General features: G+C 39.8%; 73 protein-coding genes across 73 annotated transcripts in view; 44 read left to right on the top strand and 29 right to left on the bottom strand.

Annotated features, from left to right (window-relative positions):
• Positions 1-6,080: 6,080 nt before the first annotated feature.
• Positions 6,081-7,482, top strand: EAF02_001654 (uncharacterized protein; the record flags this gene model as incomplete). The annotated part of the gene is made up of 2 exons (XM_038897702.1): positions 6,081-6,170; positions 6,232-7,482. The coding sequence occupies 2 exons, from the start codon at positions 6,081-6,083 to the stop codon at positions 7,480-7,482; spliced, it is 1,341 nt and encodes a 446-aa protein (XP_038762677.1).
• Positions 7,483-50,624: 43,142 nt separating this feature from the next.
• EAF02_001653 (uncharacterized protein) lies at positions 50,625-54,382 on the top strand (the record flags this gene model as incomplete). The annotated part of the gene is made up of 4 exons (XM_038897701.1): positions 50,625-51,040; positions 51,485-51,729; positions 51,781-51,805; positions 51,853-54,382. 4 exons carry the CDS (start codon positions 50,625-50,627, stop codon positions 54,380-54,382), a joined length of 3,216 nt encoding a protein of 1,071 aa, XP_038762676.1.
• Positions 54,383-54,579: 197 nt separating this feature from the next.
• On the top strand, positions 54,580-56,061 carry EAF02_001652 (uncharacterized protein; the record flags this gene model as incomplete). Its single annotated transcript, XM_038897700.1, has 4 exons — positions 54,580-54,793; positions 55,347-55,466; positions 55,585-55,615; positions 55,701-56,061. 4 exons carry the CDS (start codon positions 54,580-54,582, stop codon positions 56,059-56,061), a joined length of 726 nt encoding a protein of 241 aa, XP_038762675.1.
• A 172-nt stretch (positions 56,062-56,233) lies between these two features.
• Positions 56,234-58,055, bottom strand: EAF02_001651 (uncharacterized protein). The gene is made up of 3 exons (XM_038897699.1): positions 57,667-58,055; positions 56,455-57,588; positions 56,234-56,398 (listed from the first exon to the last, which is right to left on the bottom strand). Exons 1-3 carry the CDS (start codon positions 57,958-57,960, stop codon positions 56,291-56,293), a joined length of 1,536 nt encoding a protein of 511 aa, XP_038762674.1. The 5' UTR covers positions 57,961-58,055; the 3' UTR covers positions 56,234-56,290.
• A 715-nt stretch (positions 58,056-58,770) lies between these two features.
• Positions 58,771-60,071, top strand: EAF02_001650 (uncharacterized protein; the record flags this gene model as incomplete). Its single annotated transcript, XM_038897698.1, has 6 exons — positions 58,771-58,920; positions 58,977-59,101; positions 59,157-59,404; positions 59,458-59,575; positions 59,627-59,694; positions 59,752-60,071. The coding sequence occupies 6 exons, from the start codon at positions 58,771-58,773 to the stop codon at positions 60,069-60,071; spliced, it is 1,029 nt and encodes a 342-aa protein (XP_038762673.1).
• A 2,121-nt stretch (positions 60,072-62,192) lies between these two features.
• Positions 62,193-64,826, top strand: EAF02_001649 (uncharacterized protein; the record flags this gene model as incomplete). Its single annotated transcript, XM_038897697.1, has 1 exon — positions 62,193-64,826. The coding sequence occupies one exon, from the start codon at positions 62,193-62,195 to the stop codon at positions 64,824-64,826; it is 2,634 nt and encodes an 877-aa protein (XP_038762672.1).
• Positions 64,827-65,693: 867 nt separating this feature from the next.
• Positions 65,694-66,369, bottom strand: EAF02_001648 (uncharacterized protein; the record flags this gene model as incomplete). Its single annotated transcript, XM_038897696.1, has 3 exons — positions 65,694-65,916; positions 65,990-66,120; positions 66,253-66,369. 3 exons carry the CDS (start codon positions 66,367-66,369, stop codon positions 65,766-65,768), a joined length of 399 nt encoding a protein of 132 aa, XP_038762671.1. The 3' UTR covers positions 65,694-65,765.
• A 725-nt stretch (positions 66,370-67,094) lies between these two features.
• EAF02_001647 (uncharacterized protein) lies at positions 67,095-68,550 on the bottom strand. Its single transcript, XM_038897695.1, has 3 exons — positions 68,075-68,550; positions 67,799-67,929; positions 67,095-67,662 (listed from the first exon to the last, which is right to left on the bottom strand). Exons 1-3 carry the CDS (start codon positions 68,240-68,242, stop codon positions 67,524-67,526), a joined length of 438 nt encoding a protein of 145 aa, XP_038762670.1. The 5' UTR covers positions 68,243-68,550; the 3' UTR covers positions 67,095-67,523.
• Positions 68,551-69,416: 866 nt separating this feature from the next.
• On the top strand, positions 69,417-70,357 carry EAF02_001646 (uncharacterized protein; the record flags this gene model as incomplete). The annotated part of the gene is made up of 3 exons (XM_038897694.1): positions 69,417-69,585; positions 69,713-69,995; positions 70,054-70,357. The coding sequence occupies 3 exons, from the start codon at positions 69,417-69,419 to the stop codon at positions 70,355-70,357; spliced, it is 756 nt and encodes a 251-aa protein (XP_038762669.1).
• Positions 70,358-71,297: 940 nt separating this feature from the next.
• Positions 71,298-73,700, bottom strand: EAF02_001645 (uncharacterized protein). Its single transcript, XM_038897693.1, has 5 exons — positions 73,421-73,700; positions 73,027-73,279; positions 72,677-72,976; positions 72,357-72,618; positions 71,298-72,281 (listed from the first exon to the last, which is right to left on the bottom strand). The coding sequence occupies exons 1-5, from the start codon at positions 73,629-73,631 to the stop codon at positions 71,490-71,492; spliced, it is 1,818 nt and encodes a 605-aa protein (XP_038762668.1). The 5' UTR covers positions 73,632-73,700; the 3' UTR covers positions 71,298-71,489.
• A 1,315-nt stretch (positions 73,701-75,015) lies between these two features.
• Positions 75,016-78,543, bottom strand: EAF02_001644 (uncharacterized protein; the record flags this gene model as incomplete). Its single annotated transcript, XM_038897692.1, has 3 exons — positions 75,016-75,943; positions 76,126-78,436; positions 78,498-78,543. 3 exons carry the CDS (start codon positions 78,541-78,543, stop codon positions 75,016-75,018), a joined length of 3,285 nt encoding a protein of 1,094 aa, XP_038762667.1.
• A 1,449-nt stretch (positions 78,544-79,992) lies between these two features.
• On the top strand, positions 79,993-80,535 carry EAF02_001643 (uncharacterized protein; the record flags this gene model as incomplete). The annotated part of the gene is made up of 2 exons (XM_038897691.1): positions 79,993-80,046; positions 80,101-80,535. The coding sequence occupies 2 exons, from the start codon at positions 79,993-79,995 to the stop codon at positions 80,533-80,535; spliced, it is 489 nt and encodes a 162-aa protein (XP_038762666.1).
• Positions 80,536-82,655: 2,120 nt separating this feature from the next.
• On the bottom strand, positions 82,656-83,291 carry EAF02_001642 (uncharacterized protein; the record flags this gene model as incomplete). The annotated part of the gene is made up of 2 exons (XM_038897690.1): positions 82,656-82,912; positions 83,015-83,291. 2 exons carry the CDS (start codon positions 83,289-83,291, stop codon positions 82,656-82,658), a joined length of 534 nt encoding a protein of 177 aa, XP_038762665.1.
• An 8,411-nt stretch (positions 83,292-91,702) lies between these two features.
• EAF02_001641 (uncharacterized protein) lies at positions 91,703-93,242 on the bottom strand (the record flags this gene model as incomplete). The annotated part of the gene is made up of 2 exons (XM_038897689.1): positions 91,703-92,148; positions 92,201-93,242. 2 exons carry the CDS (start codon positions 93,240-93,242, stop codon positions 91,703-91,705), a joined length of 1,488 nt encoding a protein of 495 aa, XP_038762664.1.
• Positions 93,243-94,272: 1,030 nt separating this feature from the next.
• Positions 94,273-94,827, top strand: EAF02_001640 (uncharacterized protein; the record flags this gene model as incomplete). Its single annotated transcript, XM_038897688.1, has 1 exon — positions 94,273-94,827. The coding sequence occupies one exon, from the start codon at positions 94,273-94,275 to the stop codon at positions 94,825-94,827; it is 555 nt and encodes a 184-aa protein (XP_038762663.1).
• A 276-nt stretch (positions 94,828-95,103) lies between these two features.
• EAF02_001639 (uncharacterized protein) lies at positions 95,104-95,862 on the top strand (the record flags this gene model as incomplete). Its single annotated transcript, XM_038897687.1, has 3 exons — positions 95,104-95,359; positions 95,543-95,741; positions 95,796-95,862. 3 exons carry the CDS (start codon positions 95,104-95,106, stop codon positions 95,860-95,862), a joined length of 522 nt encoding a protein of 173 aa, XP_038762662.1.
• Positions 95,863-99,310: 3,448 nt separating this feature from the next.
• EAF02_001638 (uncharacterized protein) lies at positions 99,311-101,096 on the top strand. The gene is made up of 3 exons (XM_038897686.1): positions 99,311-99,822; positions 99,890-100,239; positions 100,291-101,096. Exons 1-3 carry the CDS (start codon positions 99,464-99,466, stop codon positions 100,632-100,634), a joined length of 1,053 nt encoding a protein of 350 aa, XP_038762661.1. The 5' UTR covers positions 99,311-99,463; the 3' UTR covers positions 100,635-101,096.
• A 2,040-nt stretch (positions 101,097-103,136) lies between these two features.
• On the bottom strand, positions 103,137-104,906 carry EAF02_001637 (uncharacterized protein; the record flags this gene model as incomplete). The annotated part of the gene is made up of 4 exons (XM_038897685.1): positions 103,137-104,084; positions 104,139-104,354; positions 104,407-104,706; positions 104,892-104,906. The coding sequence occupies 4 exons, from the start codon at positions 104,904-104,906 to the stop codon at positions 103,137-103,139; spliced, it is 1,479 nt and encodes a 492-aa protein (XP_038762660.1).
• Positions 104,907-109,075: 4,169 nt separating this feature from the next.
• On the top strand, positions 109,076-111,419 carry EAF02_001636 (uncharacterized protein; the record flags this gene model as incomplete). The annotated part of the gene is made up of 3 exons (XM_038897684.1): positions 109,076-109,302; positions 109,332-110,332; positions 110,380-111,419. 3 exons carry the CDS (start codon positions 109,076-109,078, stop codon positions 111,417-111,419), a joined length of 2,268 nt encoding a protein of 755 aa, XP_038762659.1.
• Positions 111,420-112,554: 1,135 nt separating this feature from the next.
• On the top strand, positions 112,555-113,808 carry EAF02_001635 (uncharacterized protein; the record flags this gene model as incomplete). Its single annotated transcript, XM_038897683.1, has 1 exon — positions 112,555-113,808. The coding sequence occupies one exon, from the start codon at positions 112,555-112,557 to the stop codon at positions 113,806-113,808; it is 1,254 nt and encodes a 417-aa protein (XP_038762658.1).
• Positions 113,809-113,867: 59 nt separating this feature from the next.
• On the top strand, positions 113,868-114,392 carry EAF02_001634 (uncharacterized protein; the record flags this gene model as incomplete). The annotated part of the gene is made up of 1 exon (XM_038897682.1): positions 113,868-114,392. The coding sequence occupies one exon, from the start codon at positions 113,868-113,870 to the stop codon at positions 114,390-114,392; it is 525 nt and encodes a 174-aa protein (XP_038762657.1).
• Positions 114,393-114,431: 39 nt separating this feature from the next.
• EAF02_001633 (uncharacterized protein) lies at positions 114,432-116,423 on the top strand (the record flags this gene model as incomplete). Its single annotated transcript, XM_038897681.1, has 2 exons — positions 114,432-116,076; positions 116,119-116,423. 2 exons carry the CDS (start codon positions 114,432-114,434, stop codon positions 116,421-116,423), a joined length of 1,950 nt encoding a protein of 649 aa, XP_038762656.1.
• Positions 116,424-118,419: 1,996 nt separating this feature from the next.
• On the top strand, positions 118,420-121,189 carry EAF02_001632 (uncharacterized protein; the record flags this gene model as incomplete). Its single annotated transcript, XM_038897680.1, has 4 exons — positions 118,420-118,593; positions 118,646-119,258; positions 119,464-120,912; positions 121,038-121,189. 4 exons carry the CDS (start codon positions 118,420-118,422, stop codon positions 121,187-121,189), a joined length of 2,388 nt encoding a protein of 795 aa, XP_038762655.1.
• A 119-nt stretch (positions 121,190-121,308) lies between these two features.
• EAF02_001631 (uncharacterized protein) lies at positions 121,309-122,413 on the bottom strand. Its single transcript, XM_038897679.1, has 4 exons — positions 122,248-122,413; positions 122,160-122,197; positions 121,897-122,055; positions 121,309-121,711 (listed from the first exon to the last, which is right to left on the bottom strand). The coding sequence occupies exons 1-4, from the start codon at positions 122,251-122,253 to the stop codon at positions 121,639-121,641; spliced, it is 276 nt and encodes a 91-aa protein (XP_038762654.1). The 5' UTR covers positions 122,254-122,413; the 3' UTR covers positions 121,309-121,638.
• Positions 122,414-122,687: 274 nt separating this feature from the next.
• EAF02_001630 (uncharacterized protein) lies at positions 122,688-123,407 on the bottom strand (the record flags this gene model as incomplete). Its single annotated transcript, XM_038897678.1, has 5 exons — positions 122,688-122,831; positions 122,892-123,014; positions 123,069-123,134; positions 123,202-123,316; positions 123,373-123,407. 5 exons carry the CDS (start codon positions 123,405-123,407, stop codon positions 122,688-122,690), a joined length of 483 nt encoding a protein of 160 aa, XP_038762653.1.
• A 278-nt stretch (positions 123,408-123,685) lies between these two features.
• On the top strand, positions 123,686-126,499 carry EAF02_001629 (uncharacterized protein; the record flags this gene model as incomplete). Its single annotated transcript, XM_038897677.1, has 1 exon — positions 123,686-126,499. One exon carries the CDS (start codon positions 123,686-123,688, stop codon positions 126,497-126,499), a length of 2,814 nt encoding a protein of 937 aa, XP_038762652.1.
• A 508-nt stretch (positions 126,500-127,007) lies between these two features.
• EAF02_001628 (uncharacterized protein) lies at positions 127,008-128,201 on the bottom strand (the record flags this gene model as incomplete). The annotated part of the gene is made up of 2 exons (XM_038897676.1): positions 127,008-127,180; positions 127,280-128,201. 2 exons carry the CDS (start codon positions 128,199-128,201, stop codon positions 127,008-127,010), a joined length of 1,095 nt encoding a protein of 364 aa, XP_038762651.1.
• A 783-nt stretch (positions 128,202-128,984) lies between these two features.
• Positions 128,985-131,638, top strand: EAF02_001627 (uncharacterized protein; the record flags this gene model as incomplete). Its single annotated transcript, XM_038897675.1, has 9 exons — positions 128,985-129,047; positions 129,298-129,468; positions 129,523-129,884; positions 129,938-130,002; positions 130,080-130,368; positions 130,421-130,715; positions 130,769-131,027; positions 131,086-131,179; positions 131,245-131,638. The coding sequence occupies 9 exons, from the start codon at positions 128,985-128,987 to the stop codon at positions 131,636-131,638; spliced, it is 1,992 nt and encodes a 663-aa protein (XP_038762650.1).
• Positions 131,639-131,805: 167 nt separating this feature from the next.
• On the bottom strand, positions 131,806-134,307 carry EAF02_001626 (uncharacterized protein; the record flags this gene model as incomplete). The annotated part of the gene is made up of 5 exons (XM_038897674.1): positions 131,806-131,963; positions 132,600-132,692; positions 132,996-133,082; positions 133,235-133,409; positions 133,858-134,307. The coding sequence occupies 5 exons, from the start codon at positions 134,305-134,307 to the stop codon at positions 131,806-131,808; spliced, it is 963 nt and encodes a 320-aa protein (XP_038762649.1).
• Positions 134,308-135,267: 960 nt separating this feature from the next.
• Positions 135,268-137,177, bottom strand: EAF02_001625 (uncharacterized protein; the record flags this gene model as incomplete). Its single annotated transcript, XM_038897673.1, has 2 exons — positions 135,268-136,293; positions 136,737-137,177. 2 exons carry the CDS (start codon positions 137,175-137,177, stop codon positions 135,268-135,270), a joined length of 1,467 nt encoding a protein of 488 aa, XP_038762648.1.
• Positions 137,178-138,382: 1,205 nt separating this feature from the next.
• On the top strand, positions 138,383-138,586 carry EAF02_001624 (uncharacterized protein; the record flags this gene model as incomplete). Its single annotated transcript, XM_038897672.1, has 1 exon — positions 138,383-138,586. The coding sequence occupies one exon, from the start codon at positions 138,383-138,385 to the stop codon at positions 138,584-138,586; it is 204 nt and encodes a 67-aa protein (XP_038762647.1).
• An 804-nt stretch (positions 138,587-139,390) lies between these two features.
• EAF02_001623 (uncharacterized protein) lies at positions 139,391-141,412 on the top strand (the record flags this gene model as incomplete). The annotated part of the gene is made up of 2 exons (XM_038897671.1): positions 139,391-139,831; positions 139,883-141,412. 2 exons carry the CDS (start codon positions 139,391-139,393, stop codon positions 141,410-141,412), a joined length of 1,971 nt encoding a protein of 656 aa, XP_038762646.1.
• Positions 141,413-142,158: 746 nt separating this feature from the next.
• EAF02_001622 (uncharacterized protein) lies at positions 142,159-142,856 on the bottom strand (the record flags this gene model as incomplete). Its single annotated transcript, XM_038897670.1, has 2 exons — positions 142,159-142,341; positions 142,428-142,856. 2 exons carry the CDS (start codon positions 142,854-142,856, stop codon positions 142,159-142,161), a joined length of 612 nt encoding a protein of 203 aa, XP_038762645.1.
• Positions 142,857-145,440: 2,584 nt separating this feature from the next.
• Positions 145,441-147,043, top strand: EAF02_001621 (uncharacterized protein; the record flags this gene model as incomplete). Its single annotated transcript, XM_038897669.1, has 3 exons — positions 145,441-145,512; positions 145,567-145,978; positions 146,040-147,043. The coding sequence occupies 3 exons, from the start codon at positions 145,441-145,443 to the stop codon at positions 147,041-147,043; spliced, it is 1,488 nt and encodes a 495-aa protein (XP_038762644.1).
• Positions 147,044-148,746: 1,703 nt separating this feature from the next.
• Positions 148,747-151,097, top strand: EAF02_001620 (uncharacterized protein; the record flags this gene model as incomplete). Its single annotated transcript, XM_038897668.1, has 8 exons — positions 148,747-148,987; positions 149,050-149,290; positions 149,342-149,600; positions 149,651-150,175; positions 150,228-150,381; positions 150,430-150,707; positions 150,796-150,932; positions 150,995-151,097. 8 exons carry the CDS (start codon positions 148,747-148,749, stop codon positions 151,095-151,097), a joined length of 1,938 nt encoding a protein of 645 aa, XP_038762643.1.
• Positions 151,098-153,057: 1,960 nt separating this feature from the next.
• EAF02_001619 (uncharacterized protein) lies at positions 153,058-155,120 on the bottom strand (the record flags this gene model as incomplete). Its single annotated transcript, XM_038897667.1, has 3 exons — positions 153,058-153,395; positions 153,449-154,981; positions 155,042-155,120. 3 exons carry the CDS (start codon positions 155,118-155,120, stop codon positions 153,058-153,060), a joined length of 1,950 nt encoding a protein of 649 aa, XP_038762642.1.
• Positions 155,121-156,448: 1,328 nt separating this feature from the next.
• On the top strand, positions 156,449-158,608 carry EAF02_001618 (uncharacterized protein; the record flags this gene model as incomplete). Its single annotated transcript, XM_038897666.1, has 3 exons — positions 156,449-157,603; positions 157,681-157,964; positions 158,083-158,608. 3 exons carry the CDS (start codon positions 156,449-156,451, stop codon positions 158,606-158,608), a joined length of 1,965 nt encoding a protein of 654 aa, XP_038762641.1.
• A 1,013-nt stretch (positions 158,609-159,621) lies between these two features.
• EAF02_001617 (uncharacterized protein) lies at positions 159,622-160,421 on the bottom strand (the record flags this gene model as incomplete). The annotated part of the gene is made up of 2 exons (XM_038897665.1): positions 159,622-160,260; positions 160,374-160,421. 2 exons carry the CDS (start codon positions 160,419-160,421, stop codon positions 159,622-159,624), a joined length of 687 nt encoding a protein of 228 aa, XP_038762640.1.
• An 868-nt stretch (positions 160,422-161,289) lies between these two features.
• EAF02_001616 (uncharacterized protein) lies at positions 161,290-162,341 on the top strand (the record flags this gene model as incomplete). Its single annotated transcript, XM_038897664.1, has 3 exons — positions 161,290-161,311; positions 161,675-162,061; positions 162,124-162,341. 3 exons carry the CDS (start codon positions 161,290-161,292, stop codon positions 162,339-162,341), a joined length of 627 nt encoding a protein of 208 aa, XP_038762639.1.
• Positions 162,342-163,808: 1,467 nt separating this feature from the next.
• EAF02_001615 (uncharacterized protein) lies at positions 163,809-165,118 on the bottom strand (the record flags this gene model as incomplete). Its single annotated transcript, XM_038897663.1, has 3 exons — positions 163,809-164,842; positions 164,899-164,978; positions 165,054-165,118. The coding sequence occupies 3 exons, from the start codon at positions 165,116-165,118 to the stop codon at positions 163,809-163,811; spliced, it is 1,179 nt and encodes a 392-aa protein (XP_038762638.1).
• A 1,934-nt stretch (positions 165,119-167,052) lies between these two features.
• On the top strand, positions 167,053-167,950 carry EAF02_001614 (uncharacterized protein; the record flags this gene model as incomplete). The annotated part of the gene is made up of 4 exons (XM_038897662.1): positions 167,053-167,179; positions 167,269-167,317; positions 167,753-167,886; positions 167,946-167,950. The coding sequence occupies 4 exons, from the start codon at positions 167,053-167,055 to the stop codon at positions 167,948-167,950; spliced, it is 315 nt and encodes a 104-aa protein (XP_038762637.1).
• A 986-nt stretch (positions 167,951-168,936) lies between these two features.
• Positions 168,937-169,495, top strand: EAF02_001613 (uncharacterized protein; the record flags this gene model as incomplete). Its single annotated transcript, XM_038897661.1, has 2 exons — positions 168,937-169,232; positions 169,312-169,495. 2 exons carry the CDS (start codon positions 168,937-168,939, stop codon positions 169,493-169,495), a joined length of 480 nt encoding a protein of 159 aa, XP_038762636.1.
• A 396-nt stretch (positions 169,496-169,891) lies between these two features.
• On the top strand, positions 169,892-171,710 carry EAF02_001612 (uncharacterized protein; the record flags this gene model as incomplete). Its single annotated transcript, XM_038897660.1, has 3 exons — positions 169,892-170,188; positions 170,246-170,718; positions 170,777-171,710. 3 exons carry the CDS (start codon positions 169,892-169,894, stop codon positions 171,708-171,710), a joined length of 1,704 nt encoding a protein of 567 aa, XP_038762635.1.
• A 962-nt stretch (positions 171,711-172,672) lies between these two features.
• Positions 172,673-173,593, bottom strand: EAF02_001611 (uncharacterized protein; the record flags this gene model as incomplete). Its single annotated transcript, XM_038897659.1, has 1 exon — positions 172,673-173,593. The coding sequence occupies one exon, from the start codon at positions 173,591-173,593 to the stop codon at positions 172,673-172,675; it is 921 nt and encodes a 306-aa protein (XP_038762634.1).
• A 2,794-nt stretch (positions 173,594-176,387) lies between these two features.
• On the bottom strand, positions 176,388-179,015 carry EAF02_001610 (uncharacterized protein; the record flags this gene model as incomplete). Its single annotated transcript, XM_038897658.1, has 8 exons — positions 176,388-176,635; positions 176,695-176,848; positions 176,900-177,104; positions 177,153-177,277; positions 177,334-177,433; positions 177,486-177,762; positions 177,817-177,931; positions 177,981-179,015. The coding sequence occupies 8 exons, from the start codon at positions 179,013-179,015 to the stop codon at positions 176,388-176,390; spliced, it is 2,259 nt and encodes a 752-aa protein (XP_038762633.1).
• An 869-nt stretch (positions 179,016-179,884) lies between these two features.
• Positions 179,885-183,179, top strand: EAF02_001609 (uncharacterized protein; the record flags this gene model as incomplete). Its single annotated transcript, XM_038897657.1, has 7 exons — positions 179,885-180,373; positions 180,426-181,284; positions 181,331-181,616; positions 181,751-182,124; positions 182,176-182,613; positions 182,668-182,892; positions 182,956-183,179. The coding sequence occupies 7 exons, from the start codon at positions 179,885-179,887 to the stop codon at positions 183,177-183,179; spliced, it is 2,895 nt and encodes a 964-aa protein (XP_038762632.1).
• A 742-nt stretch (positions 183,180-183,921) lies between these two features.
• Positions 183,922-185,640, top strand: EAF02_001608 (uncharacterized protein). The gene is made up of 6 exons (XM_038897656.1): positions 183,922-184,391; positions 184,443-184,556; positions 184,621-184,690; positions 184,743-184,982; positions 185,035-185,119; positions 185,197-185,640. The coding sequence occupies exons 1-6, from the start codon at positions 184,198-184,200 to the stop codon at positions 185,550-185,552; spliced, it is 1,059 nt and encodes a 352-aa protein (XP_038762631.1). The 5' UTR covers positions 183,922-184,197; the 3' UTR covers positions 185,553-185,640.
• Positions 185,641-186,005: 365 nt separating this feature from the next.
• On the top strand, positions 186,006-188,656 carry EAF02_001607 (uncharacterized protein). Its single transcript, XM_038897655.1, has 2 exons — positions 186,006-187,575; positions 187,622-188,656. Exons 1-2 carry the CDS (start codon positions 186,436-186,438, stop codon positions 188,393-188,395), a joined length of 1,914 nt encoding a protein of 637 aa, XP_038762630.1. The 5' UTR covers positions 186,006-186,435; the 3' UTR covers positions 188,396-188,656.
• A 1,591-nt stretch (positions 188,657-190,247) lies between these two features.
• EAF02_001606 (uncharacterized protein) lies at positions 190,248-192,513 on the top strand (the record flags this gene model as incomplete). Its single annotated transcript, XM_038897654.1, has 9 exons — positions 190,248-190,254; positions 190,340-190,382; positions 190,496-190,517; positions 190,671-190,691; positions 190,750-190,770; positions 190,825-190,844; positions 191,004-191,024; positions 191,093-191,200; positions 191,269-192,513. 9 exons carry the CDS (start codon positions 190,248-190,250, stop codon positions 191,321-191,323), a joined length of 318 nt encoding a protein of 105 aa, XP_038762629.1. The 3' UTR covers positions 191,324-192,513.
• Positions 192,514-196,244: 3,731 nt separating this feature from the next.
• Positions 196,245-198,361, top strand: EAF02_001605 (uncharacterized protein; the record flags this gene model as incomplete). Its single annotated transcript, XM_038897653.1, has 4 exons — positions 196,245-196,303; positions 196,360-196,503; positions 196,557-197,331; positions 197,381-198,361. The coding sequence occupies 4 exons, from the start codon at positions 196,245-196,247 to the stop codon at positions 198,359-198,361; spliced, it is 1,959 nt and encodes a 652-aa protein (XP_038762628.1).
• An 895-nt stretch (positions 198,362-199,256) lies between these two features.
• Positions 199,257-200,924, top strand: EAF02_001604 (uncharacterized protein; the record flags this gene model as incomplete). The annotated part of the gene is made up of 1 exon (XM_038897652.1): positions 199,257-200,924. The coding sequence occupies one exon, from the start codon at positions 199,257-199,259 to the stop codon at positions 200,922-200,924; it is 1,668 nt and encodes a 555-aa protein (XP_038762627.1).
• Positions 200,925-202,236: 1,312 nt separating this feature from the next.
• EAF02_001603 (uncharacterized protein) lies at positions 202,237-202,599 on the top strand (the record flags this gene model as incomplete). The annotated part of the gene is made up of 1 exon (XM_038897651.1): positions 202,237-202,599. One exon carries the CDS (start codon positions 202,237-202,239, stop codon positions 202,597-202,599), a length of 363 nt encoding a protein of 120 aa, XP_038762626.1.
• A 605-nt stretch (positions 202,600-203,204) lies between these two features.
• Positions 203,205-205,665, bottom strand: EAF02_001602 (uncharacterized protein). The gene is made up of 4 exons (XM_038897650.1): positions 205,099-205,665; positions 204,596-205,047; positions 203,557-204,544; positions 203,205-203,486 (listed from the first exon to the last, which is right to left on the bottom strand). The coding sequence occupies exons 1-4, from the start codon at positions 205,310-205,312 to the stop codon at positions 203,374-203,376; spliced, it is 1,767 nt and encodes a 588-aa protein (XP_038762625.1). The 5' UTR covers positions 205,313-205,665; the 3' UTR covers positions 203,205-203,373.
• Positions 205,666-207,270: 1,605 nt separating this feature from the next.
• On the top strand, positions 207,271-209,146 carry EAF02_001601 (uncharacterized protein; the record flags this gene model as incomplete). Its single annotated transcript, XM_038897649.1, has 5 exons — positions 207,271-207,280; positions 207,349-207,366; positions 207,425-207,473; positions 207,526-208,642; positions 208,694-209,146. 5 exons carry the CDS (start codon positions 207,271-207,273, stop codon positions 209,144-209,146), a joined length of 1,647 nt encoding a protein of 548 aa, XP_038762624.1.
• Positions 209,147-210,532: 1,386 nt separating this feature from the next.
• Positions 210,533-212,776, top strand: EAF02_001600 (uncharacterized protein; the record flags this gene model as incomplete). The annotated part of the gene is made up of 1 exon (XM_038897648.1): positions 210,533-212,776. The coding sequence occupies one exon, from the start codon at positions 210,533-210,535 to the stop codon at positions 212,774-212,776; it is 2,244 nt and encodes a 747-aa protein (XP_038762623.1).
• Positions 212,777-214,748: 1,972 nt separating this feature from the next.
• Positions 214,749-217,449, top strand: EAF02_001599 (uncharacterized protein). Its single transcript, XM_038897647.1, has 2 exons — positions 214,749-215,540; positions 215,636-217,449. Exons 1-2 carry the CDS (start codon positions 215,013-215,015, stop codon positions 215,900-215,902), a joined length of 795 nt encoding a protein of 264 aa, XP_038762622.1. The 5' UTR covers positions 214,749-215,012; the 3' UTR covers positions 215,903-217,449.
• Positions 216,296-218,245, bottom strand: EAF02_001598 (uncharacterized protein; the record flags this gene model as incomplete). Its single annotated transcript, XM_038897646.1, has 3 exons — positions 216,296-217,356; positions 217,491-217,696; positions 218,079-218,245. The coding sequence occupies 3 exons, from the start codon at positions 218,243-218,245 to the stop codon at positions 216,296-216,298; spliced, it is 1,434 nt and encodes a 477-aa protein (XP_038762621.1).
• A 2,551-nt stretch (positions 218,246-220,796) lies between these two features.
• Positions 220,797-222,678, top strand: EAF02_001597 (uncharacterized protein; the record flags this gene model as incomplete). Its single annotated transcript, XM_038897645.1, has 2 exons — positions 220,797-222,482; positions 222,529-222,678. The coding sequence occupies 2 exons, from the start codon at positions 220,797-220,799 to the stop codon at positions 222,676-222,678; spliced, it is 1,836 nt and encodes a 611-aa protein (XP_038762620.1).
• A 3,735-nt stretch (positions 222,679-226,413) lies between these two features.
• EAF02_001596 (uncharacterized protein) lies at positions 226,414-226,985 on the top strand (the record flags this gene model as incomplete). Its single annotated transcript, XM_038897644.1, has 2 exons — positions 226,414-226,597; positions 226,657-226,985. 2 exons carry the CDS (start codon positions 226,414-226,416, stop codon positions 226,983-226,985), a joined length of 513 nt encoding a protein of 170 aa, XP_038762619.1.
• A 2,250-nt stretch (positions 226,986-229,235) lies between these two features.
• Positions 229,236-234,720, bottom strand: EAF02_001595 (uncharacterized protein). The gene is made up of 8 exons (XM_038897643.1): positions 232,849-234,720; positions 232,391-232,794; positions 232,015-232,337; positions 231,611-231,962; positions 231,243-231,555; positions 230,827-231,183; positions 230,508-230,773; positions 229,236-230,452 (listed from the first exon to the last, which is right to left on the bottom strand). Exons 1-8 carry the CDS (start codon positions 234,404-234,406, stop codon positions 229,520-229,522), a joined length of 4,506 nt encoding a protein of 1,501 aa, XP_038762618.1. The 5' UTR covers positions 234,407-234,720; the 3' UTR covers positions 229,236-229,519.
• A 942-nt stretch (positions 234,721-235,662) lies between these two features.
• On the bottom strand, positions 235,663-237,185 carry EAF02_001594 (uncharacterized protein; the record flags this gene model as incomplete). Its single annotated transcript, XM_038897642.1, has 5 exons — positions 235,663-236,305; positions 236,432-236,783; positions 236,832-236,881; positions 236,932-237,106; positions 237,167-237,185. 5 exons carry the CDS (start codon positions 237,183-237,185, stop codon positions 235,663-235,665), a joined length of 1,239 nt encoding a protein of 412 aa, XP_038762617.1.
• Positions 237,186-237,655: 470 nt separating this feature from the next.
• EAF02_001593 (uncharacterized protein) lies at positions 237,656-238,416 on the top strand (the record flags this gene model as incomplete). The annotated part of the gene is made up of 2 exons (XM_038897641.1): positions 237,656-238,197; positions 238,254-238,416. 2 exons carry the CDS (start codon positions 237,656-237,658, stop codon positions 238,414-238,416), a joined length of 705 nt encoding a protein of 234 aa, XP_038762616.1.
• A 2,732-nt stretch (positions 238,417-241,148) lies between these two features.
• On the top strand, positions 241,149-243,529 carry EAF02_001592 (uncharacterized protein; the record flags this gene model as incomplete). The annotated part of the gene is made up of 5 exons (XM_038897640.1): positions 241,149-241,389; positions 241,547-241,654; positions 241,753-241,971; positions 242,180-242,219; positions 242,267-243,529. The coding sequence occupies 5 exons, from the start codon at positions 241,149-241,151 to the stop codon at positions 243,057-243,059; spliced, it is 1,401 nt and encodes a 466-aa protein (XP_038762615.1). The 3' UTR covers positions 243,060-243,529.
• Positions 243,530-244,932: 1,403 nt separating this feature from the next.
• On the top strand, positions 244,933-246,990 carry EAF02_001591 (uncharacterized protein; the record flags this gene model as incomplete). The annotated part of the gene is made up of 3 exons (XM_038897639.1): positions 244,933-245,136; positions 245,196-245,287; positions 245,391-246,990. 3 exons carry the CDS (start codon positions 244,933-244,935, stop codon positions 246,988-246,990), a joined length of 1,896 nt encoding a protein of 631 aa, XP_038762614.1.
• A 1,111-nt stretch (positions 246,991-248,101) lies between these two features.
• On the bottom strand, positions 248,102-249,740 carry EAF02_001590 (uncharacterized protein; the record flags this gene model as incomplete). The annotated part of the gene is made up of 4 exons (XM_038897638.1): positions 248,102-248,872; positions 248,940-249,580; positions 249,647-249,674; positions 249,729-249,740. The coding sequence occupies 4 exons, from the start codon at positions 249,738-249,740 to the stop codon at positions 248,102-248,104; spliced, it is 1,452 nt and encodes a 483-aa protein (XP_038762613.1).
• Positions 249,741-250,512: 772 nt separating this feature from the next.
• EAF02_001589 (uncharacterized protein) lies at positions 250,513-251,610 on the top strand (the record flags this gene model as incomplete). The annotated part of the gene is made up of 2 exons (XM_038897637.1): positions 250,513-250,867; positions 250,940-251,610. 2 exons carry the CDS (start codon positions 250,513-250,515, stop codon positions 251,608-251,610), a joined length of 1,026 nt encoding a protein of 341 aa, XP_038762612.1.
• A 49-nt stretch (positions 251,611-251,659) lies between these two features.
• On the top strand, positions 251,660-252,761 carry EAF02_001588 (uncharacterized protein; the record flags this gene model as incomplete). Its single annotated transcript, XM_038897636.1, has 2 exons — positions 251,660-251,667; positions 251,771-252,761. The coding sequence occupies 2 exons, from the start codon at positions 251,660-251,662 to the stop codon at positions 252,759-252,761; spliced, it is 999 nt and encodes a 332-aa protein (XP_038762611.1).
• Positions 252,762-254,563: 1,802 nt separating this feature from the next.
• On the bottom strand, positions 254,564-256,244 carry EAF02_001587 (uncharacterized protein; the record flags this gene model as incomplete). The annotated part of the gene is made up of 4 exons (XM_038897635.1): positions 254,564-255,250; positions 255,303-255,399; positions 255,450-256,009; positions 256,068-256,244. The coding sequence occupies 4 exons, from the start codon at positions 256,242-256,244 to the stop codon at positions 254,564-254,566; spliced, it is 1,521 nt and encodes a 506-aa protein (XP_038762610.1).
• A 2,178-nt stretch (positions 256,245-258,422) lies between these two features.
• EAF02_001586 (uncharacterized protein) lies at positions 258,423-259,016 on the bottom strand (the record flags this gene model as incomplete). The annotated part of the gene is made up of 1 exon (XM_038897634.1): positions 258,423-259,016. One exon carries the CDS (start codon positions 259,014-259,016, stop codon positions 258,423-258,425), a length of 594 nt encoding a protein of 197 aa, XP_038762609.1.
• Positions 259,017-259,774: 758 nt separating this feature from the next.
• On the top strand, positions 259,775-261,277 carry EAF02_001585 (uncharacterized protein; the record flags this gene model as incomplete). The annotated part of the gene is made up of 2 exons (XM_038897633.1): positions 259,775-260,427; positions 260,506-261,277. 2 exons carry the CDS (start codon positions 259,775-259,777, stop codon positions 261,149-261,151), a joined length of 1,299 nt encoding a protein of 432 aa, XP_038762608.1. The 3' UTR covers positions 261,152-261,277.
• Positions 261,278-262,712: 1,435 nt separating this feature from the next.
• Positions 262,713-266,494, bottom strand: EAF02_001584 (uncharacterized protein; the record flags this gene model as incomplete). Its single annotated transcript, XM_038897632.1, has 3 exons — positions 262,713-263,082; positions 263,134-266,302; positions 266,368-266,494. 3 exons carry the CDS (start codon positions 266,492-266,494, stop codon positions 262,713-262,715), a joined length of 3,666 nt encoding a protein of 1,221 aa, XP_038762607.1.
• Positions 266,495-268,937: 2,443 nt separating this feature from the next.
• EAF02_001583 (uncharacterized protein) lies at positions 268,938-270,012 on the bottom strand. The gene is made up of 2 exons (XM_038897631.1): positions 269,634-270,012; positions 268,938-269,586 (listed from the first exon to the last, which is right to left on the bottom strand). Exons 1-2 carry the CDS (start codon positions 269,739-269,741, stop codon positions 269,311-269,313), a joined length of 384 nt encoding a protein of 127 aa, XP_038762606.1. The 5' UTR covers positions 269,742-270,012; the 3' UTR covers positions 268,938-269,310.
• A 6,079-nt stretch (positions 270,013-276,091) lies between these two features.
• Positions 276,092-278,648, bottom strand: part of EAF02_001582 (uncharacterized protein) — a 2,957-nt gene continuing 400 nt past the window's right edge. The window contains exons 2-3 of the mRNA XM_038897630.1: positions 276,787-278,648; positions 276,092-276,695 (exon numbers count right to left, since the gene is read on the bottom strand). The exon at positions 276,787-278,648 is cut by the window's right edge and continues 2 nt beyond it. Of these exons, the coding sequence (XP_038762605.1) occupies positions 276,579-276,695; positions 276,787-278,648 (1,979 nt within the window). The 3' untranslated portion in view covers positions 276,092-276,578. The remainder of the gene's footprint in view (positions 276,696-276,786) is intronic.

Here is a 278,648-nt window from a genome sequence, read left to right as displayed (position 1 = left end):
ACTAAGGGTATTAAGACCTTATTTCTAGAAAAAGGGGATCATATAAACTAGAAGATTATCCTGTAGTTAGTTCAATCGTAATGCCCCCTGGGAGGCTCGCCTATACGGCCCGGTTGAAAATTACTAATAATAATAATAATAATATGTACTATATCTATATCCAATCTTATAATACATTAAAGAATCCAAAAAACCCTTTAAACCTTTTTATCGATTTGTTTATCTTATTTTATAAAAACTACCAAACCGATCCTATACCTAAATCTATTCTGAATTCTTATAAAAAGAATCCCCAAAATATCTGAAAATCACTTTTACCAAGTATACCAAAAACAATAATCTATTATATTATTAAGAGAATTATATATTTCCAATCACAACTCTCTGAAAACCTATCTACTCTATCTATACCACAAATTGCTCACTGTTGATCATCTATACCATACCCGAACCTTCGAATTACTATCCCGAAACTATTACTAGTCTGGATATTACAATTATATTATACAATAGGTCTGTAATTGCTATAATTACTATTACACTATCTCGAATCGCAAAGGCTAAAAGGAAATTCTTTGCTTGCTTTTGATTCTATAAAAAGCTTAGCAAGATATCTCAATAGATTTTATTATATATCTATTCAAAGTATTGGTTTTAATATTATTATAATAATAATTAATTAATTAACAAAAATAAAACATTTCTTGTCTTGTTATAGTATCTGCAATTCCGAAAAGATTGCCTATTTGTTTTGAAAAAATATCTAAAAGTTTTATAACTTACCTTTAATTATTATATCTAATTATAAAGCTCAATTTATTTTTAAATTCTAAAAATATATCTGCAAGTATTTAGATATAGTTGCTAAGCTTTCAATTATTTATTATCCTGAAACTAATAAACAAATCAAGAAGACTAATACAATATTAAAATAATATCTTTATTATATATAGTCTACTTATAAAACAATTAAATAAAATAGCTTTTATTTATTGAATTCTCTATCAACAATATTTAATCCAAAAATACCCGAATAACCCTATTCTTTTCGAACTACAAGTTTCACCCCCATCTAAGCTTCAAGCCTATAGCATCTCAGAATAATCATCCTGCTATACAAGATACTGAAGAATTTATTACTAAAATAAAAACTATCTTTTTATATCTATAAATCGAATTAATTACTAGTCAAGCCTGATATTTAAAGAATACCAATATCCACTATTCCCTTGTTTATAGATACCTACTTGATAATCTAATCTAACTGAATATTAGAAATATTAAGACTTTATATCTACAAAAAAAGTTCGATTAAAAAAACCTTAGGCCTTTCAAAATTCTAAACCCAATAGATCCCTATGCTTATAAACTAAAGCTTCCAATCTCGATAAAGATTCACTCTGTTTTCTATATCAATTTACTATATCCTATATACAATAATCCTATTCCTAAATAGTATAATCCATTACCACTCTTTATAAAAATAGACAGCCTCAAGTATTTTGAGATTATTGAAATTCTAAACTTCCACTAAAAAAAAAGAGATCATAAAGAACCTCACCTGAAATATATTATCCATTGAATTGGCTACAATATACCGATCAAGAAATCTACAAACTATCTGAAAGATATACAAAACTGATTTACAATTTCTATCAAAATATCCTAATAAATTAGAACCCACTTAATTGAATACTACCCGCCTTCAAATAATTGAACCATAATATCTTCACCTCAATGAAGTTTGACTTTTAAAAAGAAAATAATATTATAATATAAGATTATATAATATATTAATTCGCCCTCCTCTCCTGTATTGGGAAGGGCCTTGAAAGGATCATAGCAAGACGTCTAGCGTGGATAGCCCTAATATAAGAAATACTCAGCCCACAATACTGTGGTACCCTTCTGAAACGATTGGCTATGGACTTAATAGTATTGTTTGTTTACAATGCAAAAATAGTATTTAATAAAGGCCACGAGATTATAATAATTATACTGGATGTATAAAGAGTGTTCAATACTCTATTTAAAAACAGATTTTTGAGATGAATAAGGAGATAAAGGTTTCTACAGAATCTGATTGTTCTGATCGACTCCTTTTTAATCCAAAGGCAATTTAGGATTAGACTTAATAAAGCAATAACTGGCTATAGTACAATGGAATGCAATACCCCATAAGGCTTACTCCTCTTGTCAATCCTGTATATACTTTATCTTGTAAAGCTACTCCAGCAAGATCCTAAACTCTGATTCGGATATACAAATAATATCTATCTATACCAATCATCGGTAAGTATTCAACAAAACGTTACAATACTAGCAAAAGATATAAAAAGCATATTCTGCTAGGGAATTAAAAACAAAATAATCTTTGTATTTAAAAAGATAAAGATAATCTATATAATATAGTATAAGTATTTTATTAATCCAATATATAAAATAAACTATAATTACATTATCTCACTAATTACACTAGAATTGGTTTTATAATAGCTAGGTGTGTGGTTTGATTGTAAACTTATATTTAAATAGTATATTAAAATATGAGCAGCTAAAAATCGGAAATTGGCTTATTATATTTAAGGGTTAGTTTGGATTATAAATAGACTTCTAATAATATCTTTATAAAAAGTAATAATTATTTGCTTATACCCAGCTTTATTTTATAAGGCAAAGATATGATATACAGAATAAACAAAAACTATTGGATAATATTAAAATAGAATATTAGTAGTAGTGAGTATCCGATTAAAAGAAGTGATTCTAGTTATTAATAAAATCCTATGAATAATAATTAAAGAAGTTCTTTCAATCTAATGAACAATCCTGAATATAGTAATAATGAGGGATAGCACTTTCTTATTAGTAGAAATAGTACTAGAATAAATAAAATGGAGAGTAGTTTTTTATATTTAAATTATTAATTCAAAATATTTGCTTTATTATTGAGGGATAAGAATTATCTACTCTTTTGGTAATAGGGAAGGTTAATTACAGTTAGTCAGAACAAAGATCTAGGTGATCAGTTAATATTTTTCTTAAATTAAAGAAACGATTTTAGTAGGGTTTTATTATATATCAAAATATCGAATAGATCTTATTAAAGGCTTTATGAAAGAGATAATAGCAAAATAATTTCAGAAATAATGGAATAAGTATATATATAATTAGATTATTATATTCTTTAATAGATTGAAATAGATCGATAAGAATAATAGGCAAGTAGAATATGGATATGTTGTATATAGAGGATAGATGATAGTATATAAAGGAAACGATAGATTATATTATAATTCTTATATATTCGATGCGAAAGTGATTAGAGTATATCGAGGCCTTTAAACAGTAATCAGAAATATTATTAATATAAAACAAATGGAAATCTGTATATGTATTAATAGTATATTAATAATATAGGAAATAAGAGGTATAGTTTTTATTATATCACAATGGGCTTTTTTTAAATACTATAAATTAATGTAAACACACTCGATTTAGATTAAATAATTGTTAGGCTATATAGGAATTAAAGAGAATAAATGTGTAGATATACTTACTAATAAAGAGATAAGAAAATCAGCCTCAAAGTATACGAATCGATCTATAACAAATAGTATCCGTTTTATAGCAAAAATTATTATGGAATTGGTAGTACAGATATAGTGAATCAAATAGATATCAATGTTTTCCAAATAATATTAGAAATGAGATTTAAAGAATATAAATAAATGTCTTAAGAAACTAAAACTCTTATGAGCAATTCTTTACTGCATGCTAATAATCTGCTCAATACATAACAATTTCGAAAACTATTATTGATGATTTAAATATAAAGAAGCAATAATTTATTGTTTATACGAAACATTCAAATCCCCTAAATATATTATATATTGCCGTAAAGTCCTTGCAATCTATGAAACCTGGCCTTCAAATATCAAGCTCAAATACTTATTCTACAATCAAGCAGTTCAAAAACAACTATTGAAATAACTAATATATATATCAACCAAATTTGCTAAATTTATTGCTATAACAGATTTCTATAAAAGCATATACCCTAAAACACTATCAGAAGAATAGAAAGAGAGAAGAAAAGGGATCGATTGATTCAGGCGAATATAAGCAGAGAATAAAAGGGGATAGATCTAGAAAAGCTATGTGGAAGAAAATTGAAGTATACAGTATACCATACTGCAATAGAATATATACAAAAGCTACCCTTACAGGATAAAGCAGCTTTCAAATAAATATTATATAGGAAATCGAAAAGCGTGTATAGAGGCATTTAGAGGATCGGAGACAAAGGCGCAAATGCGCTAGCCATCGCTTGGGAGGTTACTGAGGGTATTGAGACCCCATCCCTAGGAAAGGGGGATCATGTAAACTAGAAGATTATCCTGCAGTTAGCCCAACCGTAATGCCCCCTGGGAGGCTCGCCTATACGGCCCGGTTGAAAATTACTAATAATAATAATAATAATAATAATAATATAATATATTAATCCTCTTAAAAAGAATCGAATTAAGTACTCACACCAAAACACAAATAAGCTAAAGCCCGATCAGACTAGTTTGCTTAGCAAAATCCTATATATCTTCAACTTAAAAGATTCTGTATCATAACTTTTTAAGTTACATTTTAATCCTCAATCTGAACCTATTATCCGAATCAATATAACCTTGCCAGATTAGAACAAAGTTATTAGAACCCTATCCCGCCCGCCTGCCCCGTAATACAGAATATTATATAATTTAACAGCTTTTCAAATACTTAATTTTTTGTCTTTTTGAATAGTTTGAATAACCAAAATAATTTATACTTCTTTATTAATCATTTCCATAATAGATTGTTAATAAATCACATATTAAAGTGAAGAGATAATAATTGAGGTGAAAGTGGCCCACATAATGATATGGCCCACATGATGATAAACCACGTTAATCGTTATTTGACATTTCCTCTTTCAAATCAGTTATTGCCGAGTCGCGTCTACTATCTCGAAAATAAAAGCAATACATGGCTCGAGCTTGAGCTTCAGATCTCGGAGTATTTGCAACTCAAGCGGGAAGCTGGAAATTTGATAAAACATGTGGTGATATGTAGTTTGATTGTCCGCGGGGTTAATGTAGATCTATTTGACGCCCCGCTGCAATTCGGTTCAAACCGAATTAACCTTAGTCTCCGCCGTGGGTGGAGTTCCGCTTAATAATATCTTTCACAGAAAGATTCTTTGTATTTTCTATCAAGTGTACTGAGTGCCTACGAACATTTTCCTTCAACGCACTCACATTTTTCCTATATCCACGCTTCAAGTAACAATGTCTCTCATCCAACGTCTCCCATTCTTCCTCCACACCCTCATCGAAATCCCCGCCTCCTTAAATTTCTTCCTCAACCCTTCATCTCAACTTTCCATCCCAGCACCACAAGCTCACACCATCATTCAACAATACGCGACTCTACTTTTCGTTTCATGTCTCATTTCAATTATATTCGCTTCGCGGCGTGTTGATAGGACAAGTCGTAATGTCGCCGGTGCTTTATCGTTGTATCATGTTGCTCCTGCTATCAGAGCCGGAGGGAGGATCTTAACTGGAGAAGGATTCGGAAAAGGAGTGAAGGGATTGGGAGGTCCTGGGGTGCATTTGTTTGTGCATTTTATTTGTTGTGCTGGTCTTTTGAGACTTTTTCTATCACGGAGAAGGAAGAGATGATTTTGAAGGGTCGCTTTGATTATTTGTTCGGAGGTGTGGATGGGTTTCTCTCTGGGTTCATCTATCATTTCTGAGATGAATGGGAATGCAACTCATTAATATATACTGGATAAATTTGCAAAGTGCCATTGAAAGACGAGATTGCGTCCAGTACCTATTTTGATATTACAGCTTTCTGCAATTTGGCCTGTTGATTTATTGCTTACGAAGCCACAGCGCTCATTCTCCACCTTTGGCTCCTTATCCACCAATGAAACCCTGCTTAAGATGTGGTTTAGTGTCTCGTATCCATCACCCCTTCATTGGCCGCCTTACAATGAGTTTGCAATCTCTAGTCCACTTCTCAACTTCATCTAATCAAATATGGCTTCTTCAAATCCCAAAGAAGCGACAAGACGACCCCATAAAAAGTCTAGGTATGGGTGCAAAAGCTGCAAGACAAGGCGATTGAAGGTTTGGACCCCCATTCTTGATCAATTACACCACCAATCCCCGATTCTAACGGCGTCTCTAGTGCGATGAAACCAAACCAACATGTGCAAATTGTCTGAGGCATAGCATACAGTGTGAATATTTATTCTTACCTCTCAATAATCCTGCGCTTCAAGCACTTCCCACAAAGAAGTTACCTCTACCCACTACAGCGACAGTCACACAACGAAATGCTCATTTCTCGCGTCCTGTTCCACGCAATCCCATATCTTTCTACTTCCCGACCTCGATTTCCACTACCGTCTCAGGAAAGGATGAAGCACTTGAGTTCCGCTTATTTCAACACTTCATAAATATCACCGATGTTCCTCAATTATTTTCTGTATGCAACATATCACTATGGGTCATTCAGCTCGCTTGTCGTCATCGTTCAGTAATGGAAGCTTTGTTGGGAGTTTCTGCATTTCATCTCCGGAGTTCATTTTCATCATCCTCTTCTCCTTTTCCTACCAGTACAATACCTGAAAGTCAATCAGAGAGAGAAGTAATAAAAGCTAGTCATCATTATATGGGACTAGCTATCGCAACACATCGGAAATTAATCATCGAGGAGGGTGTTACAGAGAAGACAGCCGATGCAGTTCTGGGGTCTTGTTTGTTCATCACATATCATGCTACAGGAAGTCAAAAATTCCTCAATCAAGCTCATAATGCAGAGCTCTCTTCCAGCAGCAATACAGAAAGACACAGAGAAACATGTAGAGTACCACTCCATTGGTTCGTCCCCATGAAAAGTCTCAAGGATATGATAAACTTAGCCGCAACATATGTTCAAAACGAAGGCATGAGAACACTTTTTGAATGGGAAGAAGCCAATTTTAGGGTCATTCTACAAAATGAAACGTCGCCGGATCCCGATAATGATTATCCTATAACATTCAATTTTCTCCTTGACGATTTACCGCTTGATGCTCCGGATTATAAAACCTATGCTCTTTGTACCAAATATTTGAATATCCTCGGCGGAGGTGAGATCACTAGATTTATTCTGAAATTCCCGGCATTGGTACCCCCGAGATTCGTGGAATTGTTAAGGGAGAAAGATATGAGGATGATGGGTATAGTTGGGTATTTTTTGATGTTGGTGAGGAGAGCAGATCATGAGAAACACTTGTGGTGGATGGCAGGAGCGGTAGAAAATGATTGGGAGGGAATGAAATATGCGTATGAAAGTGATGAGGTATGGAATAAGAGGATGGAATGGGCTAGGAGGGAGATTGAGGGTGGTGAGTTTATAGACTTTGGGGTCGGTGAGGCGTTGGCTAGAAATTAGGGAATACTTTATACCTTTTACCAGCATAATCGTTCGCTCAGGAAACTCCCAATTCTAAAAGCAACCTACACTAATATCGGATTGCGTGGGCAATCTGTCCGAAGACTGTAAAGGGAGGGGAGGAGAAGAGCAAGGGTGAGGGGAAGCTCAGGTTATTTGCAAATTCGAAGATGCTCAATATGGTACATCGCTGTGATGTTTCTCACTTCCGATTCTAGACCTTCCAGGGCCACCGGTAGTTCACATGGTAGGTTCGTCATCACATGATGGTCATGTGATGTTAATTCTGAACCTCAGACTTCTGGACGCACAGACTTTAGATGCTATGTAACCGATATCCCTACTATGTGCACGGCCCTACTATATGCACACTCTTATTATTCATATAAAATATTATATCAAATTGAATTAAAAATTAAAAAAGCAATTAAATTATTTGAAATTCAGAATTAAGATAATTTGAATAAATTAATATAAAGTTTTGAAATAAAAAATCTGAAATTCTAAAAGTTTATAATAATAATATTAATAAATAAGATATTGAATTTTTATATAAGTGTCACGGTGTGAGTTCATGTGATATGCTGGTCCTATCGGAGAGGACCGAAAGGAGCGCTCGCACTGGAGCGCAAGCGAGCTAGAGCCCGATCGGGCTAGCTCGTTGTGAAAATTTTGTATATCTTCAATTCAGAAGATTCTATATTGTAGTTCTTTAAGCTATATCTTAATCTTTAATCTGAACCTATTATTCGAATCAATATAATTTTGCTAGATTAAAGTAAAATTATTAGAATCCTATTTTGTTCATTTATTTTTATGATATTATGTAGCTCTTATCTATTAAAATATTACTTTCACGATGATTGCTTTGCACCTGCCTGGCCGGTCTGAGAACTCCTCAGAATTTGGTGTTTCTGTATTAAAGAACCCTTAGATTTGATATCAATACCTCCAATCGATATTTATATATTATATTAAGTTAAAGGAAACTAATAAATTATTTGAATATAAAATTTCCAAATCTTTAGTTTGTAAATATATTCAAGTTGCTTTATATAAACAAATTGCTATTCAAAATATCTATTTATTTAATTGCTTTATCGAATTTATATTTATTATATCTATTTATTTAAAAACCATATCTCCCGAAACTCTTATTAATTCTATCCTCGAACCTATTATACCTACTCCGATTATTCAATTGAATAAGTATATTCCTAATCCGAAAGAGTTTGATAACATCTATTCCAATCTATATAGATTTGTTTAATAGATATATAGAAAATTGAATGCGAATAATAATAGATTCCTGATAACTTCTGTTTACTTAATTTATATTACTAGAAAACTTATTGGAAAGGTATACGAGCTTATACTATCTAAGATTTCTTATAGAATTCCTTAATTTACTAATTATATCACACTTTTCAAATATCTCGAAAATGCTTTTGAGAATTTTGATTAAATACAAAATATATAAAATAAATTATATATATTAAAGTAAAAATACCTCGATTTTAGTACCTTCTTTATAGAATTTCAAAGACTTGTTTTAGAAGAAGAAATACCTAATAATACTCTAACCCCACTCCTTTTTCAAGGAATCTCTTATGAACTACAAGATATACTATTACATAATCTCATTCCAACCCATGAATTTTGTTAATACACTAATCACCTATAACAATTCGATAATCAATTTTATTAATACTAATAATAAATCCACTATATTCATCCTATTGCTTTCGAAACTTCATTTCAAAGAATAATCGCTATTCCATCTTTACGACTCGTTAGCCTGAAGTCTACTCCTGAAGACCTAATGAATCTGAGCTTAGGAAAAAAGAAATACACTGCTAGGAACCTAGATTTGTGGCAGGAACGCGGCAAATGCTATTGCTATGGCTCTATCAGCTATTTGATATAAGATTGCCTATACTCCGATACTCGTCCTATTCAACTCTGAATTATTACTATTACAACCAGCCCTACGAAAACCAGCCCTATATTGAACAGTCCTTCGAGGGGCCGAGTCCCTATCTATTCCCTACCTCGCTCTCCTCCCCGCTTACTGATTAGCTCAGTCAATTCGGAAAACAGAATACACCTAACCTAAATCATAATCAAAACAATCCTTTATATACTTTCTGCTTATCTGCTGCTATTATTTATAACCTTTTTTTAGAAAATAAACTAAACAATTATACAGATCTGATAATTTTATCTATTACCCTACTCTTGGAAAAAAACACCCTCCCAATATATACTATAATCGATAGCGGATGTAAAGGAATTGCCTTTACAAATCAAAACTGGATATCTTCCCAGAAAATACTAATATACCAACTATCTATAGCATTTGAAGTTATAGGATTCAATAGAAATACCCTACCCGATAATCAAGTTATTTTCTACATCCAAATAGGATTCAGAATTAATAATCATATCAAAAAAAAGATTGTTTTGTATATAACCGAGCTAATTTATTATTCTATTATACTAGGAATAGCTTAGCTTAAAAAACACAATCCCTATATCGACTTTGCAATAAACTTGTTCTAGTTCGATAGCTTGTTTTGCTATGAATTTTGTAACACTTTGTCCCACCTATTCCATATAAAAGCTCTACCAGATATTCCTTCAAAAAGCTTAATCTGTATACCTGCCTGCCCGCTTCGAAGAGTTAAAGAATAAGGATATAGCCACAATCTCCCTAAAAGCCTATTTGACTTATACTTATTGAAAATATGAAATATTCTAGATATCGATTAAACAAATTAATGATATTCTAAATAAAAAAAAGAAGATATTCGATCTTAAAGATTTATTACCTGAATTCCAAAATTAGAAAAATATCTTTTCCCTAAAAAATATAGAGAAGCTATCCCCTTATCGATTATACAATTATAAGATCTATTTCAAAAAAGAAGCTATTCCTTTTTTCAATACTTTATACTCTATATCCCACCCCAAATTAAAAGCTTTAAAAGAATGACTAAAAAAAAATCTTAGAAAAGGATTTATCCGACTAAGTTTTTCCCCTACCGCTTTCCCTATTCTATTTATCAAAAAGACTAATGAAAACCTCTGGTTTTATATAAATTATTATATTCTGAATAATCTTTTGATTAAGAATTAATACCCTTTACTATTAACAAAGGAATCTCTAAATAATCTAAAGGAAATGAAATATTTCAATAAAATTAATATTATTTCTGCCTTCAATAATATAAGAGTAAAAGAAGGGTAGGAGTATCTGATTGTATTCCGTATTCGATTTAGATTATTTGAATTCCTAATTATATCATTCGGGCTGACAAAAGCACCCACAATCTTTTAAAGGTTTATTAACAATTCTTTACAAAAATACTTAGATATATTTTGCATTGCTTACCTGAATAACATTCTGATATACAGTCAAACCCGAAAGGAATATATCTATTATATCTAGAAGATCTTGTAAGCATTGCGGAAAACCGGTTTGTTTACTAAATTCGAAAAGTGCGAATTCCTGAAATCCGAAATCAAGTTTCTAAATCTTATTATAGAAAGGGATAATATCCAAATAGATTCAGAGAAAATCAGAATTATTATGAATTGGAAACCATCTATTATTATAACTGATATCCAAGTGTTCATCGGGTTTGCAAACTTTTATTAATGATTTATTAGAAATTTCTCAAAGATTATCAATTCGATAATAGATTTAATTAGAAAGAATATTTCGTTTTTGTAAAGCTTTGCCTATCAAAAAGCATTTGATTGATTAAAGCAAGCATTTATCGAAGCCTTTATCCTGACTTCCTTTAATTGGGAAAAGGAAGTTATTTTAGAAACTAATACCTTTGATTATATATCTACCGGAATACTCTTCCAATACAACAATAAGGAAATACTGAGATCTGTTATATTTTTCTCAAAAAAACATTTGGCAGTTGAATATAACTACGAGATTTACAACAAAAAACTGTTAGCTATTATTCACTATTTCAAAGAGTGGCGCCCGGAGCTGGAAGGCGCCGCCTCCCCAATTCAAGTTATCACCGATTACCGAAATCTGGAGTATTTCATTACTATAAAGCTACTGAATCATTATTAAACCTACTAATCCGAATTTCTGTTTCAATTTAATTTCTGAATTATTTATCACTCTAAAAAGCTAAATGCCAAACTCGATATACTAACCAGAAGGTCAGAAGATTTTTTTAAGAAGGGGGAAGAAAGCAGGCTAAACGCATTAGGCGTATTATGTAATCATCTTGATTGATATAGTTAACTGGATTATATATAGCTTTTAATAGAATACGCATTACACTTAATATTAATAAATCTATTTATTTTATATGTCTTTTCTGGTGATCTATATAGGGATTCAAGATATATTCAATATCTTATTTCCATTCTCTTTACAGTTAAGTCTTTTAATTAAGAATATTTAGAAACCCTTTTTACCTTTAAGTTCGTTGTATGGCAGTGCTTGTACGACGATCAATATATTGGCATCAAAAAAGCTTTCAAAAGAGTTGTAGATATTATACAGTCTTGTTAATTTGGAGGACTGTTATATAGTTGCGGAAATCCAGTATTTGAATAACTCCTTTTGATTTTTATTTTTATTTTTCAAATACTTCTCTTTTCAGAAATACTCTATATATTCATTTCTATAATATTTCCTGTAAGGATTCAGTATCATTTTACTATCAGAATACAAATTCCTTTCGACTTTTAAAATACCTTTTTAATATTACTTTTGATTTCGGAAATCTGTAGTATAGGTTTTCAATCTTATTTTGAATAATACCAGTACTATCCTTTTCGAGCGAATCCAAACTATTATTTGATTCTTTCGATATTATTCTCATTTTAATCCTGAAGAACGAAATTTTTACCTCCCACTCGTTCAGTAGTTATTAGAGGATATACAAAACCCCTCCGAAAACCTAATCCTATTATTTATCAAACTATGACTTCGACTTTTCATCCTCCAAATTCAAGAAATCCTTTCAATATACTATCCATCAAATCCTTTTACGATATTGAATAACTTCATTATCTCGACAGCTCGTGCTGAATAAACTAAAGTCAAGGTTGACAATATACTATCTTTCTCGGGAGAAAAGAATATCATTAAATTATAGGTTTGGAAAGCTAAGCAAGCTATATATCTTGCTATTGATGATAATACTTATAAGCTGTATACCTTCTTCAATTTTGTTTTGTTTAAATTCGTTAATAGAGTTAATAAATGGCTAAATAAAGATAAAAAGTTTTCTGAGATTATAAATGATATTAACTTAGCAAGTAAGGTTTTATAAGATAAGTTTATTATTATTTTTATTAACCGTTTCTCGAGTAAGGAAGATAAAGATTTGGTATAAATGGTTTTTAATATTATAAGCTCTTTAGTTTAAGAGAAAAACAAATCTATTCAAAAATACTATTAATGTATTAAGGATTTATAGTCGGAAATGGACTACAAAGATATACCTTCCTCCAAGTGCAACACTGATATTCTTCAAGCCAATATTCAAAAAACCTTAGTTAAAGTATTTGTTATTGGTTTTATCGATCCTAATCTCTGTTTAGGATTTATCAAGCTAAATGCTATCTGTAGATTCTTAAATAAGAGTTATTCTATAGTATATAATACTTAGAAGAATATGGAAGTGGAAAAGATATTTGTTCAAAACGATATTGTTAATTATATTATTAATGTTTTAAAAAAACAAAATCTTAAGGATTTGTTCAAAGAGAAGATTGAATCTTTTTTAGAATAAATATTTTAATTCCAATTCTCCAATCGACAGAATCGGAATACCCCTAATAATAATTATAATTTTAATAATGGGGGAAATAATAGTTTGAGTTCGAGATTATCAAATCTAATATTCTAATCTGCTTATATTCAAGTTTCTGTACTGATAAATATACAAGTAAAAGAGACTGAATTAGATTTAAAGAATTCTTGGAATAATATTATTAATGGAATGGAACAATACGACTATTCAAAAAAGCCTTTGTATTTTAAGTGCGGAATTTATAGTTACATTAAGCTGAACTATATAAATCAATCTTTTCAATACTAGGAACAAGCCATTTTAAAAAGTATGATTTTCCCAAACTATTCTACTATAACTACATCAATAGCTTATATACACCCTCAATTGTTTAATACTAATAATCGAATTGATCTAAATAACTATCAGAAATCTAAGTCTCCCACCAGCCCGGACTCAATCCCTTTTAAATCAGATTCCATTTTCTCTTTGGCACAAATCAACGATAATTCAGATTATTCAAATAATGAAACATCTATATCTAAATGCATTTCTTTGGTATAGAATTTGATATAGATACAGATAACAAGCAAAAAAATCAAATTCAAGCTTTTAATCTATCGTCTTATAAAAGAGCTAAATCTAATAATATATCTAATACTACTAGAGATCAACATATTATACCTCGTATAAAGAATACTTATACAAAGGATACTCTCCACAATAGATATCCCAATATCTTCGCTTTTCACTCTCAAAAAAAACCTAAATCAATTCTAAAAAATCCGCCTCAAGCTCTATTTTGTGATTTCATACCTCAATTTTAACCAATTCAAATTCCTTTAAGTCTTCTTATAATATACAAATATAAGGAATACGTTTCAAAACTTATATTCTATTTAATTCCAATAAAGAGATCCACTAAGCCTTCTAAGCTTTTATTTAATATTGTAGTAAGAATAGGAGAAACCTCTGTTAACTATAAAAGCTTATTTTCCACTTTTAAATCGAAAATCTCTAAAATTGATATATTAACTCTTTATCAAATCTTATTTGATGTATCTAAAAACCTACAATGTTTTATGATTCGAAAAAATACTATTAAAAAGAAGAAGAAGGATATACAACTTACCATCGAGACTGCAAATAAATCTACTTTGTATACTATAATACAACCCGGATTCAATAATGATTTAACTAAAGTTCATTATATTTATATTATAAATATTATCTTGAATTAGAATCAAATAAAACAATATTTTTTATATCTACCAGATGATACAAATTATACATTAGAGTTCCGAACTGTACAAATCGATCTTATTAAGTCTATAAATCTGTAGGCAATTAAAATCCTGGTTTTACCCATTATTATTAAGACCTCTGATTAGGATAAAGCTTTTCGAGTTCAGGGAATTGTTTTAATTCTAAAAGAGGGATATACTACTGAAGTTGTTTTAAGCAGATCTCATTGTATTGTTAATTAAGGATTTGATAATAATATAGTCTCCTCAGTACTTGCTGATTATTTAGATCTATTACGATACTAGATTGCCTCGAAAAATATTATTTCTATAGGAACAGTCGATAATGGGAATACTGGATTAAGATAATATACTACTTTTAGCTTTACGGTTGAAGGCATTCAATGTATTATATATACTTTTATTCGATCCAATAATAAGAATCACCCTAATAAGGATAAAAAAAACCTATTTCTTGGTTTATTATGGCTTTATATTGTTAAAGATTATATTAACATTTTCAATTGCATTATTTCTATTAATAACAAGAATCTTTCGGAATCTTATATTTTTATTCAAATTCCACAATTAGTGTAATTACTTTTTTATCAATTAGTTCTTTATCCAGCAAACCCTAAATATTAGATTGCTAGACAAAAAGCTGAGATTTCTATAAAAAGTGAATTATTGAAATCAAGCTATTTTGATATAGATATAGTATATTCTAAGGGAAAGGTTTCCTTATTCGACTATAACGATATCGAAATTGTTGAAGAGATTTCTGAAATTGAATTTGATTTTACAAAATCCCTAACTTTATTTAGTTCTTTAAACTTTTAAATCCCAAGTATAACTTTAAATTATAGAAAAAGATTATTTCCTGATTGTCTGAATCCTTTTTGTATATAAAAGCTAGGATATTATATTCTTTAAAGAATATTATATAGATATATGGATTCGATATTCTTATTGATATATTTAAATCTATAAATTTTTTATATAAATCTTTTGCTTTTTGATTCAAATTGAAGTCTCTTTTCAGAAATCAGTTTCTTGTATTTTCCTCTCAAATTGAATCAAAACACTTTATTCTATTCGATTATGTATATTCTATTGAGAGATGATCTATTCCTCAACCATTATTTACGGATTCGATTGAATTGATATAAGAATGGTTTAATATTAGTAATATACATATTAGCCCTTTAGTTATAGAAAAGCTATAATAATACATCAAGTGTTTTTTATATATTTATAGAGATTTGAATACAATCGAATTAAGATATATTCCCCCAACTACTCTTTTTACCTATTGGGTATGTTTAAAGGAGGGTATATTTTTGTACAAGTATAAGTTTCGATCTTGATATAATCCTTAATAAATATACTGGTTAAATAAGATTATTTAAGATGGTTATAAGTGTTTTATATATAAATATATTATAATAGCTAATAGCAAGTTATCTAATTAGTTTGTAATACCTCTCATTATCAAGAAACCCGGTATTATATATCCTATACTATCTTTTTATAAATCTGGTCTGGAATGATAAATTGTTTTCGATTATTTGTAAGTGAAAAAAGAAATGTCTGGTAGTTACTGTATATTAGCTTAAGAAGTTTATGAATATTTATTTCACTCTAGTTATACGGTTTTTATACAACTTGATTTTAAATATATATATTAAGTAATATCTCTCTATTCTGTAAATAGATATATTTTTGTCTTTTCTATAGGAGATTCCGTTTAAATGTAATTTATCTGTATTTCACAAGGTACTCAAACTATATGTTTTTCAATATTCGAGTTTTTATACATTGTTTATAATTATATTCCCTGTCTTTCAGAAAAACACTATTATTTAAAGGACGGTGTTCTTTATATTAACAAATATCCTTTTATTCTTGAATCTAACTTTCCAGACGGTTTAGCTTTAATCAAATTCTATATAAACAATATATTTTCTAAATATAAGATAATCGAAAACACTTATAATACCTTTACGAATTATTTCCTTCCAAAACTAGCTTTTGCTCAACTATATTTTTCTTTTAAGAAACTATATATATTTGTAAGTGAAATGGAAGCTTTAGGTATATTTTATCAAGTGAACAATGTAATGATTATCAAGTTAGCCCGAGTTATTAAAATTAAGGACTTTTCTATTCTGAGGAATCCTATCGAAGTTTGTAGTTTTTTAGCTACTATTTAAATGATCTGTTAGGGTATTAAGAATTTTGCCAAGATATTTCATTCTCTCTCCTATCTTATTGGTAATATCGAATAGCAATAGGGACTGTATGAGCAGTTTGCCTTTGAGTTTCTACAAGTCAAGTGTTCTGAAGTAATCGAATTATATAATATCGACTACTCCCTTCCCGTTAAGATATATATGAATTCTAATACTTTTACATCAGGTTGCTATATTGTATAAAAACAACACCCCCTAGGAATTACCTCAGGATCTTTGATTGTATATCCTGTCTTATATAACTTATTTCTTCTTACTAAAACTCAAAAAAATTATAGTATTTATAAATGTGAACTTTTAGTAATTATTAAATTTATATACAAGTATCACTATTACTTTTATTACCCGAGATCTTACAAGATTTTCATCGATCACATGCTATTAACTAGGTTTTTATCCCCTAAGACTGAAATTCATAGAATCTACACTTGCTGGGCTATAAAGCTATTTGCTCTGGATATCACTATTAAATATATTAAGGGATCTTGCAATAAGGTTGCAAACACCCTTTCCCATATTATTTTCCCCGATCCGAATTGCAAGTTGGATTCATTTTTAGATTCTCTCAGCTTATTCCAGAAGAATAACGGAACCCTAAATAGATTTGGAAAAACGGAATTGATGGTTATAAAGAACTCCTTCGCTTGCATAAAACCAAACAACTTTAAGTCATTGTAGATCATGATATACCATAATCTTTTAAAGATGATCTGGATATTGTAGTATTAGATCAATTTATAGTTATTACTAATAACATCTCTTTTGGATTAGTTTCAAGTAAGTATAAGGACAATCCCTGGTATTATGATATATTCAACTACATTTCTATTAATACACTCCCCAACAGAATTTCTACTTTCAAAAAAATATCTTTTCTATACCATACTAAGGATTTTTTCTTATTCAAAGGCAAACTTTTTTATATGTTCTGTGAAGTTGATAAGTATTGTATATAAAGATATAAGGTATCTGATATTCTATCATATATATATAATCAAAAAGAACACTTTACTATAAAATTGACTATCAAAAAGCTTAGAAACTATTATTGGCCTTATCTAGTTTCAAACATCAAGTAGTATATTTTAGGTTATTTAAAGTACGTCAAGTATAGTATTTGATAGTGTATCTTTCATTTAATACTCTTTAAGATTGATTATCTACTTATTTTTATCGGATTTGATTTTATAGGATTATTTCTACCTACATCAGTTAATAAAGCTCAGATTCTAAATATAACTTAGCCTGTAATACAGAAACTAATAAATATGGGATTTATTACTAAAAATATAAATTATAATGATAGTATGTTCAATAAAGAAGGATACCTCAATTTTACTTATATTTTATTAATTATTGATTATTTCTCTTATTATATTTAAACATTCCTGATAGTTAATACTATAGGAATAGAGGACTATTAGATATTTAGGCTGGTTTTTTAATACAATTAGAATCCCTATTAAAGGAATATACAATCCTGGTATACATTTTGAAAACAAGACTTTATGTAGTTTTTCTAAAAAATCCGGTATACTCCTTATTTCTATAGTTATCGAAACGAAAAAGTTATTCAGAATAGCCGAAAAAGGAAACGATCTATTTCAAAGAATACTTAAAAAGATCGAATCTGATATTACTGATTAGCTACTTGAGGTTCAAGCTAATATTAACTCTTTTAATATACGAGAGGTATTTCATTTAGGTTATTCCCCTTATGAGATTATATTTGGCTTTCAATTAATCGGTCCTTTAGAAATCGAATATTCTTCTTATAAACAAAAGGAAATATAAAGTTACCTTCTTATTATTGAGAATATTAATAAGGAGTTTCCTTCTGAGATATACTATACTAAAGTTTTCGAATTCATATATAACCGGAAGTTAATCAGATAGGAAGCTCTGGAACAATCTGACTAGAAGAAAACTATTAATAAGGAAAAACATAATATAGGCATATAAGGTAATTTTATATATCAACCAGGAGATATAGTAATACTGTATAACAGCACCTTAACTAAAAAGAAACTACACTCCTTCTACCGTAATTCCTTTATTATTATCGGTTTCGCAGAAAAATTATCAGAAATCCTATAAATTGTAACAAATCAATAAAAAAGCTATTCACAGATCGTTTTATATCAACCATTTAAAGCTTTTCAAACCTCGAACCGAACACTTACACACACTATTCGAAAACAACATACCGGAATATCAGAATCTACAAACTAGCACTTATAAGTCCACTCTTCCATCTAACCTACAAAAAGGAGTTGATACATAGCAAACTATACCACCTGTCTTGTAGGATCAGTCTTTTCTCTTTTCCCCTCTTAGGAAAGGGTAGAATCTACACTCTAACTTTGCCCAAAATAAGCAAAGTTACACCAGAATAATAAACTACGAATACTCTAGCTACCAATTCGGCGAATTCTACTATTCATTTAATTTAAACACAATAGTAAGCTGGCATATAGGTGGATTTCCATGGTGATTGTTGATTGATCAACAGAATAAGAGGACTAAGTATACTATATGACTATTATAGCATATATGAAAGGAATACGGAAATAGGACTTATTTTAGCTTAACTAGAGCATGCATGCGAGGGCGCATGTCTTGTAGGATCGGTCTAGAAAGCAGGCTAAACGCATTAGGCGTATTACGTAATCATCTTGATTGATATAGTCAACTGGATTGTACATAGCTTTCAATAGAATACGCACTACACTTAATACCAATAAATCTACCTATTCTACACGTCTTTTCTGGGGATGAACGTTTTCTGTATTAAAATCATATTATCCTGAAACGAGAGAATCTGAATCCCGATCTGTTTCCCACTATTATTATTTTAATTGAATTTAAGATTACTAAGAAAGTACGCTTTGCTATAATTACTTGTAACTAGAGAAATCCCGATTCTATTGATATCATTGATTATTTAGATTCTGATGATATTGTAATTTTGCTAGAAAATAATAAAATTATAAAGCTTGTAATTCCATTTGCTATATCTATACCCGACTTTGCGATATAATTAGAAGATTTAGAAACCTTTTTAAATCTTTCTGTTGATTTGCTTATTTTGTTTTATAAAGGTTATTAAGCTGATCCTGTATCCAAATCTGTTTTGAAATCCCTACAAAAGGGATTCCCGAAATATCTGAAAATTACTTTTGCCGAGTATATCGAAAACAATAATCTGCTGTATTACTAAGGGAAACTATACATTTCCGATTATGATCCCCTAAAAACCTATCTGTTCTATTTATATTACAAATCGTTTATCGCTGGTTACCTGTACTATACCCAAACCTTCAAATTATTATCCCAAAATTATTACTAGCCTGGATATTATAATTATATTATACAATAGATCCGTAATTATTATAATTGTTATTATGCTACCCCAAATCGTAAAGGCCAAAAGAGAGTTCTCTATTTATTCTCAATCCTATAAAAAGCTTGGTAAGATATCTTAATAGATTTTATTATATATCTACCCGAAAATATTGGTTTCGATATTATTATGATAGTAATCAACTAATTAATAAAAATAAAACATTTCTTACCTTATTATAATACCTACAACTCTAAAAAGGTTATTCACTTATTCCAAAAGAATATCTGGAAGCTCCACAGCTTACCCCTATCTATTATATCTGATTACAGAGCTCAATTTGTTTCTGAATTCTGAAAACATATTTACAAGCACTTAGATATAATTATCAAGCTTTCAATTGCTTACTATCCCAAAACTGATGAATAAATTGAAAGAGCTAATATAATACTAAAGCAATATCTTTGATTATATATAATATATTTATAGAATAATTAAGTAGAATAGCTTCTACTTGCCGAATTCTTTATTAATAATATTTAATCCGAAAGCATCTGGATAATCCCATTTTTCTCGAACTACAAGTTCCATTCCCATCTGGGCTTCGAGCCTGTATTGTCCCAGAATAATTGTTTTGCTATACAAAATGCTGAAGAATTCGTTACTAAAATGAAAACTATCTTTTTATACTTACAGATCGAACTAATTACTAGTTAAGCTCAATATTCAACAAATGCTAATACCTACTATTCCCCTATCTATAGATATCTGCTTGACAATCTGATCTAGCTAAATACTAGAAATATCAAGACCCTATATTTACAAAAGAAGTTTGATTGAAAAAACCTTAGGCTCTTCAAAATCTTAAATCCGGTAGACCTCTATGTCTATAAACTGGAGCTCCCAGTCTCAATAAAGATTCATCCTGTTTTCTATATCAACCTGCTATATCCTATATACAATGATTCTGTTCCTGAGCAATATAATCTGTTACCACTTTCTGTAAAAGTAAATAGCCTTAAGTGTTTTGAGGTTACTGAAATCCTAAACTCCTATTAAGAAAAAAGAGGTTGTAGAGGATCTTATCTGAAATATATTGTTTGTTGGATTGGCTATAATACACCAATCAAAGAACCTACAAGCTACCTGGAAGATATACAAAAACTGATCTGCAATTTCCATTATAAATACCCTGACAAACCTAGTTCCGTTTAACCGGGCCCTATTTGCCTATAGATTGTAAACCATAATATACTACCTCGATGGAGCTCGACCTTTAAAAGGGGAATAATATTATAATATGAGTTTATATAATATACTAATTCTATCGGAAAGAACCGAAAGGAATACTTGTATTAGAGTACAAGCGAGCTAGAACCTGATCAAACTAGCTTGCTATGAAAATTCTGTATATCTTCAACTCAGAAGATCCTGTATTGTAACTCTTTGAGCTATATTTTAATTCTCAATTTGAACCTATTTGTTGGAAATCATATGTGTAGTACGTGTGTGGCACGTGCACACCATTATAAAACTCCTTTTTCGGACTTCCCGGATATATAGATCTGATATATATATTTCAATATATCACTCCTTATGTATAACTTGCTATTTATTTCTGATAGATTATGAGCATTGTATTATTATAAGCTTTATTTTATATCTTTATATCCCCTGAGTCTCGAGTTCTTATTCCTTTATAACTACCCCCACTTTTAATATTATAGTAAGCAAGATTACTATTGATATAATTTAAACAAAATGGGGAATACTAATCACTTTTAACAATTATAATTAGATAGATTTCTATAAAACTATTCGAATTACTATAATAGTAGCATTTGTACTATCTCTATGTATAGGGAGAAGCGTAAGATTAGTAAGCGATCGAGCTGATATCGCTGAATAGAATAGAAAAGCAGGAATTACATTTTCTATTATTAATTTCTGTATTATTTTTATGTACTGCTTTTAATTTATGTATATAATCGATGCAAAAAACATTATAGGAATCTGGGCGAAACTCTTAATATTTAATAATAATGCAAATCTTCAATATGCTTAGAATTTCTGGTAATAGTTTATCTGCAAGCAATTCAATTTTAAAACAAAAACAATTCAATTCTTCTTTAATCGACTTTTCGATTATCAATATAAATTATCTACAACAATATAACCTCTATCCGAAATAGAGGTCTACTCTTATTTTTTGAATATACTACTAGATATAGAAGTCTGGTAGATATAGTGAAACTTTATTATATTATCAAATATAAATATATGAGATATATTATATGCTTTATAACAAGCTAAGAGAATTTCTTGAAATATAATAAGTTATTCAGTAATAGCTAATGTTGTATAAGGAAATATAAGAGAAAGAGGTAATAAGAGAACTCGAAAAAGGGATAGAAAAGGATATAGAGAATATTATGGGAATAGAAGAAAATATATGCCTGAAAAAAGCAATAATACTTCACCAAGTTCTAGCAAAGCTATCAAGACTGGATCTTACACTTGCAAATTCTGTAAGAAGAAAGGATATTAGCAAGATGCTTGTTGGGAGTATAATAAAGTTAGAGAAACCTAGTATTCAAATAAAAATACTGAGAATGATGGTTTTGTGTAAGTAGCTATAGCAGACGAATATATTGGTTCCCTATATTCTAATATTGTAATATATGCCAAAATCCAAAATGATATATAGATTCTTGATTCGGAAGCCTCTCATCACTTTACTGGTTCTATTGAAAATCTTTCTAATATTGTATAATAGAGTATTCTACGAAAAGTCAAAACTGCGAATAATGTATATTCTATAAGTATTGCATACGGAACAGCCATTATTGGAAACTTTATATTGAGAGATATCTGGTATATCAAGGACTTTCGGAATAATCAACTCATTTCAATTGGAATACTTGCTGAAACAGGTCGAAAAGTCATCTTCGAAGGGGATTCAGTGTTATACTAGAAAAATGGTTAGTTAGAGATGGCTGTAAGACATGTCAATAGTAGTTATATTATTCGATAACTATTTATTCAACAAATATATATAGTGTATACAGATTCAGAAACAGAAAAGATTGATATGAATAATAACAAAGCTGAGATTATATATCGATGCTTAGGTCATCTCAACTATAATCAGATGGACAAGCTAAAGAAAGCTTTAAATGGGTTGTACTACACTAAAAGAAAGAAAAGTGCTGGTCGAAAAGCTTGTGAGCCTTATCTTGCAGGGAGGATGAATGAGTATTTCAATAAATATATAGCTATCCGTATATCTATAAAACTATAATGCTTATATATGGATCTATCAGGGATTCAAGAATCTTCTGAAAATGAAAACAGATACTTTATTACAATTGTTGATGATATAATAAAAGGAATTTGGTTTAGATTTATAAAAGATAAATCTATAGAGATTATTGTATTCATACTGATGGATCTTATTAATCAGATTGAGAAAGAGTTTAATTATAAGGTTGCTATTATTAGAGCAAACAATAGGAAAGGTGAATTTGGGATATCCTTTTAAATAGAGATTAGAAAGAGAGAACTAATATTCGAACTTTTATTTTCTAGAAAGCATTCTATAAATAAAATAGCCGAAAAGAAGATTCAAGATATTAGTATTATAGTAAAATCGTTATTAAGCAAATCAGATATCAAGCTTAGTATATAAGAACTCACTATCAAATATGCTGTGTATCTGAAAAACAGATTATCTATTAAAATATTATTTTTTGGAAAGATAGGAATGCTTTTTATATCGATAACGCTATATAAGGCTATATATAGCAGACAGTCTGACTTTAAGAAGCTCAGAATATTCAATTGTAAAGCGTAGACCAAAAACCCCTAGCAATCAGGCCTGATAACTAAGAAATTCGAGTCTAGAGTATTCAAAGGAGAATATATTATAATTGGAATAAATGGAAATAATATCTATTGCCTTCTCAATCTTTGTACCAAAACTATTACTAGAATAGCAGATGCTGATTTCAATGAATACAAATATTTATTTAAAAAACTCAAAGAAAAGAGTATTCCAGAATCGCCCGGAATAGAGAGAAAAAGAAAACCTTATTTATATAACAAGCAAAAGGCTATAAAAAGAAGGATACAATTGATAATATAAAAAGATATACAAGAAAATATATACACTAATAAGTAAAAGGAAGCTCAGATCCAAAATGAGTGAGAAAAAAACTCGAATCTATTTTTCGCGAATACTATATTTATTTATTTATTTATATTAATTAACATCTGTTTTGGATCTCCCTAAGGGTATTTAGATGTGCTAAGATAAGAAACTATTTGAGCGGTGTGATTGTTGCAACCGAATTTAGTAATTTAATTTCAATGCTAGGGGCTATTCGTTTCTCTGTAAATACAATCTGCTTTTGTTTCCAGAAGGGAACATTTGATCTGGATTGTTATTGAGGCAAAGCTTAGTTTCTGAATGGATAGGCTTGTTGTAGACTTCGATTTTTATAGTAAAGGAAAAGAAGTGAAAATGGGTTACTATTTGTTTAGTCAAATAGCAAGGCTCTTGTATTATATATTGGGTTTGTGGTTTTTAGGGTATAGTATATTCAAATAATCAATTGAGTAATGAGTTTATAAGGGATAAGCAGCAAGCTTTATTGAAAAGATTATTGTTTTCTAAAGATTCTTTAATAGTTAGAATAGATCTGAATATAAAACTCTGAGTCAATAATCAACTGAATGAGCTTGTTAAATATATATAAGAGTTTCTTGATATATATAATCGCCTGCTTGTTAGATTACATTTCTGTAAGAGCAAGGGACTAGTCTGAACACTTTAGATTGTTTATAGTATATTTAAAAAAGTGATATAATTCCTTAATACTATTATATAAGCAATCCAGCTTGTTGTTTTGATAACCAAATCATTAATAATAAGCAGCGTAATCGCTGTAACCTGTTTTCATAACTACCAATTGATATAAGACTGCTTTTAATAAAATTAGTTTCTTTGGTTTTTTTATATTATATTTAGAAGATCACTTTTTGTAGTTAGTAGAGAAAAAGGAGTTTATCTTTTTCTATCAAATAGATTCTGTGTATAAACACTTCTGACGAACGATTATTCGAATTCTATTGATTGTTAATAGTTTATCGATTGCCTGATCTATAAGCCCAATTGCGTTTGTATTTGCTAAGCGATCTATTTCCTTATTGTCTTCGATCTTTATATATTCAGGTAATCATTTTATCCTGACATCGAATTGTTTTATTGCTTTGTAATACTTATAGAAGGCCTATTGTATTGTAGGCAATACATTTCCGCATATATTCCAGATAATTGATATACTATCAATATACATTCAGATCCGGTTATTCAAGGGATCTTCAAGTATAATGATTAGATATTCCAATCCACGTCATACTCTTATCGCTTCTGTATCGAATATATATAAGTCGCTTTGGATCTATTTAAATCTGGAGGCTATTTGAATGTCATTGCAATATATTGTATATCCATAGCCAATATAATATTTGCAATCAATAGTTTATTCTGATCTATCAGAAAAGATTGTATAATTTTTGGATAAGAATTGTTATTATTACTCTTTGAAAACTTGAACTACTTCTTTTTTAATTAATTCTTCCGTTGGATTTGTTCTACAGTTATTCGAAAAATATAAGTAGAATAGCTTTAAGTATTATATCTTTGAAATGAAACAACTGAACTACTAGATTTTTATAAAAGGTCCTCTTGCTATACCTACTCTTTATTCGCGTTTTTATATTACTAATTTCAAACGATTTATTAGTAAGTATTGATTATCGATCGTTTTTAACCAGAATGCAAATTACAACTTAGTATATTCTAGTACGATTATTTCCGATAGCAGATCTATTTCTTTGATAAAAGCTATAATTGATATAATCTTGTATACTAGAATCACTCCTTTTATAACAATATTGATTACTCTATTAATACAATAGAGATGACCTTTTATATCTATACTTATACTTAAATCACTTTAGTCTAAACTAGACTTATATTTATTAGCATACTATACTTTCATATCAAATAGTACTACTGGGAGAATACAAATGATTACTGCTTTTCTTAAAGAGAAAGCTAACGATCTATATATAGTATAAGCAATCGATCTGATATGTAAAACTACTTTCATAGCTTTCGCTATATATGTTTTGATATATTGTAAAAACAAAAACTGGCGATTGAAGAAGATACCTAATTATCTCAGAATAAACTAAATGCTTCTACTTATTGCAATCGATATTAGAATAATTATCAGATTTGGATTTACTATTAATAATAGATTAGTAATATCATATTGTCTAATAATATAAAGTAGTTCGAACTTCTTAGGGGCGAATAGGATTCTGTTCTTCTTATCTTATCTGATGATTTGCCGTATTTATTATTATAGGATTCTAGTATTTATAGAAAGATACTTAAAAGAATAATAGATTGCGATATCATTTGTATAATCAAAACGAAATTTCGTATTTCGATTGAGGAGTTCAGCAAAATAGAGTATATAGAGTATAAATAATAATAGAAACCCCTAAGAAATATCATATACTATTAAATATTCCTTAATTATAATGCCTTCAAATTTCACTTTAACTTTTCTGTTTATAAGGAATAAATCTATCAGTTTAAACAACAAAATTGATTACTCTTATTTGATCATTCAACTTAAGAATCAATACTTTAAAAGAATATCAAAAGCTTTTTATATATCTATAATAATAATCAAAACTATATTATTAATTATTAATACAAACTCTATATTATAAATAAAGACAACTATTAGATCTATTCTTAATCTTCTAGAAAACACTCTACAATATTGTAAACTAATTACTTTATATCTCAAAGCTATTCAAAATATTTGGCTGGCTATATATCATTCAAAACCCTTTCCGATATAGAAGATTAGAGCTATTAGTTGTTATAATTATAGTAATGTTTTGTTTTTTTTATTTATTTTGAAAATCATTATTATCTTCATTAGCTTTTATCCTTCTGAATAATAGTTTAAAACTAGGTATAATACAAATATCTTCCGGATTAATGACTTGACGCTCGGCTAGTATACCTTAAGGAGATGTATAGTGACTCGATTCATTTCTGGTATAGTATATAAGGCTTTTATAACATGCTTTTCTATCTTTTTAGTCAAGATTGTTTTTTTTCAGGGGAGGGTTCCCTTATATATTTGATTGCGTAATGGATCGTTTGGAAGATTATTGTTTGTCTTAAATCGATCCAAAATCGCTATAAATAGAGTATTCGCTTTTTCTCTTATATTGCAGATCTCCTATTTATTGATTATTAGAAAGAGAGATTTCGTATTACTTTTGGGGGTTAACTTATATTATTCCATAATTCAATAGAATTCTTTATCATCCTTAACTCTATCTAGATGTATAGTCTAATAGGATCTTTTGGCTTATCGCATTACTTTTATAAAAAATATATAATATAAGTTTTCTTTTTCAAATTCGTTTCTCTTTATACTTTTATATATATTTAATAAGCTTTTCTATATTTATCCGTTTATTATAGCAAGGCTTTCCCTACTTTTCAATTGATCTTGTTAATTACTCGAATCGATTTGTTTAGTGCTTTTGCAAGCTTACTAATGTAGATCTCGATCTTAATTGTAGTCTGAATATCTATCTTATTGAAATAGGCTAGCTAATTAGCTATTAGTCCATTCAATCTTAATAAATCTGTTTCCTTTATTCGATAATGATATTAATCCCATTCTATTATTCTGCAATTCGCTAGATTAATAATCTGAGTAATATAATTAGATTTATAGTAAAGTTCTTCTAATATCTTTATATAAGCAAATAATATATTAAAGAAGATTAGATCTAGTATATATTCTTTTGTATAAGTAGATATATCTGAAGTATCTATAAACTTTATGCTCTGTTTGTTTGCCTATATTATAAATTGTACCCCTTGATTAACTATAATCACCCCTGGTTTCTATAGCTTATACTTTACATTAAAGTTCCCTCCTATAATTATATGCTCATTTGGGATTAAGTATATAATATAATTAATAATATCCAAAATGCACAAAGCTCTATAGATATTCAGGATTGTCACGGCGCCAACTACATGATCTGTAGTTGCCTTCGTGCCTCAGGCACAGCATACTAGCGCGCCCTACTTTCTATAAGTAGGGCTTCACTTTTCCATAGCTCTTTTATCCTTATGGTATAATATAAGTCTTTACCTGTATCTTAATAATTTATATTATCTTCAAATAAATTATTACAGCTTTATTTCTTATTTTATTTCCAAAGTCTTATTAATGCTTTGTCCCAATCATACCGATTACATCCATTGTTGATTCATTGTATACCCTGCCACCAATATTTTGAACCTCAAAAAGTATTAAAGATGGATAAACAAATATCTATACCAGAAGCATTTGTATTTGGCTTACCTCCACAGTTCCTTTTCTTGAATCATATTCTTAATTCTACTGAAGCCGATATCTCTTCCTTTATAGATCTATTCAATAATCCAAATACTATACATTTTGCTATCACTCAAGCCATATTTGAATCGATCGAATTAATTGCAGGCTTATTATAAGCCCAAGCTATTACTACTCAGATCCAAGCCATTGATATTCAATTAAAGATTATCAAATTAAAAGATATAATTGAGATATTGAAGATTATTATTTGCAATAATTTATAAGCTTTATTTTATTACAAATATCTTATTATTTTTAAAAAGTTCAATAGTGATAAGCAAGATATTGTAAAGCGCTAAGATTAATACACAATTTTTTATAATATAATTAATTTTTATTTAACCGCGAATTACAAAAATGAATTAGAGTTTTAGAAAATCACATTTCTTATTAATTTACTTTCTAGCTTTGCTTATACAAACAATCAGATATACTTTGATATAATTACAGACAACACACATAATTCCGATCTTTAACCTTCTGAATAGTATACTATAATAAACATTTGGTATAAATTAAACAAGCAATACTAGATTCTAGATTTTTTATACAAAGCTTCTATAGATTATAATAAATATAAAATAAAGAAGATCTTATTTGATAACTTTATTATTGAATTCAAGCAGTTTATTATCAAATATAAAAAGATTATCGAATAATAAGTTACTAATCTTAAACTCAAAGTTTTATAAAAACTAATCGATATTTCAATTAACTACCCTAATAAATCTTTTACTGCCAATATCGATATATAAATAGTCTAATAGTAAGATATTTATAATAACTTAGAGAAAAAGATTCATTTTGATAATCAATGTAAGAATTAAGGTACCAACTTCAGCAATCAGAAAAAATCTAATGAAAAGAAGTCTGCTATTGTTATTATAATATCTACACTTAATCCCTCTGAAGATTCTATACAACTGGATACTGCTTATCAAGGCTAGCAACTCTTATTACATTATAATAAAAAACAATATCTAGATCTTGGCCTCTATCTTTATTACAAAAAGCCTAATTATATTAAATTCAATTATAAAGAAAAGTAATACAACAATGCAAAATATAATACTAACTCAGAAATCATATAATACCCCGATTATCCCTCTGCTACAAATCAATACGCTCTGAATGTCCATTGTTTTCCCGTTACCGATTACCATCACAACCCCGGACCCTATCGCAACGCTTATAGCCCTATTTACCAGAATATATTCCCGCCTGCTAATCGTTTCCCAATTGCTGCAATACCATTTCGATATACCTTTTCAGTTCCTATTAATAGCAAAGATCTGGGCGGATTTGTTGAAGGCTTTGTATATTCGAATAATAACAGAAATTCAATTCCCTAACCAAGTATATTAAAAGACTAATCTCAATTCATAGTTGCAAATCGAGGTTCTTTATAGAAAGTTTGTTTTTATGAATTAAGAAATCAATTATATCTAAAGATTCTTTATATTTTAGAATAATGAATAGCAAATCTTTTAAAATCTTAATAGAAATTTTCCTTGTATTTAATATGATTATCCTATTTATTGGCTTAATAGATAATGGAGTCATGGGATATAGGTTTATAGATAGAATCCTTATATTCAAGTTTGATATCTTTATATATCTTTTCTCTACTATTTGTAACCTGTTATTTATAAACAGAAGGACTTCTGATATTCTATTTCAGTATATATTATTAGATCTATGAATTAATAATTATAAAGAAATTGGCTTATTCTATATTATCAATCTTTCCGACGCGGACTTTATAATCCTTGGTCTTTTATAGCTTCAGTACTATAACCCTATTATTAATTGAACAACAATGATTCTTAAGTTTATATTCATATATTACTCTAGATATTACTATCTAGTTAACTTTACTACAACTGTTATCCCCAATCGTAACAATATGCCAATCCCAACAGATACAGTGCTCAATCTAATATCACGTATATCTATTAGGAAATCTATTTTGAAGTTTACTTCAAAGAAATCTATTTTAACCCTATATTACATACAAAACACACAACTTAGGATCTCAAATACAATGATCATAACAAATCATATTAAAGGAATCTTACAATACCATGATATTGTCAATATGTAGTTATGAGCGATCTATCACACCACTAAGCGCATCGAATCGCGACCCAATCGCTTTAACAACAATGACAACGACCATATCGATAACTAAAACAAATGGAAATGGCGATACATAATCTATCTATAAAGTAATAACCAATCAATTCTATAAAGAAAACAGAAAGCAATAAGTAACCCTAAAGATCGCAAATGTGATCGATATATGTATTAAAACCCTGAGCAAAACAAAACTAAGTCATACCAATATATTAAGATCTATATGTATTAATGATATAATCAAGATTATAAGACAAGCCAGGCCTACACAGAGAATCCTTACATTAATTACAAGAATAACCTCAAAAGGAACTATTAAATCCTATACTGATACATTTAAGACTAGGAGAGTACTTCAGGTATTAAAGGGTGTTAAGGTAAGCATACCTAAAATAACAAAGATAATATAAAAACACGAACAATAAAAGCGAAACAGCTGTACGATTCTTATAAAGATGGGAAATGAATAACAGATAATCGCTAATAACTTCTTCAAACTATGATTGAAGATTATAGAAGTAGTTTCTAGATTAAGACTCGAACTAATCCTCTCACTTTATTGCAATAGAATGGAATAAACCCTGAAATACAAGATACTAAAGAAATATAAGAACCTTTTGCGAAACGAAAATCGTATATAACTAATTATTGCATTTAATACAAATAATGCTCAAACCGCGGAGATCTAATATAATTATATTATACCTCAGATTCCTTATAATACACTGGGCACACTCACAACATTCTCAGACATAATCATCCGAAAAAAGATTAAGGTATAGGTAGAAGAGAAACCAATATAATATAGAATCTCTAAGTATAGAGTGAACTCTTTTACAAAAAAAGCTAACTGGATTATTAGTTTCAAAAAGACAGTAAAACCATTCCGGCTATTTAATGTTAGTGAATATTCAAAGCCCCTTAACAAATCGCGACACCCTTAATCACAACAGTATTCTAACAGGTATTAGCTATACTATAATCTGTATGTATATTATTACCCGGCTTGCTACTCTAGATACAACGAATTGACTATTAAATATACCAACAAAAAGATCTATAAGCAATACCAAAACGATACTCAATATACAGAATGCCTAGAACCCTTTTGATCCGTGTATAACAACTGTCTAGCGGCATTACAATCAGTTAATGGAAAACTGATCAGACTTACCCACCGACAAATGAGAGAAGTCAGAACTGCTGGTTAAAGGGAGATTCAGGAAATATATAAAGAAAAGGTACCTGCTCTAATACTAGCCAAACAATCTTAAATAATCATTTCCAAACCTTCTATACTGGGGGTCTGTATTATTGTTTACAAGAATAAATAACAATTGGTGAACCGATTACCCAAACAAGCCCAATCAGGGGAGGGCCCCTTTAACAATCCGATTCATACCCCGGACTGTAATCCTTCGCGTTATACTAACAAAGGAGTAAATTATAATGTAGCAATTATAACTAAAAAAGTCTTTTCATCTCCTAACTCTGAAATAAGCAAGAGAAGTGAGTCAAATACTAACGAAACCGCTACCATCTCTGTATGAATTGTACAACCAGTACAAACTCAACAGGGGAAAGGAAGTTCACAATCGCATGAGCGAATGTAGAGTATGGATATTCCAATTATATTATTCTCTTACAGATTATTGGAAAGGCTAATATGGATATCATCTGTATCCAAGAACTCTGATTGTATAATAATTTGGCAATCTAAAATCATACTGTATATAATCGATATTAGCTGATTGATACCTAAAGAGCAACTGATAACTCTGAATATAGGCCATAAGTAATTATCTATATACAAAAAAGAGGTAACTTGAAAATCAAACAAATGAGACAGACCGGAAACAGAAACCTACTTTGAATCAATATTAACGAATACTCGATCCTTAATACCTATTATGCCCCACTTGATCCACTAATAATAGAATATATACTTGAATTAGAAATCGCCCCAGGGATTGGTACGGTTATTGAAAATAACTTCAATGCTAAGTATAATCTATGGGAATCCGGAGTAGCAATTATCAATCAAAATGACACGCTTATACAATGGGCTACCGAACAGGGAATAGAGTATATCAGGACTCCTAGTACTCTTATACATACGAGAAGATATATTCTGAATCTAACCTTTTCCAACCTAACTACCACTATGATAGTAATCGATAATAATCTGTATAGCAGCTTCGATTATATTATTCAAGTTATTATTATTTTGGATAAAGGAATCTCTGAATACGAGCAAGCGCATATCCGGATATACGATTCAGATTTACCCTGCCTAGTAGGTATAATAATTAACCGCTTAGTAAACCTCTAGAACCCGGATTTCCGATCTATTTATGATATTGATAGACTGATTGCCAGATTCACAAGTGTATTGAGTGTTTCTATAGTAGCTGTGAAGCAGAAAGGCCGCAAACCCTACCGATCATCCCTGTAGTGGATCGATGAGTGTAAGAAGGCATACCGAATATATACACAAGCTAGGAGAACTGGAACTGCTAACAGAATGGCAATTGCCCAACAGGATCTACAAAGGGTTGTGCGAGTATCGAAACAAGCCTATTGGACTAAGCGCTTGGATAATGTACAGAATGATCAGAAACTATACAAAGTCATAAACTAGTACAAGCTAACCCCAGAAGCAGGCCTCAAGGCCCCTTCTCTAATGATTGAAGGCCAGGAGATCACTGATACCAAAGAAAAAGCCGAAGCACTCTTTATAATAATATTTGATTACTTCAAAGTATTAAACAATCTATAGCACAACCCTTTACAAAAACAAGACTGTCAGACAACCCTATTATAAAAAAGAATAATTATCACAAAGAAAATAGAAAAACATATAATAGGAGTTAGGAGTATATCACCTAGAATCGATTAAACAATTGTTCGTCTTTTCAAGGTATACTAGCTTAATATAAAAAATATAATATATAAGATTTTCACAGTCTGCTTTAGGCTCAGCTACTACCCTAACGAATAGAAACTCATTAAAGTAATCATACTGCCCAAGGTTAGTAAGAAGAACAGGATATCCCCGAGATTGTAAAGACCGATTGCATTGATATTGTATATTGGAAAAGAACTAGAAAGGTATATCGCCAGTCAAATTGTATGAACAGCCATGAGATATAACATTATCAGCCCTCAGCATTATGGAGTGCTGTCGAAAAAAGCTAATATTGATCTTATAGCTGTCTTTATTCATAATGCTAAGCATGTTTTAGTAGCTGGCAAAATGGTTATATTAATAACAATAAATATATAAGGTGCTTATAATATACTCCTTAAAAGATAGTTTCTATAATATATGAAGATACACAGACTCATAGCGATGCGGACCGGACACGGTGACTTTGCAGCCTATCACATCAGATTCAATCACGAAAATAGCACGAACACCTGTACATGCGGGACTGAGAAAAGCCCACTGCATTTCTTTCAATGTTCAATCAATAATCAGACGCGCGGCGACTGGCCGCTTGCACCAAATCGACTTCGATCCGAATGGGACGCGATAGCATATGTCAACCGCGTCCTGCGAACACAATATAGCTTTACTGACCTTCTCGCTAGATCCAGATTCTATACTAGGATATGCTCAAACTACGCGGAACTACGCGAATTCCAACCTGCTCCAATACCCCGAGGATGAGCTCTCCACCCCGATCAACCTAAGACCCGCACCGAACAGCCATAAGCGCTCCGAGCGCTCTCCCGATCGACAGCGATCGACCTGATCATCCGCCGACACCCGGATGGCATACGAAACAAGGCCCTCTGAAACAGGACCACAAACCCTTAGACAGAACAGCCGCAGGATCGCCATGAGCGGTACTGAGCGGGGGAATACCAGAGGCAACAAGCCCCTGTTTAGCTAACATTACACTACTATGAGCGGCTGGAACGCTAGCGGCCCGTAGGCCCGCTCCTTAGTACGTCTAGAATACCCCTTGGGAGGTCAGATATTAGACGTTAATCACTATAAATAAATAAATAAAAAAATATAATATATGAAGAAGCAGGATTGGCTTATGGTATTTTTGTGATTTATTGATTCATTCCTAACTAGGAGATATATGTATATAAGGCTTGAGGGGATTATAATATAGGATTTTCTGGTTATATATAGTATTTCTTAGGGATTGTTATTTTCCTTTATTCTATATATCCTTTATCTTGCTGAGCTTTTTAATCAAGATAAAGCATAATGCTTTAGATATATTGATAATATAGCTATATATTATATATCTAAGGATCTATCCACAAATATATGTATACTCCGCTGAATTATTCAATGTATTCTATAATAGGAAAATCAGAATAAGATTTTTTTCACTTTGGAAAAGTTTGAACTATTTTATATATTAAGGAAGTATAAAATTACAAACCTGGTTATGAGAATAAATCGGAATCTAATTATTATACTAATTCCTTTAGGATTTATTAATAAAGCATAATTGATCTTATACTAGTTTAGCATTTTTTTTGATCAGTGTTTAATATTTCTATAATATATCAAAATGCATATTGCGAAAGCTATATATATTATATCCTATATCCAATTAATAGCTTATACAGTTTATAGACTATCTGCAATCTGCTTACGAAAAGCGATTATTACCTGTATACTTCCTATTACCCTTTTCAACTCCAAAATATAGTTCAATAGGCTATATAAATAACGTTTAAATATAGACTATATTTTGGTTAGTATTAGGATTAAGAAATATATTGATCTAATTAATAAGACAATTTATAATGTAATACAAGGAGCTTTATTTATTTATAAGACAATCCCAATAACTACACTCCTTATAAAAGCTAATTTTCCAATTGGAATTGTTATATTAGAGTAAGCCAGACTGAGGTTTGCATTTCGGTTTTAGACAATAGATATACAATATCTATTTATAAACCGATTAAAGTTATATATTAGAAAGAAAGAATAAGGTATAAATACTCTAAAAGGTTTTAATATAAAACTATAAAGAATAGAATAAGCGATTTCTGTTATTAAGTGCTTTAGATTTTTACAACCTCATTTCTTTTCTAAGTGCCACACCGATTTAATGAATAATATGAATAAAGAGAATATTATGAAAATATTTAAAGAATAGTAGAACTTAATTCCTCAAGAAAATTATTTTATATTTTCAGATAAATCTGAATAATACAATGAACATGGTTACTACATAAAGTACGGCTTTGCAATCTACCGCGACAAGCAATAGATTAATATCAGCTATAATTGTATATACAAATAATTATATGTTTTTGATACTAAAGCAATTAATATATAACAGGGACTAGAATGCTTTCTAAATATTATTAATTGTCTTTATTAAAAATAAATATGGTTATATATTAATAGTATCTTAATAATCTAAGGAATATAAGGAAATATTGCTGTTTCCTTTTAATAGGCATACCACAAATACTATTAAGCAATATAATACTATAAGATTATAATTAAATGATCCTCTGGGCATACTGAGATTAAAAGCAATAAGGCAGCTAATCGTTTTGCTGATTAGGGCATAACTGGATTGCTTAATCCTAGCTCATCCTGCCTCCCCATAGTCAGTAGTTCTTGCTTTATCCTACATGCCAAATATCAATATTTCAAAAGCAAATAATAAAAGGAAAAAAGGGGCCTGATTTTCGAAATATATAATACATGGAAATTAATATATAATACCTTAAAGTCAGAAAGCCTTAAACTTCTTTATAGGGTATTACATAGACTTATAGTAATATGGATTGGATATAATAATTTTGTAATTTATTATATCAAATTCAATTACAAAAATAATACAAATATCTATACATATAGAATTAAGAAAGTCTATTATATTTCTTTTAATATTCAATTAATAATCGGATGTACAGTGATTAATTGCTTATATTAAATCGATTTCAATCCGAATGGGATGTGATAGCATATATCAATCGTATCCTGTAAATACAATATAGTTTTACTAATCTTCTTGCTAAATCCAGATTCTATACTAGGATATATTCAAACTACACGAAACTATACGAATTCCAATCTACTTTAATATCCCGAAAATGAGCTTTCTATTTCAATCAATTTAAGATCTGTATCGAATAATTATAAGTACTTTGAGTATTCTTCCAATCAATAATAATCAATCTGATTATTCACTAATACCCGGATAGTATATAAAACAAAACTCTTTAAAATAGAACCATAAATCTTTAGACAGAATAGCTATAGGATTACTGTAAGTAATATTGAGTGGGGGAATACCAGAGGCAATAAGCCTCTAATTAGCTAACATTACACTATTATAAGCAGCTGGAATGCTAGCAGCCTGTAGGCCCGCTTTTTAGTATATCTAGAATACCCCTTGAGAGGTCAGATAATAGATGTTAATTACTATAAATAAATAAATAAATAAATTAACCCTATATTATATCTTTGCTAAAAAAGTTATTGATAAAAATCTCTAAACTCCCTTTTTCTCATTTTAAGATTAGTCGATATTTTTGGAATACAATTCTCCGACTTTAGCTATAAAAAAGAATATTAATAGAAACCTCTACAATATAAATCCTACTAATTCAATACTACCCAACTCAAACCGCTACTACACTCACCAAATCAACGGAAAAACAGAGATCTGCACCAAGATGATACCAAACCAGCTGATTCTGAAACTAGCCCTAGCACAGATTATTACAGGCTCTAGGATATACAAAAGACCACCACAAAACCAAAACGTTTTATCTCCATTGAATCCCCTATCGTTATAGAAGCCCTCTGAGAAACCAATTGATACCTTACAAAATATCCAACAGAAAATAAACAATATAAAGTTCCTTACAGCTAATAGCTTTATTCAATTCTATAAAGATCAGGAAGCTTATATTATAAAAGTAATCTAGAATAAATTAAATAAAGCTTATAAGTTACATTATATAGTAATAAACAATTCTATTCAATTATATTACAATATTATAGAAAACAATATCAAAAAGTTTATAGAAAAGATTGACCAATTTGTACTATCTATAATAGAGATTTAGAACAAACTACCACTCTAGCTTCATAATCTGTTTACTAAATTCTTACCCTCTCTCGCCAATAAACTCCTATCATAATGTTTTTGGGATTACAAGATCGAGATTATATCAAATAAAGAGCCTTTGTATAACAAAGATTATCTAATATTTCCAATCAAGCTTTAAGTTATTCACAAATAACTTGATAATAATCTAAATAAAGGATTCATCCACAAATCCCGCTTTCGATCAGCTACCCTATTCCTCCTAGCTGCAAAGCCCGGGAAAGGTATTCGAATTTGCTAGGACTATTATAAACTGAATAATATTATTATTAAGAATCATTATCCATTATCACTAATTAAAAAAACCTTTAATACTTTATACTATATTAAAGTTTATACCAAATTGAATATCATTACTATATTCAATAAACTATAGATCACAAAAGGTCACAAATGAAAGATTACTTTTATAACTCGTTTCAGTTTATTCGAATCCCTAGTAATACCTTTTGACTTTTGTAATACTTCTATCTCGTTTCAGAATTATATCAATTATATTCTTTTTAATCTCCTAAATAAAAATTGTACAGTATACCTAAACGATATCTTAATCTACTCTGAAAATATTACAAATTATCGAAAACAAATTTGCGAAATTGTTTAGAGATTTATTGATACTAGATTATAAATTGATATTAACAAATGCAAATTCGAAATAAGAAAAACGAAATACCTCAGTCTGATTATTATTCCTAATAGTATCGAGATAAACCCTGATAAGATTAAAACTATTCTCGAATAGAAGTTGTTAATTAAGCTAAAAAACCTCCAACACTTTTTAAAGTTTACTAACTTTTATTAATACTTTATTTATAACTTTTCTAAAATCATGAAACCTTTAAATTATTTATTGAAAAAAGAGAATATATAGAATTAGATTACTAATCAAAAAAATATCTTTAAAAATCTAAAGTATACTTTTACTTTTATTTTAATCCTTATAATATTTAATCATCACTACTGTACAGTTATCGAAATAAATACTTCCGACTGGATTGCAGGCAGAATACTTTCTCAGTATAACAATAAGGATTGACTACACCCAATTATATATTTCTCTTCAAAATATAATATTATTAAATATAACTATAAGATCTATAATAAGGAACTACTAGTTATTATTAAGTCTTTAAAAGAATGGAGACCCGAACTATATGAAACTCAAGAGTTATTCGAGATTATTATTGATTATAAGAATTTAGAGTATTTTATATCAATAAAGATATTAAATCAAAGATAAACTAGATAAACTGAATTTCTGATTGGTTTTAACTTTTATATTATATACAAACCGGGTTTTAAAGTAGTTTGCTTTAATATACTGAATAGGAAAGCAAAAGATCGCTTTGTATATACTGACTCTAATAACAACCGAATCAAGAATCGCTTACAAACAATCCTCCTGAAAAGAATATTCGATACCATTACATTCAAGAACCTCATCCAATAAACAAATAATAATATCGACCTTATTGTAGTATCTATAAGTATAATCATTTTTGATATTAAAAAGCCGATCAACAATCTTATTAATAAAGTATACAAATTATTCGAATTGATTACTACTATACATAAAACACTTCAAAACCCAACTATTCGCCATTAGCCGCTATCGATCCGAAAAGACCTTTAAATTGTTTTTTAAGATTATAGATTAATTAATAATAAAATTTTCTATTGCAACCATTTCTTTATTCCCCTTTTCACTAAACTTTGCACCCAGATCATATACCGAATACACTCTATTAATCTAGCAGGATATTTTGATTAAGTTAAAACTATTAATTTTGTCTTCTGTATATACTGATAATTCAATATATTAAGGGAAATCGAAACTTATATATAAGCCTATCAACTTTGCTTTCAAACTAAAGCCTCCCATCTTATCACACCCGGATTTCTAGAATTCCTATCAGTATTATTTCGCTTCTAGTCCAATATCTCTATTGACTATATTACACTATTATCAATCAGCAAACACTATAGTAAAAAACATCAATATATTATCACAATTATTTACTGTCTAACGAAAATGTATTATTTCATTCTGGTTATAAAACTATCTGTAGAGGAGCTTGCTGATTGATTTATCGAAAAAGTCTATTATCTATATGATATACCTGATAATATAATATTCAATAGAGGTTTACAATTTATATCAGAATTTTGAAAATACTTATTCAAATATCTATTAATCACTTTGAAACAATCTTTCTTATTCTATTCCAAGTTCAATAAACAAATAAAGAGAATCAATATTATAATAGAACAATATCTTCAGGCTTTTATAAACTTCTATCAAAATGACTAATATAATTAATTCCTATTTGCAGAGTTTGTATTTAATAATATTATCTTAAAGACTATTAGCATATCCCTATTCTTTGCTAATTACAATTTTCATTCATATCTTAGCATTAAGCCCTTTTCATCTATTCCCCCAAACCTATTATATCAATGCAAATGCGAATTCCTAAAGGTTAATGAGATTGCAAACCGATTTGATATTATCCTAACAAAATTGAAAGTCCTAATTATTCAATCTATTCAGAGATATAAAGATTATACTAATAAGATTTATATTAATATCTTTTTATATAAAAAAGATAATAAAGTATAGATTAATATTAAGAATATAAAAATCAATTATTCAATAAAGAAAGATGATAATAAATAGGATAGCCCTTATAAGATTCTAAAAGTTTATAAATGAGTCTATCTATTCTAGCTCCCTATTAATTTTAAGATCTTTCCAGTATTCCATAATTCATTATTCCAATCACTCCACTATTCACCTAAACTAGCCAGTCAAGAAGTGATCAATAAAACCGAATCTTGCTGAAACTAAGGTTATATTCTAAAAAAAGATAACAAAACGAACAAGGAAATTGAGTAATAGAAATTCAATAAACTATTTGATTATTATAATGAGAACAGATTTTATTATCAAATCAAATAGAAATATTATCTAATATCTTAGTAATCTATTGAAAACCTTTGTGACCAGGAAGATATGATTATTGTTTTCCATTTAGCAAATCTAGATAAGCTAGAATCATTTGTTTGGGTAAACTTCAAAAAATCTATTATTCCTGATTCCCTGCTAATACTTATATTAAGCACACCCTCAAATCAAAGTCGAAATAGATCTAAAAAGCTCCAGCAATTGATTATTATTTTCAAAAAAGTTCATTTTAATCTAATAATAGAAATTAGAGTATTTTAATATTATTTTGTTTTCTAAAAAATCAATTAGTATTACAATTGTAAATCAATTATCTTGAATAAGGAATATTATTACAACGCCAATTATATAATCTGTAATTACTTTTATACCTTAGGTATAGCATACTAGCACGCCCTATTTTCTATAAGTAGGGCTTCACTCTTCCATAGCTCTTCTACCCTTATGGTACAATATAAGTCTTTACCCGTATCTTGACAAGGATCGAGTATTCATTGACTTGTATTCAAAGTAGATCTTTATTTTCGAGTCGATCTATTTGCTCTATTTTCAAGTATACACCTTTTCGTATATATATCATAACCCGAGGGCCTTATTCGTTCTTCTTTAAGTCTCTCTAGAGGTTCTAGTTATCGATCGACTGATATCGATTGTATGCATTGTGATTTTGTGTAGTTGAATTCCAATATAGTCTTGGCTTCTGTAAATAAATTATATTCAGCTAAGCTTTAGCTACTAGCTATAATAATGTAATATAATTTGTATATCCCTGGTCTATATTCGCTTAAGCAATAATAAGATCTTTATTTCTTTAAGTATACTTGTCGATTATACTATTTATAAAGAGGATTTAAATATAATATTTACCGTTATAAAGATCTTTACATTATTTATTTCTAGATCTATTAAAGTAAAGGCTTTTTTTATTAAAGCTTTTATATTGAGATTCCGTTAGCTTTGGCTATAAACTAAGTATATACATAGCATAATTAATATAATCGGCAGACTTGTACTAAACCTGTACAGATATTTGCTAAAGTGTTCATTCTTATATGCTATAATCCTTGTTTCTGAAGTAACTAGGGTTTTTGTGATTATTACTTTAGAAGGTAGAGATGGTTTAGAGATATAATCCACTTTGTTTGTATCTACTTTGTACAGTGTCTTATAGTCTTTTCTGCTAATAGTTCTGACTACAGCCAGTTCCTTTGTGATCAGAACAATTCATCGTTTAATATAGATCTTAGGAGTAGCTGGGTAATTGAAATAGCCAGTATAGAAGGGCTTATAACAATTAGTATATTAAGCTGCTCTAATATATTGTTAATATACAAATGCACTTTTATACTTAGTATTTAGTTTATTACATATCGAGCATCTTAGAGCTTTATTATAAATAAAGAGGTTATAATACTCTAGGTAATCAATACTATAAAGTTGAATTTCCTGGGGTTTGTTTAAAAGAATCGAGTAGGAGCTGTTATTGAATAATCGAAATTGTGGTATTGCAGTATTGAAGCTAATAATCCAGGTAGCTCTTTTAGTAATCGAATTAACCCTATTATATATCAATCTGTAATTGATTGACTGCTTATTAGTTTGAGCTGTAATCTTCTTCTTGATAAGCTCAATAAGTATAGGAATAGGAGCACCTTCAATATAATAGAAATCGTATGGTACTTGTGGGATTGTATATATAAATCATTTTTCTAATTTATATATACTTGTTGTATAAAGGGTTTTAAGTACCCGCTTGATATTTTCTGTTTTTATAATCTCCTCCCGACTAGTATCAAAACTGTACTTTAATGTTCAGCCTGTATTATTCCTTTGAAGAAAGGGGATCTCTATTAGTGTGATCCCAGTAACTGCCTCTTTTATTCTAAGTCTTAACAGGAATGGGCTAGTTTCTAAAAGCAGAGTTTCTTTACCAGCTATTATAAGGATTGTTTTCTTGATTCAATCATTCTCCCTTTTGAGTTTACATACTTTCGAGTGATTAGTGTTCGTGCTTCTATTAAAAGCAAAGTGCATTGTATTAATAAAGCCTGTAGTAAAACTTACTACCTCAGGCCTCATCTAAGTTTTCAGTATATTAATATAGGTTTTCTATATATTGCTTTTTGGCTATAGTTATTCTATTGCAGGCTTTCTCCCTTGATTAAGGGTAGTTTTTGTTACTTCTAGTAGAGCAAAGATAATTATACTTTTAAATTTTGTGGTGAGTTTATATTATTAATCTTAGAATTCTTATACAAGCTTATCTATTAGTATTGCAAATGCTTTGATTATCTTCTATTTTTTCTCTTTTATCTTATCAATCCTTTCGAATCATTTCTTGATTATATCAAGGGCAGAGCCTGTGGACAATCTTATAATTGGTAAGGGCTGTATGCTAGCCCCTAAGGTATTAGTAACTACTTGGGGAGAGAGCGCCTTCTGGGTTGAGGAACCGCTCGGCGTGCCAGGGGCGTGTATCGCCATTGGCGTGATGGGAGCCTCTTGTGGTTACAAGGTTTGATAGGATTAAGCCTGCCGGGGCAGGGGAAATAAATAAGGAGTATATGTGTTAGGACTCAGGGGATACGAACTTGATATTAATGAAGTCGTGTATTACTAGTCAATTTAAATGAAAGTTTTTAAGCTTTCAGAGAAAATATATTTTATGAATTTATAAGATCAAAATAATCGAATTCAATTAACTAATACTAGCCGTCGGGGAAAAAGAAATTTCAGACTGTCGCGAATACTATAATAGCAATAACTATAGGGAATTGGATATTCAGTACAAAATATGCAAGTATTTCTATCTTCAAGATAAAGAGTATACCCTCAGCATTGCGGAGCGCTGCCGAAAAGAGCCAGTATTGATCTCACAGCTGCCTTCACTCATAATGCTAAGCATACTTTAGCAGTTGGCAAAATGGTTATACTAGTAATAATGGATATACAAGACGCTTATGATACACTCCTTAAAAGATAACTCCTACAACATATAAAGAAACAGGGTTAGTCTATAGCACTCTTGCAACTTATTGATTTATTCCTGACTAGAAGATGTGTGCATGTAAGGTTTAAGGAAATCACAATACAGGATTTCCTGATTGCATGCAATACTCCCTAGAGATCACTACTTTTCTCTATCCTATATACCCTCTATCTTATTAAGCTTTTTAATCAAGATAGAGCATAGTATTTTAAATATACTAATAATATAGCTATATACTATATATCTAAGGACCTATCCACAAATATATATATACTCCGCTAAATTATTTGATGTATTCTATAATAGGGAAATCAAAATAAAATCTTTTTCACTCCAGAAAAGTTTGAATTATTTTATATATCGAGAAAGTATAAAATTGCAAATCTAGTTATAAAAATAAATCAGGACCTAATCATCATATCAATCCTTTTAGGGTTCATTAATAGAATATAACCAATCTTATACTAACTTAACATCTTTTTTGATTGGTGTTTAATATTCTTACAGCATATCAAAATACATATTACAAAAACTATATATATTATATTCCATATCTAATCAATAGTTTATACAGCTTATGAATCATTTGCAGCCTATTTGCAAAAAGCAATCATTATCTGTGTACTCCTTATCGCCCTTTTCGGCTTCAAAGTATGGTTTGATGAGCTATATAAATAATACTCAAATGCAGGTCATATTCCAATCAATATTGGGATCAAGAAATATATCGATTTAGTCAGTAAGACGATTTATAATGCGGTATAGGGAGCTTTACCTGTCTATAAGATGACCTCAATGACCGCATTCCTTATAAAAGCTGGTCTCCCAGCTAAAATTGTTGCACTAAAGTAAGTCAAATTGAGGTTCGCGTTTTAGTTTTAGACAATGAATATACAATATCTATTTGTAAATCGATTGAAGCTGTGTATTAGGAAAAGAGAACGAGATACAGGTACTCTGAAAGATCCCAATACAAAACTACAAAGAATAGGATAAGCAATCCCTACCACCAAGTGCCCCAGACTCTTATAGCCTCACTTCTCTTCCGAATGCTGTACCGATCCAACGAATAATATGGACAAAGAAAACATTGCAAAAGTATTTAAGGAATAATAGGATTTAATCCTCTAAGAAGACTATTCTGTATTTTCAAACAGGTCTAAATAATATAACGAATATGATTACCACATAAAGTATAGCTTTACAATCTACCACAACAAGTAACAGATCGATACTGGCTATGATTGTGTATACGAATAGTCACATATTTTTGATATTAAAATAATCAACACATAACGGGGACTAGAATACCTTCTGAGTATTATTGATTATCCCTATTAGAGATGAATATAATTATATATTGATAGCACTTCAATAATCTGGGAAATATAAGGAAACACTGTTGCCTTCTCTTAATAGATATATCACAAGTATTATCAAGCAATACAACATTACAAAATTATAATTAAATAATCCCCTAGGCATACTGAGATTGAGGATAACAAGGTAGCTGATTGCCTTGCTGATCAAAGCATAGCTAGGCTGCTTGACCCTGGCCCATCCTGCCTTCCTATAATTAGCAGCTCCTACTCTATCCTACGTGCCAAATATCGGTATTCCAAAAACAAATAATGAAAGGAAAAAAGGGGCCTGATCTCCGAAACATATAATACATGAAAACCGATATATAATACCTCGAAACCAAAAAGCCTCAAGCTTTCTTACAGAGTACTATACAAACTTATAGCAATACAAACTGGATATAATAACTTTATAATCTATTATATTAAATTCAATTACAAAAATAGCATAAATATCTATATATATAGAATTAAAAAAAGCTTATTGTATTTTTTTCAATATTCAATCAATAATCGAACGTGCAGTGACTAGCCGCTTATACCAAATCAACTTCAATCCGAATAGGATGTAATAACATATATCAATTGCATCCTGTGAATACAATATAGCTTTATTGACCTTCTTGCTAAATCCAGATTCTATATTAGGATATACTCAAACTACACAAAACTATATGAATTCCAACCTACTCTAATATCCCGAGGATAAGCTTTCCACCCCAATCAATTTAAGATCCGCACCAAACAGCTATAAACACTTCGAGCACTCTCCCAATCGATAGTGATTGATCTGATTATCTGCCGATACCCGGATAATATACGAAATAAGGCTTTCTGAAACAGGATCATAAACCCTTAGACAGAACAACCACAGAATCGCTATGAACAATATTAAGCAAGGAAATACTAAAGGCAACAAGCCCCTGATTAGTTAATATTACACTACTATAAGCGGTTGGAATGCTAGCGGCCTGTAGGCCCGCTCCTTAGTACATCTAGAATACCCCTTGGGAGGTTAGATAATAGATGTTAATTATTATAAATAAATAAATAAATAAAAAAAGATAAAGAGTATAAATAGTTATAGAGATTCCAAGAGCTAGGCCTATTTCAATAGCTACTCTAGTCCGAGATGTTCTGAATAAAAGTTACAAGAAATGATTGAAAAAGATTTTTAGTAATCAGATTGTTCAGTATATAGTTGTATTATATACTACCTCTGCATACTCTGAAGATCTTCTAATTAATGATTATAATTCAATACTTAAAGAATCAGTAAAGCTCGAAGACACTATACAAAGGGACACCTAAATATGAATAAAAGTAATCAGAAATGAATTGTAGAGTTTTAAGGATAATAGTATCTTCGAAATTATAAATAGAGCTGTATTTGTAGGCCGAAAGCTATTAAGTAATAGATACATTCTGAGAAATAAATTAGATTGCTTTGGTAAGTTGGCTAGAAGAAAAGTAAGATTAGTAATTAAGGGATATCTTCAAGAATATAGAATAGATTATCAAGAGACTTTTGTTGATATAATAAGGTATTCGATATTATATACTTTATTGGTAAAAGTTGTAATAGAAAATCTAGAGATTGATAATATAGATATTGATATTGCTTTCTTAAATGATAAGCTAACGGATATAGAAATCCTTATGGAAGTATTAGAATTTTTCGAAGAAATCTTTTCTAAAATCAAATTCAAAAGCAAACTATATTTCAAATTGAAAAAGTCATTTTATAGCCTAAAACAAGTATTAAGAGTTTGGTAAACTGTAATTCGAAAATTCTTTAAAGAGATTGGATTTAAAGAATCGATAGTGGATCCGAATCTCTTTATAGGAAAGGGAATGTATGTTCTATTATATGTAGATGATCTGCTGATAATAGGAAATCGCATCAATATGAATTCGATGAAAAAGATGATCGGAAGTTGATGGAAATATAAAGACTTAGGCGAAACCAATATGTTTCTAGGCATTCAAATAGAATGATATCGATAAAATCGATCACTTAAGATACACTAATCGAATTATACGAAAAAGATCTTATAAAGATTTGAGATCGATCTTATTGATATAAAAGATTTGCTCTTATCTCCTAATACAACTATATAAGATACAAACGAAAATGAACTTCTTTATCAAGATAATATGATATTATATCTTTAGATTGTTAATAACACTATCTATTTCTTGAACTGCATTTGATTTGATATAGTATATGCTATTAGCCAGTTTATTCGTATTATGTATATATTAGGGGAAAGTCATCTAGTGCTTGCGAAATACTTGTTTTAATATCTTGCTGGCATATATTCAATAAGTATAGTCTATTCAAATCGATTAAATATATTTATATATGAATATCAAGCTTATATAGATTCGATTTGGGAATCTATAATCGATAGGAAATCTGTTTAAGGAGTAGCTCTCATTAGATATAAAGAAGCTATAATATAATCTTTAACGAAACAGAAATCGATATCTCTCTATATAATGGAAGCTGAGATTATAGTAGCAAATAAGGGTACAAAAGAATTAGCTTGAATGGAAAAGCTAGTGAAAGATTTAAAAGAATGCTTTAAGAAAAAGCCCTTTATCCCAACTTTATACTATAACAACACTAATGGAATTAATTGGATGCAAGAGAATAAGTTCCATAGTAAGGCAAAGCATATCGATATTCGATAGCACTATATTCGAAAAGATATAATTGATACCAAAAGACTATATATCATATGGATTTCAGGAACTAAATAGACAGTCAATATCCTTACAAAACAGTTCATATACTCTAGCTTTATAACTCATAAAAAAGATCTAGAATTGGATTTGGAATGCTGAACACGAATACATCAAAGAGAGTCAATAGTTGCATTTGGTCAAATCAGTCACCTTGGTTGATTTGGTTGATTTAAACCAAATTAACCAAATTGATTAAATTGACCAAATTAACCAAATTAACCAAATTAACCAAATTGACCAAATTGATAAAAATTACCAAATACACTTATTTCAATAATTTCATTAGATTCATCAGATTCACTATATTCATCAGATCTATCGAATTTATCAAAAATTGTCCAAATTGGTCGAATTAGTCAATTTATTATGAATTAACCAAATTGACCAAATTAACCAAATTAATCATTTTAAGAAAATCATATAGAATAACAGATAAACTGAAGATCTATTCACATAAAATTGGATTTGGGTCGTTTACCATACTAAAAAGGTAACCCTACAATCTAAAAATAACAAATCTGAAGCAATTCATTGATATATACACAAAAAGGATTTACAAAAGCAGATTAATATTCAAACTACTAGATAGATTGAATCCAACCTAATATAAGCAGGGAAAACAGGATTCAGACAAAAAATACTCTTATACTACAATACAATATTAAATCGTAAGGCTATCGAACTCCACTGAAAACATAGATACCACAAACAACTCTAAAACGTTGGCATTATCGCAGGAATTAATGAGGCTCTTCACAAATATGTATATATAAAGAGTTTATATAATTTAGATAATAGATTCCTACTATAAAGAGAATATTGGAAATCACATATATAACACGTGTATAGCACGTGCACACCACTATAAAACTCCTTCTTCGGACTTCCCGGATATATAGATCTGATATACATATTTCAATATATCACTCCTTATGCGTAACTTGCTGTCTATTTCTGACACTATTATCTGAATTAGTATAACTTTGCTAGATTAGAGTAAAGTTATTAGAACCCTATCCCGCCCGCCTGCCCCCGTGATAATAAGAAACTATTTACTTATTAATATATCTTATAATAAAATTTAAAATATAAGTTTTATTGTCACGAGAAAATATGCCTATATAAACCCAATTAGCTTAATGCTATCGGTGATATCACTTTTAGCGTGATATTTATTAAAGGAAATTATGAAATTTTTTATATAATAATATAAAGTAATTGAAAAAATTAAACTTTTTTTTTGAAATTCTGATATTATATCAATATTAAATACTGATAGTTTTTAAAAAGAAAATTTATAAGAATTAATTATTAATAAATAATGAATTTATAATACTTAATTTTATTATTGAATTATATAATAATAATAATCTTTAAAATATATATAAATATATTAAAATTTATAATTTATTAATATTATATTTAATTAAAGATTTAAAAATAAATATTAAGAATTTAATTTGATATAATATTAATTATAATATAAGCTTTTATTGATTATTATTAAAAATTTGATTTTTATAATCTTCAATTATATATATTTCATTTTAATATTAAAAAAAAAGTTATATCAATTGATTTTTGATTTAATAAAAAATTTAAATATTTGAATTTTCAGGATTTATTGATATTAAGATGATTTTTATTTAGATTTTCTTTTTTTAAAAAATCAATTTAATAATATTTTAAATTACGAAAACCTTTTTCTTGAAATTTTTTATATTATAATAATAATTTCATAATTAGAATTTCATTATATATTATAAAATCAAGATTTAAATAATTTCAAAAATAGAACTTTAAAATGAAAGATTTATTCAAAGAATTTCTTTCGATTAATCTAAAATTTATATATTTTAATATTCAATATAACTTATTTAAAAAATATTATAGTATTAAAAACTTTAATATTCAATATAAAATTTAAATTCATTTTAAAATTCATTTTCAACTTTTTTTAAAATAATAAAAATAATTAGAAAACCTAATAATCTATATTAAAATCAATTCTTATTACTTTTTAAAAAAATTTGATTTCTTTATAAGAATATTAATATTAAAAAATCTATTAAAATATCTTCCAACTCTATAAATAGACTTTAATATACTCTTTATTGAAAATTTATATATTAGATTTATATATTTATTTTATTTTATTATTCAATCAGTTTTTATTTCAATAATTTGAAATTCTAGAGAATCAAAATAAATAATATTATTCAATTCTAAAACTAGATTTTATCTTATTTTAATGATTTTTGAACTTTAAATTGATTTTTATTTTGATTAAAAAAACGTGCATATAGTAGGGGCGTGCACGTAGCAGGGATATCGGTTATTCCCCCTCCTCAGCTACATTAACCTCTAAAACCCAACAACTCATTTATTTACACGTCGCTCAAAACAAAATGTATCTTCTTTTGCCACGCTTCATTGACCCTTGTATCCTCGAGATGTAAGATGCTACTTTGGGCAGGTGGGCGTTTACCCATCGGCCGTTATTGGTGAGCAAACGAAAGATGGGTAACATGAGGCTTTGGGCAGCCAGCACTTCAGCCTTCCCCTCATTTCATGAAAACGATTCAGACAATTTATTACACAGAAAGCTTGGGTGATTTGATCCAAAGATACTTTTCATTTCATCTCTTTTATATAAACATCACGCATTTGCTTTTATCGTCACAACCGCCAAAACTATGGACGGCCTGAGTACTGCTGCCAGCGTTATCGCTGTGGTGCAACTGGCGCAGGCTGTTGGTGGGGCTTTAAAGGAATACTACGAAGGAGTCAAAAGTGCTCGCGACGATATACAACGGCTTTATCATTCGATCAAGAATCTCGAAAGCGTACTAAAGTCTATTAACGATCTGCCACATACTCTTTCGATCAATATCCAAACTCTCTTGGAAAACAAAACGGGAACTTTGTCGCCTTGTAAGGCTGAGTTTGATGGCATCAAGAAGGAACTCGATACCTTTTCGAAACAGCAAAACCATATCGGAAAGCTGAAGTCTTTGATATGGCCGTTCAAGAAGAAAGATGTGGATAAGCATGTGGATTCTATCAATAAGCATAAACATGATTTAATGTTAGCATTTGGAGTTGAGAATTTGTAAGTCTGTTTACTTTCACCCGCCATTCTAGCAGAACAAAAGATCTGTATGTCAAAATACTTTACGAGTGGTGGTATGCTATGGCTATTTACGCGGATCCATTCCGTCATCACGTACAAAAATTCATGACCAAAACTCAACAATATTCTGTTTCGAGATCGAGGCAATCATCAATGCATCATCTGAGTTTGAAAGATTTCGGATATTTTCAGAAAAAAAGTTATGTTTTGGTACAATATGAAGAGTCTTTTCCACTATTAAGCAGAGCAGCGTATCTTTGAGGGATTGATTCGGGCAAAGTGCCACCCACAGTCTTAACGGAGATCGTTCCTTCCTCAGAGCACAAGCTACCCCCTGTATTTCGACTTAGCATTCTGTCCCTCTGTCTCACTCGTGAGGGGGGGTTGGTTGTGGGGCCAATTTGATTGTGTGTACATCATTAGGCACATATCCATGCACCACCATAACATCTTGGAGGATATTCAAAGTGAAATAAGAGCGGCTCAGAGAGACAAAGAGCGAAGCCAGATAATTGAATGGCTTGCAAAGTCGCTTCCTGATCCATCTACAGAACATAACATCGCCCGAGAAAAGTTCCAAAAGGGTACGGGATCTTGGCTAATAGACGGAAATCATCTCAACACCTGGTCGAAAACCAATAATTCGTTCTTGTGGCTCAATGGAGGCGGTTAGTTTGACCCTTTACTACCTAAAAGAACTAAGCTAACGATAAAATCAGCGGGGGCGGGAAAATCGATTCTATGGTATGTTCGACAACCCCTCTTTCCCTTGCCATCTAACATTTTCACAGTTCTACTGTGATTGAACATATTCAACAACTCTGCAAACAAGAGATAAATGTTATTGTCACATACTGGTATATCAAATTTGACAACTTGAATACACAGAGCGTTTCCAATATAATTCGTTCTTGGATTAGAGACATTTGTAGTAACCGTCGGGATACGCCGCAGACTTTGAAAGATGCGTATGCCCATTGCAATCATGGCCAGCAGCAACCGACCATCAAACAAATGATGGAAATCCTCAAGTCTGTTGTGACCGGCCTTCAAGATATTTATTTGGTTGTGGATGCTCTGGATGAGTACCCCAAGACAGAACGGGATTCATTACTGGAGACTCTCAAGGACATTCATCAATGGAAAATCGATTCTATACACATTTTTGTCACAAGTAGAGCAGAGGATGATATCCGTTTTCATCTAGATGAAATGAGGGAGCAAGATGTTTCGGACAGGTGCCAAAGCATCAGAGTTCAAGATCCAAACATTACCGAAGACATCAAGAAGTTCCTCAATAGCAACATCAGTAGCTTCCGACAAACAATGTGGAATTCTGACTTGAAGGAAGAAGTTGTGGAATCCATTGCGCGACAAGCTGATGGTATGTTCAGATTAGCAGCACTTCAATTGGATTCATTGAAACGGCACAGGAATATGTCAGCAGTGAGAAAGGGATTGAACCAACTCCCGAGCTCCCTCGATATATTTTACGAAAGAGCACTGAGAGAAATACCCGAGGAGGATCAGGACTACGTCAAAGTTGCCTTGCAATGGATTGCTTACTCCCCGCGTTGTTTAACGGTGTCGGAGCTCTCAGAAGCAGTGGTAGTCCAGATTGAGTCTCCTCCTTATCTGAGAGAAGACGATGGATTGAGCTGCGAGGGTGACAATTTCACTCTTCTTGATATCATTCCATCAATATTTGTTACAACTTACAGTGAAAATGGAAGATTCGTTCCTGCAATGTTGAATGGAAAGTTGCAAATTCAATTTGCCCACTATTCTGTCCAGGAATTCTTACAATCAAGTCGCACGTCCAATGGACCCATTAATAAATACCACCTACAAGAATCATATGGTTTTGAATCAATTACAGCACGTTGTATAGCATACTTACTTCATGTTGGCTCGTTCTTGAAATTTCCATATTCCGAAATATTCGATAATCATGATAGATTTCCCTTAATCTATCACGCAACGTTCTGCTGGACCTATTATATGCAACTCCTTGAAATCCGGGGAAATGAGCCATATAATGTCGGGGGACGTTTACACGAGTTGGTATCATTGTTGATAAAGAAAGACTATTCCTCGTCAAACAATCAGAATGCATGGGAGTTATCACAAACCATCTACGAAGGGGTTGGATTACAATATCCATGCTCCGCATACGATTTAGCACTCACAGGAGATTTTCCCGAAATCGAACTAGATTCTAGCACCCCTGTACCATGTCTTTTATCTTGGGCTTGTCATCATGGCTTAATTAGTTTAGTCCAGATCATATTAAGCAATGCTCCATGCAAGGGTAGAGAACCTAACGAATCAAGAGTATCCGCTTTAGGAACCCCATTACATGCTGCGGCCATAGGATCTCATTTCGCGGAGAGAATCGTTACACTTCTGCTTGCAGCAGGTGCGAATCCAAACGCTTGCGGCGGACTGTGGGGCTATCCACTGATTGCGGCTGCGGCTGGAAATCGATTCAAAATCTGCAAGTTGTTGTGTGAGGCTGGAGCAAGACTTGATTCTAGGCAGGGCAGCTTTAATCGCACTCCATTGCACGTTGCCTGCAAAGATGGATATGTTGAATTATGTGAATATCTTCTGGAAAATAGTGCCAATGATAAATATCTCTTGGAAAGTCGTGCCTGGACTGGTGCCCCTTATTTTAATCTTAAAGACGGAACTCCGTTGTTGACGGCGACAGCCCATAGGCATTTGGAAGTGGTAAAGATATTATTTTCGTATGGCGCAGACATCGAGGCAGAATGTGACGGATACACGCCATTGCAGATTGCAGCAGGATTGAATGATGTGCAAATGTGTAAACTGCTCCTAGATTGTGGTTCCAACGTAAATAAAAAAACTATTCGTTTGCCACATGGCTGGTGTCCCGATTGGAACCTGACTTGGAATCCATTGCATCAGGCTTTCGCATTCGGGCCCAATTATGGTCGCAATAGTATTGACTTACTTACAACCATTGAGATTTTATTGAAAGCCGGTGCTGATATCCATGCTAAAGGCGGACCTATGTGGGAAAATGGCCCTATGGTCGCCCCAACTGTTTCCTGTTTGCTTTTTTCCAATGTTCGATCAGGCAAGGCAGGACTCGGGGTTGGATATGCATGGAAAAAAGCTTTGGATACGCTGTTAGATGCAGGCGCGGGAAATGGTCAAGAGGGCGCTGAACTGCTCCTGGTACTAAAAGAAAGACGGGCCATGCTCGTTGAGCGGCGAAGAGAGCTGATCGGCCTCCGAGACATGGAAAACGATCAACGAGAATTGCTCGACCGCCAATTGGAAATGAGCTAGTCAACTACTCTTTTGACTAATCAAAATATTGAGGCGATCGATAGTGCAGTGCATCTGCACAATAACCCATATAAACGAGAAACAAACTTGCAGGTGCTCAATTTGAGAGATGAAATACGAAAACAGGAAGAAAAGCAGCGTGATATCGATGGTGATATAGAGGCAAACAATGAAACCATTGATCTGCATCTTAAAACATGCAATCTGGTACAGGAGCAGCAAGAGAAAGAACGCAAGGAATCGATGCAGGAACTATCTTTGAAAAATGCTATAGAAGACAAGAAATTGGCCAATGGAGAGTTGAGCAACCGAGTGACGAATCTCTCGCTTTAGGGGTGGTTGATATTACAGCCCTATTTTTGAAATTTTCTCCTGAAGAATGTGTTTCTGATGATAGTTTCTTCTCTTTATGTAAGAGTTATACAATTGTTGGTTTTTCGAATGTGTTATTGATGAGTTGATTGGTTTTCTATAGTTTTATATGATTGATTCAAGGATTCCAAGTCACAATATTAAAAGACATTTTGAATTTTACTACGCTTTGCACACTCTCCACTCTGAACCTGGGATCAGTATTCCTGGATGGAGATCTCCGTTCACTTTTATATCGTTCTTTGGAATCAAACTGCGCTTTCATCATCAAATCCATCAATCTATTTGTGATCCACAACTCACATCCTCAGCTATACATACTGAAGTCAGTAGTCACCGTATAAGTTTCTATCCAAATAGAGATCTGAACAGTTGTGGGGGATCTAGTGGAAGAAATGGAGATTTGTGTTTTGAATGGGCTGGGTTGTGAGGAAATTGTGAAGTTGGGGGATGTGAATGAGATGCTGGATTGGGGATGGGAGGAGAGAGTTGGTGGTGCTTTTTTGGTTTTGGTGGATGGGTCTGGGATGATGAAGTTGGGTTGGGGGGTTATGGGGGAGTTGATGATGTCGATGACAAGAGTATTGGACAGATACGCCATTTGCAAGAGCTTATGGTTTCGAAGATGGTGCGACAATATGGCAAATCTTAGAAACCACCGATCGCATGCCAGTTGTAGAACTCTGGGTGGGTTTTGCTAACTCAAAAACCAGTGCCTTTGGATTCGCCGTTATCAAGATTGTTGAACTCAAAAATGATGCCAATCACTCTGACATTACATGCAAATAAATTATCTCCCTCACGGTCTCAAAACTGACTTTGTTCTTCAGGGGCTACCGTGTGGCTATTTGTATGGAACGCGTAAGTTTTTCGCATCAAGCTCTTTGTATCAATTTACAAGTGACCAATCTGTGCACAATATAAGCTAACTGGATCAACGTGACAGATATGAGATCAATTTGATTATCATCGCTGCATGTATTCCAACGCTCATACCTCTTCTCGAAATCATTCTCAACCACCGAATCGCATCTTACTTTAACAGTTACAAGACCAACCGTGGAGGTTCCAAGTTCTCTTTCCACAAAGAATCATTCCGCATGCGCCGCTTAAATAGTGCAAACAATGATACGGAGAGTGGAAAAGATATATTGGGTATCAAGAATTCTATAAATGGTAATAGTGGAGAACTAGGAGTAGTTGAAGAAAGTGAGGAAATTCGTGGCAATGAGAACACTGGCAGGATCATGAGTCAAGGGAAGATCGCTGTCACGAGGCAATGGTCTGTGACGGAGCTCAAGTATTGAGAAGGTATCCAAATTATTATTCATGGTACTTTAGGAATATCAATGATTAAATTCAGTCAAATACTGCTGCTGTGAATTGCAGAGTCCTTTGTGAAAAGTAACTGTCTAATCTTGGTATGTATAAATTTTCTTAATGCATGATATTGTACTAATAAATATTCACATAATTTGAATATCTCTAATTGCATTATATTTAAATTTGTTATTCACACAACTCACAGGGCTAAAACTAGACTGCTGCAAACTTTCGTTTTTGGATCCTTACGCCAATATCAGTTTGTCTTACAAACCATGAATTCTGAACATTCCATTCCTTTTGAGGGTCCACGAGAGAAATCTTGTGTTACGGTCAGTGTCACTGAGTGAAGAAAAAGCATAAGTGGATACACTTACGTCATAGGTCAAAAATAACGAAGGAATCAGTTTGTATATCTCAAGGATACTGACATTTCTCCCGAGACAAATTCTTTTGCCAGCACCAAAGCTGAGATCTGCTTGTCTCATTGCGGCGCGGCGGGATTCATACTCTTCTTGAGTCTCAAGATCCTCATATCGAAGCCAACGTTCTGGAACAAAGGATCCAGCATCTTCACCAAATACCTTCTTACTTTGGTGAACGGTCCAGGGACTCATGCCCACATTTGTTCCTGGAGGTAAGAAAGTACCATCGGGAAGGGTGAGGCCACTTGCGGGAACCACACGCTCAAGTAAGAGACCTACACCTGCAAAATAGCGGCTGGATTCCCTGACTATGGCTTCAAGATATGGTAGTTTCGCTGCGTCTTTATAGGCTACAGGCAAAGACAGATTGGCATTGTCTATCTCCTGCTGGAGCTTTTTGTATACCCGTGGATTTTTGAGGGTGAAGTAGATGATTGCTCGAATAGCGATGGAAGTGGTATCAGCACCAGCAAGAATGTTGAGTAACATATAGCCAATTACTGTGTTATCATCTATCATCTCTGGATTTAAACGTTTGAGCTCTAGAAAATCATCGAGCATATCTTTCTGATCAACAGATTTTTCATCTGTACCTTTTTGACGTGCAATGGACTGCTCGGCGCAATATGCTGCGGCTTTGTCAACAGTCAACGGTCCAATAGGCCACACTGGATTTTTTGCAAGCCAATGGTCCAGAGCAGGAAGTTGTCCAATTACGCAAAAGTAGTCGTTGATCTGGTTTGATACGTCGAGATAACCCGAATGATCGCAGGCAGCGTCCAGAAAGCCCATCGATCTACTGAAGGTGACTTGGCCGATAACATCCCATGCAAAAAACACCATCCACTCATCTATTTTACAAGTTGTCCCTGCGTTAGAAGCATCGACAAACAACTCATCGAGGCGTCTGAAAAGATGATTGATGGTGTTATCTACCAATGGCTCAAGTGTCAATATATGACCCATCTTATATAGCTTTTGAACCGGCCGTAACATCTGACTGTGCATCTCGTTTGTTTGAATACCAAAGACGGTTTTGATGGTTGTGTTTCCTACTTTGCTATCATTAACCGTGTAGAAGTCGCTCTGTTTACCCGTTAGTAACAGAGGGAAAAGATTTCAAGAACCATGATAAAGCTGATTTATCATAGAGCCTAATCATACCTTGAGGAAATCCCCCTTGAGGCTGTAAATAGTGCGAACAAGATCTGGATCATTGAGGCTGACAAGGTTTGGGCCGATTCGTACAGCTTGTCCATATTTTTCGTGAAGGAATTTGTGCGTGAGCTCTGCTCGGCCATTATAGGTGTCAATCAAGCGCCAGAAATTCGTAAATTTCGCTAGAAATGGCCCGGGGATGCTTTTAAGGGGAGATGTGAAGTAATACCAAGCTAAATAGAACCCGAAAATGAAGACACTTGAAAGAATTACCTGCAAGATGGACATGCCTGGCGCCATGATATAGCAATGAAGACGATAAAATACGGGAGAAAGGCAAATGCGGGGCTATTATCTGTGATGAAGGGTCGGGTCTTATACAAAGGTAAACAAGCAAGACATTGTACAGGTACTTAATGTCACAATCAAGATGTGATGAATGGGAGCATAATCGGAAGTACCCCTGGCAGACTTACAGTGTTGCATAGATTATAGATATGCAGCAGTCTCCACTAACCGTTGGTAACCCACGTTAGCTATACAATAAGCTTTAAAATACGGAGATGCCTGCAGATTAATTCCCTCACACTATTCGCCAGCTCGAAAAGGCGGCACTAAAAAGTTTTACCGATGCAAGGATGTGGCAGGGGAGGATTAAACGATGCAAAATCATCCTGCGGATCAATTAAAGTGAGCCTGGTCCCATGTTATGGATGAAATGATGGTGTCGAGAGCAGCAGTTTTGGACCGTATACTCTGAACACATTCGTATTCTTGAGAGGATCTACCGAATGGCATTAATGTCTGCTCCAAACGTCGTCAAGTTATCAAATTAATTTCTAGCCGAGGAATTGAGGGTTAATAATCAATATCTGGGGCCCATGGTCAACAAGTCGAATTATTTATTGTTCAATTATACCACTGTGGAGATTACCAACCGATTTTTATATAGCCATGGTTCTCGATTGCAAAGCATAACTCGGACTAATGTTGAGCTCGAGTTTCAGGTGTTTTCAATATGAAAATACGCATTATGTGTCTCTATATACCTTATAAGAGAGCCCTACTTTGGAATCAATTCAGCTAAATTACTCTTCTCTCCCAGTCACAATGGCCATAGCCAGTAAAGGGCCTACTATTGTTGCGGTCATGTGGACGGAGACTGTTATAGCTCTACTCGCAATTGGTCTCAGACTCTACACGAAAGGATTCATCACGCGAAACGTGGGCTTTGATGATTATCTTATCATAGTCAGCTGGGTGAGTTGAGGTTGTTGAGTGATTCCTTGTCTTCGGTACTGACAATAGATATTTAGTTTATGTTGATGCCATACACAGTGGCCTGCACGGCAGCTACAACTCAAGGGTTCGGTCAACATTCTTCGGATCTCACCATCGAGGCTTTCGCAAATGCCACTCGATCGGAGATTATTGGTCAAACGTACACTGTCACCTCTTTCCGATAATACGCGCAATACATCTAAGATACATTTTAGGTTCTGTATCATCGGCATAGCCACTAGCAAAGCTTCAGCATCGGTGTTTTTGCTGAGACTTGCCGTTGTCGAATGGCACAAATGGATTCTCTACATCACCATGTTTGCGGTCACTGGTATCGCCGTCATTTGCGCTCTGTTTGACTTCATTCGGTGTGATCCGATAGCTCATGTTTGGAACCCATATATTCCTGCCAAGTGTTGGGTCTCCACAGAACAATTTACTGCCATCTCAATCACTGTGGGAGGTGAGTGGCACGATTCCAGATTTCATCCCGCAAAATTGGCTAATACCTCAGAGGCACCTCCGCAGCAGCAGATTTCATTCTCGCTGCGCTACCATGGATCATACTTTGGAAGTTGAATATGAAGAAGAAGGAGAAAGTTCTTATCACATCATCCATGAGTTTGGGAATTTTGTAGGTCTCCTCGCTGGCACAAACCGTAGTCATAAACTTACAATCAATCAGTGCTATGGTGTGTGGTGTGATTAGAACAGTAAACCTGAACGGCCTCTCATCAAGGTCTGATTATTCCTGTGAGTAAATCTCCGTAGCCAATTTTCCAAAACAGAAGTATTAACAGTCTCTCTTAGATGAAACCATAGGTTTAATATTATGGTCGTCTACCGAACTAATGACTACGATCCTCACTGCAACAATACCCACTTACCGACCACTTTACAAAGTCTTGAGAGGTTCATTATCAAGTACGGGTAGGCGTTCCAGTCGAGGATATCGACTGGATAATCTAGAAGAAGGGAAAAAAGATTTACCACCCCCTGCCATAAAAAGACGCCCTAAAAATGACACAACTTTAATGGCGACGGCTATGAGTGTTGATGAGCACAATGATTACCATAGTGAGCGAGCTGTGCTGGGACCTGGTAATGGAAAGAAATACTCGGATTCTTAGTGTAGCAATGTATGCTTAATATGTGAATGTAAAAACAATACGTACGACAGGATTAGAACCAAGCGAGGAAATATTGTCAAGTAGTGGATATAAAGAACAGTCACCATAGCGAGGTACAGATTTTGTTTGCATTCCATGAGCCTCACTCAATTTTTCTTGACGGTGAAATCTCAAACTGCTAACTGGTAAGATTCCCACCAAGATTCCCACCAAGATTCATAGGAAGAATTTGTAAATAAATAGAAGGATAAAGTGGTGCTGAATATAACCGAGGCATCAAGGACTTGGATATCGTTCGGACTAAATGTGAAGCCCCGGCCTGCACGTCGTCTCCTTTTAGTAATGCAACATCTTACTGGAGGTTAGACAATGAAAAGGATTTAAATTTCCGCCGATACGCATAGAAGAGAAATGAAAAAATTAAACGGTATATTTACCCGGCGCTCATGGCACCTCGAACATTACTTGTGCAGCCAGAAAGTATGCCACTCCGAAGCTAGATAGATGCATATACCACAGGATGGCAAACTACAAGAGGAGTAGTCTTGTTTTCATAGCGGTAGACCTGCATGATTTTTGGCAGCAGGAGTGGATTTACCGGTTCAAGTACGGATAGGTAGGTTGTCAAATACTTGATATATATTACCTAGAACACTAATAGTAACCCACTTTCCGGTCTCCGAGGCTTGGCTCATGCTCATTATCCAATCGGTACGACGTACATTGTGATTACCAAGACATAGAATTGCGCGATACCTGTCAACTTTCAATCATCCTAGACATTTTACCCGGCCCGCTGCCATTCAACATATGCGGGAAGACTAATGGGGAAAGCACTAGATAGGTAGGTGCCAAACTGTCGGGACGAACTTGTAACGTAATTGTGACCAGGAGAGTTCACTTGCCAATTGCGTGTTTCTGCCAAACAAAACCAACTAATCTTTATTTTAGCAATAGTCTCTTGTTTAGGGTATCTTTGTGCTTCAATGATTCCATCGAAACAAACGTTAACTTTTTGAGCCCTGTGTTTTAGAACCGCAAGATTTACTGCTAAGTTGGCAAGTAAACTTTTAGAATAGTTTTGCCGGTTACACAGGCAATATCCAGATAGTGCATTTATGGAGCTGCCGTGGGGTCTTAACGTACACCAATTTAGCTTTGCCGAAAATACAAGCAACACCGGGTGCAAGGAGATCAAAATTTCCAACGGTTAGTGACCGGGTGTTGGCCAGCACTGCTGACCTGCGTACCCACTCTTGAGCCACTCTATTACCAGGATTCTTTCTGGGTTCTTATGCAGGCATTCAAATAGAAACAATAAGCCGGTGTGAAAGGTTTCTTTCCATGTTCTGTTCCAGTTTCGAACGACATACAAGTCATATTTTGATCGAGTTCCCCGAGTTCTGCACCTTCAAAATTTCTAGATGGTCTGAGAAATCTACCCCGCACCGTAAAGTTTGATATTCATCAGATAACTCTACCGACTGCAATCTTGCTTCTTGAAGTATAACCTGAAAACATACTCCTACCTGTGAGAACCACTCGAGGCAATTCATTTAGTAGGTATCCATATAGCTTACTCCTGAGTAAGAGACACGCCGAAGATATAAGTGCTCAGTTGAGTACGGCGTTTGCAAACGGTATCTGCTGAAAGCCCAATTCAAAAATAGTGAACCTCAAGAACTTATTAATTGTTGAGATAGGTGCGGGAATGAAGGCTAGGATGCATATCAGCCTATTTGATAAGGATATCATGATCTGATTTGTATGTATGCTCGGGTGAAGATAGCTGGATCTAGCAAACAATTTGTGCAAGAGGCGCGAAAAGTACCGTACGGAATATATGCCTCGGAATCTGACCCCAGAAGTATCTAATGGTTCTTATCATAGCTCTCGGGATATTGTACGCGATGTCTAGTCCGAGGTCTCGTGACTTGGTGTTATCTGCCTTAGTAATAGACCCCGCGTCAACACGGTCAACGCGTCGTGTCATCGACTAATTATAGATCGCTTCAATATCTCACTTCCAACGTCCAACCTCGGCCTTGAACGACGTCCATCATCAATCATTCATTCATACATTCCTGCAATTTGCAATATGTAACACAACAACTCTTCAAAATGCCGAGCAAACAACGCACTTTCGAATTGGTGGATGCGCCAAAAGTCCATCGACCAATGACCAGTAAGCAAGCAAAAAAAGCATATCAAAAAGCAAATCGAACGCCACGAATAACAAAAGCGGAACAAAAGCGACGAGATGCCGAAGAACTGGCGAAGCACAGGAAAGCATATGAAAAGGAACAAGCAGCTGCGAAAGCAAAAGCGGCGAGAGATAAGAAAGCTGCAAAAGCATTAGAGCAGAAAGAAGAAAGGAAGAGACAGGGGATACCGGAACCCAGCAGACATGTTCGCCCAAGTCAATCCAGGATTTCTTTATTTTTGAAGCAGGGGACCAAGAGATTTCGGGAGACATCGAATCCAGGTGAAGAATCTGAGGGTACTATGTGCGACGATTTGGATGACGAACCGCCCGCAAAACGAGTTGCGCATGGAATTTCCGAAGAGGACGAGGACGGGGACGGGGACGGGGAAAAGGATGAAAATGAGGATAAGGTCTTGTCGAAACATATCACGCGTCGCAATTGCGAACTTGAAGATGAAAACCAGAAGGAACAACCTGCAAACAAAAAGAGTGGTGAGAAAATAGTCATTCCAAGGTCACCAATACTACCAGAAGATTCCGAGGACGAATTTGGAGACTTTCCGCCCTTGTCAGAAAACGATATTTCATTGTTGGACACAGGTTCCATGCATTCCACGCCAAAAAATGCGAATCTAGGTAGAGCCAGATCTGCAGGTCTGACAAGACCCCCGTTTCAAAATCCTACCACCCCGTTCAATGATGAGCAAGAGTTACCGCGGATGAAGAATTTTGAAAGGGAGCCAATGTCGTCCGATGACGCACTTGAGTTGGAGAATATGCTGGATTCTCAAATCCGTTCCGAAGCAGCAGATGCAGCTTGCAAGTCAGATAGTAAACAAGCAGTATCAATTGACAAAGAGATCTGTAGAGAGGAGACAAAAGCGACAACTCTCACGTCAAAAAGGCTTGTAAAGGATTTCGCGGAGGAAAGAGAACTTCTTTGGCATGCGCCTATTCATGGTAGAAATATATCAACTTCCCAATCCGCACATACCATATCACCATCACGTCTTCCTAGGGTTTCAGCCACAAACACGACGCACGAAAAACAAAACAACTCACACTCACGCACAGTTTCTCATGATCGTCTACAAAATCCACCATCCAATATAAATGAACGTGCATTTCTAGTACCAGGAACAAATACACGCCTCGATTCCAGGCCGTTAGATAGTAACCAACCCCGCGCGAAGACATCGTCAGATACTGCTCGAACTATGTCGAAGAATGCTACGGTCATTGCATCTGAGAGTTCAGTGTCTCGAACAACCGGTTTGGATCAGCAGGGCCCGCGAGAGGAAGCCGTTCACTCTCTTGTGCCCGAAGTTCATCATGGTAAACGAGAACCGGCACAAAAATCACCTATTCAACCCCCTACATCCAAAAGTTATATACGCCCCGCACTCCAGGAAAAATCTATCAACATGGGTCCCCCAGCTCTTCCCCAGAAAAGCAAACTTAAAACGTCCTCTGTTGACTCGGTCAATACCAGGAAAACAACCGACGATTATAGTCTTCCGCCTTCCACACAGGCATTTCTTGAATCTCATCTTGATGACTTCTTTCCTAGTGCAACTCAAGAAGCTAGAGAACTATGTGAAGAATCCACTGCACCTCAATCTTTTGCAGTCTCGGGTAGGAATTTGGATCACAAGCGGGACGAAGAAAAACAAGGAGATGTGAAGGACAATGTTTCTACAACTGTTGATGATGAATTCGGAGGCATGTTATCTACGCAGGAACTTAAAATGTTTTCGCAGGATTGGGAAATTTCTGATTCAACTCCTCAAAAAGGAAATGAAAGGGAAAACAACATTGAATCTCACAAAGAGATATCGGCAGGAATAGAAGATCTACAAAGCTTCATTTGTAGCCAGGATTCAATTTTTTCCAGTCAAGAACTCGCTGGACTGGAGAATTTGTCAAAAGCCAAATCAACGGTGGCAGGTCCCTCACAGCTACCACAAGCTCAAATATCCCCTTTTAGTCACCATCAAGGCCGGCCGGTAAGATTTCAGAGCCATTCAGCTGAACCAAGTACTCCACAAATTGATCCAGATATGGAACTCACGCCCAAGCCAAAAAGATCACCTTGGTTTAAGGAAAAGCCTGAAGACAAGTTTACTAAAAAGAGATTTTTCACCGAGAAACCAGAAGATTTGGAGGCTGCTGCTTTAGCAGAGAGCAAGCGAGCATGGGATGAAATTAAAGAGGCGACTTCATCTAATAGACATAACTTTGACGATGACCTTGAACCTGAAGTAGATGGACAGCTTAAAGCTGCGCTCGCTGAAAGTAAGGAGTGGGATGAGGTATACAAAGCGGTTCTTCCCACACCCACACCGAGAAAGACTAGCGAGAGGGGTAGACGAGAGATGGATACTGAGGAGGTAGAATTGCAAACACCATCACGAATCAAAGACAGGCAGAAGGGAGCGAGTTCTATGACAAACGAGACGCAACAGTTTCAAAAGGAAGCTAGTGTTGCTAGTACTGATTATGGTGATGGAGAGGTTTCCGATTGGGACGAGGTATTGGATGGGTTTTGACGAACGTATCAGACAACGTTGAAGATATTAGGAAATAATCACGACTTATGGGTATTGGCAGTATTATGGTTTGGAATGGGTATGGGATTAGATATGGGTATACATATGCGCTGGTTTGTGTTTAAGCATTGGTATTAACATGGATATGTACATTGTCTTCGCGCGTCGCATATTATAGGATACTTACATACGTAGGGGGGTTGGATTATCTGTTTAGCATGGCATCATGGAAGGTGTGGAGGCGCTTTTGTTTGCATTTTTCTGTGATGGGATTTTTGTGGAGAAATGATTTTAATGGGGTCACTTTTTGCATTTCTATGCGGAGTCTATAATCATTTAGGGTCTATTTTCTACTTTGGCCGCTGCTACACGGGTGGAATAATCATGGCATCGATCTTTGGAAAGACCCAAATGCTTTAGTAGGGCAGTAAGGATCATATTATGATACCCCGGTGTACTTTTTTCAAATAAGTGATTAAAGAGAATGAATTGTTATCTTATATCTCGCATTGGATTATATCAGTGTACAGCCTAGAATTACAATGTGAAGAGAGTTCGACAAGTTCTTCAGGACGTTTGATGATACCCCTTCTTGATTTAAAGCAATCATAATGCGTTGTACAGGCACCATGGAAGCAACTTCAGAATCACTATGTAGTTAGTTGATAACTTGTTCAGTTTTGGTTATATGTCTCACTGCCAAAATTCCATAGACTCCGTCTGGATCTGGGGATAAAATGATAGCTTGAATGCCTTGTATTGGTTCCGATGACAGCACCATAGTGTCGCAAGTAGATCACAATGGAAAGGCAAGTTTAGATGATAGAAATTTATAATCCACTACAACGCGGCAAAAGGACCACTCAAAATTGCAAAAAAAGATGTATTCCCCCTCCTTCCCCCAAAATTCCACTCCAAGATAGATCCCGAATAGGTATCTTACTGACCCAAAGTAAACCCCACCAAACTACTTCCACATTTTGCGCTCTTCCACCCCAAGCTCGCAGTTAGCTTGGTAGGAAGACCTTGGTTTTGAACGAAAGGAATAGGAGTAATTGAGAAAGCCGAGGGTGTCGTACAGTCATCGTCGCTAATTGAGTTAGAGGAGATTAGTTCTCTCTTCCGCACATCAAGACAACCAGGGAAAGGGAGGAATGAATTACCTATAAAAAGAACAATGTGCATCGCGACAGAAAAGAGCGGAATCGAGAGCATTTCCGAAGATTTCGAATGGGAAACAGAGGGAATATGCGTAGGTTGCTGCGAGATCGCCGTCGTAGCTTGCGAAGATGAACTTTGAGGTGGTTAGTTTTTGGATGATTTTGGGGGGTTCATTTGAGATGTGATAGTTTGGTGGGAATAGTATATTTATAATTTAGATGATGAGATGGAGGATATTGTGAGGATGGGGAAGAAATCTTCTTACATTGTTGACATTCTGGTCTTGACATGAAGTTATTGTGTCAGCTGCTGTTTGAGCATTGATGGTCGTGTAGCTCGCGAAACTGAGGAAGAGACTTGTGAGGGGAGTGGTGATTTTCATTTTTGCTTATGAATATAATGAAGAATCGACGGATGAGAAGTTTGAGACTTAGAGTTGGATGAGAGGGAAGAGATGTTGTGTGTATTTTATGATGGGATAGGATTGACATTTTGTTGAGAGGTGATAGCAAGGATTTATACCTCTTCAAACAACTCATTAAAGGGACCTTGAACATACTGGTTTTTGTGGTAAAGCTATGTTGCCAAGTCTGTAACAATTGTTTATAAGAATGTCGAATCATATATTGACAGAATGAAATATTGATCGAGCTGGCAGTGAAGCGGTAGACTGGGAGTTGATATATCCAATCGATATCTGATATTCTTGAAGACAATCGTGAAAAATAAAGTAAGTAAAGCCTAAAACATCTCAAATTGCCCCCAAAAGTTGTTCGTACATTCATTATGTAGACACAGTCTCGCTTCTTCGAAGAATATTTCTACGCCTGACATTTCTCGAAACAAAATTTGGTAACGGTAATTTGGTATGGTGCTACAAAGTGAACCAAAAATAACGAGCTGAGAGGTAAGATCGTAACACAGATAGCCATAGAGAGAAGCGAAAACGTCAATGAATGATTTAGATCGGTATAGTTAGTGTTCGGCCACGCCGGTAGATGTCACAATTGATTGATCGTAAGTCTTCAAGGACGATCTGGAGCAATGTTACAAGCGAGTACAAAGATTCCCGAGTCCTGTAATCTCGATAATGTTGCAATGATGAGAAACGTGTTAGACATCTAAACTTTATTTGCTACAAGCCGCTTCATGGCATTGACATAGATGAAATATTTCGGCTTGCATATACCATTTGTCACTAGAATATGGCGCTTGAACGATGATTCGATCACAATTCTTAGACAGATGAATTAAACAAGGACTATCGTGCGGAAACGCAAATTTCAGAATATCGAAGCAGAGTAACTGAAAGGGTAAATATATGAACTAGCTTGGGATGCCAATCGAAAGGGACTTTGGCGGGTATGAGTTTCTTCAATGACGACCAATATTCATTTTCTGAAACTCTGAAGCCTTTTCCCATACTGACAAAGGTGAATGCCTCCCCCAGATATTTAGCAACCATCTTCCATATACCGTAATCAACTCAACACCTTATCAATTGTTTTCAATGAAAAGCTTTGGCTCATCTGAGGATTAAACTGGCAAGTCAAGCGGGAGTTTTTGACAAATCGCGCCTTTTCCTAACACTGTTGTTACAACTCCCGCTGGATTGACCAAAACTAAACTCCTTGGAACTGTGAGAACAATGTTGGGGTCGGTACAATCGTCGCCGCTATTTTAAGAATGTTAGCAGATCCTCAGATAAAGCTTGGAGGATGGAGAGTCTAGGATGGTGGACATTTAATTCGAGCTATCAAAATGACAGCACGAGAGACGGGAAGTGAGGAAACAAAAAACGTGATACATACGAGCAGTTTGTGCAGATGACACTTTTGCAGAAAACGGCTGCCAATGCGGTACTGCCATTTACGACGTAGGAATAACAATCACCATAATTATAGGAGGTTATTACTCCGTTATCATATTGGACTCCGACGTACTAGAAAAAAGTTAGTAAGTGCGGTTCATATCCAGGTATCAAGTAAACTATGGCAAGGAACTATGGGCTGGCGATTTTGATGAAATATGACGCCTGGTTCTGGCTTAAGATGCAAACGAATATGAAGGAAGACCAATTGACTTACAGCATTAGGGCCCGCAGCTTCACAGTAATTGTTGAGGACTGTGTAACTGGGGATAACAGATGATGATTGAGTAACGGAGGTATCCCTCGATGGAAGAACGGGAATAAGAGGATTACCAGTAGCTAATGCACCGAAAGATGCGACGATGACTTTGGGAAAAAATCTCATTTTGTAAAGTAATCTTTTAATTGTGGAAGAGAGTTTTCTGAAATGTCAGGAAAATTGGAAAAATAAAATTCTTTCACGTCTCGACGTTCCTACTTATACCTCTTTTGATTCCGAAATGTTGGCTCGGATTTGATTGCCAATAGGGCAATAGATTGAAATATTTATCGCTTGAAATGATTAGATGCTTAATTATGAGACATATGAACGAAAACCACGATTCTATTATGCAGTACTACACAGTGGCTACTCATGTGACGCAAAGAGACGGGTGAGCGTCCTGAGTTCTTCAAGTGTTAAGCACGGAAAAAGAAATAATTTTCGTGGAGGCTGGCGCGTGATCCCACACTTGACTCGTGTATAACGTATGTAGATTATGTACAATATCTTTGAATCGTTCTAGCATCGAAATTTCCAGCAGTCTTCAGAACTAGATTTTAAGAGTCAGCAAAGAATGCATGAGATCTCCGCGGCATGTATCTAGATGGAAGTATTTTTATAAAAAGCTTGAATGAACTACATATTTCATGGCTCCATAGATCCATGATTGCCAATGATGAGGCTGAAAAGAAAATTTGGCATGTGACGTTGGGGAGGGCGTGAAGGCATGACCTAGTCCCAATTAAATTTGACGAGGGCTGAATGGGATATGCGACGACAATTATAGGGTGAAAGATAAAACTATTATCTTAGAACCTCCAGGACGGCTTGTATACAGATGAGTGGAAAGCTGCTAACTTCAAAAATAGGATGTGTTATTCAATCAATCAAAGGAATCAAACATAATTGTGAAGGATTTATTCAGAATATTGATCGATGCGCGGCTGATGATTGGTCGTTCCACCCCTGGACCCCTGGAATACAAATGTCCGTCGTCTCGTCGGAATGTTAACCTGCTCGTCAGACGTTCTTGAGAAAAATTCATGGTCTCACTTCTGTCATTGGTTTTGTCGTCCAATAGCTCACCAGATAAATCATCTAGAGTGGATTTATATTTTCTTGATTTACAATCAATACATCCGTAATGCGGAGAAAATCTATCATCTGTGATAAATTTCTCACTTTGTAAGATGTTCACATACACTCCCATCAAAAATGAAGTAAATTCGACCATCAAAGTCCTATTACTTCTTCACTACAATAAATTGACTTATACCTAGAACTTTACTGCCTCACAATGTCACCAACTATAGTCTTGATAACTGGTGCAAATCGGGGCTTAGGTAAAGGACTTCTAGAACGCTACTTAGCATTACCAAATCACCTTGTGATTGCGGCAAATCGTGATCCATTCCACGAGAGTTCGAAAAGGCTCGCTGATCTTCCTAGAGGATCTGGAACTAGTCGTAAGTATAGTTGATTTGCCTACCACTGGTTTCGACTTGCAATGAAGAGGCACAACACAGGACTTCCTGATCAGTTTCTAAATGACTTTAAACTTCAAAGATTAAGAATAAGTCTAACATTTGACAGTAATTATCGTCAAAATTGACGCCTCGATCGAACAAGATGCATTTGATGCCGTCCGAGAACTCCAGGATAAGCACGGCATCCAACATATTGATATCGTTATTGCCAACGCAGGCGTTTCTTATGTTTGGCCAACAGTGGCTGATCTTAAAATATCGGACCTGAAAGCCCACATAGAACCGAATGTCTATGGCTGTATATCAATATACCAAGCAACACGAAATTTGCTGCAGAAATCAAAGAATCCCATTTTCACACCCATGGGCTCTTCGGCCGGGGCAATTGCGTAAGCACAAATACATTCCTTCCATAATATTAAATGCCTGGTTTTAAACTTTCTATAGACACCAACTTCCAATCAGAAATGCTGCATATGGTCCCTCAAAGGCTGCTGTTAATTGGCTCACTGTTCGAATTAATGCTGAGGACGACTGGCTGAATGCCTTTGTTATGATGCCTGGCTGGGTCGCAACTGAGCTAGGCTATGAAGGCGCAAAAGGTCTTGGATTTGATGATGAGCTCATAAACAAAAGTTTGATTTCCACGAATCTTTCTTGTGATGGTATGATGAAAGTTTATGCAGATAGTTCCAAGGAAAGACATGGCGGGAAAATGGTGTTATACGATGGAAGTGTCGGAGAACGGTAGACAGGTAGACAGGTTTCCGATGAGAGTTTCTGAGAGATAGAAAAAAGAAGTGAGCAATAGAAGAGATTTACAGGTAACACGAAGATAGAAAGTCAGGTAATGAAGAAGTACTCGAGTATGAGTCTTGCAAAAATTCTTTGCTCGAGTATTGTTGTGGACTGCGGGGTATTGACCACTATTGTGGGGTATTAATCACGGCACGTGACACCACAACCCCTTGATTGTTGCTCCTTCCATTCCTACCTCGACCAACATCCATTAACTAAAAGCTTTTACGAGTGTGAGAGGCTGATAATTACAGAACCTTGAGAGAGATGAGCTTTTCTTCAACTATCAACAATTAGATCCTTCCACAGAAATTTTCCTTTAATTTCATCGCTTCTAAATAAATGGCAACTGCGGATATGGTCTGCAAGCTCTCCAGAGTAATTTTGTCTCTTATTACGAAAATAAAGTAACTACAAAGAAATTCCTAAGTCTGGGTGGTATTCTGTTCCCCAAAGTTAACAGTTGTAAGTCACAACGTGTGACATTACTAAAATCCGAACCTGTGCTTTAAACAATCACGACCGGCATTGTTGTCCAATGGACCCATTCGCTCTATTCTTCCTGAGGTAAGACACTCAAGTATTTGAACGTCATTTCTCTGGCATTATAATACACCTCATATTTTCTAGCTTCGTTTGCGAGACCAAAAGCAAACATTCTCTTCCGATCCCATATAGCAAAACCTAAACGACGAAAATGTTCATATGGCGCAATTTTAATTGGAGGCAATAGTCTGGGATTCATAAACGATATAAAGAGAATAAAGATTCCTGTTATAGAAGAAGGTGAATGGTCAATAGAGTGAGCGCTTTCTCCCCACTCGTCTGATCTTGAATCCGGGAATTTTGGCTCGACAGGTAAGTAAATCGAAAAAGTCATATCTGTTTGGGGAATTGCGCAATTTGGTCGGAATTCCTTGTTTAGAATGTCATTTACTTTAACAGCCATCAATCATGACAGCAATCTATGTGTCAAATCCCATTCAATCTACTTTATTCATTAGTGACATGAGCTATGAGTACAAACTCATATCGAATTTTCTTTCCCCTTCATTACCCAAAACTTAAGAATCATTAAATCATCATCATAATCCCAACGCCACGAAGACCACACACCCCAGAAACCCCGCCATCCAAGTCAGTCCTCCAAATCCTCCACTCCCCACCACCGGCACCGAAACCATTTTCTCCGCATTCGATTTCTTCGAACTTCCCGCTGTACCGGTACTTGAACTCGAACTCGAACTCGAACTCGAACTTCCGGTAGCTCCCGGAGTAACAAACTCCTTCTTCCCGCCATCGAAACTCATACAATGCGTCGGAAGTAGCATACTCGTTCCAGCAAGCGTAGCCGTCGTCCCTACATTCTCCACAAAATTTAGATCTGGAATTCTCAATTGAATACCGGCTTGAAGTCCTATCGCTATATCTGCTTGTGGAACAATGTTTGTGAGAGAGGAAAAATAGTCTAGATCTTTGACACTAGAGGAGGAGCTTTGAGCCGGATTGCAATTTTCGTCTACTGAGGTGAGTTCGGAGATTGTGACGGAGAGGGCGGGAAGATCGAGAAAGGCTCCGGCGGCTATGGAACCTTTGCCTGATAATATGTCGACACCGAGGAGTATTTCAGAATGAAGGGCAAGGGAGAGAGTTAAGGATATAGAGGGATCAGTCGCAGTTAGGGGAAGAGCGGTGATGGCAGAGTCGCTAAAACCAGAAGAAGTTGATTCGGTTAGATTTCCAATGTTAAGTCGAATGGAGGATTTATCCGGGACGGAAACGTCGAAACCGTAAGTAAAGTTTAGATTTCTAGAGACACCGATAGAACCTTGAATTGCGGGAACCCACATTGGACCTATTGCGGCAATATCTGGGATCTAGAATATATGTTAGAATATCTGTGAGAGACATATCCCTGGGTCAAAGGGATGTGGGGTAAAATTTTGACATACCTGGAAACCCGGTAAAGTCAATCTGGTAAGTTCCACAGTGAAAGTTTCTGTAAATGTTCCCGCAACCGCGGAATCAATTTCGATATGGGCACCTAATCCATTGACTACCATGTCGAAATAACCTTGCTCTACAAAGTTCACTGCTTTCTCTGTATTGTGAGAGGATTTGCTAACATTGAAAACACCCTGAGTCAATTCGATTGAACCTTCGATTGAACAATTACCACAACTTATTGATAAAGATCCTCCTGCACCATCATTCCTAATCATTTTTGTTACTCCTATTAGTTCGATATATTGGAAATAAAGGATGAACATACGAAGTAGAGAAACTTCCGAGAGTAAATCCCGCAGGTACCACATGTCCAATATCATGAACCGATGTATCCGAGGTTGGTGTTGCTGATGGCGCTGACGGAAAAGAGAAAGTTTCTGAAGATGATACTGACACCGTCGAAGTAATTCTTTTGCGCAAATCACTGTGTATACGAATGGCGCTACGGTCGTATTTGCCCATACCGAATTTTACTTCCATCGTATCATATGCATCGTTCCATTCAATCCGTTGCACGGAGAGGATTGCGGTATTGGATTTGAGAATGTATTCCACGTTAGACACTCTGATTTAATTATTAGTAATTGTCGAGACATTATTATAATTGTCACTTACAGATATGGAGCCCGCGCATTCCGGTCATTACATCCGGTATGTGATGAAATGACCAAGAACTCTGATAAATCTTTCCATTCTTTTTCTGCCCCTGCTAATAAATTTGCAGAAGGGAATTCAACAATGATGGTCGACTTTGAGCATAGAATATTCTTGATGTTGAGCTCGATATCTTCCAAAGTGACTGTAGGTAATTTATATTTCATCGATGTGGATGCAAATCTCGAATGTGCTCCTCGAATTATGGAATCATCTGCGCATTATTAGTATCTCATTTAATCTTGGCAGCAAAGTATGAATTATTGTTCGGAAATTTCAATAACCGATGTGTGATTAGGCAAATTAATAGATCGGAGTCCAGATCAAAAATCTAGGGAAAAAATGGCCGACTTACGATCAGCATAATGATGAGTACACTCCAAATTTGGTTTAAAATTCGCAAGGCCTCGTTTTTGTTCCGCAGAACGCACAGTGATAGCCCCTAAGCTAGTCGTTTGTCTTGAAGAGAAATCCCGTTGAGAGACCTTGACATCGCTGCTATACAAAGCCGCGACAGCTTCAACACAAACCAAAAACGAAGCTAAACTCTCGTAGCGAAACAACATTTTCGTTAAACAAATATCAAAGCTTCTTATTTAGGCGAGACAAAAACTCGAACCAATCGACCCAAGAAACTAATCACAAGAAAAAAGGATGGGACACTCCAGCTCAGTACCATTCCAATCTATATTAAAGTCTCCGAATGGCCCCCAAATAATTTGTCACGAAAATTTACGTGCCGCATCCTTCACGCAAGAGCCTGATAGCCTCGTTATGCAGCTTATACAAATGTGATACGTAGGATCAAACGGGGAGATAACATCAAGGGCTGCGCATTTCTTGCGTTGCATCGAAATTCCCAAATTGGTAATCCAGAGTGTGCAGAACCTAGAGAGAGCTTCTTCTCGACCCCACCCCTTCACAGGTCTCCACTCAGGTTATAAACCCCTGCGACCAAGTGATCGAGAGTGCAGATTCTTAAGAACCTCTGTCAGTGAAAAAATTCAAAAGGTCTGGCATGTCTTCCCAATAAAATAGAATAAATCAAGTGCTGGAATGAATCAAATACTCGATCCTAATAAACAAGTTCCCTTGACCCATACTGTTTTCCAAACATCATATACATAAAAAACAATCCAGCCCCCAAGACTGATCTTCCCCGCAAAGACTTCTTTGAGGAAACACAGCCCATGCATACACTTACCTGGCTAATCAACAACTCCACATTCGCAATCTGCAACACGAGTAAGTTGGTCTGATGTTTCGGTACCGACGGCGCAGCAGCGACACACACGGTGCAATTGAAGCACGTGAGGATAATACTTTTCCCGAAATCGGGCCAAAACACGACCGAACGTTTTTCATCCCAGAAGCACTGCGCACTATTTTGGTAGCGAAATCTCTAAATATAGAGTGGGCGATGTCTGATTGGATCGGGTTACGAATGAGAGGCTTTGTTCACCACCGAATGTAATTTTCCAGCAGCCATCTTGATTGATTGATAATCTTTTTCGATTTAAACATCAGAAAGAGCCTCAAAGAAGATCGTTACCCCTCCAAATATTCGAGCGCAGCGAGGTCTGGGGGTCTGGGGGCTTGCCTCCATAAAAGATATGAATCAACGTACACGTGCCAATAATAAAATCAAAGAAAATTCAAGCGAAAAATGCAATCATGCCCAAAAGAAATTTAAAACAAAACAAAAGTTCTCATTCTGTCTACAAGTAGTAAAATTCTATCTATTCGTCCTTCATCCTTCGTTTCGTGCATTTGGGGTATGTTCATCACGTCATAACTTATAAAAACCTTTTATTTCCTTCCCATCAATCTATCCATTCCGATATTTTTTTTCAGACCAAGTATATCGTATTCAGTTCGATACCAATACAGTCATCAATCAGAAATCCATTCCACCAAATTATTCCTAAAGAAAAGTCCCTAAATATGCAATTACAAGTTTTGCAATGATGGGTGTCCGTTCAACAATTCTGGGTGGCTTCCACCAATGAACTTGACAACACCCTTAACCTTTTCTCTAGTCTCAATCTCCAATTGTTCGACTGGCTCGCCAAGAACTGCAGCGAATACTGGAATCAATTTTGGAGTGAGTTGCAAAATTGTTTGGTTGCTTTGACTGTAAAGTCCAGCAATCATTTCAAAGATTGGCTCATTCTCTTCGTAATCTTCCTTGAGTGGCAATAATCCAGCCATAACTGGGAGAATATCATCAAGTGGAACAGCATCTTGGTGGGCCATGATCATACGGGAAACACATCCACAGGCGTTATCAATGGAGCGGGCATGGTTGGTTTGAAGTAAAGGCTCGAGTTTGCTAAGGATGTTGTTGTATGATGGGAGATAGGTAGCGCTATCTTGGGAGTGGAAGATCAAGAGACCGGTACCATATGCGGCGTTGGACTTTGCCTCAGGATCGGTATCAGAGAGGCGTTTGAGGAGAACTGGCAAGAGGGAAGCAGTGAAAGGAGTAATGGCTGATCCCATGTGGCCAGTGATTTCAGCAATGACACCAATAGCGGTAGATCTTTCGAATGGAGTGTTGGAAGAAGCGAACTTCTTGAGTGGCTTCTCAAACTCCTTGAAGATCTCAGCAAATTGAGCTCCAAGAGCGAGAGCAAGGTTTGAGGTAAGGTCAAGGGCGGTATCAATGACGAGCCAGTCATATTCGGAAGATTCAGCATCTTCGTCATCAGGTGACTCAAGTTCATCACCAAGATCTTGTTGACATGGGTGAAGACGCATGATGACGGCGAAGATGACGTTCTTGATGGCTTCGGCAAAGTTTGGTTGAGCCAAAATAGCTGGTCCGCAAAGCTTCAATGTAGAAGCGACGTTGCGGTTAATATCAGTAACGACACCACTATCATATAATGTTAGATATATTCTTCAAAGGAATCTGTACAGATAAATGACAATAATAATGATCAGGAGTAGATACGCGTTCGCAGCATGTGCAACTTGTGCATCTGAGTGAGCTGGGTATAACGTCATGTTGTTCATCATTTCATGTGATAGAATTTTTTTTAGAAAAAATTAGCTTACCGGTCATACTCATCTTCCCATAGAGACATTGTAGCAGTGGTAACAATCTCTCCCATTCTGACCAACTCAGGAGTTGGTTCAGCTGCCAAGGGTAAACCAGGGGTCCACTTTGTTCCGGTCTTGTCTTCCATCATACTGTAAAGACAAGCGTATGCCCTCCACATTGTGCTGATGGCAGTCTTTCTAACACCTTCATAAGAGTGCTCAACCAATGGAGAAATAGCCTCGATGGTTCTCTCAAAGTATGGCATGTAGTGTTGACGAGTATGTGTAAGAATATCACCAATAACTTCAACTGCGACTTCCTTCTCCATGGCAACGGCGGTAACGGCAGTGAGATCATCCCAGTCTTCGTCATCATCATCATCATCCATGTCATCAGCCTCCTCAACATCTGTAGCACCAGCAACCTTAACCTTCTTTCCGGCAACAATAACTTCTTGGCCAAGCAAGTCTTGAGCATGTTCACCGAGCTCAACCTCAAGGTTGTCTTCTTCTTGATCCAAACAAGCAGCCAAAGCAGTAACAACTCCCTCAAGGAAAGGTGTAAACTCCTCCTCGTAGACCTTTGCCAAGGTACTCCAGAGAATATAACTGGTTTCCTTGAGACGTGGGTGGTCAAGGTGTAGAGCTTCTTCACTTGCTTGCATCAATGGCTTGACATAAGGTTGGAAGACTTGAGCACCAACAGCTGCTGCCATGCTACCAATAGAATCACAGACAGTAGCACGGAGATCGAGTTCATCATTGCTTGACTTCAATTCAACAAATTGTGCCAACTTCTCAATGGTGTCCTTGAAGAATGGAAGGAATTCCTTCTCAGCAGAGCTTGCAAGGGAACCGATAGCACTTGCGGCAGCAGATTTAACACCGACATCTGGGTGGTCCAACAATTGAGTAAGACGTGGAACAAGAGTTGGGAGGTAGTTCTTGACAATTTCTTGGTCCATTCCCTCAGTCAAGGAGTCCAAAGCACCACATGATGCCTTCATGGTATCAAGAGTTTGCTTGTCGTTGTTTCCACCAGCTGCATATTGCATAGCAGCATCAAGGTTCTTGAGAAGAGCAGGAATGAGGTGCTCGTGAGTGCTTTGAAGATCTTCGGCAAGATCATCTGCCAATCTTGCAACGCCGTTCAGAGCTGCATGTCTGACACCACTTTCTGGGTCCTCGAGGAGTTTGAAGACAATAGGTAAGAAACTATCCATTTGAGTACCGACGAAATCTGGTGCACCCTCAACACACATACCGAGTGCAAGGATACCAGCTTGACGATATCTTGGATCTTGGTGGTTGGAGAATTGTGGAAGAGCGTTAAGAAGAGGAACAATAACTTGACGAGGTGGCAAGCTTTCTGCGAGTAAACTAAGAAGACCCAATGCAGAGCGAGCTGGAGAAGTCTCATCATCCTCATCATCATCATCCTCGAGCTCAGTAGCGATTTGCATGCTGGCCATGGTGATCTTTTCACCCAAATCCTTGGTGCCTTGAATCTTCATCTTTCTATATCTGGTGCATTGCATGATGAAAGACAAAGCTTGAGTTCTTGCGTCGTTTTCGTTGTTGGTATTCGAGGCAACCTCAAGCATGAAGCTGCAAAGGTCTCTGAAGTGAGGTGCGATCAAAGCTGATTCACAACCCAACAAAGTTTGGAAAACCTCGAAAGCTTGTACGGTGCGGTCCTCCTCCTTGGAATCAATGAAGTTCTTCAAGACAATGACCATTTGTGGGAAAATCTCAAGGAAGAGTTTCAAACTTTCTGGATCCTCATCTGGCTCGATCATAGTAGCAACGGCACCAAGGCAGATCAAAGTGTTGATTCTGACATCAGTGCTCTCTTGATCGTGAATCGTTTTGCTGAGGATGGAGAACAAAACAGCAGTTTGCTCGGCGAAGTATGGCGAAGCAGTCTCGAGTAAGGTAAAGAGAATGAAAACTCCGACCTCACGATGTGAAACTTGAGGAGAGCTTGCGGCTTGTGCGAGAGTATCTGGAAGGTTGGCCCATTGTCCGTTTTCGATATCTTGACCTGCAATAGCGGCAATAACACGAGCACCAGAGTGTCTAACCAATTTGACTTCCTCATTTAATGTCTTTTGTAAAAGTTGTTCTCTGATTTGTTGTTTTTGGGCATCTGAAATGTTTTTCCAGTGCTTCTTGACCAAGCGTTGAGCCTCGACGGCGGCTTGTTGTCTAATTGCTTGATCTCCATGAGCGATGAAGATCTCGATGAGCCAGAGAAGGGATTCTGGGTTTGGGTAATAGTTCTTTCTCAATTCTGTAGTTGCGGCCTTGACACGCTCCGTATCAGCTGTAATGATGGAAAGATTAGCAAAAATGGAGGGGTATTTTACGATTTGGTAGAAACTTACGAATCTGAACGCCCTGTAAGAGCTCTAAGAATTGTTGTTGATCCATTTCCAAAGTATATTTACACGTATCGCATGCAAATATTGAAAATGATTGAAAAGGAATGACAAGAGAAAAAAGTTGAAGATTGAGGTTCAAAATATTATCTCAACTTTTTTTTTTACCATGGCCGATGTGGGGAGCAAGTCCAGGGTCTTTTTAGTTTTTTTTTGCCTCAGGCTCAAGCAGATCCACCCGCATTACATCTGGTATCCATGGGTTGTGGATAAAATTTGATTCTTCTCATTTGATACTATTCACAATATTCACAATATTCAATGCTTCCAGATTAGAAGTCATTTAACACGGCAAAGCGCGGAAGAGATATTGAATATTATTACACATTGTCGCAAAAAATACATCACTAGTTAAGATAATCATAATGGTATTGGTTCTACCGGGAAATTACCACCTTTAATGAATTGGACCTCACAGAAGAAAAATCGAAGAATAATATATTCACTCCTTTCAAAATTCAGCATCAAATCAAATGATCAATATTTTGGACCAGAAAACACCATAATGGAATCTTCAGTATCGGAATTCAGCCTACCGTTATCTAGGCTCACTCAAAAAAATGTGTTCCTAGCATGTATATAATTCCGTTGGAGTGTTATCAGTGTCCCGGCCATTCCGTTCTACTAGATCCCCTCTCGAACCTCCTAGACGAACATCATTTCACGTAAGCGAAAGAATTCTGATAGAAAAGCTTTTGGTTGGCGATTCGGATTGACGACTAGGTCTTCGGTCTTCCATCTCTCGTTCAAAAATATTCACATTCGGGCAACTTAGTTGTTATGTACCTCGGTAGTTTTCCAAAGATTTTACTCTCTCAGCCTCCTTGAATAAGAATATTCCGTCGTCATGTACTTCGTTCATTATGAATAGTGTCAAGGTAGCAACTGTAAAGCAATCAGTTGTTTCCTCAGTCTAACTCGGTTTGATATTGACAATTGTCAAGTGCTAGTGCACAGATGATGACTGCCGCAGACCTGCATATGCGCAGTCAGAAAATCCCCCGCGCAAGCAGACGCAGTAAACAATGTTCCTCGATTGGATACTTCATGTTAAATCATCGGTCAATCGGTCAAGAAAGACTTCCGTTGTAACACAAACTGTTGGACTCCAAGTGCTATCATGGAATTGTTCATTTTACATGTATTTCAATCAGTCCCGTCCTAGATAGTCTTACAAGACTGAATCAATGACTATTCGAATCTCAACATGACACAAGATCTTATTGCTTCAAGCGACCGTGGAAGAAGACTACTGCCTCACGTGATTGATGGCCTAGCTTTAAGTGATCCCACTCGTGTTTTTGCATCGATTCCACTATCAAATGACATCCAAGATGAATTTCAAGATATCACATTCCAATGCTTTGCTCGTTCTATCGATAAATGTTCTTGGTGGATGGAAAAAATATAGGTCGCAGTGAAACAATTGAAACACTCAACTATGTTGGACCTCAAGACTTGCGATACATTATATTACTATTCGCTGCTATCAAGAGTGGCTAAACCCTTCCTTCGGTTAATTAATTCGAACATCTAACATAATTCATAGATGTTTTTTTATTCACCTCGAAACAGTCTAGAAGGTCATATCGCACTACTCGAGTCTTTAAAGTGCAGAATCCTTTTAGGTCCGGAAACATTACCATCTATAACTCAAAATCTTCTCTCGAAAAGACAGATGCGTACATTAAAAATACAAAATCTCCAGGAAATACTTTCGGATAATTCCGTACCATCATACCCATACACCAAAACCTTCGACCAAGCAAGATATGAACCTTTCGTTGTCCTCCATACCTCCGGTTCAACCGGTACCCAAAAACACACCACATTGACCCATGGTGCCATATCACAACACGACACTTTCCTCATCCCACCACCACCCGGTCATCAACCTATCGCTCTCTCCCTCTACCAAAATACCAGAGCATTTATCGGACTAGGTCTTTTCCATCGAGGAATTGTATGGAGAGGAATTGGATGATTTGTATGCTACTCTTGATGGATAATTTCTTTACTCGTGGCGTTCCAAAATCAAAGTCTTTGTTTTCTCGTTTAGTTTGTATGGTTTTCCTCCTTCTCATCTTTACTTGACAGCTCAAATTTCAAGAACTCATGTTTAAACATACCATATTCCTCTTCGTCATTGCTCCGGAAACTATTTCCCACTCAAGTAAATGGGTCAAAGTTTTAACTAGAGTATTCATGGCAAACCTGAAAATATGGGGAGCTATAAGATAACAAGAGAGTGATATCCCGACTATTTTGTTTTCTATAAATAAATAAAAAATCGTTATTCATTACGTTCCTTTAAATCCCACACCCTTCCAAAAATGGGTGGACGTTATTCTGCTTATTCCGAGCTCCGAAAGTAGCAACTTCCCCTCTGAAACCACTTTTCAATAAAACGACCGCAGTACATGGTTCAAAATGATATCGAAAATCCAATATCAAAACCAACATATAAATGGCTGCATATCAATGACCCGAAGGCGGCATATCCAAAGCTTTGAAAGCAGCAACGGCTTGTGCAGCACTAATAGCCGGTGATACTATTGCCAGGAATAAAGTCGACGCTCCAAATATAATAACACCCCAGAATGTATAATAATTCAACGCATCTCTCTTGTCTCTCCAGATTTGTCGAAATCCGCGAGGCTTTTGGGAATCCATGTAATGTTTTAACTGACGAATTTTTGTTTCGAAGATGTCGAAATTCGAGTAGTGCATGGTGGTCCTCTGCTGGGCTCCAATCCCTCCGTAGCTCATATCCAACCTTGCAAAGTGCGAAACATGATAATTTGCCTAAATCTCAATCTCGGCCATGCTCATAATCGCAGGATCACGATAGTCAGACTGCCATGGATACATCATGTCTTCAGGATAACAATAGGGGCGTCTATTCGGGTTGAAGGATATACGTTCGTATGCGCGTTTGAGCAATTCCTTAGGATTATCTGCGACATGAAGAAATCTTAATGCCATCTGAAAATATGATTTTGTGTGTCGAGAGGAGAATAACACTGCCCATGAAACTCCCATAGCATCATCCATCATGTCAAGACATCTTTGACCGAAATTATCCTCGTATGGGCAAATTTCATAAGTATCAATGCTTTCCAATTATTTAGTATCTTGTCAAGATTCCTCGGCTTTTAGATGGGACTCACAAAGCTTTTTGCAGTATCTCAAATTTGGAAGCAAAGTGTAATCTTGGATATGCAAGATATAGTGTTCTCTCAACGGCATCTAAGATCAAATGTTCTTCCAGATAGTCTGTCCAGTGTATGTTGAGATTTCGATCGTCTTTAACGCTATTATATTCAGAATATCAATTTTTCCAGTGTTTTCAGTGGCAATCTCAGGCTCGGATAGGCTGATTCTAGATATGCGGAAATAGGTTCTCAGCTCTGTGAGATTTAGAGCTAAAATTTCTTCGATCGGACGATCTTCTATCAATCCATCAATATATTGGAAACGTAGTGGATCGAAACAGTCGTTCAAGACTGATATTGCCATGATGACCGTTTTAACCTGAGCTGAATATTTAGCATTCTCAGTAATGTTAGGAGTTGATTTTATAAGTCGAGGCTGCTCGAGTATCTTGTTTTTGTAACAAAATTCGAGTATGGACCCTATAGTATGAGTTGGTATCTCCTTCCATCTTAGATTTAGTTTCCCATAATTCATATAAGAGATCAGAATTGCGGTAAGGTTCTCTGTGTCCGAACTCACGCTTGATGAAGAGAAGAGATAGGTACTGAGGCGTCTTCACAACCACACCTTTCGTATTTCTGGAGGGTTTGAACAAGAAGGCTCCTGTACAAAGAAGTCTGCGAAATATTTCAACCAAGCTACTTCGAAATTTTCTTGGAAGTTTTCGATCTTCGACAAACCATCTAGTATGTCCTTGTCAATAAGATAAGTCGCGTCTATTTCTATATTCTTAATTGGCCAAGGATGATCATGGATACGACTTACGATCTCAGCCCGTGCAAGTTCCGTCCTACTCCTGGTTGCCGTTATTTTTTCAGTTCCTTTGGGACTACTTTTGACGGAACTGGAAGCTGGGGAGACAATGCGTTTTGTTTCAACGGCCATATTTCAAAGTTGAGAATTATCATGTACTACTTCCGTGCTATTCCTCTCTTGGTCTATTTGAGCGCTTTTGATTGTTTTTCGGCTTTCATGTAAAACTTGTATGCAGTATTCTACCAATCGCTGTAACTTCGCAATAGGTACTGTGACTAAGGTTTCATCTTGACCTTTTGATGCCGCTTCGAGTGTATCTGTAGTCAGACCACAAGATTGCGCCGTCGTGGTGTTGTTTTGAGGCAGTATATCAGAATCAATTCGCTGATCTGTCAGGAAAAAATGTTAACATTTGTAATAAAAGATTCTCAAAGAATGACTCGAGAACTTTCCTGTTCTCAAACAGTTTCCGTATATACCAGACTGCTCACGATCCACGTGAAATTTTTCTTCATAATTTCCTGTTGACTTAATCTCTAAACTCTCATCTTCATCTATGACTGTTTGAGCCTTTTGGAAACATGGCGATTTTCCTTTGTCCTCGGTATGAATATTCGGAACATCATATTCGGAAGAAATCAGAGTTGAGGCGAGAGGTAGTGAAGATCCCGCACTTTTTTCGACTACGCCTGCCATCAAAGTACGAGGTGTGCTTCCCACTTCCAACAAGTCTTTCTTTTCTTGATCGGAATCATCGCACGACGCCATTTTCTTCAACTCGATATCCGCCACGGTATACTGATTGAAAAAAAGAAACCACTTGAAGAAGAAGAAGAAGAAGAAGTCGAAGTAATAAAGGAAATGATTTCTCAACAGCCTCGAGGTACATCCTCGACATGCAGTGCGACTATACTTCCGCATATACGGTCTGGTATGCACATGACGTAAAGGGATTGCCTATGAATACACAGGTGCGATGTTATAAGAATACCAATCATTTTGTAATTTGTGAGTTAGTAAGTTTCGATCTACCATCGAAAAGACTTCGGGGTTGAGAGAATCCACACTAGTAGCAAGTTGGTGATAACTTCTGATGCTGTATCACTGATGGCTTTGAAGTACAAAAAGGCATGCAAAATGAGAGAACCAAACAAATCCCCCATCCTGATGACTTAATGAAAAGCGCGTAGTTGAGGTATTTTTGTGTTGCGAAGAAGAACCTTGCTGAAAGATTTTTAAGTGATCCCACCAAACCTAATTGTTCACGCCTTCTTCGCTGGCCTTGTACCTCCTTCCTCTGCTTCCAACATCTTCTACAGGGAAGTCAATTTTTCTTCTAGATACACGTGCTTTCGGTGATTGAAGATTCAACTTGGGGTGAAATAAATCAATACTGTTCTTCCAAGGGACAAAGTTTGGGGTTATTGTATTTACCACCTTCCACAATCTGCTACACTTCACCCACAACTCACTTTCTATGTGTTTTTCAGCCGGAGAATACTCAAACTGAAGTGGCCACATGACCGCTGGCACAATTATATCATCAGGAAGAAAAAATGAAGAATAAAAACGATGGCATTTAATGCAGCTCGGAATTTGATGGAGAAACAATCCCGGGAGAGATTAATGATTTTGCCTCGGTCGTACTAAAGCAAATTCTTGCTTGTTGGCCATCCTTCATAGAGTCTTGGAGCCCACCCTTTAAATGGTCTTTTGGACGAAGCCACCAGACAATCCATCCCTAAATGCTTTTCCTCCAAGGGAAAGCTTGACCTTGTCATGATTTTCTTTGCTGCGGCAGAATATCATCTGAAGCCATATTTCTCTGTGGTTTTGAACTCAAAGACGGCAATTACGGGTATCCGAAGACACCAATGGTTGCCTGTCGCCAAAAATTTATTTATCTCTGTGATTATCCGGAGAGAATGGTGCGATAAAACTCCACGCCATCTTCGTGACCATGATATCCTGTCACCACAATGGAAAAGGGAAAGAATTAACGGCACATAGGAAGAGTCTGCCAATAAGTCCTTGCATACCATCTGAATTCCTCAAAGCAGTAACTCATAGCTTGAGCGTGCTTTCAGAGAAGATTTCAGCCGATATACATTTATATCGCAACCCTCTTCGGATTGGAAATGTACGACCATTGAGTTCGAGAGGAGGTAGAACATCTTTTGATTAAGGTGAGCTTCGGTTCTTCGTATGTCTATCCTTCCTGACTGTCTTTTCTCTGGGTTCCTATCTCATACTAATTGTTAGTAAATCTCTGTTATTTTCCATATGATTCTCTCAACAGCTTCTGGTTGGAAAAAAAAGAAAGGTAATAAGATATAAAGAGACAACGAAGAAGCATACCAGAATCATCGATTCTATCCCTTACAACAGCCATCGCCTTATCACTAGAATATCCTCGACTTGCTTGTATTTTTCCTTCCACTTCATCGATCTTGGTCCGGAGTAGAAGTTCCGCTTCGGCGATCAAAGGGGTTGAACGATTCAGAGAATGCCGGCCAGATTCTCTGAAATCACTCAAATGACTGTCAGTAATCTGGTTTCGGGTGATTCCATATGGAAGTGGCGAAAATGCAACGGTATATTGACTATTAGTGAAGATTGGCTGATCCCTCACCATTTGATAATTTTCATCCAGACTTCCTCGTCCATTTTTGTCCCTCTAGGGCGAACCATGGTTAGCGGAGTAAAGCCTTCTGGGCCTAGGTCGGAAGATTCGCGGAAGGACTGGCAGTACCAGTCGCAGCCATTGCTCATACCTATGTGTTGAATATAGGTTGGCTCGGGTGTTTGTCCGTCCCTACGGATAAGACCGTTAAGCGAAGTCGTGTAGCTTCTATATTGCCCTCATTCACGACCCCTCACTGGTCTGCCAGCATCTACACCTTACTCTTCATTTTCGTTAGCACATCATCATAAGTATGGAAGATACAGAGAAGCGACTAAGAAACTTACAGGCTTTCAAAACCATATGCGAGAGTTTCTTGCAAAGCATCAAAGGTACATGCCCAAAGGCAACTGAGGAAAATTGCATTCATCCTTTCAATTAACGGATCTATCTACACGGTCTCAATTGCTTCCACCTCAACTGAAATTAGTGGACTAGCTCCTTCTCTTTCTTGTTCGCAATGAAGAACAAGCCTTATCGGGGGGGGGGGGGGGGGGGAACGAAAGACTTTGTATTAACCTATTCGTATTATCCACCATCTTCTTCCAAAGCAACCCAACTTCATGGTAATGACCGCTCTCTTTATCCGGTGAGTGATTTATTAAAACACTGGTGCTTGAATTGTTTCAGTACGCAGGGCATGTGGATTGAGGAAGTCCTCATTGTGTGTTCCCTGTTGGTCTTATTTTCATGTCAGCACTGGCATACGAGTTCAACCACGTAATTCAAGCACAAAACTTACTCACTTGACATGTTATTGTTTGAAGTCGCAGTGCCAGTCCCGGGGCTCATAACCCCAGACTTGAGCCTCTCCAAAGATCCTCACGATCTTGCAAAGATGCGTGATTACTGCCAGTGTCGAGCTTGGCCCTGGTTTCTTACGGACTTATCCGCATTAAGCAAAGTCATGTAGCTCGCAACTTGTATAAAAGCTCGTAATGATAAACCCCATAAATCTCGCTATCATTCTCTTTTCAATGTTGGACGTTGCCGTGCCGGATACAAGGAAATATGATTGTCGGGGATGATCCCACCCTGCAGACGTTAGTGGCTCTCTAAATCAGATTTTGGTTGTGGCATGAGCAAGGAATTCCTACTCAATGAAAATGCAGTTTTGTTGTGAAACTCTGACAAAGATATGTTAATAAGACACAAATCAATCTGCGAAACTCTTCTTACATTTTTTTGAATGAAGGAAATTGTTGGGTTTGTTTTTATGTTGATCGGAGAAACGTGGTGCAATGGGCGAGGATGAAAAGGAAGTTGACCATTTCCAGCAGTATTGAACTGGGTATCCATATCTTCCAGTCCTGATTCTGCGCCTAAGACCTAATAAAAACACGTTAGCATAGCTCGATATTCGGGTGACACAATGGATCTTACCTATTTGCCCTTACCAAAAGCGCGCATCAGATTCTCTAGAATCATTTTGTGATCTTCGATTGAGTCATCCTTCAATTTTAAAAGATCCACCCAAGGAACTGAAAGGAAGAGAGACCCCTATTGGTTTGTGTATAATCTTCTTCACTTTGAACAGTTTTTTGAGCTTGACTTTCAAGGGATCCCTCTTCCTAATCTTCCTATTCAGTCCCTTGGGTAGTAAGTGAAGCTTGAGTAAGCATTGTCATTTTCTTTGTCTGCGCCTTTGACTTCACTGCTCTTTTTCGAGCTGCCTTTTCCTCTTGTGTTGGTTCTGAAGCGGTGCCGATGAAGGCGTTCCAATCCTATTGAAATTGTGAGTAAAGTACATGGATATAGATCGAGCAGTTTTAACAATGAATTAAACGTGATAAGAACGATCAGCATAGTGGTCACTTACTTCAGAACCAACACGAGAGCGAAACCATTTTACTATTTTGATGAATACTGCTTTCTTCAAGCATGCTCTGAGAGAGCTGTAAGCTTCAAGCTTTAAATATGAAGTGTAAGATTGAGAAGGAGAAGGAATCAAAAGGTTGAATGTTGACTTCTGAGTGGAAAATCGAAGGTTTGTAAGGACAGAGAGGATATTGCATAAAGGAAGATTGAATGATAAATGCGACGAGGCTGAGTTTGAAGGTCATGATATTTCGTTTGTTCCAAACATTGACATTCTTGAAGGACTTTGGCCGGAAAAACAAGGTAGTCAATGTAGTACTTATCCGGATAATGTCCAACTTATATTCATTTCGAATTTTCTTTTGGATTTTCCCACAAAACTTATATTTGTTAAATTTGAGACTCTTCTTGTTTCTTTTCAACCTTTTACAACAATTCAATTGATGAACAGAAACAAAGACAGGTAATTCCTCTATACTTTTATCCAGCATCTACTATGAGCAACGAACTGATTACTTTGGAAGCATCTCACGGCTTTGTTCTGCCAGTCCCAGGATTTGAAACCCAACAAGGCATTACATAGGTTGTGGCAAGTTCGAATCAAATTGGCCCACGAAAATTGTGAAGTAAGTCACCTCTTTTTTTTGTTGCCAGTTTCGAAACTTTTCGGCAGGTCATGAACTCAACTCACATCGCATTTCGATTTGAAATACTTAATTGAGAACAAAAGCTAATCAATTGCATAGATCGCCGCTCGAAGTCCAATCCAATTAATGGTTCTGCCCGCTATGAAACGACCTTTCCGCCAAGACTCTCAGCATCCTCAAAGCCAAGAATGTATGCAATACCATCAAGTGGAGCGCGATTTCAACGTCTTCTTCTAATAAATTTCATAGAAATGGTGCATACGATACTAAGGATAATTGTAAGTATCTCCAGTATGGAGCGAATGCACTGTGCAGAGTCGAAAACTTTAAAAGATACCTGCGAGTATCTCCAATATGGAGCGAATGCAAAGTCGAGAACTTCACGACCGCCGTCCCAGGTTTTGAACCTTTGCTCCTGGCATGAAGCTTGTCAGTATTATTAGCCAACTGGCCAATGGTCACATGGTTTTGTTCAAGGACAAGTTGAAGATCAATACTACACTCTTTCCGGAGGTGAATGCATATTCCGTAATTGCAATGACCTACCAATTCCGTGCTCGGTGAGTTTATCATTATCCACAAAACTTACTGAAGATGACGGAACTAATTATTTCGGATTCAAAGGTCAAACTTTCGGAATTCATGAATCAAAGAGAAAAGGTCCGCTTCTTCCCTTGAGGTGGATGCAAGAAGCTTGTGCCGCATCACCCTCTCCCACGACCTCCTTATTCGATTTCGCTCCCAAAACAATTATTTCTAAAGACCTGATTAATTCGTAACGTGGCCGTAAGTGGTATGAGTTCCTGATCTATGATCTGCCGATACTGAATACTAATTATTATGATTTACAGTTCTGGCGGAAACAATGCGAGTCCATGAGAGAAGGCAGAGTCAGAGCACCGCAAATCGACGTGGCAGAGGAGTCATTATAATAACACCGACTTCAGGAATCCTGATCAGACCTGACGGTATTGTCACTTGTGCCAGTACTCTAGGTACAAGAGAGGAGAACATGGGACAACTACCGCTGCTGCAAATTATGACGGTCAAGTCTCCTCGGCAGAATTCGATTGATTCTACTCGGTACTGTTGCCTCTCCATGTGTCAACGATTTCACTTATACTAACAACAAGACAGCAACTCGCGCAAAACAAAATTTGGGTTATGAAGTCCGGGAGCCTCCTCGCCCTTATCGACCGCGAATAAGTATCAACGTGAGGAACAGAGACAGAGTGGTGGAGTGCGCGGATGGATGTAACCTTGGAATTTCTGATGTTTATTAATATGGATCTACTACTTCCAGAAATAAAACACTCCCTCATCGTTATTAGCGTGAGACTTATGACCTTTAAATAAACAGCTGTGAAGAACGAACCTTGGTGTGCCAATGGTCATGACCTCAGCACATCTATGTAGAACGTTTGCCGGTCTGCGAGGGTACCGGCATGTAAACGAAGGAAGGTACCATCGACAATCAGCATGGGTATGGAGCAATTGCTGAGATATCTGTGAGGTGGGTACAAACTCCACGGAATATAGCTTTGGTGAGAAATGTGCATCCATGTCGGATGGAGGAGTGCCTCTAACATGTACCGGTGTTCCACTCGACTCTTCCGTTTGCGGAATTATAATGAGAATCTGCGACTGCGCAAGTACTATTTATCTGCACTATTCTCCTTTGTTTCTTCTACCCAGCTCCTACAAAATCTCTGATAAGGCCCGGCTCTTGATTTTCTGGGTTGCAAGAAACACTCCATTGCGTACCATCTAGCTATCCAGGTTTCGGTCCATGCCTATCTTTGTGTCCTTCGACCACGGAAACAATTCACGACAGTGGATAAATTGATTTGAATAGATGCCAGCTCTGCAGAATAAATGGAAAGACCGGAGTCATGTGCGGTAGACCTTTATGCACAGGGATGGCAAAGTTTCTCATCACTGTAGGCTACGTACAAATGGACACAGGAAATTTCTCAAAGACTCTTCCACTTTCAGCTCCACTCACACTCATACGCCTATTCAACAAAGCCAGAACTTAAAACCACAGCCTGTGCAGATTGAGGAATAAAGCGACATAGATAGTTAAAAACGCAAATTTCACGGAGAAGAGAATACCAGGGGAGTTAAAGCGTTGATGAAGCAAAGCAATTCTCGGATCCTGTCTACATAATGAAAAGGCTAAGAATGAGAATCATCAGCTCGATACTGATCTCCCAGAATCGAGAAATTAAATGTGCGCGATGCAATCAACACCATGTTGTCAAAATTAAAATATTAACTAACAGCCTCCAGAAGAACCCTATCTCTCATCCGAATCCAAGCGAGTATCACCCCAAAACCCAAAAATCTCTCATCTCGAAATCTCTACACATCCCCCCCCTCAGAAAATACCCATGAAATTCTCATCTAAAAACACCTGGGCACCTACCCAAGTCCCGAGCCTCCAAATATCATTTCATCAAATCGCCCTACCACATCAGACACGAGGTCTCACCCGAAAATAAAAAGATGAGGTCTCTCGCTTAATTCTGATTAGTCAGCTGGAATTTTCTAGCTTGGTTTGGTTTGACTTGACTTACTAATAAGGGCCCGTTCGAATCGTTTTTTAATACATTATCAAAAAAAGTTTAAAAGAATTATTAATTAATAATTTAATCTATATTTTGTAAATCTAGATTCAAATTTATAAGTTTATAAAATATAAAATATAAAGTTATAATATATTAATAAATACTAATCGAATCTTTATTACAAATTTGATAAAATTATTATATAAATTTTCAAATTTGTTAATCTACATTTTGTAGCTTTTTATAGTTGAATATTAATATTTAATAATTTATTTTTTTCAATTTTGTTATTAATATAAATTGGCAAGCTGTATTCGTATTTGATAAATGTTTATTTAGACGATATTTGTTATCAATATTGTCTAAAAAAATCGATTCGAACAGGCTCTAAGTTACTGGGTAGCTGTAAGACTAGGTTTCGGATTGGGGTACTAGGTACTTGGGGGTTTTGATATAATATAACAATCCTAGAATAAATTGATTAATTCAACATCCATCCGATAATCATGAAAACCCCTATAATTCTTTTAGAGGCTAGGGAGGAACGAAGATAAATATTCATACCTAGGTTAAACATTACATTTTACACTTCTGATTCTTCTGCTCGGGTAGGTAGTTAGTTTGTTATTAATGTTGAGAATGAAATGAGTATATCGATTGACATTGATTATTAGATCGTTGGAGATGAGTTTTGTGAAATGGTGATATATAGGTAGGTATATGTATATATGCTTGTCTTATTCGAAAACTGAGTTAGATTTCTTTATATTCAGATACCTACCGAACGACCTATCAATCTCCCGATCTAGATATATGGTTAATCATAGATATATATAAGCATTCATTTATTTATTTATTCTCATTCTCATTCTCATTTTATTCTATTCTATTCCATTCTATCCCGATTCATTCTCTAATCTATCCTCTCACCTCTCTCACTACTCACACCTCAAACACATCACCCAATGAAATCTAATCTCAAGAAATAACACTCAAACTATCAATCTACTAAAATAGACGATAATTCCTAATTTACAAGGAGAAGGAAATGAAATGAAAATGAAGAAAATAAGAAACCCTTTTATCATTCTTTTTATTCTGTGTAATTACAGTAGCGTGTGCGATTTTCGTATATCGTATCATTTTTGTCGTATCCTTTTTGTCATATCAAGCTTTTGTCATATCGATTCTCCCATCGTATCATCCAACCCTTTGAAACATCACCCATCCTCCAACCCTCGATGCGCATGTTTTCAATCCAGAAGAAGTACTTTTAACCAGCACATCCAAATCCCAATTTCATTCCCCTTTTCCCAATTTACATATCATTCCTACCTTTCTTGAATACCCATCTCCCGCTCTCAGCACGCATCTTTATTCCCGCATCACCACCCGCACCCGCACCCACCTCCACCTCTAACCTATGCCTTCCCATCCTATCCCATCCCATCCCATCTCACCCTACAACTTAAACCCCGGCGGTCTAACCACTCCCTTCAACCCCCCCTCCTTCCTCCCACAAACCGCAAACTGAATCCTCGGCAAAACCGGTACCTTCTCCTCCCACATCTCCTCCATTCTCTCATTCCAACTTCTCCTCGGATTCGCCATCTTATATTCCATTCTCGACTTATACTTTTCCTGCAATCCCGGATTATCTCTCGTCATTGATAACAACAAATAACTCATCTTTCCAATTTGTTTCTTAAACTCTGGCGTATTGAGATCCTCTAACAATTCAGCCGTGGTGTGAGGATCCATGTGACTAGTGAAATGTACCCAAGTGCGATAACGTTGTAACTCCCAGTATTGATATGCAGTTTTGATAGCGCGCTTCATGTTGACCATTTCTTGGTAGCCTTCGTAGTCGTGGAGATGGTTTTCGGAGATGTTGGTCCATTTGAATTCTGGGTGAAATTAGCAATGTGCAACTGAAATCGAATGAAGAAGAGAACTTACCTTTAACTCCAATGAGACTTTCAGTGCGATAGTAAATTGTAATCTCCTTAATATTGAACGGATGGAAATGACCAAGTGTTCTAGTAGGAGGTGATATAGCTGTTGATGGTATAACTGCTGACCAAGCTTTTGCGACTTCCTTAACATAAAGTTCACGTCTTTCCCGAGCTGTTGAAGAACTCTTCATCAACATCAACATAGTATCACTGGAAAGAACTGGTTGATTAGGATCCAAATCATAGAGAAAAGCATTGAGTGCAATCCGTCCTTCGAGTTGATGTTCATGTTCGATCCAAAAGGTTTCGTATCCATTGGAAAAATCATACATTGGCATGATACGATCCATTCCATTGATGTGACGATAGATAGTTGCTGGACCAGTTTCCAAACCCAGTTCCCAATTCATCTTGGAGCAAAAGGTACCATTCAAACTCTCTTGGGTGTAGATACTCAACCCAACTTTTCGTGCTTCAGAGTTGATGTAGAGAATATCTGGTTGTGGACAAACCCATTTGAAATCATAATGACGTACCGATCCACTACTGAGAGGAATCAATTGAAGACTTTTGCTGATATGATCATAGATATTGATGTAACAACTGGTGGACGAATGAACAAACGGATTCCTAAGACGCCAAACAGGTACATCTCTTGGTGTTAAATTATTGGCATATTCTTCCCAAATTTTGAGACGAATTTCTTTTGGAAACTCTGCGAATTTCGGAAAAGAGGGATCGGTATCATTTTTCATGACAATCTCACGGTAAGACTTGATTTCTGCTCTTGCAAGACCAGCAAGATTGTGGCTCTTTTTCATTCGACGTAAGCCCAATTTTTGAGGATGGCGTGAAATGAGAGAAAGGTCGAATGGAGAAGAAAGACGAAGTTGAGAAGGTTGGAAGTGATGAGCTGATGGAGCAATGCGATTTTGAGCTTTCAATTCATGGTGAGTATGGTGAAGAGCAGGACGACAAATTAAATCGAAGGGGAAACAAGGCTGAGTGACATAATTTTGTTCGATTGAATTCGATTCGTCAATCATCTTGACCAAATTTGAAGATGTGCGACCTTGAGAAAGAACCTAGAGCCAAGAATTGGATGTAATTTGAGAAGAAAATGAAAGGCGCAAATTCGTTGGAGTGTAAGAGGAGGTAGAAGGATTGAAATGAGCGCCAAGATTGGTAGATGAAAACCAAGATCTTGATAAAAGAGCGTGAAAGTGATGATTGGAAGTGAGGAAAGAAAGAGATGTAGTTGCTGGCAAAAGTTAATGGTGGAAGTTTGTGGTTGAAGTTTGAAGTTTAAAGAATTGAATATCAAAGATACTTGAATTTGTTTGTGGGGAATAAACATTGACCATCTTTGATCCCCGATCCCGCATTGAGGATATTGTTATCAGATCTATTGCCATCATGATTGAGGAAATATTCCCTGGTCTTGCTAAGATCGGGTAACCATCTTTCACTCCACCTAACCTGAGATCTCAACACTTTGTTCAGGTCGGGAACCTTGACAGTTTGAAGATGTCCTGCCGAACTTTTCCCTTGGGCCACCTAGGCATATTGAGGATATATTTGGGGATATATTGTGGAGCAAGACTTTACTCACGTGTTTGACCACTCATAGATAGCTGGTATATCTTTACCAAGAATGCTCCAAAAAGTAGTATGGGTCTTACGTGTATACCTAGGTAATGATTGATGATTAATGAATCCAAATTCAAGAAAAGTAATTCAATGTGGTTCGAGGCAGAGCAATATGTCAGTATGTGAGATGTGAGTACGGTCAAGGTGCTGCATTCTGTCAAGTGAATTAATCCACACTAGGTGCTCTGACCTTGATTCTCGATCATACCTATCCATACCTCCAGCTACTTATTAAACAATTATAAACAAAGTCTTCGACTCAAATTCCCTTTTCAAAGTCAAAAGCCTTGGGAGCACCACCAAAGCCCTGACATTATCATGTCAAAATATCATCCACTATCAAACCATTATGTTGAGAATAAAGAAGACATCCCACTCACAACATCCCAAGAAAATCCTCCTTTGTCAACTACACTTCAATCCATCATGGCGGCTTCTTCCGACTCATCTCCTCCAAGGGGTTATAAATCTTCAAAAGATCATAAAGCTCGGAAAAGTCGTAGAGCTGCGAAACCAACTAAAGCTTTAAATTCTACAGAAAAGCCGATACTTGTCAATGACGATGACTCCAATCAATCCAGCACTGATCAGACCAAGGACTCGGACATTTCATCACTGGATTGGGAAGAAGACCGAAAAGGAAAAGGTAAAGGAAGAGGAAGAGGAAGAAGAAGAGGAAAGGGAAAGGGAAAGGGAGAGGAGAAAAAAACAAGAAAACCCACGGAAGCAGACCAGACTTATCAGGAGACTTATCAGGAGAAAGAGATCGATGCGGGAAGAACTTTGGTAACTTTGTCAAAAACAATCTCCAACATATTGACTGCACCTTACGACAACAAGAAGGAACCCAATCAACTTAAAACCGATAAGACGGCACATGAGACATCTGATCATCGGAATAAGTTGCCAATAGAAATTTGGATTAAAATTTGGGAAATCGTCGCCAATGACAATCCAAGAAACCTTGACATCTGGACTTGAAGTGAAGGACCTAAAACATTAGGGGAGAATGAGAAAAAGCGAACAATCTACGGCCCTCAAGATTATTCTACTCGAGTTCGATGGAATCCATTCAAATTCATAACAACGCAAATCGTTCCTCCGATTTTACATGTCAGCTGCCTCTCACGGTATATTGGTCTGAAATATTATGAACTCGGCCTTGGTTGTCACTTTGGAATGTCCAAAATCCCCTCGGAAAGTCACTCAATACTTGAGCCTCGGATTTACTGTCATAAAAATGATCTTATATGTCCAATGGGTCGTTTCAACTTTATCGAATCCGAGTGTTTTTGGAATCAGATCCCCGAAGAAATATCCACAATTACCTTTAATGTAGGCAAGCTCAACAATGTCGATCCAAAGCCCCACAAAGATAATGAAGATTATAAAAATCAAATTGCTCACGAGCATTTCAGTTATGAGTATTCGAGAGGTCTCACTCAAGATCCTTACAGACTTGTAGGAATGAATTTCTTCTTTGAAAGCTGTCAGGGCGCGAAATTTTCAAAGCGTGCGTCAAAGGTTTACCTGTATTCTTTTTCCGACTACATCTCCAAACAAGGCCCCAGAGATTTTTGATTTACACCCTTCATCGATGACTCGAAACGTCGAGGCTTAGATATAAATACAGATGCACATTTCAGCTTCGATAGTTTGTTGGGGCATGCTGCATTTACTAACCGTGTAAATGAAGATTGTCCAGACGATTGGTACAACGTTTGGGGAGAATGGCTTCGAGATGGGGGGTTGACATGGTTAAAAGATGGGGGGCCAAAACCTGTTGGGATCCAATATGATAACCCTACAGCATATGATCTGGATAGACATGACTATTATGTAGAACCTTGGATGGAAGAGGAATTTATAAATCGTGGTGTTCCCAATATTGGAACGTGAGTATAATTTTCTTCAATCCTGAAGATATACAAATACTAATATCCGTACAGGAGTTCTGAATTTTGGGTTCCGGGAGTCCCTGAGGTTCGTTATATGAAACTCGAAATTCATGGTTAGGTTTTTGGTTGGTCTGTATGATTGGTGTGGAAGTGGTATGGGTAGTAAGATCGATGATGGATTGTTGGTTTCTATTGAGGAAGTGATGATTGATAGTATTGCGAATGGGTTATATACCTGATGATCAGCAGTTAAGACTTTGATCTATTGATGGAGTCTGAAGTTATCAGGTAGGTAGGATTTATGAAGCCTGAGTAGAGACAGGATAAGGACAAATAGAGTCAAGATGAGTCAAAATGAAGCACCAAAAACCAGAAGATAGGAACCCAAAACAGATAGAAGTAAACTGATAACAATAAGCTTTACAAAATACAATCTCATGAACAAACTCTTCTACAAATCATTATAAACATCTCATCTGATAATTTTCATGATTTACAATGAATGGAGTGAAGTTGGAAAAGAGTATTATTGATGGAAACTATTCCCAATAGAGACTAGATCAACGGTAGATGCACGGATCATGTCTTGTCAACTTGGCTTGTCTTGCATACCTAGGTATGTATATATATACCTGCTACTGCCACGCCGGTACAGTAGTACAAAGTATCGACTACCGCTGTTGAGTTGATTTGAGCGAGCGATTCAAAAATGATTTATATACTGGGCTGGCTGTTATTGAAGAGGAGATGTGTGTGTGTTTTGATTTTAAATGTGAAGTGGAAATGATGTTTCGATACAGGTTTTATAAATTTATTATGTGTATGATAGATATCTAGATAGGTACTGGATATGAATATGAATATGTTAAGGATAGGGATGAGGGGAAGAGGAGAGAAGAGAGAATACTACCTAGGTGCTTCCTTGATTGTGGGGTATGTTCGGTAGTGTGAACGGGAGTGTTAACGGTAGTGTTAACGGTAATTAGCGGTAATACCATCGGCAGTTTGAAGATCCCTATCCCTTGATTAAGAAGATTCATCTTATACTAGTACAGTATACCAAGGTTATCTAAATACTCGAGTACATAGGTCCGGATTAATTATGAATTAATACTAGATACTTAGGTAGGTATCTATATATCCTAAACAAAAAACAAATAATATACTCAGTATTCAAATATCTATTATTTATCGATACTATCTATAAATCGATAATTATACTATCTATCTAGTATATACTCTTTAAGATATATCTACAATTAAGATTATTCATCTCATCGGTTTTCAAGGTATATATATGTATATATATAAGCCCTTTATAGGATATAGATAGATATCGAATGATAAAATCATAAATCAGGAGGTAATTTTCAGGGGGTTAGTAATTTCTACTTTTCTACTTTTCTACTTTTCTACTTTTCTTTCTTTTCTTTCTTTTCTCCTCCTCTTGTATTACATTTATTACTTGATCTATAGAATATAGTCCTTAATAAATCATTCAAACATGCGGAGAAAAATACTATTTCTCCTCATCACATTTCCCAGCCTTTCCGAAGGATTAGAACATAAATTCTGAGTGTTAGTAGTATATATTTTACGAAACTCGAATATCTGGATTTTGAAAGGAATTCTAGACTCAGATGAGAATTTGTAAGAGATGATTCAATATATATTCTCTGCAATATAATATTTTTGGATGTATGCGGATTATGAAAGATTGGGTTTAGGTACTTTGAATGAGGATTCGGAAATGATGTTTAGATGGATTTGATGACGGATCGTTTGTGGATGGATAGATTTCACGATTATTTTCTTGATTGTTGATGGTATGAGATACTGCCTATGTATTTGACTGTGGCATTAAATTAATATGTAAATCTTATGCTAAAAAATTCTGAATATTATCGGAGGATAAGGAGGTTAATGTTTACTTTTATAATCACGAAAACGATGTCCGGAATATGCATCATAGCAATCACGAGCCTATTATCAATCCATTCCCCTCAAATCTCAATTGAAGAAATTAATTCAATCTTCATCTTTACAAGATGAAAGATTTCCGTACTACATTTCCAACATACAGCATCCATTTCCACATCGAAAGAATACACTATCATTATACCCCAAAGACCCGAATATTAAACATCGGGATAACTTCAAACGTGCCCAATAACACTCCATCCCTTCAAGCACCTGATTCATATACTCCATATTTACACACTCAAAATTCGCAATACGGAAGAATCGTCTCATATCTCACAATTCCATGGAGGAATATTAATTTCCGTATCGTATCAACATGTACCGGTAAGGTATCCATCAGCTGCAAACTGTCTGACTCAAGACAACATTTGTTCGGTGGAGTCCAATCCAGGTACCGGCAAGTCACCTGGTATCGATGGATCTACATAGGTACATCTGACCTTTATAATATTCTGTATTACCATAGACGGATAACAGAACCCGAATTCGGATCTGAGTTCAAGAATTCATACTCCATTCACCCTTAATACCTCGGTAGATTCACACGCGGTAAAACTTCATTTCGTTGATCATCATCATCTTTTCTAAAAGCAGAAATCCGGGGTTAAAAATTCCCACCTACAGACGGCGCCAATTCAGCTCGCTTAGGTTACATTCTCCTCAATTATACCCGGATACTTTGGAACTGCAGAAGCAAAATTGATGCAAGTTGAATCATGAAGGATTATTGAAAGATTTTCTTTTCATTTGAGGATTTTCTTCTTTTTCGCTTTAATTATGTGGTTATTAAGGGGAGGAATATACTCTCTATCAGGAGTATACTCACAAACAATATGTGAATGGTGAACCATTCCTTTCATCAATCGGTCCCCTCGGATCTTTCGGATAGCTCCCGAGGAATATTGAAAAAAAGATACGGAGTACAGAGTATTATATAAGTCTTCCAGATCGAATCTCCAAACATACTATAAAAATGATTAATTTATTAAAATCGGATATTGCGAATATACTTTCAATAATTCTCCATGGTTCTCCTATTTTTAGTTACTCGTTCGTCAGTACCCCAAGTCCAGACTAGGTAACTTACATGAATCTTCAAATGACATGACATCCGAAGTATACATTTTCTGGAAGAATCGTTTCGCGCCAAGGAGAATTTCCCACGCTGTTATGCTTGTCAAAAGCATCCACAATACATACCCGCTGTTGCCCAGTCTGTCAATAAACGAAACGGTCCACGAGGACATCGATTTACCTTGTTTTATCCATCACAAACTTTCATCCCAAGAACCATGATCACCATCCTCAGAAACTCCATCATTGGATCGGTAAAATGTTTAGACTCATGTACCCCACAAATTACCCCTGAAATCTTTCCGCAACACGGAACATCTAACTATCTTTGTCCAAATGAAACACCCAATTCCATTCCCTCCATTTCCATGTCGCTTATCGAAAGATCCATCTCTACCCCTCAACTCATCTTACTTCATTTATTTTTCATCTATCTCGAAAGAGTGGCGCGACGTCCACTCCTCCTTCGAGACGCATAATAACCAGATGCTTACATCATTTCATTCTCATATATAACTCTTCCTCTTCCTTTGCCAATTTTCCATTCCTCTTGGCCATCAAAATCAAAAGGTTGATTCATTCTTTCTTGTACAAACCATTCTATCCCTTATTTTTAAACCCTCACCCTCCTTTTTTCGCAAAAAATAAAATCATCCATCAAAATGAAGTTTACGCAGGTCGCACTTCCTCTTCTTTTCTCCGGTGCTGCTTTCGCCGCTCCAGCTGCCGACAAAACTTTGAAAGCGAGATCAACTCAAATCTGCGGTCAATATGATAGTGTTGCCACGGGTGCTTATACCGTTTACCAAGATCTCTGGGGTAAAGATTCAGCAACATCCGGATCTCAATGTTCGACCGTTACTTCCTTGAGTGGATCGACCATTGTTTGGTCCACATCGTGGAGTTGGGCGGGTGCTTCAAGCAGCGTTAAGTCGTATGCCAATGTGGCTTTGAACTCGGTTGTTACTGCTGGTGTCAAAGTTTCTTCGATCTCTGCCATTCCTGCGGTTTGGAAATGGGGGTAAGCATTTATCTTCACTTTTATTTTTAAAAAATAAAATAAAAATAGAAATCTAATCTTTTCATAGATACACCGGTTCATCCATCGTCGCTGATGTTTCCTGGGATATCTTCACTGCCTCTACCGCTGGAGGAACCAACGAATATGAAATCATGATTTGGTTAGCCGCCATCGGAGGAGCTGGACCAATTTCTTCCACCGGTTCCCCTATCGCTACCGCCACCATTGCTGGTTATGAATTCAAATTGTACTCTGGACCCAACGGAGATACTACTGTTTACTCATTCGTTGCATCGACTGAAGCCACCAATTTCAATGGTGATCTGATGGATTTCTTGAACTACTTGGCTACCAATGAAGGATGGTCTACTAGCCAATACATTAACGTTTTGGAAGCCGGAACCGAACCTTTCACCGGTAAGAAATCCATTCTCAATTTCACATCCAAGATACTAATCCCACCTCCAGGTAGCAACGCCGTCTTCGACGTCACCGCCTACAGCGTCTCCATCACCCAGGGAAGTGCCGTCAAAGTTGTAGCCAGCTCATCCACCCCCGTCACATCCAGCAAAGCAACCCCCACCACCACCTCCACCATCAAAGTCACCAGCACCATTAAAACCACCGTCGCAGCCATCCCCACCACCAAAGCCAGCTCTACCAAAACCAGTGTTGCCGCTGTAGCCACCAGCACCACTGCTTCATCCACTGGTTCTGTTCCTTTATATGGTAACTGCACGGGAGGACTCGCTTGTGCCACGGGTACCTGTGTCGAGCAAAATGCTTATTACTCCCAGTGTTTGGCTGCTTAAATGGATAGAGTGAGACTAGGTCTTCACAAATAGTTTACCAGTTTTCGATATCTTTATTTCTTCTTACATCACACATCATACATCACCACGCACATCACACAATAAACACGACATCACACAACAGCAAAAATCACCAAGCGTCACACAAGAAGTTTAAAGCTAATATTAAGCCTTACAGTAATCGCGACGATTATTCCCGAATATCTGAATTGAATATTTATTAACAGTTTCTTATGACCTGATAATTGATGGACATTTCAGATACACATGGAGGAATATCTAATTGATGTGCTAGAGGCAGATTTTGTATATACATTTATTTTCTGGAGGATGCATCCCATGAGGGGTTTATTTTGTGAATACATATCTAGAATGTTTTCCAACCTTTGATGTTTTTGGTTTTATCTTGTGATGTGATAATGTGATGGTGTGATTCCGTGGATAAATATATTTGGAGTTGGGTTACATATTTATTCCGCTTGTGTATTACGAGTTGATTGTCAATCCATTGGATCGTTTATTTCGCTCTTTGGATTTGTTTTCACATCTCATCCCTTTTGGATATATAAATATAAATTAAGGTAAAAGCTATTTTCATGCGCCTGGGATCCCACTAGCAATCGTTTTATAAGTAGATAATTCATGGTACCAGAATGATTGATGACCACCCCTCATCACCCAGTCAAACCTCTCCAATCCTCCATCTACTCCCTCACATTCTCGAAATCGCAAAATCATTCACATCAATACCATACACTCCGGATACACACCTCTTACTCATCATCACACATCCTCTTCCTCATCCCCCTCCCCACTATCCATCCTCACCATCCATTCTCACTATTCATCCTCAATGTCCAAATCCCATATATTCATTCACCTTCCCCCTCTAATTCCCTATTTCCCAATTTCCTCACCAGGTGGTCCTACCTACACTCCATTCCCGCCCCCCCAATCCATCTAACCAAAATAACATCTCTTCGTTCCCTCGACCAATTCCCCATCCATCCATCATCCATCCATCCATCCATCCATCCATCCATCCATCCATCCATCCATCCATCCATCCAGCCATCCATCCATCCATCCATCCATCCATCCATCCATCCATCCATCCATCCATCCATCCATCCATCCATCCCTTCATCCCCTCTCACATCCCCTCTCACATCTCTCATAAACAATACAATCTCCCACTCACACCCCTACTCACACCCCCACTCCATTCCCAACCTTTCCACCCCCAACCCACCCAACCCATCCAACTTCCTCCCCAACACCCCAATCCCCCTCCTTCCTTTCTCAAATAAACAACATTCATACTACGAATTGTAAGTCCGCCTTCGCTTAACATCACATGTGTTTTATACCCCTCCCGTATTCCTTATATAAACAAATTTGATTATATCAGGATTCCCTTCTCTTTTTATTATATCCTCAACCCCTATAGCGATTTTCCCTTTCCCTCTTTCTCATAACCTCTTTCTCGTAACCTCAATCTCAAATCCCTAATCCCAATCCCCTCATTTCCCCCATCTCACCTCCTTCAAAAATCCCACCATCTTTTCATCCCCCTCTCCATACTTCCCATTCCCGTCTCCAATCTCCAACCTCCAACTCACAGCCAATCCAACCAACCCAAACCAGCACCATATATCAAGACAAAACATCCTCACACTCACATATACACTTACTCTGCAATTCAGTCCAATCTAATCTCTCTCCAATCTCTCTCCACCCAAATACCAAAAAAGAACAACAGAAATAATCCACATCCCATAATCCCAACACTATCCCCATTCCCTTTCTTATCCCGATTCTATCTCTTTAAATTCCCCCTCTACCTTCTTATACCACTTTGATTTTTCTTGTACGAAATTTGATATCATGTAGTTTATACTATCGAAATCACTTACCTTTCTCTTAGAGTTGTTCATACTCTCATCATTACTTTTTCTCCCATCTCCCATCTCCTACCTACTACCCACCAACCACATAATCGTATCAATCCACCAGTTTTCGTGTCAAACTTTCTGATCCACAACACATCATCATCATTTCATCCCATCACAACTTCACCGCAAGAGATAATACACTTGAGAAAGGTATCACATTTATTCATTAATTTTCCTTGATTCACAAAACCACCACCCCAAAACATCAAGCCCATATATAGGCCATATCATCCTCAAAATCTAACTTCCTCCAAAATCCCCCAAAATCTCCCTCCAAAATTGCTCTCCCAAAATCTCACCATCAAAAATCCAGTATCATTCTTTGAATAATACCATCAAGTCCACCAATCCATACCACCCTAAACAAAACTCCCCAAGAAAATCATCCCCATTACTTTTCTCATGACTTATATTATCCGGTGGAATCCAGCCACATCATGTACAAAAGCAAATGTACAATGAAAATGCGTATGCATGCGATAATGATAAAAATCAAAGATGTGCAAGAATCGAAATGTTGTAAAAGAAAAATGTATAAAAAGTGAATTTAGATCAAGACCAATCCAACACCAAGAACAGCTACCAAAGCAATCATACTACCTTCAATTTTTCTAGCCGAACTTTTCTTGGTAGTTGTAGAACTAGCAGCGGATGAAGTACCAGTAGCAGTTGATGAAGATGAAGATGAAGTTGTAGAACTAGATGTAGCATTTGAGCCAGTAGATTCACCAGATGGTGTGTTACTTGCATCATTTGCTAATGGTTTGATGGCAAGATCAGAAATAGTATTTCCTCCAACATCGGTAACTTTTTGGGTGACCTTGGTACTTGAAACCGAAATAATCTTTCCATTATTGGCATTTTTAATGCCATTGTTGATAAGATCTTCAGCTCCAGGTGGAACAGCTGGGATAGTCCAGTTATTGGCAAAGTTTGTGCTAGTGATGAGAGATGAATCACAGGATGGTGCGGTTGTAGTGGTGTTTTGTGCCTTGACTCCTTGAATGCTAGTAATGTTAAGGGTGTTGAATTGATCCTGGAGTGTGTTGTAATCGGAACGGAGTTGAGCAGATCCATCATCATTGATAGTAACCAATCCATAGTTTGAGGTTTCTTGAGAGAATTCATAAACCATTCCACCGGAAAGAACTGGAGTCATCAATGGACCGTAAAGAACTGGAACTTCTGTGAAAACACGAGGAGCTGGAACGTTACAACCATATTCGGAGAAGAAAACGGGAACACTAGTATTGCTGAAATCCGAAACAAGAACATCATAACCGGAAGTCGTGTATGAAGAATCTCCACACCATGAATAACTGTTGAGAGCAAAGACGTCGGCTCTTGATGGATCGGAATCATCTCCGGTAGTAGTGCATTGAAGGTAATTCCATGTATCGAGGAGAATATCGCGAACATCTGCAGCACTGTAACCAACTGGAATGGAGCGGGAAGCATGCTTTGAGATATAGTTCTTAAGATCACGAGTAACGGCCTATATGTGTTAGTTTATTTGGGGCGGGATGGAGAGTCTGTTTTGGAAACTTACTCTCATGTATGGGGGAACGGTTCCTCCAGTCTCATCATCGTTAACAACTTCATTTCCAGCAAAGAAAAGTAAAGTATTTGGGTAATCCTTAAAGGCCTCAACAACTGCGAAGGTTCTGTTCAAATATGAAACATCATATGTGGTCGATGGAGAGCTTCTATCAATACTCTCGCCGGATAAAGGAGAATTGACATCAATCAACATATAAATGCCGACCTAAAAAGATGTTAGTTATCTATAGTCCAGACTGAAGCCACAAATCACTCACCTCATTGAAGATACTGGCACACTCATCATGATTCAAATTTCCATCCACATTATACACACGAATAGCATTAACGCCCAATTGTTGCATCAGAGCGGCATCTCTCAAACAGACGGCTCCATCACTCAAAGGATCAACACCGCTCGAAGGGTTATAACCTGAAGATCCACCTGGTTGATATGCGACACCCAAAAGTTGGAATCGATCACCGGTAACAGTGTTGACAAAATCGGAACCTTGAATTTCTATCGTTTGTACAGCGAGTGTAACTGTTGCGCAAAGTGCGAGGACGGTTGTGGGAATCTAAATTAATGAGTACAAATTAGTTTTGAATATAATTGCACAACAATCGATATGATAGATTATGCATATGTTTAACGGTTCACGGTGCGATTAAGTGCAATGAAAGCCGTTGTGTTTCAGTCATTGAAGCCATCGAAGCCATTCAAGCCATCAAACTGCAAGGTATCGAGGATTTGTAAACATACCATAGTAGACAACATGATTTCTGATTTCCTCCAAAAATTAAGTAAGTAATTGGTAGGTAGGTGAGTAGGTAGTACTGTAAACAAATCTTCTACAAGAGAAAATCAAGTCCAAAATACCAAGAACAAAAACGAGAGCAAATGGGAGAGCAAAGATGGGATGGACCAAATCTTTGAGAGTGCAAATATAGAGAGAAGTATTATTACTAGAAATTCGAAAGCCTTTCAAACGAGTGAAGTGAGGATTTCCAACACAAAATTAAATTAAATCAATCGTTCTTGCAAAATTCACGAGCAAGAGAGCAGAGAGGAGGGAGAAGTAAGTAAGAGAGGTGAAGAGTAAAAGAAAGATCAAGGAAGCTTCACTTCACTTCAAAAATAAAAGGTGGAGCACATGAAGCTTATTTGGACTGAAGGAAGGATGACACGGTCAAATACTGGAATAATGGAGGGGCCCGATTGGGGCTAATCCATGATAGGTTTAATTCTGATAAGAGATTAAACTCAATACGAGACATGAGACTAATCTGGAATAGGAAAGGTTAATGATGTGATGAGGATGATTGAGATGAAATTAATAACCGCTTCCTCTTCAGGATGAAATCTTTGTACCTAAATATGAGAGTTTGAATCGTTTCATGTCGATTGTTTTATCATTTGATGAAGAAGATACTACTTCGTAGGTTGAAGATTGATAAAGATTGATGTACCACAACCACGAGACACCCAACGGTGATTTTCTCTCAATTACATCACAATTTGTCCGACCGGCCATTCCACCATGGTAATCCGTAAAAAAAGAAAAGGGGATGCAAAATTGAACCAATGAGGTGAATGGAGATCCGAGATCCGAGATAATCCCGATGACATCTATCTACATTTATCAATTGCCGTTAGCCGTGTGTTGATCTTTGGTGTACGATGTACAAAGTATTCCAAGAAATCAAGGAGGTTGCTCAATATGTTGGGACGTGAAAATAAACATATATTTCAACGGGTCCTGTCGTGTGAAGGTGAGATTGAGATTGAGATGGAATTGATATTGGTTCAACAGACCATGTAAAATTATAGTAACACGGATATGTAGTATCTACTAGGTAGGTAGTTCCATTCAACACGGGTAAATAGTTTTATCGATATGTCAAAATACCGACATCTTTAAATAGGATATATATCTTGAAAGCCAATTAAAGATCAAAGTAGCTCGTATCGCCACATACATGTGAATACTTGGAACCTTCCACACGAACTTTACATTTATCACGATACGAAGTACACTCGGTACTTTCACGATATATCCACCACGCCTACCCAACTCCATTATATAAAAGTGTCCGGTGTGAGAAAGTTCTCGTACACGGACGAATATCGTATTCCATTGCTGATCACTACAAAAAGTCCCGTATATCTTTTGATTAGTATCTCTTCTCATTTCTTCTTAAAAATTACATTTCCTATCATTCAATTTATTTCATCCCGAGGACCGGGTAACCAATTACTCTGTAGATCATTTCTTCAGTAGTTTTGTTGCATGTCTGGACCTATGAATCTGCTGCCCGTAAACAGTAAGCATGCTCAGAGTGTCTGATTGGTCGATGAGACGATAGTTTATTGGCGATACCTAAGTAGTATTGTTCACTTGCCACCTACCGGTGTTAGCCCTAGTTATTTCTCAATATCAATATAAAATTTTATCGTCGCAGAAATCTCCAGCTTTAAATCAAGCTCATCTTGGGCATGAGAAGTATGGATTAAGAGAAATTCCTCTCGGTCGTTAAACATATTTCAGCAGGAATTCGAAGGAGCGAGAGGAGCAAGTGATCGGACATCTGAAACTCGTAGCTATACTTCACTGCTAGTAGAGAACGCTGGACTCTGTTAGTACTTTCGATGAGTAATGGTATTTTTCATGTACCATTTTGGAGACCAAGGGTTGAATCCCAGTCGTTCACCCCAACTTCAATTATCTTTCATAAATATCTGAGGATATTCAGAGAAGACACCATGTAATTTCCGCTCCCCTGGAGGAGAAGTCTGATAAATCTTAGATTTTCCCCCGGCTATTCAACAGTATAGAGTTGTGAGAATGAACCTGACTAATTTCGGGATAAACCCGGGGACATTAAGGAATGACCTGGCGTTATGTACAACCAACGGATTCAAATCCCTTAAATCTTCTCCCGAGTCCCAGGAAAACTCTTTGACCTTGCCTATTTTCCATACATTCTTTCCTTAAAAATACGCTCATTTGCCCTCTTCAAAAAGGGAGGAAGGTGAACGCTAGCCTAACACAAGGGGAAAGACTCCATTCTTTGATGGTGTAATCAGATATATGTCTGGAGGAATACTGCTTTATGCCAACGGGAGCTTCAGCCTCCTCGGATATCGACCGAAACCAACACCACTCTTTAGGGTTCCGGTATTCTCTGCTTTCCTTCTGTGTATGCACAATGTACTCCGTCTATTGATAAGGTGATTTGAGGCTGGAAATAAGCGATACCACTTCTAGAATTACAACATCCTCGAACATTGGCCTTGAGGAATACCATTTTTCTCCCCAATTTTTACTACCTTTAATACACACATCACTTTGTTACGGATGCCGAAAACATCGATGAGTGGTACTAACAGGCAGTGCAGATGCTCTGTTCTCGACGGCATGACCAAATGTGAGTTTGAAGAAAATCACAGGCCTGTAGTCCCCTCAGTTTCGTTACACTCTGCATATGCATGATAGGTCTCATTTGATGATGAGCTGAATGAATGCAGGGTATCAAATGTCGCCGGCTTTGTTAAGCTCTGCGGATATACTACTTAATTAGGTCCCAACAACATTGTTGGGTGGTACTGCAGCCGCTGTAATAGTAACCCCCAGAGTCTGGCCGCTTAAACTCCATGGCTAAGCTGCCGCTTGATTTCCAATCGAAAGCAAATACATCATGGAAGCATGATTCTCCATCGACGGAGTCTAAAGCAAAATATCTATACATACGTAAATACTTTCGGTATCAGCCAGCCAACCAAATCAATCCTTGATACCTTTTGTTGCACATCTGAAATTGACAGAAACTAAAACCGTAATCGACGTCGTCGATTGTGATATCCAATATCAGATATGCAACAAAACTTTTCGACTTCGAACAATCACGTGAGAAATAAGTTTAAGAATGAAGACTTCTTCGAAAGATGAGATAATTCGACGATATATCAAGTTATCATTTCGCTACATCTACTAGGTATATATATATATATATATATATATATAGCTGCAGACCCCTTCAATATAAGGACGGATAATCATACTAACCCCCTACTTATCACGTCCTTTCATCTCCGGTCTGGGTCACCATCTTGTTACTCCAGCTATGATATTCATTATCAAAGAGAACAGCGCTAGCAAAGGGGAAAATTATATCAAGATGGATTTGGAAATGTTTAATATCATTATATGCTGGCGGTCTAGAAGTCTAAGATGGTCACACAGAATCAATCATTCCGAAGCTCAATCTTGGTTGCGAGCAAGCAATTTTAGTAGTAGGATAATGAAAATGTGATCAGGAACGAGGAAGGTGATGCCACTATTGAGAGGTTCATTACAGATGAATGGACACATAGAAAAGGTTCGGATAGATGTAGTACTGGTCTATCAGCATCGTCTAATATAGTTTTGATTGTATTTATAAAAATGATTATACGCCAGTGAATAGCTCTGAGTTAAGAGAAAGGCAATGGATAGTCTGGACTCTCATTTTCGTGGCTCGCCTCGTAGACATACATTTCCGAACACCTTTATCGTATCTTGTCGCAGACTCCTCACGAATAGTGAGAGATATGGAGAGTATTGTACAAGTCTTCAAACCCAACATTAGTACCAAGCTCCTGAAACACCAGGGGTTTGTAGTACATTTTGCTATAATTAACAAGAATTTACCAATGAGTATAGTGAAGAAACTTCTACCCGGCAACGGAGAGATTATCAATGAAGTCAACATCAAAGGCCAAACCGTGCTGCATTGAGCTATAGCCGAGCTTGAAAAATATGCCCACACGAGTGGCAATGGAAGCCGGCTGATAGAGCTGATCTTACAGCTACTGAAAAACGACAACGTGGATGTTGACGCGGTCGATAACTCTGCGAAACAGCTTGCCACTATTTAGCACGGTTTCTTAAGCAGCCATCGGGCATCATGGCAAAGTTGCTCCTCAAATCTCGTTCCATTGATGCCGTCAACAAGAGAAAAGAAACAGCACTCGAACTGGCAGTCACATACGGCGATTGGAGAACCCCAGCTGCTAGAGAGACAATAGAGGTTCTAATTGAAAAGACGAATCTCACGAGCTCTTCTGATGTTCTCCGTCGAGCGATATCCAATCATAAACATACCACACCGCAAGGAGTTTTCTCGCTCTTAATGTACAAAAAGGCAAATGTCAATTTTATAGACAAATATGGGTTTACTCATTGCATCTCGCCGCTCTGTGGAAATTCACAGATGTAATCTGTTTGTTGATCGTCAGAGGTGCTGAAGTATCATTCATCGACAAGGATGGCGCATCCCTACTGCATCGTGCAGCTTCACGGCCCGACGCAGACCAAGAAGCCATCGAACTGTTCGTAGATGCTAAGCTCAGGCTAGATCAGAAAGACAACGAAGGTAGAAGACCAATTCACTTTGCCGCTCGATCCGGAAACGTGGCGACACTGAAGCTCTTGAGAATTAAGGGAGCTGTCTTCAATTTGACAGACAACATGGGTAATTCAATTCTGCACTATTCTGTTCTGAATAATAATTATTCTAAGGAAGTCATCGAGTACCTCGTCAGCTCCAAGGCAGTCCATATAGACGTTGGAGATATCAATTACGAGACTCCAATGATGTATGCAATTAGATGTGGTTGTGATCTTGCAGTCGAAACGCTTATAGGTCTCGGTACAGATATGTCAACAAAAGATACGGAACTCCATACTGCACTTCACTCCGCTGTACAGCATAGGAGAGGGAGTAAGCTTGTGCAACTTCTGATAGATAGCGGAATTGATATCAATGATCAGGATGTTCAAGGAGATACAGCTTTGCATTTGGAATTGAAAAGGCGCCCCCGCTTCCCTATCATACGGGATTTACTCCGTGCCAGAGCTAGTACTTCCATAAAGAACAACAATGGAGAAACCGCGCTTGATACCAGAAGCGAAGATGTTAAAACAGTCGTTCATCACGCTGCGGCACAAAACTCACGAGAAACTCTGAAACTACTGTTGGACCGCGGAGCTTCCATTAATACCAAGAATAGTGACGGGTACACACCATTATACGATGCCGCGAGCTGTGGCACGACTAGATCCTTGGGAGATCTTTTCAGGATAGATGGATTCGATGTCAATACCACCTTGCCCAATGGAAGGATATCCTTACATGTTGCAGCTGAACAGGGCTACGTTACAAGTGTTGAGATTTTTTTGTTCAACACAAAGCTGCCATAAATACCACAGACACATCAGTTCAAACACCGCTATCGCTAGCGACCGAATCGCAACGTACGGAAGTTGTGAAGACACTGCCCAAAAATGGTGCCAAGTGTACCATGAAGAGAAAGATCGACGGCTGGACACCTTTGCACATCGCAGTTTCCACCGGGAATATTGAGATTGCAAGATTATTGCTCGACCAATATCCTGAATTGAAGAATCTTCAGGACAACAAATATCAAACACCGGCGACCCTTGCTTTTTGGAAGGGGAATGCGAGCCTGATTCTTTTATTTCTAGAGAATGGAGCTGAAGGCTTTCCTCATTTAGAATTCTCTCCGACTCCTACATTCACCCCTCTCGTTTTATCAGTTTTACGAGATCAGCAGATGCGCCGTCTTGTGACAGTTTCCCAATACAGGCAGGAGGTGGAATATAATGGTTTTAGTCTCATACAAAAGCTTTTGTCGCTTCAGCGGTCTGAATTGGACTGGATCCTGAAGACGAGATTTTTATGCGGGGGTATTCTTCTACATATCGCCTCCGAAAAGGATGTTAGATTATGGGTTGAGAGATTCCACATGGCAGTGGATGATCTGGACGACAATGGCTGCACCGCGTTATGCCGGACAAGCGCCACTGACAATACTGGGCTTGCAAAGGCTCTTGTAAAAGTTGGCACGAACGTAAATCTAGCCAATTCTTTGAAATCAAGCCCATTGCACGTTGCCGTCGAGCGTAATCGTTTTGAGATGGTGAAATTCCTGCTTGGATGCGCAAATGTCAACATAAAGGCAGTGGATGGTAATATACGTACGCCATTGAATCGCGCAGTTCGGCTGCAATTAGTCACAAAGGTTCTTCTAGCTCAAGAGGACCTTGCTATTGATGTTAAGGATGACAAGGGTAAGACAGCACTGGACTATGCTCGATCCCAGAAGGATAAGAAGATCGAGGATTTGATCCTCGCTACCTTGTCTAAGAAGAAATCTCAACAGGTTGATGAGATTTTCTTCGACACATTGGCTCAGGTGCCATTGAATGGTGCATCATCAACGAGATGAACAAGAGTTTGGAACCTGCAACCTTTGAGACCGGGACGCAGCTTGAGATACGCTTAATTTTTTGGTGTTTGTGGGCATTTCCTTGAAGAATAGAAACAATATACGACTTAGGTACACAAGAGAAGGGTGGTAATTGTTCCAGAACGGTTGTGGAAACGATTGGAGTAGATTTTTTTGGCGCATTTATTTCATACCGAAGTGTAAGGCAGAAAGGGGTTGGGGAGCTTCTTTTCCTGATGGACGTAAAGAAATCTTCAATGATATCAAATGGGAGGTCTTTTCAACGCATCTCTTCTTCTTCTGTTATCAGCGAACCGTGCAATAGATATATATACAGCTATTTTATTATCTATTTGATCGATCTTGAATTTTTGGCAGTGCTGCAATGGGCGAATTGTGCCCAATATTCTCTGCTAAATGATAATAAATTCTCTTACCGCCTTCGAAATTGGTTTGTTGTGATCGCATGGTCAAAATCGCTTCGCTTCCCCAGCTTTAACACACTTTTGAATTTCACAACATTCGAATTCTTTCCCGCAACAACAGCATACATCAATCAAATTTCTAGCAATTATCGATCTGAGAATTTACACCCGCAATCTTAAATTGGTTTGCAACAACTCGAGCTCACGCTGGTATTCCCAGTATAAATCTCTGTCCGGCCTGCGGTTTTACCAAAGGCCGTGATCACACCCACTTTCGCCTTTTTTCTACCAATCGGCTTCGGTCGAAAGGTATTCTTTTTATTTATTTGGAATTGCGGAGACGTGATTCTATCTTATAGAATCTTTGTGAAGTCGCTTCGGCTACGGATCATCGATTCATCTACCTGTCATTTACCTTCTTCTAATCTCTTCGTTGAGATTTTAAGAAGTCTTTGACTAAGCTCTTCACCTGCTTAACTGCTTGTGAAGTTCGAACCTACTTAATTTTGGGCTTGTGGCTTTGTTGTCACGAAACTTGGTTCTTTAAAATGGTTCCCTAACCGTCAACCTTCGGTGTGGCTTCGGCCCCTTCAAAGACCGGCTCGGGTCAACCGAGCGATCAACCTTTGACCGGCACAGGTACTACTGTACCTGTAGCCGATATCAATCGACAAGCACCGGATGCGCCTCTATCTAAAAGACAGCAGAAGATGCTGAAGCGAAAGGCTGAAGCGGAGGCAGCCGAATCAGGAGCCGGATTGGGAGTCAGTTCGAACGCGAAGAAAGCCAAAGGAGGGTCACTAGGCGAGAATTTCCCTAACGAACCACTTGCGAAGTTGCTGGATAGATGGGATGTAGCCGGACCAAGAGGCCGCGACTTCCCAAGATTCAATCAAGCGAAGTCTATTCTTAAGAGTAGAGAATGTGCAATTCTCCTCAAGCTTCGATCGACGGACGCGGTCAAACAGGGGATCTCAATCTTCGTGGAGGCTAAGGTCAGGCTTGTTACTACCAATCAAGCTCCAGCCCTCGTGATAATTCTTCAAGGCGGCTATCAGATTCAACTCAGATCGAACCATTTCAAGAGAGATGTGAGTGCAAATGAATCGCGCGGTTTAATCGACACAAAAGTTTTTGCCAGGGATAGCAAAGTATTGAAGGATGCCCTCGAGAAATCGTACCATGTCAATCTCCGCGACGAAGTCATCAAATCGATAAATGACATCTTCACTGTGGATACTAAGAATCTCCACCTCATGGAATTTGAACTGGAAGGCAAATTTTGGTTTGATCGAACACCCGAACTGCCACTGAAGAAAGAGGATCTCACTGAGACTCAATTGCGTCACCAAAACCTCGCAAATTCAATACTTGGGCAGCTGAATCGTGGCCGAAACGATACTATCTGCATTCGAGCACAACAACACGTCTTTCCAGTCATCAACGCATATTGGTCGAATTGTCTCAACTTGGCCCATTCGAGCCGCGATTGGTCATTCTACAACAATTACATTGGAAACATGGCTGAAAATCAATTCGATAGATGGCATAGCGAGAAAGGAAATCCAAACTTGCCAATCGTTCGTCAACGTTGGATGCAAGTACCCTCCGCTTCAAAGAATTCGATACAATATCGTTCATATCCGGCGAAGAGAAACTTCTCAAGTACAAAGGAGCTCGAGACAATCCTTAGTGTTGGTCTCATTGGAGATGCCATGTGGGACAACGTGAATATTGCTATGCACTTCGGTAAGGACGTCATACATACCGCCATTGTTGGAGAAAAAGATGTAGTTGGCGATAGAATCCTCCATATTCTGGTTTCGAGGGGTGATGAGTTCCCCATGCCACCAACTCCTCCTGGTTCAGAACTCAAAGTCCGATTTATGCCTGGGGTCGTCGAAGCGATGACTAAAACTAGCAATCAAGAACAAGGAGAAGGGGAAGCAGCCAGGTCAAAATGAAGGCGAAGACAAGATCACTCCAGTAGCTGATGAGGGTCGCAGTTGATCCTGCCACTACTATGGTTAATACGGACGCTATGGAAATCGAAGATCCCACTCCGGCTGAAGCTTCCAAGAAGAAGAATCAAGCTGACGGCAAAGGCAAGGGCAAGGGTAATAAGTGGCAGAGACAGCAGGCAAAAGCAAAGCAAGTGAAGAAAGAACCAGTCTTTTCAGGGTATAGCAGTAGAGTCATTGAACTTTCTAATTCTCCTGGAGATATCTGTATCGCTGTCAAGATCGCTGACAAGGTACTGGACGCAGGCTTGATTGTAGGCACGGAAATCAAAGTCTGTCTTACCATGACTAGAAATACTATTCCTCAAATCCGACAAATGAAAGCAATTGCTAGTATTTGCAAAAAGCCTGCTGTTCATAATGTTAAACATGCAATGTTGCAAAACTTACTTCTCGGCGACGACATCTACACGGGCAAAGATGCGCCTGCACGGACGGTCCAAGAAGACCACTTTTCGAGGATGGAAGATGTGGAAAAGCGGGCTTTCAATGACTTCCGTGATGCTTGCAACTTCAACGGACTTTAAGAAGACTTTTGGCAAGGTGTCTTTGGCACTAATAATTTCATGAGTATGCTACAAGGTCCGCCTGGAACCGGAAAGACAACTACCGTGGCTTCAGCCACCCTTGGTTTCGCATTGTTGAGAATCAAAACTCTCCTAACTGCAACTTCTAGTACTGCCGCACAAGAGTGTATGAGAAAGTTGGTGGGTCACCTCAAGACTCTGTACGAAGTTTGCCCAGAATCGGAAGAGTGGTTTAAGGTAATTTATCTACCAACTGAATCTGCAACTCATCGTGATGTTTCGGAACAGGACGACCTTGATGCCGAGACCGTTTCAGACATGGTAGCTGATGGAGAACAACCAACTGAAGACGAAGGATTCGAAAAGTACAAGCTCTGGAATCATATTATTCAGGCCTACAAGAATGATGCTTCAGATAAGACGATACATCCAGCAGACGAGCGCAGAAAGAATGCACGAACTTGGTTATCAACTCGTGGGGAAATCAAACTTGGTGTATCCATTAGATCAAAGCAGCGAGAGACTTTCGTCGATCTCACAAAGGCCATGACCAAGAAGATCTTTGGAGATCATTCAATTCGCATTGTAGTTTGTACATCTAGTACTTCTGCCCTCTTGGAAGAATACAACTGGACCCCATGGGCAGTATTGATTGATGAAGCTTCTGCTGGAAGCGAACCAGACTGTTATGTTCCCCTAGCCTTCAAGCCCAGGCGCATTGTGTTGGCTGGAGATCTTGAGAAAGTAAAGCTTTTTACAAGATCAGCCGGTCACAATGAGTTCGCAGACCAACTCGGATTATCGCTCTACGAACGCTTGTATGGAAAGCCAACCATGCCACTCTATCGACTCAAGATCAACTATCGCATGCACCCTGATATTGCCGAGCTTCCTGCCAATCTGACTTACGAATGGTTGGAGAGTGACGATTCTACATTAGTACCGTCTGATGAGTTCAAGTTTTTTGAAGATTGGTGGTACTCAGAGCCAGCCAAGATTTATAGAGACAATCGTCGAAAGCCAGCATTTGGTCTCAAGATTGATGAATCTAGAATTCGTCGCATGTTCATCAATGTCAAAAATGGGGAGTCTGCACCGAAACCTGGGTCTCAATCTCAATTGAATCACGCCAACATCAATGCAATTGCTGATATGGTCATGAGTATCATGAAGCATCAACCAACTCGTGGATTGGCACCATTACCATTCGACAAGATTAGTATCTTCACCCCGTATAAAGCGGAGAATATGGAATTGGTGAACCAAGTCAAGATGAGAATTCGCCATGTATGGGGTGATGCCGTTGGACGATTTCCATTATTTACTACCATTGATAGTACTCAAAGTGGTCAAAATGAGATTGTTTTACTTTCTTTGACTCCAGCAAACAAGACCAATGGTTCAAAGATTGGTTTCTTGAAAGAATGGAATCGAATGAATGTAGCACTCACTCGTGCTCAATCGACTTTGTTTATGTTTGGAAATCTCGATCTTTGGCGCAGTCAACTCTCAGTCCTCGTTAAAGGTATGAGATGCAAGAAGCTTGGTCTCTTCATCATGGATCTTCTCGATTATGGTGACATTATCGACATTGATGGTGATAATACTTTACCTGCCAGTCTGGAAGAGTTACATGATCACAAGACTTGGTCCAACACCATTATTTCCGTGCCTGTTTCAAAGAGTCAGATCTCAAAAGTATTCTCTGCCATTAAGGACGAATAAGATGATAAGGAAAAGCTGGCCGAATTGGAGAAATCGCTCTGGACTGAAAATCGAAAGATTAGAGAGCACGGCAAGGCACAACGAGAGAGGTTCAGACTTGGCCAGGTCATCGAAGCCCCTCTCAGAGTTGAACGAGACGGTGGAACAGATGGTAACAGAGAAGATGTTGATTCCGATGATGATGATGAGGCACCTGAGGTCAAGGATAAGGATAGTGATTTGGACATGGACGCCAATCGAATGCTGACCGAAGTAGAATTGGCTGAGATGGAGGAGGGAGTGACCGAAAGCGTGTATTGGCTTTAGATCAATCATTACTTGTACCCAGATATTGGAGACTTTTCTGCAGATTTAGCATACAAGTAGTTAGATAATGATAATTCTATATTAGTACCCTCTGATGATAGTGATGAGTTCATATGGAATCGGATATAAGGCAGAAGTATCCCATCTGATGATAGCTATACTACAGTCTCTAATTATTCCCCATTGGCTCGAACAATGGGCCTCCAATCTTCCATTCGATTCCAAACATTGAGTTTTCTCATTTCAATCACCTCAAAATTGGACATGAGAAATATGTCCTCTTTGTAAACCTTGTTTACTTTGACAAGGTGTACTACTACTGGAAAAACTTGTGAGATATACGGAGTATAATCAAATACCATCTGATTCTTCAATTAGATAGTGTATAATAGTCTAGAAATGCCCACAAACTACTGGGCATATGATGAAGTTTAGGTATCAAAAATTCCTTCTTTTCTTTCACCTTTCTCTTGGCTTGTATATTTTGAATATAATACTTAACATCAACGTGTCTTTCACATACGACCATAGACTGAAGAGAATTGGGCATCCCGTCCGCTCTGCCATACACAAGCTTCAGATCGGTGGATTAGTAGTTGGGTGGGTGACCACCAGCGAATCCCCACTGTTGTATGTTTTTTGCATTTTTGCTCCACGATCAGCATGCATTGTATGGGCAATACCCGGAAGATGCTCCGCTCAAGGAATTTTATGAAGTACTGACGGCTTGCAAAGCTCACTGATTCATAAAGAATAGACTGTTATAGTAGGTATTGACAACCTATAGTATGATAGGTGTGAGTGTCTGGTGAACAGTCTCCTTTTTAAAGCGGACGATTTGATTTTGTACATCGTGTCTATGGATCTTGAAGGCGGGGTGGTGCGGCAATGGAACATTGATGACAGAGGACAAGCCTAGAATGAACCAAGGCACCAGTCATGAATCTTGCTTCTCCATTGTACAATATCCTTCAGCTGTCTCCACCAGAGCCTAGAACTTAAAGCATTCAGAATGCGGTCTCGCGCTTCTGATCTAACAAACGAAGAAAAAGGGGATCGCCGCCTCGCGAAATTCATCGACCCCGCAATTTTAGATAAAGGAGAACAAGAGGCGTAGTGGAATAAAGGGATTTTCTAAGCAAAGTATGAATCTATTCATGAGCTTTTGCTTTTCTCAAGATACGCGCATGTAGTTGACATTAAAGCTCATTTGACTCATTAGTTAACTTGCATATTGATGAACGGTACCTGACTGCTTTTGGTCGTTTTAGGATTAAGTGGTGCATATCATCGAGCCAACAAACTTTTGTGATCGTTCATGAAGGGTTCCTTTGTTATGATTCCAGCTCATCATTGGAACCTTAGATTTTGTCTCTTATTTCGGTGGTCCAAAGACTACTTGGCAGGTACACTGTGTAAATTCATACAGAAACACTTTGGTGGAATCGAGACGCTCAAAGCCATTTAGATCTGCTCAAAAGGTTCTCTCCTCATTAACTCATTATGGAAACAATGTAAATTCAGAACAAATAAGATATCTTATTAGGTGGATAAGATCCAAGCTTGGCAATGAAACAATGTAAATTAATGTTTTTTGTTAATTTGAAAATAAAGTGATAAGATCAAGTCTCGAATTTCGAGTCCTTCCTCGAGGTTGGTGGATACAACCTGGAAGTAGCCGACGACGTCTAATCTGTTACACACCGCTTTGATCTAATCTGGCAGAAAAGTTGACCAAAATATCATCCCATCGATCCAGGACAATAACTCCAAAAAACCACCACCTTTACGATTGAACCCTATTCAATTTATATATAGATCCTCGTGAACCGGAGTATTCTACTATCTATAGGTTTACGATACTTGTAGTGGTACCCGCAATATCTCCCTCTCTTCTTCAACAACGAATTCAATCAACCCCGCACTACCGAGAACTTAGAGTTCACCTAGATCCCAAAAGACAGAACTGGCGCATTTCACATAACGCCTCATCACAATGGCTACCGGTACCCTAGCCTGGGATCCTTTTGTTGGAGAGCATGCAGATGCTGATGCTAACTCTGACACGGCAGACGATGAAAACCTCACAACCTTTTACATTGGACATCATGAGTCAAAACGACCTTTACCTGTCACAGAATTTGTTCTGCGACAAGCTGGTGATGTTGGAGTAGGTCAACCCTCGAGTTATTGAAGCTTTTGCTAACTATTCTTTCTATTAGTATGATATGCTCACAAGTCCAATTACAAGTCCCCATTTCCATTCTAGAGTACTTTCACTGATTTCGAATCATATCGCTGAAATATCAGCTATCGACTCAAGTGATGCGCCAAACAAAGCTACCCCTCCAGCTCCCATTATTCCACCTCTCGATCCTGTCGATACACCATTCACCCCCTCCGATACAGTCTCGCAACTTATCGCATATTCTAGTCCTTGGATAGATCTATGTTCTCCAGACCCGCTCATCGCAAATATTTCTCGTCAAGTTTTGAATATCGAAATTGCATATGCTTCCTTCTGCGGAGTGGGTAATGTTATTATTCCAGGTCCAAGAACATACAATGGAGAATCGGGAAATAATGGACTTGCTCAATATGCTCGTGCTATTCAAGAGGCTCTCGCAATTGCCAGTTATATCAATATTTCAATTCATATGCCTATGTATGGTGTCGAAGACCATACGGAAATGACGGGTGATCTTTTGCCATTTTCCAGATATCAATCAACAACAGATACATCAAAGAGTGAAAACGAAATTGATTTGTATGAGAATTGGGATGCTTGGAATTTGATTCGGGATGTATGTAAATACAATTCCAGACTTTCAGTAGGTAGGTTAATGAAAATACATTTTATTTCTCCAATATTTTCATATTATTCGACCTGGACTCGTCAAATCATGAATTCTAAAAGGCCGTGGCCCACGAAGTCAATCATTCATCGCGTCGGTAATGACATTATTGTTTTTGGAGCTGCGACTTCTACTCCCCGATCGATTGTCTTTAAGAACAAGCATAAGCTAACAATATTCTATAGCATTGGCACTTCCACGTCAACTTCCTATTGAATCACTTCAATCTCGTTGGTTTGCTGAGCCCCTAAAATTATTGACCTTTACTCAATCAACATTCTTGAAGAATAAAGGTGGACATCCAGTTTTAGGCAAAGCTCATCAAAATCTCCTCACCCGCTATATGAAGCTTAAGAACCCACCATGGTTACTATTATGTGATGTAGGACCAATCCCTGGTTTGGATGATCCAAATCAACAAATCTCAGTGGCAGATGGTTATGCATCACCAAGTGTTGTTCAAGATGCACCATCTCCAACCCCAGCCGAAGCGGAGCAAGCTAGAAGAAATAGCACCAAATCACAAACAAAATCAAAGGATGTTGCAGCTCATTTGATTTATTTAAGATATCTCCAAAGAAATCAACCAGAGCGAACTCCTATTGAGAAATTCGGATCGGGTTATCAAGATTACTTACAAGCGCCTCTTCAACCATTAACAGATAATCTCGAATCTGTCACATATGAGGTTTTTGAAAAAGATCCTGTTAAATATGATTGGTATGAGCGAGCTATTGAACGAGCATTATCAGATTGGGTTTTACATAAAAAACCCACATCAAGTCTTAGTGATGCCGTTGTTCTTGCAGTAGCTGGTTCTGGACGTGGACCTTTGGTTTCTCGAGCTCTAAAAGCAAGTCAAACAACTGGTGTTCCAATTGAAGTATGGGCAGTGGAGAAGAATCCAAATGCATATGTCCTCCTTCAAAGACATAACGAAAATGTCTGGAATGGAGTAGTCAATGTTGTAAAGACCGATATGCGTGCTTGGAAAGGACCATTAAAGAATGCAGCTGGACCTATAGGTCAAGCCGTCACAACATCTTCAACCACTCCAGCAACTACACATGGTAAAGTTGATATACTTGTCTCTGAACTTCTTGGTTCTTTTGCAGACAATGAATTATCGCCTGAATGTATTGATGGAGTTCAACATGTGTTAGCACCAGAACACGGTATTTCAATCCCCGCTTCATATACCGCTCACCTTACCCCAATTCTTGCTCCTCGTCTTCACGCCGATATTTCCAACAGATTTTCGGCAGACGAACACGCTACAGATACTCCTTATGTAGTCATGTTCCACGCCATTGATTTCCTTGCCACTTCCGTCCCGGAACATCCTCAAATTCAACAAGCATGGGAATTCTCACATCCACTCCCTGTAAACACATTACACATTGCTGAAGCCAGAAGAGGCGGTGGGGTTAGTGGAGGAGGTGGTGGAAGTATGTCTGGAGGTGATGGTGCTAATGAACATAATACACGTTATGCACGTCTCAAGTTCGTTTGTAAAGATCGTGGTGTGGTCAATGGACTTGCCGGATATTTCGAAGCTGTTTTGTATGAAGGTGGAGGAAAAGCCGAGAATAAGGTCGAATTGAGCACGCGTCCTGATACAATTGATGCGAAGAGTAAAGATATGATTTCATGGTTTCCAATTTCTTTCCTTTGAAGGTATGTATTTCCTCTCCTAACCTTTATAATCATGAGTCATTAACATATAAATAGTCACCTCTATATATTCCTGATGATTCAGAGGTAGAAGCCAGCATTTGGAGACAAACTGATGATAGAAAAGTATGGTATGAGTGGTTAGTTGAAGCGTTTGTTATGGTGGGACCTAACAAACGCTTGAGAGTGGGTTTGAGTGAGGTAGGTAGTAGCCGATCAATTGGTTGTCTTATGTAAATAGGTTTTATATGAAAAATGCATATTCATCAATCAATTTATCATTGAAGTAAGAGAGCAATGAATATCCATACCTACCATACGATAATTTGTCACTGTGTACTGTGATATCAAAATGTAGTAGAAGTGTGGCGTGACTTGTTTAGAATCTGGTAGCCATTCCTAGGTACCTAAGCTTGCTTTGATTTGCTTGAACAACGCCGTTCGTGAATAAATCATTGTAGGTATAGGTAATTTTCTCCTCTCCTACTACTCCTGCTCACTGGAAGTGAGATGTTCCTACATTCTACCATATCTGCTATGTAATGCTCTCCGCATTCCATTCATATTTTCTCCCATACTAGGTATCTATCAAATTTCCCATTGGACCTCTCTTGCTTTCCTCTCCTTTCAGTCCATTATGGTTTCCACATCCATCTATCCATTTGTCAAGTCGCAAGTTCACAGAATCATCCCTCCATCTTCGTATCATCTTCTTCCTTCTTGATTTGTGCAGCTGATATGTAAAGGACGTTATTGCATCTATTTGAATGTTAGATTTTGCGCATTTAGTTTTGATTTCGATCCTAATGTGATGAGCATTTCCATGTCGCAGCGCAGCGCAATGACGTGCCACTGAGTGCAGTGCAGCCCATCAATTCAAACGCTCAGCATCAATTACCCAAGCCCTTTGAAAACCTCAAATATAACAGAAGGAATAAACAAACCTAATCAAGACCTGACCCAAAGTACTCGTCATTTCCGAATCAATCCATTCCTCGGCGCCCGATAATTGAATATTCATATAACTGTCGATACTGACAAGCTTGCCCTTATATTCGGTTTGACCGCCCCATTTTAGACGAATGATTACTTCTTCGTTGACGCTACATAGTGGATTAGTATGTTTATAGTTTCATGTGTGCGCGGAAGGAAGTTGGTGAGAATTCGATGTTGGAAGCTCGATTGAGGAAGGATAGCTAGAACGTACAGGTTTTGAAGGAACGGACGGGGGTTAATTGGTACGAACTAATGAGAATTAGTAATTTGATATTAAAGAGGGAAGAAAGATGACTTACACTCATGATGTGAGCTGGAGATTGAAATGAATGGGTTGTGGAGGGACGCGGGTTTGAAATGGTCGCGTCGGAAGTGAGGTTGCTGATGGTTGTTACTCGTTGGCTAGGCTGGCGTCGCTGGGAAATTTTCTAAGCGAAGTGCAAGGCTGAGATTGTGATGAGGCTGGTGATCATCATGTGGAATAATCTCAGCATCAATGTCAATAGGAATTTAATGATGAAAATGACCAAGGAGCTATATCATGCTTGAAGATCTCGGGAGTCACTATACGATATTTGAATGGAATTTGATATCGAATATTGAGATAGATCGCTCATATAGGTAACAAATACTATCATTGCTTCAACACTACATTCCACAGACCAGGTGACTTGATATCATAACATTCATACTTGATCCTTTTGACATCTATTCATAATCTCATTTCTTCTGTCTCATCTCAATTTCTCCTAATCTCCCATTTCAAGTCCTTGATGCTAACTTCCTCTCCTGCTTTATCATCATAATCATACCATTCTCCATCATTCAAATCGATAGCAGTAAATTTGGTACCACTGTCGGTTCCAACAGCCAACCAATCTCCCTAAGAGAAACAAATACATAAGATTCAAATATCATAGTAAACATTTGAAGAAAGGCTTACCTCAGGTTTGAATTCTACCAACTCAAGACCTCGACAATCAAATTCTAGAATCTTTTGACGAGTTGGTGGAGAGGCTGCTTGATATGGAACTGGTGTTGATATAACTGATGCAGATGATTCTTTCTATACATGAAATCAGCACTTCTGTTTCATAATATGATGAGTAGAACTACACACCTTACAGAACTTGCATTTCCATACAAAGTTTGCCTCTCCTCTACTACCACTCATCTCATTTGCTTCCTAAAGTCCATGTTAGTATCTGAAGAATAGAAGAATTTAGACCCTCGCTATTCTTGACTTGACTTACAAATCTATTGATGTTTATGAAGTTTGGATGAATTTCTCTGCATGATACACATTGTACTTTGAAAGTATACCAGAAGTTCTTCTCTGCGCTGTCATCGGGGACAAGCTCATTCACACTACATACAGTGAAGTGTTAGCTCTTGTATATCTCGAGGTTCCTTTATATACTGACCCAGAAAGATCTGCAGTAAGTGTCAAGGTAAGCATCGTGAGTTTCGTGATACTGGTAATGTATGTATTTATTTGATCTTATTGTTACAACGCAAGTATGAAAATCATGGAGGGGCATAATGAGGAGGGGTGGTTTGTACTACAAATTCGATCGGTTAAAGCGGCCGCCCAATTGTGAAAGTCATTCGATAAGTTTTGATAGACATCAATTTATTTTACATAGCGCAAAAGTTCGAAACTTCCCCAACCTTCAATGGCACGACTGACGAGTCCAGTAAGCTGAAAATCCATAAATTGACAAGTATGCAAATATAATGCAAAGTTTATGGTTCCGCGCTGCGCAGACCAGATCATCATGTCGTTGTAACACTTGTGTGAAAATCGGCACAATCATAACTCGTCAAACGACAAATGCAATTGGGAAACGTCGAAGGGTTAGCATAGGGGATATATTTACGGCATGTTATTCAACAATACTCGCAACTGCTGCAGTGGCAGATTCGAATCGAAAAGTTCGACGAAGGGAACAATGGGATCGAGTCATTGCAGAAGCAAAGGCGGGAGTTCCTACCGACAAAGTGGAGGAATCGCAGGATCGTCAAGTCGAAGGAAATGCAAGTGAAGTCAAGAATCAGATGCCGGGAATGCCAGGAGAGTCAGGAACATCAGGAATTTCAGGAACGTCAAGGCTCCCAGGATATTTGGGGAATCAATTTTCTTTCCCAAGAACTGGAGTTATTGGTACAAAGGCTGGATCTACAGGACCCATGACGTGGGATGGAGTCAACTGGACGGCAAACTCTTCCATGAGTCGGTTGGGAGTTCAAATCAATCACGAACCCTCACATGTCTCGAGGTCCATCGAGATCACGGCACCAGAAACTTCACAGGATCTCATTCCCCAATCCACCACTCCCCCCGTTCAGTCAGCCACGCCAGAACATATTGCAAACCTAGAACAGTTCGGCGAATATATACCCTCAAATGCCATGCTTCAGCCCCGCAAAGTAAAAACTCGGAAACACTTGGACCGATTAGAAAACTCGATTTCGAAGCTAGTTCATCGACTCATGTGGACTACTAAGCTCTCTCCTATGGCAGCGGATTTACACTCAGCATCGTCTGGTATCTTTCTCCAGACTGATAAAATGATAGGACGAGTGGAGGAATTACAACGGGGTGATATTAGCATGCCAGCGTACCATTTGGAAGCCGAAATTGGTCAAGAAAGATTTCATTTACATGACGCGCTGGAAAATCTCCTCAAAAATACATCTCCGGGTCAGGATAATCTCAATCTAATTCTAGCCAAGATATGCTACAATCTTCTCATAAGTTCAGCATCGCCAAATATTTTTACCTATAACTTTTTAATCGAGAAATTGACAGAATTAATGCTTCATGACCACGCTCAAGTAATTGTTGATTCATTTCTCTACGATACAATGTTCAAACCTACTTCAAGGACTATTCAGGTTATTTTGAATCATTATGCAGCCAAGAATGATTTAGAAGGTTATCGAAGCATTATCAGGCGCATGAGAGCAGTGGATGGGAGTATGAGAATTGCACGGAGACATGAGAATCAACTATTGGGCAATCCACGTGTTTTGAGTTGGGCAGAGAAACATGCTCAGAGATTGACCCTGAGAGGAGGTTGGCTCGAACGAAAAGTACCACGAGATGAATCTATATTCGATGCTCTTATTGGGACGAGTCTCCAAATGACCACTGCTCGACAATCTGTCATGTATATTCGAGCAGCTTTACGTCAAGACAAGAAAATTAAGATTCGACCAGAGTTACTTTGTGAGGCAGTGAGAAGTTGTGTAGCTCAACTAGATCATGCTGCTGGAGCGTCACTTTTACATTCTATATTAGAGACCTGGGCCGAAAATATAGAAGTACCTGATCGCATCCCGCTCACCAAAACTACACGGTGGGCCATAAGGGAACTTATGTATCTTTGTGGAATTGACCCGACAAAAGATCTACCAAGCATTTTACCAATAGATATTCCTAGGTGGAATCTGGGAAGGCTTTTGTTTTGGTTAAACCTTGGTTCGATACGTGATTCTGTTGAACGGTTTGTTGCACGTGTAAATTCATTGCAAGACATTCTTCAGATATCCTCAAAAAGATTCAATTACAACGTCAAAAAGGAATCTCACCTTGAGTTCCCCGAATTTGGAAATACTCAAGCTTGGGATTATCTTCCAGTGAAAAGAACTCGGAATCGACCATCACTTCAGCCTAGCATTGACCGCTCCCTCGAGATTTTCGAAAAGTTCACATATACAGAGAACGCACGAGCAGATAAATCAAAACAAGGAACCCGTCAAGGTAGAAGAGTGATGCTTCAAAGCTTGGAATCCAAGGTTGCATTGTCAAACGCAAACATCTTATCGACTGAAATGTCTTTAGTCTCCTTCTACTACAATCAATTCCCTAGAGATTGGAGATATACATATCATCTCAGGTTACAGGAATCTCCACACATGTCATTAGGACACAGAATTGTTGTTCTCAAGGGATTAAAACGGCTTCAAAAACTTCATGTGTTCGAATACCAGATAAATTTGAGCTTACGACAAATCAATCTCTTGAAGAAGGAACTCTACTACATAGTAAAAGAAAGAGAGCAGCGCATGATGAATCTTATTGTCAAGGTTAATCAAAGTGCAAAACAAGTCAAACATATTGCATGGCATCTACATGTTATGAAACAGAGCATCAAATCGAAAGCGGAATTCCTTCGCTTGAAAGAGTCGCGAGAAATTAATCAACGAATCAGTCACCTCGAATTCGCGATTAATACGAATCAAAGACATATCAAACTTTTAGAACGGGATCTCATCTTGGATTTTCCACAAGTAAATCCTGAGTGGAAGTTACGGGAATTGAACTTGGTCTTGTTCAAGATCAATAAGGGGAAACAACAAGTTAAACTTTTGGCCGAGGAGATTTATCTCACCTATCCTCCTCAAGTGGCCAGAAAGACTTACGCCCGCTCGAAACGTGACTGGAAGGTGCTTCGGAAATTCCGCACAAAACTTTCCTTTCATTATGAACCCCCTGTTGACAAATTCTCACCAAGCGAAGAACGACGAGAGTATGAGGTGGCATGAGAGCTGTCGATAGCTGTCGATAGAAGTTATGATTCATTACAAGCAACCGACACGGTATTTATCGGATGCGACAAAAATTATCGTCTGGATCGCTTGAATTTCATGGATCTTGGGTTTCGATTGGAAAAGGTTTGGGAACATCTGATGTATCATGGTAGAAGTATACATAGTTGGGCTGAAATTTCACGTGTATTTATGAGATACCTGCATAGAGCGGCGTTTACGTTAGATATAAAATGGTTATTGGTATATGTGCATAACAAGGCGTTTTGGAGTTTATACATGTGGCCGATGGTCAAAGGGAATGGCATATTGGTGCATGATTGGACCTGGGAATGGTCAATCTGCATATGTATAACAGATAGACGAATACAAAATCTGTACAAATGATATCTCCACCATATTCAACAATTTAAATCTCTTGCAAAGCATATTCATTGTTATCTAAGTTGTGATTTAGAAACTTCTCTTGCGTATATTGAGTAACGCTCAATTTTATCTTCGTTGCTCAATACCATATACTTCTAGTTCTATGATGGGGTATCTCGTCTTTTCCTTCCAATTCCCGTTCCTTCATGGTATCGTAAAGAAAGAAGTCGATCAAAATAGCATTTACTTTTGCCTCTGGATGATTCTTCAATATCTCTCTTCGAATCAATTCTACACACCATATACTACAACCTATGATTCATCATGTTAGATTAATTCTTTAAATTCCGTTCACATCCAAAACAAAGAAATGAGAAGTAGAAAAAGAAGAAGAAAATCATGAAACCTTACCTCTCAACTGCACCTCCCAAGTATGTCCACTTTCAATAACTTCTCCTTTCCTAATATTACTCTCCAAAGCCGGTGCATACCATAAACATCCCAACGTATTCAACAACTGTGGAATACGATAATCGGCAAACATAGTAAGTTTATCAATATCATTAAATTCTCCCCAACTTTCTCCATCAAACGCTGCCCATAAATCCGCTACACATATTTGTGCACGTTTGAGTAATCTGACTTCCTTCCGCTTCTCAAACGAAACCACATCATTGAAACAAGGAAAAGAATCCGCGAGAAGATTCACAAGCGCAGCTGCAGAGTGATTAGATTCCTTTATGCAATTTGTGAAAGAACAGTTGTATCTCTCGTAGAGAATCGTCCCCGCTTCACGAAGAAGTGAGAGACGTGTCGTAAGAAGTGGCATGGGTTCCGCCGTACATGAACGAAAAATATGGGCGAATACTTCTTCCGTGAGTTCATTCTCGTCTTGCCAATAACAAGAACTGGTAATGGGATATCCCTCTTCTAAACCTCTTTGTAATGCAGCTACTAAACTCCAATATCCGGTCCACTTCTTTCCTTTGTACTCTACTGCAAATCTTTCTTCTTCATTTTGAAGACTCCAGAAGGAAAAATTGAGTAGATCCATGGTGAAGATGAAGTTTACCGTACTCTCGTCTTTGGCTTTGGGATGTAAGTCATGTGATGACCATGTTTTGGTAGAGTAGGATTTCGTTTGCATCTGGGAGTAGATGGATGCAGCAGCAGCTTTGGTGGAAGCCATATCGAGAGCGACATCGATGGAATTGTTGTAGATGTATTCAGCACTTTCGAGAACGCGGGTTTCGGGGATATCTGGGGTGGTAGGTTTGCGGAAATGTTGACGGAGGAGCTCGAGGAGCTCGGGATCGGCTTCATCGTCGGACATGATGGATAGGGGGTTGAGTGTGGAATTTAGGGGAGGTTTGGGGGTTTGGGGGTTCAATGATTGATGATTGATGATTGAGAGTTCAATGATGTGGTAGTAATATACTAATATTGTAGTATTGAAAGAGTTAGAGCTTGGAGGGGTATGAGAGATGCATTAGAGGTGGACTCGGCGGGGTATGTATGGACTGTAAAATTCGTCGATTTTAGATGAAGTGTGGATACAAAAAGTAAAGGTAGGAACGATTGAGAATACTAGGTGACGACTAGGTATGTAGATAGACAGAATTTGTAAATTTCTTTTTATATTGAGATCATACTATGAAACTATCATCTACCTGGTATAATGCATAATTGAGTTATAATTTCAGCTCTTACCTCCTACCTACATAGTAATAAACACTCAGACCTCAAAATGAGACCATCATGTATCTACTAGGTACCTACATAGTCTCCTACTTCATAGTCTCCTTTACATACCTAGTACTCTCCATACCTACTTTGTGAAAAAAACCAAACAAACTTCACTTCGCTCCTACCACCCAAACGATAAGAAGTTCGCTTACATAATCAAGCGCGCTTTCCACCTTTATCAACGCGATGGCGGATTTATCCCCCATAGGTAAAATCGATAGCTTAGCCAAAATAATAAGCAGAGCCTCAGGAACCATCTCAATCGGTGATGATCAACTTTGGATTTCTATTCACATAACCTCAACCTTGATTTTGGTCGTCATTCTACATCTTGCGCTGTCGCAAAATATCAACGCATGAATTACTCAACATGATGCGCGATCAATTCAACATGCAGTCATTGGGGAAACCTTTGAATATTATGGTCAAGGAGGTAAGCGTACAAAGTTCACACTATCTTATTCTCTGGAAGGCGAGGAGTTCTTCCGATTTTGTTTCATTTTCTCTTGTTTTTATGGTTCTTGCGGTTGGATTTGGATATTTTACTGTCGCAAATCCAATTTGCAGGAATATAAATCCAATGTCGTTGGAATTATGTTTGTTCCAACCAACTGTTTCTGCAAACTTCCCACTTTTGCGGAAACCCATTGAAAATGAATGTACTTACTAAACTATTCAAATAGGCCCGGATCTTGATGGTAGGAGCCGGAGGAATTGGATGTGAATTACTCAAGAACTTGGTTTTGGCTGGCTTTGGAGAAATTCACATTGTAGACCTGGATACCATCGATCTCAGCAACTTAAATCGACAATTCCTATTCCGTCATGAACATATTAAGAAATCAAAGGCTTTGGTAGGTTCTCTAGTTATGGCCGAGTTTGGATATGTGCTGATGAGAAATTTACAGGTTGCGAAAGATGCGGCGCATAAGTTCAACCCGAAAGTCAAACTAGAAGCACATCATGCGAATATCAAGGATGCACAATTCAATGTGGATTGGTTCAAGGGTTTTACAATGGTTTTCAATGCTTTGGATAATCTTGAAGCTAGGAGACATGTAAACAAGATGTGTTTGGCAGCGGATATACCTTTAATCGAATCGGGTACAACTGGTTTCAATGGACAAGTTCAGGTTATTAAGAAAGGAAAGACGGCATGTTATGATTGCACAACAAAAGAGACACCAAAGAGTTTCCCGGTTTGTACTATTCGCAGTACACCAAGTCAACCAATTCATTGTATAGTTTGGGGAAAGAGCTATTTATTGAGGTATGTCTGGCCTGGGGACTGAGTGGGAAGGAAGTTTTGCTAATTCATCAAAGTGAGGTATTTGGTGCTAGTGAGGATGAATCAACTGAGATGGATCATTCAGAAGATTCAGAGAATGGTATGTTTCTCCAAGCTATGGAGCTCCAAGCTCTATTGCCCCGTGATATTTTGAAGTATTGTGTTAATTTTAAATAGCCAAGGAGATTGAAAAGTTGCGGTTAGAGTCTCAAGCTTTAAAGAAGATTAAAGAATCAATGGGTACCGATGCATTCCCTCAACTACTTTTTGATAAGGTCTTTAAGGATGATATCATTCGTTTAAGATCTATGGAGGACATGTGGAAATCAAGACGACCACCTGAGGCATTAGATTACACCACCTTGAATGTAGAAGCAGGAAATGATGAAGCCGTCAAGCAAGCTATACTCAAAGATGATCAACGAGTTTGGAATTTACATGAGAATCTCATTGTTTTCAAAGATAGGTTAGTATTTCCCTTATTCCTTTCCAAAAAATCACAATTCTGACTTCATTAGTCTGGAACGATTAAGTAAGAGATTACAAGAAATGAAATCTACCTCAAATGCTGCCACCTCCGCAGAACCAATAATCACATTTGATAAAGATGATGAGGATACTTTGGACTTTGTCACCGCAAGCGCCAATCTAAGATCCATCGTCTTTGGTATCGAAACTAAATCTCGATTTGATATCAAACAAATGGCCGGTAATATCATCCCTGCTATTGCAACTACCAACGCTATTGTAGCTGGTCTCTGTGTTTTACAATCATTCAAAGTACTTCGAGGTGATTACTCTAGTAGTAAAGAGGTATGTTTAACTTTCAGGTTTGGGATAATTAGAATACATACTTACACGAATAGATTTTCCTTTCTCCATTTGCTCCAGAAAGATTACTCTCCTCTGATAAGTACCGAGAACCAAACCCAGACTGTCCTGTATGCAGTGTAGTACAGACTCGCCTATTGGTTGATATGTCAAGAGCCACACTCAATGATCTTGTTGAGGGTTTCTTGAAACTTCAACTTGGATACGGAGAGGAATTCGTGGTTAATAATGAGAGTGGGTTACTTTATGATGTTGAGGAAACTGAGAATTTGGACAAAAAACTTAGTGAACTTGGTAAGCTTTTCTTTTCGAATGCACATTTTTGAATGCGATCAACTGACAAAATGTATAGGCATTAAAGGAGATACATTCTTGACAGTTATTGATGAAGATGATGAAAATCCAAAGGGTCCTAGAGTTAACCTCGTACTTAATGTACAAGAATCGTAAGTCTTCTAGACATTTCATGTTTTTTCTCTTCCTATTCTTCACATCTTAACATTTATAACAGTGACACCGCAATGGAAGATTCTCCCATCAAAAGTCTCGATATCAACGTCAACTCCTCCATCCCTACCGTTCCTATTATCTCCGAAGAATCTACCGCTACATCCCCTGAATCACCAATTCCACGTCGTAAGAAACCTATTCCAGAACCTGAATCCAAAGAGCCAACAAATGGACATGCAAAATCTCTCACCGCAGAAGTTCTTCAAAATGGTAATTCCAATGGTATCAAAAAGAGACCTGCATCCGATGCATTGGAACATGATCCTTCCCCAACTTCGAAGCGTTCCAAGATGGAACCGCTCGGTTCAACCAATTTGTCCATGGACACTTTGAATGATGGTATTATTGTATTGGATGATGCGAATGATGGAGCTATTTTGATTGATGATGATTAGATGCTTATTTGCATTTTGATCTATTTATCTTTTATGCATTTGCACTATCCCATCATGTCCTATCCAATTTTTATCTCCAGTACTCGAACGGCGTCCCTCCTCAAATACACCCTCCCCCCCAAACCTCGACTCAGCAAATGTTTTGCATCACTCCTCTATGGAAGAAATCATACGGCGCTCAATCCTCCATCAATATTAAGCACACAATTGTTTGCGTACTTATTGGTCGCTAAAAAGACAGCGGCATCGGCTATTTCGGCTACATCTCCAAAACGTGATAGAGGAATGGAGTTTAATGCTTCTGAGCGGGCGGGATCTGACATTGCTTTGAAGGAGGTTGTTAGTTCATTTTCTTTGATTTTTTGATTGCGATTTTGAGTTTAAGATGCGAAATGGAAAATGTAAGATGATCTTGTGTACATTAGGTTTGGAGAGGTAGGAAAGGGGGATGCGATTTTATTTGGGATTTGGAGGTGGGAAGCGAGAAATGAATTGGTGAAATATGAGGTTTTTGAAAGGATTGAAAAAAAATCAAGGGTGGATATGGTGAAGATAAAAATCATTTGGGGGGTTGCAAATAGCAAATTTAGATGAATGTGGACATGAAACGGAACGGGGGAGGGAAAGGAGTTCATGAATAGAATACCAGAATACAGAATAGCATAGCGGGGGCATGAAAAATATAACATAATTAATGGAATAAAAATGAAGGTGGTTTATTTTGATGTGGGAGTTTGTGAGGTGAGAGGTGAGAGGTGATGTGAAAGATGGAAGATAGTGAAAGAGAGGTAGGAAGAGAGGATGTGAATGGGAATATGTGATTGCGAGAGGGGTAGTGAGAGTGAGAGTGAGAATAAGAGGGAGAGCATAAGGAGAAAAAGAAGGAGAGGAGGAGGAAGAAGGGAAGAGGTAGCAAAAAATTCCCAAAAATCAAAATTAAATGAAAAATAAATAAACATACCCCTCGTCATATCCGTCTCGATATAGCCGGGTACAATGGCGTTGACTCGGATTCCTGCAGAACCCATTTCGGCGGCTAGGGCGCGAGTGAGACCTTTTGGTGGGGGGTTGGTTAGTTGGGGGTTTGGAGGAGGGGGTGGATAGGGTATAGATGGGAAGAGGGGTCAAGAAGACGATTGAAGAGAGAGGGGAGAGAGGGAGAGAGGAGAGAGGAGAGAGGAGAGAGGAGAGAGGAGAGAGGAGAGAGGAGAGAGGGAGAGAGAGGAGAGAGGAGAGAGAGGAGAGAGGAGAGAGGAGAGAGGAGAGAGGAGAGAGGAGAGAGGAGAGAGGGAGAGGAGAGAGGAGAGAGGAGATGGGAATGAACATGTGAAGGGAAGGGAAAAGGGGGGAAACATACCAAGAACCCCCCGCTTTACTAGCTGCATACGCGGCACTACCTCTTCCGCTTTGATACCGAGGAGCGAGGAGACGTTTATAATACAACCTGTTTGTTTTGACCGTATTAGTTGATTATCTTCTGTACTTTTTGGTGGGGGGAGATAATTGATGTTGTGTGGAATTTTTTTTTCTTTGTGAGTTTGTGTAAGGAGAGGGGAAAGGAAGGGGGAAGAAGGAAAGGGAAGGAAAAAAACATACCCTCTCTCCGTCTCAACATCTCTTTTCCGATGATTTTACATCCCCAGATTGTACCCATTAAATTTGTTTGGAGGATGTTTTCGATGAGGGAAGGGGAGGTGGTTATGAGGGGGGAGGCGTGGGTTAGACCGGCGGCGTTGACGAGGCTGTCGATTTTGGGTTTGGGGTTGGGGTTCTGAGGGGGGGGGGATGTTGGTTGGGTGATTGTGGGAGGGTGGGGGTTAGGAGGAAAGGGGGGTGGGAATGGGTGATGGAGGATCGTGAATTGGGGAAGGGAGAGATAGGGAAAACAGGGAAATTGCTGGTGAGGGGAACAGAATGGGGTAGGAGTGAGAATAGCCATGGAGCGAAAATGGATAAGGTGAAATGAGGAGATGTCGAGATTAATGGCTTTAGAAGGGTCTAACTCCAAAAGCTTCAGAGGCGCAGAGGAAAGAATAGAAAGGAACTATCATCACTAGTATCTCTCCATGCTAGCCATACATCAGCGTTTTCACATCTCTTCTCTCCACTTCCCCTCAATCTGCACCTCTAGAAACCACAGCACCACAGCACCACGAATCTCCCAAAACAATCAAAAAGCCAAAGCCAAAGCCAAAGTCAAAACAGAAACTCAAACTCACCCCTTTTTCCTCACCCACTCTCTTTTTTCCCCTTCCAAATTCCCCCTCCCAAAACTCCCTCTTCCCCACATCTCCACAAACAACCATCCAATCCCCTTCTCCTCCTCCCTCTCCCTTCCCCCCTCTTCCCTTCATCAGCTCCCTCCCCACCCCCTCCAAGCCCTCCCGATTTCTTCCCACCAATACCAACCTTCCCCCCAACTCTCCAAACTTTTGCGCGATCGCTTTGCCAATCCCGCGGGTCGCACCGGTTACCAATATCGTTTTGTTCGCAAAAGGAAGGTTTGTATTTGTGTTTGATTTTTCTCCTGGTTTCTCTTCGGTTGAGGTTGGCGATGGTGATGAAGTAAACGACGAAGCATATGAAGAAGATGAAGAAGAGCAGAATCCTCTCGATCTCCCAAAAAGCCTAGCAGAAGGAGGAACCATCGATTCCAATTCCAACGACATCTTCATCTTCATCTCACCACCCATCCTCTTTATTCTCCCAGACCCACATCCATATCCTCTCATCTTTCCCATTCCCACTCCCACAAACTTCCCGAGAGCGTTCTTCGCTATCCCCATTCCCGAATTCAATCCCATTCCCATATTCACATTCACATTCACACCCGCACCCAAACCTCAAAGTTCTCAATCCTCACTCGATCCTCACGTATCAAAACAAAAGCCCAATCAACCAATCAACCAACCAGTGAATCAATCAAATAAATCAGTCAATCAATCAATCCACTCCAATCCAATCCACTCCTATCCTACCAATCCAATCCAATCCAATCCTTCCCCAAACCCCAAAATATTCACATATATCTAAAAACGTATACAGAGCTATCCAGAAAGACCGGATATCCAGAAAGACTACCTAGCTAAACTAGAAACCCCAGCTAAACCAGAAAAACAATTCACATAAAATCCGGGCCGGGTGTTCAACTTCAACGGATTGAATTGATTGCGTGTTGAATTTCGAAAGAAAGAAGAGATGCAATCAAGACGGTACCTAGGTATAGGTAGAAATTGAATGATGCACATCACGTGCCAGAGCTTATTCCTAGCTCATTCTTAGTGTTTTGGTAAAGCAACATGGAACTACGATATTGATGATTGAAGCGTATTCGTTTCAAAATCTCATGAGAAATTATATTCGTCTATGATCACCTATGTATAGGTATTTAGTTTCGTATCTATAATTTATTTGAGTAAGCCACAACAAGACTATTATCACTGCACCATTTATCACAAATCACAGTCACATCATTAAGACTAGAAAAATGGTCACAATTACGAGTATCTATTTGTTAATTTCTTAAGCAAGCTTTGTACGCCATTGTGCTACCTTTGCTTGGAACAGCCAAACAAAAATGCCCTCGAAGAAGAATGTCAAAAATGTTCATATCTCATCTCTTCCCAAATTTAACCAGTGAATTCCTTAATCTTACTCTCTGCAAGACGTCCTGGAACCAAAGCCAAAGGAACAATACCACTAACGTGCATATCTGGTCCATAAACGTGCATATCAAGCTTCAATTCTTGTCCAACTGCCTTGATGTTCTTTAATCCTTCTTGGTAGTTAGGTCCAGCACGTCTAACCCAGATTTGAACCTTGTGCTCGATCAATAAGTTGCTGACTTCTCTAATGGCGCGAATAACACCCTTGAATGTTGAAGCGACATTGGTGAAGTTGGCAATACCACCACCAATGAAAAGAACCTTGCCTTCTGGAGTAATTGGTGAACGAAGCATGAGGTCAAGGACAGTGCGAGCGTAGTGGAAAGTTTGGGTTTCGGTTGGTGCACCAGAGTATTCACCATAATTGGCAAGCTCATCAGCAAATCCAGAACTGGCGATAGCATCGGCATAAACGACGGAAGCACCACCACCAGCAACCAAAGTCCAAACTCTACCGTTGGCATTCAAAATTGTGAGCTTGAGGGATGCACCAGTCTTGGCATCAAGTTCAGCAATGTATGCTTCCTCCTTGGTCAATTCACGACCGAATGGAGCTGGGAACTCCATTGGTGGACCAGCATCAATGTTAACCTTTCCATCAGCTGCCTTAACAGCGGCCATACCGAGAGCAGCAGGCGAGCGTGCAATAGCCCATTTGACACCACACTCAAACTCGGCAGTTTGATCAATCTTAGCAGCCAAATCCAAGAAGTGTACTTCAGCAGAGGTGCCTTCAGCGTTAGGAATGACGACCAATGGGTTAATCTCAAGGTATGTGAATTGACAGTCGACGTAAACAGCATATAATCTGGTGATGAAGTCGACAAGAACATTGTGTACACCTTGTGGAACTTTCTTGAGAAGTCCTGCAGCGATTTCTTCATTTGAAGGGTATTCGGCAAGATCGACTGGAATCAACAATTTTTCGGCCTTTGCATCGACATCACCAACATCGACACCTCCCTCGTGTGTGAAAAGAATCCAATCACCCTAAAGAGGAAATTTGTTAGCACGTGGATTTAAATTGTGAGCATGTACATAATGCTATGAAACTCTATGAAAATTGTGCGAGTGAAAGTAGCATAAATAACAAGAGGCGGCGAATCTTCCGAATAAATCTGCCGGACTTGAACTCGCTTGCTATGAGAAATTGATAAGGAGAGTTATGAACCAGGGGGAGGTTGGAATCGGTTCCTTAGCTTCCTTTCGTCCGTTTGTGCTTCCGAAGCATCCATTGGTAAATGAGAAGCAATAAAGAACTGACGAATCCCACTGCCAACGTTGGAATATCGAAATCTTCTATAAACTCAAAATCTTTACTTTTCGATATTTACTTAAATATCGTTTATTTGTTGTTCCAAAACAAGATTTGCTGCAAACTCCCTCTGACGAAATCTCTCCTTCAAAAGTGGGAATGAGAAGATAGTACATACCTCTCTTTGGGAGTTGATGTTGATATAATATTCGGTTCCGTCTGGATGTGGTACGAATGGCTCTACCAAAAATTGACGGAGAGTTCCAACAGTAGTTTCAACTGTGACTGGCTTTCCTGCTCTCTCAGCAATCCATGCCTTTGCTTCTGGCCATGTCTTGTTCAATGCAAGAAGACCACTCTTGCCTCTTCTCTTAATCAACTGATCAGGCTTTGCGACGAATTTTGAACCTGGAACAAGGAGCCATGGGTATAAGGTTTCTGCTTGATCGAGAATTGATGAGACCTCAGCGTCGACTGGGAAATATAAAGAAGCAAGCTTCGAGGGAGGGTTGTGAGTGGCAGATTTTGGGAGAGGAGATGGCTTGATGACGGGAGCTCTGGTGAGGTGATAGTTGAGGATAGCCTTTCCGTCGGCCTCGGTGATAGCTTTGGCAGACATTTTGAAGTATGAAAATTGATGAGTTTACTGTTGAAATTCCAGATTAGCATAAAAAGGTCCTGGGAATTTCTATTGACGTGAGATTGATAGGAAAGTTCAAGATTTTCAAAAGCTGCAGATTGGTGCTTTACAAGCCTCGACAGCTGTAAGCCCCGAATCCTCAAATGGTCAAGCACAAATTTCCGAACTCAATTGGAGGGCTGGACGGTCGAAAATCTCAACACCATGCAGATCGTGCCAACTCACAAAACTTAAACAACAGACTTTCAGCTTGATGAGTCGTGTCGGTGTGAGAGAGTTCAATAGTCCCGTCCCTTAACTCGGACACCGAAGGAGAGCGAGATAATTGCGATATGAAGCCGCTCCGAAATGAAAAGTAAACACAGGAGGGGGGGGGGGGGGGGGGGAAGTAAGAATATACGCACCAAAGGGGTATTCTTTCAATGGAACGCAAGAAAAAGGGTCGAATAATTGAGACCACCAAGATTTCAATTCTGTTCGAAAAGAGGGAAGTGAAATTAAAATGGAAAGATGGAATCTATATTCTAACTTTCTCAAGTTTCCTTTGCTGTTTTGCGGAGGGGAAGATGGTGAAAATGAATCGGAGATTCTTAATTCTTTTTGGAGAATGAAATAGAAATTCTATGAGGAGGGAGGGGAGGGGTGGGTTGGAAAGGAACAGCTGAATGAATATTGGGATTGAGTAAGAGCAGCGACTACGGAGATCGGCCAGATTTACATTTAAGAAGTAAGTGAATTTTTTATTGTATTTTATTTATTTTATTTTATTTTACTAAATTTATTAATTTTCTGGACTGGTTTGTTGCACCAGTGCTGGCTGCTTTTTTCATTACTTCTTCCTAAGCGTGGGATACTAGGTAAGTGTGGTGTGGTGGCAGTGGGCGGTGGTGGTGGGTGGTTCCAGACGAGGTCCCTTGAATGGAAGCGGGTCCGGCAAGATGGCGTGTGTTTTCGGGTGATTTATCGGGCTGGCTATAGATTCCTCGATGTGATTGGTATGTTGATGGACCTAAAGGGTGTGACATTCCTCCTGCGATATGGCCACTAAGCCACTCTGGAGAGACTGAGAGACTGACTAAAGGGAAGCAAGCTATGCTCGAGCTATGGAAACTAGGAAACTAGGAAACTATGGAAACTATGGAAACTAGCATTATGGCGAGCATGTTCAACTATCCAATTCCAAAATGTGGGGTCCTCATGATTTGTGGTGGTCGTTGGTCGTCGTTGGGACGCTAACTCAACCAGGATTCCAATCTTATTGGCTCTCAACCATCGGAATTTACTCAACACCGACATACTTCATCAAGAGACATGGCTCAAAAGGGCTTAGAGGAGAAACGGTCGAATACGCTAGAAGGCCAAACCTTGATGCCCTGCTCGAGCCCTGATGTTCAAAAATCCATTGCCACTTTAACTCCATGCCGTCGTAACTCTTGACGCATATCACACACTCCGGTCCGAGCTCATTTATTTTCCACTCCCCTCTATTCCTTTTAGGTATCCAGCTAAGAACTTCAACCAATCCTCACTCCAAATATCGGCCCTCAATTCAGTTGTCAACGAAAGATTTCTAAAGGAATTGTTTGGAAAAAAGGACTCACTTGTTGTGTCTCTCTCTCTCGATTATTCTATTACAATCCAACCTCCCCCCCCCCATCTCTTCTGGTAAGTTGTCACCCTTCCATTCAATCTCAAAATACCCTCCTCTTCCTCTTCTTCTTCCTCCTCTTCATACATCAAAAAAGTACTCTGAAAAGTATTCAAGTTGTTTGTCTTGTTTCTAAAAGAAAACACTTCATTCGACTACTTCTCATTACATTTAGAATAACGAAATTGCTAGATTTCTTTACGTTTTGTTTTACGTACGGATTTCCCTTTCTCTATTCTCTTGATTCATTTGAAAACTCCACACCTTCGAAGATTAAAGTCGGTAGAAGAAAAGATTCCTTGAATCTCTCGAGTCTCTGCCTAGGTAAGCTCATATTCTACCCTCTTTTCTTATCTTCTTGTCTCCTCCTTCCTCCGTATACGGACTTCCCCAAACTTATTCATTCTCTCCTCCGTTCAGGCCCAAACACCACTCCATCATAATCACTATTTCCTTTTTGAGCCGTACAGAAGTTTTCTTCAATTGACTAACAATTTACTCTTCCGCACATTCAGATTTTTGTTGATTACTTCCTCTTTTCACCATGCCTTCCGCTACAGCATCCGGTGCCCAAGGCAATGCCAACGACAACATTCGCAGATTCGCTGCTCCTTCCAGACCTTTGAGCCCAAGAGCTGAACACACCCTTTTCCACGACAAGACAAGATGTTTCGTTTACGGTCTGCAACCAAGAGCTGTTCAAGGCATGCTCGATTTCGACTTCATCTGCAAGAGAAAGACTCCTTCGGTTGCAGGTATCATTTATACATTCGGTGGTCAATTCGTTAGCAAGATGTACTGGGGTACCAGTGAAACTTTGCTCCCAGTTTACCAAGATGTTGAAAAGGCCATGGCTAAGCACGAGGATGTTGATACCGTTGTCAACTTTGCTTCATCGCGTAGTGTTTACCAATCTACCATGGAACTTTTGCAATACCCACAAATTAAGTCAATTGCCATCATTGCTGAGGGTGTACCTGAGAGAGTAAGTTTTCTACCTCGAATTCCTCTGATCCTGTGCTCATGAATTATTTAGCGTGCCCGTGAAATTCTTCACGCAGCTGCAAAGAAGGGTGTTACAATCATCGGTCCAGCTACTGTCGGTGGTATCAAGCCAGGATCCTTCAAGATTGGTAACACTGGTGGTATGATGGACAACATTGTTGCATCCAAGCTTTACAGAAAGGGTTCCGTTGGTTACGTTTCCAAATCTGGTGGTATGTCCAACGAGCTCAACAACATTATTGCCAACACAACCGATGGTGTTTACGAGGGTGTTGCTATTGGTGGTGACAGATACCCAAGCACAACCTTTATCGACCATCTCCTCAGATATCAAGCCGACCCAGAGTGTAAGATTTTGGTTTTGTTAGGAGAAGTTGGTGGTGTTGAGGAATACAGAGTTATTGAGGCCGTTAAGAACGGAACTATCACAAAGCCAATTGTCGCATGGGCTATTGGTACTTGCGCAAGCATGTTCAAGACTGAGGTCCAATTCGGACACGCTGGTTCATTTGCCAATTCTCAACTCGAGACTGCTGCTACCAAGAACAAGTCCATGAAGGAGGCTGGTTTCCACGTTCCAGATACCTTTGAGGATTTGCCAGCCGTTCTCGCTTCTGTTTACGAGAAGCTTGTTGCAGCTGGAACCATTGTTCCACAACCTGAGCCAATTGTACCAAAGATCCCAATTGATTACTCATGGGCTCAAGAACTTGGTCTTATCCGAAAACCTGCTGCATTCATCTCCACCATTTCTGATGATCGTGGACAAGAACTTTTGTATGCTGGTATGCCAATTTCTGATGTCTTCAAGGAGGATATCGGAATTGGTGGTGTCATGTCTCTTTTGTGGTTCCGTCGTCGTCTCCCAGATTACGCAAGCAAGTTCCTCGAATGGTTTCTTATGCTCACTGCCGATCACGGTCCAGCTGTTTCTGGTGCCATGAACACCATTATTACTACCAGAGCAGGAAAGGATCTTATCTCTGCTCTCGTATCTGGTCTTTTGACTATCGGATCTAGATTCGGTGGTGCTCTTGATGGTGCCGCTGAGGAGTTCACCAAAGCTTTTGACAAGGGTCTTTCCCCACGTGATTTCGTCGATACCATGAGAAAGCAAAACAGACTCATCCCAGGTATCGGACACAAGGTCAAGTCAAGAAACAACCCAGATCTCCGTGTCGAGCTCGTCAAGGAGTTTGTCAAGAAGCGTTTCCCAAGTTGCAAGATGCTCGACTATGCTTTGGCTGTTGAGTCTGTCACCACCTCCAAGAAAGATAACTTGATCTTGAACGTTGATGGTGCTGTTGCCGTCTGCTTCGTTGATTTAATGCGCAACTGTGGTGCATTCAGTGCAGAGGAGGCTGAAGATTACATGAAGATGGGTGTCTTGAACGGTCTCTTCGTTCTTGGACGTTCTATTGGTTTGATTGCTCATTACCTTGATCAAAAGAGATTGCGCACTGGTCTTTACAGACATCCTTGGGATGATATTACATACCTTTTGCCATCTTTGTCATCAGGTGCCCCTGGTTCTGAGGGTCGTGTTGAGGTTCAGATGTAAGGTTGAGGTTAACCAGGAGACAATTTTGTAAACGCGGATAAATTCGAAAGGTGGAAGTTATAGAGCATGCTTCCTACTTCTTACAAGGAATACGTATTTTTTTCTGATCCAAAACATGCTGGATGAATGGAGTTTTTAAGATCAATCATGTAGTAGATGAAGAATTGCTATAGAGCAAGAATTTTTTAATGGAAATGAAATTAAAATGATGAATCAATGAGGAGTTTTAGAGTTTTTGTATGAATTCTCTCATGTTGTAGTAAAGTTAAACGAAAATCTTATTTCTTGTGGTTATGCCCAAGATAGAAAAGTCAACACAAAGTCCAAGCTGTGATCACAGAGAAGTAGGTATTTATTTGATATCCTGTTCACGTTCAATATCTGTAGCTCATATTTCATCCTGATATTATCAATATCTGTAGCTCATATTTCATCCTGATATTATCAATATATATGAGCTCAAATCCGCTTTAATTGTAAAATAAGAAGTAAGGGAATCCCCGACGCCTGACCATATCCCATGCGCATATATCCATTCATTCCAGTTCGTGTATGTCCTATTTTAAGGATCCTCCCATATCGTAGCATATCGTGCTATATCGTACACTCCAGTTTCCGTAATTTCTTCTTTCCCATCTCCCAGATTAGAGGTTTCTCTCTCTCCTAGGCAATTCGTCCCTGCCTCTCCAATTCCTCGATTCTCATCTCAATCTCTTCTAAAAGAACTCTAGATCTCATAATTTCAATTACACTGCATCCCCTCCGATAATTCCTTTCGCCCCCATCAATTCATCCACATACGCTCTTTCTACAGCTTTGTTCTTCTTTTCTTCTTCTTTGACGAGAACAGCGAGGACTTCGAGGGGTGGGTTTAAACCGAGTCTGGAGGCGCGGTGCCAGCGTTTGGTGCGGGAGATGCCGATGGCGGGCTGAGAGGTGAGGTTGTTAGTTGCTGTGATTGTGTTTTTTTTGGGGGGGGGGGGGGGGGGGGGGGGGGGAGAAGAATGATACATACACCAAATTGACTCATACAATCCCATTCCCTCAATATCTTCTCACTGATTTCTAAATCTTTCTGGTGTACTCGAGGCGCTAAACGCAGATCCTCGCGCGCTTTCCAGTATTTGCGGATCTTGGCGTCGGAGATTTGGGATGCGAGGGTGTTTTGGAGGGTTTGATGGGCGGGTTGGGCTTTGGGTTTGGGTTGGGAGGTTGGTTTAGGAGAGGTGGTTGGGAGGGTGGTGGGTTTGAGGTCTGGGGATGCGGGGGAGGGGGAGGGGCCCTTGGTGAGCTCGGTGAGGTCTGGGAGCTTGGTGATGGAAGATTTGGTTTTGAGTGTGGTGGGGGTGCTGGCCGCTTTGGAGATCTTGGAGGTGTTGGTGAAGGAGAGAGTTTTTTGAGTGCCTTTTTGGGCGGGGCCGCTGCTGCGACGGGTGGTGGGCATGATTGTTGTTTTGGTGGTTGGTTTGGATGATGCTTTTAAGGTTTATATGGTGAGCTAGTGGTATAGATATGAGTATGGGTATATGTGGAGATGGAGTGATGTTGATGGTATCGTATATCTTGAATCTATATTGATTCTTCGTAGATAATTTGGATTATGACGATGGTGCTCGAACGGTTTGGCAGGGGCAACATGTGGATTAGGTAAGCATTAGAGTCAAGTCTCTACTAGTGCGAATTTGGGGAATGGTCTGAGCGTCTTTGGAACTCTTGCGAGTTGTTTTTTGTTGGGAGAAGAGGGAGATTGATGCATGAATGTTTGAATGGGGCTTATTGTTTTATTGTGTTTTTATGGCTTGGTTTACTTGTATGTGGTTTTAATATTATCTACATTGTTGCAGCATAAAATTCCTTTTCGTGTGTTTATTGAATTATTTTATAAAGCATGGAAGGGATGAATCAAGTGAATTCCTTGCGATATCGCTGGTGAAGTTTGAAGTCGGTAACCTGTAGTTGTCAGAAAGCTCTAGACTTATTACTACTAGGTAGCTAGAACGTACCAAGTTCCGAGATTGACCAACAGGAACATGTGATATTTGCAGTGCTTCTGTTGCGAATAGCTTCGATATTACTTCAAGAAGCTAGCAGGTCCGACTTGTTCTCAAAGACACAGCTGTTCCCTTAATATTGTAAATGCGGCATTCCACAACATACTAGGGTCCAACTTGCTTGATAAAAGCAGCAGGACTTCTTAGGTGTGGAGGGGTAGCATAAAGAATTGTATGGTCCTTCATGATCGTTTGACAAAAGGACTGATTATGATGCAATTCCAAATACCTCTGATGATGATGGGAATTTCAATGTTGTATTGCATAATCTGGATTCTGCGAGAATATGCACATGCAGGCAGAATAAAGCACAACCGGGGTTTCTATCGATTTCAGATAAAGACATTGCTATCTTATCTTTTCGACGCGGCTCTTTTCCTACCTGATCTGAAGGAATTGAGAGAACGAGGAAGGAGTGGAATGTGTAGGATGGATCGTTGACACATGGCAGCTAGGATTCTGCGGACGGGAACCCGAGTTAGGATCGGGTGCTTGGAATCGGCAACCGGCCGTCATACATACTATAGCCATGATCACATGCTACTCATTCATCAAGCCGAAGGATTCGATGTAGCTATGTTGATTGTGGAGAAAGTGTTAGCTCGATGAAGGTACAGTATACAGTTTCATTGAAGATATTGCCTGACATGGGATGATGCTATGCCGGTCGATCTTTTTCTCTCATCCCCTTTGATGAAAACAACATGCTTTCTTCTCGATGGCTCGAATTGTCGATCTGCTCCTTCCTTTTTCTAACCCTTTTATCATAATATCATGAACTTGTTATATTACTGCCGGTATAACACTTGTGTATCGCAGGATACCAGTTCCTCTTCGTGTTTTACCTTCTCTTTTCATCAGTTGGAAGATATGCTAAGCTCATCAGTATCATGAACAACGCCATTCCTTACAGATTGAACGGTTTTTTGTTAATGAAATGACCATGGTTCTTTCCATGAGCTTCCTAATCATCTTACAATGACCTACTTACCTGTGTTCTTCAACATAAAAAAGCATAGCAACGCGCATACAGATTTAGTTATCGTCCCGCTTTGGGGAGGAAACTACTTCGATAAGGTCAAGATATGTGAGACGTAACAGTAGCCATGTTGGAAACTGATGTTTGTATATGGGTATCTCGAGTTGTTAACCCTAAAGGTGAGTTTTATTGATGCAAAAGATCATGTAAGTGTCGGTGGCACATCAAGACCGAGGATGGTCTGGGGAAGGGGATTGCTCGAGGCTTAGATGGAGATTGCAATACATGGATTAAACTACTTGAATAGATTTTTCAACATTTCACTGGTATTGAAAGATAATAGTCATATGTGCTTGTACCAATTTTGGTGATGGTCTAGAACACGATTTGACCTCCGTTAAACCCCCCGGTGAGCTTTGGTAGCATTCCTGAAGAACGGCCTGCCTGAACTGAAGTGTAAATTTTTACAACGACTCATCAATTCAGATGTGCAACAAAACGTGGATTATGCAATTTTGGCACGTGGGCGGTGTATGTGGGGCAATTCACAATTATCAAATTCTGCCGGTCACGTCTGCCTTGTTAGTATTAGCGGGAATGTCGTGATCAGACTACGGAGTTGTGATTTCGATTCGATTTTGAGAAGGTGAACTGCTAGTGAATACTTATCTATGATCGTCACAGTATAGTTGCCGTGATGTTCTGCTTATTTTCTCAAGGATGAATAATGTTCAAGAGTTTGAATATGATATATGAGCTGGCCGGGCTTCAGGAAAAGGATGCACGAGCAAGCTAATGGGGTATTTGAGTTCCACTGCTGATGAGGGGCAGCTTCAAAATACACTCACCCATTTGCTACCGGATAAATGACACGAAAATCTTTGATACAAAGTTGGGTGTGTTAAGGATGACACATGCCAGTGCATATGGAGTATTATATTGGTGTTCTTAACAACATTTCCCAATCTTTGCCTCTCATAACAGTCGTCTTTCGAAAAATGTTGCTTCTACGAGCTGCGTTAATTATAGTAACCTTGGGTTTCACAAGAGCAGCTTCTTCAAGTGAATGTGTAAGTTGGAATCCATCAACTATTTCGGCTGTAGAATTGACTGGATGATCTCAGTGTTCTATATTAAAATCCAATATCACTGCTGCACCGAATAGTAAAGCTTATAATGCCACCATTTACGGCTTTTGGTCTGGCCAAGCACGCGATGACAAATCAACTTGTGTTCTACAACCAACTACTAGAGAACATGTGGCTGCAGTGGTGAGGACTCTTACTCGATGGCGGTGTCAATTTTCAGTTAAGGGAGGCGGTCATACACCATTTGCTGGAGCGGCATTAATCAATGATGGAGTCACCATTGATCTGGCTAAACTCAATACTATATCGGTGGATAAAAATGCCGGAATCGCACACGTTGGCGCAGGATTGAAGTGGGGACAAATTTATGAGTATCTGGAAACTAAGGGTATGATGGTCTCTAGCGGTAGAGCATCTCTGGTTGGAATCGGCGGGTTAGTTATTGGAGGTAAGTTGCCTTCAGAGCAGAGTATAAACTGTGGAGATAACTTACATGGATTTGGTTGTAGGTGGTTACTCATGGTTTGCGCCCCAAAAAGGGTTCGTGGCGGATACTGTTATCAACTTCGAGCTTGTGGTTGGTAACGGTTCAATTATCAATGTGAATGCCACATCGAATTTAGATCTTTTCGTCGGATTGAAAGGAGGAGGTAATAATTTCGGTATCGTAACTTGCTATGACCTGGAGTCATTCCCTTTTGAAAAGTTATGGGGAGGAATCATGACCTATCCAACCAGCACGGCCAAAGCCCAAATCAAATTTTTCACCAATTTCACCAATCATCTATCGGATGATCCAAAGGCCAATTTTCTCAATATATGGTCCTATCGACAAGTTTCTGGTTCGCAAAGTAGCCTTAATGTTATTGATTATGTCGCACCAGTTGAAGCTCCAGCTATTTACTCCGATGCATTGGCAATTCCGAATTTAATATCTAGCACAATGCGAATTACGAATGTGAGTTCATTGACTGATGAGCTTGCTGGTGGTACCTCGACTTTAAATTCCAGGCATATCTTCGTCACTACGACCTTTTCGAATAATGCGGAAATGTACGAAACAGCTGTGAATATCTCAAACAAGCATTTGGAACCTTTCAAAAACACTACGGGTCTTGTGTGGTCTATTCTCTTTCAGCCTATTCCACTGATCGTCAGCGAACGCTCGATAGCAACTGATGGAAATATTATGGGTGTGGATCGGAACAAAGAAAATTTGACGCTCTTTTTGGTCTATGTGACTTGGCTTAAAGCTTCGGATGATCAAAAGTTCACTGATGCAGCTTATGCTACGGTTGATGAAATCAATGCGGTGGCGGGGACTCTTGGAGTTACAAATCCTTTTATCTATCTCAATTATGCAGGCCAAAAGCAAAATTCATTGGCGGGATATGGTGAGGAGAATATGGAGAAGATGAGAACCCTGAGTAGGAAGTATGATCCTCAAGGGACTTTTCAAAAATTGATCAAAGGGGGATTTAAAATTCCGGGTATGGAAATTGTTGTGGACTAGAAAGTCAGAATTCTAGAAATTACATGGACGAAAGAGTCAGTTTTGCTGTACTAACTGTTGACTTTTGATTCCCATCTTTATAAAGTCTTTTTTCCACCGTTTTCCGCCGTTGAGTGAGTCAAGATCATCTGCTCCGGTCGGCGACACTGCATCCGTTTATCCCACAGCCGGTATAATTAACAAAGCCAAGGTACCTTGATTTGGTCGGCGACATTGCATACTGTATTCTCAACGGCTGGTACAATAAGCGTTGTGGTTGCATGGAATCTTTATAATATGCACCCCAGTCTTAGGATTCTCACATCACTACAAAACAACAATAACGATTTTAGCCGCCATGAAGAATGAGAATGGTAAGTAACGAAAAAGGAAACGGAGCCAAATGATCCGACGGCTTTGAGAAAATTTTCGTCCAAAATCAACTTGACCGGAATCAAATGATTGATTTAGGGGACCTTTCTAACATTCTCATGGGTTCACGTGGTTATTTTTTAAAATATCGTTGTCCTTGTATGTATCTATACCTTATTTTCCCGACTTATTACTTACGTCAGAGCTGTATTGAATGCCATGTCGGCGAAGTATCTTTGAAGTCAATGGTATGGTAGTAGCTTACTACGCTTACCTACTACCTCTAGTTCTTCTCGGGGACCTCGCTAAGCCTTAGCAAGTTGAAGATTGGAGCCAGCCAGTAAGGCGGCTTGGTATAAATGCACGATCGTTATTTTTACCCCACCTTTACCAATTCTTCAATCCCCAATTCCCAGGAAAGTATTCGGTGGCTCGAGTGGTACTCAATTGCCCCACCAAATACTTCGCGCTTACATTGTTCCCGCAGGAATCGGGGACCTGCAGATTAATGTTGGAATATAACTGTTGCCTGACTTCATATATAACTCTTAATATACTATAAGGTTTGTATTCTCCGATCGGCGAATTCTCCATAGTAAGTTTTATACTACGGTCGCTTCGTATTTCGGACGTTTCCTTGTGTTGCGATATCGTACGGTATCACCGTGTCAGAGCTGGAATGCTTTGGCTTATGTTGTCAGACAGGCTGAATAAGACCTAGCTAAGTTTGGAATTTTAAGTTTTGTGTTACACACAATTGACTGTGCAGTCCTCAGTATCTGTTGGTATCACCATAGGTGAATTCAATATAATCGGGGGTTACGTTTCTCTTCACCCCCCCCCCCCCCCCCCCCATTGTACCAATGATAAGAGGGTGAATAAATAAGAACCCCCGATTAGTACTATGATTCACTGTTGTAATATCGCTTGAGGTTCTAAAAGCTAAGGGCTACGAAACGTATATGCTGTAGTGTCGAGGCACTAGCGCAAGCGCTAGTGCGGTCACATGATCCTTGTCCGACAGTATCGGAAGGGTAAATATGGAATATAAAAGCTGTGCACCCTACGTTGGGGAAAGGTCTCACAACATAGTTTCAAACATTCCTCTGAGTCAATTTAATAATCAATTCCGAGATACGAATCCTTTTACTTCTCCATTCGATTCCCCTCGACTACCAACATTCCAAGATCGACAAGATTTCGAAGAACCAAGTTTCATCAAGACTCGGAACGATCATTCAACCAGGGTTTGGGGACTTCAGAATTCAACGATCCAGAATTGTGAATCACTCGGAATCGGGATACCTCTTCACAGGCACTTGGACAAATTCGAGCTCGAGTCGAATCACACTATGACAGACACGACCAGCAGCACACTTTCACAAGCTTCAGGAAAGGCGGAGCAAGATTATGATATGGAACATCGTACTCAATTCATGACTGATGTCGAACTATCGGCCGTTGATGATACTCATCTAAACAACACTACCGTTCGCAATTTTACATGGAAGGATGTGACGGTTACTGTGAAGGACAATAAAACAAAAGAATCAAAAGCAATTCTAGATGATGTTAGTGGTGTTGTTGAAGCTGGTCAGTGGTTCTATTTGGAGTGGTTAGCTCAGAGAAATGGTAGATTACTAATATATTTGTAGGAGAGATATGTGCTTTGATGGGACCAAGTGGTTGTGGAAAAACTACTCTGTTGAATGTTTTGGCTCATAGAAATGCAGCTGCGAAAGCGGTTGTGACGGGAAAGACACTGGTCAACGGATCAAGTCCGTCTAAAAGTGCTTTTCGAGATATGAGTTCATATGTTGAACAAGAGGATGCTCTCATAGGCTCTTTGACAGTACAAGAAACATTGAATTTCGCGGCTCGTCTTGCTCATAAAAGGTACGATCTTTAGCTTTTGGTTTATAATTCTACGAATTAACTTTTCTCTAGTTCATTGACGAAAAGTGAGCGAATGAGACGGATCAGAGGCTTGATCAATTCATTCGGTCTTCGTAATCAGGCACATACCATTATTGGAACACCAATTCAGAAAGGTATTAGTGGTGGTCAAAAACGACGAGTTAGTGTTGCCAGTCAACTCATCACTGGACCGAAAATTCTTTTCTTGGATGAACCTACATCTGGGTTGGATTCTGCTGCAAGTTGGGAAGTGATGTCTTTTGTTAAAGAGGTTGCAAAACAAAACAATGTTAGTTATTGCCACTATTATTAAGGATTTATATTGACTTAATTATTTAGTTGATTGTCATAGCAAGCATTCACCAACCTTCAACCTCTACTTTCCAATTATTCGATAAGTTATTATTATTATCTGGAGGAAAATCGCATTACTTTGGTCCTGTCTCAGAAGTCAATCAACATTTCGAATCTATAGGATATCCGATCCCACTCCACATGAATGCTTCGGAATACCTCCTTGATCTTATGAATACCGACTTTGCAGTCAATCAGTCACAGTCACAGGCAACACTATTACAAATTTATCAATCTTGGTTGGTTTCGTCCGCTTTTCGACAAATGCATGATAAAATTCAGCATACATTGCAACATGTCAAGCCTTTACCCGTGGCCAATTCCTCGCGTGGTGGATTTTTCAATATATTGATGACATTGGTACACAGAGCATTCATCAAGAGTTACCGAGATGTGGTCGCATATGGTATTCGTATTGCGATGTATATGGGGCTTGCTATTATGATGGGTACGGTTTGGTTACGTCTTAAAACAGATCAAAGTGAAATTCAACCTTTCATTAATGCTATTGTGAGTACTCTACTTATTCTAGGGATACATTTTTATGACTAACGAAACTTAGTTCTTTGGCTCAGCTTTCATGTCTTTTATGGCTGTCGCTTATGTTCCATCTTTTCTCGAAGATCGTTCTACATTTATCAAAGAGCGAGCAAATGGTCTTTATGGTCCTACGGCATTCATACTCTCGAACTTCATTATTGGCCTACCTTATCTATGTATGTTTATAATTGTGTTTTCTGGCGCTCAACTAACATTATGTTCAGTTTTGATATCATTTCTCTTTTCGGTAACAACATATTTTCTCAACAATTTCCGACCTACAGCTCCTGCCTTCTTCACATGGATAATGTGGTTGTTTCTGGATCTTCTCGCTGCCGAATCACTTGTCGTTCTTGTGTCCTCTCTATTCCCTTCATTTGTCATATCCCTTGCTCTTACTGCTTTTGCGAATGGACTGTGGATGAGCGTCGGTGGTTTCTTGGTACCTCCACAAATTCTTAACGTATTTTGGAGATATGTATTTCATTACATTGATTATCAGGTATGTTCTCTTTTCTCTAATCTCTTATCGAGATACTTTGTACCACCCGTGGTCATGATACAACAGTAATGCTAATGCATACCAATAGACGTACGTTTTCCAAGGAATGATGGTCAATGAATTTTCAGAAAGAGACTATACCTGCGGAACTTCCTGTCAATGCATGTACGTCACCGATCTCGCACCTCAATGTAAAATTAGTGGTAAAGGAGTTTTAGATCAATAGTAAGTCTCTCTCCTTCCTTGACAATCTAGATTTTCATTAGAATTTTACTAACGAAGCACAGTGGATATAAGACCGGCAAGACCGGTGAATGGGTAGGTATTTTAATTGCAATTATTATTGTATATAGGATTTTGGGCTTGGGTGCTATGTATTTTAGACGATAAAAAATCAGTGTTTGGTGAATGGATTGACAAGAATGGAAAGACTCTGGGATTTGGGGATGTAAAAGTGGCTTGGATGTTACTTGATTGGGAATGAAGCACCAGAACGCGGCACGGGTGGTGGCAGCTTTGGGAAGTGTGGTGATCAGATGTTATGCGGACACAGTGTTGTACATTAATAAGTGTGAGGGATCGTTCATATAGATTATCCATGAGTTTTCGAGATTTGTTTTGTTTAGTATTCATTTTGCTATGTATATATTTCTGGACTTTGGATGTGTGAAGCAAGACTGTATATATTTCTCCTCTCTTGTAGAAAATCCTTTCCATTCATTAAATCAAATAGTGATATTGTAGCATTGTAAAGTAAGCTATCAATACCCAAAGCCTGGCTAAAGACGTCTAATCAGTGATCATTGATCATGATCTCACTTTCACCAACTTTAGAACTTACTACATACATATCGTAGTATAATCGTCATCCATCCCTTCACACACACATTCCTCATCATCCACTCATCCATCCACAAACATTCAGCCAGACGTTACAGTACGCTCGAGCCTTCATCACATCATCTTATCTCTCCACCCGTCTCTCACCAAGCAAGCCATCTCCTCATCACCTCACCCCACGGTACTACCACATCCATTCATTTATTCATACGTGCTGCGTATATACCCTCAAACATTAGTTTATACATAATATATATCTAAACACAGCATATAGAAACTTTATCCGGATCCAGCCGGCTCGAGTATATGTTACACAAGTCACACGAGCCATACAGGTCGAGTACAGAGTGACAGAGCATTTCGTTTTGACTCTCGTTTTTGACTGCGCCTATAGGGTTGTACTGTTGATTTATTTTCTTCCGGGGGTGTACGGAAGGAATGGGGAGGGTGTTTGTGTTATGGATGGGGTAGATAAGGTAGATAGGAGAAGAGTTTAGACGGTGAGACGATGGATTATAAAGACGGCGATGAAGTTGTCGATGACTGTTGAGGATTTTGATGACACAACTTTTCGTAAATCAGCAAACCCACCTTTTGGCTAAAATACGGTTAGAAAGATATCTAAATTCAGATATCTGAAGAGAAACCCATATACGTATCCAAGTACATACTTCATGCCGTACAACGCCAAATCATACGACTCTCAACCGCCCGACTTGATCCCAGTCTATACTTTGTACGCTTCCAGTCCAGGGACGCACTCACTCTCGAGGCACCCATGTTGTGTTTACTACGCATATCACATATATGTGAGATTATGTTAAGATGGAATTGCATATAATTATGTTGTGTCAATTCGTGCACTTCATGGCTTGAAGGCGAGTTGAACTCTGGGTCTGCACTACATGCATACGTGGGTATATTTACGGAGATCAATTCTACTCATGGATTTGTGTTCATGATGAGCCGTGATTGCATAAGGTTATATAATATGCATACTTAACGATATTCACGGTAAGTGCGGGATGAATGTGATATCGCTTTCGCTTACATTTTACCGTCAACGTTGCGAGTTTTCTTGCCACTGTCTGAAGTTGGAACTTGGAGTCCAATATTCAAGTTGGTCGAAACGTTGTATAACGTATTGGCACTGCTGACATACATATATTTTAGTAGTATTATAGAGTCGTAGTATTTATGAAATAGACGGGAGACATTTGAGGTCTGGGCATGGCGGCTATGACGGTAATTTTTGATTAATCTTGTGATCAGGAAATCTAATCTGGGGATTGGCAGTGCTTGAGATCGTCGGGTTGCAGATATATTTGCCCAATATATGTAAGTATGGACATGGAATCTACAGCCGGTGGCATTATCTAAAAATGTTCTTGTGAGCACAACATGTGCTGTTTCGAAATGTTTCAGGGTTCAACCGAAAAGTGAGATTATGGGACATTTGGTTCAGTTTAGACTTTTCATATGTACTGATACTTCAAGGTACGTACATGTTTTAGACTTTGACATCGCCTAGCTTTTTGACTACATTTTCGAAAAATCTCATTCCGAGTTTTGAGGCAACTCTCTCATCACCCATCTCATCTTCTCCATCTTCTATCCCTAACTCTTTACCACCAACTATACATCTCTTTACAACCTCTTCCACTATTTCACCCATCTCACCTCCTATTTTCGACAGCATGTCTTCACCCATGAGAATCTCCTGTACATTCTTTGCTCTCTTTGAAGATCGTCCACTGATCTCAGTCATGATCTCGGTTATTGATTTCCAGAAACATAATTCAACTAATACCACACCAAAACTATATATATCGAAGCTTTTTCGGTAGCCTATAAATAATATTAATATCATTGACCATTGTATTTCTGGAAAGACAACTCACTTTCTCTCGGGCCAAATCCAATATTTTGAGTACTTGGGTGTCTATACATATTGTGCTCTTCACCATCTCCTGGTATCTCTGTCGTTTCATCCTTTCTAGCTGGTCGAGCAAAATCAAAGCCACTCAAATATACTTGATCCCAGTTCACAACTTGACGTTTACCATCATTCGATGTAACTGGAAAAAACACTATGTTATGCGATCGAAACCCTTTGTGAAGCCAGTTCACGGAATGTAGATATAATAAGCAATTAGATAAGGCATGAGCTAATTTTATACGATTAGTGATTCGAGGTTTGGGGTAGTTCGGGAATAATTGGATGAGAGAGGTAGGGGAGGTCTCAATTGATTGTGGCTTCCGAAAGACAATTCCAATACGTGCCTCGGGAGGTTCATCTTCTTCGGAGTCGGAAGAGGGAGAAGTGGGCTCGGAGGTAAGATTATCGAAATATCCAAGACAATGAGGAACTCGGAAAGCCTCTGGTTTTGGCTCGTGATGAAGGAGTGCAGCAAGTTTCTGAACGCGGTCTACTATGAGGGGGGAAGGAGAGGTAGCACCCGGACTACAATCATACTCTTTCCATTCAATCCATACTGGTTCTTCAATACCATCGTGGGAGTATGTAGCCTCGCATCTAATGGCATCTCCATCTATCGAATCCTCTTCAGGAGCAAGTTGAATGCTAGACTTAGCAATTTCGAGACTCGTCCTTTCATCGTTTGGTCTTCCCAACGAAAGAGCATTTCCAGTCGCCTCATCCCATGTTAAACTTCCAGTCGTGGGATTAATTGATTCATTAAATGCCTTGAATTTGGCAAGCTGGGACAAGAGCTTTAAGCCCGAATTGTTGTCGTCCGCATAATCATGAGGAATCGATGGTGTGTGATATGTTCGAGCATCCAGCTTGATATTCAGGGCCATGACCAATTGGCATAGAGAAGAAAGATCTTTGTGAAGTTGTAATACACCTCGGTTCGTATCTTGAGTCGTCCGATGGATCTCGGTTTGCAAACGGGTATCAAGGATATCCGTCATATTATCGTTGAGAGTGGAGAAACGTTGAAGAAGAATCTCAAATGCTTCCTTGTCAAAGGCTGTCCACCAAAGACGCCGCGCCCCCTCGGTGATTTGATCCGTGGCATTGGTCTTGAGGGATTTCATAGCTTTCATTATAAATTTCCTTCTCGATTCGGACAATGGTACATGAGCACTGGAGGCATCTTTAGCTGGATCATCGATAGAATTCTCATCTGACACGAAGTCAGGGATAACCTTGAGGTGCTTATTCTTCCTCTGGGCATTCTCGAATTCCTTGAACAAGCATTGGATCTGAACAAGAAGGTCTAGGATGGTGGTTCGATGGACGACAAATGTATTGGATTCGCGAATTTTTTGATCCTTTTGATTGTCAAGGTCTAGCAGACCGGAAGTTTCACTCCATGCAAATAATCTTTGCTGTTCCATCCGCAGTCTCAAATTGTAGTATTTTGACTCTTCAGGGACATTCTTTGCTGTGATAATGAATTGAATCCCTGACAATAATGATATCAATATCCAATAAATTGATTCTAAAGATCAAGGGAATCATGTACCTTGAATGCATCCTGTAAACACTTGACCAGCCAAGGATGCTACACTGAGAGCTATACCTACAGCACTGATTGGGTCCATATTTCAAAAGAAGTGAAATGGTGTGTCGGGATATTTGATTGTGCTACCGAGGTATGCGAGTCAAAACAAATCACGGCACGGGTGGCCTAGAATATGGAACCGATTGAACCAAAAGGGCCGGTCGTCTAATAACGGCAAGTATGGATGAGTTGCGGTGGAAGCCCTCCCATCAAAACACGATGTTGCTGAATTGTCTTCTGCACAGGTATTTGCTGGGCAAAGAAAACCTGGCAAAAGAAAAACTGGGGTAGGGCCGCGGATCCGCAGATGGCGCTCGAATAATTCTTATTGCTTACAATCTTTCTTCGATGTTGTATGTGAAACTGAAGCTTTTCAGAAACTATAGTAAAGGAAATACACAAGCTCAATGAAGAAGAGAAACCCAATGACAAAACGATCGACTAGTGACTGCAACACCGTTGAGTGTAATTCAGATAGACATTATCCCATCGTATCATAAAATGATAAAGATTCATCTACCGACGAGCCAGCCTCATTGTGGCCATGCTCATATACCCTACCCAATCGCTTTTGATATTATTCTCCACAACTATGCAGGCGTCAAAAGGCAGATTTTGCATCACAGCCCTCTCTTGTCTCTCTCCTATGGTGTGCTGAAAAATGGCAGATGGCGGGAAGTTTCCCATGTGAGATAATCTTAACCTTTTATATGCAGATTGAATGCAAGGAAATGCAGAGCTGAGGAAATTTTGTATCAATCGCGGATCATGAAGGGGAAATCCGAATCAATCGATGTAAAAAGAAACAAGGTCACGTGTATGGTGAATTAAACCACTCTCGGGACTCAGCTCCAATGGGATTTCTTTGCTTCTTGTGCTCCAAAGTAAATGAAAGGAGATACGCATTAAATACGCATCAACTACGCATACCTACGCATTAAACAACTGTATGTCAGATAGAAAATCGATTGAACGGATGGACCACTCCGCATGCATTTAATAACAACTTGTTCGCACCAGGAGTGATAGGTCCCCATCGTTATATTGAGGCTGTCCGTCCGTCTTCTCAACATCTTCCAACACAAGTTCACAACATTATTTCATTCTCGTGGCTCCCTCCACCCTTTATAAAGATTTGACTTGGACCCAATTGAACACAAACGACATCGCGGTCAGCATATCATTGACGTGTTTGTACTAAACTTCTCCAACCTTCTTGTACTCAATCTATTCGGGCTCATCGGGGACCTCGCTAGGTACCACATTTACTACGGTAGTCAGCATTTCCTATCCAATATCGTAGTACAAGGATAGAATATCCATCAATCATTCGACGTTTTGTACCAGGGTTGCAGTATTGACTTTCCAATGCAGCAGACCTCTACTTCTGTGCCTCATATGTTTTGGTCGGCGAGCAATTCATCCACATCCACATCAAATCTGACCACTAGAGCTATGGATTCCATTTCTCCCATCCAAACGCCTTCGACGAGTAATGCTTCATCACTATCACCAACTTCCGATCATGTGCCTGAGAAACAAGGCGAAAGACAGTTAGCAGTCGTTCCGGACCATCAAAAGGACCGGATTACAGTCCCGTCAGCATGCGTCGCTTGTCGCTCCAAGCACCTCAAATGCGATGGCTTTAGTCCATGTTCTAGATGCTCTACTAATGAATATGAATGTGTCTACGTGAGAAGTCGTCGAGGCTTTAAGGGTCCAAGACGTAATGGGGCTCAAAACAAGACGGCGGCATCGACGTCAACTCAATCGAACAATTCCAGAGCTTGTCCATTAGTTCGACCAGGGACATCATCTACAACCATCAATACCACCGGTAATTCGGTCAACATTCCCAGTGGATTAGCTACACCTCCCGACAATAGACTACAGACGCTACCGTTCGGTCCGGCAAATCCTCCGTCTTATGTTATTAATAGAGATCAAACGGTTTTAGACGTCAATAAACCTCAATACAACGGATTAGACCTTCGACAAAAATGTATCGAAGCATTTTATTATCATTTTTGGCCCGCACATCCATTCCTTCTCCCCAGAGATAATCTGCTTAGATTGCTCAAGGAGAAAAAACAACTGGAGCATTTAGAAGCTGCTATGAGATATGTGGGGTCATTCTTCATAGATCAAGCACCTACTACGGCACTATGTCTAGAAGCTGAACGAGCAATTTATCGTCCAGATTGTCCCAAGGATGCATTCAAGGTTCAGGCAATGCTTATTCTTTGCATTGGACTTGATGGTTACACATATCAAGAGAAGGCCTTGGAAGTCCTTACTGACGCTCAAGAGTTGGCATTGCAATTGGGAATGAACAAAAGAGATTTTGCTTCTATGCATGGAAATGGCTGGTCTAGTTTGGAAGAGAGTTGGCGTCGTACTTGGTGGGAAATGTTTGTGGTTGATGGGATGATTGCTGGCGTTCACCAAAAGAGTTTCTTTCCCATGAAGGACATACCCGCAGAAGTTGGACTTCCATGTGAAGAGAGCGAATATATTAATGGAGTAAGTTCTCCCTAATTGATAACCGAGAATTTCCCTTCATACCTACCCTTCAAAATTACCATGCTAACAAAAATCAGAATATTCCACCCCCTCATTTCCTTACAGACTTTGACGATGAGGATTTTGAACATCGTGATTACAGCTACTCCTCTTTCACATATCGTATCTCTGCGATCCGAAACTTAGGTCGACTATTGACGGGAAAGATGATCAATCCGCATCCTGACAGTTCCGCCGTCGATCGTCTTGATGCGTATCTTGTAAACTTTCGTTTACATCTACCAGATAACAAGAGACAACTCGTCAGTGGTGATGGCAAGCTTGATGAGATGCTGTTCCAAGCAAATATGATTACAGAAGCGTATGTTTTCCACTTATCTATCTTCCGGCAAACCCTATTAGCCTCTAACCTTTTACCACTTTCCTTTCCACAACTTCGCTTCGGTTCTTCCCACATGAACTAACTCTCATCCTGTTAGCGCGACTATCGTTCTCCACCGTGAGCTCTCGGAATTAGATAGTAGCATCACTACTCCCATAACCTCCTGTGCCCCTCACCACCCTATCATGCCTGGTGCAAACTACAACATCCACGCCTCCAAAACCGTTACTGCCGCCCAATCAATCTCCAAACTCATTACTCTCCCCGTTCCCTTAATCCGCCACACACATTTCTTCACCTGCGTCGTAACTCTTGCCTCTGTAGTCCATCTCTCTTGTTGGTCTGTTCTCTACCCTACTCTCAATGATGACGATTTGAAACAACAATTGAAATTGAATACTGGGGCTCTGAAAACTTTATGGCAAGTCTGGCCTAGTGCCGGAAGAGCATTTGGACAGGTTAAAGGCGTAGCGAGTGAGATTTGGCAGAGGAAAAAGGAGGTTGTTGAGAGAGGGTGGTGGGGTGAGGCTGGTGAGGAGGGCTTTATCAGGAATATGCAAGAGGAACAGGGATATCTGGAGGAATTGCAATTACTTGATGCACCTGTACATCCGGGGTTTTAGATGTTGTCCGTAGGGTTTTTTTACTGCCTTGCAGTTTCTGCTCTATCCCCCTTTTCCTTTTCCTTTTCCGAGGCTTTTCTTCGGAGTGTTTGCTTGGCGAATCTATCATTTTATGGATGGATCTTCCCATAACCTTATATCCTCCTCTGTTCGGGGTTGATTGACTGTCAGTTCCTACTATCTAGTGGGACTTACCCAGATACCTTTTCCTCTTACTTTGCATTTGGTATTTCGACGCGTGGACACAAGGAAAGAAAAGCTCAACCCAATGGAGGATAAAGGACGAGCTGTTGACACAGGGGTATATTGACAAGACGAGATGATATGAGACGAGAAGATTGAGAAGAGATGAAAATAACGGCCTATCTATTTGGATTTGAATTTCGATATTCGTGAATGTGAGAGGAAGGAAAGTTGGAGTTATATATTTTTCCTTCTGTTGTTTCTTTGGCTTGGATATGGAATTGACAATGGGAATCGAAGAGAATGACGAATGGACCGAATTCGATAATAGGGTTGATGATATGAATGGATACTGGATATCATGTTTACTTCTACCCTTGATCTTCTTCTAATCTTGGAATGAATTATCGCTAGGGAGATTTGAGTAATAACTTTACGAGGGAAATAGTATGCTTAAGAATAGGAATCATATTTTATCTAGTATTCATTGATTGCTTGCTTGCTTGCGCACCTCAAGGGTATAACCATATGATATGTAATATCGCAATAGAAATGAATATCGACGACGTCATGCCACCCACCTTTAACCTCTTCGCTCTACTCATCTTGAATTAAATCTTGGAGAAATATCTATTGTCATGTAGTGTATTGTAAACATGCATAACGTAATAGACCAGGAAGGATTTCTGAACAACCCTTCTGTAGTGATCCATGCTAAGACCAGCGGAAAAATGCCTCTAAGCATATACAAATCCAACCAGAACTCCAATCCGAACTCCAGCCAGACTCCAAATGAGGTATACAAAACCCAGTTTCTATGTCTTCCTCACCTAACTCTTCAAAGCTTGTAATCTTCCTCTCATTTGATTCAACATAGCCTCGGCATCCTCGTCTTCCTCTTCCGCAGCAACTTCCTCTTGTACAGGCGCTGCCGGCAAATTTGGCGTCGCTCCCACTTTAGACATTCTATCCTGCAATATCTCTCCAAGTACCTTATCAACCTCTTCCTCCGCCTCTTCATCCTCCTCTTCCAACTGATCAGGCATCATATCCCCAACCATCTCCTCAATAATCCCCGCTTTTACCAATTCCTGACTCAGTTCCCTCATCGTCCCCATCAACTCCGGTAATCGCACCAAACTATTAACATCCTTCATGATACCCACACTCGCCTTAATACTGCCCTCGATCTTCCTCACCGCAAACGCTTCATTAACTTGCATATTCACACTCTGCAATTGCGCTTTCGACGTGACGAGTCTGCGGGAGGTATTTCGGGTGCGGATTAATTCGCGCGCGAAAATTCGAGTTTCTTGGGCGGCTTGTTTGGCTTGAGAGGGATTGCGTTGGGCACGTTTGTTGGCGGCGATGATTAGGTTGCGGGTTTTGTTTTCGACGGCTTTGAGAGCGGCGATGTCTCGGTCGAGTTTGCGGGTGTTTTGGCGGATGAGATTGTTACATTTGCGGACCTGAGGGAGGATTAGATGAGGGGAGATAGATGGATTAGAGAAACATGAGAATGGGTATGCATGGTATTGATATGGTATGGTATGGTATGGTATGGTATGGGGAATATACGCACTTGAACTTGAGGATCGGGTTTGAAGAAGACGGCTCTTATGGATTCCATGATGGGTGTTTTGAATACGATTTACCACCAGAATGGATTGGAGGTTTGTAGCCGTGTTACTGAAGAGAGAAATTGAAGGTTGAAGACGGCTTCTTTGATAATTTGATCGTATTAGATTAAATGGTTCTAATCTGAGTCGAAGGTTCAATTATTGTAGGTACCTACGAGTAGTAATAAGTGTGATAAGTGGAAGAGTGCCGATAAGTGATGGTGATTGATACGATGTAGTTTGATACATGTCCATGGTAGTATACCAGTAGTACAGTATTAGTTTGGGGTTTAGGTCCAAGCTCAATCAGATGTCTGCGGTTAGTGACGTTGCCTTTTCACGCTTTTCTACTTTTCTACAGGAGCCGCAACTACAACGTGGGGTTAAGTTCTCATTAATAATTAAGAAGGAAGAAAAGAAAGAAAAACCCTTCATTTATCTTATTTGATTTAATTATTTACAGACTTCCATTAATAAATTGAACAGAATAGTAAATTAAGACATATATCTTTGCAAAAGGCTATAATAGGAAATTAATTATAATTACATCATGTCTTGTAAATGTACCGTAAATCAAAGAATGCTTATTGTTACTCTCTCCCTACCTACCACTCACTTACCATTCCAATTGTACTTTCCCCAATGTTCTCGCAGGTTCCATACATCTAGCTGGCTCCAGCCTCGTTTGTCTGCACACAGCAAGAAGTAACAAATAGAAAGTCCGCCAATCCTTTCTTTAACCTCCCCTCAATAATTTCTCTCTTCTACAACAACAACAATACCAACTCTGTACAAACCTTTTGCTTGATACCCCAATTCAATTTTCGCATCAACGACATCTTCTAGTTCATTTTTCATACAAAAAGACTTTCAATCACAATGACTGAATCAACACCTGAAGGTAAGCTTTGTTAGCTCTTTTCTTTCTTACGAGTGTTGCGATAAAGAGGTTATCGAGCTTCTCTACTGTCACAACCTAGAACTCAGTTCTTTCTTGTCACTTCAGCTTTTGCTTGGAGTTTGTGCCATTTCAAAGAATCTCAGTCTTCGGTGGTTTATGTGGCTAGCTATGTTTTTGAGGTCAATCTGTTGCATCCCACATTTACTTTTTCAATGAGGGGTACTGCAGGCTGAAGCCTCAAAATTCACAAGCAAGAGCCAGTAACTGCTCAGAGCTATTTACTTGATACCACCCATACACCGAGATATATACACATATGTATACTCGATATCTGAATATCTCACTAATCAATTTCACAAATAGTTCTCTGGGCTCAAAGATCCAACAAGACCGAAGCCGAAAAGAATTTCATCTACTTAACCATCAGCGTTCCAGATGTCAAGGAACCAAAGATCGATCTCAAGTCCCAATCTCTTACATACTCCGGCTACTCCGAGTCTCTCAAGCGTGCATATGCAGTTACCTTGGAATTCTACGAAGAGATCGATGAGAGTGCTTCCAAGTACAATCACACCCAGAAAAACACTCAATTCGTCTTGAGAAAGAAGGAATTGAAGGAGGAGTTCTGGCCTAGATTATTGAAGGATTCCAAGAAGGTTCATTACTTGAAGACCGATTTCGATAAGTGGGTTGATGAGGATGAGCAAGATGAGGCTCCTGAGGAGGATTTGAGCCAGATGGGTGGCATGGGTAAGTTTTTTGCATTCGATTGAACATAAGGCTGGACAATAAACTAACAGATGATTCTTTAGGTGGAATGCCAGGAATGGGAGACATGATGGGAGGAGCCGGTGGAGATTTCGGTGGTATTGATTTCTCGAAACTCGGAGGAGCTGGCATGCCAGGAATGGGTGGAATGGGCGATGATGATGAGGGCGATGATGATGAGGATGACGACGATATGCCAGCACTTGAAGGAGAGGAGGAAGCCTCCGAAGCGCCAGCTGCTAAGATCACCGAGGTCGCTTAGATGATTCCCTTTATGACAAATGACTCTCGACATTCATTTCATTCAACTTCATTTCAACAAAGCAGAGATACTATACTAGGAGTTCTCAGATGATACGAAAGGACTTATATGGATATCTTTTGCTCGATTCATCAGAGTTATTTGGTGAGAGTCAGGGTATACACATAGTGGATTCTTTGGTTCGTTTATGGGATGGAATTTTATCGAATTGCTAAATGGACGCACATTGAAGGAAAGAATGGATGAATATGAAATAAAAGTAACGACTTATCTTTTCTTGATTAAAATTGCGTGTGAAGTGAAGTGAAGTGAAGAGATGATTGTGGATTCGTGACCTTACTCGGAGTGACTACCCAATACTGTAGGTTCCTATGAATCTCTTGTAGACTTGATACTTGTTGTTTATGCAAATCATATATGCATTCATTCCTTTACTATTACATGATAGGTAGTCAATACTAGGTAGGCATTGGATACTTAGTGTTTATTCACTCCGTATTAATAGATAGGAGCTACTTATCTAGTTAACTGTTCTGAGGGGGGATAATAAAAGGGTGAGGAGGGGGGGAGAGAGGGAAGAAGGAGGAGAAGGAGCGTATTAACCTTTGGGGATAGTATGAGGAGATGGGATGGAGAGAGTAGATGCTATGTTATGAGATGAGATGCTATGGATGTTTTAGATGGAAAAATGAGATGGGATATGGGATACGAGATGGGATATGGGATACGAGATGGGAGATGGGAGATGGGAGATGGGAGATGGGAGATGGGAGATGGGAGATGGGAGATGGGAGATGGGAGATGGGAGATGGGAGATGGGAGATGGGAGATGGGAGATGGGAGATGGGAGATGGGAGATGGGAGATGGGGGATGGGAGATGGGAGATGGGAGATAATGATAAATTAATTATAAATATTTTTCTATTCTATCATGATATGGCATGTAAGGTTATATATATTCGGAATGAATAGTAGATAAGATATAATGAATATGGGTAGTACTTATCTAGATACCTATATAAAAATGTGAGTAATATCTAGATGTGGATGTACTACCTACTAGGCAGGTAGGTAGGTAGGTATCTATTATGAAGGTAGACAAGTATCTGGGGTGAGGGAGGGGATGTAAGAATACAAGTGTAAATAGAGTAGATTCAGGAAATACCAGTTGTAATATTTATTTATTATCCAGTTTATTTCTATATACCTATTTTATGTATTTATACTCCTATCGGTACTCTCGTATATTCATCTGATACCTACTGATGCTCGTTTTATATACTCCTGATCATATCATTTACATGCACAGCCGTTAGGTACCTATGTATTAAATGCCAATTCCAGTTTCCAACGCCCTGCATGCACATATTAATGCTGCTCCTTCATCTGTTGTACTTCTGCAATTCTTCTTTCCATGCAATCTCCTACACGGAAAGATTATCTCTTGCAGATATCACCCCACCCACTCTACCTCGACCTCTTTTCCGTATCTCTAACCGTCCAAGTAACCCCCTCGTCCCTCACCCACGCACCCTCCAAATCTTCTCGAGATGATACCGGACTGTCGATTTCCCTATCCTCTCCCCTTGCTTCCTTATTGTATTCCTGTTCTTCCAAGAGCACCTCATAACCCTGCTGCGCGGGTCTCCTATCAAACCAATACTGCAACCTCGTTCCCTCCCAAAGTCTTTGCCAGCCATTTCCCCCACTAACTCCCGTCGCATACGCCCTGTCGATTTTCTGCAAACTGCGGTAGAAAAGCGAAAATGCAAATGCACTATAAGCGAGTCCACCCAAAAGATCAATCCGCCAATGGTGACGCAAATACATTGTCGCAAACCATTGCCATAATACGTAAAAACCGAGTATAAAAGTTCCTTTTCTGGAGTAGCGGCCTACAAAGAAGAAACAGCAGCAGCTGAATGCTCCATGTAGGGAAGGAAATGCGCCGAAAACCAAGGGAGAGGCTTTGAATGCATTGGCGTAGATGTGGGTTCCGAGAACTTTGTCGACGCGCACGAGGCCAGCGGCGGAACCGGGCATACTGTAGTTTCCAGGTGGGAGAGGATAGCCGTATTGGTCGCCATACCAAGGAGCAGCCGAGGGGAAGGATAGATGGGTCATGATTCCTAGACAGTTTTGAATACCAAAGGACCAGGCGAACGTTGATACAACTCCAGGGGGTGCAAATAGCCAAAGCCAAAATGCGGCCAAGAAGGGAGAGATGAAGTGAATAACACCATATGATAGCCAAGCGAAAACATCAAGGGGTTCGGAGAGGTTATGGGAAAGTGCGTAGAGGATATTGAGGAGAAGAGGAGGTAGTCCAGCGATTATCGATATCTTCTTTCGTGTGAGTGTATACATCCAAAGTATTCCAATAACCGAACAGGTGAATTGTGATGCAAGACCGAACATTGAAAACCCAAAAACTCTTCTATCCAATGTTTCGAGGTAGTTAACATCAATTAATGGCCGGATTGAGGAATCGATTCGCCATGCTTGGGGAATCGAATTAGCATGGAAAGGTATCAATTGAGGGTAAATCTGAATTTACCATTTTTGAAAGTAGTTATCCATATGAGAATAAAAGTCATGTTGATTAAAATATGTCTAAGTAAACCAAAAAATGAATGTCTACACACATGTTAGTATTTTTCTCGTCAGATCATACTGAAAAGTAGAGGTTTTCCCAGAATTTGATTCGCCTACCTATTGAGTAGAGTTCTGTATATGTGAAGGAAAAAACGCCCAACGGCGTCAAAGACACCCGCCATGATTACTAGGAAGCAGGTATCAAAAATGAAGATGTATAGAGAATGAAAAGGGAAGATAGGGATTGAAATGAAAATAAAAAAAGAAATGCAATTAAGGAAGTACTTTAGACCGCGGCCCATAGAGCCCTAAGGAAAGTTAGCAAAGACTGGGATATAGTAGCGTTTATGACGTCCACAATTATGTCAAAATATAGATTAGACTGATTCTAAAATAATGCTTAAAGCAAATCAAAGAAATGCATGGCATTGATGGCAATGTTGCCCATTGGATCAATTTCCATAAGATATCAACCCCCTTCAAACCATTCGATGTACCTACATGTTCATTTTCCAAAATTCCCTGTTGTGACTTATTTGGGCTGCGCTTGTGTACATCCGATGAAGTGAGTGGACACCGGGTTTGAATGGACATGCTACCAAAGTAAGTACATACATACTTTATAGGAACTATACCTAGTCCATGGCGATTTCCCAACGTTCTTACATATGATAAGTGGTTACTCGTGTGCCTTGCAACTTGAAAAGGGGGAAAAGAGGACTCAGGACAGAGTACATGTATGTAAAGTGTACGGAGAGTGTACGGACTATGGAATACCGGTATATCAGGTACAGCACATGTTCCACAACACCGATGGAAAAGTCAAATAAAGGAATCAAAGGTTTGTTGCAAGCAACAAGCGTCTCATGTTGAGGAGTCCAAATTCGCCCGTGTTGATGGTGTCGGTGTGTACATCGTATAGGGAAATAATATGAGCGGGAACCCAAGGAGATTGCCAGGCTTCCTCGGCAATCCGGAGCACTGAACATTATCCACTCCATTATTGGATGATTAAGGTAGAGTTGGTTAGGTAATCACATGGTAAAATGGGGGAACTTCTTGTCCTAGAGTTTGTCGGATTAACTCGTGAGTCGCGAACCAAAGCAGGAAGAGATTGTTGAAGAGGAGTGAGTGAACATGTAACTGGATTGGACCGGATACGCGTGTTTATACAACCTTGGACTTGGATCGGGCAATTGACTCGCCTTCAATTCCCAATTCGTCGGTGAATACTACCTTGTCCATTGTGGGAATCCTGGCCATTAGGTATGGTATCCCAAGAATATATACCTTCATCTCGCAGTGCATGCATAGACTGCTGCGGAATTGGAGTAGTTCGTAGGTTTTATCTGTACCTACTACCTAGGTGCTAGGTAGGCATGTCGAATTGAACCAGTACAAGGATCAGATGGATGGCCTGCTCGTCACATATCATGAATTGATATCGGATTCGGACTCGCGTTTTCGTACCAAGTTGTCTCCCGTTTTTGAACTTTGAAGTAGGTATCTACTAAGTTGAAAGTAACGTAGAAGTAGCACTGTCTAGACTCTGTATATCTAGCAACCCGGAATTGGCTCTGTCTGGACTCTCTGTCTGTACCTAGTAGGTAGGTAGTAGGTAGGTAGTAGGCAGGCTGTACTTGTAGGATGTAGCAGATCTTGACCTGAATATAAAGTTTTAAGTACAAAGTAACCTTGTTGTAGCCGAGCCCATATTTAGAAGGTTGTCGCGTGGTCGAGATCTTCTTGCCTTACCTTACCTTATCTAGGTAGGTAATCATCATGAAAAGGCGAGTGAGGTTCGAAACGGAAAAAAGCAAACACAATACCAATCAGAGTAACGACAATAACAATACCTAGGTAACAACAACAATCATTATAAGCCTTTCAAAATCTGGTGACATTTTGGTTGCAGATTCACAGCCTTGTCGTGGCTGACGCCTTCCCGCTTAACCTTGGAATAGCCAGCTAGGTAGGTATACTCGTACAGATAGAGTAATAAAATCTTCACATTCAAATACGGTAACCTCAAAGAACCTGGGAATATATCACGTCGCCACTTCAAAGAAACCCACCAATTGCTACACAACATTCATCACCCTCAATCTCTCTAATCATGGCAACAACACAACCAGGTCAAAGCAAATATGTAACACTCGTATCCTGCGATGGATTCGAGTATGTCGTTTTGAGAGAAGCTGCTTGTACCAGTGTTGCGATTAAGAAGATGTTGGATCCATCCAGTTTGTTTGCCCCTCCTTCAAGAAGTCTAACTTTGTCCATAGTTGGTTATTATTACACTTGAACCAATACTTATCTCATTCATCTACAGGTGGTTGGGAAGAGTCTCAGACAGGAGTCTGCCGTTTCTCAGAGATCAGGTATGCCTAACTTTTTCCTTTTATTATCCAAGTCCACATACCATACGATTCCCCAATTCCTCGATAAACGCAAACACGACAATACTCTGCATCCTTTACATCACCCAGCAAAGAATAAAAAGGCGTCGGTGATGATAGAAGCTATTTCGATACAGACCCTCTATTCCACTTTGGGATTGCCGCGGACTGAATGGTCGTTTCTTACACTTGATCTGAGACCCGCTTTTAAGCCTACTTAAATTTCTGCTAGATTTTTTTCTCTTCAACCTCCATAGCTTTACTTCTTTCCTCATCCATCCACCATCGACCATCTACGAGTAGACCTTAGATGGATGGCATTATATCATTAGCCAACCCTCAATGGCAACATCATCTTGTCTAACATGGCATTGCTATAAAATACTATTCAATATACTAACCACAACTTTGAAATAGTGGTGTCGTCCTTGAGAGAGTCGCCGAATACTTTTACTACAACTACAAGTATCGCAACTCGGAGAATGTGCCAGACATGGAAATTCCCGCAGAGTTGTGCCTTGAGTTGTTGATGGCAGCCGATTACTTGGATAGTTAGTATTCGATTACTCTCGGTCTTGTCGACATTCTTTACTAACCCTTATCCTTTCAGCATAATGCGTCTCCTCTCAAATCGGTCTAATGGCTACGATGGCGTTGGCGAATACTCGGGATGAGAAAATATAGATGTGGGAATATGGAGTCGATAGGAAATGAATTGTTCGACCTACTATCTTTTCATGAATACTTTTAATACGCGTGTCTTTGTGCACCCCATTTGAGCATATGCGGTTTTCCCTAATACACCCTGGGTTCACACGTCTATAGATGATGGCAGATCAAATCTTTACTTCCTCACATAACTCCTACCTCCTCTTCTTCAAAGGAACGTAGGTTTAGATGATGGAAACAAATGCATTCCCACTTGGCTTATTTCATTCGGGTCACCATTTATTTTATTTTCTACTTCTCACTAGGTTGAGGACTGACTGGAGGATGTATAGCTTCTTTCAATCAAAATTAAAAATTCATTACATTCTACCAAAATGCACTTTACACGGCATATCTTTTGACATGTGATCCGATTGATTGACCTCATTTTCTTTCCATGTTGCAATACCTACCTACCTACTAATTAGGGACTATCAAGAAAGTACCTAGGTAGACATCGTTCAACTTCATGTTACATCTGGGAAATCAATCACCCTAGGCAATAATGCTGTCGAGCCGTTTCACTTCATGATTATCCTCACCCACCATCCCTACCATCTGGAAGTTCAGACGAAGTAAATGTCACCACCTCCTTCGCTTCAGATCAAGACACCACGGATGTGTCATTAGGCGAAGTCCTCCGTGTTTCACAAAATTACAGGTAAGAGTAACCGCCTTCTCGTCTGATGTCGCATTGTGTTCATCTCTATAAGTTGAGATGATTTCGGCGGAACTTATACTGTAAGCTTCATCTTTTAATTCATTTTCTGAGCGCTGGTCGACTTCGAATTTGTAGATTTGAATTTCAATTTTCATTTCGTAATTCTTGTTGTTTTGCAAATTTAATTGGGTGCGTATTACATACATTCTACGATATATTACCTTCTACAGTTATGAAGACATCAGCTATTCTACTTCTCGCCATTCTCGGCATGGCATCCGCTTCCGTTCTCAGCACTACGAATGTCGCCACCGTTCTCGCAGGCGTAACAGCTCCATCCTCTCTCACCATACCGGCCGATGCTATGGCAGCTATCACTAAACTTGGCACTGGCGGTGCAAATACCGCTTCATTGACCGCTGCTGAGACTGCTGCTATCAGCGCTTGTACGGATGCTGGCCGAGCGAACAACACAGCTTCAAAGGCCAATCTCAATGATGGAACTGGGAGTGCGGGAGCTATTGCTTTGTAGGTTTAAATTTCGCATCATCCTTCTGGATGGATTGAGGAGGAGTTGTGAAAAAACATGATTTTAACGTCAGTATAGTGTAACGAATAAAGTCACGACTCACGCATGCGAAACTGCAGGTCAACAAATAGCACTGGTTACTTCAGGGACGGCGGCAAGTGATACAGATGTTAATCTGTTGATATCAAATGTGGGAGTTTTGAATGTGAATACCAAGGCTGCAGGAATTACTTCGAAGCGGGCGGTGGCGTTTGCGGGTTGAGGTTTTTATATTTTGCAGGAATTACGACAATAAACATTATTTCCTATCACCAACTTTAAAGATTAAAACAAAAAAAGCATTTTATGAGTGTCATTTACCTATTCCTTCGTGTTACATCTTTAATTTTGAAGATCTTACAATTGGCATCAGTCGTCAGGACTTTTTGCCGAGATCGGGAAACCCCACTTCTCGAGCGCCGGCGGGGTATCAAGAACGTGCCGGCAACTCAAGAAGATAAGATATGTAATTCATTGCTATCGATTAATGACCAAGAACTTCTATTCCTAATGTATCAGATCCTTTTAACTTCTCCTCTTCTTTAATTATTCTCTTTCCTGAAATACTCTTTAGAATCTAAAATAAACAACTACTACTCTTTTGCCTCTTACCACAACAATGGGCGATATTCAACATCTATCAACAGATCAACACTATAAGGAAATAGCCACAATTGCTCAAAAACGTCGAGCTGATGCTTTACCTAAAGAATATCTTCTTCCTGGGGAAGTCTTGGAGAATCTTCCACAAAACGTTACCGATGTTCCAAGATCATCTGGTCATTTCACCCCTAAGGAATTAGAAATTATTGAAACAAGTGCGGAAGATATACTTCAAAAAATTAGAGAGAGGATATGGACATCGGTAGATGTTACCAAGGCGTTTTCTAAAGCTGCTGTTGCTGCGCATCAATTGGTTGGTTATCTCATACCTCCGAAAACAAACAAAGACGCCTACTGACCATGATCACAGACTAATTGTTTAACGGAAATTCTCATTCCCGAAGCGATCAAACGAGCCGAATTTTTGGATGATTATCTCGCCAAAAATGGTGATGTAATAGGTCCGCTCCATGGCCTTCCAATATCTCTCAAAGATTGCTTCATAACACCACCCCATCCATCTTCGATTGGTATGGCATGTTATGCCAATGTTCCCACCAACCCAGAAGATGAAACTGTTTTAGTATCTTTGTTAGCTAAACTTGGAGCCGTTTTTTATGTCAAGACGGCAGTCCCGGTTGCAATGATGATGATGGAGACAATTTCGAATGTATGGGGTGAAACGAATGGTGCATATCATACAGGCACCACTTCGGGAGGAAGTTCAGGAGGTGAAGGTGCACTTTTGGCTATGAGAGGTAGTCCGTTGGGAATCGGAACGGATATTGGAGGGAGCATTCGGATTCCAAGTGCTTTTAATGGTCTTTTTGGATTGAAACCCACGTATGTATACATAATTTCCCTTCAAAACAGACAGAAAATATTGACAATACATCAACAGTTTCGGAAGATTTCCCATCTATGGTACTAAATCGGGTATATCGGGACAAGATTTCATCTACTCAAATAACGGCCCCATGTCTAAATCCCTCTCAACCCTTCAACTATACTGTAAAGCCGTTCTATCCACCTCTCTCTCACCCTGGCTATACGATCCCAAATGTCTCCCGATTCCCTGGCGAGAAAACACCATCCAACCTCCCGGCCGCAAACTCCGCATTGGAATCATCTCCGACAACGATGGGGAAATTAGCGTTCATCCACCCATCGCCCGCGGTTTGGCACTCACAAAAAAAGCCCTCGAAGCAGCCGGCCACGAAGTCTTCGAATGGGAACCTCTAGATCATCCCGAAATGGCAAAAGAAATGAATAATTCCTTCTACACCCTCGGCGGCGCCGCTATCCTCGAACTGACGCGCAAACACGACGAGCCGGTCTTTGAAAGTATGAAAAACTATGAATTTGCCTATGATCAGGGCGAACATGGAACGTTGGGACCTACAAAGTTACGAGAAATGATTACGCGTAGAAATGCTTTTCAAAAAGCATATCTGGATCGATGGACTCGTACAGGAGCGGATGGAAAGGGAGTCATGGATGCGATTGTTATGCCTGCGAGTCCTTGGACGGCCCCCAGACTGGGGGTTACGCAAACGGAGATTTTCTGTGTGAATTATACGGGGGTGTGGAATTTGTTGGATTATCCGGCGTGTACGTTTCCGGTGACGTTTGCGGATAAGGAGGTGGATGGGAAGAGAGGGGGGGAGTGGAGGGGGTTGAATAGGAAAGATGAGTTGTTGCAGAAGGATTATGAGGAGGAGTTTTATCATGGGACGCCCGTGGTGTTGCAGTGTGTGGGGAGGAGGTTGGAGGATGAGAAGGTTTTGGAGATGGTGGGGGTTATTGGGGAGGCGTTGAGGGGGTTTGGAGGTTGAGGGTTGAGGGTCGAGGGTCGAGGGTTGAGGGAAAGGGGAAAGAATGTGGAGGGATAGAGATAGTTAGACGAACAATCTAGATTAATCGAAGAACAAAAATCCGACACCTAAATCAAATCTACAAGATAATTTCCTTACTTTTCCAACCCCATTACCTAAAAACGTCCCAATATCCATACGAAAATTCACTATCTTCATTAAATCCATACCTCATTGAAAAGACGAACATGCAGATAGGTAGGTAGGTAGTGACCGTAGATATCACCAATATGCCGCTCATCTCCTCGTTCCTCGCGAAAAAGATGATCATACATACACTTCACCACCACTTACCTATGTACCTAATTATAATAAAACAGGAAAGCGCACAAGCATGACCCAACAAATTTCTCAAACACTATGTACACGAGGAGAAGTCACTGAATTCAAGAAACGGGAAAGAGTGTTTGGGTTAGAGCTTTACGTTCCTTGTTTTGGGGGGTTTTTCTATTTTCTACTTTTTTTTCTAATTGATTTTCTTCCTTTTTTTGTTTTTCATCATTTTCATCCCTTTTTTTTTGGTTGTCCTTTTCATACTTTTTTTGCTGTCACTTTCATCCTTTTCATCCTTTTTTTTTGCTGCTTTATGATTCCGTTCGCCAAGAAGGTGTCAAATCAGGCTGTAAACACAGACTTCTAGTGCTTAATCAAGCCATTCGGGAAACCTGTTCGGCGCGGATTTATTGGGTCTCGTGTTTCCATTTCCGCTTTCTGTGGTAGCGAAGGGACTGCTAGGTGGTGGTAGAGGATGGCGGGTGGTGCTGATTCAACAATTGATTTCCAATCGGCGGGAGATTGATCTTGTTCCCTCAAACAAAAAACATGTGTGGTTCATCTTCTGTTGTTTTGCGCATGAATCATCTCTTGTCTCTCATCTGATGCATGCGCTCTGGGAACTGAAAGATTCTCGATCTCTTCCAACTTCACAATCTGTATCTTGTTCCGGATCCTTCTCCTTCTGCTTGGCTTCTATTCTCGCTAGAGAAACGATTTATAAATTGTTCTCTCGCGGCCAAACTGGTCGCCTTTTTGTGCAATTGTCTTTGAGCTCGTACCATCTCTCCCTCTTTTTCGAGGACCTGCTCTTCTCTTCGGAACATCTGCTCTTCTTTTTCGAGGACCTGCTCTTCTCTTCGAAACATCTGCTCTTCTTTTTCGAGGGCATGCTTTTCTTCTTGGAAAAACTGCTCTTCTCTTTCGCGCATCTCCCTCTCTCTTTTGCGCATCTCCTCTTCTCTTCTCAACAAATATGCTGATTCTGCTTCTTGTAAAGCACCCTTCTCTCTCAGCTCTCGCATCTTTAGACTCGCCTTAAGAATCCTCTGAATCGATTTCTTTGTGTCTTGATCAACTGTTTCTTCTTCTCGGGCCACCCATCTCAATCTCTTTTCCAATTTCTCGTCGTCCATTATACTAACTTGATTCTCAAGCTCTTCGTTTCTCTTCCTCAACTCAGTAATCTCCCTTTCAAGTGCCATTTTTTCCTTGAGAACATATCTTCTCATCGTCTCCTCTTCTAAAGATTTTCTCTCCCAATCTGGTAACTTGGACGCGGCGACTTCATTCGATTGACCGACCTCTGGTCCTTGACTTTCATTTATCTTGTCCTGCAAGGTCATTTTGAAAACCGAAGCCTCAAAGTCGACAGCTTTATCCTGTTTACATAACTCAACAATTTCGTTCGGAAATATTGGCACGATTCTGCCTGAGGATGAGTTGGGAGCCGACAACGAACTGGATGCTGCGGCTCTCTGAGCATAGGCGTTGCGCTGAAAGAGATGGTCGTCGGGGGGAAATTCGTACATGAAATAATCATCTATAGTCCTTCTTCTTCCAAATGCCATTTTGAGTCGGAATAAAACAGATGTGATCAGAAATGAAAGTTACAGTATAGATTGTAGATTTGAAGGTAAATGTAATGTGTTAAGGAATGTAGAGTGAAAAGTAGGATGAAGTTGAATTAGAATGTATAATTAGAATTAAAGGTAAATGAGTATATTGTCAGATCCTAGAGTGATAATGATATGATATTTTAATTATGTGTGTATGTGTGTAAAAAGTAACGAGTGTAATTAAGAAGTATTAAGTGTGTGAGTAGAAGCGAAGGTATTAGATTAATATGTTGTTCACTGTTACTCAGGTTGATGCGAAGGGCGTTTGAAAGCTCTGAGCAAAAGATTGTCGAAGAAGATAGAATTCGGTGTGCACGAAGAACTGATATCAAAGGAGAAAGAAGAGACTCAGAGAAATGTGGGAGAGACATGGATTTTATAGTATTTCAGCTCTTTTGGAGCTAGTGATACCTCGAAGCTACTGACAAAAAATTGTCAAACTAGGAAACCATATCCAGCAATCATAGCCCTCGATGACGGCGTTAGATTTGCACTTCAGTCATATAAGGAAAGGCGAAGTTTTATTACATCATGACATTTGAACATCAAACTAGATCTGAAATCATAAAGTGGTAAAGTGACCAATTTTGTATCGAGACCAGTGAGTCTAGAATTGAAACTTCATATAACGGTGGAGCTCTGATAGGAGAGACCTTGGAAGCCACATAGTAAAGTATAATTTGGTCGACGACGAGATGAGCTAGAAGGTGTCGCTCCTCTTGGTATTCAACGGTTCCTACCAACTAACGTAGTAGATAGAAGTGTTTAACGTTAAATGTCATAATTCAATAGTAGTACTCTTCTCCGACAAATTATTCAGTAGCTCGGCGGCTTGGAGTCAGATGATGGTGAATTTCATCGGGAGAGGACGGAGCTTTTCGAGGCAAAATTGTGTAGTACATTAAGTCTCAATAGCTTTTGAGGGAAACCAGACATGAGAAATCAAAATTGGCTATGAATCTAGAAGAATTGAAGTAAATTATCAAGAATTGACGATGCCTTCCAGATTTAGACGACTCTAGACTCAACCGTTGTCGCCGAAGGAAAAGCTTAGCGGGGAACTTTATCGCGCTACTTCGAACTACGAAGCTTTAAAACGATTTCGCAACGTCATTGACCAATCAATATGCATTGTTTCTTGAATACAAAAGCCGAGACTTGGTAAATGGACAGATATGTGTTAACACTTGAAGGCAAAACGAAGGATGCGTGTACCCCACTTGGAATATTATAGCTTCAACGTCGTCGATGTCTAACTTTTTGACATATCGAGATTTGCAATAACTAAAATAGAATTTGTATCCTTTTGCTTGTGGTGTTATCTATGTCAAATCATGATATGTCAATATGGTATCTTTCTGCGATTTCGTGGTATGACGTGAGCATTTGATTTAGAGAGGAAGGTATGGTTACCCTAAGGTTACCAAAGTCGAACACTAAATTCAAACCGAACTTATGCAGACCAAAGGACGAAAGCTTCATAGCTTGAGCTTCATTGTATCGTAGTAAGTGTTTGATTTGTATTGGCTTCTGTCATATAAATGAAAATGAAATGCATATATTGGAGCTATGTCGTTGTCCTGAGTTATCTAGCGTATGAAATAAACGCGCAAAATACAATATTATCGATCATGGAGGGCCGAGCTCCACCCCCCCCCCCCCATTTCAGCCCCACAAATTGATACAATAGGAACCACAATGGTTTATATGATCCAATCATCGAAGGTTAAATTATAGCTATGTCTAATTAGATTAAGGAATCTCTGCCAGCAAATTAAGCAAATAGCTTAACAAGCTACCTAGCTTCTGTGGTCCAATGGTTAGGATTCCACCCTTCCAAGGTGGAGGTTCGTGTTCGATTCACGGCAGTTGCAATATCTTTTGCAATTTTTGTTGTGTATTTTTAAGCTTTTTATAATGCGTATGAAATGGAGGATTATCAACATAGGAGATCGTCTCGCTACCTTTTTGGAGATTCTTTTCCCCCTCCCGTTTTGGGAAAAGGTACAATTTTTTCAATTTCCCCCCCCCGAAGATATCTTGTATGTTTCATCAGTAGACTGGTACCAAGAAAGTAGGTAACAGTTACTAGCAAGTTTCGTTGAAGGTCGGGTGTATTCAACTTTCCATACTTTTTTACCTTTTTGATAATCTTACTTTTTTTGATTGCTAGTACAAGGGATATCATGATTTCTTTTCTTATCGGTGGTGTGGGTTCAGCTTCAATTCTTTAGTGGAACGATTGGTAGTGTATAGTAATGTCTGTAGCAAAGCTAATGATGTGTTTGACGAGTGTGTGAGTAATTGTGGCTAGTAAATACAGTTTCATTATATTTTCCAGCAACCTCAAACGACTCCTTCTCAGTCTCCCCTCTCACTTCACTTGGCACATCCATCATCTGGTGATTTAATGAGTGAGTGGATTTCCTTGAAAGGTACGAAATTTTAGATAGTAATATCACAAGCAAGAAGTTCCAATAGAATGATCATTTCGACCAATGGAAAAGAAGGGCTATGCAAGGAGACTAACTGCCTTGGTTGTACAAGCTTCTTGCTTATGGTTTTTCCAATGCCCATACTAATTTCCCATGGACCCCAAGATGAAAATCACAAAAAAAAAAACAACGAGTCAATGACGATGAGTATCCAAGCGCCATAAACGGGGTATCAATATTGTCAAAATAACTAACACTACTAACCAATCCAATATTCAAAACACATACCAAATCATAGACCGAAATACATACTAAGCAGTTGCTTCCCTAAAAGCAGCCGCAATACTAAATTGTCCCTTGCCTCGTACTTTCCCACCTTCTCCAGCTGGATATCTAGCCTCATATCTGAGTGCTCTCCCTTCGACCTTGGCCACTAATTCATATTCAACTCTATAATGTTCCTTCCCGCCCATACCGTCTTCTGGGTATACAGGTGTGATGATGCCTTTGTCGCGGAGAAATGTCATGTCTACGATGATGCGGCCGGCGATTTGTGCGTCTATTTTGTGTTAGTATGACATAATGATATAATTCACGTGAAAATTTATGGTTACTTGCCGGCATTTTTAAGGTTCCTGCGACTGTAGTGGGATTCGGTAGCGGTGTCAGAAACATAGAGAACTTCTTCACAGAGAAATTTCTTTTCGTCGATTGGAAAGGTATGATAGGTAGGGAATGGAGAGAACTGGTGGTCTGGACGAATTGGGTTTCCCTATTGATTGTCAGGACGAATGCCAAGAACATTAATGACTCAACATATTACCTTGACCATGAAGTAATCAATAGTGGCTACATATTTTTCACCATCCAATTCACTCTCATCTGGCCTGGCCCTTTCATGCCCGGGATATATTAGAGGTTGCCATGGCTCATGGCGGAGGAGACCATAGCTTGATTGGGAAATTCTTTGTGGCCCATTTTTCTTATCAAGGGCGCGAAGAACAGCACCAGATGCTACAGCTGTAATGCTTTAAAATTGTCAGCCTATTGGGCAGACTGAAAGATACTAATCTCACCATTTATGCATGTCTGCTACTAATTCGATATTGAATCTAAGTTTTCCAGATCTATCTGTAAGCCAGTTCTTGAGATAGCTTCTCAGGGAAGGAGAGCCACCAAAGCCACCAACAAGAAATACTTTCTTCGAGTACTCAGTAAGATAACGATTGGGGTTCCTTTAGTTATCTTGGAGCATACCTTGACCTCAAGTTTTTTTTCCACAGCTTGTTGAATCTGGTTCTCCAGCAAATTTGCGATACGCGTTAGAAGAGGATCGAAAATTTCTTTATAATCACTCCTGAGACCATATTAGTGAATGACCTGGCCAGCTGGAGACGGACCACACATACAGATTCATTTGTAAATAGTTAGCCTCGAAACGCCTTTCAGCTAGGCCAATGCGATTCATCTGTTCATCACCGCGCAAGCCAGCGATATAAACCCTATGTCCACACCTCTTCATGACATTAACTCGTCTCTTGTATTCATTCTCAAAGTCTGGTATCAATCGATTGACAATTGACTCAAGAGTATCGCCATTCTTGAAGAGATAATCTTCGTCTTGGAGGCGATTAAGTAACATGTCTTTATAATTATCATTGAGATAGCTGGAACCGCAATTGTCCCCTAAGATTACAAATTAACGTCACAGAATTGTTAAAAAGAACTGCTTAAACTTACCAGCGGGCTGGATTTTTTCATCTTGTAGACGTAGTGGATACCGATTGCTGACTCCATATGTGACGACATCGACGGTTCCACCGCCACAGTCAGCGATAATGAAAGTCTCACCAAGCTATACGATTATTAGCTAAGGGATTGAAAATTTGTCAACAAGACCTCACAGATATATCCTCTGAGCTTTCCAAGAGAAACGTAGCGGCAGCTTCAGGCTCAGAGATGAGGAAAATGTTGTCCGCACTTGTGACCCAAGGATTTCCGAAGGTGGTCGCCTGAATAGCCGCCTTGACAGACGTTTGAAGCACACGAGAAGCTTCTGGGGACCAGACAGTAGGTACAGTCATGACGAAATCCACAGGTGTTTGATCAGTGAACCCATGGAGATTTTTCAATTGTTCTTTGGTATGCTGTAATACCTTCACGATATAATCCGAGATTGGGTCAACAGCATCCCACATATCAGATTCGGTTTTGGATCGTTTACCATGTCTTCGTATGATGCCTTCCTTGAGAAGGCCAGTTAATGTGCTTCGAAGACCCTTTCGATCTTCATTAGTGTACTTGGTTTCCACCAACATGAGTTTAGCTCTCTTCACGAGACGTCTCTGACTTCGTGTTGAATTCGCATTGTACATTTGATATGGCACGCTGTACCCCCAGAGAAAATCGACAGAGAGTTCATCTTCCATTTCCGAATCTTCGGGCTCATTGATGGTGTCCCCGCCTGCTCCACTAAGAAGCAATGGATGTTGTCCTTGAGATAAATCGAATAAATTCTCATCAAATATCTCATCTTCATCGTTCCGATCCCGCTCGACCGGCTCTGGTGAGTACCAACTCTCTGTTGGAACTTGCTTCCTCTGGCCATCTTCTCCGTCGCTTGGCCAATTGATCACACTCAGGACGTCATTAGAAGAGCCTTTCATATTACCACAGTTAATTGGAACAATGCTGTAAGAGACAGATGTGAATGTAGTTCCGTAGTCTAGACCAACAACAACTTTATCTGTTGGGGTGATGAGATGTGATCGCATGTTGGAACTCCTCACCGATATAGCAGTGCTTGGGGTCAGGGAATGCATCGTCCTGTTGCCTTGATTTTGTGACTTGTCTCCACGTTGAGCTGGCACTGTCTGTCTAGAGACATTGCGATTCTTTGACCCAAAGGGGCCTCCTCTTGTTGCCATATTTTTTGACATCTCGAAGGCTCCAAAAATTTGACTTTTAGCCCGTAGAAGTATAAGGATGTATAGTCAAGCTTTGAATGATGCTTTCAAGATAGAGACTCGGGGAAATGGAGAGGGAGATGCGCCTCATGTGTTTATTATCTTCATACTTTGGAACAAGGCTGATAGAGCGGAAGCCTGCCGCGAATTTGACTATGCAAGTTCTTAGGCCTCGTTTTGAAGAAACAAACAGAAGTGATATATCATCAGCTACAATTCCTACTGGATGTCGGCATCTTACAGAATGATTCGTAAAAGATACTTGGCAAGGCATATCTCCAGGGTGACAGGGAAGTGGGCTACCGTGAGTAAAAAAGAAATTTATCTCACGAGATCATTCAAGAGAAGAAGGAAGCATAACTTTATCCTTGAAGTACAAAATGTGGGGGCGGGGTATGGACTGGAGTGGAAGGGGCCGAATCGGTTCTACTACATGTTATCTGATTATAACATCTGCTTATGCTTATTGGGTGTTAGTGCTATCCGAATAGCAAACTTGAACAATAGGTTGAGTTTTTCTTTTTGAGCAAACGCATAGAGACTATCCAGCAAATAGTCCAGGGCGGGAAAAGTGATTTGATAGGACGCTTGGATGCAAAATGGGTTGCTGCAGGAGGGACGCCACATCTTTCAGGTATCACGAAAAACCCCAGTACTGATTTCTATCCAAAATTCTATCAGATCCACAATATCTGGAGAATTACAAACGACCGACAATGAGAATGAGCTTGGTTGCTGGAATTTATGCAAGTATCGGATTTATCTGTCCGCATATCCCTCAAACACCATCATGAAAATTCAAACATTCCCAGATTGCTCAAATATTGAATCCGATAACAAATATGACGCCCTTAATCTGGAAAAAGGAGGATGACATTGAGCTACTTGCTTGGATTGACTTTTGCAAGCTGCAGAAAGTAGGAACCGAGGAAGACACGCTCGACTACATGATTGAGCACTCCCGCTTCACCAGTCGCGATGCAGTGAAGGAACATCTAAGCGAGCTATGGGAAAGATACGGTGATCAGAGTGAAGACTCGGACCAAACAATGTCTCTCGTTGATATGATAAGTAAAGGGTCTGCTTACATGACCAAACTTCCAGGCGAGATGCGCGAGAGCATCAGAACGAAAGTTGACGGCAATTCCAGCGATTCACTAATGCTGCTCATCATTGCTAAAATGGGGGATAATAGAAAGCTGAAGAAAGCCACGAAGAATATGAGGGGCCTCCCTTCAACGGAGGAGGATCAGAGGGGACTGAAGCGTAGCAAGAAGGCCGAGAAAGCAGATGATGATCTCCCACCTTCCAAAAAGCCTCGCTCGAGCAAAGTATGTACTTTTCTTGTCATTAGCACAGAACTTTGATTGATCTAGTCCATAGGCTAAAATATCTGCAAAGACGATTGAAGCTGATATTGTGAATGGAGTTGTAAAATCCCGATTGACAACCCAAAAACCGGCAACAACTTCGACCGAAGCTGCAGTTTGCAATGGCGGAGAGCTCACAAGAGCCAAATCCCAAGCATTCCAGTATGAGCCGCTAGACAAAACAGCAAATGGAGATAGCTGGCCAAAGCGTCTGAGATCATTGGAGAATAAACATAACCAAGAGATAGCTCAAATGCAAGAGCTCTGGCAAGCAGAGTCTGAGAAACTCAGCATAATGGAAGCCAAGGCCCAAGGAACGATCAGAGATTTGAGGGCACAGTTAAAACACCTGAATGAGGCACGAAGGGTTCGTCAAGAGGAGGAACAAAGAGCTTTAGAAAGCGATGCCTATGTTTCATTAGAAACCCGACAATTCGAAGACCTTGAGGAAATCTACCGATTGACCAAAGAAAATAGAGAAATGCACAAGTTCTCTGAATTCGCCGATTTAGATTTACCAGGAACCCTAAATATAGGACACGACACGATCGACGAAGCGATAGATCAAATACAATTCGAACTCTCCTCCATCTCTTGTCATCACATCAATACTCCGCAACTTTTTCCGAAGATATTTTCAATACCAAGCGACTTGCGCAACCTTATATATTCTGCTTTCAATAGTGACATTGAAACCGCCATTGGGAGAAATGAAGTCGAGATCATTACAAAGAAATTCGGTGCTCAAGTCTGCATCAGAGCTCTTGTGTTGGCTGCACTGAGAGATTGGGTTTTTATGTCAAGGTTTCCTAATTTCGCCCCTTCAAACCCTCGCATTCTATCGAGTTATAGGCACATTATCTCCAGTTTAGGTGAGTGTCCCGCCATTAATAATAATATAGAAAATTAACTTTATAGGCGGGGAAAGCAAGCTTTCTAGCTTGGACATAGCAGCTCATCGCGCTCTTATCGAAGGGAAATGGCTCAAAGAGGAATCGATACCCAAAAGAGCCACAGATCTAGCGGCCAGGTTCTCTAATGCAGTCGCTCCCTTGTTCGCAAGCACACCATACAGTGCAGAAGATGGATTGTTCCACACTTGGGGGGAGCATTCAGAATGTTGGAAAGACAGGCGAGCACATCTGCAAGAAATTTTCCAGACTGCATTAACCTTGAAAGCCGATTCTGTTGTAACAAAGTCCCGGTATGGATTTACAATCTACCACCAGGTACAAAATTTGCTGGGGACGAAACAGATGTGGAAGAAACGCCTAAAAGTGGTAGTAGTTGGATGCATGCATCATTTCACATCTACGACGCTGAGATTATTGGCAATAGCAACCAGAGCGCGTTAGTGCAAACGGAAAATTTTGTCAAGGTGTCCGAAGCAAGGGCTAGTGCAAAGTACAGCAAGGATTTGCTATTCCCCAAGAGATCGCCTGAAGTTGTTTCCAATCATATCACAGAGGTCGCGGAAACACCAATTCCCAAACATAAAAGTACGGATCAATCAAAAGTTATCATAGGAGCTGAAGCCTCTCTTACATCACCGGTTCCCGAAAGTGATGTTGAAAATTTGAAAGAACAAAGATCTGCTGGAGCAGAAGATGATGCGGAATCTGGCCATAGTAAAGATCCACCTCTTCCACGATGCAAAGAATGTGACAAAGAGTTTCCGGCAATAGCTCTACTTCGTAGACACGAAAAGAATAGTGAGTCGATTTTGGATCTTTTGTGACAAGCTTTGTGGTAACATCAAATAGGAAAATGCACAGAGTGCCCAGAGTGCGGTAGAAGATTTTCCCGCCTAGCTGCTCTACAAAATCACCAGAAGGCCGAGCATAGCGAATATCGTGCGCCCAGACCTGAGGAACTCCCCATCGAGCCGAGGCGGGCACACCCTGAGCCGGGCACCTCAGTTGGCCATAAAAAGAACCAATTCCACAAAATTTCAGTAACTGCTGAAGCTAAAGATGCCAGCCCGAATCGTCAACGAAATAAGAATCGTACGGAAAATCAACTCATCAAGGCGCCGCAAACAGTTTCTGCGGTTGCGTCAAAGGCTAGACCGGCACAAGTATGCCAGGATAACCCCAGACAGAAGATTCCCGAAGGTGAAATCGTTAACGCTAAGCCAAAATGTGATCTTTGCGGTAACGTATTCTCGAGCAAGGAGAGTCTACAGCGCCATGTTAGACGAAGTGAGTTCCACGCTCCATGGATCTAACCAGTATGTTGCTGACATAAGTTGCTAGATATCTGCTCACTCGAATGTTCAGAGTGCAAGGAAAATTTTGCAAGCCTCGAAGAAAGACGTTACCACCAGCGCAGGGAGCACAAGTCGGTAGGGGAAAAGCCAAAAGATCTAAAAATGCCTGAACCACAAACTCCATCGACCCCTCTCAAAAAAAGCGACAGATCGCAGATTTCAAATCAGACGAGAACTCCGTCCTCGAATAACACTCAAAACCGCGACATAGGTATGTCTTCCACCCTTCCGCATCAGTCTTTTCATTGATACACAACGACTGATAACCTGAAAGATGGTAAGCCTCGCTATAAAAAAACACCACGCAGAGAGACCGAGGATTCAGATGCTGATGATATGCTTTCCCCTTCGGAAATGGTGAAAATAAAACGTGCTCAAAGGAGAAGATCTACTAGATCTTCAGATGGACGAACTGAAGTGAGGACAATTGAAAGCCAGGAATCACCAGTCCGACCCCATGAAAAGCGAAGTAAGACTCCAGCAACGAAGAATGATTAAGGCGGTTTACAATCTTGAAGAACCGGTGCTTCGATGATGTGTCTTTTTCTCTTGCCTCTTGTAGAATAGAAAATAGGATATCGACAAAACGGGGATGGGATCCAGTTGGAGCTTCGAAAGAATTGGTCATGTTGTGTATCTAAAAGGGAGGAAGAAACTTTTGTACCAACGGAGAAGGAGAACAGGAATAACGGCCATTCATTTTGTTACCTGAATTGTATCATTACACACAATTCAAAGTTATCGTTGTAAACCTTGGAACTCCATTGATCTTTAAGTTTGAGGAAGTACGAGATATATCGAGGTGAAAGTGCGTGTGGCGTTTGTGGCGCATGGATAAGCCACCCGGACATGAAACGGTCGTCCAGATTCGGAAGCAAGCTAGCAATTCTTTGAGCTTTTGAAGATGTGCTTGAACCTGACGCAGTGCAGCCTGAGAACAGTGCAGAAGCCAGGGCATTGTCAAGATATTATGTTGTCCTCGGTGTAAGATACGAAAATATCTCCGCTCCTATTGTAAGCATGCGTATAAGCGAAAAGGTTAGAACTGCTCCGGACTCCTTTAGGAAGTCATCGAGGAGTTAATCTGATTGGCTGTACAAAAAGATATAAACTTTAATTGAACCAATGAGAGTGAGTTTCAATGTTGGACTGTAGGATTTGTTGATCTCGTTGATTTCCTGACCATAACGTTTCTGGCCTTCTAGCCACAATGAGCAACTTGGTACATGCTATATTGAGACGAGTCGAATACTTTTCTGCTCCTTTCCCGTGGAACCTACAGGTGGCGAATCCATATTTAAACATGATCCCGTCTGTTCGAATAAACATTAACTGCAACCTTCCTCATTCAACCATTAAACAACATCCCGCAGATTTAGTGGCATCGCACTGTACATAATACACCTGTACCCCGCACTTAGCATTTCCCACGTTGCTTAAGAATCCCATATATCTGGTCTGTTGCCACTTCCACCGCTACAGTTTGAACATATTGCTGTTCTTCATTCGCTCCACAATGTCCCATAACGAACCAAGTCGTCTTCGTACCGGGGAGTTGGAAATTGGCTATACAGAAGCAGTAGAGCGTCATGCAAATAGACATGTCGTAGCACCCAAGCCTGTATCGCAACGCAAACTAGACTTCGAAAATGCAAGGCCGAGGTGGATGAGAGAAATGGCTGCGGAGGCCATGGGGGTGTTCTTTTTCGTGTAAGATAAAAGAGGCGGTTAGATGCAACATCAACTGACAGTTATCCATAGTTATCCGGGAATTGCATCATGCGCATCATTCTTTCTGAATCCTGGGGACCCAGGGCTAGGATCAATTTTCCAAATTGGTTGGGCCTTTGCAATTGGTATTGCTTTCGCTATCATGTATGTTGAACTGTGTTATCAGGATACGATCTACCATATCGTTTCAATCGCTGACACGCAATAGAACTTGTGGAAGTACTTCAGGGGGACATTTCAATGCAGCAGTAACGATATCTTGTGCCGTTTGGCTAGGTGTACGTTTTTGTGGTCTCTATTTGCATATCAACATCAGCTAATTCACCCCAGTTCCCTTGGAAAAAGGTTCCTCAATACATCTTCGCTCAAGTCTTCGGTTCTTTTATGGCAGCCATGCTTTTAGTTGGACAATACTACCCACAGCTAATGGAACTTGCTGCGGAGTATCGTGCTAAAGGCTTGAGTCTCAATTCACCAGGCGGACCAGGAAGTATTCTTTGCTCGTTTCCTGGAGCATCACAATCATATGGATATCTGTTCTTCATTGAATTTTTTGCCGACGTCTTCGTGGTATGTGGCAAAGAATTTTCCAAACATTGAAGCATTTGCTGACACCTTTTAGGGAATTGTGATTTGGGCTTGCCTTGACCCTATGAATCCATTTGTGTCTGCATCTGCGGTGCCATGGGTTATTGGACTAGGTTATGGTAAGCATAGAATCCACGACTGTTTTCTTCGGATTCAACAGTTTCTTGATTGTTGTACACTTGCTAACCTCTTTTAGCAACAATGATCTGGGGGTTTGCGGATGTAACGATAGAGCTCAATTCGTCCCGTGACTTGGGTGCTCGCATCGTTGCAGCCATATTTTTTGGAGGCGATGCTTTCTCGCTTTATTCATTGATACCCATTCTCACGAGTATACCTGCCATGCTTTTTGGGACAGCATTGTATGAGATGATTCAACGCGATAGCTTTGGAGTTATAGCCAAAGGCCATAATGTACACGAGAAAGGAGAAGAGGGTATCATGCAACATTTATCCAAGAACGGTGCTCTTGGTGGAAGTGCCAGTACCTCGGGAATGAGTATAGACAGTGAAGTATGGGATAATGGGAGAAAGAATGATTCTGCTGTATGAATATTATGAAGGTCGATGAGGGTCGAGCCTTGATCATCCCTATATTTAATGAATAATGACAATGTATTTTAAGTAATAAAAAAATCCAATATTTTTCCAATCAATGTGCCATGTCTCGAGCATATGATTTAGTCGTTGCTGAACTTGAAGAGAGGAATTTCCGGCCTGAAATAACAGAGGAATGAAAAAAAAAATCATAGGCTCCCAGATTATCGCTCAATTGAGATCGATTGAATTATGTGAGGTTCTGAAGTTATCAAAGGGTCCTTGATATCCATCCATTGGATCGAGGTAGGTAGGATGAATGTTAGATAAACCTAAGGTTGTAGCAAATGTACTTCGTACCCAGAAAAAAAGGAAAAAGATAACACGTGATGATCGTTTGCAGATTTGGCCGTAAACAGACAAGCGTATCATCTTTTGATAGTCCCGCTCCAGCTCCAGAAACTAGTCAAAATCATATCCAATTCTTGATTCGTTGTGTGCACGACCAAGACAATTACTTATTACACCTTGACGATCTTAAGATAGTGCAATACTTTGAACGATAATGGGAAGGCCTCCGATCTGATACCCGACAGATTGTCATTCATGTAAAACAGTATCATCGTCAATTTCTACCTCATCAGTTTCATATTTCTACAATACCTCTTATGACTAGGTACCCCTCCTTTTATCCCGCAACTTTGAACTGCATATATTCATCTACGGCATCAACTCACTCAATATAATCCCTACCTTGGACATCTTCATCGCCCACCACCTCGATATACAGCAACTACTTCCGCTGAGTCTATACGCCCATACAATTAGAAGATGATATAGAAACATCGGTTTAAACTTTTTCTCAATCTTTATAATATTTAACAATTAATCTGATATCATGTTTCCAAATCGATCCATCGAGGATATGTCGTCAAGTATGGATATCGTTGAACCCGAAACGGGGACTGAAGTGAACGACAAACGCGAAGAAGCCAATATTAGAAATACATCACGATCACCTTCAAAAGCTCGGTCATTATCAGATGGCGGTCAACCAATACTTTCACCGTCTCCTAAATTCCGCGAACCAGAAAAGCCAGTCTCCAAAGATGATAGTTCCATCTCCGAAAGTCCGACAACACCAAGGCGACCTGCTGCACTTGCCCGAGGTCTTTCTTTGCAGATGCCACCAAAGGATTTTATGCCAGTAGGGTCTTCAGCATACATCAATCGAGTACCATTGTCACCAAAATTAGATCAATCACAAACATATGGGTCACCTACAAGTGTTTTGCCTAGACGATCTCGAGGTCTAGATTTTTCAAGAGCTGCAACAAACCTTCATCACTCCACACTTGCAGAGCAATCATCACCCGATTCGTCACCTACAATTACTGGCAGAGCTATGAATATCCCGAATAGAAAAAATGGATTAAACTTTACCAGCGCTGGGGAAGGTTCTTTGTGGTCTCCCGCGCCAAATACAGAAAGAATGATGGCATCCAATTCGCTTGGCAGTGTTAACATGATGGCCTCCGATGATTCTGAAAGTAGTTCCGACAATGATGATATGATGGAATCAGACGACATCGACGACTCTATTATTACAACACCTCAAATTAGCAGAATTACAGCACCTTTCGGCGGAAGTTATCACCCAAGCCCTGGTGGCGCCTGGTCTGGACAATCCCCCGCAGTCAATAGTCTTATGAGTTTCCAGTCAGCAAGATTAAGAAGTGGAAAGAGTCGCAAAGGATCGAGGAGTGGACCAATGGCTAGTCCAACCTCCAAATCACCTCCTACTATGCGCAATATCGAAAGCAATTACTTTAATAGACCAAGAACTGTGGATAATTTTCGTTCGAGGAGAGAAAGTATAAGCTGGGCTGCAAATCAATTACATATATCAGGAAGTGAGAGTGATGATGCTGGATTGAAATCCACTTTAGAGAATGTGGATGGTATGCCTAGCACACCTGGAAAAGATGGACAGCGAGGGGTCATTCGCAGGGTAGTGACCAGGAGGGGAAACATGCTAGTATGTATACAATACTTGTGAATCGACCTCTACTAACTTTTGATAGCCCAAAACAAAAGGATTCGCACGCATTCGTGCAGCTCTAGCTGAAGAGAGTGCACCAGTCGAAACCGAAGTTCGCAGAGAAGCAGAAGTTGTCCGCCAAACCCGCGAAAGTGATATGGATCTCGAACCTTCTCGACATCCCTCTATATCAACAATAGATGCACGCTCGTCACCGATAATGGGTCCAACACAGGATTCTCTGGAAGGCATACCCGAAGATGATATAATGGCTGATGCATCCAGTTCTCAACTATCTGGTAGCTTCAAGCAACAAGTTATTCGCAATTCTAAAGGCAAGGAATTCTGGGATTCTTTTAGTGATGACAATAATCGCACACCACCTCCACCCAATTTCAATCATCGCGGTTCCACTTCTGGCATGAGTGAAGATTTATCATTAGAGGCTCACCTCTCGACGCCTCTTCATCCCCATCGAAGCAACTCTGATTCCTCTCCATCTCGATCCTCTACTCCTCAAGCATCCGAACCTATGCGTAAAATCACCCATAAACGTCGTCGGGACGATGATCTCGATCCTACAAGTTTTAAGAGACGGGCGGTTAGTCCTGGCATGAGCGTACATAATAGTCCGGTAATGCAAAGTCCGATGCAAAGGGATTTGGCTCCCTGGGGCTCAAGACCAAACAGTAACGGGGAGCCCGGAAATGGAAAGAGCGGATTGGGGAATGGTTCGGCGGGGATGGGAGGCAGGAGAATTGGGTTTCAGGGTATGGTAGACACTAATGATGGATTGATGAAAATGAGTATTGAATAATGGGTATATGGACAAGGAATACGGGGTTTAAAATGGATTGAGCGCGGACATTTTGCTCATACGATGACTGGTTTTAGGGTGTTAATATTTTTTATGGGATCCAGTGGACCTAACTAGGATTGGAGGGCGTACATGTTTCTTGCACGGCATATTCAAATATCCATTCTGGTGTAGAGGTAGCATAGGAGAATCTGCCTATAGGCGAAACTAGCGATGATTACTCATGTAATCCAATCATATTTTTACTCTATTCACTTTTTACTACCTGTGAAGCCTTGAATTCATTGGTGGTGATCTATACGCGATTATCTCTTTTCATTTCAAGGTTGTTATAAATATTTGTTAAGTGAATAGTTATTACAAGCGAGTATCATATTGAGGGAAGTACGAGTGAGTAGCTTATGAGGACGACATGGTATTCTTTCCCAATTGAAGGATGGGGGACCTTAGGTTTTAAGGGGAGTTTATGAGTTTGGACCGCTGAAGCAGATATGCCACGAAACATCTTTGAGATTTGACTCACAAGTGGTGATAGGTTAGTGCAGGATCCTGAGAGTGGAGAGTGGAAAAGAAGTAAGTAGGAAGTTGGCGATCAGTCGAGCTGTTGAGAAGGTAGTGTGTGAGAGAGATGAAAATAGATGAGAGGTAGGAGATAGGAAGTAGCTCAGATGTTTGGTATTTTAGGTGTGGAATACTTGTATCTAGACACATAGCGTGTACAGATTGATTCCAGTGGGTTTATAGGGATTTATAGGCTTGAGGCCCTGAAGTAGATGTGCAACAAAAAGTTATGGAAGGTAGGTGAGCGGGTTGTGATTGGTGGAAGCAAGCGAGGAGGGGGTGAAGTGTGGATTGAGTGAATGTGAGGTGAATTAAGGGAGTAAATATGGTTTGTGAAGAATCAGATGTGAAGAACCAGATGTGAAGAATCAGATGTGAAGCTAGATGGGATAGAGCGATTGTTTAAGGGGATTTATGGGGAGGGTATTTGTGATGTGTAATGAGTTGGGATGATAGGAAGTAAGATGGCGAGCAATGTGTGGAGATTTATTGGAGTTTGTTCAAGGTATGGAGATGACTTTCAGAGAACTTGGGAATGAGGATACATTTGGAAATCTCAAAACTGAATACCTACAGCAGATATGCAACAAATGGGTTTGAAAGGGGTGATGTTGTGTGTAAGCGAAGCGAAAAAGCAAACACGGCAGTGGTGAATTGAAGGATAGGTGTGATGTTAAAGTATCTTTTCTCTTCGCTATTCATCTTTCAAGATCACTTTCAGTCTTTGTGTACCTTTTGTAGAAGTTTATGCCTTCAAATTACCAAGTTAGTCCGCTGTGATATTTCAAAGACTTGATCAGAAAGATGGGATACGTTGGATTTTCCTCATTTCTACTGTCTTTACTTTTGTCAAATGATTTTCATTGGGACTCCAATCTCATCTTACTAGCTTCTGATCTTCTGTTTACCCCATTTAATCTCCCACTATACCTCATGTATCAAACCTTCATTATCTATTATTCTTTTACTCTCTTTTACCATCTACACTCATCTTTATCCTGACTTTTTCTTCATCATAAACATCGAGATTAAAGTAAATGATGAAGAAAGCTTGTTCAAGGGAAAAAAAAAAGATTTGAACCAATCCACTTGGGCTTTGCAAAGGGCACAAAGGAAAGAAGTAATCGTCTTCCCCTTGCTTACCTGGCTTCCAAGCTTTGTAGTTGCACGCTGATGACAGACAAGAAATCCACGATGCAATCAAATTTTATATATATTATGAGCTCCCCATAAAGTATGATCAGATTGTAATTTTAATTTCCATAGTCTTCTGCACTCTCCACTTGCGAACATGGCATGTATGTAGAGGTGATTCCCTGAGGTCTTGAGCAGTCCCACCTTTATTCCTGTCTGTTCTTTTAATATTTACTAACAACATCGAAGCAAGCTCTCCAGCCACGGGGGGAGACATCGCCTTAGAAGATGAGTGAGTTTTACTAATTGCTACACTCAAACACAGCTAATAAGTGAAACAGTAGTGACAGCGAGCAGCAAATAACTTCATCCGTTCTCTATGCTCTTTGCTAATTTGAAATTCAGCACATCTGATGAGAAGTGGGTGGTACATTTTGCAAGCCCCTCATTTTCTGAAGAGTCAATACTAATGATTCAGTCCGTTGAATATTGAAACCTTGCAGGCACCTTTTTTGACCTTTTCCTGTCTATTATCTTGGAACCGCTTATGCTCCTGTCCAAGTCACTAACTTAGATATAGTCTGAGGCGTATCGAGACGTTGTCAGTGCCTTCGCTCGAGAAGTATGACTGGTTGAGAATTCATTTCTGACCTTTGTAGGATGATAGAAGCCAATCGCAGGTTAGTATTTTGGACCGAGTCTGGCGAGTGAATAACAAATCAGTGCTGACGCAGACGGCCTTGGGTCCAGAGATGTATTTCTTGAAATCCGGTAGGTCGGATTTAACCAATTGTTTGAAGAGGAGAGCTTTACATAATTGAATGCTGATGTTCTCGGCAATAGAATCACCGAAATACAAGAGCTATACGTCTCTAAATTATCTGCTTGTAAGATGCTAACATCTCGCAAATAGCATGAGGGAGCAGAATATTCTGTAAGTTTCGAATATTATAGGGTTATTCGCTTTCTTGCAGTAATTTGAGCTAATACATCATGATATAGCAATAGCGCAACAGAGACCGCAAGACAAGAGGAGAGAAGAAGAAGAAATAGTTGTGGGGGTTGGGGTAAATGGATCGCCCTAGGTTTTCTAGCGTTGGTGCTTGACAAGTAAGTTATACTACATACTTTAATCCATTCTAAGACCCCGAATCCTTAATAATCCAACTTAAATATAGTATAATTGGTGCGATTAGCCTGGGATTTGCCATCTATTGGCACAACAAAAAGTAATCGGGAACAAGTCGCAAAGTTGTGAATATCACAAGTCTTGCTTCGAGGATACTCGTGAAAGCAGCGCAGATACGAACTCGCAGCGGCGGGATCGACACGCCAATGACATACAGTTTCTCCAAACTCAAGAGGACCAGCATAGGCAGATGACTATGTGGCAGATTTGAAGTCGCTATCAATATCATGACGTGGATTTCTCATTGAGGATGGAAATTCTCGATGTTGAACAGGCTATTTGACACACCTGAGACGAAGTAATACATAAATTTATGGACGGTAAATATTGTTCACATGCGCCTGATATTTTTTCTTTGATGGCTGTTTCGATATGGTTCCGCGATCATACAGCTAAGTGCATCAATCCCTTTGATGTCCATCTCCTTGAAGTCTTCAACATAACATATCGACCTCTTAAGACGTGAATTCAAATAGTTGTACTACTAATTTTCTTTCTCATCTTCAATGGAAGAATCGAGTTTTCCGCCTCTCTTTGAACGGTTTTCAATGAGTTCAAATCAGAGTAATGAGCTTTTGTTTGACGTTATGTTCGACGAGTTATCATCTTTCCACCATTTGCAATGTGTGTAGACAAGTCAAGACAGACTGATCGGGGCAAAGACTTAACCCTAGCTACTATAAATCTGGTCGTCCCCCCGCCGTAGCACTCTCCTCTGCCAGGACTAACTCCCACTCACTGCCCTCTTCGTTCCCACCCGCCGCCCACCACTCTCCACACCAAGCACTAGTCCGTCCCTTTCCGCCCCACATCACAGTCTCAAACATATACTCTAAAACCGCTCATCACTACAACAATAACACAACATCTTTGATGGTCTAACGGTCATGATTTCCGCTTGTCAATAACATTACAAGTCGCGGGAGACCGGGGTTCGACTCCCCGTCAGAGAGTTCATTCTATATAGAATTCCTTGAATCTCATGTTCACATATATTCTTTTTGATTTCTTGACGCAAAAATCTTTTTTTTCGTAGGCGGGAAGTTTGGCGTGTAGCGGACCCCACTACTACCTTGCCGGAGCCTTTTTGCTTTTCTTCAAAGGTGGGGCTATCTACAGTGAATGAGAGGGGCAGGATTTTGGGTTAATGATAGTGGTTGATAGATAGTGAGGATGACGTTGGTGTCGAAAGGTGAATATAATAGATCGTTGGTGAATCATGAAGGGAAAGCGTAGCGAGGTTAGTGTAGTCTTCTGCACATGCCGAAATGATTGGATCTTCTCGAAACTCTTGAGTCTCGATTGCTCTTTTGGGACGCAGACAATAAATAATACAGCTAACAAAACTCTAATTTGAAGTTCTAAAAATATATTCAAATTCACCTATTTTTTCAATACAAAATCCATGATTCATCGTTGGGATAGGATGAGAGGGATGACTTCATTCCATTATCGATTCTTGGCGATAGAAATCGTTATCAGGACCTTGGCTTGCAGGATGTGGCTTTCGCTATCATGAACTCGAAGCACATGTGAATGATAGATATGATGTGATGTGATGAAGTTTGGATATCGATGGAGGCATTCGATGTTTCGTATGAAGAATCAAGAAAAGCTTGTAGTGTCGGGGACTCGTACAGTTAGTGAGTGAGCTTTCCATGTGAAACTCATTTCCGCGTCGCTTGATTCTCATCATGATGGATCATATGAAGAATGATCAATTAACTGGGTTTGGATGGTAAGATCATAGGTTGTACAACACATTCAATAACAGATTCTAGATCTTTGCATGTTGGATTCTAGATTCGAGAATTGTGCAAAATGATATGATGTGGTGTGAAGTGGTGATGTGATTTTATGATTATCCTTGCGACAACTTGCATTTATCGAGCAACTGATGTGCAGATGTGCAATTGAGGTATGTAACGTGAGCTAGCATTTTGCAAGAACGCGTCAATATACAGCCAGACAGTCTAAACTTTGGTTCAGTTGCTCTTCCATGTGAAGATTATAATGGAACAGAGTGGTGATCTTGAGATCTATGGGTGTGGGTGGGTTGATGTGTTGATGTGTTCGTGTTTTACTATGTGGACATGTTGGAGACTTGGAGTGGTGCAGATGCGTTGAAGAGTATCACCGTCGCCGCTGTTCCTAGTCGAAATATGAAGACTGAATCTCACGTCTAGATATCAGTGGAAGGAATTATTCCGTACAACCTAACCCATCGAGAATATACGAATAGAACTCATACTCAAGCAAACCTGTATCGGTGGCGGTGAGTCTATTTCCCGTTGTATTCCATATCAATTATTAGTTCTCAGATCCTCTCGTTCAATAATTATCCATCGGGAAATCTCGAAATCTCAGATATCATCAATGCCAGGTACGGATCCATGAATCCACAATCCAACCAGCAAAGTTCGAGCGAAAGAATATGCACCAATCATCATTCAAGATTCTTAATCTCGTATGGATTCTTCAGTCCTGGTTTTTTTTAAGGCCCGATACAAATTACAATAAAGTGGCTCATGAGAAAAAGTGGTTACCCTTGAGCCTCACCCTTTTTTGTCACGCAATTAGACCAATTCGTCTCGAGTTCGTAAACTTTTCCAGGGGCGGGAACAAGATCAGATTGTGACCCATGCATAATTGTGCCTTATCGCAGGATTTTCTGAAAGAATCAAGAATTGAATTGAGAGAAGTCGAGGTCAAGGTTCCATATCAAATATTTGTGGGTATTTTTCCCATGAGGCATTTTTGAAGTGACATTGAAGTGTGACTTTGGAGGTTGATCCATCCATAATGGGTTCTGTATGATATGTAGGATCCATATAGCCCTAACCGGCCATTTACATTTTCAGGTGTGGCAGCGGCACCGACCTAGGAAATGCGCAAATCCTACTCGAGCAGACATCTCTTTATGCGAAGTTGCGGAGTATATACGGCGTCGGGCTGTACTGATTAGAATGAGCGGCCTATTCTCGGTGGCGGAGCCCTCTAATGGTATCGATGATACCAGATGCAGTGTCGGTTGTTTAACTTTTGCTAGATAAAGAACGAAACGTGTGAGAAAGATTTGATGCAGGCGCTTCCGTCCGTGTCCACTGTCAAAGAAAGGTCAAATACCGGGACTTATCGAGCTTATTCGGATTTCTAGATTTTTAGATTTTTAGATTTTTATTTAGAAAAACGTTCATAGTTTGTTGATCAGGGTTGGAACTAATTAGGTCGAAACAGTACAGTAGCGTCGGATTAGAAGTATGCATCGGAATCATCCTGAATCAGAACCCGCTCTTTACGACTTATCCTTATCGAATAATAGAAAAGGAGATTGATGCTATCGGTAGTCATTAGCGTTTACAGTATAGGTACCCTGTTTTCAACTACCCGTCCCTCACAACCGATGATTTCTGGTTACGCCGTCAAAGTTGTTATCATGTGGAAGTCATTCGATTTCTGAGATGTCGCTCATGAGGTTTGATCATGCCATATCTAGGGGATCTCCTGTCTCTTATCAGATGCTCACACCTACCGAGTATTCGCACCTCGCTCGAATCACCCCCTTTTCACGTGTCAAAGTAGAGCTAGTAGGTGCGTCAAGTTACATCGAGGTTCAGCACGTTTCGGAATGAGGTTGATCTGACCTGACTTTCATGAATACAGTATATGCTGCAGCTGTTTTTGACGGGTTACCTTCCGGAGTTTAGACTTTGCCCTGCTTACTGGGTACTTGCTACCGTAATGCTAGGGAGATACTCCTATTGATATCCACCTTCCTGCAGTACCCGATGTCGAGTCTTCAAATGTTAGATCTTTTAGATATACCCGGTACACATCCGAGGAACGGAAGAAAACTCCTTCAGCCTTGGGAATTATCCTGGGCTTAGTGTGCTGGGTAGCTAGGTTGGGTAGTTTTTATCACATTATCATTTGATAATCGAATATGCGCCAGTCAACCACCATCGATCAATCATCTAACAGTTTGGGACTGTGACTGTGACGGTGACTGTGACGGTAAGAACCTCGGAAGTCGAAGAAGTATATATGGTTCAAGTAGCATTCACCATCATCGTTAGATCCAACTTGTGAGGAGAGAAAGTCCGAATCTATATTTGTGTGTCTGTTTGATTGAAAGTCTCCAATTTTTACGGATACGACCGTATCGGCACTTTGGAATCTTTTTGATACACCAACGAAAAGAAAAGGGTAAAGAAAAAGTTCTCGAACATCAGCAAAAAAGTTTCTCCTAAGGTTTTCTCCTAAGAAGGTGACCCCCACTAGAAGATATCCACTTCATACCAAGAAACCGTAGCCCCTTCCGATTTGTGACGTGCGGAAGCGCCACTTTGATCTACTTCGTACCCACGCCTACCCAGCTTGACTGTGTGGATTTTCGTGAATTGCGCCTGAGCCACTGGATTATTGACTGGTCATTGGATTATTGAAGTGGGATTGGGATTTGGATGGAGAGAAGAGTACGCAAAAGAGTACCTCGATACCGAAGAAAGGAGAGAGAAAGAGGGATTGCGACAAATATACTAGTAACAATAGGGTAAGGACGAAATCTTTGAGATACAAAATACAAAGAAGGACTAGAGGAAAGATAACTAAAAGAAGAGGTCATAATTTGTGATTTCTTTTTTCAATCTTTTTTATACTCATATGGTTATTGCCCTTTAATATACACCTGTGCAGTATATTGGCTGCAGAACAGAAAGAGCGATTCGCAACTCGCACTACCACTTTCACGCATTTCCTTGGTAACTGCTTTGGAAAGGAAGTCGCCGATACGAGTGGAGTATAAGTATTTCTCAACATTCGGAGCTCACTCCTTGACAACTTTGCACCAACATAATAAGCACACGAAACGGTCGGGAGATTCTGTCTTTCGTACTGACGCCAAACAACTCCTGAATCATTATTTCTCATTTGGCATACGACCAATAGTCGAGTTAATAGGACGTTATGCCTAATTTCTTTGGAGGCGTTACTGGAAGAGGTGTTTCGACACTTTTCGAGATACGGTATGTTATAATATATCTACGATTTTGTTCCCTCATCATTTACTGACATTTTGCAGTCTTGACGAGGAAATCATCGTACTTCGAGGAGGTGAAAATGAAGCATCGAGTCAATTGCTCAAGGGATCAGTAGTTTTATGCCTGCCAGCTGCTCTGAAGGTAGAAGATGTACATCTTCGTATGACTGGACAATTGAAAGTCGGGTGAGTTTTTTCAAGGCATATGCAAGGGCTGAAAAACTAACCACCACATGCAGGTGGAATGATCAGCGAGTGACACCTACCGGTATTTCGAATAATCGAGTCGATAGAACTACTGAGATTTTCTGTCATAGATGGGCGCCGTTTGTGGGTGGAGCAGGGCCTGGTTCTTCCTCAAAGGGATTACTTTTACCAGCAGGAAATTATGAGTGGCCATTCGAACTCGTCATTCCAGGCTCCATGTCAGAAAGTGTGGAGGGTTTGAATGACAGCCACATTGTTTACAAATTGAAGGCAACAGTCGCTAGAGGAAAATTGGCATACGATTTACATGCTTGGAAACCGGTGCGAATCGTTCGAACTTTGGACCCTTCAGCATTGGAATTGGCTCACGCCATGACAGTCGAGAATGTTTGGCCAAATAAAATCGAATATCAACTGGTTATTCCACAAAAGGCCATAGTATTTGGTACTGCAATCACCATCGAGATGAGATTCACCTCCTTGTTGAAAGGCTTAAAAATCGGCAAGATAAAGTGTCATTTGATCGAAGTACAAGAATTTGTTCTCCCAGGAACATCTACGACTTCGGATAGATATTGGAAAAACTCCAGAGATGTGGATGCTTGGACCTTTGAACTGAATGAAGAAGAGCATTATCAAGATATGCTTGACGACAGTGGGCAAGATGGATTCAAAATGACCGAATTCATGCCACTGCCAAAAAGATTGAGCAGATGCATACAAGATGTGGACGTACATGGTATCAAAATTCGCCACAAGGTCAAATTCAACATTGCATTGCACAACCCAGATGGGCATATTTCAGAGGTATGACTCCCTTGTCTTTAATCCATGCAAAAATACTGATCAAATATAGCTCCGCGCAACGTTACCAGTCACAATCTTCATTTCTCCCAATATGCCATTAACTGCCGAAGGTGCTTTAGTGGACCAGACACCAACAACCAATACTCAATCAACTGCAGTATCAGCACATGCACCACCTCTTTATGGAGAGCACGTATTGGATCAACTTTACGCCGACATGGATCAATCTGGACTAATGACCCCTATGCCACAATCTGGAATGAACACTCCGTTCTACGCCCAGTCTCGAGCAGGTTCATCAGAGAATCTATCTGCCTCCCCAGAATCTCATCATCCGGCAGGCGCCGTTCCCCCTGCAGCATTGTCATCTAGGCTTCAAAGTTTAAATACCAATTTAAATTCTGGCCGGAATAGCTTTTTAAGACGATATGGAGGATCTGGATCCGGAGGAAATACTCCTCACCATAACGATGATCCCCAAGGAAGCTATTTTGATTCACACCATGGTCATTCCGCCTCTTCAGCAACTGCCAGAAGTAATCCTCTTAGCAGACGAGGAAGTTTTAACGAGGATCATCACCCAGATGCCACTAGTACCACGATGAGCAGCGGATACCATACTCCTGAACATTTGGATTACAATGAAATGGGAGATTTAACCAAAGTTCCTTCCTATACTACAGCCCTCAAAACCCCTGTAAGAGGAATGAGTTATACCGAAGCACTGCCCAATTACGAATCTGCCATCTCAGCACCACCAAGTCCGACATTACATGCAAGTAGTGGCTCAAATACACCGCATGAGCACCCATTGGACGGAGGTCAGTCTCATTCACACTCACACTCAAACTCAAATTCCCATTCGCACGCGGATACGCATAGACACCACCATGGACCGGGATTTTTGAGAAGAAACCCATTCTCCAGCATGGGATTCACACCGTTGCATCCACCATCACATGCACATTCGGGGGAAGCAGATGAAAGGAGGAGATTGCACTTGTTACAGCATAGAGATAGGGTACATTAAAAGAAGGAAGATTGGATAAATTAATGGAATAGACCATCGGAATGGAATGCGAGATCCAAGCATCTTTTGGCGCAGGAGGGTTTTGAAATAGACTTGGTACATTGGGAATTTTGGGGGCGTTCAGCTTGATACCTTTTGATGAGATACCGTTATAGAAGCGTTAAATGCTGGAAGGTTAGAAAATGCGAGGAAGAGGCTGCATTTATAGTATTAATATTCTCCCCGCTCTCGCGATTAAAGAGCGATAGTTCCTCTTGAATACATAGATTCAACATTTTCAAACTTGACAAATTTCACATGATTCAATTAGCTGCCACAAGATGAGAACACCAGAAGTATTATCACATAATGAACTTGTCAAATTCCGAACTTGTAGAACAAAATTCGGCTTACCGAAGTAATACCGAACACCTAGGTACACATTCAATCAGACGTCATCTGCAGCAATGAATCTGCTTTGTGCGTGGAATCCGAGAATATCAAAAAATGGAGATGGAGATATTACAGATGAGAAAGGATTTTTAAATTGACATCAAGACACCTAGGACGGTCATATATTTCAACTCTAATATCTTGAGTGAATTCAACTGCTTACTTTGCCCAATGGCGTAAGCCGATCCCGAAGTCGCGTTTGAGAGATCATCCACGCTCCAAGCTCCAAGCTCAGAGACCTCGGGAGTCATAATATCACAACAATCACAACATACTTCGCTGAATTTCTCTGATTCGAAACTGTTGAATTCGTTTTACTTTGAATCTACGGTATCCCTCGATACAATTCCTAATACCTTTGGGATCCAAGTCTCTAGAGTACACCTTGATTCAGAACTCACTCGATGCCCTCGTATCTAACATAGATATCTACACAAGCCGGGGCCCATCACCCATCGAAACCATGGAGCCCACAAATCGTACCCTTCTCCTTCGATCCTCCTCCCCGTCCTCATCGTTACGATCACCATCCGAATCTTCCTCTGCTTTCCGCGACCAAAAGGCTCGTAAACAAGATATGATCCGCTATACCTCCTACGCCTCCGCCATCCTCTCCTGTCTCTGCGCAGGTTCCATCACCGCTTATTCGCTTTATGGCCATTTATTTCAATCGCGATTGCATTATACGCAATTACAAGTCAATATTGTTATCATCGCGGCGGAATTGGCAATGTATCTGCCAGTGCCGGTGTTTGGATATCTATGCGATCGGGTTGGACCTGCGCCACTGTCTCTCGGGGCGGGAATTATGTTTGGAGCCGGATATGGATTGGCGGCACTTACATATAAGAGTGGAGAGAAAGATATAGAGGGTTATGTGACGGAAAGAGGATGGCCAATTATTTGGATGGTGATTGCATTCATGATTATTGGGATGGCAACGACTTGTATGTATATTAGTGCGGTGACGGCGTGTGCGAAGAATTTTGGGAAATCGAAATATAGAGGCCTGGCTCTTGCATGTCCAATTGCAGCGTTTGGGTTGAGTGGGATGTGGCAGAGTCAGGTGGGGGAGAAGATATTGTATGAGAGGGGGAGAGACGGTCAAAGGGGAGATGTTGATGTGGGAAGGTTCTTTTGGTTTTTGGCTATTACACTTCTTGTGGTGGGAGTTATTGGATGTGGATTGTTGAAGATTGTGGATGAGGATGAGTTGATTGAAGAAGCTGTTGAGGAATTGGAGAGGAGTGGGTTACTTGGGGAGGAGGAAGGGTATACCAGGAGAGGATATGGTACTTTGAATGGAGAAGAGCGAGGTGGCGTGGATGAGGAGGATGAAGAAGCGAGAAAGAAGACTTGGTTATTAAACGAGGAAACCAGACGATTTCTGAAAGATCATACAATGTGGTGGTTAGCCATTGGATTCTTCTTCGTCTCCGGACCAGGCGAGTCGTTCATCACGAATTTGGGCACAATAATCGGCACGCTTAATCCACCTACAATCCACAATCCTACTTCCGCAGCAACACATGTTTCAGTTGTTGCACTTACCTCAACCATCGCTCGTATCCTATTTGGTACCCTCACCGATATACTGGCTCCGGTTCCTATAACACATCATTTCGGTTCTCTGTCAAATTCTTTCGCCTCTCTCCCACCACAATCTAGATCTCGCTTCACAATATCCCGTATAACGTTCCTTATCTTGTCCGCTCTCCTAATCCTCTTGGGTGATATCCTACTGGCTGCAGGAATTTGCCAAAACCACGCTGACCGCTTCTGGATTGTTTCTACTCTCATCGGATCCGGTTACGGCGCTTTATTCTCCCTGACTCCTTTAATCGTGACGGTTATCTGGGGTGTTGAAAACTTCGGAACCAACTGGGGAATCGTAGCAATGGTTCCAGCACTAGGTGCTACGCTCTGGGGTGTGATCTATAGTCAAGTTTACCAGAAAGTTGCCGAGGGATTATGGAAGGAATTCCTTGGTGATGGAGTACTTTGCTGGGGACAAAGCTGTTACGCGGGGACTTTCTGGGGAATGGCAGGGAGTGTGGGTGTTGGAATTGTATTTTGGGTTTGGGCTTGGAAGGGAAAGGATGGATGGAGCGATAGGGGAGTTGTGGTATAAACTACTCATGTGGAAATCTGGACTCGTGTGGGGGTTTAGATGTGATGGGTATACGAAGTAATGTATGAAGTTGAGAGTTTTGATATAAGCATCTAGCGTATGTACTCATGGTATTAGCAAATCGGCATTGGGTTGGTTATTGAGGAAGGGAATGATAAATTGTGCATATGACCTTTCGAAGGTATACATAGGCGTCTGTGGTTTGGGATTAGTATTATTTCATTTGGTCTGGTTTATTTGTTGAGGTGCACTACACGGCATTGTTTTAGTTATGTATTGAATAATCGGGAGCTTTGCATGGAATGTTCTTTGCGTATTGGGCATTTTCTGAGTTGCGGTTTGTGGATTATGGGCTAAGTTACATGATATCCCTAGATATCCATTAATGATATAATTCTCGCCACTATAGGGCTTGGAAAGATGTAATGGTGTGAGTGAATAGCTGGTATAAATTAGTGGAACTTATATAGCATCATGCTTTTTCACAAAATCTCATCTAATAACTTGAGTCATCTCTTCTCCGAATCTGAATTCGCCAGCATCAAAGTAACGACCTCCCCTTCTCTCTCCCTAACTATTATAATACCACCCCTCTCCTCTTTCTTCTTCATCCACACCTCACCATCAGTCGTCACCACGATCTCTCTCACCAAATTAATTCCTTCGCACACGCCCTCTTTGAACCCCGAGGATCTGTACATCATGATCACACGCGGCCACACACAAACTAGGTACAGGTGGAGGCGAGGGACAACATGAATTCCCGTTATCTCCGAGTTTTGAGTATGATGCGTCTTTCACACTGTCATTACTACTTCTCTTTGTCGCGAAAACGCGGGACGGGAATGGAGTTATGGTTTTGCGGGGGGTGGGAGGAGGAGTGTATGTGTGTCGGGTGCGGAGAGGTACATTTGCGATTTTTGAAATTTTGATTGTGCATTCTGTTGGTGTTGAGGGGAATAATGAGGAGTATTTTTTCATTTGAAGTTTCTGCTGGTATCCATGTACATACATGTGTGTAATGTCGATTTTTCTGAAATCGACTGTTCACATCGGAAGATGCGGTTTGGAAGTTCTGCATGGGATGGATGGAACCACTGGTAAGTAGGTAAGCTGACGTACATACATATGCAAGGCATACGCCACAGCAGGGCTGAGATTTTAAGAGCAAAGGGGCTCCCTTCATCCTGGATGATTACATCTTCGTTCTTTTTCCTTTTGTTTTTCTTTTCCTATTCTCTATCTACATCCTCATATTCCCTCTTCAGTAATCCACACACAAATATCTCACAATACAACACAGTTCAACACAATGTCTATACTCTCACATTTCTCCCTCCCGACTCGACGAGCGTTCCGCACCGGTTTGTTGACGGGTACGTCGGGTTTCCTGATACCTGCTATTATGAATAAATGGGATGTTTCAGTGCTGCGGGCTGTGTTATATGTTCTGATTTTGTATACGGTGTTTGCGGGTTGTGAAGCGGTGGTTTATCGGATGGTGGAAAGGAAAGATGTGGGGAAGGAAGAGGAAGACACAGACAAACAAGGACTAGAGGCAAATAGAGAGGCAAATAGAGAGGCAAATAGAGAGGCAAATAGAGAGGCAAATAGAGAGGCAAATAGAGAGGCAAATAGAGAGGCAAATAGAGAGGCAAGGGGAGAGAGTGAATGAGAAAGAACCTCTCGAGATTTGGTAGGGGATATGGGGAGGTGAGAATAGGAGAGTGCGAATCGTCTTTGATGCTATTGTTTGGGAAGGAAGATACGTGGGGAGCTAGGAGCTTTGTTAATCACTATTCAACAATAAAATGCTCTTTCTTTGCTACATGCAGAGAAGTTTTCAATATGAAGTGTTTGAATGTTACACTCCTTCGAATCTTGAGACCCGAGCTAGCTACCGAAGAGAGAAAATAGTTATGCCACCGGAAGTACTACTTTTTGTATCCATTCCTGCCTATGGAGACTTGGAGAGAAAGAGAGATTCTTCACCTGAAATATGGGAGTAAGTCTACGGAATAGAGATTCAGAAATTGAGAACTTGAGAGGATACGGGAAGTAGTAGTTACATGAAAAATGATTGAAAGCTGAGACAGAAAATATAGCCGAAATAGCGGACGCAGGGGAGTGAAAAGGGATGTTGAAAGAGGATTTACTTAAACCTTCGACAAAGGAAACCAAGATCAAGAACAGCACAAAAATGAATATTGTACTCACATCAAACGTCATCATTGATGATCGACCTGAAATAGAACTATACACAAAAGAAATACAACAAATAAAATTCAATCAACCTCCACCTCACTCAATAGGGCAGTAGGAAGCGTTTTCTTCATTCCAATATTTACAATCAAGATACTGTTCTAACTATAATACAATGAATCTATCCCCTTCTTATATATTTGCTTTCTTCTCGTACATCTCCAATTTGAGGATGACGTCTAGACATCTAAATTTCGCACTCACCATCTTCCTCTCCACCTGCATCCGTTGCATCAGTTGCAACAGGAGCAACCGAGCTAGCAATCTCGGTTGAAGAAACTTCACCACCTAACCCACCATCTATCGCACTGTTAGTCAGTCTATGCAGAAAGGCACTGAGAATAATAGTCATTCTGCTTTACACACGTACCAGCAGAGCAAGACTTTCCTCCGGCGCAGTTACCATACAAAGGGACTGAGCCAGATGATGAAGCAGCGGTTGTAGTAGCTGGTTTAGCGGAAGTAGCAAGAGTAGAGCTGGATTTTTGGGTGACAAGACTGGTTTTGCTGGTGGAAACGGCAGCAGCTGAGGAAGAAGCTTTGCTGGTAGCAACGATTGCTGTGGAAGAGGCCTTGCTGGATGTAGCAGCGACCTTTGAGGAGGGAGCGACGGCGGTTGAGGTGGCTACTGCGAGTTTTGAAGAGGTGGTGATTGCTCCGTGGGATGCGGAGGCTGTAACTGAAGACCCACCACCATTGGCCATGAGAGCGGAGACAGGGGTTCTACCTGGGAAGAAAGAGGTTGGGACGGTTGGGATAGGAATGCTTACGCTCACGGCGAAAGGAGTAGCTAAATCTTGGGCCATGGTAGAGGCTTCGTAGCCGGTTGGCATAGCGGACCAAGATTGAGTTGTAGTGTAAGCGGATGGGGAATCGGTATCGGCTTTAAGACATCCTCCTGAACCGTAAGCATTTTGGCAGACGTATTTTCCGGTGCTACCGGAATCAGCTCCGATGGCGAAGTCAGTGATGGTGATATTGGTGCATGGAACGGTGGATGAGCAGAGGAGGTTGATTGGTCCACGTGCAGTGGTGCTCTCACACGTTCCCTTCCAGTTGTTGAAGGAGAGGTTCTCGTAGATGACTCCATCACCGGCAGCTTTGCTTGCTTGAGGCCAGGCTGCGTTAATGTTTAAACTGTAGGCGTTCGAGCGACCAATGAAGTTGTTGAATTGACAGTCAGAAACGGTTCCGCTACCACCGTTTGATTTGATCATGTACATTTGGTTAGATCCATAAGTGTAAATATTGTTGTAGATGATGTTGGAGATGGCAGTGTCTGCTCCGAGAGATCCCATACCACAGCCTCCTGAACTGTTACAGTAGATATCTTCAATGAGAAGGTGATTGGAAGGATTCTATAACGTGATTAGGTATTTTAAAAAAGCTTCATTGGAAAAAAAACTCACCTTGACAGTAATACACTCATCCTTGTTAGTCACTTCAACATCATGAATCCAGATGTTTGTTCCCCAAACATCAATACCATCAAGACCACCCTCATCACCACCACGAATGATCATGTTGTAAACCTCTCCGCTCTCGCAAGTATCAATGGAGAAATGGAATGCAGGGGCATCGACTAAAGCAATGTCGTGAATGGAGAAGTTTTTAGCATCGAAAAATCGGAGGAGACGTGGTCCATAAGTCGAGTCTTTGTGAAATTCATAACCATAACCTTGAATAGCACCTGCAGAGGTACTACTGTACATCTCGAAATCGCTAGTGTGTTTGATCATGATCATATTTCCATCATCGCTACCAACACGATAAATGATACCATCAAGCTTAAGTGCCCATGCCGAACCTCCGCTGAGTGTAATCCAAGTACTCATACCATAATCTCCAGGTGGGACATAAACTGTTTAAAAATGAGCTTTCAGTAAATGGAAATGGATCTTGAACTGTGTACCTGTTCCACCAGTCTTGCAAGCAGCGAATGCAGAAGTGAGCGCCGGGCCAATATCTGAAGTCTTGCTTGCCTTTCCACCATAATCCAAAACACTACAAATTTTTGTGGCTTTAGATTCTCTTGAAGTCAAGGGGCCAACTGAACCAGTCAATTGTGCTGATACTAAAGCTGGGAGGACAATTGCCGCGAGGGCTGATAATGTGCTGATTTGCATTTTGCAAATAGTTTGAAAAGGAATGATAGGAAATTGAAGGAATGGAGAATGGTAAAAGTTCAAAAATAGAAGTGAACCTCCAAAAGAGTGAAAGTCAGACAAATCCGCGTTTAGAACAGAAAAGAGAAGTCAAAGATAGAAAGCTTCAAGAAGCATTGAAAGATCTGGAACTATACTTGCCTATATGTACCGAATAGGTCTACCATGTACTTTTCACTCGCTCGAGTATATGCCATGTCCATGTTATGCTATTCCTGTGTAAGGAATCAATCGATAACTTGGTGTGGGGAATTAAAGGGACGATGCACCTGGGTAAGATCAAAGAGATGAGCATGATGAGGATCATGGAAATCCATGTTGATGAAGTCAAAATCACTTTGCTGTAGCCAATTAAGGTAGTATTTAGATTAAACAACACTAGTTGTTTGAATGTGGGATTGAAAGAATGTTCCTACCGACGATTTCATATATCCGAGGGGAAATGTGGTACTAATCTTTGAATATATCCGAAACTTTGACCCGCCAAAAAGCGGTTAAATGCCATGGCTTGCTTACCTCTTTCGGTAGCGAGGCGATTACAGTAGATTTTAGTTCTTAGTGTTCCCCTGAATGCAGGTACGACACAAGTTCCTAGGGCTTCTTGATTGTTAGAGTGTTGCTGCTTTTATATAAATCTCCTCCTTTGCCAAAGTTTGTCAGTATAGAAGATATGTTGTGCAACTTGTCTGTGTGAGGAAAAGGAGGATTGATTCGATATGAGATCAATCAAACCGCATTGAAAATTAGCTTGACAAGTTGACATAGGTACATAATTGGTGGCGTCCGTTGTAAAGCTTCCATCCCAACAAAAAGGAGTAGTTGTCATTCGACAGCCATGTTTCGTGTATATACTTCCGACGCCTAGACCTGTTTATACCCTGTGCAGCATTGAATATGTACGAACCATGACATTATTGACAGCCCTCTTGGGTCAAATGATCAGACGGCATCTTTTGTTTCTTCTAAAGAGAGCAATACCTAATCTGTTTTCCCCGCTTCGATGATCTGCTCAAGACTCAAGTATTGGAGTTGACTGTGGGCTTTCTCGTATGAATATCGGTAGCTGTACGAATGTGAAAAGTCCGAAGGCTGATCCATAAAATTCTCACCGAGAGTAATAATAGCAGTATCAAAAGTTTGAAGTTTTATTGATATTCTTTTCACAACAATGTCCATAGTTTCTTGAGAGCATTTCGAAATTCAAAGAATTTCTACTTTCGCTGCTATTACCCAATAAGGAGATCGAGAGGAGCAACAAATTAAGGTTTCCTTGCGAGTATTTGATATATTTTCCGAGATTAAAAGCGGTAGACCAAGTTGTGGAGGGATGTTGATGGCCTTCGAGAGTCCCTGAGACTCCGCAGCAAGCTCTTGCTTGGAAGTAAATTAGCACAAGCACGATGAAATGCGTCTGTACTGTAAAACATGTGTCGCCAATGTGTATAGGTATATAGGTAGTATCTCTTCGAATGAAGAATGTCTTGTCGAAAATGAAATGGAAAAGAAAGGGGTTCATTCTTTAGGTTCGTTCTTTAGGTTCATGGAAAAGGTTGCGAATTCATGATACATATCAGATGTGAGATTGGGTGTCAGAATACTATATATTAATGTCATATTGATGATATCCATGGATGGATATATCAAAAAGCAAAAAGTTTATCGCGAGGCTATGAATAAATTTCAAGATACTGTGGCTGATGCGGGGTCACTTAATAATCGTGGCTGATGATCTGTAACCTGAGGCTGTCTAAATAATTTTTGGCAGACGAAGGGCTTTCAATAAACGCGACTGTCGATTTGAACGCGCTGGTCAGGGAAGAAGTTTGTCCAAATATTCTGCTTTTTGTTTGGTTTGTTCGATACCTCTGCAGTTTGTTTCAGCACTCTTTTGATATAGGAAACCTCGCACATCTTCAAACATGGCGATGAGTAAGTTTTTACCTGCTGTCACCGAGCATATGTCTTAAAGAGCTTCTGCTAACCACCCCGCTATGTAGATATTGATATGTCACAGGGTAAGTTGTATCTGTACACACCACCAAATCGCCCTGGAAGCTTACAAGAAATTTATAGCTTCTGTGATCAAGGATGAACAAGGAAGACCTTTCATCGTTGTTAGAGAGTAGGGATTTAAGTCTTTCCTGCCGAAAGTTCAAGTACTGATGAGGTTATAGTCAAGGAAAGAAAAAGAGACAACATGGAAACGAGGCAGTCAAATCACATATTCTCGCAGCGAGGACAGTAGCCAACATTGTCAAGACCTCCCTTGGTCCCCGAGGCCTCGATAAGATCCTTATTTCTCCAGATGGTGATATTACAGTCACAAACGACGGTGCTACCATCTTGGGACAGATGGAGATTCAGAACCACGTTGCAAAGCTTTTAGTCGAACTCTCAAAATCTCAGGATGACGAAATCGGTGACGGCACAACTGGTGTGGTAGTTTTGGCCGGTGCCTTGTTAGAACAAGCTGCCGAACTTATCGACAAGGGAATCCACCCCATTCGCATAGCTGATGGTTACGACCAAGCTTGTGATATTGCTGTTGCGGAGCTGGATAGAATTGCCGATACTATCGAATTCACAAAAACACAAAAAGAGAATTTAGTTAAGGTTGCAAGGACAAGTTTGGGAAGTAAAATCGTCTCCAAGGCCCACGACCAATTTGCCAACATTGCCGTTGATGCTATCTTATCTGTTGCTGATTTGGAGCGTAAGGATGTTGACTTTGACTTGATCAAGGTTGATGGTAAGGTCGGTGGATCTCTCGAGGATTCTTTACTAGTTCAAGGTGTTATTGTCGACAAAGACTTCTCACACCCTCAAATGCCTGATGAAGTTCGAGACGCCAAGATTGCTATTCTCACATGTGCATTCGAACCACCCAAGCCAAAAACCAAGCATAAGCTCGACATTACCTCCGTTGAAGAATTTAAGAAACTACAAACATATGAAAAGGACAAGTTTACCGAGATGGTTCAACAAATCAAGGATACTGGTGCCAATCTTGTTATTTGTCAGTGGGGATTTGATGATGAGGCAAACCATCTTTTATTACAAAGTCAATTACCAGCCGTGCGATGGGTTGGAGGACCAGAGATAGAATTAATCGCCATTGCAACGAACGGTAGAATCGTACCAAGATTTGAAGATTTATCAGCTGAGAAACTCGGAAGAGCTGGACTAGTCAGAGAGATGAGCTTTGGTACTACCAGGGAGAAGATGTTGGTCATCGAAGAGTGTGCAAACACTCGTGCCGTTACAGTCTTTGTTAGAGGAAGTAACAAGATGGTATGTTGTACAAGAATTCGATATTTGTATCGTTACTAATTGGTTAAACAGATCATTGATGAGGCGAAACGCTCCCTCCACGATGCTCTATGTGTTGTTCGTAACCTCGTTAGAGACAACAGAGTTGTTTATGGTGGTGGTGCTGCAGAAATCGCATGCTCATTAGCCGTTGAGGACGCCGCTGTTAAGTCACCTGGCCTTGAACAATACGCTATGCGCGCCTTTGCCGATGCTCTTGATGCTATCCCAATGGCTTTGGCAGAAAACTCCGGTCTCTCTTCCATCGAAACCCTTGCCTCTGTCAAGAGTAGACAAGTCACCGAGAAGAACACAAGATTAGGTGTTGATTGTATGCAAACTGGTAGCAATGACATGAGAGATGCTTTCGTTATCGATCCATTGATCGGTAAAAAGCAACAATTGATGTTGGCCACTCAACTTTGTCGTATGGTATTGAAGATCAATAACGTCATCATTGCTGGAAACGATGAGAATGAATTTTAGAATGGAAAAATTGCCATAGTAAAATAGACTAGGGTTCCATGATTCAATAGATTCATTGAAGCGCTTCAATTTGATACACCTATTAATGCCAGGAATTTTGAGGCTATCGCCGTTGCTAGTTGAATGACCCTGATATTGCAAGTGTTTTTGTGGCTCACCTATCATTAGGGATAGTTGCGAAGTGAATAGCTTAGGTGGCCATGGTTACCTATGAATTTACTACACGGGCAGCTTGTAAGAATTGAAGTTTGAAAACGTAGATCGACGACTGGTTAGTTACTTCCTATCTTATTTGTGCTCGCATATTCCATATTCGCAGCTTCCCATTTTGAATAAACAACAAATGTATTGCGGATAAGCTAACATCTGAACCTTCCCGGATACTAACGAAGATGGAATCAGAGACGTTAACACTTTACTGCATATCAATCAAAAATCAACAAAAACGACGCAAAGTCTCAACCTTTACAACCTTTTGCATTTGCCTGCGATTTTACATGCCACTACCTACTCCATTGCCGCAAAGTGATTCCAAATAATACTTTCTTGGCTACAACTTTGTTTACTCCTCATCCCAAAGAACTACACCTAGTACCCACCTAAGCTCTCCAAGGGAAATTGATATTGATTTAATCATACCATCTCTTCTTTGGCCCATCACACATTCATACTTCACTGCTACCTCTCACTCACTTGCTTTTTTTTCAATCTCTAAACAAGGATTAATAGGGCAACTGGTCCCGGGTATGTACCTCATATGATTCACAGTCTGAGCCTCATCCGATACTTTATTACTTCAACTACATCAACTTTGTTAAAAAATGAATATTGACTAGGACAACCAATAGAATTTTATAAAACTCTTCACAACAAATCCAGAAAACTCTTAATAGAAATTTCATTCAAGGAAGAACCACAACTTGTCCTACATATTCAAGACCAATATAAACGACATAATTATTCCAAAGCCCCCTTCTCATCCAGCATTTGCAACTTGCAGAAGTCTTTACTCCTCACGTGGAATTTCTCCCTAGTGCCATTCTTTCCCCCTAGCTTGATTTCTCGGCACACTTCGGGTTGGGTTAGTAGGGAGTTGAGACTTCTTTCTTCATTTTCATACTTCTTCCATCATACATATAACTCTTCAGATACTCCTATAACAACGATATCCAGCAAGAAAGAAGACTCTTTGAAAGTAACTTATCTTTCAAGCAAAGTGTTATTTTTTCATCACGAATTCCTTTAGGATACCATAATTACTCTGAGATTGATCCCTCGAATTTATCTTACAATTCGAAGATTCGATAATCATTGTTCTTACCTTCAACATTGTTTCCTTCCTACTTGCTACAGCGGAGATAATTAAAGTCTGTCCACTGTATCAAGATGTCATTCTCCAGCTTCTATGATCAGCCACTTCGACAAATTCTTTCCGAAGTCGTTAAATTAAGCCGCCGCGAAAAAGCCCGCCACGATGCGAATATCTTAGCCCCGTCAAGCAAAGCCCTTACAGATATTGCAATCGAAGTTCCACAAATAGACTTCGTCGACGCTACTCCAAAATTAAATGAACCTTCTCTGGTTGGCATCGATCGGACCCTTCATCAGATTAAGATTGCGCGGAAATCACTTGGATTTGAGGAATTGATAGGAATGACTGAAACGGCATCATTCGGTTCTAAGACTAAACAACGTGGCACTGTTCCAGCTGTTGCTGACACAGGGCTTGATCGGATTAGGGCCGCTCACTTTATATCCGACGTTAAAGATTCACCAGTTGAGGCCTCTCGGATAGTATCTGGAAGTGAGGAAGCTATATCAAACGACGCTGCTCCACTTGTTCCAGTCAAATCTGAAGCGCGTAGTTCCGTTCCGATTACTACTGATGTAGGGCTTGAACAAACCAAAGACGCTCGATCTACATCTGATATTAAAAATCCACAAGTTAAGGCATCTCAGGTAAAATTCGGAACTGGGGAAGCTGTATCAAACGAGGCGGTTTCAGTTGTTCCGGTCACATTCAAAGAGAATAGTGCCGTTACAGTGGCTACTGATGTAGGACTTGACCGAATTAAGGCCGCTCTCTGTACTCCTGATGTTACAGATTCAAGCGTCAAAGTCGCCAATTCTACTTCCGACGCTGCAGTCTCACCTGTTAAAGTCTGCAAATACTTCTTGAGTCGCAAAGGATGCAGATACAAGCATAACTGTCAATCCTTTCACGATCACAATGCCATGGCTAAGCTTAAGGAAAAATGGGCGGCCAACGATGCCAAGAATAAGCTTGAGCAAGTTCGCACTAATCAACAGACTGCCTATACAAGAGAAGTCCTTGCACCCAAGAGCAATAATTCAAATATCCCTGTTGCTGTCGCTAAACCTTTAAAGCCCTCCCCGAAACGCCCATCAAAGAAGAAGAGGCTAGCTTGCAAAAACTTTCATTCTCCCAATGGCTGTGTTCAAAAGAATTGCCTGTCTTCACACGACGAACTGGAAAAGCTTATTGACGACACCGTTCCTGGTGAAGCCCCAGAGGTTTCCAATACTATCTCAAGCAATCAAATCCCCAAGGGTCCTAAAGCCATGTTACGCAAGCGCAAGGCTAAGAAATCTTCAAAAGCCACGGTCGTCAAAACTTCTGAGCCGGAGCAGATATTTCCGGCTGCGAAACCCATTGTATGGGAAGGCAATCCTAATTTGGGCGATGAGGCCTATTGCACCGGAGCCATTCTCCAAATATTTGGCAAATTCGCCCCAACGAAAGAGGAAGCTATTGAATGGTGTAAAGAGATGGGCGTGAATCGAAACTTTCGGCATTTCAACAACTTTGACAATCTTACTATGTGGGGTCGAGCCATCAATCTGAATACCGATGAGTTTCTAACCCATATCGGATATCTACCAGAAATCCCCGTACGATTTACATTCAAGGTGCAGCTCTATATCAAAAAACTTAGAGCCGCCTATGAAGCAGAACAAGCGAGGCCAAAGTATGATATTTTCCATTGTTTCGATGACCTTCCTAACGAGTTGTGTATGAAGATCTGGGGATTTGCAGTCAGACGTGGGAGAACTCTCACAGTCAGTCTTAACCGGGATGCAATTCATACTGAAGGGGGTCCTGGTTTATTCAAACGTCGACGTGGAACTTCACCTTCACCATTATGGCTTGTTAACAAGCAAGCGCAGAAGGCATGCATGTTGGATAAAAGCTGTGCATTCTACTTTGGCTGCGATTATTTCTCCTCGAGATTCGATACATTGTTTCTCAACGATTCCGCAGAAAATGTCAATCTCTATGCATCTCAAATTGCCTTGTGGAGAGGCAACGTTGTACAAAGATTATCCTTTCCTCATTACAGACTTTGCGACGTCACAGATATGCGTCTCTTTGCCACTAGTCTCTACAAGGCTTTCCCAAATCTTATTCGCCTCGAATTCAGTCTTTCAGATGGGGAGTACTGGTCTAAATACCGAGAGAAGGCTTCTAAAGTCGTCGAAGGAGCTGATACTGAAATTGCCAAGGTATATAAGAGACGTGGTGCCAATATCAAATTACCACGTGTTCGTTTTGTCCTGGTACCAGAGGAACAAGCTATGGGAATGGGTATTGGTGGTATTGGCTGGTAGACGGGGGTGGGTAGTTACTTGGAGTTTGTTTGCGAGGAATTTGTGCAGTTCTTGATGGTTCTTGATAGTACTTGGTTGGATTTCATGCAGAAGGGATGGTTATTAAATAGTTATGGATGAATGTCTTGAGTTGAAATGGAAGATTGATATTATTGAATCTCTTTAAAAACGGCTGACTTTGCTGAAAGGTTTGTGGTATGGTCGATACAAATGCGCACCTGTGATTCTGGACGAGATGGTCGTTGTTATGATATATACTTAGGTGGAGAGCAACAATGAACGAAATGTAAGTTCCCGCTACTGATATGGAGGACAATTGACTGAAACAGATTTCTTTGTAAGTTTGTAGACATTTGTTTTGCTAATTAGAACCTACGATTTGTGTGCATATAAAGTTATAACCACTACTTAAATCCTCCCATCTTCATCATCTATCCCAATCCGCACCAACCCGCTCACTTCGTTCACTCCCATCTTAATTTTTTTCCCTATTCATCCACTGCTCTCACTACTCCAAACACATCCACCCCCATCTCAAAAAATCCCCCGGCCTCCGCTTCTCCATCACTACATTCAATTAGAACCTCAACACTGTACGTATCTTCAACCGCGGTGGCATATCAACTTTAAGTTGCACATCGATTTAAGAATTAATATTGATCATCGCCTCATCGAAAAGAACCTCATTCTGATCAAGAACTGTGTGTGCGAGCGAAAATTTTCGCTGTTGTCCCTGGAAAAATTTGTGGCTTCGGGTTGTAGATGGGATGATGGAGATTTTAGATCGTAGATCCTCAAGCCCGATCTCAACGAGGTCGATTCCATCGAAACAAACTTTCAAGTCGATGATTCTACTATGCGGTATGAAATAGGGAGGCGATGAGTGAGGATTTTTCCGGCGTCGGCTTCGTGGTCAAATCGAAGCTCGTTCAACACGAAATCAAAAACCCTGGTATTTGGAGGCCACTCCTGTCTAATAGAAGTTTCCAATTTGGGTGTATCCCCTATATTGTGTTGACTGATGCCCAGGATATCTGAGGAAGTGGATTGTTCATCTAGTTGGGATCCACAAAAGGGTCACGAATAGTGAGGAGCGAAATATGGTCTCAGTAATTTTAGCCGCCGTCTTTCTCGCTGCTATGTCTACCGGACCTTAAGCTCATAAGCCCTCTTAGAGATCTGGCCAAAGTGATATGATGTATATTTGATCTCTCGGTACATCGAAACCCCAAAAACCTGTACCAAAGAAATGTTATACCCATAAACGCGTTTGGTCAGCAGTGATGCCGACCAACGTCCTAGGGCTCCATTTCATGTATTACTCACCCTTGAGCGGCTGATTTTTTCATTCTCAACCCCATTTTGACTGCTTAACCAATATTATCATTCTTTGAGCCCAAATAACATCGCCACGTTCAGTTCAACTCAATGTCGAGAGCATTGGGGGCGTTGAGGACACTTGACTTCAAGCTTCTAGATAAACCACACGATGATTGAAACAAAAAACATCATGATAAACTTCTTTCTTAAGAATCTGATTTGATCATGTTCTTCGCTCCAAACTTTTGAAGTGATTGATAACAGAATACATCCCATCGTGAGTATCCAGGTTGCAAACTCTATAATTTCAAAAGATGATATAGGTTAGCCTTAATGTTTGATATTCCAACTCGTCGGATTCGTATACGCTGCTGAACCAGAACAGTATGTATATTGAGAAACATGCGAACAAACCATAAATCCCACACAACCATCTTGAAAAGAGTACAGCCCAAATTACCTACATCAAGATCATCACCCACCCCAGAGTACCAACCATCACTTACCCCTCCCACGTGATCCTCGGACAACCTTCCCCATTCCACTCCACCCCACCACGCCCTCAATCCCAATCACGTCATTGGTTTCATCTATCATCGGTCCGCGGACCAAAATTTCACAAACTTCTGACAAAACTGCATCGTTGAGAAAGAATTGCATGTAAGAGTCATTCAGACTCACTAGATTATCAAACATTTCCATTTTTTCTGAGAAGATTATCTCGGTATATATTTCCAATTGGGGATTTTGAATTGCTGATTGCCAATTGTGTTTACATATCTACTATATATACATATATTCAGTTTCTCTTCTTATATATCTTTCTTTCCTCCCTCCTCCCTCTACAAACAATATCGACAAACCAACAGCACACGCATACACCCACCCTTCAACCTCACCACACCCACCCCTCAAAATGACCATAACCCTCCACTTCGTGCGCCACGCCCAAGGTTTCCACAACCTCTGCACCGCCAACCACACCCTCCCAGACCCCCTCCTCACCGATCTCGGCAAAGCCCAATGCACCACCCTCTCGCAAACCTTCCCCTCCCCCGAAAAAATAACCCACATCGTCGCCTCCCCCCTCCGCCGCACCCTCTACACAGCGCTCTACTCCTTCCCCCGCGCCATCGCCCGCGACATCAAAGTCATCGCGCTCCCCGAAATCCAAGAAACTTCGACTCTCCCCTGCGATACTGGCTCTGCGCCTGCGGCTCTCGCGGAGGAATTTGCCGGAAGCGTGGATTTGGGACTGGTGCATGAAGGATGGAATAGTAAGAGTGGGAGATGGGCATCGAATGCGCCGGCGATTGAGAAGCGCGCGCGCGAAGCACGGGTTTGGTTGAGGGAATTGGGGAGAAGGGCTGAGAAGGAGGGGATGGAGGATGTGAATATTGTGGTGGTGACGCATGGAGGCTTTTTGCATTATTTTACGGATGATGTATGTTTTCTTCTTTTTCTTCTTTTTGGTGTTATCTATCCATCTATCCTTCAAAAAAACTCAAATGAACTAAAAACTAACTTTCTTCCAAATAGTGGGAAGATTCCTCCCTTTTCGTCGGAACCGGCTGGACCAATACCGAATTCCGCTCGTATCATTTCCGCGCCGCCGATTCAAGCGATCCCAATGCCGCAGTTCAAGAAACGAAAGAAAGTAGAGAGAGAAGGAAGGGAACTGAGAGACCACTTACGGATGATGAGCAGAGGAATTTGAAAGCTGCGGCGGAGAGTGGATGGCAGCAAGATGGGTTTCAACAGAAAGTAAAGAATGAGGAGGGGAAGGAGGTCGAGTTTGCTGCTTAGAAAGATGGAGATGATGTAGATGGTTTCGGTATAAAGAGATGGATGGAGGTTTAGGACTTGGATTGTTGAAAGATATTATAGATTGCGTATAGATTTTGAATAGATTAGACAGACTCGGGTAGATGTAGATGGATGGATAGATAGATAGTTCGCATGCTAGAAAGCAATCATAGAATTCACTTATTAGTAAACGGTGCTATGTAAACTAGAATCATAGCACATATACATACAAGTTATTATATTTATATTCCTGGAGTATAATCCCGCACTGAACAACCCTCCAAAAAGCCAAACACACCAAGGACTTCTTGACAGATATAATATTCATTGATAATCAATGATCTCATGCGGTAAACCTATATACCTCTCTCCCTTCGAGCCTCGTCACCCCAATCACAACCCCCCTTCATCAATCCACTCCCTAACTACCGTATCCCTCTCCACCGCCCCATCCCACCCCGCATCTCCAACCTCCATCTCGGTAACTCTCTCCTTCGCAGTCTCATCCGCATCACAATCCTCATCCCATTGAACTCTTATTTTCAATTCATGCATTACTACACTTCTTCTCATCAACTTTGTTAGTTCTTGAGCTTGTTGTTTGAAGATATTGTTTCCTTTTTCTCCTTCATCTGTCTCTTCAATCTTTCCCTCATCTTGTGATGTGTTTTGTGATATATCATATGCTTTCTCTCCAGTAAACGGAAAAGGAGAGTATGTAAACAACGATCTTGGTATCCGTAACGATGAGTTAGCAGGTGGGAAGATGAGATTTGATTTCCGGGATTCGAGGAGGGCTTCATGTGGCTCTTCTTCATCATCTTCGGTTGCGTACTCGTTTGAGAGATCCGGGTGTGGAAGCTGGGGATCAGGATAGCGGGAGAAGTCGTCGGCTTCGATAGAATCTGTACTTTCAAAACTAGATGTCTCAGTGGGTGGAATGGAAGCGGGGGGAGGAACGGGCCATCTTTGTGGAACCGAGATGCCGGAGTTGCGAAAGAAGAGGATGGGTGAAGCGAAGGGATCGAAAGTCTGAGATGGAGATGAAAAGAGACGAGTTTTGAGGGCGTGTAGGGTCAAAGTTGTCCAAGGAGAACTTTCGTATAAGTCTAACGTTGAGAGGCGATTGTAGGAAAGATTTGGTGACGAATCTGCGGATTCAGAGTGAAAGATTGAGGGGTCGGGTGTGGTAGAGATGGGAGTCCAGTTAAAGATTCCATTATGCACTATGAGAGAATGGATCTTAGTGGGTAAGAAGGAAGAGGTAAACGATTCTGTGAGGGCGATAGAGGTGGCAAGAGTACCACCAAGGTATGATCCATAGATTAGAAGTGGTCGTTGAATTGGTTTTGGATTGTTGTAAAAATAGGTTGATTCTAGAGGTTTAGGCTCCGGTAACAGAGAGGGAAGGTAACTTTTCAATAGCCAACTATACGCTTGAAGTGTATCATGAACTGTGGTAGCGGTCAGTAAAAGCCATGGGATAAGTTGAGAAGTCTCTTTTCGGCAAAGAACCGAGAGATTGTACGCCAGGTACGCCAGGTACGCCAGGTACGCCAGGTGACATGATTGAGATTAATTTACTTACGTGGTATGGGAAATGTATGAGATCTTTGTTTGCGAAATGAAGTTTTAGGGTCGTGGGACCAACGGTAGGGTATGTTAATGACAGGATATGAATTCAATAACCATGAAGGTGTATGGAATGATGAAAGTGGAGAAGACGGGTATGGTGGTAAGTAGATAACCAGAGGTGTTTTGGGCGAATCGCGAAGGAGAAATCCATTGCGAATTCTGTATGCATAATGTTAGCTTGATTATCATTTTTTTTTATAGAAACGCCATGGAAATATATCACTAACCAATGTTGAACATGTACAAGAACCCTTACGCGATTGGCACGAAGGCGTCAGCTACTATTACTTATCTGGTGGATACTTACACCATAACCTTCTATCCATTGCGTTGGTAAATCACCCATCATGGCAAACAAACTTGCTTGAGAACTCACCCGAAGCCAGCATAGTTACCAGGGGAGGAAGACCACTTGATCGTTTTCCACACGTGATGCGTGAATTATCTTAAATAATGTGGAATGCCATACCGGGGGTATTTGCTTCACGGGTTAGGCTAGAACTATGGCCGGATAAATAGAAAACATAAGTTGTCAACCTACTCGACGGTGATGTGTCCCGAGATACCACAAGCGATATCATATTTTTCCACTTGTAGCGGCGCAGCTGTTGCCAATTGTCTCAATTTTTGAGCTGGCCATTTCTTGGTTGCAACTCGTGCAAATATGCGACATGTGCGTATACTGTGCCCATATTCATACAAGCGCATTTCCAACGATTTCAACTCTGTGATGTTGAATGTAGGAGTAAAGTATGATATCCAAATTGGACCTTCTCAGTGCGACGAGAAAGACAGAATCACGATATCAAATTTGAGAGATACCTTGCGCGCCTTCAATCAGCGGTACTGTTCAGACCCGTTGTCTCGTCTTGTATTGTGGAAGCCTTTGGAGAATTTCATTAACATGCAGCAAAGACTCGTTTGGTGGTCGCCAAATCTATAGCTTGCGCACTAGGTTGGTTGAATGGATGGAAGAGCGTTGATTGAAAATTATCGGCTTGACTTTCTTACATCGGTTGAGAATGGATACCTAGGCTGACAAGGGGAAGATGGCGCTAAGTCTGATGGAGTAATAAGTTATCAATGATCAACCCTTTCACTGAATTATTACTAATTTATTAGTTATTATGATTCTCATGATGTTTCTGTCTATCTGGTATCTAAAACAATGAGTCGGTAAATGGCCCAATTATTTCTATGTGTGCAAATTGCCTCCCGCGCTGATACATACTAAGTACAGAGTGAAGTGATAGCTGGAGGTATGTACGAGTTTTTATTGAAAGTCAGGTCCGTGCACTTGTAAGCAAATTAGCAATAATAAGATCTCATTTTATTTTCTATTTTCTAGTAATTGAATCATAGATCAATTATTCAATATAAATTATTGATTTTATTTCGAATATATTAAGAAGACAATAAAATATTATAGAATGTATAATGATAGAGTTTATTATTAGATAATATATTAACATATCAATTTATATATAAGATGTTTATTTATCACAACGTGATATTCTCGTCTACAAAAGGCGGCATTCATGATGATTTGCTCAAGAAGACATTCCAATGATTTCACCCCTCGATCCACTCATCATTTTCCCCCATTTCAATCGGTTTTCTCTTCCCCTGAACCAAACAATCTGAAACTAACTTCATTGAGCTGACAGGCAGGAACCTTGGAGAGCTTGGGAGTACTGTGCGGTACAACTTGAGAACTTGCTTGTACTCCCAAGGTAAAAGAATTGAAGCACCGCATGGGGGGCAGTGCAAGTAGGAAGAGAATCAGGAGATACACAGCATTAGCATTCAATACTAATGATCAAAGAGTAAGAAGGGCTGTCTGCGTTGAGCCATGATTGGTCAATGAGGCATTTTGCAAAACTGTGTGTATTCGGGCATTTTTCAAAGATACGATGCGACGAATCAAGATGGAAGACTGTTGTTGGTACGGTGGACCCCCATCTTGAGGATATAAACCGTTGAAAAAAGGGTTCTATACATGTGATAATGCATATGATATATGATATATAGAGTACGAGTATCATATTGTCCTTTTCTACCATTAGAAGATAATACCTACATATTATTAGATCAGCGCAGCCCATAGAGAGTCACACAAGCACGCATGAGCAAAAAGTAAGCATGTATCAGAATCATCTACATGTAAACACTCAATCCCTCAAAGGATTGATATCACGCCCAGCCCTGTTGGTTAGAATTGCGATTTTCCCCATTCCCCATTGAGTCGAGAGGACTTACGCTACCAGTGCCGCAGTCTTGGCTGCGCATCCAATGCTCTAACCCTGGAAGGATTCCAAAGTGATCAATCACATTTACCTGGGTAATCGATGAATATATAGTATATGTATATACATACATACATACACGCACGTACAATATATACGCACTCATATAGAGAAAAGGTGTTCTATCTTCAAACATCCGTAATCAACTCCTCACGTTATTGTATGCTTCCCTCATCTCACAATATCAAAAAACGCGTAAGATTCATGATTCAACATTTCACAGCATCTCCATAATTGAACATCTACTTAGGTACCTACGACCTACGAGCGCTTGCATGGATACTTTCGAGCATGGCACAGACTCCCAAATCCTTCTACCCCTGCCTAAACTCATCATCCTCTTCTCTCATTGGTCCATATCGGGATTCCAGATTCACACATCGAACATTTCACCTCAAACTTCACTCAAGAGAGAAGTCAGAAAAGTCAATCTTTAAAGTTAATCTTCTCTCCCCTTTCCGCTTGTTCAACTCCACCAAAACCAACCTGGGACATTGTGGACGCAGTCACCAAACCATTGAATTCCCTTATTCTACAATTCTTTTCTCAATACAGATATTACACATCTTCTTTTCCTCTCCTTTTCATTAATTACACTTTCTCTCCAGAGAATCTTCGAATCTTCGTATCTTTGACTTACATAATTCACCTTCGCTCCTCGTAAGTTCCGTACGCCTGTGCTTTACGTACCCCGTTCGCATGGATTTCAACTTAGCCTACCTTGTTCCAAACAACTTACGATATATATCTAGCTATCCAACTCTCAATATCCAAAACCTAAAATTCAAAAAATAGCTTTCGGCAAATTACGAACGGTCAAACCACTCATTTACTTCTTCATGGCTTTCAGTTGAGATAACCCTTTCAAGTTGCGTCCAGCAATCGTCTCACACAAATCCTCCATCGATACGCGCACGAACACTCTCTAACCAACCAACAAATTCACCTACAAGATGGCAAAAAGGAATTGGGCAAAATCATGCTGTGGAGTGATGAACAGCATTCTAGCAGCGCTGGCATTGTATGGGACTCTATACTTAGCAGTACTCATCTTCGAAAGGGGAGCTCTTCCAAAATCGCCATCTGAACTTTACAAGAAACCCTCTCATGGATCGTCTTCTGAACATGGTTCTACACCTGTGCCCCCTCCACCCGCAACACTACATATCGAAAAGATCAATCCACATGCAAATTGGTTCAACAGACCCGAGAGTTTGGTTGTTCCAAAGGATGACTATTTGGGAAAACGACCACACATCGATACGGTTGCGAACCTAACAAAATTAGTGGAAGAATGCAGAGGATCATACAAAAAAATTGAGAAAATGCCATACGTTTTCGACTGTTTATATTATATGAATGAGGGTGAGAAGGAATATTATTACATGCCGGCACAAGGAGAACGAGCAAGCGAGCAGCCCCCCAAGTTGGCCGAGTATCTCAATTCAGATGGTCGGGATAACTCTTTGGCTCAGTACCCATCGCAGAAAGCTTACTCAAAGTCCTCATCTGGTCAATGTAATGGGCCAATTGTACCATATCACACTTACTGGACTGGCCCTGCGACTTGGAGAGTGGAGCTTTTTATAAAAAGTTACTTTTATACGCAAAATCTTCCTTGCTCAAGGTTATTCATATGGCTAGATGGAGACAGGGACCCAAATGCAATCGACAAGTTTATGACCCGAGACCCTCTCTTCGAAAAGTTTGTACCATTCGTCGAAAGGGGTGACATCACTCTGAAATTGTGGAAATTTCCCTCTAGAATACCACTACCACCTGGAGATAACACGGATGGACGTGGATATTACAAAAACCCAGGAAAACCCAATGCAAAAGGCGAGGTTCTGGTAGCGGATGGACTTGTCCGGGATTCAAACGACCAGGAATGGTTGATATTGACAGAGAAGCAAATGACATTCTTGCCGGTTGCAGTTTCAGATGCCATGAGATTTGTTGTTTTGCACATATATGGAGGATCTTATTATGATATGGATGTTATCATGCTACGAGATATGCGACCGTTACTCATTGGAGATGAACATTCATTTGCAGAACGTTGGGGAGGGCATTCCAGTCCTGGTGACTATAACACTGCGGTGATGTCTCTGACAGCCAATTCTTCTTTATCCTCTTATCTTCTACGAGGAGGTGTGAGAATGGGATTGAACTTTCACCCTCGAATCATTGGCGTTATGGCTGTAAAGGATGGCCGAAATCAAGAATTCAAAATGTTGGAGACTGCCGCTTTCGACCCGATCTGGACTGAATTCAACTGGGATAGGCTAGGAAGATGTACAGTTCCATGTATCAAAGATTATGGACAAGTATTTAAAGGGAAGAATGCTTTTCCAAATCATGATGAATGGGAAAGCTATGATGGATCACAGCTGAAGCTAGCCTCAGAGACCAAATCAAAACATTTCTGGGAAATGAGGTCTATTGAGGAAACAGAAGTTGAGAAGCGTGAAGTCACAACAGAACGAGCAACAACAGGAAATGGTCTTGAAATGGTGACTGTTGATCGAGCAGCATTAAGCAAAGCCGAGTACAGATTGGAAGAGGACAAATATCCACCAACAAATCGAACTCTAGAGAATTTCTTCCGAGGCGCATGGACATATCATATTCACAATCAGGTAGGTTTACAATTTCTTTGGACAAGAGTTTGGCTAATAATACTAGTGGCGCAAAAATCCTGAACCATCATCATGGCTTAACGTCATTCAAAGAGCGCAAGATGGTTTCTTCTCTGGTTCACGCACCAATCCATACGGCGAGACATGGCAAGGTCTTGAATTACCTCAATACGAAATATCTTGGGAATACGCATAAAATATTTGATATGGATATTTCATGAATATCAACACCTAAGACGGGTTCCTCTTCAACGCAATCTTACGAACAACACAGTAAATATGTGTATGAAGTCAATGTCAAAAATAAAATAAAGCATTTAACTGGTGGGCGCATGCACATATACTCGGATTTAAGTAATGGTACATATATACACGGGGCAAGGGCATACAATTGTGCATAGCGGGCGTTTGATGTATTCGTACATTCGTTTTTTAGATCCTTTGACCCAATGGATTCGGGTATGGGAATGGAGTTTATTTAGGGAGTTATCACATGGATACGTACATATATAGAAAATATATGAGACGGGTTGGGATTTAGCAACGCTGTGGGAATTCAGCAGTAGGGAGAAGAACGGATGGCAATTTGTGTCTACTGGCTTACCTATCTAGCATTGTATCGTATGTACGTGGTTGGATGGATTGGGATGGGATGGGATGGGGTGTTACTTGAACATCGCGGGTAGAATGTTTAGAGAAGTTTTATACCCTTGCGTATCTTGTAGGAAATATTAAGAAATATGAAAATGAAATTAAAATAGAAACAGAAACCAAATAGTATTTCGTGATGGGATTTTGTTGGTTCGAGAAAGATACGGAAGACGTGGTTCCCACTATTAGTAGGCCCCTAAATGTCTAATTGTATTCTATCTCAAGAGCTAGTTAAGTGGGAAAATAGTAGGCCTTATATAGGCACTACTGAAAGAGCTAGTCTCTTTCGCATTCGCTTAATACCTTTGATACAGTAGCCATTGTATTGAAGTCATTCCTTTGAAGTGAATACCCTTGGTCACACAGATTTTCTAATGTGGAATTTTGTTTTGGGGATTGGGGTATGAGGTTTCCAGACGGGAGATGTTGTATTATAGATGGTGCAGTAGAATCTGGATGTGATGAATGAATGAATGAATGACTTGGTAGGTAATCTTTGTTAGGTTGGGGTTGGGGTTTAAGTATGGATGGTTTTGTTGGCGTTGGTGTGGGTGTGGGTGTCGATAGTATGGTTGATAGTGTTGATGTTGATAGTATTGGTGTATTGATATTTAGTTTATATATTAGTGTATTTAGATTATGTAGGTGAAGTATTAGGTATTTATTAATGGGTTGACGAAGGAAGGGGTGGGGAGACAGAGTAGTTGACTCTTAATAGCTTTGTTGATGGCTTTGTGGCTGGAGTTTTAGTATAGATATACTAAGTAAATAAGTAAGTATTTAGTATTAAGTATTAAAAGTATTGAGTATTAAATCGATATCTATTAGTAGTTTAGTTTCTTTTAGAGGAGAGAGGGTTGGAGGGTTGGAGAATAATCTTTTCGAGGGGGAGGGGGTGTAGTTTGTGGTTTGTCGATAGATCCTAGATAGATATTTCGTGTTTCGAAGCGCCTTTTTATTATTATTATTATTATTATTATTATTATTATTATTATTATTATTATTAGGATTTATTAGGATTATTATTTTATTATTATTATTATTATTATTATTATTATTATTATTATTATTATATTATTATTATTAGTATTTTAATATAATAACATTTAATATAATAATGATTTAATATAATATATTTAATATATACAGAGATTAGTTTTTAAACTCTTGATTCTTATAATATTTGAATTTAAAATAATAAATTAAATTCTATTTATTCTATTTATTCTATTTAGTCTATTTATTCTATTTATTCTTGTTATCTTTTTAGAATTTTAATAATCTAAATCATCTAAATCATCTAAATCATCTAAATCATCTAAATCATCTAAATCATCTAAATCATCTAAATCATCTAAATCATCTAAATCATCTAAATCATCTAAATCATCTAAATCATCTAAATCATCTAAATCATCTAAATCATCTAAATCATCTAAATCATCTAAATCATCTAAATCATCTAAATCATCTAAATCATCTAAATCATCTAAATCATCTAAATCATCTAAATCATCTAAATCATCTAAATCATCTAAATCATCTAAATCATCTAAATCATCTAAATCATCTAAATTAACCCAAAATATCAGATATCCGAAACACCAGATAGCCCGAACACTAGCGAGCTGCCTCGCCCCGAATAATTTTTTGGAGGGGAGGGGTTGTAGATAGGTACTAGGTAGATATTTCTTAGTTGATTTGATGGTTATTTATCTAGATATCTATCTCATATCCTTCTATCCGTTTCGGTTGCTCGGAAATTTTTGTAGGGGGTAGGTAAGGCTGGGTATCTACTGAGTACCTACGAAGTAGTATCTCATACAATAATGTTTAGGTAAGGTTCAGTAAGATGAGGTATGATGAGGGATCTATCTATAAATACTTCCTACCTATCTACCTACCAGGTCTACATGTTTTTTGGGAGGGCATAATTGGGATCTCTGGATTATTATTATTAACCTAGGGTTTAAGGTTAACGTTCGGGTTTGTGGTGGGATATTGAGAGGAGAGATGAGGGACGAGGTAGGTTATTTTGCGTGGTGGTGATCATGAGCCATCATTTTTTTTCTGGATGATTTTCTGGTTTATGTAGGTAGGTAGCTTGGGTTCAAATTCTATGATACATGCGGAATTGTGTTTTTTCTTTGGGGGAAAGGGGAAAGGGGTATGGATTACTTGGGATATGGATATGGATATGGATAGGGGGTTGAGTTTGTCGATTGAGAGGTTTGTGAAGATCCTGATTGATGGAGGTATCGATCTTTCTGCGGGTTTGTTTATTCCTACGAGTTTGAGTTTGAGTTTGATGATTTATGATTTATGATTTATGATTTGAGCTACATACATATTCTATACTCCATATTCCATATTTCTTTACATACGACAAGCGTCGGAGATCTTCACATGCATACCTACCCATTACCTCCGTGTGGAAGGGCTGAGAATCCGAGATGAAGATTATCCCAGTTCATGCGTGCATGTATATCAGCAGTGAGGATGAAGATGAGGTCAGCAAATACCCTTATGGTGATCGAAGTCTTTGGGGATCCTTACATATATATCCGCGTTGTGTTGCGTTCCTTGCTTTGTGTGTTTTTTTGTTCTTGAGGATTTCATGTATAGGGATTGATTGTCTTGGATTGGAAATTGGAAATTGGAATGGAATGGAATGGATTCGATTTGGGTTTTTTTCTATTTTGGTTCGGGAAGGGGTTGAGTGTGTGGATATCGGTATGGATATATTTTTATATATATGCATATAAATTTGACTAGGGTTTGGACGATACGAGAGGTTTGAATAAGTTATATCGATGGCAGATGGTGGTTACGAGATCATCTAGAACATTTAATATTTTTCTCGTGTTTCTGTATTTCTTAATCTTCTGGAACTCTCCTGTTTGTTTTATTTGCGAGTTTTTGTATCTTTCCCATCTTGCCTTTTGCTGTTGTGTCGAATTCGAATCTCGTGAAGGATTTTACGACGTCTTTCTGTTAGAAAACAGTTGTGTTTGTACTTGGGCTGTGATTGAATCGTGCTGCGCATACAGTTGGAAAATACGAAGATCGATAACAGACTCGATACGAGGACAGGGCAGAGAAAGAAAAAGGAAAAGGACAGATTGAGATATATCTATCTCCCTTGAGGATTACTGTCAATATCTTCAGCGTCATCCCTACAAAGAACAACTAAATCACCATTCACCTATTCACCCTCCGAATTCTTACCTCAATCCGTTCATCTCTCCATCCGCATTATCAATCACCACAACACCACACAATGCACATAACAACCACCTCCCTCCTCACCCTCCTCTTTTCCCTCTCCATCCCCCTTTCCATCTCCGCGATTCCCACTCCCGCTCCCGCTCCCGCTTCAAAAACCACAAAGAAAGATCTGAGTTATCTCGCGGAATTATTCGCTTCCGATAGCTTGGCTAGAAGTTTCAAATTGCGAGCCGATAGTAAGATTCCTTCTTTCCGCTTTCCCCACGAGAACGATTGCTAAAAATCTCCCCTCAAGGTCAATTTCCTCTCGCAGACCCTTCTGCGAATAAAAAAGTCTGCGGACGCGCATACGCGCGCAAAGACGCGGATGCGGCGTTATTTGGGAAGCAGTGCTGTTGTATGTTTTTGCATACGAAGGATGGGGTGGGAGGGAAGAGGGACGTAGAGAGGATTAATGGGGGTGGGTTGGTGGGGGGATTGTTGGAGCATAGGGAGGGGGGATTGAGGATGCGGTTGGGGCTTGGGGGAGGAGAGACGAGGTTTTGGGGGGAGGGAGGGGGGGCCGAGGATGCGATGATTACTTGTGGGTTGGATGAGGGGACGGGAGTTTGTGAGGAGGGGTAGGGGGAGAGGGAGTTTATGGGGTGGTGATAGTGATGGTGATGGTTGGAGAATGTATCATGGGGGTTGCTTTGTTTTTTGTTACATTTAGCGGGCGTTGAGAGATGTAGAAATCTAAAGGCGTACGGGAATTTCTTGGTGAATGGGATAAAGTGTATACTAGCAGATACTAAGCACCTAACTAGGTAGATATATATAGGTAGTTATCCATACGAGATGCGGAACTCACATATATATAGGTACATAGGATCTGCAATTCGAAAATTGAAAAGATGAAAATGACTCTGTTGTTCAAGACTTAGGTACCTATACAAGTACCAGTAAACATAGAAGTATATTGATATACTACACAAAACACCATTTCATCCATCACACAAATCAACTCGAGCAGGTATATTCATTCAACATGTATTACCACAGCCAATATCTAAGGTCGAAGGTACCTATCTTGAGGTAAGTGGTCACTGGGTACTGCCTCAAGTAGTACAGAATAGTAAGTTCGCAAGATCACCATCCACCCTCCACCCAAAATATCAAAATTTCCAGCGACACGACCGGAAATAAGCTCTCCAAAAGTGCTCTTATTCCCAGTCGATGTCTTTTTCCAAAATGTTGTCTCGTTTTGGAAGGGTGTCGATGGATTGCACAGTGCAAATTTTCAGACGTGCAAAAAAACTTTTTGTCGGGCGAGGATGTCACGTGGACTCTTCACCGACTTGGCAGAATGGGGGTTTGATGAGAGGGAGTGAGTTAGGTTTGGTGTAGGAAATTGGTAGGTATGGATATATAAGTGTAGATCTCACAGTTATTTATATTAGAGATTGAGTTGGAACTTGGAGGTAGTGAAAGGAATCGATGAGGTTGGGTTGATAGCTTTTTATTATTATTGTAGAGTTATTTATTAATTTTGTATTTTGCATGTATGTATTTAAATACCTCCTTCTGAACAATCAATTCTAACAAGAGTCTAATCCTCTACCAGCAAACGAATAGAATTCATTGTACATAAGTACACCAACATAAAAAAGTATTACCAAGTATCAAAGTCTCACGGAAGACCGATTCTCACATCTAGATTGAAGACTGTGAAACAATTATTTGTCAATTCGCAAATGAAACATTATGGAATATCTACCTACCTACCTAGTACCTACCTACCTACATACATACTATTGCACTCGTCAACATCAACATTGATACGCGATTTCTCCCAATCGTTCATCTATTTCTTGAATGACCTCTTGCGGTGAGCTATCGGTAGACGGTGATGTGAAGTGAAGATCTCTGGAGGTGAAGTAGCTCGAGTTAACTGATACACTGATGAATAAGGAGTTGCGAGTAGTCTGTGCGGAATAATCATAGGGAGTTTTACATCTCAGCCCCATTTCTCAATATTATATTATATACCAATTTATCCGCCTGGTCACCATCCACTACTAGAAGATAACTTCTAATCCAAGCCTGTTTGGCGCAGTGGTAACGCGTAGCACTTGTAATGCTAAGATCATTGGTTCGATTCCAGTAATAGGCAATTCTTTTGGGGTTTTCATGGTTGTTCAATTTTTGCATTGAGTGTTTGTTTGGTTTATGGTTGTTTGTGGTTGCAAGAATGATTTGGCTCGTTTGTTGTACCGTACTTTTGTTCATTCCATCGGTGGAACTGTCATCCAGGGGCTGTGGAGATGTGTGGGTTGTGGATGTGGACCATGAATATTGGTATGCATGCAACCTCTTCTACCCTCACGATTGTGGATTCATATGCATCGTACCTTGGTATTGATGTAGATCTACATTTTGTTTGGGAGAAGTCTGGTATGATATCCAGAGAAAATGATTTTAGTTTGAATGTCAATCATTGAGTAGGTACCATCTAGCTTTGAATGCCATCGTTTCTAGATCATCGCGTTTGAGTGCGCAAACTTGTCATTAGACGAGGTAGTGTCTGCTCGATCGGAGTGGATTTAGTAAAGTTAACACGCAATGAAGCTGTCTATGTCATGTGACTATAGTCGATAAATGTACACCACAATGGTTGCTAGAAGGAATCGAAAGGGACAACTACAGGATCCTATTGAATAGTGAAAAAGTAAGATATCCTGATATTGAACAGATCTCAAGATACATGTAGAATTGACATTTCCTGTTCGATGATGTCGAGTACTGGCTTTGATTGATCTATGAGCTCAGCATGAAAGCATCATCTCGATTTCAATATCTCATTTCAGCACTATCAAAACAACAAAAGACAAGTCAGAAATAAATAATCCATTCGGTACCTACTGCTAATAGCAGATACTCTCGTCTAGTTCTAAAGCTAATGGGCACATTAAAAATACTCATAAGATATAATACGTACGACATAATAATCATGCCTTCCTCTTCTAAAACTTCAACCACACAAACAATAAGTGTTTCCACAAGAAAGGTATCTGATCTTCTAAACATCGCTCTTTTCATGCATTCGTTGCATTCAATAAAAATCCCAGAAAATAGACCACCCAAACGACAATTCTAACCCGCATTTGCAAACCGCTCATCTAAGCATCTGCCTTCTTCTTCGAGAACCAGCCCTTTTTCGTCTCCTCTTTATTATCTTCTCCCTGACTAGCACCCTTAGGCACTCTGACCAACCAATACATACCAATAGCGCCCGCGATATTGAATAAAATAAACACCCACAACAAACCCCAATTTCTCCACACATCACTGTAATGACTGTTTACTGCCGCCAAAAACACATTCGTGTCTTTGATACTGCAGAACTCACAGTCCGTCATTGCTTCAGGATTATTCAGATATCCACCCGCGACGCTCATATATGGACCAAGGTAGTCTCCACACGTTTGAGAAGAGGGAGGATTGAAATGAAGATATTCGATAGCATCGCAAACAACATTTGTGTTAGCGAGACCCGTGGACATCATTCCCGAAACGAGATAGGTGAAGGGTGAGACGCGATACATGAAGATCCAGAATCCAGGGAGAGCAGTAGGAGAAGCGAGGACACCGCAGAAAATAAGACAGAGAGAGAACATGAGATTGGCTATGTTTCCAGCGTTTTCGGCAGTATCCACGCCGGCAATAATGAAATCCGCAAAGGTAGACGTGAACATTAGGAATGCCCAGATGAAAGCGAACATGAGACCGCTGCGTTCATTGATAGCATCGGTCATTTCAGCGTTGCGGTAGAGACCAATGGGGTAGTACCATGTGACGAAAATGATGACAGCCATAAGTGTATTCCATGGAAGTTCAACAATGATGTTAGAGAGGATGAAGACTTTCCAAGAGTACGTTTTGGAGGGGCGTTCGCGGACTTCGTAAAGGGAACGTTGGGTGACGAAGTGGGGTAGGATTTGTTGAACAAGGTTACCGAAGATAGTGAGGAGCATGAAGATGGCGAAAAGTTGGTTTTGCATTCCTTGAAGAGATGTTTTGGTATCATAGAAAGAAAATCCAAGGAAGAGACCCTATTAATTATTAATCGCGTGATTTCATGTGGGGTCAGATGAGGAGGTGACTTACAACACATAGACAGAGCGCAGTTTTGGAATAAAGATAGGGAGGGGTACGCCAATATTGTTGAAATACTCGAACAAGTACTACCTGCATTTGGGTTCCGAACCCTGCAGCAAAAGAATTGAATGAGGTAGGATCATGTTCGACTTGCTTTTGAGATAGTGTAGTCTTCAACTCTGCGAGGTGCGACTTGACTTGTTGACGTTCTGGAGAATTTTTCCAGGTTTCAGGCCAGTCAATCGTATTGCTGGCTCCTGGAGAGGCACCAATGACTATATTGAATGTTAGTGAAGGCCACAAAACGCCATGCGAAGATTAATCTTACCGTCAAGCATCCATTCTGCAGGGTTGGCTAGATCTCCACAAGGAGGAGCACCATTGCGCTCAAAATAATTAGTCAGGACCTTTGAATGCTCTCCAATTTCGCCGAAGTATACAGTCCTTCCACCTCTAGCCAAGAACAATAGACGATCGAATTCTTGGAAAAGAATGGCGGAAGGTTGATGAATTGTGCAGAGAATAGCTTGACCGTTGTCTGCAAGCTTACGTAGCAATGCACAGATAGACCAGGCTGTTTGAGAGTCTAAACCAGAAGTAGGTTCATCAAGGAATAGAAGAAGGGCCGGTTTTGCTGCAAGTTCCACACCAATTGTAAGGCGTTTACGTTGTTCGACATTAAGACCTAGATGAATTGTGAGACTAAATACCAAAAAGCAAGTGCAAATGAAGACGAGTACGTACCTTCACCTGGAACCCCAACAATAGCATCGGCGTATTCTTCCATCTCCAAAACCTTGATAACTTCATCAACGTAGGCAATCTTTTCGGCGTGTGGAGTGGCTTTAGGCTGACGAAGAACGGCACTGAAAGCTAGTGCTTCTCTAACAGTAGATGTAGCCAAGTGGAGATCCTGTTGTTGAACGTAACCTGTCTTTCTTTGGAAACCAATATCTCTTTGTCGTCCATCTACGAGCATCTGTCCGGTGACAACTCCCATAGTTACACGCGAGGCAAGGACGTCGAGAAGGGTGGTCTTTCCCGCACCAGAGACACCCTAAGAGGATTTGATTAGATAGATCACGCGAGGATTGAACGTTGGAAGAGCTTACCATAAGAGCAGTCAGTGTTCCAGGTTTGACCCATCCGTCAACCCCATCTAGTAGTTTTCTAGGCTCACCCTTGATCTTTATGTCATAATGAACATCGTCCCAATGGAATATGGCAGTTTGCTTCTGAATACTAGGTGGTGCATCTGGAACCGTCTTTGTTCTGGTGACAGTCGCAGCAGTCATTCGATCATCCATCTTTGCTTCCTCATCAGATGTCTTCGAAACGTAAGGTATGCGACCACGACGGAATAGAAGGACTTCTCCTTTGGACTTTTTTGCAGATATAAATTCACTGGCACTTAAGTAGACGAAGAGGCCCAAGAACATGAATGCAATCATGACACCGAGGTTCCTACAAAAAATGTTAGCTAGTCTCGAAAACGAGTCTAAAATTCAGTACTCACCTCCAGAGGTGGGTATGGGAGTAACCATAATTGACTTCGAGGTATCTATCACCATCAACGTAATTTGCGCCAGCTGCGGCACCAGTAGTAGAACAAATTCTCTCATCCGCGCCAACGTTTGTGTAGTTGCCACCGGAAGGTACAAACACCGAGCAAGGAATCTTTCGGCCATGGAATTCATTGATCATCAAAGCCTCAAATCCATAACTAACCGGGTCGAGATAATTGATCCACCTAAACCATGGATGCATATCTCGAATTGGGACCGCAAATCCAGTATAAGTGACGATGGCAAGGATGAAGATGGCAGCTGGTGCCATTGCCTATTCTTGTTAGTACCTTGAAAGGTGTCACATGTATGGGAAATAATACGAACCTCTGACAAACTTCGCGATAGTGAAGCAATAGACCGGAAGTACATAGACATTGTCAAAGTACACAAAAAGGTGAAGAGAAAGAATACAAAGAAATACCCTGGTTCTCTTCGCAGATTTGTCATGAAGTAAAGAGCGAGATCGAAGAAGATAGTCGAGAATAATTTATTCGGTATATCGCACAACATGGACCCACAAGCTTCTGCTACTGGATGATAGAAAGCGTATTTGGTATGCTTCTCAACGATTGGTCTTTGCGCGTAAAGAGTAAGAATCTCCAGTGCGCTCTGGAATGCTGCCATCAAGATGGAAAAGAACAGGAGTGCACCTCTGCTATACAGACTGTTGGTATCGTCCGGAAGATTGTAAAAAACACTACCAATAATTAAAGCCATCGCACTTTGACCTAAAGTATAAGGTTAGTGAATGGGTCAGTACATATCTATGAGCTAAAACATACCTATGAGACCTGTCAAGAGAAGAGACATGTCACCCCGAAGTCTCTGAAATCCACGCTCCACGCACAACCTGATTTGCATAGGAAGTGAAATAGTATATGGACTCTTAATACGCTGACCCTTAGCCTGAACTGCCTTCCTCGAATTCTTAAAGTCGTCAAGGGCTTGTCCGCCAATGGGGAACTCCGCATCAAACTGATCGATCTCCCGGAGCAGTTGTGCTCTATCCTTGCTCTTTTGCCAAACTGCGGCGAATTCATCTGGGGTGTATGGAGTCTTGCCTTCGAATCCAGGTCGAACGATTCTCTCTGCTGGCGATGTAATGGAAGTCAAAAAGTCTGCGGTTGTCTGTCGAGCTGGGCAATCGAAACCTAAATTGATGAAGAATGTCTTCGCCGCGTGAATATCACCAAAGTATATTTGCCTTCCTTCGTATAGTACAGCCACCTTATCGAAAAGATCATAAATTGACTGAGAGGCCTGGTAAATGGCTACAACCGCTGTGGAGCCAGTCAATTCGGTGGAGTTTCTAAGAGTCTTGACGAATTCCAATGCAGTCGCAGAATCTAAACCTCTTGTACTATTATCCCAGCATTGAAGAGGACTTCCACCCACAGCAGCTTCCGCAATACTGACACGTTTTCTCTCACCACCACTGACTCCACGAATGAAATCGTTACCAACTTTTGTATTGAAAGTATGCGAGAGCCCAAAAGTGGCCATGGTGACATCTCGAAGATGGTCTGCATATTGTTCCCGTGTAACACCAGGTATGCGATTGCGAGGAGCTTTGGCCTTAGCTGCAAAGCCTAATGTCTGTGACACAGTCAATTGAGGAAAATGTACATCAACTTCGGCTTGGTATATGCATTCCCCCCTGAAATCGTTGTGCATAGTCTCCATTGGTATTCCCTGGTAGTTGATGTATGTGTTACTATCAACGAAGAATCCAGCAGTCTCTCCAGAGATCGTCTTGAGTAAAGTTGAACATCCAGAACCAGGTCGACCAAGAACGACAAGCATTTCTCCACCTCTGATAAGTCCGTCAAAGTCTCTCAGAATCTGAATTTTGGTGGGTTTGCTGAGCCCAAGAACCCTTTTGCCCATACCGATAATTTCCAATGGGTAGTTACCAAAAGTCTTTTGGTAATCGGTTGGTTCACCAAATCCATGAGCATTTAAGTTCTTATAGGCGATTCCTGCTGTCCTGTTGGGATATCTTTCTGGGTCTCGAGATTGAAGGTGGACAAGATGTTTTGTCCATGCTCTAGAACTGAACTTTCCCGACGATGGATCGAGTCTAGGGTCATCTGATCCAAGAAACGGGTTGATATTCGGATCGTGATTCCCTTCCATAGACTTTTGCGTGATTTGCCTTGCAAGTGTTCGAATGGTAGCATCTTCCCTTTCTCTCGTGGAGTCTAAAGTCGAGGATTCCGAATCACTGTCTTTCCGTTTATGACCGATGTTTTGATATGTCTTTTCTTGAATGACCTCATCCGCTTTCTCAGCAACGGCCTCGCTTTGAGGTAGAACCCCAAAAGGTGCCGAAGTGGCCATACTGTATTCCTGCTTCGATCAACACTAAGTCCGGATAAAATTAAGAAATTAAGAGGAAATTATTAAATGATTCTGGGTGCAAAGGGTGTGAAGAAGAAATTCTTTCACTGTAAAATAACAAACTGCTCAAAAAAGTATGACAGGAGTGAGATAGGAGTTCTTTAAGCTTGTGGTGGCAAGTAGAAAGCTCGGGTATCTAAATTCCACTGTACATCCGCCGTCTGGGCGGAGAGGAGTAAGCTTCTTCCGAGTACAGCCAATGACAATGATATGTAGAATGAAAGACTAGTTCCGTATATTAAGGAATGAAATTATGGAGAACCGAAGAAAGTCTCAGGATTCTCAGGAGGTTCTAGGAGGCTTTCGAAGTTCCTAAATTCTGCATGGTTAATCTTTTGGAAAAGCAAACTCGTTTCGAGCTCGTATATACGAAAGAGGCTTCAAGTTTTGTGTGTGTTGATTGGTTGAGAGCTTGGCTGAGAGATTGGCGGATAGCTAGGCAGATGGATAGTCTCGTAAGTAAATCAAGATGAGAGGGGTGGGGTTAAATGCTCACCATATAAACTGGATGACGGCTAGAAAAGTTCCCGTGTTCCGAATGATAGAATTTGATTCGCTTGCTATTCTCACACCCATTTGTGGCATTGACAGGAAAACCCAGAAATTTACTCTTTAGCTTCTTTTCAACATCCCAACATCCACTTTATTATATGGGCATGCTTCATATTCGAATTTGATTAATTGAACCTGGTCCAGTCACATTCAGCCTTATCGACACTTATCTCATCAATCACAACTAAGAGTGCCAAGGCCAAAACCCGAATACGCTGCTGAGACTTATGTACATACCTACCTAACCCTCATTCCTTATGGGTACGGGGTTTAGCGGCGGCTGCGAACATCCGAGATAGAAACTTTCTGACTACAAGCTCACACTCCACACTCGACTAATAATATGATGGATGCCAATGCACTGGCAATACTCCCTAATGAATAGAGTATTAAATGATCCATTTCCTGTTTCAACGAGCGAAGAATTCTTGTTGTCTAGAGCTAGACGCCACCCATTCCAGACACATTAAGGTTGCGAATTTACGATCGTACCCGTGAACAAACTTTGAGGTAAGCAATCATTTATGGTATGGAGAAGTAAACAAATCGGGCAAAGATCCGTACATGAAAATATAATATCTCCCCCCATATTTAATACAATTGAAGAACGGATGAGTCGTTCGGTATAGTACATTATCCCCATTTTAAAGGGATACAACAGGCTTTGCCTGACGGCTAGATCTGCGTCGCGGTTGAATCATTTCAATATCTTCCGTGACTTTTGATTCGGTAGATTTTGACATCTTTCCCTTAGTCAGCTTCTTTGCTTTTGTGGAAATGAGCCCCGCATCTTTATTTAGAATCACCTCTTTCCCCCGAATTGGTTTTTGAGATCTGGCTTTCACCTTCTTGCGCTCCATGATATATTCATCGGTTTCTTCTGATTTTGTGGATGCTACGGCAACCTTCCTCTTCCTCGAGCTTTGCTTGTTCACTGGAACATCCTTGACATCCTCACTTTCACTCGACGTACTTCTCTTCTTCATATCACCAGCAACGGCACCTGTTTTCTTCTGTACACTTGGCACCACACAAGAAGTTCTTCCCCCAACGGTAAGAAAGGTGATTTTCTCCCCATTTGGTAATGCTGTTGGGCCATCTTTCTTCCCCTTCCCCCATCGATGCTTGAACATCCAGTCATCGGGAAATTTTGACGAATCTGCCAACAAGTCTACTGCTGTTTGACAAATGGACAACATCGAAGTGTGCAATCGCTTGATCTCTTCGGAGCTAAACGTATTACTATATTGTTCAGGATGAAGTCGTGCATTGTATAGTATTTCATCGCTTCGAGTGATGTTAGCATGATTGGACATCGAGGGTGAATTTGGTAACCGGGAGTGAAATAATAATGGCAGGCTGGATAGTTCGGAGTCGAACAATTAGATTGGGGTAAATGTGAGATTCACTGACCCGACCCAATTTCCAATTCCACTGATATTCGCCTGGTCAAGTAATAATGCCTTTATTGGCACCTGCTTCTTGTTCAATTTTTGTTCGAGCCACTCAACTGTCAAGATGTCTTTATCAATGACAGGATCTGGACCGTTCTCTTTAAGTGGAGACGTGTCTCGAATGGCTTCAGCGACACAATTTACCAGTCGAATCCTTGAAAATCTACGTGAATCTGTGAATGCAGCCTCAACCTTTGGTTCTCCGGCTGTTTGGAGTGAAAATTTCGAGAACTTTGGCGGCCAGGCTTCCTTTTCATCCTCATTTTTCGATCTATAATAGTAAGAGCCTTGCCCTCGAATATGAAACCATCCTGAATTGTTCAGCACTTGTCAAGAGATAACTTTGGCTATTTCCATACCCGTCATGCCAAAGTGGAACACTGGATGTGGTGGCGAGGACATGATCATCCTGTCACAACAATTTAGCATTTATTCTCGAAGCAGCAAGAATGGCCCAACCAGAAGTATTTTCCTTGCTGTCCAGCACTCTCAACCTTCTTACCAGTCAATGCCTTCTGGAATTCGGCAGCACTTGTTCCGACCTTTCCAAAGACATTGGCATCATCTTGAGCGTTGACGACCGCCAATGTTTTGCCGACAAGACATTTTCGAATATAGTGCACAGCTCGCGCAACTGTAAGGTCAAGTCAGCATTTCATAGTAGCTGGTGATGGAGATGAGCTGGTGGGTTTACCCTCCGCGATTTCGGGCATCTCGGAATGTGCTTTAATTGTACTAAAAGGAGTAACCTTAGAGGGGGTAGAAGAAAAGATGAAGTCGGATGTAATTCAAACTTTCGGCATGACAAGAAAAACGTGAAAATAGGTAGGTAGTTATCAGTAAATAATAGTTCGCCAGCTAGGTAGGTAGGTATCTTGATAATAATTCTAGTCTTAATTAAGGTTCACAAAACGTGACTCGCCTTCCACTAGCCATGAGCCATGCTCCATGAAGTTTGCATGAGTGCCTTAAAACTAGACTTCGGCTTGTTAAATCATCGGGCCAAGGATTCCCCATACTACCGAGGCATTAAGATAGCCATATCCCTTTCACAAGCCATCTATCTCATCATCTCATGCCTTCAAACGCCCTTTTTGTTTCCAACCTTATAATCTAACATCTCTGTTCATAGTTTCTCAATACGTTCCTTCGATTTCCTAATCCCACAACTCACATTATCAAGATGGTTGCCGACACTCTAGTTTACCACCCATCCGTTGCACATTACCTCAAATTTGTCGCAACAACCGTTGGTCGCGATAAGCTCCTTCGAACCCTTCAATACTTTTCCAGATTTTACGCCTGGTATCTCCTTCGCACCAATGGAACTCCTAGTGAAATTGCACCTTACGAGGCCATCAAAAAACAGTTCGGACTCGCGCGCAAATTAATGCGCTTTGGCAAGAATGTCGAACATTTGAAAGCAGCCGCCATCGCTGCGGATTCTAAAAGTCTTGATCCGGTAATCAAGTACTGCGCTGTTGGAAGGCAATTAGGATATGCAGGTTATTTAACTTTTGATGCGTTCACAGTGTTGGATGCTGCAGGTATTAGGAAGAGCCCTTCGACGAAGAGGATACAGAAGGAGGCCTATAGGTTCTGGTTGATGGGACTGTTGTTTAGCACGGCGTCGGGAATGTACTCTTTGTATAACCTACGACAACAATCTGCAAAAATTGATAAGAAAGATGGAGAAAGTGTTGTGACGAGTAAGAGGATCGAAAAGTAGGTTGAGCCTCGCAGATATCCGTCTCAGACTTGTTGCTAATCTCTCGGTATAGGGAACGTGCTGCGATCAATATGCAACTCTTATCAGATCTCTGCGATCTCACAGTTCCAAGTTCGGCAATCGGCTTGGCTAACTTCGATGATGGTATTGTTGGATTGGCAGGCACTTTGAGCAGTTTGATCGGTGTTTATGGTCAATGGAAGAAGACTGCCTGAATAATTTGCCAATCAGGTGTTTTAAAATCTGGAGAGCATATGAACAATCGCAAGACTTGACAAGCAGCTCCCTTCCGGACTATCAGATTGGTCACGGATGATAAGATTGTATGTACGAGATTGGATCATTGTCATTGCAACCTTGTAGGTTTAAGTAGTCTGGAATTTATCTCATGGAATAAAAGATCACGATGAGGGACCAGAGTTCACCGGAGTTCATAACCGAGACTTGTATAAGATGGTTAGAAAGCCCTTACCCGATTGCTCCTAACACATTTTCTTTCGGAATCTCCATTACAAAGCTGCTCGATTACGTTTTGTTTAATTACGGACGCTCCGTCCAAATATTTTGTTGACAGAAACTGAATGTTGAACGGCGGTATCTCTCTAGGCAGTATGCTTCCTACTAGCCTTTATTCTATAAGCTTTTAATATAGCAATATCTTTTTTAAGAAAACCTTCATCTTGTCGGACTTCCCGTCTCCCCGTGAAACCAATCAAACCACACCTAACGGACGAGTGGCTGGCTGCGTTTCCAATCGACTTCGGCAGCTATGATGTTATTCATCCGCCGTGTGCTTAGAACATTTTCGGTCAACAGATGCTATCCAAAGGCTGTTGGACCGACCGATTTTATTTAGTGTTGTATATATCTCACGGTATTTGGGTCGCCGAGGTATTCTCTCACCCCGGCATAACTCGAAAGGCACATGCTAATACGGGCAGTAAACATAATTCTTGGCACCTTGAAACGCTCCTATTGGCTACAACAGTGTAGCAACAACTTATACCCCGGATCAATCACAATGTGACTGAAATTGCTTTCTCTTGGACAATACACCGAGCCTCCTCTGTTCGTTTCTATCTCAGTATCCCTTGAAAGCAACCTTTCCGACCTCAAATAATGTCTAAATTCGACATCATCCTTGAAGATTTGAGCCATCTGGACATTCAATACCAGAAAGTTCACTGAGTACTCAGTTTACGACACAGCGGAAAGTCTAGCTCAAGGCAAAGCATCGTGAATATCGATGAAAGTTGTCCCTTGAGAGCGTGCAACCAAAGTTAGCAAGTCAACATTCTCCAACATCAAGACCGGGCCTATGCCGTATCGCCTTCTCATGTCGGCCCGACACTCATTTGAAGACGCCTCATTCCTACATACCGAGTACGATAGCCACTCTAGAGCGAATCTTTCCATGGGTAAAGCTTATTTGATACCTATCCGTACATCGACGGTGAAAGGAGTGCAAGGCACTTGAGTGTGAAACTGCTAGCGTTGTTGGTACTATATTTCGGAAATTCTTCAATATTGCAGCCCGACAACCTCTCGAGATATGCCGAATTCCGCTTCTTGTGGGGTATTATAGCCGGGGACTTAGATTCCAGACCCACAGAGTAACATTAACCGTGCATGATACCAGAAATCAACAACCAACGACCAACCAACAAGCAAAGTACACGGGTCTGTACCACTATTGGATGAAGCATATCATATGAACGCTTGGCACCTGATAAGAACCGTCTCTTCTAGGAAGTTCCAATATAGCTAGGGCAAGCCCCATCTGGAAACCAGCGGGAGCGACGGGTGGTAATACTTCCCCGCTGCATGGAACTTCCACTGAAGAAAGAGCGTCCACTAAAATAGTTAGTGAGCAAGAATACAACTTTTTAGCTGCGCCTTCTTGGTGCTGGAATGACGCTATGGTGTCTCATCTGGAGGACAATTTCTGAGCAAACTCATGTAGCTAAGATGGTGTCATTCACTTATCTTGCATCTAGAGCAATCTACTCGTACATGAATGGGAGTCTTGTTTCCAACTCGACTCCCACTGGGTTGCATCGTACCATGCAATATGGAAAGCCAATCAAATGCCAACAAAGCTTTGGCGGCAAGGTTCTTCGATATTAGATGACGGAATTTATCCCACTGCAGATTGCCCTGCTTGCGAAGATCTAGTTGCCAAACTTGCTAGAATGCTTGGTGAACCACTCTACCGGTATTCTATTTCAAAATCTACTGGACTGCAGCCTTGCCTTTAGCATTTTCCACTCGGTATTTGGTGTCATTCGTACACGGGCCGAGCGATCACCTGGTTTGACCACGGAATTTGTTCCTGCAGTTGGGCGTGATCTGGCAAAGGGTTCGACGGGATCAGTGATGAAAAGTTTAAAAAATTGGCTGTCTTTAAGTTACATCGCGATCTTTTTTCGGCTAGAGCCGCATCTCCTGGACGTATGGAGATTGGTACCCCAACTTCGAGAGCTAGTTTACTGAATGGAAATCGACAAACTGCAGCAGAAGGTAGATTCGAGGCAAAGAAGCCGATTGCTTGCGTCTCTTGGATATTTACCGGGATTCACTTACGACTCACAACCGTCATCAAACTCACACCGGAGATAATAACTCGAACGAATCATGCACCTGTCTGGTTACCAGATTCAGAAATTGAAGCTTGCGTAACCATCATGTTGGTGATCACAAAGTATATGGCCGGAAAGTGTTGCCCAAGAAGAGAAGGTGCGATGCACCTCGCACCAAGGTATTGCGCACCAAGCGACAGACCTCTCTTCCAACATACATCTCCACCTTCATATATTCACTCATTCTTGCGCCGCGTATTTAGAAAGCGTTGAGTTAAAATTTCTCTTGCTTGAGGTTTTCAATTTCACACTGCAACTAGAAGAATATAAATCGTGCTCTCTAACCATTTCACATTTTCCTTCACCCAATGGCGCATCTATCTTCGAATCTCCCTTTGAGGAAATTCTTCGGCTCTGACGCAGATGAAACTAAAGTTCAACCGGCTGTTGCAGATCTTGAAATTCCGCTTTCAAATGCAAGCACTCGAGATTTGGAGGAAGGAATCAATGACCCTGACAACACGGATGGAAACGTTCCCAGAGCAGATGGAGGTAAAGATGCTTGGCTGTTCTTAGCTGCACACTTTTTATTCGAAGCATTAATCTGGGGTAAGTGATCCTTCCTGTGCAGGTCCGCCTCATCGCGTCAATTTTCTGAACAGCACTGAAAATCACCATATTTATCGAATTTTCAAAACTACGATTGCTTTAATAGAAACATATCAAAAAGAAATTGAGAATTTCATTTCAACTAACACATCAACAGGATTTCCGTTCGCTTTTGGAGTTTTCCAGACGTACTACTCTACTCACCCGCCCTTCGATAAACATGCAAACGATATAGCTATTACAGGAACTTGTGCTACTGGAATCAGTATGTGCAAAATTTTATCTTATTTAGATGCTTCTATGAAACCATTTCACTCCCTTCTCGATTCCGCTCCTCATTAAGTACTTACAAGTCATCATTAGTGTATCTTTTTGCATCCATTTCCCTCTACGTTCTGGAGACGTTCCCGCCAACTCGCAGGCTATCTTCAATATTGGGACTTGTTATTGTAGTGATAGCCCTAGTTGCAGCTAGTTTCGCTACAGAAGTTTGGCACCTCATTACTACTCAAGGATTTCTATATGCTATTGGGGGCAGCCTTTTGTACTCTCCAACAATATTCTATCTCGACCAATGGTTCGGTAAGTAATTATTATTTTCTCAGTTATGGTCCAAACTTTTTTGCTTGTCCCAATGCATTGCCATTTTCAACTATGGTTGGACAATTTGCATCATTATAATGTCTAATTCTGTTTGGGTTTCCCATATTTCCTTAATTTTACTACCGCGTTGCTTCCTCATTTTACTTTAGCAGTAATTTCTACTTACATTTTACTGACCGTGTGATAGTCAAGCGAAAGGGTCTCGCACTTGGTGTTATGTGGTCAGGGTAAGCATGGAATATCAGTAGCCCAAAGCTCGAGCTAACTTTGCCAGTGTGGGAACTTCAGGTCTCATCTTCCCATTTCTCCTGTCATATCTTGTCGATCGATGCGGATTCCGCGGTACTCTTCGGATTTGGGCTGCTATCTTGTTCCTACTTTGTTGCCCATTGATCTATTATATCAAACCGAGGATTCCAACGAAGTTCTCTAGCCAACCACCATCAAAACCAAGCTACACATTCCTTAGGTCACCCATATTCTGGTTTCTGCAGATAGCAAATATCTTGTCCTCACTTGGATTCTTCGCACCTTCCATTTATCTTTCGTCGTATAGCGCTTCGCTTTCATTCTCCCCTGTGCTTGGAACTTCACTCATCGCACTCCTGAATTTCTTTTCCGTGATCGGAGCTATTTCACTAGGCCATCTTTCGGATGTCAGGCATATAACTACCGTCATACTTCTCTCATCTACTCTATCTACTCTATCTGTATTTATGCTATGGGGCATTTCAACCTCCCTTCCATCTCTAATTACATTTACCATTATCTATGGAACTTTTGCAGGAGGGTGGAGTGCTATCTGGGCAGGAATGATACGAGAGGTCCAACGTGCAGATAGCAGCGCTGGTTTTGGTGTATTGATGGGTCTATTTAGCGCAGGAAGAGGAGTGGGAAGCGTAGCATGTGGACCAGTTACTGAATTGCTCGTTCAGTATGGAGGGTTTGGGAGTTTGGGAGGCGGTTATGGCACTGAGTATGGAGCGGTGATAGTATTCACCGGAGTAAGTGCTGCCTGTGGATTGATAGGGGTAGTTGCAAGGTTTTGGAAAGTGGAAAGAGCTTGAGAGACACACGATGCACGAAACAAATTGATAGCTATCAGAGCTACTAAATAGCACACTTCGATGCTACAGTCCATGTCTGTCGACCAAATAGTGTCTCAAATACATCTGACGATTTTGAACAGATTGTGTTCTGGTGTAAGAGTCTGTCACATGACTGGGTGTGAGAAGTTTAGAATGGTGTCACGAGTTGACAAGTGAAGCGCAATTTTATAGGCTACAGGGAGCCTTGATTGCTAAACGGATTTCTGAAATTAGATCAAAGACACGAACCTGTCGTTTTGGTTTATTGAAACGAAAAATAAAAGGCGGTCTTTCTTCAAACATCCACCAGTGGGTGTACGCAATTGGGTGTACGGACTGACGGATACTGCAAAAATGGACTTGTGAATATCTCTTGATGTTTCAGATCGTTTATTCTAGGAATTGTTACAATTGATGATTAGAGATAAAACAATCAAAATGTGAAATCTGATATCAAACAATTAAAAAATGAATTTGCTGAAAATATTGGAAGTTGGGAAGTGTCCTGTTAATCCATACACCCACTGGCGATCTAGAATTTTTCGTTTAGTAAAACCCCCACGTATTCCCCGTGAATGAAATTCTGACACGAACATTGGGATATCCTCGTTGAGACAATGAATCTTCTCGTTTACAAAGATCTTCATTTTCAATCTACTCCTTGTAGTAGCGAAGGATTACTCGGGCAGACTGCATGTAAGAATGGCGAAATTGAAGTTGCTATACTCGGTTAGGCAAGTGATACCTTCCTACTCAGGAAACCCCGCACGAGGGTACAAGGAGGGCACCCAGGTATCTTGCACTATACTATACTATAGGGAGATATGGAGATATGAAGATATGAAGTGGATTCCCTGACCTCTTTGCATCTTTAAATAACTTTTACGCGACCAACAATCATGTCTCTGACGCAAGCAAGTAAAGTATCATTTCCATACACCTTCAACCAACTTTTCGAGACAGCCAAAAAGCCACTTGTTCTGTATGGAAAACAATCTTCAACAACGTGCGAGTATGTTTTCATAACCTTTCCGTCCTGTGTTTGACGAATCATGAATGGTACACCGTGTAGGTACTGGAAGTTTGTTCCCCCAGTTAATGTACCATTGTACTACATAAATGTATGCTATCCTTGGAGCCTGATCACAATGAAGGATTTTCTTTTTCGAATGTTACAGCGCAGCTTCAATACAACCTTTTTCATCCTTCGCCCTTATTTAACTATACCGAGTTTGATACCCAATTCAATATCCTTTTTTCATTGAATTCTAAAATTATACAACATTTTCTATATGGAAAATAGTTAGCGATTGTAAAGTTGCCAGATTTTTATAACATGTTGTTCTTCAATCGAAACACTTTTCTCCAACGAACAAACATTTACATCTAATGAAGATATCTATTTATCTTTCTTACATTTTTTTTCAATAACATGCAGTACAATCTGACCACATTAGCGGCGGGAAGAGGCGCAGTTGCCTCGGTCCAACGAATGAAGATTCTCTAAATTGACGAGGTTGAGCGGCACAGCTGTCAGTATATGCAAGGGCCAACAGTATTCATGGAACAGTAATCGTAAGTAACCACTTACTGCCTTCTCGCTCGGCACAATTGTTTTTATTTCTCATTTGGTGTGGTAGTATCTGTGGTGGCGTGGTATCGTTTGTTCATTTTACACAAATATATCTTTTCTTGCATGATATGCGAGTCTGTTTGCGGGGGTTCTAATAAGAATGATCATGTCCCTATACGTGAGGTTTTTATCTGATTTTACTTTTGGATTTTTTTTTGGTCATCAAGTATTCCTTTGGAAAATGCATATTTGTGGTTTTGAAGAAGACCTTACTTGAAGATGCAACGTCTGGTCTCTCTCCTCGCATTTTGCATTTTTCTGGCGTGCATCAAGGCAGATGTTGCTTTCACATGGCCCTATCCAGGAGCCACCTTGGGTTCGGGAGATGTCACTCTTTGGTGGAGGGAAGATGGAAATGCGCTTTTGATCGAGGAGATGGGTAGTCATTTGTTGGTCTTGTTTACCGGAAGTAATAATGTTATGGTATGTGGAAGTTTTCTGCCTCCAAAAGTATTTTGAGTAAGTTGCTGATGTTTGCATAGCAAATTTTAAATGAATGGGTCATTCCCGTTGGAACATATAATGCAACTATACACCTCAACTCAAACATCGGACCCAATGCAAACAATTCCTAGTAAGCAATCACTTTCGCAGCATTTACAATCCCGTCCATCAGTTCGGATAGTTGGGCATACTGCTTTCGTGTCACTCGGGTCAGTTGATTTAACAAATATCAGTTTCTTCGGCATTCAATCAAACCCCATAAACGCGACGAACTATCCATCAACTTCCATTCCAGTTCTCACAAACTTCTCACCTCGTTTCTCCCTCACGAACATGACGGGCAGAGATTTTAGCCCTTCTATCAGCGCTGCAAATGCCGCGTGCAATACCACAGATGGGCCGGATTCTGTAATTCGAGACGAATCGCAAGATCAAGTATCTCTGGGTATGGCTAATGTACGCTCTCTGTCATCCGCTCAGATCACAAATTCCGGGGTGATTCACAATCCAACTGATGGTGTACTCGTTACGACTATTCCTTTGACACCTGTCGTTTCAGCGACTACTTCACCTTCGTCTCTCGTAACAACCATCTTCTTTACACCAACGCCCACTGCCTCTCCTCAGCCTGTTACAGAAACTCCGATACAGACTCCGACTCTCACAGCCAGTGCTCATAAGAGAATAGTGATCGCTGTTCCTGTCACTTTAGGTATAGCTGCTCTGGCTGGTCTCTTTCTCTTCTTCGTTGTTAGATATAGGCGTCGGCATCCATCGTCCGAAAAGGCTGATCCAGACGGATCTATTCTTCCATTTTTCCCACCACCGCCTACTCATCCCAATACATGGATGGATACCACGACTTCCACTGTCAAGAATAAATCCAATAGTTTCTGGTATCGTCTGAAAGCCAAACGCCCACGGAATAGTGTTGCTGAGTTGCCTGGATATGAAGGCCCCGGTACATTGAAGTCTACCTCACAGCGTAACACCAGTCCAAGCGGAACGACCATAACAAACAAGAGCGAAATGGCTCACACGCCTATAATTATTCCTTCCACTGGAGCAAATGCAATATCATCGACTAAAAACCGATATCAACCACAGAATTACCCAGGACGCGAAGTCGGCTTTTTGGCCGTAGGTCCGAATTCGGCAATCAATAACCACAACACAGATCCCAAAACTCACATTAGTGTTACCCACACTAATCATTCGTATCCACGTGCCTCAACTATCAAGACCATCACGACGGAAAGTTCAGGCATTCCATCTTCATCAGCTCTATCTTCATCTTTCGATCGAGAACGCGAACGTGGTCCCTTTCCTTTAGACTCCGGAACTCCCACATTTAAGGAAAGAGGAACACAAGTACCGCCACAACCACCAAGTCCCACAGCCCTTAGAGGTACGGCAAAAGTAGTTACGATTCCGAGGAGTAATTCATTATCACGTTCGGGCTCGGATTTTGGTACCATACCTCAACCTTCTTCTACTTACTATCCTGCGAGGAAAAGCTCGCTTCAAAGAGGAGGATCGGAAGGATATAACTTTTCAAATCCTGCATCGAGATATCAAAAATCTTCATATAATACACCTTCATCTTCATATCAAGCTGTGCAAACATCATTCCCTCCACCGCCAACTTCGATAATATCTCAGGCGTCTCAATCAACAACATTTAGAAGTCCAATGGGGAGGACGGATGAGAGTGCGGCTGTTAGAGAGGCAGAAAGAAGAATTAGAGGATTACTTGGGAATAATGGAGGAATTGTTTCCGGTAGAGATGGGATTGTGAGTCCGATTAGTCCGGTTAGTCCTTTGTCGAGATGAATGAAGGAGTAATTGTTGGAGGGTCATGATCTGTGTATAATGTCTGTTTGTATGTACGTGAGATGCATAAGTGGTAGGGAAATGAATGGAATGAGATGAATGATAGGGTATGGATGGAGGGAATGGGGTTTGGAATTTAATGAATGGAGGTTATTTGTGATGGAAGCAGTACGGAAATGAAATCAAACAATGAGTTTATCTAATGAATAGACAAGTATATAGCCCACTCCTCTCGATAAAAGTCATTCGTTTGAGCTGTGTGAAATTGGAAAAGAACTTCTGCTCTGAAATCTGGACATCCAAATAGTTGAATATTTCTATCATTTTGAGTTGCAAGTTGATGCAGAGCCTCTGAACGGTGATGACAGAATGCTTATTGATACCACGGGAAAGTAAAACTCAGGATCCATTCGTCATATAATAATAGCACCTTGAGGTACATTAAGCTTTGCAAAATCAGACACTTATTCTCGCTTTTCTCTCATTTCCTTTAACGAGATATTGTTACGCGGCTCACACAGTCTGTTGCCACGTAGAAGTGACAGGAGGATGACTAGAAGCTACGAGGTAGGTTCTACTGAGGTAATAAGCAGGGCTGTATAACTAACAGTATGATAATTTGTGGTGACTAGAGTGTTCAGAGTAATGATTATTCATGCTCTAAATGAAAAGAAATCCTCCTAGCTATATTGACCTTCGTATCCTTCATTATCATCATAATCATCATTGTCATCATCATCATCAACCACACATTGCTGATACTGCTATTACTCCATTCCCGGGGTCTACTATGATTAACCAATCATTGAGCCTAAGGTTCCGTGGTTGCTGCATTATTGTTATCATCGTAACAGATATGACCTTGTTGAGATTCGTAGGCACCTCGAAGTCAATAAATGCGGAATCTGTGTCCTCTTTCCCTTCCGAGATACTCTTCGCAAGCTAGCTTCTCTCCATTACGAACATCCGTAGGCGGCTCTAAGTGCTTTTCCTCGTCATGTGGGTCAAGATATTGAGCAGTTGCCAAACCACAGCGTTCATAGGAGTTCGGGTGCTTTGTAGATGTGGTTAGAACAAGATATACATAATGATAACGATAATCTCCATTTTCTCAATCTTGCGAGTAACCCAACTCATCATCGTGATAAAGATAAAGAATATACAATTCCTCAGGAACATCAAACAAGACATCAAACTCTATCTCCATCTCGATTTCGTCAAGATAGCCTATCCTGGAACGTATAGAAATATGGTTCAAAGGCCCCTCTACCGTAATATACCCACCCTTAACGTGACTGAATATGTCGTCGCCAGCGGAACAAATTTGTTCATCAACAATTTTCGAGGGAGATCTGCAATAGAAGTGTTTGCCGGATTTATCAATTCGATCAGAGTCTTTTGGACGCGCAGCCTGCACCGCACTATAGCTATCCACTGATACCCAAGACCATGTTGGAGCTCTGTAATCTGGACGAGAGCTCAATTCCCCTGTACAGTGCCAAGCAAGTTGAAACATCGTGCTGTCGTTTTTCCAGATACCTGCAAGATATGTATCACCGAGCAGATTTCCAATATGCTTGGCCATTCCTGATAGCGCAGGGAGTATATCGGATTGAAAAGTAAATTTTCTTTTGAAATAATTCTGTAACACGTTGTCCCATATTCTGAATTTGACTTCATTATATTTCGATAATTCAGTTTGCGACACTGCAGCTTGTATCAGACGGGACAATTGTAATTTACCATTGTAATGCAAGTCATCCGGCAGTCCATCAGGGAAGAGTTTACAAGCGCAAAGCTCATTGCATTCCCACGAAAGTTGACTATGCCCGAAGTGAATGATTCGAGGTGATAAGAGTCTTTCTTGCAGAACCCATGCTCGCTACGAGATTAATTAGAATTTGGCAACAATTAGTGAAATACCGGATCATGCTGCGTGGATAGCTTACTTGCTGTAACGGTGCATCTTCTACCTCCCTATCAAAAAGATGTTCTTCAATAACGTCGTAGTCGGTATTTCGCAGTTTGATTTCCAACTCTGACAGAAAACGAGGAGCTCTAGGCCGGAACAAACCCTCGTAACTATTTCTAGAAGCACTTGCGGACAGATTGCACATCGCGTTCTTATACACTTTATGCATAAGAGATGCCTCCTTTGCCCAGTCATCGGCATCGTCTTGAATTATGCACAAGCTATCAATCCATATATACCGAACGCCAAGCATTCTTGTAGCTAGAATTGCATCTTGGAATGTCTTTGGGAGACTTGGCAATTGGATCAGAAAGTCTTGCAAATTTTCCCGGAGTGTTCTGATCAGAGTTCCCTTGCCCCAACAGTGACTAAGGGTTATGTAATCACCATCTGGCTTCACATAGGCTGTTTCTATTAGTTTAACCACATCTTCTCCGGAAGGCTCATTCCCAAGCTCCAACAGTCGCGTCGGACACCAAGAACGGTCGCCGTCATCTTTCTCGGAGCATGAGACATGCTGTTCTCGACAAGTCTTTAGCCATTTAGCGACAAGAGCCCAGGAATGGTTGGATTTCGTTGAGTCGCCCAGATCCTTGATTCTTGTTGTTGAGTTTGCATCTATTGTTATTCAGTATTAAAAATGATATTTGGGATATTGCCATACCGCTTTTTCTCAGAAGATACCTTGGTCCGGAGTTGAGGATGAAGGGGTCTGATAATGATTCCGATTTTATGCATGGTTCGATTTTGATCCGGAAGATATCACCATTGGACTCATTTTTTCGACGGTATGGGAACTTCCCATAGAAACAGCCTGTCGACACCTCTGTAGATTTTTCTCGACTCGTCAAGTTGCAATATTGATAACAGGTGAGCCGGAAAAGCGCTGTGCAGGAAAGTACACATGTAGCACCCTTGATCAATAGAAGCTTGCCAGGATTTGTAACTGGTATGGTGGTACCATGTGTAGCTCGTATCCTCGAGTTTGTGGGTTCTCAGTAGAAAATACTTAATGTTCGATGCCCTCAAACCGTAAATCAAGGGCTCTGCAAAACATGGCTGGCATAAATCGCAAAGCAATATAGCCGCAGATGGTTCTTGAATAATAGTTGCGTGTATACTGAGCGAGGCGGGTAACTTTGGGAGCTCATCATTTATAGTCTGGTAGGTACTCATTTGCTCGACATCAGCCCTAGATTCTGACATCGCCCTCAAAGCTTTGATGTTAGCTTCAATTTTTCCAATTTAAGTGAATGAAATCAAACTTCTTGCCACAAAACATTGCGCGATAAACAGTTCAAATGATAGATAAATGAAAAAAAAAAGAATCATGACATTCAACATTAACCACATGTCAGGCCACGATTGGGCTTGACGATATCGACCCCCTTCCTCATTGGACGATAGAGAAGTTCTCCAGTCAGAGTCTTGTTCGGGCTGCTTGTCCGACGTACACACACGTCTGACATGTAAAAAGGTCTTCTACCCCGCATTCAATTTTTGATTTTATTCATCTCATTGCAATCATTAAAGACAAGTCTCCTGCTGCAATGTTCTGTGAAACTTGTACGGATTTTCTTCGAACAATAACGGATGCTCATGCGAAAGGTAAACCCGCATTCGGACAATTTGTGGGATCATTCGAACACCATGCTACTTATAATGCCTTCAAGAGGGCGCTTGATAAAGGCTGTGCTCTATGCAAGAAAATTTGGGCACAGATAGGTGAAGAAGCTCTTAATATCGTTGATGATGAACTTGCAGCTTTCGATTTGAAGTTCCGGTGGTATTTATACGTGCCATGGGGTGATAAATCAAATATAGAAATCTGGATTTCCTCTGCCCCTGACAATGTATTCCGACGGAATTGCAATATTTTTCTTACAAAGATTGATCCTTCTAAAGGTATCCTATCTATTCCCAAGTTCATCACAGCCTGAAGTCTGTGTGCATGGTACCTACTGATAGTGGTTTAAGATCGACTATTGCTACCTGATTACTACGAAACTACCAATACAGGCTCCGATGCTTGCTTTGTAATTGCTAATCATTGGCTAAAGACATGTCTGAGTTCGCATCGAAGATGTGAACATCTTCGTCCCCCTTCGTTGAAAGAATGGACACCGAGTCGCTTGATTCGCATCAAAGGTATCAATGATTTGGTCTTGTGTTTGCGAAAGATGGGGAATATTCCCATAGAAGTAGATTACGCCACATTATCTCACTGTTGGGGCAACATTCCAGAGACCCAGAGATTAGTCTTGACAAGTGAGAATATCAGTACATGGACACGAGGAATACCTAGCCTTAAATCCATGAAGACGTTTGATCACGCAGTTATCATTTGTCAAAAGCTTGGGCTGGAATATATATGGATCGATTCTCTGTGCATTTTGCAAAACTGTCAGGATGATTGGCGCCAGGAGGCATCACTCATGAGCACGGTATATAAATATTCCAAGTGCACTATCACCGCCACAGCCGCAATCGATGACACTGCGGGATGCTTCTTTGATCGTGATCTGGACATCTGTCTGCCCACCAGAGTAGAATTTCCTCAGAATCAGATATGCTTTCCTAGCGCTAGCAAACAATCAATACCCAACTCCAACCTTTTGCCAGAAGATTCTAGGCCTAAAGCTCTATAAGGTTATTATGACATTCTAGAAGAGTCACACTGGTACAGGGACATCAGTAATGCCCCTGTAAACCAGCGCTCTTGGGTTGTTCAAGAGGCATGTACATTGCACTAGACCAATATACTCACTTAATCTGTTATTCTAAGAAGATAATCTAGCGCCTTCTCAGCCCCCGAGTTCTCTATTTTTCAGGCAGACAGCTCTTTTGGGAATGTGCAGAGTTACAAGCCTCTGAATCGTCACCATTTGAAATCCCTCGAAAGGAAGCAGCAAATTTCAAAACCCTAAGCCCCTGTCAACATCAGGATCAAAATCTCACTGATCTGAATTCCGAGATAGAGACACTGTCACAAGAACGCCAGCGCTTCGACGATGCTTTTGAAATTTGGGGTTCAGTAATATCCGCTTATACAATGGGAAAATTAAGTAAAGGCTCCGACAAGCTCATTGCAATTTCCGCCATAGCAAGGGAATTACAGCCCCTATGGAGATGTCGATATCTTGCTGGTCTTTGGGAAGCTCATCTTGTATTGCAACTAGCATGGCGGAGTTATGATTCTGTCATTCCATTGATGGTATATCGAGCGCCATCATGGTCTTGGGCTTCAATCGATGGGGTGGTTCAATTTCCCGACCTGGTTATCTCTAACCTATATAGTCCGCTAGTAGAGATCCTCGAAGTGGTCATAGATCTTGTCGGCGAAGATGAATTTGGTCAAGTCCAAGGCGGTCATCTAAACCTTCTAGGACAAATGATCAATCTTGGGGTCTTAGACGAAGAAAAAAAATCAGGACAAAACAGAGTCCTCTTCAATGGCAAACTCAACTTTGCAATGATATTAGAGAATGAGGCCAACATAAGAACTAAGTTTTCAACAAATCAATTAATCTGTCTGCCTCTCCATCTGCAATTCTTCGGGAGGCTGTTAATTATCAATAGCCTTATCCTCGAGTGCGTTGATGTCACTAATAACGAATATCGCCGTGTGGGACTGTTGGAGTACTCTAAATCCATTCCAGTCGAAAATGGGCACCACACCAGGAAGGTTTCCATAGAAGATCCATTTCTATCAACTCTTGGTGATATTGAACAGACAGGGGATGACTCACTGGTCTTTAAAAGGGGATCTGCAGATTTGCGCGAGATTACGATCATATAGAACTCCACAGCAGACTGGCTTGTCAGAAATCTTATCGTCCATACTTTTTTTGAACTGCAATCTTGGTTTCATTTGAGGCATTGAAGTGGTAAACGAGAACACTGGAAATTTTTGGAGTATCAACGTATCTTGGAGTTAGCAATCTGATTTATCCGACTGCATTTGAACATTAAACAGTTCTGAACATCCAGGGGTTTTTGGACTGATTTTGAATATTGAAATAACTGTGAACACTCAAACGATCGAAATATCAAAGCCATTCAGATCCAAAATTCTACAGAACATCAGGGTACAACTGTACGTCAGATCCACATGAGAACAAAGAATTCAATAATGATTGAATTCGCACAGACACATGCTATAAGCTCAGATTTCCTTCTTCTTCTTCTCCTTCTTCCCCATACTCCCCTCATCATTCCCTTGACAGAACATCTGCCCGTTCCCCTCGCCATACAGATACAACTCCTTTCCAAATCTCCCTCCATTAAACACAAGATTACAAATCTACAAACCTACGTAGTCCTGCCCCGTGTCTAAACATCTCTAGCTATACTGCTTTGCTCTCCTACTCCCAACTCCCAGCTCCTAATATCCACTTTCCCCTCCCCCTAACTCCTCTAATTCCTAATTACTAATTTTCTCCGCAATCCATGTTCTACCATATATGCTCTCCCATGAAAACCCCACGACTTCCATCCCACAATCTCTATCTTATGACTTTACTCTATGATAGCCCCTAGAGTGCGGACATTCGGCGCCCTCGCCTAAAGGGGATCTTAGTGACCAATCAGAACATCAGGATACTTGGAATTTAATCACATATTCACATTCAATCTCTAATATAAAATCCTTTGAATATTATTTCTGTTTTAAAACTTTGAAGAAAATAACACATATTAATTTCTGATCTTTACCTTTTTAATTTTTTTAGAAAATTATAATTTGAAATCAAAATTCCTCTTTATAAACAGAGTGATTAAAAAAGCATTACAAAAGCCAATCTAACCAATCATATTTCTTCATACAAAGTATATTGCACGGATCACAATGAGCGCCATTCGCCCGCACTCTAGGGGATAGACTCCATTCAAGAAAACACCCTCTCGATGTACCCCATCGCTGTACCTACCCCCTCCATCCACCACCCCACTTCCAATTTACCCACCCACTCATTCTTCAAAATCCCAGCTCTCCTATACAAAACTAACACACTACCAAAATACAAAAGCACAAAAGCACAAACCACCATATCCCAATCTCAACCCCAGACTCCAGATTCCACACTATCTGCAAACAATCCATCCCATCCCATCCATCCTATCAATCTTCTCCACATCAATCTTCTCCACACCTCCACACAAACTCAAGAGTCAGGACTCAGCAGTAATAAATTATGAATCATAAATCATAAACTTCAAAAAAGAGTAAGATAAATAAAGCAAAAGGCTCATTAATGAGCATGAAACATAAAGTAAAAGACACGCACGAAGTATGAAAGCAGAGAGGTCGAGTACTACTCTAATAACGTGGAGTATTTTCATCTACTACGTAGCTATAATCAATATCTTCTTCTACCACTACATGAGCACTAAAGCGTCACATGTAGACATCGGATGAAACAAATGACAATTATTTTCAGAAGATTGACGATTAATAGTATCATTAGGTAGGTATCTCTCTACGAGGTCATTACTTCATTACATACTTCTTCCCCATGTCTAACTCTCCTCTGTTTATAGCCATCAGTCCACTCCTTACTCATTAAAGCTACCCCTCTCCTCTCACAAGGAAGAAACAGTCTCCTACTGCTTTTCTCCAATCTCCTGTCTGATAGGAGACTCTTCAATATTATCCACTTTTCCCAAACCCATTTGATTGGTATCCCATCCCTTACTCTCCAGATACTCTCTGAAAGCTGCATCTTCCGTTGTGATAGTATCTTGGCCAATATGTGGTAAACAAAAGAGCGCTAAAACTGCACTCAAAATACACCCCGAACTCGAGACGTAAAATGGATACTGCGCAGAAGCATTTCCACTGCCACCGGCTGCCTCGATATATGGGAAAACATAAGTACCAACAAAGGCACCAACTTTACCAATAGCGGCTGCAATGGCATAGTATTGTCCTCTAACACCTGTCGCCGAAGTTTTGGACGCGAGTAGTCCAATGTTGTCACCAGGACCGAGTTCACCGAGGGAAAGGAAGATTCCGTACACGACGACAAATGCGGGGACATTCTTGACTTGAGATAAAACTGGGTACAAGCCGGACATGATGAAGCCAACAATACCCTGCAATGTGACTCCTATGGCAAGAGCATAGCGAGGTCCGATCATATCGGAGAAGAAAGAACCGAGAACAGCGCCAGGAATATAGAAGAGATTGATAACGGTATTCCAACCGAATGATTGAGATAGTGGCGCCGTATCTCCGTAAATGTTACTGAGAATTTTAGAGGAGTAAATGCCAAATGAGTAGGTTGAGAACTATGGTTATGTGTTAGTGTAAACCAATTTTATGATTTGAATATTCACATACATCGTAGATGAACCAAATCAAGGAAACTATTAATAGCCTAAACCAATAGTACTTAATTACAAGACCATAGGGAATTTTGGCATTTTTCATGCTCTCTCTGTTTATGATTAGCGAGTTCGAGGAGCATTCAACAGCCATGGCACACACCTTTGAAACTCTTCTGGCTCCTTCAATTTTAATCGAAGATAGAACAAAAGCAATGGTGGGATTACACCGAGTCCAAGTGAGATTCTCCATGCAGCTCGCAAATGGTCTTCTGTACAAATGACAACCAATAAATATGGAACAAAAGCGCCGATGACAAAACCGAAATCAATCATAACGTTCGTGAAGATGATAAACCATCTGTTTCGGGTACCCTCTTTTAATTCTCCAGAAGCTTCGGAGCAACCGACAGATCCAGCCGGATATTCTCCTCCAATACCGACTCCGACCAGAAAACGATAAGCAGCAAGTGCAGCGAATAGACCCTGTACACTTTCGTGGTATCCATATGAACCAGCGCCAAGAGCAGCGAAGACGATAAGAATTACCGTGGACAGCGTGAGTGTGTTTGCTCTGCCCCATTTATCACTGGTATAACCAAATATGAGCATACCAGCAACCGTACCAGCAAATGTGATTGCGGAAATGTTTTTCACGGCGGCAGATTTTGTGTATACGTCTCCGTAGATTATTCCGAGCATAGTAGATACTGATCCGATTACCTGTACGCACACATTAGTATGTTTATCATAACCGAACTTGTGGCTGGAATTAGCATACGTTATTGATGTATCCATCAGAGAACAATCCCGAACCACAGGCCATAGCTGGCCAGAGTTTTTCCCATTTTGTCTTTGGGATATTGGCGAGAGGGTCTTCATGGTTCTGCGGACTCGAATTGGAATCGATAGCAAGATCATTGGCATCAGCCGCAGATTTCTTGCTGCGATTAAACATTTTCCTCAAATGATGGTCGCACAAGAACCTCGACTTATATTTTCAATGGGGGATATTGAGGAAGACTGAAGACAAAGTTCTCAAAAACTGGGTAGACAAGAAGTCTTAAATGAACAGAACAATGTGCGAACTTTTGATTGAGTGAAGGATCATGGATATTTACTAGTTAGCTCAACCGAACCCAGCGCTTGCCGAAATGTCTGGGGGTCCTAGAATGGGACAGGGTAAGTAATAGGTAATACCGTCGAAATAAAGTCAAGCTTCGTGTGCTAGGGGTAATTAACTTTGAATCTAAATACGCCTACCGTATTGGCATTTGCATACCTAGTTGTCGAATAACATCATATTTATTCTTCTGTATTCACTTGCCCCTCAGTAGAAGCAAGTGCATACCTGGGTATGTAGGAAGTAGGGTAACATTCAGACTCTCCTGCAGCAAGCATCTTTTTAGTTGCAGTGAATCCATTCAGATACACTAGCAATGCATTTGTCAGACTGCGATACAAGGCTTGCCACTCCATTGAGGTTGAACCTGATGATCCCTTCCAATTTCTCTGATTGCATACCTAGGATTCTAGAGTTCTGCCACTCATCTGTCAAACACAAATCAAATCTGGCAGGTGCTCAGCTCAAGGCTCAAGCATATCTTCCATCAACCCATCGTGTTGTTGCGATGCAACCAACAAGCAAGCCGTTGAGCTGCATGTGATGAGATTGATACACACGCCGTATTTGATCTTTTATTTAATGGTGGCTCGAGAGATTGTGACGTTGTGAGCTGTACTACGAGGAATAAAGCGTCGATACTAGAAACTTCCATCCAATAATCAGTATTTATTTATCAGGTGGTGGGGAAGTGGATTTTGGATGGAGCAAAATGTTCAAAAATGGTTTGAGACATTTCCCCCACCCCTCCATACTTTTTCAAATGGGAAAGTACGGCCGAGGTCTTTGCGATAACATACATTGTCTCATTGTCACAGATAGTCGCAGATAGTCACAGACAATCATAGATGATAACCACGGTAATCTTGGACTTCCATTGATACACACACCACTTTGCAACACACTCGTCATCAACAAACGAGTATATGTATCAACAATTCGACCAGATCATCGTGCCTTTACTTCGTCATGAGTATGTTTTTCCACTACTACCTCGAATATACCCACAACCTACGTTACGTCCGCCAACTTGGCACGTTTTCAAAAAGGTTAAGCCGCCGCCATACCGACGGGAAATACATCCTTGTGAGATAATCAAGCTTTTCGCTGTGGAGCTCTCAGCCCAGTCAGCACCGAGATCCAATCATGAACAGATGATGAAGCACGCCCATTTCCGATGATAAGCAACGCCTATCGGGAAAAATACCCACATCGGTTTGCCCGATTCTGAAAATGGAGCACACTAAAAACTTCAAAGTCCACCGGTCAACAATCGGATTAATCAAAATGGGATGAGAAATGCTTGCGAGCTCACTCAACTAACCTGATCCATGGAGGATCATCCCTAAGTCCGATTTCCTCTATCCACTACTGCTTCCACTACTCGAACATTTGCATGTGCAATATACAGGTTCCTAGATTGGCTACCAACGGCGAAGTCTACCATTTTTCTAATATTTCTCAGAATTGGCAATTTCTGGAGACGTGTTAGCAGATCAAGGATCTCGATTTAGATCTAGTTCCATCCAAACTGTCGGGCAAGAGCTACTATCTTGGCACAGGACCAATATCCGAAGGTCAAAGTTTCGATCACCAGATTGTTATCTTTCACGGCTAGGATTTGGCCAGTTCCATTGCGTATGCTCGAGGATGTAGTTTAACAAGTTTTGGGAAGTTAGGTATTACTTTTGATTTGCGTCTCCTGTTATCCAATTCCTCAACCATGTGTTCGAGAATTGCACACTGCTGTGGCACCGCTCTTTGTGTTATTGATAAATATTGGAGTCTAGTGTATCATATTTCTATGAGAAGCTTCAGCCCTATCAGCTTTGTGAGATAAGTTTCACGAACACACCATCTTATGTGTTCACCGAATCAAACACAAGAATATCGAGTTGCTCGACGGCTGTACACAGCCGTCTAGATCTAACAACAGTGTTGACTTGAAAGCAGAGTTAGCTGGTGATAGCCATGAGAATTGTTCTTTCTTACCGATCATTGTCCATTATTCCTTCAAACTTTAGCCTTGAACTCCTCACGAACCTTCCCGTGACCCTCAAGCATGGCCAACGCTCTCCTCAAGGTTGCTTTTGTTTCGTCATAAGTCACCTTTTCCGCCGCCTCATCCCACGAACACCACTTGTATCCCGCAACCTCTTTTTCCTGGAGCTTAATTTCCTTCTCTCCCTCTCCTTTTCCAACTAATGCAAGCCAATACCTAACCTCCTTTCCATTTTTTCTGACTGGGTTTATGTATCTCTCCGAAAAACTTCCATCCCAGTCCTTAGAATCTTGTCCCTCAATCTCCCCTGTGTGTTCAGCTGGTTTGAATCTCAAGACATCCTCAGGCTCAACCTTCAAGGATGTCTCTTCCCCGAGCTCTCGAATGGCAGTATGCAATGTCGACGCATCGCCAGGTTCTGCATGACCCTTTGGGAAACACCAAAATGGGGGAACACTCTCCCAAATAGTTTTTTGAAGGATGAGTAGGACTTCAGTATTTTCTGTGCTTGGAACGGGTGGAGGTGTGGAGAGCGTAAGGCCGGGCAGGTAACGGATGGCGTAAATGCCGTAAGAGCGGTCGGTGATCGGTGGGAAGTCTGCCATTTAAAGGATGAAAGATGAGTCTTCTTACAATCCCTCAGAACTGTGCAAATGTCATTAAATATTGATGGCTACGGAGGAGAATAAAACCGTAGAAAACGAGGATCAAGGTTCGAAGTGAGAGATGATGATGATGATAGCAAGAGTGATACAATGAATCATATCGTCGTAGAACAAAGCAGATTGAAAGGTTTGAAACTTTGACTGCGGATTGCTCATGCTCCCTATATCGAGACAGGGCTAGATGTTCAATTCTGCCTGAAAGGGCGAATGACAGCATAGCCGTTCTGTCTTCTTACCTCTTCTTCTCTCAGCATCGAAGCACAGTAACTTCAACGCGCAAAAGAAAAAAGCCTAGCTTTGTTATTGCCCAACATATAATGCCTCAAGTAAATTATCCCAAAGCCGTGCAAACGAAGGAAGCAAATAAATTTGAGCATTTGGAATCGCAACTTCAATAGAGCCTTGCTGCTACTAAACAACAATTTTCAAAATAATGTACATCCAAAAAAATTACAAGACTCACGATCTTTGCTGTAGAGATGATTAATGCTGCAAAATTTTCTGATTTCCACGTGAAATAGTCAGGAATGAATACAATATAAAATATGCCGTATCATGTGCTCACGCTAACGGCTCGCGGACCAATACACCAAAGTTCGCGTCCCCAGATTTCATGCGACCAAGCGCGTCTCCCCACCACATCATAATTAAAACCCACCTTCGACGACAAATATACATCAGCACCAATACCCAATACCATGTCCGTCCGCAGACGACTCCAAACAGGCGCTGAGCGCCATGGCTCACAATCATCTCCTGCACCAGGCAGATCCCGCCCCTCTAATCCAAACGGATCAATTCCCTTTCCAGAATATACTCCACCAACATGTCCTCTCTCGGCCGATGCACAACGAGCCATTTCCAATGTTCGTACTCTTCACAATAGCGCTAAGCTCAAGAAACATCTAAGTCAAGCGATCAAAAATATCACAGACACCACTGTCGCCAATAACGATAGGATCTGGGAGCGCAAAAGACAAGTAGAGAAAAATGCGCGGAAGAGACAGAGGGATGGACAGGATGATGAGGAGATTCCGGCGGATCACAAAGATTTGGAAATTCATACGAAACATTTGGCGAAGAAAGTTAGCATTTGGACAGAGCAGGCGGAGTTGGCGATGCGGGTCTTGATTGATAAGGGTGATGAGGTGGAGAGGAATGATCTGGTTGTTAGGGATGTTTGTGGTAAATTGGCTGAGGCTAATCCAGCTCCTCCATTGCGAAGGACTAGGGGTCAAGAAGATGAAGAGGAAGTGAAGCAAGATGGAGTGGTCATAAGTGCAGTGGAGTTGCTGGATCAAATCAAGGAGGAGTATAGGTCAAAATATGAGGCGGAAAGTATGACAAAAAGGTATATCGTCCTTGTATCTGTGCTCTCATAAAGTTTAGAGTCAAATATGCGGGCCAAGACTAATGAATTCTTCCACAGATACGCCTCCCATAACGACTACAAGAGCTTCAAGCGTGTAGTCCACGACTCCCTTCATCCAGATGGAGACCTACCCCTCCCCAAAGAATCCACATGGTTCCCCTCGGACCGCTCCCACCCATCTACTCAAGCCAACGGACAAGCCGAAGAAGAGTCTTCCGATGACGAGATTGTCATTGAACGAGTCGTCAAAGATCTCAAGTGTCCACTCACTTTCGCAATTTTCCGCTTCCCATACACTAATAACAAGTGCAATCACAGTTTCGAGAAAGAAGCAATCATCGAATATCATGGGAAAAATTCAACGAATCAGGCTGGACAAAGAGTGGTTAAGTGTCCGGCGATTGGGTGTGAGAATTTAATTGCCATGAAAGATATGTATGACGATCAATTGTTGTTGAGACAGGTTAAGAGGGCGACGCAGAGAGACAGAAGTGAGGATAGCGATGATGAGGATGACGCTCCGAGAGGAACGCAAAGGAATAGACCTGAGAAGTTAGATGATGAAAGTACATTTTTGGATGTAGATGACGAAGAGAGGCGGCGAAGTGTGAAGAGGGAGAAAATGAGTAGTAGGCCTCCACCTACTTTAACGCAAGTTAGTACGGATGGCGAAGATGAAGATGAAGATGAAGAGGATGAATGAGAGATTTACGAGTATTTTACGGACGGGCTGAATGATATACAATCTCATGAATTTATGATGTAGCTATTTATATTAATGTTGAGAATTGGTCTCCCACCAATATAGTTGCTTTTTACTTATTCCCCACAGCCAGGACAGGCCAAGGGTAGGTAATGATATAATATTCATCAACTCCATCCTCCCTCCAACTTATACATCACAAACCTTGAACATCTCTCACATCCAAATCAATCGATCACCCCCTTCCCTATACAACAACAAACAAACAAACAATAAATACAACGCGCATCCCAAACAAGACTTCCTGAAAGCATATATCCATCCATCCATCCATCCCAAACATCAAATATCTACTAGGAACCTACACTATAAACTTTCCATTCACCCCCTACCCCCCTTCGAAAAACACATCATCCACACACCCCCCACCTCTATCCACACAACTCCCCAATTACCTCGAATAATAATTGAATATAAAATTATATATAAAACTTCGAAAATTACCTAGTTATAATCACACCAACAACTAAAAAAAAAACATAAAAGAGTAGAGAGATAGATACAAAACCCATCATCTCAAGGTCCAAACTACTATGTAATCTCCACATTTGACCGACTCTACCACTCCCACCTTTTCAAGGATCTGACTTGGTCAGAATGTACGCAGTGTTTACTGGCTTGTGAAATATTTTGAGCTTGGGTTGGGACATTCGAGGAATCCTGATCGTGTTTGAGAGTTTTCTTGTAGAGCTGGGATTCAAATTTTGGAGCAGTGGTTCCATGTAAATAGCATAGAAAGATGATACAATCCCATCACCTTGGCAAAACATTCCACGTCCTTCATGGAATACCGACAGAATCACCAAGACACGCACATTCTCCATGAGGTCTCCTCGCGCCAGTCAATTCAACGTCATGTTACATCATGTCATAATATACCAGAGATTTTACATAATTAATTTTATTTGACTATGAAACAAGAATGCTAGTATTTTCCTCACCAATGTAAAACCTCAATATCAATACTGACTGATTGACAGTCTTCTGCAAAGAGGACAAAAGAAAATAACGAAATTGTATCAGAAAGAAAACCATAGAGCCTGCCCGATCATATTATCCACGTCTCCCATTGATTCCCGCCTGCCATATCATTCATAAAACTACCCGCCAAATTCTTATCAACTATGAGAAAGAAAGCCGTATCTCATGTTGAGAAAACGTAATGCTCAGTGCCCAAATAATCCTACAAAAAGAAACTCGTGTGTATGTCTGTGGCCAAGTAATTAAAACAAAAGACAGTAATGTAAACGGCAAAGGTACAAAGATACGAAAAGCCAATCCTAGCATAAGTGGGTTTAAATCCTCAGATACAAGTCCAGCTATTTTGATGTCGAGTGCTAACGAGCCATTAATACATGAAAGTGCATGTTTGATACAACATGGTCTCCAATATCTGTTGAACTCCATGAAAAACATGGTAAGCAGACGAGAAAACTATGATTGTAGCATGAATTGTGAACATGAGATTCTAGAGTGGATGACAAAATGTCACAAAGTCACATCATTGAAGTTCTGCTTGACGTCGCTTGATAGATGTATGGCGGGCAATTTCTTTTAGGCAATCAAGATAGTCCTCGTTTCCTAAATGCTCTGGAGAGCGATGGAAAGATTGACCACGACCAATACGCGAACGGTTTTCTGGCGTGCTTGGACTAGCAATACTCCGGGGCGATGTGACCGCTGAGGATTTATTGGTACATGTCATGTTGACCATAGCAGGAGCCAGAGATGCTGCTGCCGAGCCGCGATTTTGGAGAGGAACAATACCTTGAGCATTAGCCGAAGAAACATGGGCAGGTGCAGCAATGGCTGAATGAGTTGCAGGCTGAAGGTTCAGCAAGTTCTTCAAAATTTGGTTCTTTTGCACGGCACTACAAGTAATCAGTAAGATTTAAAAGTTTGAGGAAACAGGTTTTACGCACCTGCTTGTAGTCCTGATCAGTTCAACGAAACTAGATTTGCTCTTTGGAGAACCATCTTGAGCTGACGGAGTGACGATCAAGTTCTCCTTCTCATTACAAGACTGAGTACTTGTCGAAGTACGATGATCTCCACGTCGGGTCCAAGATCCAATACTCTTATCATCATCGACATCATCCCCGTTCATATATGTTGGTGTAACGGTACCTGATCTGCCTCTGATTGAGGATTTGGACGCAAAAATGCTACCCAGATGTTCAGATGTGTGTAATCGAACACTAGAAGCCTCTTCAATCTTGTAAGATGGTACGGCTTGTGGAGAACCCGATGCAAAAATCTCCCCTAGGTTTTGAAGAGTCAATGACTCGGTACCAGTTGATATTGTGTCTTGCTTAGATGCTTCTGCATGCAGATCGTTCAATGGAGATGCACTGCGCAAGTCTTCAACCTTTTTGGAATTGATGGCAGAGGTAGTTGAGTCTTTTTCAGCCTGGGAGGAGTCTGGGGCATCTGGTTCATTTGAGTTAAAAATAATACCAAGATCTCTTTGTGTCAAGGACGGAGTACTAGCAGGTCTTGTGACTCGTTTCGGTGTCGAATCACGAGGTTCATCCGAAGAAAAGATAATAGCCAGATCTTCAGATGTATAGTGACGATCAAGAGAATGACTTGCAGTTTGAGTGGAGTGGTGAGTGGGTGTTGATGCAAATCGATCCTCCAACTCAGAAGTCACATCAAGATCGCTACGAGTTGACGAGCCTATACCGGCGGAGTTCGTAGCCTGCTCAGTGCAAGGGCTGTGTGAGGCTACATGCATATCATGCTGAGGTCTCTGAAGTACTGCAGAATTCTTGCCTGAGTTTATTTTCTTCTCAGGGGTCTCAGCAAATACATCGGAGAGAATCTTGAGTCCTTCAGCATCAGCAGAGATAGCACGTGGTGTTTTGACAACTTCGGGAGACGGATCTCCGTGAGAGCTGCTAGTAAACTCATTGGCAAGAGATTTAGTAGTCAAACTGAATGGTGGAATTGATCTGCCAGCTCTTGGTCGTGTGTCCAGAGCATTATGACTAGCAGAATTTCGTTCTGGACTGGACCATGGTGATGCATATTTTGTTACACCTGAATCAGTTGTTTCGTTGAGAAATATCGATTGACATTTATTGAGATAATCTTCCGTAGTGAATGTGATTTGATTGTTATTGTTACCATGGACAGGTGAAGTTTGTGCGGATGTCTGTCTACCAGTATCAAATCTTGGGGCTTGACGAGTAGAGCCGTGATTTGAAATATTGCTTGCCAAATTGCCAAAGTACTCTTTTTGGGCAATGAATCTCTCTGGGTCATAGCTTTGAGTATTTACTCGAGCGTATGGTTGGAGGCCTGTATTATGTGAATTCATACCAGGGACATAAGACATCTGCGCCATCTGTGAAACGGAGTTAGGGTGTGTCTCAGCTCTCTGGAAACTTGGCAAGGATGCTGCATGCGTTTGCAATTGAGGTACAGGCATCGTCTGCGATCTTGGCATGCTGATCATGCTTGAGCCAGCAGCAGAGTCCTCCCAACGTGTCTGACAGTTACCCATGAGCCGAGCCAATCTTTGAGCAGTGTTTTCCGGCGTTGCTGGTGGTGATGTTTGACCTCCCGGACGAGGATCTGTCACTCTCGCAAATTCATCCCACTCAGCAGCACTAAGATCTGTACGACAGCCACGGGGTTGGAAAGGTGGAGCCATTGCTGCTGTAGCAGGCAATCGTGAGCCAGATCCAAGTTTAGTAGTGGAAGCTCGCGGAATGGTTGGAGAATCAACACTTCGCGTGGTTGACGAATTTGCATAAGCGACGGAAGGTTCCTGACTGCGTAAGGTGGTGCTTGGACTAGAGCTGACAATGACTGGACTTCGAATATCATTTTTGTTAGATAAATTATCAAGTGAGCTTCCCGCATCGACCGAGGTTTGAGATTTCGCCTGTTCAGTTTGGCCGCTGCCTGATTGATTGCGCTCAGATTGAAGTAAGCTCGTCATTCTCGCAATCTCTCCCATAAGAACCTGACGTTGATTTGCCCAGTAAGGAACTGATTGTAGCGATTGACGGGATATGTGATCTTCAAGCATCATGAGATGGTCTCGATGTTGTTGAAGAGTCTGACCGGTGGAGGTCGATTGGAGTGGTAGCATCGGCACCATCGGAGTTTGCTGAGTGTGAGCTTGTTGTGGCATCATCGAGAAAAATTGTCCATTAGGATGTTGCATCATAGGTACCGGAAAATTTCCTGGAGATATTGGAAATGGAATGGGGCCAAGCATTGGGTGTGGCATATGGTGTCCTGGAGGGCCGCCTAGCATAGGAGGACCAAATGGTGGGTTTCCCACCAAGCCGGAAGGAAATCCGCTGGGAGGTTGAGGAAACCCTGAGGTGGGGAAACACAACTGGTTATTGACCATCATGTATGGACGATTCGGGTCAAACTGACCAGGATGAGAGACTCTAACTGGTTGCAAAGAGCTATTAGTGCTATCGTTACTATTTGCGCTTTGATGAAGAGGCTGTGTGTGGCCTGGGTGACTAAATGTTTGGCCCGGCATATTCGGTGCACCTTGGTGAAAATAGCCATAAGGTGGTAGGAAAGAGCCAGGAAAGACAGGATGAAACCCTGGAGGGCCTTGAGCTCCAACAGGAATTAAAGATGCTTGAGCGTCCCCAGCAATACTATTTGAAGCTCGGCTGTGATCAATTTGTTCAGTCTCGTTGGTTTGCTGGAGAGACTCGGATGTATGCTTATTGCCAATTGGCTCAAACGACGGTGGTGCCATTGCTCTAGTGTTTGGAACTATGCGACCACCAGCAGTAACTCTTACGTGCGTTGGAGAAACAACGGCTCTATAGAATCTTCTAAAGTTCTCGGCCTGATGCAAAGCTACGCTAGTTGGCGCAGAATGTGGTTGGATTTGATTGTCAAATGTGCGGCGTGACTCAGAATTGGTATTTTGACGTAAACACCAACTACCTTGACTGCGCATTGATTGAGATGAAGAAGATGATGATTCTCCACGGCGCGTTGTAACTTCAGGACGTGTATACTTGTATTGTTTCGAGAGGATTGCAGTCAAACAAGTGTAAGTGTGGGGGTTCTGGAATGCTTGCTCAGGAAGAGTGAATATAGCAGCTGCAGAAGTCGTTTCATTAGTAATCGTCAAATGGCGACTCAAGGAAGATCAGGATAATACTAACCAATATCAGGGTGCTTGTTTATGTTGTCGATCACACAAGAAACAAATGGAAGGGATCTCTTCAGATCAAGCAATTGATCAATTGTGTAGCGGTGTGTCTTCATGCTTGTATCTTCAAGAAAAGACATTGCGGAAAGTCGATGAATTGAATTGCCAAACACCACGTTTGACGCCGTCTCTCAGCTATATCTTGTGATTTGCGACAAGAGTGAGAATGAACCGAAGTTTCGATCTTGAGAGCTTTTACTCGCTCGTGGTTATTCTTAAACAATTGAAGTTGTTCAGCGAAAGGTATCGCAGAATGAGGTTGATTGGAAGTCAAGAGTAGGGTGGAATCCTGTCGCAAAAAAGAATTGAAGATTGAGTTGTTGGTTTTTTATTTTGAATACCTGATACCTATCCTTTCAAGATGGCTCGCTAAAAAAATCAAAGATAGTAGTCAGTGATTGAATATTTTCAAGTGAATGTGTGGAAAAATGGGCATGCGCAATGTCAAAACAAATCTGCCAACTTGAGGAAAGGTGGGGTAAACAACCAACATCCTCGAGGGTAGTTTATTGGAAGCTGGGGATGACTGCTTGATCAGATTGTCATGGTGATGGTTGTCATCCAAAAGTCATGATATGCTCTTGTCTGATCTCGAATATCATTTCATCAATCTCATTCTCTGGACAGCTTCACAGGAGCCAATGTTGATGGGATGGTATGCAACTTACTGGTATAGCAGAAGTGAGTCAAATTGTTATCAGAAACACACAAGCTTTAAAAGGCGAAAACCAAACATTTATTTTGCAAATCTGGATAGTGGGAGACGGACATAAACAAAGCGATAGAAGAGAGATAAAGAGACTTTCACAAGGAGTAGCAAGAGACAGAGGGAGGCTCTGTTGGAGGAGAAGTTTGCTGGTGAATGGATTCAGTCAACAGCAATACTGAAATTGAAGGGAGTGGTGTTGCTGTTCTTTGAGGGAAGAGGAGCTTCGGTTATGTAGGACATAAAGTGCACTTACTATATTGGGTACTTTTACAATTCTTTTCAAGCAAACAAGAAGTCACTACCTCCCATTGATGTTTACCTAGTACTTACTCAGTGTGATGTGATGAGGCTGGGTGAGGCAAGAGCAAGACAGGGACCACGGATTGAAGCTTTACTTTCAAGCACTGCAACAATCAAGGAATCATGATAGATGACCCACGAGTTTTAAAAGGGGCGGAGCCATTGCTTCTCCCTACAACTGCAAACTTAGAGCTTGATACCGTAATATGTAGAGAAATGGTCTGTCGAACGATCTTCACCATTACCAGTACCAAAGCACTTGGAAGCAAGGCGGCGAGTCCAGCCACATGAGAATTTAGAATGCACAGGTGCTTCGCAGTTAATATACTGCCATTCCGTTCCTGTCAGTCAACAAACAGAAGATACAATCGAATACAATCGAATCAGTAAAAATACTCCTCTCGCTCTACTGATTTATTGATTGGGTGTGATTACGTATTGGCAGCTTGTGTAGAGACTTGGCCACAACCACTGGTTCGAATTTGATGCATCAAATCAAACTTTAAGAACATGATATAATCCTTCCTGTCCTAAACTCACTCATGCTTGGGCATGCGAAATTGACACTTCTCAAAGCGGAATGCTTCTCTAGTCAACATCAAAGCCTTGAAATACACTGATTCCCAATAAATTCGATCGAAGTAAGTATATCAGAAAAGTGCTATTACCTCCTCTCCAAGTATCACTTCTTTTAGCATCTTTACTACGAAAATACACTTTATTCATGCATGGAAAATCATCAGGTATTGTGCATGTGCAGCATGTGCCCTGTAAACCATGTTGCGTTTCCAGATATCGATAAAAGCGCATCAATAAGGGAAGAATGATGGAGAAGGAGGGAAGTATTGATGGAAGGGGAAGAGAAGAACAATGTAGAAGAGATTTTGGGAGAGATAGAAATCTAGACGGGTGGGGAACACGATGTTGATGTGGAAGGAACGAAGCGTGAGTGAAGTGATGTTGAGACAGAAGCTAGGCGAGCGTTCGACTTTACTGATTAAGGACTAGTGAGAAAGCATGATTGTATTACACGTGACTTAGCTTTCTCCGTATGAACAACTTCGGCGAATCGGAGTGGAACAATATCGCTATTATTCTTGAACTTTTATTACTGTGCTCTTCTCAATCATGTCATATCTCCAACTTATATACTACAGTAGACATCAATTTGCACAGCGATTTGCGAATACTCGGGAACGACGTTGTATCTCAAAGTTTCTTCATTGACGTCAAGATGATTGATAGGCAGATGACCGGTAAATTATGCTGAGTTCACCGAAAGAGGCAAACGCTAACTGAGCATAGAAACATGTACTTCCAATGTTTCCGCACTTTTGTCTTCGTCAAAGTGGATATCATCGTTCAATAAGACTGGCAATTTGATGCAGTATCAAACACGCAAGGCTGTGAAACCTTTCTCCAGACTCCGTGTATAGCCTAGCTTCATTTTTCAAGATTGTATCCGAGAATCTCCTATGCGGATTGTCATTTGCTAGGTACTTCCTGAGCAAGATCTTTCAATGGTACGAAATACGTAAAGGGTCACATGCTTTTCAAGTAGTTCCCTGGATGCGCACGCAACGCAATCCGTTATATTGTGATTCAAGATTTTGTTACACCCTTGTTCACCCGCCGACTTGGTCAATTACAAAAATTCTTGACCACATGAAGATATCCCCACACGATGCTAAATGACTTTTTATAATCAAATATAGACCGTCGCAATTTCAGAAAAAACGCTTTTCGTTTCCAAATTGTCCCAGTCCGGCCACCATCGGAAATTACCCCTTTTGGCGAGAAAATAATCCAACAAAAACAATATTCTTTCATTGTCGAGCAGACGCAAAAACCGGAGAAAGCAAAGGAGATTGATTAGATTTATGTCATCTATCGAGTATCCTTCTGTGCTGGTAAAATTTGCTCTCTTGTAACTTGAGAAACAGCACCATCGTTTGCTGGAAGACTCTCGGCCGTTGGGGACGTGGTTGTTGGAAACTCTGGGCTCTTTGGCTCCTTCACTATCCAACCGCTGTCAAAGTCGCTCAAAGCGACAATCTCCATCACTGTATAATACAAATTCCCATCTTGAATCTGTGGCACGAATATCTCCCTCGACATTCTAAGTTGAGATGCAGAAACGATGGTTTCATCTCTGCCGCTCGCCTGACCGATATTAGCATGCATCGGCTCATGGCTGGCGATTGACATACCAAGCATTTTGCACACGATTCATTGTTAACCCAGACCCAATTTTCGCAATTATACAATAACCAGTACTTACACCGGTACTTGTAGTATCCTCCACCAGATCCACTCATTGTGTTCTAATATGTTTTCACTGACTGCTAGCAGCAAGATATCTTTCGGATTTGATTGCACTACCCGCTGGTAGGAGAGCGGCTCAAATGACAGGATGGCTACAAAAGGGCAGCTTTAACGACTTGATATGGCACCGAGAATGTAAATACTTGTTCTAATTCTCAGTATGGACTCTCAACCTGCAAATGAGGTTCAATAAAAGTATGAGTAAAATATCCACCTTTTGGCAGGAAAGAAGTTGGATGGGTCAAGATATATAACTGATATCAAGACATCTAGGATCATGGAAAGTAGTAGGGCACTTTAGAGGCCAACAATACTCTAAATCTTCGAGGCAAATTACATGGATCAAAATGAAGTTTTCCCCGCTCAAATCTTATGAGAGTTACATGGAAAGTCAATGTTGCAGATTTGTGTCGGAATGCATGTGGTTTCTCCAATTATGATTCATGCAGACTTCACGGCTTTCGCAGCGCAGGAAGAAAACATCCGCTCGCATCTGCAGTAGGCCCAAATGGAGTCCTATATGTAATAATGTGGCTTTAGATTTCATTCCAGTGGCACTCATAGTATTCGAGAAGTCGACGTATGATTCCCATATACTGAATCATCTGAAGTCCATGAACAGACAGCAAGATCCATGCGACAGAGAAAAACAATCGAGGGCAAGACCCCACTTTTGAAAAGAATATCATATTTGACAACGGGCACGGATTCATTCATGATATATTTAAGCAGTCAATCTCGAATACGGAGTGTTTTCTGGTTGACTGTACCTCTGCGGTCGCTTGTTGAATCATCATCAGAATCGATGTAACATTCCACCTGTCAAACTTGCAGGCGCGCAAGACTTATGCAGCTAATTTAATGCACCTATTACTGGCCCATACGCAGTTGACGCAATCAATCGCCCCATCTCGATGATATATGGGTGACTACTTCTATCTTTTGAGAGCCTTGCGCCGCAAATCAATTGGCGATTGAATCCATATCCGACTGGGGACATCATAGTTTCCTTCACGGAACACGGCATGTGCAGCTAAGATTAAAGACAATATTGACTGCATAGTGATTGTAATTATTGCTGACACATAAATGCAGATATGAATCTATAATCCAATATCCGCGGACGTCTGCAATGTGCTGGGATGTTCGGGTCGTTAGCGAAGGCTTCCCGGGTCAGCTTCCACACTTCCTGCCCGCCCTTGTGCCGTCGCAAGGATGATAATGGTACTTGATTTAGTGGCCGTTGCACTTGGACCGCTCCTGCATTCTCAGCCCCGTGGATAGGTAAACATCAATCCATCACATTTTTGTCAAAATTGAGTAGTTACACGTGGTGGAAAGCAAAAGTATGTTGCTCAAAATAATTCCGCTTTCTCTAGCTCGAGTATTGTACCTCAAGCCTCAAATATCTTCGGTGCAACTAATGTGTCTACATGGATATGAATACAGCAAATCTTTTGTGCACGCAACCTTGGAATTCATCAATACGGACTTTCAGCTCGGAGTCATCATTGTTGATACCGTGTCCTTACATTTAGCCTCCGCTTCCCCGAACAGTTCACTCTTGGCTTTGTTTCTTTAAATTCATATCATCACAGTCGTAACGAATAGTAGAGCAGTGGGATGCTCTCCGGCCAATGAAACCGAATTCTATGACCTTGTGTGGTACAAGTCTATAAAATAACGTTGTGAGATGCTTCACGGCTTTGTGTGAGTTTTAATGCCTCTGATTCGTTACCGCAGAAATGGCTGAACCAAATGGCCCTGGTTTAAGTGAGAAGATCTGGAAATTGAGCTTTCTACAGCGCGAACATATCTTCTTTTGCTCATGTACATGACAAGGATCGGCAGCAGAACTCCAACTTTCAGTTGTTGAGATAATTCACCAAATCACTGTGCGAGCAGACAACGCACAAGCTCAATGATTATCATTGTTAGAATGCCATTGGAACAATTGAATTTGAATGGCTGTCAAGAGACTTGTGCTACGGAGTTGATATATGCACGTTAAAGTATATATTCAAGTAGAGCACTTTATGTTCTCAATCTGTCGGCCTACATTGGCTGGGATGAAAGTCTCAAGCTTTAAAGCCGTTGGGTCTTAAATCTCAATTTTTCTTGTAGATTTTGCATTCTCACGGGCCGGTAACTGATTCTTGCCGCGCGAGATCTTTGCTTCATCAGCCTGGTTTTTTTCGAGGCCACTTCCAAAAACCTGGATTTCGATTGTTGGAATTCAAGCCATATTACACCGCGGCTGTCGTGCCCTCTATTACCACGATCGGTTTGATGATTGACTGCCAATTACCGAGATATCGGTGAAGTTTTGGACTACGTAGACATGTCTGTCTGTACCTATGGAAACAACGGCAGTTAAAAAAGGCCCCGGGTCAATCTTCCGGTTTGTGGGTCTTACACGCCTACAGACGACGGTGTCGCAGTGGATTGCATGCTTGAATATTTTTTACAAGAATATCTGCATGATGTGCATACTGAATGTACGATTATATCGCATCCGCAAGTTCAACTGGCGCTTTCATATGCAAGATCAATTTCTTTATTAGTACCCATGCGATCGACTGAAAATCTTTCATAGCGAAGAAAGCAACTCAAATACTTAGAATCAACCTCGATGCCATTAGATTAAATAGGGATCCAATTTCGAATGTTTACAGCGATGGCCGTTGTTTGACCGACCTCTAATCAACAAGCAGTCACAGAGGAGCTTCTCTGAAATTCGCTGTTGTCGAAAGCCTCTCGAAGGAACTTACTGCACAACAGCCACAGTGACATCTGTTATAAATCATGGCATGAATCTATGTTATCAAGACGGATCTCCGTTTTGAATGGCGCTATGTTGAGCAACAGCTCTTGGACCTATCCATGCTGCGATCAAATCAATATCTGGAATTCCATTACCCTATTCTCAACTGATGATTCCACAGATTGGTCATAATTCAGGTTGGATTTTTCAGTGGCCCCATGGATAGTTTCGCAAAGTGGCAACGCATCTGCGAAAGACTTCTTCCTCGACAACCACTAAGATTCATCACTCTGAGATAAACATATTGCACGTTGAATAGCCAATTTCAAGGCATTACACCAGAAGTCAATCTTTTCACGGTCCTTACAATGTCGCTCTTGGAATTACATTATCAGAAGTATCCATGCTTCATCTTGCCTAATAATCGACTCTACCCAATCACAATTTTGCCACGATTATCAGTCCGCAGGCTTTGTTGCACCAGATATAAAAGTCGAACCTCTGTCAGCCTCTCAAAGCATCAACCGATAGTCTAGATCTGAATGGTGCTTGTTGAGGTATTTATCTAATAATAGTGTTCTCGGAGAATATTGACGCCACTTCGATATCAAACAAGGAATCTTTCCTGGTATCCTATTAGCCTAAATTCTCAATGCAGGAGACACACGTGCACAAAACAAATTCCATGCCCATTGACCAATTTTCTTCAGAATTGAATGGATCTTTCGAATGAAACTCTCTACTCTTCTACTCTTCTACTAATACTCAGGTATAGAGTACTTTTCACCTATGTTGGTATGAAGAACAGACAGAAGCAATATTGACCGACTGTCTACCCTTTTGCAACAAAAATCGTATCCCGAAACAATGGACCAGCCGAAATACTACTTTAAGGCCACCTGCATGCTTGTGATGATGCAAGTGAACGGAACGGCGCAATGTTGATCGAAGATGTAGTGCAAATGTCTTATGCAAATCTCCGCGGATATCCCAATTGGCTGCAAATGCATGTCATCAAAAATGGCATTGGTTTCTACTAGCTCATATCTATGAAACTCACTGCAAAGACGGGGGAAAGTAAGCTTCAACATCGGAGGATGCCGAATCGTGGGGGACCGGAGACCACGTTTCCCTCCCAGTCGACTTTTGTTTCTATCCAAACAGTTTCCAGGTCTCTTGAGAGAAAAGCTCGACTCTTTTGTTGAAGTTTGATATTAGAACCCCAAGATGCATTATTAAAAGTAGATCTAAATTGACATTTTAAATGTTTATCCTGAGGTCGAAGTTTCTGCAGCCTAGGATTCCCGTATTTCTTTCTTGTTTTTCATAGTAAATACTACTTGACAGACCTCCCCGCGTCAGTTTCATCTACTGGCACCATCACGCCACTCCCACGCCACTCCCACTCGACCCCTGAGCATCAAAATAGGGTCCTCCATCCTGCATGGATACTACACTTCGTATATAGTTCATATATCGTATGTCATTTATAAATACAGCATTCTATAGTTCCGGCTTACATCTTTGTCTAAATGCAAGAATATGCAGGATATTACTTGACTTCCATTAATCAGTGACCTGAGAGCTTAGTCTTTTCTCAGAGAGTGTGATCTGTTAGATGGCCAGATTACTCTTTGGGCTCCAAGGGGCATCTGCGTATGATAATACCTGAGTCACATGAATGGTATCACTCGATCAAGGTAGGCAGAAGAGCTATGCCACCCATACATCTAGCGCGGTACCATGGCTCTAGATATTCATTACATATCTCAGGTTCTTCTTCGCTAGGAATAAGCACTCGAATGATACATTTCTCGTATCAATTGTTATGAGCAATCAATACCATACTCTCGGCAAATGATTCGTTGAAAGTTGCTGGCTGTCAATTCGTAAACCGAACTTGACAAAATGCGATGTTTAGAATTTTGCTAATGCCCTTTTTGGCCCGAAGGGTATGCAAGGCATCAATTCGAATACACCGAATCACACTTTCCAATTTTATGCGACGTCGTGTCGGACATTTTGCCTAGTTACATTCCCACACGCTTCTTACTCACAAAATACTCTATGATGCATCATCGCACCACACCACTTCACACCCTGCTCTACTCCACATTCTATGCGGATTTGACACTTCCTCCTTCCTTATTAGCATATTATTCCGATTGGAAATATTATACCAATCAAACGTGCGGAAAATTCGGCGTAAGGTTGAAGATTTCCCAGTGAAGTTACATTGCCAACTTTCACACACAGTGTTCTAGCCTTTCGTTCCGATTCGAGCCCGAGTCTATTTACCGTGTGTTTTGCTGCTCCATTCGTTTGCTGGCCCGATATCGTCTTTGATAACCGTCTCGAAAGTTCCTCCCAGTATTACCTTCTACTTTGTGTTTTGTTCTCCTTCACACTGCTTAGTTTGCACAGTCTCCCACATATCATCTTCAACTGCAGCCATGCATGTATGTGTTGATACATCCAGGGACCTTATACTTCATCAATTCATTCGACTCTTTTTGTGCTACTATCTTGTTTCCCATGGCTACCTTACACGATCACTTACGCTGACTTCTTTCTTTGCAAGTTGTCTTCGATCAATCATTTCTTGGAAACCTTGAATACCCACCCTTTGTTCTCTTCCATCAAATTCCAATACATTTTGAAAACTCAGCAACCATCATCCGGACCGTGAACAAAGTTTCTCGGATCTACAAATTACCTGAAGCTGGTAAAGGTTACTGTTCTTCTTTGGGACGTCACAAAACATGCCAAGGCTGCTCCAATCGCCTAGGCTCTCTCACACCACCCTACACGAACGATGCTTCCGACGAACATCCGCGAAGCTAGCTTCTGCTTCTACGATCTCTTTCAGGGGGCATTCTCTCTTACCATCAATCTCGGATTGGTCAATACATCATGGCTCTTCTTCTCGGACGTGAAAATGCTGCTGTGCCAGCACCCATAATATTTCGATTACTGCACATCTACTCCTCAATCTCGTAGCCCAATCCTCCCTCCCTCGCACATCTGTATATTTCCTATCAGATGTATCTTGGCATTTCAGCCTTCGCGTCACATTTTCTCGTACCTCTCTGGTTATCAGATTCGCCGTGCAGACTGTCGTGTCTTCCTCACCCCTTCACAAGCTAACTGATTTTTACCTTCTCAAGAAGTAGTCTACTATACCGGTTCTTATGATCCATCTATTTCAGTGTCACAAGTCCCTGCCATCTCGTATTCCGGATGATACCCGGATCAATATTCTGTGGTGCCAATATACATTACAACTCGGACAACACAGACACTATTGTAATCCTGGTATCTAGTCCGGCTCGCCGTCAAAAATGTGTTTATACGGGTTTGGACTTTACTTTGGGTTACTGATTCCCAGGGCCGAGGCTAGTTGATACTACAGGATTCGCTTATGGTAGTGCGTCGTGACATCTTGATTGAAAATGTTATTTTATCTTCGACATCTAATCTTTACCATGGTTCAAGTCATCCAAGCGGCTCACTGCTGAAGTGAGACAGTGGAAGATGCATACATCATCCATTATCTCGTATACTTCCGTGTTCAACTTCGCCTTCTGTCATCATGGATCTGTCATAAGTCTATAGCGAGTACACAGAATAGTCATATTGTCTCGTGCATACAAATAAAATAATCCATTCATCAAGATGCAAAACGTTGATGGAGTAAAAGTTTCTGTATTTCATCTCTTTCTCCTCATCATCTATCTATCGCATACGCATTTCTAGATATAAGCAATTATTCCACGTCACCTCCATTTCCTTTTTGAGTGCCCTTAGACTATTCTGATAGCTTTCAGTGAACTTTAAAGAGTTCATGCCTCAAGAATTGCCAGCCTCGTAATATTCGTAATCTCAAAAATGTACATCCTAACCCAACTCCTAAGTGGCATCCTTGAGCGCATGCTAATATCTTCCTTCTTCACCTCGGTTCGTTGACCTGAGTCGACGACTAGAGCACCATTGACGTACTAGAAACTAGTCACGACATCAGGAATGTATCCCGTGCTTGATGTTGTCGAATCAAAAGGATCGGCATTTATCTACCACCCTTCATAGCCTGCTTCCTCTTAACTTTATCTTGAGCCCGCAATAAAGCTGTTTTGATTTCTCCTTTTCCGAATGTTTCAAGATCGTAGTAGGTTGGCGCAATGTCCTGGTATAAATTAGCTTATGTTCGATTCACATGACGATTCGAATTGCGGTCGAGGTAGTAAGCGAATGAGGAAATCAAGGGATAATCATACCAATAACCACTCCGGTCTAACAGCCGTGACACTTCTCACATAGTTCTTTGTCGTGAGCACAAATTCATTGTACAACACCCACTCAGCATCCTGTTTCAACACGGTACTAGGATGCAATAAAACACTTTGGTCATCCTTGACCGTCTTGTAGGTCTTACCCGTCGCTTCCTTCTTTGCAACTTGCATGAAGAACCCTGCTACGAGTGCACGACGAATATTAGTGTAGTAGGATTTGTCGTTGAAATCTGTAGATACTAGCTCGAGCTCTGATTTCTCCATGATGCGCTTAAGTTGTTGACGGACGTTATCAGCTGACTGCAGAGCTCGGAGAGAGAGGAAATGTTGGTGACACCAGCCTTTAGGATCGGATTGTGCGGCTTCTCCCTTGAAAGCGTGGTAAACGTTGAGCATGGTCAAGTGATCTCCGTCGGGGTGGGCGAAAAGATCTTTCATTTCATCGGCACGCTTTCTAGCCGAAGCAGGACGAACAAATATTTGAGGAACAGAAAGGAGGGCGGTCAGAGATAAGATTTCATTTGAGCAATAAAACTCTGGGGACGAGATAAGCATCACTGCGAGAGCAGGATCGAGAGGGAATTCTGAGGCGAGTTTTCCTAACTGTGTAAGGTTTCCATCATCGTCAAGACAGGCAAGGTAGTTGAGTTCCTCAAGAGCTCTCATGAGGGTTTCTGGAGCTGGAGGATCCATAAGATCAAAATGTACCAAATCGTCAATACCAAGCTTCTTCAATTCTAAAACAGTGTTGGCCAAATTCGATCGAAGAATTTCAGGGTAAGTTTGTTCGATAAGTTCCTTTTTGAATGCTGCTTCTGTATATAATCTGAAGCATTTACCGGGTCTAGTACGACCAGCACGACCTGCTCGTTGTTGTGCAGATGCTTTCGAAATAGGCGACACAAGAAGAGATTCGACTCTGATTCTAGGATTGTAGACCTTCTGTTTACTGAAACCGGGATCAACCACATACACGATACCATCAATGGTCAAAGAGGTTTCCGCAATGTTTGTTCCCACAATGACTTTTCGTCCTGGACGTCCACCGGGTCTTAATGGCCGTGGTGCTGGCTCGAAAATTCTTTGTTGTTGTGCCGGGGGCAATGTACCGTACAGTGGATACACCTTTAATGGACCAGCATCTGCTTCTCTAATCATCTCATCTGCCTCTAAAGATATCTTTCGGCACGCATCTTCAATTTCCTCTTCACCAGTCAAGAACAACAGAATATCTCCCTCGGCTTCGGTGGCGTGAATCTGCAAAACTGTTCGAAGTGCTGCCTCGACATAATCTCTCTCTGGCTCTGGGGTGTAAAAGATCTCGACTGGATGTGTTCTTCCAGGTACTGCCAAAAGTGGAGCATCATTGAAGTATTTCTGGAACTTTTGCGCATCAAGTGTAGCAGACATAATAACGATCTTGAGGTCTGGTCGTCTGAGCGCCACTTCCTTTAACAAACCCATCAAAATATCCGTGGCCAAAGTACGTTCGTGAGCTTCATCAAGAATGATGCAGCTATACCTCGTCAAATTATGATCATGCATGGCTTCTCTGAGAAGCATACCATCTGTCATATATTTAAGTATGGTTTTCGAACTCGTCACGTCCTCGAAACGAATGCTGTATCCGACTTCGTCTCCTAGTTTGACGTCCATTTCGTTTGCCACACGCTGCGCCACCGACATAGCTGCTACTCGACGAGGTTGTGTACATGCGACAAGCTTGCCAGTCAGGTGAGGAAGATCATCGTAGAGAACGAATTGAGGAATTTGTGTTGTTTTACCAGAACCAGTCTCTCCGACGAAGACCAAAATTTGGGTCTTTTGGAACATATCAAGAAACTCTT

The sequence above is a fragment of the Botrytis sinoallii genome, assembly GCF_014898435.1.
Source record: "Botrytis sinoallii strain Bc 23 chromosome Unknown BSIN_002, whole genome shotgun sequence".
In the NCBI taxonomy this organism is placed as follows: domain Eukaryota; kingdom Fungi; phylum Ascomycota; class Leotiomycetes; order Helotiales; family Sclerotiniaceae; genus Botrytis; species Botrytis sinoallii.
Note: the sequence above shows the minus strand (reverse complement) of the source record. Positions and strands in the feature narration are given on the sequence as shown.

What these genes read in the sequence shown, in the direction of transcription:
- EAF02_001651 (XM_038897699.1), bottom strand. Translation starts at nt 57,960, where the DNA reads ATGGCGCCAGGCATGTCCATCTTGCAGGTAATTCTTTCAAGTGTCTTC. An exon ending in TCAAGGGGGATTTCCTCAAG is followed by an intron (nt 57,589 to 57,666) that starts GTATGATTAGGC and finishes ACGGGTAAACAG; the next exon opens with AGCGACTTCTACACGGTTAA. An exon ending in CGTTATTTTTGACCTATGAC is followed by an intron (nt 56,399 to 56,454) that starts GTAAGTGTATCC and finishes CCGTAACACAAG; the next exon opens with ATTTCTCTCGTGGACCCTCA.
- EAF02_001647 (XM_038897695.1), bottom strand. Translation starts at nt 68,242, where the DNA reads ATGAGATTTTTTCCCAAAGTCATCGTCGCATCTTTCGGTGCATTAGCT. An exon ending in AAGCTGCGGGCCCTAATGCT is followed by an intron (nt 67,930 to 68,074) that starts GTAAGTCAATTG and finishes ACTTTTTTCTAG; the next exon opens with TACGTCGGAGTCCAATATGA. An exon ending in GTCATCTGCACAAACTGCTC is followed by an intron (nt 67,663 to 67,798) that starts GTATGTATCACG and finishes TTCTTAAAATAG; the next exon opens with CGGCGACGATTGTACCGACC.
- EAF02_001645 (XM_038897693.1), bottom strand. Translation starts at nt 73,631, where the DNA reads ATGTTGTTTCGCTACGAGAGTTTAGCTTCGTTTTTGGTTTGTGTTGAA. An exon ending in AATGCGCGGGCTCCATATCT is followed by an intron (nt 72,977 to 73,026) that starts GTAAGTGACAAT and finishes TAATTAAATCAG; the next exon opens with AGTGTCTAACGTGGAATACA. An exon ending in CTCGGAAGTTTCTCTACTTC is followed by an intron (nt 72,619 to 72,676) that starts GTATGTTCATCC and finishes AAAAATGATTAG; the next exon opens with GAATGATGGTGCAGGAGGAT.
- EAF02_001638 (XM_038897686.1), top strand. Translation starts at nt 99,464, where the DNA reads ATGAAGTTTACGCAGGTCGCACTTCCTCTTCTTTTCTCCGGTGCTGCT. An exon ending in CCTGCGGTTTGGAAATGGGG is followed by an intron (nt 99,823 to 99,889) that starts GTAAGCATTTAT and finishes ATCTTTTCATAG; the next exon opens with ATACACCGGTTCATCCATCG. An exon ending in CGGAACCGAACCTTTCACCG is followed by an intron (nt 100,240 to 100,290) that starts GTAAGAAATCCA and finishes TCCCACCTCCAG; the next exon opens with GTAGCAACGCCGTCTTCGAC.
- EAF02_001631 (XM_038897679.1), bottom strand. An exon ending in CGTCCGTTCCTTCAAAACCT is followed by an intron (nt 122,056 to 122,159) that starts GTACGTTCTAGC and finishes TCCACTATGTAG; the next exon opens with CGTCAACGAAGAAGTAATCA. An exon ending in TTGGGTCAGGTCTTGATTAG is followed by an intron (nt 121,712 to 121,896) that starts GTTTGTTTATTC and finishes ACATTCAAATAG; the next exon opens with ATGCAATAACGTCCTTTACA.
- EAF02_001608 (XM_038897656.1), top strand. Translation starts at nt 184,198, where the DNA reads ATGTCCCATAACGAACCAAGTCGTCTTCGTACCGGGGAGTTGGAAATT. An exon ending in CTTGTGCCGTTTGGCTAGGT is followed by an intron (nt 184,691 to 184,742) that starts GTACGTTTTTGT and finishes AATTCACCCCAG; the next exon opens with TTCCCTTGGAAAAAGGTTCC. An exon ending in TTTTTGCCGACGTCTTCGTG is followed by an intron (nt 184,983 to 185,034) that starts GTATGTGGCAAA and finishes GACACCTTTTAG; the next exon opens with GGAATTGTGATTTGGGCTTG.
- EAF02_001607 (XM_038897655.1), top strand. Translation starts at nt 186,436, where the DNA reads ATGTTTCCAAATCGATCCATCGAGGATATGTCGTCAAGTATGGATATC. An exon ending in CCAGGAGGGGAAACATGCTA is followed by an intron (nt 187,576 to 187,621) that starts GTATGTATACAA and finishes AACTTTTGATAG; the next exon opens with CCCAAAACAAAAGGATTCGC.
- EAF02_001602 (XM_038897650.1), bottom strand. Translation starts at nt 205,312, where the DNA reads ATGCAAATCAGCACATTATCAGCCCTCGCGGCAATTGTCCTCCCAGCT. An exon ending in TTGCAAGACTGGTGGAACAG is followed by an intron (nt 205,048 to 205,098) that starts GTACACAGTTCA and finishes ATTTTTAAACAG; the next exon opens with TTTATGTCCCACCTGGAGAT. An exon ending in ATGAGTGTATTACTGTCAAG is followed by an intron (nt 204,545 to 204,595) that starts GTGAGTTTTTTT and finishes ATCACGTTATAG; the next exon opens with AATCCTTCCAATCACCTTCT.
- EAF02_001599 (XM_038897647.1), top strand. Translation starts at nt 215,013, where the DNA reads ATGACCATAACCCTCCACTTCGTGCGCCACGCCCAAGGTTTCCACAAC. An exon ending in TGCATTATTTTACGGATGAT is followed by an intron (nt 215,541 to 215,635) that starts GTATGTTTTCTT and finishes TCTTCCAAATAG; the next exon opens with TGGGAAGATTCCTCCCTTTT.
- EAF02_001595 (XM_038897643.1), bottom strand. Translation starts at nt 234,406, where the DNA reads ATGGCCACTTCGGCACCTTTTGGGGTTCTACCTCAAAGCGAGGCCGTT. An exon ending in GAACACTGACTGCTCTTATG is followed by an intron (nt 231,556 to 231,610) that starts GTAAGCTCTTCC and finishes AAATCCTCTTAG; the next exon opens with GGTGTCTCTGGTGCGGGAAA. An exon ending in TGCAGAATGGATGCTTGACG is followed by an intron (nt 230,774 to 230,826) that starts GTAAGATTAATC and finishes CATTCAATATAG; the next exon opens with TCATTGGTGCCTCTCCAGGA.
- EAF02_001583 (XM_038897631.1), bottom strand. Translation starts at nt 269,741, where the DNA reads ATGAGTGGATCTGGTGGAGGATACTACAAGTACCGGTGTAAGTACTGG. An exon ending in AATCGTGTGCAAAATGCTTG is followed by an intron (nt 269,587 to 269,633) that starts GTATGTCAATCG and finishes AATATCGGTCAG; the next exon opens with GCGAGCGGCAGAGATGAAAC.